The sequence below is a fragment of the Ranitomeya imitator genome, chromosome 1 (assembly GCF_032444005.1).
Source record: "Ranitomeya imitator isolate aRanImi1 chromosome 1, aRanImi1.pri, whole genome shotgun sequence".
Taxonomy (NCBI): Eukaryota; Metazoa; Chordata; class Amphibia; order Anura; family Dendrobatidae; genus Ranitomeya; species Ranitomeya imitator.
Genome location: NC_091282.1, coordinates 1,235,627,396 through 1,235,867,334, shown reverse-complemented (window position 1 = coordinate 1,235,867,334; position 239,939 = coordinate 1,235,627,396). Strand labels below are relative to the sequence as shown.

At 46.5% G+C, this 239,939-nt stretch overlaps 3 protein-coding genes and 1 long non-coding RNA gene across 6 annotated transcripts in view; 2 read left to right on the top strand and 2 right to left on the bottom strand.

Moving 5' to 3' along the window:
• The window catches only part of AVP (arginine vasopressin), a 25,149-nt gene extending 1,356 nt beyond the window's left edge, over nucleotides 1-23,793 (top strand). The window contains exons 2-3 of the mRNA XM_069745140.1: nucleotides 6,380-6,581; nucleotides 23,484-23,793. Of these exons, the coding sequence (XP_069601241.1) occupies nucleotides 6,380-6,581; nucleotides 23,484-23,650 (369 nt within the window). The 3' untranslated portion in view covers nucleotides 23,651-23,793. The remainder of the gene's footprint in view (nucleotides 1-6,379; nucleotides 6,582-23,483) is intronic.
• The window catches only part of LOC138657385 (uncharacterized), a 78,765-nt gene extending 23,067 nt beyond the window's left edge, over nucleotides 1-55,698 (bottom strand). Inside the window, exons 1-2 of the long non-coding RNA XR_011317044.1 lie at nucleotides 55,616-55,698; nucleotides 1,067-1,147 (exon numbers count right to left, since the gene is read on the bottom strand). This is a non-coding gene — a long non-coding RNA (uncharacterized lncRNA). The remainder of the gene's footprint in view (nucleotides 1-1,066; nucleotides 1,148-55,615) is intronic.
• A 15,596-nt stretch (nucleotides 55,699-71,294) lies between these two features.
• Nucleotides 71,295-81,107, top strand: LOC138658398 (mesotocin-neurophysin MT). Its single transcript, XM_069745836.1, has 3 exons — nucleotides 71,295-71,463; nucleotides 78,894-79,098; nucleotides 80,929-81,107. Exons 1-3 carry the CDS (start codon nucleotides 71,332-71,334, stop codon nucleotides 80,976-80,978), a joined length of 387 nt encoding a protein of 128 aa, XP_069601937.1. The 5' UTR covers nucleotides 71,295-71,331; the 3' UTR covers nucleotides 80,979-81,107.
• Nucleotides 81,108-111,769: 30,662 nt separating this feature from the next.
• On the bottom strand, nucleotides 111,770-237,932 carry LZTS3 (leucine zipper tumor suppressor family member 3). 3 transcript variants are annotated; one of them, XM_069745138.1, is made up of 4 exons: nucleotides 237,717-237,932; nucleotides 119,479-119,820; nucleotides 116,979-117,809; nucleotides 111,770-113,757 (listed from the first exon to the last, which is right to left on the bottom strand). In XM_069745138.1, the coding sequence occupies exons 2-4, from the start codon at nucleotides 119,779-119,781 to the stop codon at nucleotides 113,053-113,055; spliced, it is 1,839 nt and encodes a 612-aa protein (XP_069601239.1). In that variant the 5' UTR covers nucleotides 119,782-119,820; nucleotides 237,717-237,932; the 3' UTR covers nucleotides 111,770-113,052. The 3 variants fall into 3 exon arrangements, with proteins under 3 accessions (XP_069601239.1, XP_069601238.1, XP_069601240.1); XM_069745137.1 differs by lacking the exon at nucleotides 237,717-237,932 and adding an exon at nucleotides 205,891-206,096 and having other exon boundaries at nucleotides 111,777-113,757; XM_069745139.1 differs by lacking the exon at nucleotides 237,717-237,932 and adding an exon at nucleotides 143,559-143,657 and having other exon boundaries at nucleotides 112,480-113,757.
• Between the last annotated feature and the right edge of the window lie 2,007 nt (nucleotides 237,933-239,939).

Below are 239,939 nucleotides of genomic sequence, written 5' to 3'. Positions count from 1 at the left end.
GCATTGCGATGACTATAAAAGTTAGAAAATATAATCGGTTTTTTCTGCAGTCCTATGTAAATCCAAAATAACAATTTGTCGTAAAAATAGACGTTGGGCCAATGGTTAAGCTGAGCAGTTCTTTATCTTACTCTCTCGGCTCTGCTCCATTTTTTTTACATCCTGGGACCTTTATGTTCTGAGTCGCGGATGGACTTCTAGTGTAGATATCGCAGAGCTGAATTTGGGGATAAATGATCTGTGCGTGTACTTTACTCGCAGTCCTATGTAAATCCACCGGTAAGAATAATCTCATAAGCTACATTTTTTTTGTGCAGTGTGATTGTTCATGCGCCTAAAATAACTTAATAGGTATAGGCGTAGTCCCATGTAAAAGCAGATGTACAGGTTGAGCAGAGCTGAGCTATGCAATTGTCACAATCTGCGGTAATATCGTTAGTTCTCTTTCTCCCGGGATCTGCATCTACCGCATTATATTTACTGAGTGCACAATCCTGGTACTAAACAGAGATGACAAATTCAGCTCCGCTACATCTGTGCAGCCGCCATCGGGATCTTGTCTGATATCTAATATTAAATGAATCACTGGTCGCATTTCAGCACCATGGAGAGGGGTCAGTCCATCTGATGGCTTCATATAGACACTGGGCACATGAGTTTGTCACTTCGCACAACTTTTGGCCACTCTCGCACTGCTTTAATATCTGGGACGCGTTCAGCTCTGCTATATGAGTACACCCGCAGTAGTGGGAGTTACGTCTGTGTCATAGAAGAGTTTCTGCTAGGCAGAAGAGTTAGAGTTGCTCTTATCGCAGCGCAGAGGGAAACTTTGCATTCACAGATGCAGCAGAGCTGAGTTTACTTTTTTTTTATACTAGTATGAAAATCCAGCAAATACGTCCCTGCTTATCAGGGAAGAAACACAAAGCAGTGGGCTGGAGTACAAGAAAGAACAGTACTCAAAAGGAATTGTGAGCCCTGGAATCAGATCCCTGGAAATCTAGTAGATCCTAGCGAGCGTTTTTGTTACTTTTTCTAAGGTAGTGACGGGCCCATTTATACTCACCATCTGCTCACAATGGATGTACGTCCTCTAGGATGGATGGTTCCATGTACTGAGCGCACACTTGATCGATGGTCAGGACCCCTAGAAAATTAAACAATAGTGTTAGTATATAGTGTGGGGGCATTATAATAATAATGCCATCATATAGTACACAGAAATAACACCTCCATAGTGTGCATAGAACGCATAAATACACCTGCTATACCGTACACATATTAATACCACTATATGGTATACATACTGTACATAACACTTCAATAGTGTGCATAGAACGCATAAATACAGCTGCTATACCGTACACATATTAATACCATTATACGGTACACATACATAACACCTCCATAGTGTGCATAGAACACATATACAGCTGCTATACTGCACACATTAATACCATTATACGGTACACATACTATACATAACACTTCAACAGTGTGCATACAACGCATAAATACAGCTGCTATACTGCACACATATTAATACCATTATATGGTACACATACTGTACATAACACCTCCATAGTGTGCATACAACGCATAAATACAGCTGCTATACTGCACACATATTAATACCATTATATGGTACACATACTGTACATAACACCTCCATAGTGTGCATAGAACACATAAATACAGCTGCTATACTGTATACATATTAATACCATTATACGGTACACATACTGTACATAACACTTCAACAGTGTGCATACAACGCATAAATACAGCTGCTATATCGTACACATATTAATACCATTATACGGTACACATACTGTACATAACACTTCAATAATGTGCATAGAACGCATAAATACAGCTGCTATACTGCACACATATTAATACCATTATATGGTACACATACTGTACATAACACCTCCATAGTGTGCATAGAACACATAAATACAGCTGCTATACTGTATACATATTAATACCATTATACGGTACACATACTGTACATAACACTTCAACAGTGTGCATACAACGCATAAATACAGCTGCTATATCGTACACATATTAATACCATTATACGGTACACATACTGTACATAACACCTCCATAGTGTGCATACAACGCATAAATACAGCTGCTATACTGCACACATATTAATACCATTATATGGTACACATACTGTACATAACACCTCCATAGTGTGCATAGAACACATAAATACAGCTGCTATACTGTATACATATTAATACCATTATACGGTACACATACTGTACATAACACTTCAACAGTGTGCATACAACGCATAAATACAGCTGCTATATCGTACACATATTAATACCATTATACGGTACACATACTGTACATAACACTTCAATAATGTGCATAGAACGCATAAATACAGCTGCTATACTGCACACATATTAATACCATTATATGGTACACATACTGTACATAACACCTCCATAGTGTGCATAGAACACATAAATACAGCTGCTATACTGTATACATATTAATACCATTATACGGTACACATACTGTACATAACACTTCAACAGTGTGCATACAACGCATAAATACAGCTGCTATATCGTACACATATTAATACCATTATACGGTACACATACTGTACATAACACTTCAATAATGTGCATAGAACGCATAAATACAGCTGCTATACTGCACACATATTAATACCATTATATGGTACACATACTGTACATAACACCTCCATAGTGTGCATAGGACACATAAATACACCTGCTATACCGTACATATATTCAATGCCATTATACGGTACACATACATAACACTGAATTACTATACAAATACCTATCTACTATATAATTGTCTAAGGATCACTTCCGTCTTTCTGTCTGTCTGTCTTTCTGTCTGTAACGGAAATCCCAAGTCGCTGATTGGTCGTGGCCGTTTTGCCGCGACCAATCACGGCCGCGAAATGGCTGCTCCCTACTCATCTGCTGTCAGTGCCCGCTCCATACTCCCCCCCCCGGTCAGCACCCGCCACCCACATAGCTTTGTAGCATTCCTCTAAACCGACTGCGTTACACCGCGGCATAACGTGGGGTAAAGCAGTCTGTTAACGCTGCTATTAACCCTATGTTACAAACTTTTTACTATTGATGCTGCCTATGCAGCATCAATAGTAAAAAGATCTAATATTAAAAATAATGAAAAAAAAATAAAAATTTGAGATATACGACTCACCTTCCGGCGCCTTTCCAGCTCCTCGCGACGCTCCGGGCCATGCATTGCGGTCTCGCGAGATGATGATGTAGCGCTCTCACGAGACTACTACGTCATCATCTCGCGAGATCGCAATGCATTCTTGGGACCGGAACATCGCGTAGAGCATCGCTGAACGCCTCGCCTGGATCTGGGGGCCGACGGAAGGTGAGTATATAACTATTTTTTATTTTAATTTTTTTTTAACGGGGATATGGTGCCCACACTGCTAGATAGTACTTGGGCTGTGTTATATACTGCGTGGGCTGTGTTATATACCACGTGGGCAGTGTTATATACTACGTGGGCAGTGTTATATAATACGTGGGCAGTGTTATGTACTACGTGGGCAGTGTTATATACTACGTGGGCTGTGCTATATACTACGTGGGCAGTGTTATATACTGCATGGGCTGTGCTATATATTACGTGGGCTGTGCTATATATTACGAATGCTGCAGCCAGGATCATATTCCTCACCAACCGTTACACCGATGCCTCTACCCTGTGCCAGTCATTACACTGGCTACCTATCCACTCCAGAATCCAGTACAAAACTACTACCCTCATCCACAAAGCACTCCATGGCTCAGCACCACCCTACATCTCCTCCCTGGTATCAGTCTACCACCCTACCCGTGCCCTCCGCTCCGCTAATGACCTCAGGTTAGCATCCTCAATAATCAGAACCTCCCACTCCCGTCTCCAAGACTTTACACGTGCTGCGCCGATTCTTTGGAATGCACTACCTAGGTTAATACGATTAATCCCCAATCCCCACAGTTTTAAGCGTGCCCTAAAAACTCATTTGTTCAGACTGGCCTACCGCCTCAATGCATTAACCTAACGATCCCTGTGTGGCCTATTTATAATAAAAAAAAAAAAAAAAAAGGTTCCTCGCATCCTGTTCTCATACACTTTATGCAGTATTAGCCCTCTGTGTCTGTACTGCTACATACTTAGGCAGGTAACTGGTTCATGCAGCTTTACATGAACACCTGAGCCTTACACTATAGCTGGTCCGAATAACTAAAGCAATTGTTACCATCCACCTCTCGTGTCTCCCCTTTTCCCCATAGTTTGTAAGCTTGCGAGCAGGGCCCTCATTCCTCCTGGTATCTGTTTTGAACTGTATTTCTGTTATGCTGTAATGTCTATTGTCTGTACAAGTCCCCTCTATAATTTGTAAAGCGCTGCGGAATATGTTGGCGCTATATAAATAAAATTATTATTATTATTACATGGGCAGTGTTATATACTGCATGGGCTGTGTTATATACTGCATGGGCTGTGTTATATACTACGTGGGCAGTGTTATATACTACGTGGGCAGTGTTATATACTACGTGGGCAGTGTTATATACTACGTGGGCAGTGTTATATACTACGTGGGCAGTGTTATATACTGCGTGGGCTGTGTTATATACTGCATGGGCTGTGCTATATACTATGCGGGCTGTGCTATATACTGCGTGGGCAGTGTTATATACTATGTGGGCAGTGTTATATACTGCATGGGCAGTGTTATATACTACGTGGGCAGTGTTATATACTGCATGGGCTGTGCTATATACTACGTGGGCTGTGCTATATACTACGTAGGCAGTGTTATATACTGTGTGGGCTGTGTTATATACTGCGTGGGCTGTGTTATATACTACGTGGGCTGTGCTATATACTACGTGGCTGTGCTATATACTACGTGGGCTGTGCTATATACTGCGTGGGCTGTGCTATATACTGCGTGGGCAGTGTTATATACTACATGGGCAGTGTTATATACTGCATGGGCTGTGCTATAGACTACGTGGGCTGTGCTATGTATTACATGGGCAGTGTTATATACTGCGTTTGCTGTGTTATATACTGCATGGGCTGTGTTATATACTATGTGGGCAGTGTTATATGCTACGTGGGCTGTGCTATATACTACGTGGGCTGTGCTATATATTATGTGGGCTGTGCTATATACTACGTGGGCTGTGCTATATATTACGTGGGCAGTGTTATATACTACATGGCTGTGCTATATACTACGTGGCTGCTATGTATTACATGGGCTGTGTTATATACTACGTGGCTGTGCTACATACTACGTGGCTGTGCTATATACTACGTGGCTGTCTGTGTTACGTGGGCTGTGCTATATACTATGTGGCTGCTATATACATACATACATACTTATTCTAGAATACCCAATGCGTTAGAATCGGGCCACCATCTAGTTGCCAATATACAGTTAAAAGAAAAAAAACACTGCCATATTGTACATGTAACTAATTCAATTATACAGGGCATTTAAATATGAATGTCATACTGTATACATAACTAATGCTATTATATAGTGCACATAAAAAAATGCTATATTAAACACACCATTTATATAATTACAGTACACATAAATAACACAGCTATGCCATCCGTACATCTAATGCTATTATACGGTACACATAAATAACACTGGTACACTGTACAGAAGACTAATGCCATTATTAAGCTCACATAAATAACACAACTACAGCTACAGTATACCAGTAATTCCATTATACATTACACCTATATAACACTGCCATATTGTGCACATAATGCCATTATTTTGTGCAGAAACATAAAACTGCCGTACTGTGCACATAACTAATGCAATTATAAAGATCACATAAATAACAAAGATATAGCTTCAAGCATATCTAATTCCATTATCAAGTATATATAACACTTCCACACTACACAAATAATTAATGCTATTATCCAGTACATATAAATAATACTGCCGTTCAGTACCTATAGGTAATGGCATTATGCTGTGTATATAAATTACACTCCCATAATGTACACATAACTAACGCCATTATACAGTATGAATAACACTCTCTATTGAAAACATAACTGCTGCCATTATACTGTGCACATAAATTACACTGTCATATTGTACATCTGACTAATGCCATTATATAGTGTGCATAAATAACTGCAATACCATACGCAAAGCTAACTACTGCCATTATAAAGTGCACATAAATATCACTGTCATGCTGAACACATAAGTAATACTAATATACAGTAGACATAAGTATCTCTGCCATACTGTACACATAAGTAATGCCATCATGATGTTGTTTCATTGCAGTGTATACCATGTGGCCCGGGGAATAGAGGGAACTGCTTCGGACCAAACATTTGCTGCGGAGAAGATCTAGGATGTTACGTCGGTACTCCCGAAACGCTCCGTTGTGTGGAAGAAAACTACTTGCCTTCTCCTTGTGAGGCCGGTGGGAAACCCTGCAGCAGCGGGGGGCGATGTGCTGCACCAGGAATATGCTGCAGTGATGGTAAGTCGCCAATATGAGGGGTCTCTGTGGGGGATCCAGAGAAAAGAATTTACGGACACTTATTCTAAGACATAACAGTATATTGCCTAATGGCTACTTAAAACTCCCCTGATGAATCCCCAAGACTGGGGAAGAAACGCGTAGAGGCGCATTTATCTTTATTTCCATTTGGTGGGAGTCCATAGCAGGGCTCACTTGGGGCCTGTCCTTGTTAGGACAGGAGCAGTACAGGGGCACGACAGGAGTTTAGGGAACGGACCCCATTTTTCCCCCCACTTTATCCTGCTGTATGGACCCCTGTAGATTCCTTCGAACGACTGTGGGTATCCGTCCGTGTGTATTTGGTGAGATCAAGCCAATTTTTATTTTTGAGCACTGTTGAGCACTGTCCGAGCACTTTATTTATGTATTGTAGATGTGATATGTTTGTCCATTTTTTAATATCTTTATTAAAAGTTATATTTTATATTTCAGGCTATTGGGAAACTCTCTAAGCTGTTTAACATACCACTACCATCACTACTACTACTATACTACTACTACCACTACTACTGTCACTACTACTACCACCAGCACTACTACTACTATACTACTACTACCACTACTACTACATCTATTGATACTACCACTATCGCTACTACCACTACAACTACCTCTACTACTAACACCACTACTACTACTACCATTATTACTACCACTACTGCTACCACTACTATTACCACTACCATTTCCATTACTACTATACTACTACCACTACTATACTACTACTACTACTATACTACTACTACCACTACTACTACATCTATTGATACTACCACTATCGCTACTACCACTACAACTACCTCTACTACTAACACCACTACTACTACTACCATTATTACTACCACTACTGCTACCACTACTATTACCACCACTATCACTACCACCACTACTACTGTCACTACTACTACCACCAGCACTAATACTACTATTACTGCTACTACCACTACTTCAACTACTACTTAACCACTACTACCAACACTACCGCTACCACTACAACTACCTCTACTACTAACACCACCACTACTATTACCATTATTACTACCACTACTATTACCACTACCACTTCCATTACTACTATACTACTACCACTACTATACTACTACTACCACTACTACTACCAACACTACCGCTACCACTACAACTACCTCTACTACTAACACCACCACTACTACTACCATTATTACTACCACTACTGCTACCACTACTATTACCACTACCACTTCCATTACTACTATACTACTACCACTACTATACTACTACTACTACCACTACCTCTACTACTACTACTACTACTACATCTACTACTACCACTACTACCCCCATTGCTACCCCTATTACTATACTACTACCACTACTACCAATACTACTATAATATCTTTATTCTCTTTATTTTTTTTATATAGCGCTAACATATTCCGCAGCACTTTACAGTTTGCAGACATTATCATCACCACTGTCCCCGATGGGGCTCACAATCTAAATTCCCTATCAGTATGTCTTTGGAGTGTGGGAGGAAACCGGAGGAAACCCACGCAAACACAGGGAGAACATACAAACTCCTTGAAGATGTTGTACTACTACTACTACCACCACTACTACAACAACTACTACTACTACCACTACTACTACCACTGCTACTTCTACTACCACTACTATTATGACTACTACAGTACTAATCATACTAATACAACTACTACTATTATCACTACAATTACTAATAGCAGAATTAGTACTACCAGACTAGAACTACTATTACTACTACTATTATTATTATCATTATTAATAATACTACAGCTATAACTTATATCACTACTATTAAAAGTAGCAGAAATAGTACTGACCACTCGAATAGAACTGTTATTACTACTGCTACTACTAATGTTACTTATATCACTACTATTAATAATAATGACAGAAATAATACTGACTACTAGACAGGAAATAGTTGTACTAATAATAATACACTACAATTACTAATAAAATAAATAGTACTGTAACTAGTAGGCTATAACTGCTACTAGTGCCACTATGGCAAATAATAATAATACAATTTCTACTGTAATCACTACTATTATTGGTAACAGAAATAGTACTGACTATGAGATTAAAACTATTAATATTACTTCTACTTCTAATAATATTATTGATACCATTACTAATTAAAACACTAACAATAATAATAATAATTATAATAATAGTGTAATACAAATACTATGTTTATTATTACTATTACTAATAACATAAACTGCAATGTGATTACTAGAATAGACCTACTACCAATAATAACAGCAGTAATAATACACAACCAATACTGTTATCACTATTATTACGAACAACATATTACTATCAACTACAACTCTTACTAATCACATGTATTATCACATAATAAATATTATAAATATTATAAACTTTGTACACATGCAAACTCTATACATACTGTATAGTACATACAACAATACTTCTATTACTTTAATAGTAATAATACCACCCCAGCAACTAACATTATTACTAGGGAAATAAATAATACCGTAACCAATTACATTAATAATCAATTACTATTACAATACTAAACATTACAGTAGTGGTTCTACTATTACTACTGCTACCATTACCACAACTGCTACTATTACTACTAATAATACTTCTACTATTACTACCACCACTACTATTACTACTATTATTACTGTTTCTACTATTACTACTGCATTATTACAGCTACTATTACTACTACTACTAATACTTCTACTATTACTACCACCACTACTATTACCACTACTATTACTACCACTACTATTACTACTACGACCACCACTACTATTACTACTGCATTATTACTGCTTCTATTACTACTACTACTAATACTTCTACTATTACTACCACCACTACTATTACTACTATTATTACTGTTTCTACTATTACTGCTACTATTACTACTGCTACCACTACCACAAGTACTACTATTACTACTAATAATACTTCTACTATTACTACCACTACTATTACTACTATTATTACTGTTTCTACTATTACTACTGCATTATTACAGCTACTATTACTACTACTACTAATACTTCTACTATTACTACCACCACTACTATTATTACCACTACTATTACCACTACTATTATTACCACTACTATTACTACTATGACCACCACTACTATTACTACTGCATTATTACTGCTTCTATTACTACTACTAAAACTTCTACTATTACTACCACCTCTACTATTACTACTATTATCACTGCTTCTATTACTACTACTAATAATACTTCTACTATTACTACCACTACTACTATTACCACTACTATTACTGCTACTATTACTACCACCACTACTATAACCACTACTATTATTACTGTTTCTACTATTACTACTGCATTACTACAGCTACTATTACTACTACTAATAATACTTCTACTATTACTACCACCACTACTATTACCACTACTATTACTGCTACTATTACTACTAACACTACTATTACTACAACCAGTATTACTACTTCTACTATTAGTTCTGCAACTACCATTACTACTACTATTATTACTGCAACTATTACTACTACTATTCTACTGTTTTATTACTAATACTACCACTACCACCACTACTATTACTACCACCACTACCATTACTATAACTACTACTATCCTACTACTATTGCTTCTACCTTTATTACTATTGCTGCTACTACTATTGTTACTAATGTTATTACTGTTACTACCACTAATATTGCTACTATTATTATTGCTACCATTACTACTGCTGCTTCAATTACCATTAGTATCTCTACTACTTCTATTACAACTATTAATACTTCTACAAGTCCTAATATTCTTATTACTATTATTATTGCTGTTGCTGCTACTACCACCACCACTACTACTGTTACCACCATTTCAATCACTATTAATACTGCCTTTACCACTACTTTTGTCACTATTACTTCTATTAATGCTACTACAATCACCTCTATTTCTATTAATACTACTATCACCATCACTGCTACTATGGCCACAGATGCCATCACCACTAGTACTACAATTACCATCAACACTGCTGCTACTATTAATCCTCCAACTACTACTACTACAACCTCTTCTACTACCTCTTCTACGACAAGTGGTAGCACATAATATTAATGCTCTTTCTGTCACCTGTCACTATTATGCTGCTATCTCCACCATTTTCCCTCTTCCAATAATGCACCTTATTCTATAAACTTAGCAAACGACCCATAAATATCGGACCGGTCATAAAGCTGCAGGTGAGGTGCACCAGGGCCATTACCGGGAGTCATGTGGGGTTCTAAATGGCCTTAAAACCAGTGTTACCTGTGAAATGAACACTGCCATTACCCATACTGGGATGTCATAGATGCGAGTAACTTGCTGGAGAAAGCATTGTTCAGCTCTCGGAGGATATTTAGATTTTATTCTTAATCCTGACAGTGATCTTAGGCAAAATTGTCAGCGAGCCCCCTACATGGTTGAAAAGCCCCCCATAAGTGATCTCAGGAGTTTTTACTGCTGGCATGACACAGGACTCATTGTAGCATTCACTTTCTCTTCTGTAATCATTCTTCCAGATGTCTCAGTCTGAAGGGGACATTACACTTACACCATCATATGCTCTGGCTCATTTTTTTGGTTTTGTTTCAGTTTTTTTGTACATTTTTGGCTGTCAGTTTCGTTTATAAAGTTTTCCATGGATGGGTGGCATCACAGTCGGGACCCAGGTCCTGCTCAGTCCTTATCTAATTTGATGTCTGCTGACACATAGGTGAACTACGAGAGTTAGGTACCATCCCGATTGGGTCACCTCGTCGCAGTGGGATGACTTTTACGCTTTTTTGTTCCAAATAATGTTAACTAAGTCCTCAATTTTATTTACATATACAGTATTATTACTATTCATTTACTTGTTATAGGGTATTGACTCATTATATTTTTATCTTAGGTTCATACTGCGTTGTGGGGGCATCATACTGTGTGGGGTAGACCATGTGGTCATCATAATATTGGGTGTAACATGGAGGACATCATAGTGTCGGGGAATATGGGGGGCGTCATTGTCACGGATCCCACCAGATATGTCAGGGATCCCACAATATGTCACGGTTCATGGGGAAGATACCATTATCATCCTCACCACTCACACCTATTTTTCATGAACCAGGGTTGTTTGGTTGCCCCTTGTTCTTTCTGAAGGGGATTTACCTATATCCCACTTCCCAGTCCCAGTTTGAAACTTGCAGCTCTCTGGCACCCCCCCTTACAATCAGGTCAGTCAGGGTACTGCATCTAGGGTAGTCGTCAGAAAGGCTGCCTGCTATGTACTTCTATTGTGTACACTGCAGCGAGGGTGATATAACGAGTCCCACTCAGGCGGGAACAATAATTATCAACACCGCCGTCGCTACAAAGCCTCCCAACGCACAGGACAAATCCGCTGCCACCAGCTCCGATTTCATCACTATTAACGGGTCCGGAGCCAACCCAAATCAGTAGCGTAATTCACTTCAGAGGATGCGACAGTTCGTTATAGAGCATGGAGAGACAAGCTATTAGTTTTATATTTTACTCCAAAAAAACGTAGGCAGTGTTTACAAAGTATAAAAAGATATTATAAAGAAGACAAATCATATGTACAATACAATTACAACTTAAAAAAGGATTAAAATTGAAAAGAACACTTACAGGTCATTATGTCATTGCATCATCATGGCTGGCCGTGTGCTAAGGAGGAGGGGCGAGCATATATCTAGATGCACAGCACATCTGTACAGCAGCTAGACCCTGGACAAAAGACGCATGAAGCCTCCTGCTTCACACATTTATTTCCTAGCCTAAAACCAAAGCCCTCAAAGACCTCACTTAGAGGCTGAAACTTCCCCTTTACATGGAGGTATGAAATGCCATTTTTATGCATATCTCGCTGTATGAACCTAGTAAAAGAAAGCCACAATGTTCAGGGTGTGCCCCACATCATGGGGATTCTTTTAAGTGTAAACACGGAGTAATTACATAACATCATGCTTACGGAGAAATCCACGCTTTGCACTCATTCCGTTTAGCTGCTAGCGGTTTCAGTGAGTTATAGATCTATTGAGGGACATCCGGAATATATAATTTTTATATCTCTAGCCTGGATCGGTGCCCATATATATCACTTTAATAGAACAAAGAATCTCAGGCTTTCTATACTAGTTTTGGGCAGTATTATGCGGGAGGAGGGAATGAGTAGTTTAGGGAGACTGGTCTGCTCGTAGCATAGAACCATATAAATTCTTGTGGGAGGGGTGAAATGAGGGGTTTAGGATTCACACACACACAGGCAGCAGGCAGAGTGAGAAGAGGGGAGGTCAGAATGGCCCACAGCGTGTGTCTGCCATGGATCCTTATGGAACTAAATTCACAATATGACTTTTTTTACATTATCGTGACAATCATACTGTGTGGAGGGGTGAATAAGGGGGCATCATACTGTGAGGAGGGGTGAATAAGGGGGCATCATACTGTGTGGAGGGGTGAATAAGGGGGCATCATACTGTGTGGAGGGGTGAATAAGGGAGCATCATATTGTGTGGAGGGGTGAATAAGGGGGCATCATACTGTGTGGAGGGGTGAATAAGGGGGCATCATACTGTGTGGAGGGGTGAATAAGGGAGCATCATATTGTGTGGAGGGGTGAATAAGGGGGCATCATACTGTGTGGAGGGGTGAATAAGGGGGCATCATACTGTGTGGAGGGGTGAATAAGGGAGCATCATATTGTGTGGAGGTGTGAATAAGGGGGCATCATACTGTGTGTGAATACTTTGGGGCAAAGGTTATCATACTGTAGGAGCATTATACTGAATGGTGGGCACTGTGGGGCTATGAGTAGACATCTTACTGTGTGGGAACACTAATGGGCTTCACCAGGAAAATATTTTTGTATGGGCTCAAATAAAGGACTGGACCAGGTTATGGAAATGTGTCTCTCTTTCCTGACATGCAAAAATGGGAGGTATGTGTCAGCTGATCAGGCGGCAGCAATGATTTGCATGAAATAAATCGAAAGTAATCCTCTGCACGAAATCTGAAAGAGGTCCAGGCCTGTGCCACTGTTCACATGGATAAGGAAACTGCGGCAGGGGCTGATACAAGATGACAAGGGGCTATAACATTTTTTATCACAGATGGCTGCATAGGGGCTTGTGTTTACCACTTCATTTCTATCTTTTTGATCACTTTATATTCTATTTTTTAGAAGAGATATGAAAATAGCAATTACGGTATATCATTACTAGTGATGAGCGAGTATACTCGTTGCTCGGGAAAACCGATAGGAGAGACAGCTAACAAATACAGCACACACCGCTCACATATCAGACATATACAGCACACACCGCTCACATATCAGACACATACAGCACACACAACGCTCACATATCAGACACACACAGCACACACAACGCTCACATATCAGACACACACAGCACACACAACGCTCACATATCAGACACATACAGCACACACAACGCTCACATATCAGACACATACAGCACACACAACGCTCACATATCAGACACACACAGCACACACAACGCTCACATATCAGACACACACAGCACACACAACGCTCACATATCAGACACACACAGCACACACAACGCTCACATATCAGACACACACAGCACACACCGCTCACATATCAGACACACACAGCACACACCGCTCACATATCAGACACATACAGCACACACAACGCTCACATATCAGACACACACAGCACACACAACGCTCACATATCAGACACACACAGCACACACAACGCTCACATATCAGACACACACAGCACACACAACGCTCACATATCAGACACACACAGCACACACAACGCTCACATATCAGACACACACAGCACACACCGCTCACATATCAGACACATACAGCACACACAACGCTCACATATCAGACACACACAGCACACACAACGCTCACATATCAGACACACACAGCACACACCGCTCATATATCAGACACATACAGCACACACCGCTCACATATCAGACACATACAGCACACACCGCTCACATATCAGACACATACAGCACACACCGCTCACATATCAGACACACACAGCACACACAACGCTCACATATCAGACACATACAGCACACACAACGCTCACATATCAGACACACACAGCACACACAACGCTCACATATCAGACACACACAGCACACACAACGCTCACATATCAGACACATACAGCACACACAACGCTCACATATCAGACACATACAGCACACACACCGCTCACATATCAGACACACACAGCACACACCGCTCACATATCAGACACATACAGCACACACAACGCTCACATATCAGACACATACAGCACACACAACGCTCACATATCAGACACACACAGCACACACAACGCTCACATATCAGACACATACAGCACACACACCGCTCACATATCAGACACACACAGCACACACCGCTCACATATCAGACACATACAGCACACACAACGCTCACATATCAGACACACACAGCACACACAACGCTCAAATATCAGACACATACAGCACACACAACGCTCACATATCAGACACATACAGCACACACCGCTCACATATCAGACACATACAGCACACACACCGCTCACATATCAGACACATACAGCACACACCGCTCACATATCAGACACATACAGCACACACCGCTGACATATCAGACACATACAGCACACACCGCTCACATATCAGACACATACAGCACACACTGCTCACATATCAGACACATACAGCACACACACCGCTCACATATCAGACACATACAGCACACACCGCTCACATATCAGACACACACAGCACACACACCGCTCACATATCAGACACATACAGCACACACCGCTCACATATCAGACACACACAGCACACACACCGCTCACATATCAGACAAAAAACAGCACACACATCAGACACACACAGCACACACCGCTCACATATCAGACACATACAGCATACACATCAGACACACACAGCACACACCGCTCACATATAGCACACACCGCTCACATATCAGACACACACAGCACATACCGCTCACATATTAGACACATACAGCTCACACACCGCTTACGTATCAGACACACACTGCACACACCGCTCACATATCAGACACATACAGCACACACCGCTCACATATCACACACACAGCACACACCGCTCACATATCAGACACATACAGCACACACCGCTCACATATCAGACACACACAGCACACACCGCTCACATATCAGACACATACAGCACACACATCAGACAGATACAGCACACACCGCTCATATATCAGACACATACAGCACACACATCAGACACACACAGCACACACCGCTCACATATCAGACACATACAGCATACACATCAGACACACACAGCACACACCGCTCACATATAGCACACACCGCTCACACATCAGACACATACAGCACACATCGCTCACATATCAGACACACACAGCACACACCGCTCACATATCAGACACATACAGCACACACAGCTCACATATCAGACACACAGCACACACCGCTCACATATAGCACACACCGCTCACACATCAGACACATATAGCACACACCGCTCACACATCAGACACATACAGCACACACCGCTTACGTATCAGACACACACTGCACACACCGCTCACATATCAGACACATACAGCACACACCGCTCACATATCAGACACACAGCACACACCGCTCACATATAGCACACACCGCTCACACATCAGACACATACAGCACACATCGCTCACATATCAGACACACACAGCACACACCGCTCACATATCAGACACATACAGCTCACACACCGCTCACATATCAGACACACACTGCACACACTGCTCACATATCAGACACATACAGCACACACCGCTCACATATCAGACACACAGCACACACCGCTCACATATCAGACACACACAGCACACACCGCTCACATATCAGACACACACAGCACACACCGCTCACATATCAGACACACACAGCACACACCGCTCACATATCAGACACACAGCACACACCGCTCACATATCAGACACACACAGCACACACCGCTCACATATCAGACACACACAGCACACACCGCTCACATATCAGACACACACAGCACACACCGCTCACATATCAGACACACACAGCACACACCGCTCACATATCAGACACATACAGCACACACCGCTCACATATCAGACACACACAGCACACACCGCTCACATATCAGACACACAGCACACACCGCTCACATATCAGACACACACAGCACACACCGCTCACATATCAGACACACACAGCACACACCGCTCACATATCAGACACACACAGCACACACCGCTCACATATCAGACACACAGCACACACCGCTCACATATCAGACACACACAGCACACACCGCTCACATATCAGACACACACAGCACACACCGCTCACATATCAGACACACACAGCACACACCGCTCACATATCAGACACACACAGCACACATCGCTCACATATCAGACACATACAGCACACACCACTCACATATCAGACACACACAGCACACACAGCTCACATATCAGACACACACAGCACACACGGCTCACATATCAGACACACACAGCACACACCGCTCACATATCAGACACACACAGCACACACCACTCACATATCAGACACATACAGCACACACCACTCACATATCAGACACACACAGCACACACAGCTCACATATCAGACACACACAGCACACACCACTCACATATCAGACACACACAGCACACACAGCTCACATATCAGACACACACAGCACACACGGCTCACATATCAGACACACAGCACACACAGCTCACATATCAGACACACACAGCACACACCACTCACATATCAGACACACACAGCACACACCGCTCACATATCAGACACACACAGCACACACCGCTCACATATCAGACACACACAGCACACACCGCTCACATATCAGACACACAGCACACACCGCTCACATATCAGACACACACAGCACACACCGCTCACATATCAGACACACACAGCACACACCGCTCACATATCAGACACACACAGCACACACCGCTCACATATCAGACACACACAGCACACACCGCTCACATATCAGACACATACAGCACACACCACTCACATATCAGACACACACAGCACACACAGCTCACATATCAGACACACACAGCACACACGGCTCACATATCAGACACACACAGCACACACCGCTCACATATCAGACACACACAGCACACACCACTCACATATCAGACACATACAGCACACACCGCTCACATATCAGACACACACAGCACACACAGCTCACATATCAGACACACACAGCACACACCACTCACATATCAGACACACAGCACACACAGCTCACATATCAGACACACACAGCACACACGGCTCACATATCAGACACACACAGCACACACAGCTCACATATCAGACACACACAGCACACACCACTCACATATCAGACACACACAGCACACACCGCTCACATATCAGACACACACAGCACACACCGCTCACATATCAGACACACACAGCACACACCGCTCACATATCAGACACACACAGCACACACATCAGACACATACAGCACACACCGCTCACTTATCAGACACATACAGCACACACACCGCTCACATATAAGACACATACAGCACACACATCAGACACACACAGCACACACCGCTCACATATCAGAAACATACAGCACACACCGCTCACATATCAGAAACATACAGCACACACCGCTCACATATCAGAAACATACAGCACACACCGCTCACATATCAGACACACACAGCACACACCGCTCACATATCAGACACACACAGCACACACCGCTTACATATCAGACACATACAGCACACACCGCTCACATATCAGACACATACAGCACACACCGCTCACATATCAGACACATAAAGCACACACATCAGACACACACAGCACACACCGCTCACATATCAGACACATACAGCACACACCGCTCACATATCAGACACATACAGCACACACATCAGACACACACCGCTCACATATCAGACACATACAGCACACACCGCTCAGATATCAGACACATACAGCTCACATATCAGACACACACAGCACACAACACTCACATATCAGACACATACAGCACACAACACTCACATATCAGACACACACAGCACACACCGCTCACATATCAGACACACACAGCACACACCGCTCACATATCAGACACATATGAAACGCCTGCCAGGGCCGTGGGGAACTTAAAGGGGATGTCACGATGGCTGCGATCCGGTCCATGGCCCTGGGCTCCCAAGTACAGGGAAAGGTCTTTTAAGGGGATTTGTAATAAAGTTCGTGTTTGTGACGCCACCTGTGGTATTCGGTCAGTAGCTGTTCAAAGGGGTCCTCTGGGGTGATGTTATGGCAGCTGGGTATACCTTGCCACAGGTGAAGTTGGGTCCCCAGGGCTCCCGATGTGTAGATGAAGATGGTGAGTGGTGCGGTAACAAATGGAGAACACAGGTTTGCAATCTCTTTATTTGGTTTACTGAAGGCTTCAGGCAACCGCAGTCCAGGGCACCAGATCACAGGTACAGGCAGGATGCGGCCAACTTGGAAGTGAATCCAGAGTCCCCTTTACCAGGTGGGAGTTAAAAGCCTTCCTCAAAGCGTGGTGGTGTTGTAGTCCCTTACTGGGTGTAAAGGCGGACAGGTAACTTAAAGTTCAGCTGTCCTGCCGGTTTCAGCTATGCCTCTTTTAGAGTCTGACACGGCCTCGGTCTTCCGGCTACTGGAATCTGCGTTCAGCCAGGGAGGTAGCCAAATCACTGCTCTACTCCCCTGGTATCACTCTCCTGTGCCTTTTCTCTCCTGCACATTTTCCGCAAGCTGTCCTTTCCTTCTCTGTTCTCTTTCTCCGGGAGCTGTAGCAAATCTGGCTACACGGCCCCTTCAGTCTTTCTGACACTCACTGTCCCACTGCTCTCTTCCCTGTCCTCTGACAGACTGCTCACTAGCTTCCCCTCCAGCCAGAATATATTAGGGATGTTCTCCCTAATCCGGGTTCAGAGCTCCCCCTTCTGGCCTGGAGTATCAACATGTTGTGCGCATGTGATTACCTGATAAAAGAAGTCTTTCATCGCTTCCAAGCGTGACATCACTCTCCCCGGGAGGAAAGCAATGCCACTGTGACAACCAAGACCCTGGAGCGTCACACATACAGCACACACTGCGCACACATACACTTACACATCAGACACACACCGCACATACATACCACTTACACATCAGACACACACCGCACACACATACCACCTACTCATCAGACACACACCGCACACACATACCACTTACTCATCAGACACACACCGCACACACATACCACTTACACATCAGACACACACCGCACACACATACCACTTACACATCAGACACACACCGCACACACATACCACTTACTCATCAGACACACACCGCACACACATACCACTTACACATCAGACACACACCGCACACACATACCAAGTATACTCCAGACACACCGCACATACATACCACTTACTCATTAGACACACACCGCACACACATACCACTTACACATCAGACACACACCGCACACATACCACTTACACATCAGACACACACCGCACACACATACCACTTACACATCAGACACACACCGCACACACATACCACTTACACATCAGACACACACTGCACACACATACCACTTACACATAGACACACATCGTACACACATACCACTTACACATCAGACACACACCGCACACACATACCACTTACACATCAGACACACACCGCACACACATACCACTTACACATCAGACACACACCGCACACACATACCACTTACACATCAGACACACACCGCACACACATACCACTTACACATCAGACACACACTGCATACATACCACTTACTCATCAGACACACACCGCACACACATACCACTTACACATAGACACACTCCGCACACACATACCACTTACTCATCAGACACACACCGCACACACATACCACTTACACATAGACACACACCGCACACACATACCACTTACACATCAGACACACACCGCACACACATACCACTTACACATCAGACACACACCGCACACACATACCACTTACACATCAGACACACACCGCACACACATACCACTTACACATAGACACACACCGCACACACATACCACTTACTCATCAGACACACACCGCACACACATACCACTTACACATCAGACACACACCGCACACACATACCACTTACACATAGACACACACCGCACACACATACCAAGTATACTCCAGACACACACCGCACACACATACCACTTACACATCAGACACACACCGCACACACATACCACTTACACATCAGACACACACCGCACACACATACCACTTACTCATCAGACACACACCGCACACACATACCACTTACACATCAGACACACACCGCACACACATACCACTTACACAGACACACACCGCACACACATACCACTTACTCATCAGACACACACCGCACACACATACCACTTACTCATCAGACACACACCGCACACACATACCACTTACTCATCAGACACACACCGCACACACATACCACTTACACATAGACACACACCGCACACACATACCACTTACACATCAGACACACACCGCACATACATACCACTTACTCATCAGACACACACCGCACACACATACCACTTACTCATCAGACACACACCGCACACACATACCACTTACACATCAGACACACACCGCACACACATACCACTTACACATCAGACACACACCGCACACACATACCACTTACACATCAGACACACACCGCACACACATACCACTTACACATAGACACACACCGCACACACATACCACTTACACATCAGACACACACCGCACACACATACCACTTACACATCAGACACACACCGCACACACATACCACTTACACATCAGACACACACCGCACACACATACCACTTACACATCAGACACACACCGCACACACATACCACTTACACATAGACACACACCGCGCACACATACCACTTATACTCCAGACACACACCGCACACACATACCACTTACACATAGACACACACCGCACACACATACCACTTACACATCAGACACACACCGCACACACATACCAATTATACTCCAGACACACACCGCACACACATACCACTTACACATCAGACACACACCGCACACATATACCACTTACACATCAGACACACACCGCACACACATACCACTTACACTTCAGACACACACCGCACACACATACCACTTACACTTCAGACACACACCGCACACACATACCACTTACAAATCAGACACACACCGCACACACATACCACTTACACATAGACACACACCGCACACACATACCACTTACAAATCAGACACACACCGCACACACATACCAATTATACTCCAGACACACAACGCACACACATACCACTTACACTTCAGACACACACCGCACACACATACCACTTACACATCAGACACACACCGCACACACATCAGACACACACCGCACACACATACCACTTACACATCAGACACACACCGCACACACATACCACTTACACATCAGACACACACCGCACACATATACCACTTACACATCAGACACACACCGCACACACATACCAATTATACTCCAGACACACACCGCACACACATTCCACTTACACATCAGACACACACCGCACACATATACCACTTACACATCAGACACACACCGCACACACATACCACTTACACATCAGACACACACCGCACACACATACCACTTACACATAGACACACACCGCACACACATACCACTTACACATCAGACACACACCGCACACACATACCACTTACACATCAGACACACACCGCACACACATACCACTTACACATCAGACACACACCGCACACACATACACTTACACATCAGACACACACCGCACACACATACCACTTACACATCAGACACACACCGCACACACATACCACTTACACATCAGACACACACCGCACACACATACCACTTACACATCAGACACACACCGCACACACATACCACTTACACATAGACACACACCGCACACACATACCACTTACACATCAGACACACACCGCACACACATACCACTTACACATCAGACACACACCGCACACACATACCACTTACACATCAGACACACACCGCACACACATACACTTACACATCAGACACACACCGCACACACATACCACTTACACATCAGACACACACCGCACACACATACCACTTACACATCAGACACACACCGCACACACATACCACTTACACATCAGACACACACCGCACACACATACCACTTACACATCAGACACACACCACACACACATACAACTTACACATAAACACACACCGCACACACATACCACTTACACATCAGACACACACCGCACACACATACCACTTACACATCAGACACACACCGCACACACATACCACTTACACATAGACACACACCGCACACACATACCACTTACACATCAGACCCCGTGTAGCAGCGCTGAGTTTGTCAGATGGAGCAGAGTGAATTTGGCAGGTGTATTGGACTTATAAGGTCACCCGTAGCAGGGCTGGTTTCCTAAATTATCTTGTAAATCTGGGTATTAGGTGCGGCAGACTTGGGCAGGTCAAGGAAAAAAGTAAAACGTCTTTTAGTACTAATGCCGTGCCTGCTCTTCCCACAGACAGCTGCATGGTGGACTCCAGCTGCCTGGATGACGACAGTGAGAGGAGACGAGTGTCCCCGGAGCAGAACAATACCCAAATGGATGGCTCCGCCAGCGATCTCCTCCTGAGACTCATGCACATGGCCAACAGACAACAGCAACAAAGCAAGCAGCAGTTCTACTGAGCCCGCCCCCGCGGAGCTCTGTGCTTCATGCACCACGCCCCCTGGGGGCTCTTCTGTCTCCGGATATTTATTTAAGAATGTATTCATACAAATGGCTGACAGTTCATTGTACATAGAGCAAATAAAGTCTTATATTGCACTGTCACGTGACTCTGATGTGCTCATTATAACATATACTGTAAGGTAGCTATTATTTATCACTTGATCAGAAGGGTGCAAGCCTCGGGGGACCGACCCTGACACCTCCATAGATTTTTCTCACGTCAATACTGCTGTAAGCTCTTTCATCTATCTTGGTCACTAACGTTACCTTCTGGATAGGACTTACCTGTCACTGTATAGGATATGTTCTATGTTACCATGCAGGATGGGTCATCGATCAGATTGGTGCAGGGTCAGGTAGGTAGCAGCCGAGCTTCAGTACCTGAGAGCGGCTACTACACGGTGTACGGAGCCGTGATATTCTGTACGATGTATATACATGGCTGCAGATGGAGCTGTAAACTGCTGGCCCTCACTGATCTGATATCGATGACCTATTTATGTGTATGTCATTGCGGTACTATTTATGTGTACAGCGTGGCTGTTCTCTCTATGTGCATGGTGTATAACTTATGTGTATGGTATAGCAGTAGTACATTTATGTGTGTGGTATAGCATTACATTTATGTGTATGGTACAGTTGTGTATGTGTATGGTGCACTAATAAGGTATATAGTATAGTGGTACATTTATGTGTATGCTATGCCTGTTCTCTCTATGTGTATGGTGTACAACTTATGTTTATGGTATAGCAGTGCATTTATTTGTATGGTTCAGAGATACATTTATGTGTATGATATAGCAGTACATTTATGTGTACGGCATGGCTGTTCTCTCTATGTATATGGTGTACAACTTATGTGTATGGTATAGCAGTACATTTATGTGTATGGTATAGTTCTGTATGTGTATGGTGCACTAATAAGGTATATAGTTTAGTGCTACATTTATGTGTACGCTATGCCTGTTCTCTCTATGTGCATTGTGTATAACTTATGTGTATAGTATAGCATTACATTTATCTGCATAGTATAGTTGTGCATGTGTATGGTGCACTAATAAGGTATATAGTATAGTGGTACATTTATGTGTACGCTATGCCTGTTCTCTCTATGTGCATTGTGTATAACTTATGTGTATAGTATAGCATTACATTTATCTGCATAGTATAGTTGTGCATGTGTATGGTGCACTAATAAGGTATATAGTATAGTGGTACATTTATGCATACGTTATGCCTGTTCTCTCTATGTGTATGGTGTATAACTTATGTTTATGGTATAGCAGTGCATTTATGTGTATGGTATAGTTCTGTATGTGTATGGTGTACTAATAAGGTATAAAGTATAGTGGTACATTTATGCATACGCTATGCCTGTTCTCTCTATGTGTATGGTATAGTTGTACAATGTATGTGTATGGTGTACTAATAATGTATAATAGTATAGTGGTACATTTATGTGTATGGCATGGATGTTCTCTCTATGTGTATGTTGTACTATTTATGTGTATGATATAGAAGTACATTCATATGTACTGAGTAGTGGTACATTTACATGTATGGTATTGTTGTATAATTTATGTGTATACTTGTAGTATTAATGTGCATAATATAGGGGTATATTTATGTGTATGGCATGGCTGTACTGTCTCTGCGTATGGTGTACTATTTATGTGTATGGTATGCCTATACAATTTACAGTATGTGCATGACATGGCTGTACTATCTATAGGTTTGGTGTGCTGTGCTATTTATGTGTATGACATAGCTACTTTTTATGTCTGGGGTATACCAGTACTATTTATACGTATGATGTAGAGGTACACGAATGTATATGGTGCAGCATTACATTTAGCTGTATGATTAATATGTATGGTATAGTGATCCTTTTTTGTTTATGGCATGGTTATACTATGTATGTAATATTTATGTGTATGGTATAGCAATACTATTTATGTGTATGATGTAAAGGTGCATTAATGTGTATGTGTAGCGGTACATTTACATGTATGTTCTAGGGGTAATATTGAGGTATATGGTATAGGTGTACTATTTATGTGCAGTATCATTTATATATAACATAAAGTTTTATATAGGGTATAATAGCACTATTTATATGTTACCATCCAAATTGCATCAGCAGATATCAATGGGTATAAAATGTACCTGTGTAATTTTGTAATACCGCCACTAAAAAGTGTACGGTATATTCAGGACAGTGAAGTCACTCTGACCAGGTGGCCCAATTTGAGTTGTACAGGGCTGCATAGCGAACCACAAACCACGGATCCGGGATACGGCCTTGTGTACGAGACCTCAGGGCTTCATAGACCCCGGGCACAGATGCCCTTTAAATAAAGACTAATCTATGGTGAACCCATAGACGGAATGCAGCACATTGTATGGCAGTCTTCGCTGGGCGCCGGCGGTCGATTGCCCGTTACCTTCTCCATAAATAATAATAACACAATGTTTTTTTTTCATCCGAATCATTTCAACAACCAGAACCCAAGATGTTTTATTCAACGCCAATAAATCTGATAATAGGAGCTGATGGCGCATCAATTAATCCCATTGAGTTTGGGCGGGGAAATAAATCCTCCTGTTATTGCAGGTCTCATTAATTAAATATGGGAAGGAGAGAATAATCTGAAGAGAAGTCACAAGTGGAGTGAAGTTTGGATGGGGATAAGCCACAGCCACAGCTGTCCATTAACAGTCTGGTAATTCTCCCCCTCCCCTCAATTCTTAAAGGGATGGTCCACGTTTGGGGTATATTTTTCAATTTTTTTTATAAGTTTAGACCCCCAGACCACAAAGTTAATTCCAAGCCCCAGACCCCATTAAAAAAAAATAATTCAAACCCTAGACTAGTCCCAAAAATGTATTTGGACCCCAGACCAGGCCTAAAATTAATTCAGACCCCAGACCAGACCCAAATATTAATTCAACTCCTACACCAGACCCAAAAATTATTTCAGACCCCAGACCAGGCCCATAAATTTACTCCAGACCCCAGACCAGGCCCAAAAATTAATTTAGACCTTAACCCCTTAGTGACCGAGCCAATTTTTGCAATTCTGACCACTGTCACTTTATGAGGTTATAACTCTGGAACGCTTCAACGGATCCCGCTGATTCTGAGATTGTTTTTTCGTGACATATTGTACTTCATGTTATTGGTAACATTTCTTCGATATTACTTGCGATTATTTATGAAAAAAACGGAAATATGGCGAAAATTTTTAAAATTTTGCAATTTTCAAACTTTGTATTTTTATGCCCTTAAATCAGAGAGATATGTCACGAAAAATAGTTAATAAATAACATTTCCCACATGTCTACTTTACATCAGCACAATTTTGGAAACAAAATTTTTTTTGTTAGGGAGTTATAAGGGTTAAAAGTTGACCAGCAATTTCTCATTTTTACAACACCATTTTTTTTTAGGGACCACATCACATTTGAAGTCATTTTGAGGGGTCTATATGATAGAAAATAATAAAGTGTGACACCATTCTAAAAACTACACCCCTCAAGGTTCTCAAAACCACATTCAAGAAGTTTATTAACCCTTTATGTGCTTCACAGGAACTGAAACAATGTGGAAGGAAAAAATGAACATTTAACTTTTTTTTGCAAACATCTTAATTCAGAACCATTTTTTTTATTTTCACAAGTGTAAAAACAGAAATGTAAGCATAAATTTTGTTATGCAATTTCTCCTGAATACGCAAATACCCCATATGTGAGGGTAAACCACTTTTAGGGCGCACCGCAGAACTTGGAAGTGAAGGAGCGCCGTTTGACTTTTTCAATGCAGAATTGGCTGGAATTGAGATCGGACGCCATGTCACGTTTAGAGAGCCCCTCTTGTGCCTAAACAGTGGAAACCCCCCACAAGTGACACCATTTTGGAAACTAGACCCCTTAAGGAACTTATCTAGATGTGTGGTGAGCACTTTGCACCACCATGTGCTTCACAGAAGTTTATAATGTAGAGCCAAGAAAAAGAAAAAAAAATCGCATTTTTTCTACAAAAATGATCTTTTTGCCCACAAATTTTTATTTTTACAAGGGTAACAGGAGAAATTAGACCACAAAAGTTGTTGTGCAATTTCTCCTGAGTACGTCGATACCCAATATGTGGGGGTAAACCACTGTTTGGGCGCACCGCAGAGCTTGGAAGAGAAAGCGTGCCGTTTTACTTTTTCAATGTAGAATTGGCTGGAATTGAGATCGGACGCCATGTCGCGTTTGGAGAGCCCCTGATGTGCCTAAACAGTAGAAATCCCCCACAAGTGACCCCATTTTGGAAACTAGACCCCCCAAGGAACTTTTATTTTCACAAGGGTAACAAGAGAAATTGGACCCCAAAAGTTGTTGTCCAATTTGTCCCGAGTATTCTGGTACCCCATATGTGGGGGTAAACCACTGTTTAGGCGCACGGCAGAGCTCGGAAGGAAGGAGCGCCGTTTTGGAATGCAGACTTTGATAGAATGGTCTGCGGGCATTATGTTGCGTTTGCAGAGCCCCTGATGTACCTAACCAGTAGAAATCCTCCACAAGTGACCCCATTTTGGAAACTAGACCCCCCAAGGAACTTATCTAGATGTGTGGTGAGAACTTTGAATGCCCAAGTGCTTCACAGAAGTTTAGAATGCAGAGTCGTGAAAATAAAAAATATTTTTTTTTCCACAAAAAAGATATTGTAGCCCCCAAGTTTTTATTTTCACAAAGGTAACAGGAGAAATTGGACTGCAATAGTTGTTGTCCAATTTATCCCGAGTACGCTGATGCGCCATATGTGGGGGTAAACCACTGTTTGGGCGCACGGCAGAGCTTGGAAGGGAAGGAGCGCCTTTTTGGAATGCAGACTTTGATAGAATGGTCTGTGGGCATTATGTTGCGATTGCAGAGCCCCTGATGTACCTAAACTGTAGTAACCCCCCACAAGTGACCCCATTTTGGAAACTAGACCCCCCAAGGAACTTATCTAGATGTGTGGTGAGAACTTTGAATGCCCAAGTGCTTCACAGAAGTTTAGAATGCAGAGTCGTGAAAATAAAAAATATTTTTTTTTTCACAAAAAAGATATTGTAGCCCCCAAGTTTTTATTTTCACAAGGGTAACAGGAGAAATTGGACCACTACAGTTGTTGTCCAATTTATCCTGAGTATGCTGATGCCCAAAATGTGGGGGTAAACCACTGTTTGGGCGCACGGCAGAGCTCGGAAGGGAAGGAGCGCCGTTTTGGAATGCAGAGTTAGATAGAATGGTCTGTGGGCGTTATGTTGCGTTTGCAGAGCCCCTGATGTACCTAAACAGTAGTAACCCCCCACAAGTGACCCCGTTTTGGAAACTAGACCCCCCAAGGAACTTATATAGATGTGTGGTGAGAACTTTGAATGCCCAAGTGCTTCACAGAAGTTTATAATGCAGAGTCATAAAAAATTTAAAAAAAATAAAAATTTCCACAAAATAGATTTTGTAGCCCCAAAGTTTTTATTTTCACAAGGGTAACAAGAGAAATTGGACCCCAGAAGTTGTTGTCCAATTTATCCCGAGTACGCTGATGCCCCATATGTGGGGGTAACCCACTGTTTGGGCGCACAGCAGAGCTCAGAAGGGAGGGAGCACCATTTGACTTTTTGAGCGCAAAATTGGCTGTCGTGTTTGGAGACCCCCTGATGTACCTAAACAGTGGACATGCGTGGCCGTAACTCCACCCCCTCCTCCCCAGGACATAGATTGGGCAGCGGATGCGTTGAAAAACTACAGCTGCTGCCCACGTTGTGCACAATTTTCACAACGTGCGTCGGTATGTCGGGCCGACGCATTGCGACGGCCCCGTACCGACGTAAGTGTGAAAGAAGCCTAACCCTAAATTTAGCCCCAACCCTAACCCTAGATTTAGCCCCAACCCTAGCCCTAACCCTAACCCTAGCCCTAACCCTAGCCCTAACCCTAGCACTAACCCTAACCCTAACCCTAGCCCTAACCCTAACCCTAGCCCTAACCCTAGCCCTAACCCTAGCCCTAACCCTAGCCCTAACCCTAACCCTAGCCCTAACCCTAGCCCTAACCCTAACGCTAATTTTAGCCCCAACTGCTGTTCTCCTGCCGGCCAGCAGATGGAGACAGATGGTGGGCACACTGCGCATGCGCCCGCCATTTTCTTTTGCCGGCGGCCAGGAGGAGCAGCAGGAGGATCCAGGGACACAGGTGAGTATGATAGGGTCCCCGAATCCCCCTATTTCTCTGTCCTCTGATGTGCGATCACATCAGAGGACAGAGAATTACACTTTACTTTTTTTTTTTTGCGGTCGCCGAGACCCCAAAGATTCTCGCGGGGCCAGCCGGCGGGCGCACTGCGCATGCGCCCGCCATTTTGAAGATGGCAGCGCCCACCGGGAGCCACGAGGAGCACCGGGGGAGATAGGTGAGTATCGGGGGGCTACCTGGGACCCCTTTTCTCTGTCCTCCGATGTGCGATCACATCGGAGGACAGAGAAATTAAAAAGAGATCGCGTTTTTTTTTTTTTTGCAATCGCCGGTAAACGGTTAATTACCAGCTATCGCAAATGCGGGGTGGGTAAAAAAAAACCCGAATCATGCTCTCTGGGGTCTCGGAGAAAATCCGACTCTGGGGGGCGCAATTTACTTTTTCCACAGCGCCGTTAATTAACGGCGCTGTGGTTTAAGTACCCTTAGCGGCCGCTGTTAAAAGGCGTATCGGCGGTCGCTAAGGGGTTAAACCACATCCCAAAATTAATTAAGACCCCAGACCAGACTCAAAAAATATTTCAGTTAAAAGACCGGGCCCATAAATTTCTTTCAGACCCCAGACCAGACCCCAAAATTAATTTAGACCTCAGACCAGACCCCAAAATTTATTCAGACCCCAGACCAGACCCAAAATTAATTCAGACTCCACGCCAGACCAAAAACTAATTTGAACCCGATTCATTTTGACCCCAAAACTTAAGACCCTTAAATAGATTCAGTTTGCAGACAAAGCCCTGAATTCGGTAATTCTCACGGCTTCTTGGTCCAGGGCCCTTTATACTTTTAGTCGACAAAGTGTCCTGACACCGGCCCAGAGGTGATAAGATCCCGGGGCAATAAGAGATGTCTGATATTATCTATAGGATCAAACTCAATGGATAACTGATGGGGCTTTTGGGTCCATGGAATCTTTAATCCCTGTCATATTCTCTGCGCTTTTTGTCTGGAGAGTTTCTTTACCTTTAATAATTTTGCCAAAGTTAATAAAATAAAACCGTGCTCTGGTGCAGGCACTCCAGAGCGGAGCGTGCAACTCCATGCATTGCTGTGCGGCTGCACGCTCCGCTCTGGAGTGCCGGCGCCAGAGCAGGGTTTTAACCTGCGAGACTCGGCCACATTTCTCGCAAGTGAGGAGGAGCCCGAAGAGCAAGACTCTGCTGTAACTACAAGTGTATAGAGAGGCACTGCTGTAACTACAAGTGCAGGGAGAGGCACTGCTGTAACTACAAGTGCAGGGAGAGGCACTGCTGTAACTACAAGTGCAGAGAGAGGCACTGCTGTAACTACAAGTGCAGGGAGAGGCACTGCTGTAACTAAAAGTGCAGGGAGAGGCACTGCTGTAACTACAAGTGCAGGGAGAGGCACTGCTGTAACTACAAGTGCATAGAGACGCGCTGCTGTAACTACAAGTGCATAAAGAGGCACTGCTGTAACTACAAGTGCATAGAGAGGCACTGCTGTAACTACAAGTGCAGGGAGAGGCACTGCCGTAACTACAAGTGCAGGGAGAGGCACTGCTGTAACTACAAGTGCATAGAGACGCGCTGCTGTAACTACAAATGCATAAAGAGGCACTACTGTAACTACAAGTGCATAGAGAGGCACTGCTGTAACTACAAGTGCAGGGAGAGGCACTGCTGTAACTACAAGTGCAGGGAGAGGCACTGCTGTAACTACAAGTGCAGAGAGAGGCACTGCTGTAACTACAAGTGCAGGGAGAGGCACTGCTGTAACTAAAAGTGCAGGGAGAGGCACTGCTGTAACTACAAGTGCAGGGAGAGGCACTGCTGTAACTACAAGTGCATAGAGACGCGCTGCTGTAACTACAAGTGCATAAAGAGGCACTGCTGTAACTACAAGTGCATAGAGAGGCACTGCTGTAACTACAAGTGCAGGGAGAGGCACTGCTGTAACTACAAGTGCAGGGAGAGGCACTGCTGTAACTACAAGTGCATAGAGACGCGCTGCTGTAACTACAAATGCATAAAGAGGCACTACTGTAACTACAAGTGCATAGAGAGGCACTGCTGTAACTACAAGTGCAGGGAGAGGCACTGCTGTAACTACAAGTGCAGGGAGAGGCACTGCTGTAACTACAAGTGCATAGAGATGCACTGCTGTAACTACAAGTGCAGGGAGAGGCACTGCTGTAACTACAAGTGCATAGAAAGGCACTTCTGTAACTACAAGTGCAGGGAGAGGCACTGCTGTAACTACAAGTGCAGGGAGAGGCACTGCTGTAACTACAAGTGCATAGAGACGCGCTGCTGTAACTACAAGTGCATAAAGAGGCACTGCTGTAACTACAAGTGCATGGAGAGGCACTGCTGTAACTACAAGTGCAGGGAGAGGCACTGCTGTAACTACAAGTGCAGGGAGAGGCACTGCTGTAACTACAAGTGCATAGAGACGCGCTGCTGTAACTACAAATGCATAAAGAGGCACTACTGTAACTACAAGTGCATAGAGAGGCACTGCTGTAACTACAAGTGCAGGGAGAGGCACTGCTGTAACTACAAGTGCAGGGAGAGGCACTGCTGTAACTACAAGTGCATAGAGATGCACTGCTGTAACTACAAGTGCAGGGAGAGACACTGCTGTAACTACAAGTGCATAGAAAGGCACTTCTGTAACTACAAGTGCAGGGAGAGGCACTGCTGTAACTACAAGTGCAGGGAGAGGCACTGCTGTAACTACAAGTGCATAGAGACGCGCTGCTGTAACTACAAGTGCATAAAGAGGCACTGCTGTAACTACAAGTGCATAGAGAGGCACTACTGTAACTACAAGGGCAGGCAGAGACACTGGTGTAACTACAAGTGCGTAGAAAGGCACTGCTGTAACTACAAGTGCAGGGAGAGGCACTGCTGTAACTACAAATGCAGGGAGAGGCACTGCTATAACTACAAGTGCAGGGAGAGGCACTGCTGTAACTAAAGTGCAGGGAGAGGCACTGCTGTAACTACAAGTGCAGGGAGAGGCACTGATGTAACTACAAGTGCAGGGAGAGGCACTGCTGTAACTACAAGTGCAGGGAGAGGCACTGCTGTAACTACAAGTGCAGGGAGAGGCACTGCTGTAACTACAAGTGCAGGGAGAGGCACTGCTGTAACTACAAGTGCATAGAGGGGCACTGCTGTAACTACAAGTGCATACAGAGGCACTGCGGTAACTATTAGTTCATAGAGAGGCACTGCTGTACCTACAAGTGCAGGGAGAGGCACTGCTGTAACTACTAGTGCAGGGTGAGGCACTGCTGTAACTACAAGTGCAGGGAGAGGCATTGCTGTAACTACAAGTGCAGCGCCCCAGAGACCTGGTCGTTGCAGTAGTATCGCTCTGCCACTAAGGGGAGTGATGGCACGTCTGATGGCACTAAAAGAGTTCATCTGACCAGGTATCACCAGCACACATTACACTTCACACTCCGGCCACTAGGGGGAGCAAAAGGTTTTATTTATTAGGCCACTCCTCACACTGGTAAAACTAGGGATTGGATAGGAAGTTATTCAGAAGCTGACTGGGTTGGATTCAGGCAACATCCCGTGGCAGGGGGTGTTGCAGAGGGAAGATTCAGGGGGGTCCCTGTCAGACGTGGGAACCTGGCAGGTACCTAGCGACAAGACCAGAACGTCACGGAACCGCGCCTGCACTACCTGCGGCGGTATCTTAAGAAAGAGACACGAAGCGAAGGATATTGTGGACAGTGAGAAACGAGATCAAGCACAAAGGAGAACCAGTAGGAGTCATGCCCGGAGAACGGCAACATCCTACTGAGGCGCGTAGCCGGTGCCCGGAACACCGAGGAAGTAACTGACTCTATGCCTTACTTCAAATACCGCAGGACAGTTAATTATAGGTTGGCTGTCTACCTTACATCACCTAAGCAGACATAGGGGGCAACGCGTGGAGAGGGGCGTCTCTAGGGTCCCGGAAGAGCTCCGAGCCTACCCGTCAAACGGGTGCGTCCTAGCCATAACATACTGGGGGACGGAGAACTTGAAAGAACTGGAACGAATTAGAACGAACAAGAATAGAAGTTGTGAGGACTATCCCGAATGCTCAGCAGGGAAGCACTACAACACACAGGCACTAGTGGTAGGCAACGATTTCCACCTGCAAAGGGAACTCTGGATGTGCCTTCATACCGGCCGGTCTCAGACAGCCCTGTTAACTGTGCTCTGGATTGCGGATCCTGAAGTCTTCAGTAAAGAGGTAAAGAGACTGCAACCCTGTATCCTCGTTATTGTCTGCACCTCACACCATCACCATCCACCTTACTGGGAAGCCCTGGGGACATACTTCACCTGTGGGAAGGTATACCATCTAGCTGCCATCACATCACCCCAGTGGACCCCGAGCAGCGTCGGTTACCCTGACCGAATACCACAGGTGGCGTCACGAAACCTTGACAGACTTGTATCACCTTTCATTGGGCGCCCCTTAGCAGGGTCACTGACCGGGTCCAGCCACCGTGACATCCCCAGAACTGAGCCAGCAGAGGACCAGTACCGAGTAACCCACGGCCCTGCGTCTGGGGGCGCTCCAACTTGGCGTCACGAACAGGATCTACTTAAGCCTGAGAAGCAGGTCATGTGTGCCTTGGAACTGTGTTGGAATTGTGCTTGAACTGTGATTTATTGCAAAGACTGTGTATTGCTATTTGCCGCCAAGATTCCCGCCAAAACTGCCGCCATTACAGCGCCACGAGGAGCGCAGGAGAAGAAGAAGGGCATGGAGTTGTGGGCGTGAACGAACTGAGAAGCGCGAAGAGCAATGGCCGCCCAGTCTAAATATTTCTGTACCTTGAGGACGTGTCCGTCAGCAGCCGAGATCCGCCTCCTGATCCTGAATGGTGGGCGGAGTCAAAGAAAACAAAACCGCCCACGGAGGAGAGAGCGGGAAAAGGACGAGGGAGAAGAAGTGAGCCACGTGGGAGACACCATGGCCAGCCGACCGGGATCAGAGTGTGGGGTCGGAGCAGAGGACTCCCCCCGCTACCCAGAGAGATACTGCGGCCAAGCGTCACCTGTGAGCCCCGACTTCCTGCAGGCCGGAGTGGACGAGCTCAGCGATCAACTCCGGCGGACGCAGCTGAGCACTGAGGCTGGGTGGAAGGAGACCGTCATCGGGGGCCTCACCAGACGTCTGCCGGCAGCCTCGTTTGGTCCGGAGCAAGAAAGAAGTTCCAGCTCTCTGAAGCCAGAAAGCAAGGCCCTGCCGGAAAGCGAGATGCTGCAAACAGAGATGACAGTGCCACAGCGCAGTGCCCTGTTGTGAATTCTGTGGCAGAGCTCCCTCCTGTGGTCACAAGTGGTACTTCGGCTGATTCTCTCTGTGAGCTTCTGTTGGTGGAGGGAAGTGGTACTGCGGCTTCTGAGTTTCCTCCCTCAGGTGATCTGGTGAGGTCGTTAGGTGCTTCTCTACTTAACTCCACCTAATGCTTTGATCCTGGCTTCCTGTCAATGTTCCAGTGTTGGACTTGCTTTTCCCTGGATCATTCCTGTGGCCTGCTGCTCTGCATAGCTAAGTTCTTCTTTGCTATTTGTTTGCTATTTTTTCTGTCCAGCTTGTCTAATTTGTTGCTGGAAGCTCTGGGACGCAAAGGGTGTACTTCCGTGCCGTTAGTTCGGTACGGAGGGTCTTTTTGCCCCCTTTGCGTGGTTTTCTTTAGGGTTTTGTGTAGACCGCAAAGTTACCTTTTCTATCCTCGCTCTGTTAAGAAAGTCGGGCCTCACTTTGCTGAATCTATTTCATCTCTACGTTTGTCTTTTCATCTTAACTCACAGTCATTATATGTGGGGGGCTGCCTTTTCCTTTGGGGTATTTCTCTGAGGCAAGGTAGGCTTATTTTCTATCTTCAGGCTAGTTAGTTTCTCAGGCTGTGCCGAGTTGCATAGGCAGAGTTAGGCACAATCCACGGCTGCCTCTAGTGTTGTTTGGAGAGGATTAGGGATTGCGGTCTGCAGAGTTCCCACGTCTCAGAGCTCGTTCTATGATTTTGGGTTATTGTCAGATCACTGTATGTGCTCTGACCGCTATGTCCATTGTGGTACTGAATTGCCTTTCATAACAGTACAGGAAGCCCAAAGTACTAATGATTCTCAATAGAGGGAAAAAAGAAGTTCTGAGACCATTTTTTTTTTCTTTGCACTGTGTTTTGCCCTTTTTTTTCCCCTAGACATTTGGGTGGTTCAGTACACAGGTGTAGCGATGGACATTAGAAGTCTGTCTTCATTTGTGGATCAGCTCTCGGCAAGAGTACAAAAGATTCAAGACACTATTGATCAGAAAGCTATGTTGGAACCAAGAATTCCTATTCCTGATTTGTTTTTTGGAGATAGAACTAAGTTTCTGAGTTTCAAAAATAATTGTAAATTATTTCTGGCCTTGAAACCTCGCTCCTCTGGTGATCCAGTTCAACAGGTTTTGATTGTTATTTCTTTTTTGCGCGGCGACCCTCAGGACTGGGCATTTTCTCTTGCGCCAGGAGATCCTGCATTGAGTAATATCGATGCGTTTTTCCTGGCGCTCGGATTGCTGTACGATGAACCTAATTCAGTGGATCAGGCAGAGAAAAATTTGCTGGCTCTTTGTCAGGGTCAGGATGAGATAGAGGTATATTGTCAGAAATTTAGAAAGTGGTCCGTGCTCACTCAATGGAATGAATCTGCGCTGGCAGCTATGTTCAGAAAGGGTCTCTCTGAAGCCCTTAAGGATGTCATGGTGGGATTTCCTATGCCTGCTGGTTTGAATGAGTCTATGTCTTTGGCCATTCAGATCGGTCGACGCTTGCGTGAGCGTAAATCTGTGCACCATTTGGCGGTATTACCTGAGCTTAAACCTGAGCCTATGCAGTGCGATAGGACTTTGACCAGAGTTAAACAGCAAGAACACAGACGTCTGAATGGGCTGTGTTTCTACTGTGGTGATTCCACTCATGCTATCTTCTTGTCCTAAGCGCACTAAGCGGTTCGCTAGGTCTGCCACCATTGGTACGGTACAGTCAAAATTTCTTCTGTCCGTTACCTTGATCTGCTCTTTGTCATCGTATTCTGTCATGGCATTTGTGGATTCAGGCGCTGCCCTGAATTTGATGGACTTGGAGTATGCTAAGCGTTGTGGGTTGCTCTTAGAGCCCTTGCAGTGTCCTATTCCATTGAGAGGAATTGATGCCACGCCTTTGGCCAAGAATAAACCTCAATACTGGACCCAGCTGACCATGTGCATGGCTCCTGCACATCAGGAGGTTATTCGCTTTCTGGTGTTGCATAATCTGCATGATGTGGTCGTGTTGGGGTTGCCATGGCTACAAGCACATAATCCAGTATTAGATTGGAAATCCATGTCGGTGTCCAGCTGGGGTTGTCAGGGGGTACATGGTGATGTCCCATTTCTGTCAATTTCGTCATCCACCCCTTCTGAGGTTCCAGAGTTCTTGTCTGATTACCGGGATGTATTTGATGAGCCCAAGTCCGATGCCCTACCTCCGCATAGGGATTGTGATTGTGCTATCAATTTGATTCCTGGTAGTAAATTCCCAAAAGGTCGACTGTTTAATTTATCCGTGCCTGAGCACGCCGCTATGCGCAGTTATGTGAAGGAATCCCTGGAGAAGGGGCATATTCGCCCGTCATCGTCACCATTAGGAGCAGGGTTCTTTTTTGTAGCCAAGAAGGATGGTTCGCTGAGACCTTGTATAGATTACCGCCTTCTAAATAAGATCACGGTTAAATTTCAGTACCCCTTGCCATTGTTATCTGATTTGTTTGCTCGGATTAAGGGGGCTAGTTGGTTCACCAAGATAGATCTTCGTGGTGCGTATAATCTGGTGCGAATCAGGTGAGGAGATGAATGGAAAACTGCATTTAATACGCCCGAGGGTCATTTTGAGTATCTAGTGATGCCATTCGGACTTGCCAATGCTCCATCAGTGTTTCAGTCCTTTATGCATGACATCTTCCGAGAGTACCTGGATAAATTCCTGATTGTGTACTTGGATGACATTTTGATCTTCTCGGATGATTGGGAGTCTCATGTGAAGCAGGTCAGAACAGTTTTTCAGGTCCTGCGTGCTAATTCTTTGTTTGTGAAGGGATCAAAGTGTCTCTTTGGTGTGCAGAAGGTTTCATTTTTGGGGTTCATCTTTTCCCCTTCTACTATCGAGATGGATCCTGTTAAGGTCCAAGCCATCCATGATTGGACTCAGCCGACATCTCTGAAAAGTCTGCAAAAGTTCCTGGGCTTTGCTAATTTTTATCGTCGCTTCATGTGCAATTTTTCTAGTATTGCCAAACCATTGACCGATTTGACCAAGAAGGGTGCTGATTTGGTCAATTGGTCTTCTGCTGCTGTGGAAGCTTTTCAAGAGTTGAAGCGTCGTTTTTCTTCTGCCCCTGTGTTGTGTCAACCAGATGTTTCTCTTCCGTTCCAGGTCGAGGTTGATGCTTCTGAGATTGGAGCAGGGGCTGTTTTGTCGCAGAGAGGTTCTGATTGCTCAGTGATGAAACCATGCACTTTTTTTTCCAGGAAGTTTTCGCCTGCTGAGCGAAATTATGATGTGGGCAACCGAGAGTTGCTGGCCATGAAGTGGGCATTCGAGGAGTGGCGTCATTGGCTTGAAGGAGCTAAGCATCGCGTGGTGGTATTGACTGATCATAAGAACTTGACTTATCTTGAGTCTGCTAAGCGGTTGAATCCTAGACAGGCTCGTTGGTCGCTGTTTTTTGCCCGTTTTGACTTTGTGATTTCGTACCTTCCAGGCTCTAAAAATGTGAAGGCGGATGCTCTGTCTAGGAGTTTTGTGCCCGACTCTCCGGGTTTGTCTGAGCCGGCGGGTATCCTCAAGGAAGGAGTAATTGTGTCTGCCATCTCCCCTGATTTGCGGCGGGTGCTGCAAAAATTTCAGGCTAATAAACCTGATCGTTGTCCAGCGGAGAGACTGTTTGTCCCTGATAGGTGGACCAATAAAGTTATCTCTGAGGTTCATTGTTCGGTGTTGGCTGGTCATCCTGGAATCTTTGGTACCAGAGAGTTAGTGGCTAGATCCTTTTGGTGGCCGTCTCTGTCGCGGGATGTGCGTGCTTTTGTGCAGTCCTGTGGGATTTGTGCTCGGGCTAAGCCCTGCTGTTCTCGTGCCAGTGGGTTGCTTTTGCCCTTGCCGGTCCCGAAGAGGCCTTGAAAACATATCTCTATGGATTTTATTTCTGATCTTCCCATGTCTCAAAAGATGTCAGTCATTTGGGTGGTCTGTGATCGCTTTTCTAAGATGGTCCATCTGGTACCCTTGTCTAAATTGCCTTCCTCCTCTGATTTGGTGCCATTGTTCTTCCAGCATGTGGTTCGTTTACATGGCATTCCAGAGAATATCGTTTCTGACAGAGGTTCCCAGTTTGTTTCAAGGTTTTGGCGAGCCTTTTGTGGTAGGATGGGCATTGACTTGTCTTTTTCCTCGGCTTTCCATCCTCAGACTAATGGCCAGACCGAACGAACCAATCAGACCTTGGAAACATAGTAACATAGTAACATAGTAACATAGTTAGTAAGGCCGAAAAAAGACATTTGTCCATCCAGTTCAGCCTATATTCCATCATAATAAATCCCCAGATCTACGTCCTTCTCCAGAACCTAATAATTGTATGATACAATATTGTTCTGCTCCAGGAAGACATCCAGGCCTCTCTTGAACCCCTCGACTGAGTTCGCCATCATATCTGAGATGCTTTGTTTCTGCCGATCAGGATGACTGGGTGTCCTTTTTGCCTTTGGCTGAGTTCGCCCTTAATAATCGGGCCACTCGGCTACCTTGGTTTCGCCATTTTTCTGCAATTCTGGGTTCCATCCTCGTTTCTCTTCAGGACAGGTTGAGTCTTCGGACTGTCCTGGTGTGGATACTGTGGTGGACAGGTTGCAGCAGATTTGGACTCATGTAGTGGACAATTTGACCTTGTCCCAGGAGAAGGCTCAACGTTTCGCTAATCGCAGACGCCGTGTGGGTCCCCGACTTTGTGTTGGGGATCTGGTTTGGTTATCTTCTCGTCATATTCCTATGAAGGTTTCCTCTCCTAAGTTTAAACCTCGTTTCATTGGTCCGTATAGGATTTCTGAGGTTCTTAATCCTGTGTCTTTTTGTCTGACCCTTCCAGATTCTTTTTCCATACATAACGTATTCCATAGGTCATTGTTGCGGAGATACGTGGCACCTATGGTTCCATCTGTTGATCCTCCTGCCCCGGTTTTGGTGGAGGGGGAATTGGAGTATATTGTGGAGAAGATTTTGGATTCTCGTGTTTCTAGACGGAAACTCCAGTATCTGGTTAAATGGAAGGGTTATGCTCAAGAAGAAAATTCCTGGGTTTTTGCCTCTGATGTCCATGCTCCCGATCTTGTTCGTGCCTTTCATGTGGCTCATCCTGGTCGGCCTGGGGGCTCTGGTGAGGGTTCGGTGACCCCTCCTCAAGGGGGGGGTACTGTTGTGAATTCTGTGGCAGAGCTCCCTCCTGTGGTCACAAGTAGTACTTCGGCTGATTCTCTCTGTGAGCTTCTGTTGGTGGAGGGAAGTGGTACTGCGGCTTCTGAGTTTCCTCCCTCAGGTGATCTGGTGAGGTCGTTAGGTGCTTCTCTACTTAACTCCACCTAATGCTTTGATCCTGGCTTCCTGTCAATGTTCCAGTGTTGGACTTGCTTTTCCCTGGATCATTCCTGTGGCCTGCTGCTCTGCATAGCTAAGTTCTTCTTTGCTATTTGTTTGCTATTTTTTCTGTCCAGCTTGTCTAATTTGTTGCTGGAAGCTCTGGGACGCAAAGGGTGTACCTCCGTGCCGTTAGTTCGGTACGGAGGGTCTTTTTGCCCCCTTTGCGTGGATTTCTTTAGGGTTTTGTGTAGACCGCAAAGTTACCTTTTCTATCCTTGCTCTGTTAAGAAAGTCGGGCCTCACTTTGCTGAATCTATTTCATCTCTACGTTTGTCTTTTCATCTTAACTCACAGTCATTATATGTGGGGGGCTGCCTTTTCCTTTGGGGTATTTCTCTGAGGCAAGGTAGGCTTATTTTCTATCTTCAGGCTAGTTAGTTTCTCAGGCTGTGCCGAGTTGCATAGGCAGAGTTAGGCGCAATCCACGGCTGCCTCTAGTGTTGTTTGGAGAGGATTAGGGATTGCGGTCTGCAGAGTTCCCACGTCTCAGAGCTCGTTCTATGATTTTGGGTTATTGTCAGATCACTGTATGTGCTCTGACCGCTATGTCCATTGTGGTACTGAATTGCCTTTCATAACAGGGCCCCGCAGTCGGCGTTCCGGAGCCCGCCGTCGGCAGAGTCGGTCGACCCCGAGGACACCGTGGTGGCAGGTAAGGACGCCGACCCTGCCCCAGTGACAGAAGACCTTCTGGTAGGCCCCGTAGCAGCGCCACCTGCTGCCATGACTAAGACTAACTCTGAACTGACAAATCCTAGTACTACTACCACCGTGGCCATTATTGCCGCTACTGAACCTACTACCGAAATTGACATTCGAACCCAGATTATACCTGAAAAACCGATTAGTGACATTGATACCGCATCGGATGAGAAGTCGAACACAGATCTTCCCAGCCCAGGGAGTGTTCGCTACCAGCTGATGCCTTGCAACCTACCGTCGCGAGAATAAACCTCGAAACCCCGACAAATAAAAATAGTTAACTGTTTGTTTCCTGCTCTTTTGCCTAAACCCGTAGGGGTTAAAGAGTCCTCCTGAGAACCATAGAAAGATAGTTAGTTGCGCTGACAGAAGAACAGATGACAGTAGGCCCAGACAAGGAGCTGGGCGGCCCTGCATTTGTAGAGTGAGAAAAAGTAAAGAAAAAGTTAAGTTGCCTTATAGTATTTTATAGTAAGCCTTTAGTGGGTTCAGCCTATACGCCCTTAAAGGAGAAGTTGAATTATTGTTCAAGCATTTGCACTTAGTAGAATACCCGGCTGGGTAATAGGAATTATTTATAGTCTGTAAGAATAGAATGTTATTTAAAATATTTAAACTTGTTTTGTTTGTAACGTTCAAGTGTCCTCACCTCCCATAAACGGAAGCATTGTTATATTTATTTGTTCCTTGCATTTCCAAAAATTTGCATGACTTTTACTAACATGTATTGTTGTTCTTCTTCCCAGTCTAGAAGTACTGGATTTAACCGGGGGGGAGTGCAGCGCCCCAGAGACCTGGTCGTTGCAGTAGTATCGCTCTGCCACTAAGGGGAGTGATGGTACATCTGATGGCACTAAAGGAATTCTACCGACCAGGTATCACCAGCACACATTACACTTCACACTCCGGCCACTAGAGGGAGCAAAAGGTTTTATTTATTAGGCCACACTGGTAAAACTAGGGTTTGCATAGGAAGTTAGTCAGAAGCTGACTGGGTTGGATTCAGGCAACATCCCGTGGCAGGGGGTGTTGCAGGGGGAAGATTCAGGGGGGTCCCTGTCAGGCGTGGGAACCTGGCAGGTAACTAGCGACAAGAACAGAACGTTACGGAACCGCGCCTGTACTATCCGCGGCGGTATCCTAAGAAAGAGACACAAAGCGAAGGATATTGTGGACAGTGAGAAACGAGATCAAGCACAAAGGAGAACCAGTAGGAGTCGTGCCCGGAGAACGGCAACATCCTACTGAGGCGCGTAGCCGGTGCCCGGAACACCGAAGAAGTAACTGACTTTATGCCTTACGTCAAATACCGCAGGACAGTTAATTATAGGTTGGCTGTCTACCTTACATCACCTAAGCAGACATAGGGGGCAACGCGTGGAGAGGGGCGTCTCTAGGGTCCCGGAAGAGACCCGAGCCTACCCGTCAAACGGGTGCGTCCTAGCCATAACATACTGGGGGACGGAGAACTAGAAAGAACTGGAACGAATTAGAACAAACGAGAATAGAAGTTGTGAGGACTATCCCGAATGCTCAGCAGGGAAGCACTACAACACACAGGTGCTAGTGGTGGGCAACGATTTCCACCTGCAAAGGGAACTCTGGATGTGCCTTCGGACCGGCCGGTCTCAGACAGCCCTGTTAACTGTGCTCTGGATTGCGGATCCTGAAGTCTTCAGTAAAGAGGTAAAGAGACTGCAATCCTGTGTCCTCGTTATTGTCTGCACGTCACACCATCACCATCCACCTTACTGGGAAGCCCTGGCTACATACTTCACCTGTGGGAAGGTATACCATCTAGCTGCCATCACATCACCCCAGTGGACCCCGAGCAGCGTCGGTTACCCTGACCGAATACCACAGGTGGTGTCACGAAACCTTGACAGACTTGTATCACCTTTCATTGGGCGCCCCTTAGCAGGGTCACGGACCGGGTCCAGCCACCGTGACATCCCCAGAACTGAGCCAGCAGAGGACTGGTACCGAATAACCCGCGGCCCTGCGTCTGGGGGCGCTCCACAAGTGCAGGGAGAGGCACTGCTATTGCAGCGCCCCAGAGTCCTGGTTCGTTGCAGTAATGTCATTCTTCCACCAGGGGGAGTAATGTTACGTCTGAAGGCAATGAAGGAGATTTGCTGTCCAGGTATCACAGCCACACACACACTTCACACGCCAGTCCACCAGGGAGAGTTAAGGGTTCTATCTATTAGGCCACTCCTCACTTAGGGTAAAACTGGAGGGTTGGTTAGGAAGTTAGTCAGAAAGTGAGAGCCAGAAGGAGGAGAGGAGAGTTCCTGGCTGGGTACTGACGAGGATAGGTCTCCCGGTCGAGCTGGCTGGGGTGATCCCTGGTCAGATCCAGACTGAAGTCTGAGGAAGAGAGAAAGAAGGACACTGAGCTGCGCCTGCAACCCATGCGGCAGCATCATAAGAAAGGACACGAAAGGAATTGTGCTGTAGTGAGTGAGAAAAGAAGTCATAGCAACAGGAGTGAAACATCAGTGGGAGACCAGCTAGAAGCAGGCTGCCTCCATCTGAAGCGCAGATCCGGTGGCCAGAATACTGAGGGAGTAAAGAGCTCTATGCCGTTACTTCAGAGACTGGCAGGGCAGTTAATTCCAAGTTGGCTGTCCGACCTTTATACCTAAGAAGACACAGTGGCAACTTGTGGGGGTCGGGGCATCTCTAGGGTCCCTATAAACAAGCCTCAGGCCATCAGTCATACGGGTTTTGTCCTATCTGTACCATCTGGGGGAGAGAGATGAGAAACAACAGTGAGGACCTTATGGTAGCTTATGCAAGTAGGGACCTACTACGTTACTGTGCGCAAGGGGAAGGCTATTGAATTCCTCCTGGACAAGGAGACTCTGGATTTGCCTTCAGACCGGCCGGACTGTGCCTATCCTGTGGTCCCTACCCTGGACTGTGGATGCTGAACCTTCAGTAAAAGGTAAAGAGACTGCAACCCTGTGTCCTCGTTATTCACTGTGTCTTGTACCATTCACCATCTATACTCTGGGAAGCCCTGGGGATACACTTCGCCTGTGGGAAGGTATACCATCTAGCTGCCATAACATCACCCCAGTGGACCCCTAAGCAGCGTCGGTCACCCTGACCAAATACCACAGGTGGCGACACGATCATTATCCCTTTAAAGACCTTTCCCCCACCATTTCGTCAACGGACCTCATCCCCCCGAGGGCCACGGACCGGGTCAGCCACCATGACATCCCCATTGACTACTGAAGATGGGCCCGGTACCGAGTAACCCCTAGCCCTTGGGGGCGCTCTAACTAATTTTGGCGTCACGAACAGGATCTACTTAAGCTTGAAAAATCGGGTCATTTGTGCCTAGAAGCTGTGCCAGAATCATATCTGAACTGTTTGTGCTTAAAGACTGTGTATTGCTATTTGCCGCCAAAATTCCCGCCCAAACTTCCGCCATTATTGAGCCACGAGGAGCGCTGGAAAAGAAGAAGGGCGTGGAGTTGTGGGTGTGAACGAACTGAGAAGCGCGAAAAACAATGGCCGCCCAGTCTAAATATTTCTGTACCTTGAGGACGTGTTCGTCAGCAGCCAAGATCTGCCTCCTGATCCTCAATGGCGGGCGGAGACAAAGAAAACGGAGCCGCCCATGGAGGAGAGAGCGGGAAAGAGATGAAGAAGTGAGCCACGTGGAGGACACCATGGCCGACACTCCGGAGCCAGAGCGTGGGGTCGGAGCAGAGGACTCCCCCAGCTACCTGGAAGGGCACCGCAGCCAAACCTTCACAGCTGACTCCCTGCAGCTTGGAATGGAGGAGCTGATAGATCAACTCCTGCAGCTGCAAGTGAAGACTAAGGCCTCGTACCAGGTGGTGCCTGCAGAAGATTCACTGACGCTGACGTCACACCCTGCACCGCTACCGGAGCCGGTACCGACACCAGCGCGGACGCCGCCACCGGCAGAGCCAGTCGACATCCAGGACACCATGGTCACAGGTAGGAACGTTGACCCTGCCCCGGTGACTGAGGACCTGCTAGTGGGCCCTATTGCAGCGCCACCTCCCCGCAGTGCTCACTGCCCCCAGCGCTACAGAACCATTGTGACCTTTCGTTTGCAGGGAGGTTGGGGCTTCATAAAGGAGCCCAAATCGGTGGGATGTAGAGGCACACCTCATTGAAGGACACCAGGTCGGGATTTGTATCCCGGTGACCGTGTCAGATACACGCAGCATTGGGGAGGCAAGGGGTGGTATGCCCTTCACGTCCGTAAATACAAGCCCAACATCCCTGTCTCACCGTCCTGCCGCTCTCCACCTAAACAGGTGATCCCTGCACCAGTCACCATGTGTTCAAAGTGCACCCAGACCTCAGTAGCACGGAGAACTCTGGGTACACAAACCCCTGTCTGGAGTGAGGGAGCCCCCTATGTAGCACCTGGTAGCCGCCAGTATCCAACTGGGCTACCTCGACCATTGCTACCTCCAGAACTTGAGTAAATTTCGGAAAACCGCAACTTGTAAATAGTTATTTTAAAACTTTAACTGATCTTTTGCTGCTCTAAAACCCGTCCAGGGTTAACACTTAAAAGGATCCCTTTGTTTACCCGGGATCCCTATTGTTTCAAGTTTTCATCACTGCTATGAAGCAATGGCCGAGGGACCACCACGGTGCAGGAAGACTACTGTACACAAGATGAAGTGCAAACAACAAAGGGTAGATTTATTGGGATACAGGGAATGGAAGGAACAAGGAAGATGCAAACAGGGGTTTACAATAACAAAAGATAATGCACATGAGTTATCTTGTCTGTAAAATAGCACAGTGCTTCAACAATTACAAACTCAGAATCTGTCTCACAAGCAACTTTAAACAATAAGACAAATATCGATGCTACTCTGCATATAACCTCCCTGGCCTTTACTACGCAGGCCACACGGCTACCGTGCTCTAACTACTGAAGCCTGCACTAGGCCCTCACTGGTGCACCATAGAGGAACAAACTCACGGTGATGTTGGGGACACAGGTCCAGTGCCAGGGGGCCCCCAGAAGTCCAACACGGAGGTGCGCACGGATTCCTGTCAGCTCTGCGAAGCGTGGTCTTCTCCTTGCTTCTGGATCCTAGGGATGCTCCTGGAAACTGTAAGTCCCTTTCTCAGTGTCTTCGTGGCTTCACAAACTAGCACAGGACATGCAATGCGGAACAGCACCTATAGAGGAGGCAACAAAGGTGTAAAAACAGACAGAGCACACTGTTCTGCATATCGGACCAGTGGAAACCCTGCATTAGACCTCTGAGATCTCCGAAGCTCTTGGCTGTCAGGCAAGGCTTGACTATCTTCCAGAGGAACACTTGTGGCAGGAGACATTGTGAGCTCTTGTCTGGTCTCGTCCTCGCATGGCGGTGCTGGTACATCCATGGGATCACCGTCTCTGGGCAGCTGAGGACCCCCTACTGTGTCGGGGACGGTCCACCACTCATCGATTTGGCCATCAGGCATGACATATTCAGGAAGTGGACTGTCACCTTCAGGTGACAATGGCGTAGAACAGACCTCAGACCGGCAAGGCCGCAGCATATTTCTGTGAAGTACTCTAGGGGCGGATGCCCCATTCTCAATCTGTACCTTGTAGACAGGGCCGTTAGCATACACTCGCTCGATAACCTTGTACGGCTGTACTTCCCATCTCTCACTTAGTTTTCCCTTAGGGCGTTTCTCTCTGACCAATACTCGGTCTCCAGGTTGGAGCGGTAACTCTTGAGTCGGTTTGCGGGCCGTATGCTCTTTTTCTTGCAGTTGCTGACCCGCCAACCGCCGTATCATTTGCAATCGTTGCCGATGCTCTTTCACCCATGAGGTGACAGTTCGCTCCATCAGCTCATATGGCTGTTCCAAATTCAGCTCAATGATTTCTCGTCCAGCTCTTCCAAACAACAGTAGATAGGGGGTATAACCCGTGGTGGAGTGGACCCGATTGTTGTAGGTCCAGACCAATTCTGGCAGATAGTCTGGCCAACACGCCTTTTTATCCTCCTCTATCGTTTTCAGCATCTGAAGCAAGGTTCTTTTGCATGTCTTTTGCTTATGTATTGTTGTTTTCTTTTTCCCAGTCTGGGAGTACGGGATTTAACGGGGAAGGAGAAGGGGTTGCAGCGCCCCAGAGTCCTGGTTCGTTGCAGTAATGTCGTTCTTCCACCAGGGGGAGTAATGTTACGTCTGAAGGCAATGAAGGAGATCTGCTGTCCAGGTATCACAGCCACACACACACTTCACACGCCAGTCCACCAGGGGGAGCTAAGGGTTCTATCTATTGGGCCACTCCTCACATAGGGTAAAACTGGAGGGTTGGTTAGGAAGTTAGTCAGAAAGTGAGAGCCAGAGGGAGGAGAAGAGAGTTCCTGGCTGGGGACGGACGAGGAAAGGTCTCCCGGTCGAGCTGGCTGGGGTGATCCCTGGTCAGATCCAGACTGAAGTCTGAGGAAGAGAGAAAGAAGGACACGGAGCTGCGCCTGCAACCTATGCGGCAGCATCCTAGGAAAGGACACAAAGGAATTGTGCTGTAGTGAGTGAGAAAAGAAGTCATAGCCACAGGAGTGAAACATCAGTGGGAGACCAGCTAGAAGCAGGCTGCCTCCATCTGAAGCGCCGTTACTTCAAAGACTGGCAGGGCAGTTAATTCCAAGTTGGCTGTCCGACCTTTATACCTAAGAAGACACAGTGGCAACTTGTGGGGGTCGGGGCGTCTCTAGGGTCCCTATAAACAAGCCTCAGGCCATCAGTCATACGGGTTTTGTCCTATCCGTACCATCTGGGGGACAGAGATGAGAAACAACAGTGAGGACCTTATGGTAGGTTATGCAAGTAGGGACCTACTACGTTACTGTGCGCAAGGGGAAGGCTATTGAATTCCTCCTGGACAAGGAGACTGTGGATTTGCCTTCAGACCGGCCGGACTCTGCCTACCCTGTGGTCCCTAATCTGGACTGTGGATGCTGAACCTTCAGTAAAAGGTAAAGAGACTGCAACCCGGTGTCCTCGTTAATCACTGCGCCTTGCACCATTCACCATCTATACTCTGGGAAGCCCTGGGCATACACTTCACCTGTGGGAAGGTATACCATCTAGCTGCCATAACATCATCCCAGCGACCCTTAAGCAGCGTCGGTCACCCTGACCAAATACCACAGGTGGCGTCACGAACATTATCCCTTTAAAGACCTTTCCCCCACCATTTCGTCAACGAACCCCCCCCCCCCCCCACCCGAGGGCCACGGACCAGGTCAGCCACCGTGACACCCCAATGACTACCGAAAAAGGGCCAGGTACCGAGTAACCCCTAGCATTTGAGGGCGCTCCACTGTAACTACAAGTGCAGGGAGAGGCACTGCTGTAACTACAAGTGCAGGGAGAGGCACTGCTGTAACTACAAGTGCATTGAGAGGCACTGCTGTAACTACAAGTGCAAAGAGAGGCACTGCTGTAACTTCAAGTGCGTAGAGAGTCACTGCTGTAACTACACGTGCATAGAGCGGCACTGCTGTAACTACAAGTGCAGAGAGAGGCACTGCTGTAACTACAAGTGCAGAGAGAGGCACTGCTGTAACTACTAGTGCATAGAGAGGCATTGTTGTAACTACAAGTGCATAGAGAGGCACTGCTGTACCTACAACTGCAGGGAGAGGCATTGCTGTAACTACAAGTGCAGGGAGAGGCACTGCTGTAACTACAAGTGCAGGGAGAGGCACTGCTGTAACTACAAGTGCAGGGAGAGGCATTGCTGTAACTACAAGTGCATAGAGAGGCACTGCTGTACCTACAACTTCAGGGAGAGGCACTGCTGTAACTACAAGTGCAGGGAGAGGCACTGCTGTAACTACAAGTACAGGGAGAGGCACTGCTGTAACTACAAGTGCAGAAAGAGGCACTGCTGTACCTACAAGTGCAGGGAGAGGCATTGCTGTAACTACAAGTGCAGGGAGAAGTACTGCTGTAAGTACAAGTGCAGAGAGAGGCACTGCTGTAACTACAAGTGCAGGGAGAGGCACTGCTGTAACTACAAGTGCAGGGAGAGGCACTGCTGTAACTACAAGTGCAGAGAGAGGCACTGCTGTAGCTACAAGTGTATACAGAGGCACTGCTGTAACTACAAGTGCATGGAGAGGCACTGCTGTAACTACAAGTGCATAGAGAGGCACTGCTGTAACTACAGGTGCATAGAGGGGCACTGCTGTAAGTACAAGTATATACAGAGGCACTGCTCTAACTACAAGTGCAGAGAGAGGCACTGCTGTAACTATTAGTGCATAGAGAGGCACTGCCATACCTACAAGTGCATAGAGAGGCACTGATGTACCTACAAGTGCAGGGAGAGGCACTGCTGTAACTACAAGTGCAGGGAGAGGCACTGCTGTAACTGCAAGTGCTGGGAGAGGCACTGCTGTAAATACAAGTGTATAGAGGCACTGCTGTAACTACAAGTGCAGGGAGAGGCACTGCTGTAACTACTAGCACATGGAGAGGCGTTGCTGTAACTACAAGTGCATTGAGAGGCACTGCTGTACCTACAACTGCAGGGAGAGGCACTGCTGTAACTACAAGTGCAGGGAGAGGCACTGCTGTAACTACAAGTGCAGGGAGAGGCACTGCTGTACCTACAAGTGCAGGGAGAGGCACTGCTGTAACTACAATGCAGGGAGAGGTGCTGCTGTAACTACAAGTGCATTGAGAGGCACTGCTGTAACTACAAGTGCAGGGAGAGGCACTGCTGTTACTACAAGTGCAGGGAGAGGCACTGCTGTAACTACAAGTACAGGGAGAGGCACTGCTGTAACTACAAGTTTATAGAGAGGCACTGCTGTTACTTCAAGTGTATACAGAGGCACTGCTGTAGCTACAAGTGCAGGGAGAGGCACTGCTGTAACTACAAGTGCAGGGAGAGGCACTGCTGTAACTACAAGTGCAGGGAGAGGCACTGCTGTAACTGCAAGTGCAGGGAGAGGCACTGCTGTAACTACAAGTGCTGGGAGAGGCACTGCTGTAACTACAAGTGTATAGAGGCACTGCTGTAACTACAAGTGCAGGGAGAGGCACTGCTGTAACTACTAGCACATGGAGAGGCGTTGCTGTAACTACAAGTGCATTGAGAGGCACTGCTGTACCTACAACTGCAGGGAGAGGCACTGCTGTAACTACAAGTGCAGGGAGAGGCACTGCTGTAACTACAAGTGCAGGGAGAGGCACTGCTGTACCTACAAGTGCAGGGAGAGGCACTGCTGTAACTACAATGCAGGGAGAGGTGCTGCTGTAACTACAAGTGCATTGAGAGGCACTGCTGTAACTACAAGTGCAGGGAGAGGCACTGCTGTTACTACAAGTGCAGGGAGAGGCACTGCTGTAACTACAAGTACAGGGAGAGGCACTGCTGTAACTACAAGTTTATAGAGAGGCACTGCTGTTACTTCAAGTGTATACAGAGGCACTGCTGTAGCTACAAGTGCAGGGAGAGGCACTGCTGTAACTACAAGTGCAGGGAGAGGCACTGCTGTAACTACAAGTGTATTGAGAGGCACTGATGTAACTACAAGTGCAGGGAGAGGCACTGCTGTAACTACAAGTGCAGGGAGAGGCACTGCTGTAACTACAAATGTATAGAGAGGCACTGCTGTAACTACAAGTGTATAGAGAGGCACTGCTGTAACTACAAGTGCAGGGAGAGGCACTGCTGTACCTACAAGTGCAGGGAGAGGCACTGCTGTAACTACAATGCAGGGAGAGGTGCTGCTGTAACTACAAGTGCATTGAGAGGCACTGCTGTAGCTACAAGTGCAGGGAGAGGCACTGCTGTTACTACAAGTGCAGGGAGAGGCACTGCTGTAACTACAAGTTTATAGAGAGGCACTGCTGTAACTTCAAGTGTATACAGAGGCACTGCTGTAGCTACAAGTGCAGGGAGAGGCACTGCTGTAACTACAAGTGCAGGGAGAGGCACTGCTGTAACTACAAGTGCATTGAGAGGCACTGATGTAACTACAAGTGCAGGGAGAGGCACTGCTGTAACTACAAGTGCAGGGAGAGGCACTGCTGTAACTACAAATGTATAGAGAGGCACTGCTGTAACTACAAGTGTATAGAGAGGCACTGCTGTAACTACAAGTACAGGGAGAGGCACTGCTGTAACTACAAGTTTATAGAGAGGCACTGCTGTAACTTCAAGTGTATACAGAGGCACTGCTGTAGCTACAAGTGCAGGGAGAGGCACTGCTGTAACTACAAGTGCATTGAGAGGCACTGCTGTAACTACAAGTGCAGGGAGAGGCACTGCTGTAACTACAAGTGCAGGGAGAGGCACTGCTGTAACTATAAGTGCAGGTAGAGGCACTGCTGTAACTACAAATGTATAGAGAGGCACTGCTGTAACTACAAGTGTATAGAGAGGCACTGCTGTAACTACAAGTACAGGGAGAGGCACTGCTGGAACTACAAGTGTATGGAGAGGCACTGCTGTAATTTCAAGTGTATACAGAGGCACTGCTGTAACTACAAGTACAGGGAGAGGCACTGCTGGAACTACAAGTGTATAGAGAGGTACTGCTGTAATTTTAAGTATACAGAGGCACTGCTGTAACTACAAGTGCAGGGAGAGGCACTGCTGTAACTACAAATGTATAGAGAGGCACTGCTGTAACTACAAGTGCAGGGAGAGGCATTGCTGGAACTACAAGTGTATAGAGAGGCACTGCTGTAATTTCAAGTGTATACAGAGGCACTGCTGTAACTACAAGTGCAGGGAGAGGCACTGCTGTAACTACAAATGTATAGAGAGGCACTGCTGTAACTACAAGTGCAGGGAGAGGCATTGCTGGAACTACAAGTGTATAGAGAGGCACTGCTGTAATTTCAAGTGTATACAGAGGCACTGCTGTAGCTACAAGTGCAGGGAGAGGCACTGCTGTAGCTACAAGTGCAGGGAGAGGCACTGCTATAACTACAAGTGCAGGGAGAGGCACTGCTGTAACTACAAGTGCATTGAGAGGCACTGCTGTAACTACAAGTGCAGGGAGAGGCACTGCTGTAACTTCAAATGTATAGAGAGGCACTGCTGTAACTACAAGTGCAGGGAAAGGCACTGCTGTAACTACAAGTGCAGGGAGAGGCACTGCTGTAACTACAAATGTATAGAGAGGCACTGCTGTAACTACAAGTGTATAGAGAGGCACTGCTGTAATTACAAGTACAGGGATAGGCACTGCTGTAAGTACAAGTTTATAGAGAGGCACTGCTGTAACTTCAAGTGTATACAGAGGCACTGCTGTAGCTACAAGTGCAGGGAGAGGCACTGCTGTAACTACAAGTGCATTGAGAGGCACTGCTGTAACTACAAGTGCAGGGAGAGGCACTGCTGTAACTACAAGTGCAGGGAGAGGCACTGCTGTAACTACAAGTGCAGGGAGAGGCACTGCTGTAACTACAAATGTATAGAGAGGCACTGCTGTAACTACAAGTGTATAGAGAGGCACTGCTGTAACTACAAGTACAGGGAGAGGCACTGCTGGAACTACAAGTGTATGGAGAGGCACTGCTGTAATTTCAAGTGTATACAGAGGCACTGCTGTAACTACAAGTACAGGGAGAGGCACTGCTGGAACTACAAGTGTATAGAGAGGCACTGCTGTAATTTTAAGTATACAGAGGCACTGCTGTAACTACAAGTGCAGGGAGAGGCACTGCTGTAACTACAAATGTATAGAGAGGCACTGCTGTAACTACAAGTGCAGGGAGAGGCATTGCTGGAACTACAAGTGTATAGAGAGGCACTGCTGTAATTTCAAGTGTATATAGAGGCACTGCTGTAACTACAAGTGCAGGGAGAGGCACTGCTGTAACTACAAATGTATAGAGAGGCACTGCTGTAACTACAAGTGCAGGGAGAGGCATTGCTGGAACTACAAGTGTATAGAGAGGCACTGCTGTAATTTCAAGTGTATACAGAGGCACTGCTGTAGCTACAAGTGCAGGGAGAGGCACTGCTGTAACTACAAATGTATAGAGAGGCACTGCTGTAACTACAAGTGCAGGGAGAGGCATTGCTGGAACTACAAGTGTATAGAGAGGCACTGCTGTAATTTCAAGTGTATACAGAGGCACTGCTGTAGCTACAAGTGCAGGGAGAGGCACTGCTGTAGCTACAAGTGCAGGGAGAGGCACTGCTATAACTACAAGTGCAGGGAGAGGCACTGCTGTAACTACAAGTGCATTGAGAGGCACTGATGTAACTACAAGTGCAGGGAGAGGCACTGCTGTAACTACAAGTGCATTGAGAGGCACTGCTGTAACTACAAGTGCAGGGAGAGGCACTGCTGTAACTTCAAATGTATAGAGAGGCACTGCTTTAACTACAAGTGTATAGAGAGGCACTACTGTAACTACAAGTGCAGGGAGAGGCACTGCTGTAACTACAAATGTATAGAGAGGCACTGCTGTAACTACAAATGTATAGAGAGGCACTGCTGTAACTACAAATGTATAGAGAGGCACTGCTGTAACTACAAGTACAGGGAGAGGCACTGCTGGAACTACAAGTGTATAGAGAGGCACTGCTGTAATTTCAAGTGTATACAGAGGCACTGCTGTAACTACAAGTGAAGGCAGAGGCATTGCAGGCCGACACTTAGCCAGCCAATTGCCCAAAAAGGTGCAGATTTGTAAATTCTTCTCTGGGCGTCAACGAAATGTCAGGTGTCTTGTACTTTGCAGCGCGTTTTCAAATTCCACAGCATAAAATCGAAGTATGACTCAGTCACCCACAGCTCCACCTTCATCATGAATTTCTATAAAATACTGCTACTTATATATCATTTAAATAATACAGCTATAACACGACCACCATAACGGGACAGCTAAATACAGACTTGACCCCCCACAGTCACAGGGACTTACGTGTCAAATCTGCTCTGATGGAGTCCTTCACTTGCCCCATCTTCTCCATCTGGCCCTGACCGTCATGATGTTTTCCTCAGTGGTGATGCATCTCTGCAGATCTGGCATCAGAGGCATGTTTGGCTTCTCACTTTAATGCCGATACCCCTGATGAATGCCCCTTATATGACACCCAGGTCATTCATGGCAAACACAATGCTCCATGCCAAGTAGGCTGGTTTGGAGAGACCTAGACATCTTCATCCCTACCAGCTTTCACTTGTACCCATGTCCTAAGGACTTATTGAAGTTGGCAATCACCGTCAGTGGTCACCCAAGGGCTCTACACAAAAGACCTTCATCATTTGCATTATACTAAGTGAGTTTCTTTTTGTCTTGTGGCATTCATTATGTTTTTGTGGCAAATTCTTCAAAATGGCACTCGCGAAATCATGAATTTTGCACAAAATCAAAGATGCTCTTCCTTTTTATCTTTTTCATTTTTGCACTTTTTCAGAACAAAAAAGTCACACGACGAGAATTCAAAACATCTCACGTGAGTCATCAGCTGTGCCAAAAATAAAATTAGAGAGATTAGGGCACTGGAGCAAAATTATGGAAACATTTGGCTGAAATGTCGAAAAGTCACAAATGATGAATTACAGTAGTCTAAAACATCAGAATACGGAAAATCACGGGCAGAATTCCGAGAAGAAAAAAAACAAGTTAAACTTAAAAAGGCGCAAATTAAGTAATGAAAGAACCATTTTTACTCTTGAAAAAAAAAGTAAAAACAATGATGAATCGAACAATGGTGTGAATGACAAGCTGACATGGCTATAAAAAGAATAAATAATATATACAAAAAATTGAAAAACATTTTTACAAAACTTTTGGACACAACTTTATAAACTGAGGTCTATGCTCTAAACCAGGGCAAATGGTATGAAAAAAGGGGATTTGAAGTCAGCCCACCTATAGCGGCACTCGCAAGGCGTCCGCGTAATAAATAATAAATTCCAACTTCATAAAAATCCAAGGTTTATTAAAGTTGATTACAAATGCAAGGTCTGCATGACGACCTATGAAGCAACGCGTTCCGAACGCTCACAGGTGCCCTTTTTCAAAGCAGTTTTGGACGCCTGTGAGGGTTTGAAACGCGTTGATCCGTAGGTCGTCATGCAGACCTTGCATTTATAATCAACTTTTAATAAACAGTAGTAAATGGGGAGCACCCTACTGATGAGTTCATCAATCCCCAGGGCACAAGAAAATGCCATAAATCCTTAAGATTGAGTTTGGAAAGTTTAATAGTAATTGCACCCCAACTGCTTCTTACCTCTACACCCGCAGGGGTCACATAGAAGATTCTGTCTGCAAGTCTGGATCACAGATAGTCACCTTCACGTATATGACATCTTCAGATAAGTGCTCACCGAAGGTGCAGCCTTTATAAAGACACAGGAGGAGAGGAGGAACCGCCGGCTGCTGACTCACTCCACCATCCTAATCACAACACGTATGGAGAAACTGTTCTTTTCCAGGAAAAATGCAAATATTCTCACTTCCTGAAGATTCACGGTTCAGGCCGGTGGCAAAGTCACGCTGCTGGTCCAAACTTTGCGTCTTTTATCTCTGTAATTGATATCACAACCGATAGTTGGCCACATACAGATACATAGAACATAAATATCTCCCAACGGTATCACAAAATCATTGCTTTTTTCACAAAACTTTCACAGATGTTCTCTGCTTCACCTCTTTCCTCGTTTCAGAACAGTCTCTCTTGAGTTTTGCAATGTTCCTTATGGTCTGGTTCAATAGCTAAAGAAAGTTTTGTCCTACCTATTAGTCCGTAACTTCAGGGTGCAAAGCAGGGACTTTCCTGAAACTCACCCTCTTTGCCCCCAACCCATATATCAAATATTTAACCGCCTCAAACTTTTTGTAGACATCTAATACACAAAAGGACCCCAGCTGTCTGGTTTGGGGTTTTGATGACTACATCCCATTCATCAGACTAAAGTTGATCACACGGTATCAGCGGTGTCCAATAAGCTTGGACAGGTTGCAAGAAGCAAACACTTATCTTTTTGTTGTCCATGGGGAGCAAGTCCTAGAATAGAGTAAAGGGTAGAGGGGCTTCTTTTGCCTCCTTGATGGAAGAGGTCCCATTTCTGCCATGAGATGCTTTGCCATGTGGTGTATCCACCCGAGATACCACCATCTTCTACTGCTGATTAGACACTTAGAGGTTAATAAAAATCTTAACATTAAAAAGCTTTGTCTAATTTTGATCCTTAATTAAGATTTACATATCCGCCACTCAAGATGTCATCCAGCCTAATAAGTTAATTTGCTGGGTGTTAGCTCCTTCATATGAGGTCAGTACATTAGCTAAGCTGGTTCGCTCTGCAGCCTAATTGCCCTAACGAGCTCCGCTTTTTGACAACCTGACACCTCTCGACTATTAAGACCCTTCATTGCATTGCATTAAGCAGCTAAGCGGCTGGCATTTAAGCTCTGTGATCCTCGAGAACATTAAGGTGATGACCGGGTCCCTCATTGTCACGGCAGCAATGGATAAGAGAAAACGTTAACTGAACCACGCCGGCTCTCGTTAGGAAATAATTAGGTATCAGGGTTGCGAGGCATTGTTCTATGGAATAGGAGCGGCTCTGTAGGACAACAGGAGAAGTCGAAGGTGAAGTGACCTTCTGCTCAATATCTCGAGACATCTTAATAATGAACTTCATATGGGTCAATGTGAAGGTTAAACTTCTCATTTAAATCTTCATCTTGGTTTTTGTGTTCCCTCTGGCTCCCATAATATCTTGATCAAAGGAGATTATTGGGTAGATGTCTGTAAGAGGAGATGACATGCCTGGTTGTTGGATGATCAATGTTGTATCTTGGGATTAGGAATGAAGACTACACAGCGTCTACCTCTGGCTTCCAAGCGACATGAGTTCTAACTATGGTATGGCTTTATCCATCCCAAGAACATACCCTTTACCCACCTTGGCAAACTAGGTGCACTAACTCCAAGTCCTGACCATCAATGGTGTAATTAGAAGCTTCAATGCAAAATTACAAGATTCTTGATCTTGGCATTTGGAAAACAGAGGAAATCATACAACTGTCTAACTTGTGTTTCTAAGACATTGGACCTGTGACCGTGCCTTATAGAGTTTTACTAGTTTAAATAACCCATTTCAGCATGTCTGGTCCAATACTGAGATCTAACTAATCCCCTTCTGTGTACATATGGTTCATCTGCTTTGGAAAATGGTACTTTGGTTCCATGCTGTGACCATCAATGATGTCACTAGAAGCTTCTAGATTCCAACTCAAAATTACAAGATTCTTAATCTTGAGATCTTGTTAGAGGAGATCAAATGCAGCGCCCCAGGGTCCTGGTCATTGCAGTAATATCATTCTCCTCTAGGGGGGAGTGATGTTACGTTTGAAGGCAATAAAGGAGATCTCTTTACCAGGTATCACAAACCATGCAACACACTTCACACTCCAGTCCACCAGGGGGAGCTATGCTCCCATATATTAGGGCACTCTTCACAATTAGGTAAAACTGGTGGCCAGGATAGGAAGTTAGTCAGTTCCTGTCAGGCAGACAGAGCGGAAGGAGGAACATCAAGCAGTTGCTGACAGAGATGGTCCCTGACAGGGGTGGGATCCTGTCAGAGGCCTAGACAGAAGGCCATGGAGCTGCACCTGCCCCACGTGCGGCAGCATCCTAAGAAAAAGACACGAACAGCAAATTGTATTGTAGAGGGTGAGAAACGAAGTCATAGCAAAAGGAGAGGAAACCAGAAGTTCTGCCCTATACAGGCTGCCTCCTTCTGAGGCACAGGATCCGGTAGCCGGAACACCGAGGGAGCAACAGTCTCAATGCCTTGCTCCAGAGACCGGCAGGACAGCTAATTCCAAGTTACTGATCCGTCCTATACCCAGGAGGCACGGTGGCAACTTGTGGGGGTCAGGGTGTGCTAGAGTCCCTGTAAAATGCCTCAGGCTATCAGTCATACGGGTTTGTTCCTATCCATCTGGGGGACAGAGAGAGACATCTAGAACATCTACAACAGTTGTGAGGACCTTATGAGAAGCTCAGCAGGGAGGTACTACAACACCCTGGCGCTAGAGGAAGGCTACTGATTTCCACCTGGATAAGGGGACTCTGGATTTGCCTTCAGACCGGCCGGACTCTGCCTGCCCTGTGGTCTGTGCTCTGGACTGTGGATGCTGAAGCCTTCAGTAAAAAGGTAAAGAGACTGCAACCTTGTGTCCTCGTTCTTCACCGCGCCTCACACCATCCACCCTCTACATTCTGGGAAGCCCTGGGGACACACTTCACCTGTGGGAAGGTATACCATCCAGCTGCCATAACATCACCCCAGCGGACCCCTAAGCAACGTCAGTCAACCTGACCGAATACCACAGGTGGCGTCATGAACATTATCCCTTTAAAGACCTTTCCCTGTTACAACGGACCTCCCGAGGGCCAGACATTTGTTTTGTCTGCGTTGGAAAATGGTATCCTGACTCCAAACTGTGATGATCAGTGGTGTAATTAGAAGCTCCTAGGTGTCAATATTACAACATTCTTGATTTTGGGATTTGGTAAATGGATGAGATAGTTTTGCCTTCAGCTGCCAAGACTGTCATATTGCCTCTTTTTTAAGACCCATTCCAGAAGGCTGGTTGGCATCCTGACATCGAAAAGATCAATCTTCTGAATACGTACCATCCATAAATCCAACTTAGAAAATTACATCCTGGCTCCAAGTCCTGACCATTAATGGTGTCATTGGAAGCTCATAAGTTTCCAACACAAAATTGTAAGATATTTGATCTTGGCATTTGGGAAACTGAGAAAATCATGCATTTCTCTGCCTCATTTAGCTTTACTCCTTTACAGGACCTATTCCAAAAGGTTGGGACCCATAGTTAAAATAAACCTTCTCCTGGATACCTACGATTGATCTACGTTACAAAAAGTGTGCCCAAACTCCAAGCCCTGAACATCAGAGGTGTAATCAGAAGCTACTAGGTTCCAGTGCAAAATCTCTCTTGTGCCTCTTCAATCTTTGCACACCTTTAATCCTTGGGAGGTAAAATAATCATCCGTGATCATAACCCACACAGACCCCATCACACCTAATGCCAACACTGACTCGCTATCCTCAAGTACACCCTCTCAGTGGATCCGCAGGCTCACTACTAGCCCAATATTCTGTAGTTGTGGCATAGTTCTCCAAGACAATGGCCCCAAATTCAGATCTGATAGACCATGAGTGAGACAGAAGATAATGGTCACAAAATTTCATCCACGTAAGAGGATAGCAGCGATATAACAGTGATTCCTGGGTGGGCGGTTGGTATGGATTTAGCCCCGGGGGGCACAGGAGCTGCACTCTGCACCTCTGGATGTATCTAGTATCAGGGGAACACTCTCTATGTAAACTGTCGACACATCTGGATTATGAGCGTTGTGTATTGAAGGCTCCTGATGGATATGGATAAATCAATAATGGCAATATAAGGCATTGATTTTAGTCCAAACCCTGCAGCACTCCCATCATCTTCACCCGGCGCTCTACGGGACATCATGTGCTCATGAACAGACATGTAACAGAAAGTTTCTGAATATGGAGTTATCTGATGATAATACCGCCACATAGTCAATAAATATTACCTCTATACTGTGTAATAAAAATTATATTGTGGTAAATCGATGTAAATAATTTTATGTCCAAAAAAGACAAAAGTGTCCTAGGAGTGATACCTATATTGGCTAATCAGAAAAATGATATTTGCAAGATTTCAGAGCAGCAAGGCTCCATCAGCTGACAGGTTTGGAAATGAATGACTGAGTTGAGCCTCTGTGCTCCAAAAATCTTGGAAATATTATTCTTCTGATTAGCCAATAAAGGTATCACTCCTGGGGACACTTTTGTCTTTTTGGGGGCATAAAAGTATTTATACTATTATCAATAAAGCTTATTGTACAAAAAACAATATTATGTGTTGGAATAATGATTATTATTGCCTATATTGCAACAACTACTGTTTACTACTGTATCATAGTGCACGTGTCACAATCTATTTTTGGATTCGTGGAAGCTCTGGTTCCACTGTAGCTTTTTTCCTTTCGGGACCAGCGAGGGTTAATGTCAGTGTTTTCCCCGCTGGCAATCTGCTGTAACTGCAGAGTTGCTGGGTCAGCTGATGTGGGTGGTGACCACTCCCACCATCTTTAAATAGTCACTGTCACATCATTGCTGCCGCCGCCGCTCCCCGCGCCCTGTCATACTCACGTGTCCTCGGCATCCTGGCGCGCCTCCACTGCTGCAGATCCCACCTGGCGTCTTCTCCTCTGCGCTCGCTCCCGGCTTCTGCCACTTGTCGGCTGCACACGCACGCTGGATCCAGCGCTGCGACCACACATTTCTGAGTTCGTCTCAGCTTCTCCTCCCTGTCCTCTCTATCCCCTTGGAGGACTCCAACCCGGAAGTACTACTCTGCGCTGGCCTTATTACCCTGCCCTTTCCTCCTTGCCATTCCTTGTGTTCATTTGTGTTCTACAAGTGATTCGGGCCGCACTATTGTTCTGCGTTTCTTGTAACCTGACTTTGTGCTTCTACCTATTCTCTTCCTAGGTCCTGTTCTTGATCTCCATCCTGTCAGTTCCTTCAGTGTTCTGCCTGCTAGTCCGTGTTTCCCTCCAGTCCAATCTCTCTATCCTGTCAGTTCCCTCGGAGTCCTGCTTGCCAATATGTGTCTTGCTTCCAGTCCACGTTCCTGTCTCCAGCCTGTCTGCTCTCATTCCTGGTCCAGTCCGTGTTTCTGAGAGTTCTTCCTTTTTGTCCATCCTTGTCTTCCAGCTGCCGTGGCGATAGTCTCCTGCGGGTCTGCCCTTAACGCTCCCTGTATAGGGGGTGGTCCATCTGGTCAGCTCGCCCGTGGGAGGATCGTTGTCACGGTCCAGTGGGTCCACCCCTTTGTATCCTCAGTTGAGTCCTCACAGTCACCTGATGCATCAGCTGACTGTTGGTGATAAAGTTTCTCTATGGAGACCAGCAGTGCAGTTGCAGCTCTCTGGTGTCAGCTACTTCTGGTGTTTGGAGTCCTGTTTCTGTGTCATTTGCGGTGTGGAGCTTGGCAGCATTGTCTGGAAACCTAATGTTGTGTTTATTCCTTGTCCCTTTCGTGTTTGTCACTGTCCCCTGTGTGGTACTATCTTCAGTGGTGAGGCTAGCGCTCCTTCCGGCCAGTGCACTAGCCAGGGCACTGCTAGGTGACAGTGAGGGACGAGGTTCCTGATGGTGGAGGGGGGAATGAACCACTTAGGGCATTAGAGGAGTGCAGGGACAGGCTCAGGTTTGCGCTCTGGTGGTGACCATCCCCTATTACCCTATCAGTAGGGCCTTCCTCTCCGCATTTCCATCTCATTGTGTGTGTAAGGAGGTTGCTTTCCCTGCTCCTTACCTGGAACCACTTAGTCGGACCGCTGGGTTGTTGGGGGGAGGACTTTCTGCCCTGGACAGAGGGGATCATGTGACTGCTGGGGGCAGAGAGGAAGAGAGAGGGGTGTGGTCAGAAAAGAGCGGGAGAGCAGAGTGCGTGAGACAGAGGGGACAGTGCGCCAAAGAGAAAGCAGGCTGCAGCGCCGCACTCCCCGAGAGAGAGTGCTCCCTGTGAGGGCACTGAGGCTGAGATACTAGCCGTAGTGAAGAGAAGACGTATCCCCTGACAGTGACTTGAGTGTGACCGCAGTGACAAGCCAGGACCCCCGAGTGTGACAAGTAAACTGCTCAGTGTGTGTGTAGCATTGCTACTGCAGAGCGAGACTGCCAGCCTAATATACAGAGACTGTGCAGCAGAGTGGCTGTGTTACTTCCTGCTTCCAGCTTCACTGGGAGAAAAGACTGCAAAGACTTAACCCCGGAGTCTCCAGTTCCCAGGAGACAGAGGAGAGACTTCAGGATCTCAAGCGCTGCTGGTGACTGTACCCACGTTGGAATAAGGACCCTCCAGTCAGGACCTCCCTGGACTGATAAGTTACAAGAACACTCGTTAACCGTTTCGATTCCGCTTAACTGTTTACTGTTTGCTTCATCTCTATTAACCCCCTGTTTACTCCCTGCGAGGAGAATCTTACTCTTGTTAATAAATTCCCCTCAACAGTTGGTCTGTCTGTTCCATGGTGACATACTCAACCCTGCACTCTATTACATGTGTGTTTGCACCATCCGCTGACCGACCCCCTCTTGGGTTGTGTCACATCGTGACAGCACGAGTTTCTGTCTCCAGCAATAGTATTATGTTGCCAATAAGGCACTGTAAAAAAAAAAAAAAACAGGAAGTTCCTGCTCACTGTACAAGATAAACACATTTGACTTTTAATTTGCAAGGTGACAGACAACATGCTACAATCCTAAGCTATAAGAAATACCAGTGGTAAAATGTGTTATCTTTGTTCCTGAATAAACATATATTCAGCATTGAACGGCTGGACGGTATAGAGATTAATCTGCTGCCAACAGGTTATGGGCCCAGAGACCCAGGAACCCAGAGACACAGAGAAAACAACAGTGTACTAATAAAAAGAAGCAAAGATGGCCTTCAGCAGAAACTCGGTGAAGTTCACAGTGCCGAATCTAACTACGCAAAACTACCAATACTGGAAATTCAAGATAAAGATGCTGCTGATAGGAGAATCTACGTGGAAATAGACACAGGAGTCTTGACCTGACCTATTACCAGAAGACTGGGTAGAGAAGGATCAAAAGCACAAATCTCCCTCAATAAAGATGATCAGATTGTGCATGTATGTGTGAAACTGCAAAAGAAATGTGGGGACAGCTGCACAAAGTGCATTAAAGAATAAAATAGGCTCTATTTAATGAGAAAGCTGTATCAGTCTAAGCTACCTAAAGACCAAGATATGCAGGATTACATAAGGAATACTCTAGAAATTGTGGCACGCATGCGTGACAGTGGGGAAAGTCTAAAGGATTTCCATGTTGCTGCACTACTACTAAGTGGTCTACCAGAAAGCTATGACACATGTAACGCTCGCGCCGAGACTGGTTGGCGCGGGCACCTGGGGGTGTGGCCCCACTGGACCACAGACCGAACTTCCCTGGAAGGGGCGTAACTAAGTAGCTTCCTAGGTGTTCGCTGGAGCCTCTGATGGTGAGGTCAGACTTGTGCAATAGGAAGCTACCAGGTACCACTCCAGGGTGGAGTCGGACTGTGGATGCTGATCCCACCGGGGACAAGACACGGGCAGGCAGGCACGGCTGTGACACTGGCTGACAGACGGGTATGGCAGAGGCCCTGACGGCGGACTGCCTTGACGGAGATACAGGCAGGCAGACGGGCGCGGCTGGCACTCAGGCAGACAGGCGGGCACGGCTGGCACTGGCAGACAGGACTGATACTCTGGTAGGAACTGGTATTCAGATGGATGTGTGGAAACAGGTAAGAACCTGTTCAGACTGGAGAATATAAAGGAACAGGTAGAGACCTGTATGAAAAGTTGCAGAATTAAGAGCAAGAGTGGAAGAAAAGCTGAATCGCAGGAGGCGGAGTACGAGTAGAAGGTGGAGGCGGAGCCAAGAGCGGAGACGCTGGAGGCGGAGCCAAGAGCGGAGACGCTGGAGGCGGAGCCAAGAGCGGAGACGCTGGAGGCGGAGCCAAGAGCGGGGACGCTGGAGGCGGAGCCAAGAGCGGAGACGCTGGAGGCGGAGCCAAGAGCGGAGACGCTGGAGGCGGAGCCAAGAGCAGGGACGCTGGAGGCGGAGCCAAGAGCGGGGACGCTGGAGGCGGAGCCAAGAGCGGGGACGCTGGAGGCGGAGCCAAGAGCGGGGACGCTGGAGGCGGAGCCAAGAGCAGAGACGCTGGAGGCGGAGCCAAGAGCTAAAGACGTAGAACCGCAAGGAGCGGTGCCAGGTGGAACCGCAAGGAGCGGAGCCATAGAGCAAAGCCACAGAGAGCGGAGCAAGGTCAGAGAGCAGAGCTGAGAGACACAGAGCCACAGGTTGTGGTAGAATCGAGCAGAGAGAAGCAGAGCCACAGACAGTGGCGAACAGAGCAGAAAGATAAGGCAGAGGTACACACAGCTGAGTGGGAAATGACTAATGACAAAGAAGGAGCAGGGACGGACATAGACCAGAGTATAGACAGGAACGGACACGGATATACAAACAGAACACAGATGAAGGCCTGCAATAGTGCAGCCCTCAGAGACAGGAAACACACGACCTGGCAGCTCAGTAGCAAATGCTAACTGAGGGGAATAGTTTGCTCAGGCATCCTCCAATGGGTGAGGATGTCTTAAGTATCAGAGGCCTCCAGGCTATTGGCCAGAAGCACCTTAGGGAGGTGCACACAGTCTCAATAAGAATCCGGAGTGGCTGGCGCCGCCCCCCTATGCACACAGCCAGGAAGTGTACACAGAGCAGGCCGCCATGAAGCACATGGCATGGAACCAGCAGCAGACAGATCTCACAGCATGGCACTGGGTGAGTGAGTAGATGTAACAGGCAGGTGGGGAATGGAAGGCCATGCAGTGATGCCGGCAGGGTTGTTACAACACACTTGTAACTGCACTAGATGCACGCCCAGATTATTAGTTTACATTGGAGTATGTCAGAGGAAAGTTTGTAGATGAGTACAAGTGAAAGACAAACTTTCTGAAAGGGAAAATGTACAAAAAAAAAGCAAGTTCCTACTCACTGTGTGTGTAATTGCAGCAGAGCTTTACATTCACAGGATTATATCTTCCTAAGCTATAAGAAATACCAGTTGTAAGCTGTTATCTTTGTTCATGAATAAATCTCTATATATACACTGTTGAAGGCTGGACAGTACAGAGATTAATCCATTGCCAACATTATATATGGTAATGGAGCGCCCCCATAGGGCAGTGCAGTACTCGGTACCGGGTCCTTTGGTTCTCAAGGGGGATGTCACGGTGGCTGACCTGGTCCGTGGCCCTCGAGAGGTCTGTTGATATAAGGGAAAGGTCTTTAAAGGGGAAATGTTCGTGACGCCACCTGTGGTATTCAGTCAGGGTGACCGACGCAGCTTTAAGGGGTCCGCTGGGGTGATGTTATGGCAGCTAGATGGCATACCTTCCCACAGGTAAAGTGTGTCCCCAGGGCTTCCCAGTGTGTGGATGGTGGATGGTGAAAGGCGGAGTGAAGAACGAAGACACAAAGGGTGCAGTCTCTTTACCTTTACTAAAGGCTTCAGCGTCCACAGTCCAGAGCATCAGATCACAGGGCAGGCAGAGTCCGGCCGGTTTGGAGGCAAATCCAGAGTCACCTTATCCAGGTGGAAATCAGTAGCTTTCCTCTAGCGCCTGGGTGTTGTAGTACCTTACTCCTTACTGCTGAGCTTCTCATAAGGTTCTCACAACTGTGGTAGATGTTCTAGATATTATGTCTCTCTGTGTCCCCCGGATGGTTAGGACAAACCCGTATGACTGTTGGCCTGAGGCTTTTTACAGGGACTCTAGCACGCCCCAGCCTCTGAGGGGTGCCACCGTGCCTCCTGGGTATAGGGCGGATCACTAACTTGGAATTAGCTGTCCTGCTGGTCTCTGGAGCAAGGCATAAAGGACTGTTGCTCCCTCGGTGTTCCGGCTACCGGATTCTGCGCCTCAGAAGGAGGCAGCCTGTGCAGGGCAGAACTCCTTCTGGTTTCCTCTCCTTTTGCTATGACTTTCCTCACGCTTTACAATACAGTTCTTTTTCAGTGTCTCTTTCTTAGGATGCTACCGCACGTGGGGCAGGCACAGCTCCGTGGCCTTCTTTCTAGGTCTCTGACAGGATCCCACCCCTGTCAGGGACCCACTATCCTGTCAGAGATCCACTACCTGAGCAGAGCTCAGATAGCAGCTCACTGGGTGAAGCCCAGCCAGCTTCTGCCTAACTTCCTATCCAGACCACCAGTTTTACCTAATTGTGAAGAGTGCCCTAATAAATAGGAGAATAGCTCCCCCTGGTGGACTGGAGTATGAAGTGTGTTGTGTGTTGGTGTTACCTGGTAATGAGATCTCCTTTATTGCCGTCAAACGTAACATCACTCCCCCTGGTGGAAGAATGATATTACTGCAACGACCAGGACCCTGGGGCGCTGTACTAACACTACATAAAAAATACCGCCACACCACTAGCACTACACAGTGAGAGAATAATATTGCAACCAATATGGCCCCTGCCATCCCAGGATTGGGTGAGTAAATAATACCGCCACACCATGACTACTACATAATGACAGAATAAAAGCACCACACATTATAAAAATAACCACCACACCACAACTCCAACCATTGTCAATAAACAGTGATTAAATAATATTGCCACCTCATGACTACTACTATTACTAATATGTAGTAATGGTAATAGTAATATGTAGGCGGCTCACTATAAATGCTGGAGGTATGCGGGGGCACGGACTCCATCCATCCTGCCCAGACATTTGTATTCCGTAATGGCTGCTGATAGGTGAAGAAGGAACAAACCGGGAGTGTGGCGCAGGTCAGTACGTAGTCCTGCGAAATCTTCCGGTAGTGGTATGATAAGCAATGAGTTTGGTACTCCGAGCCCCATAGCAGCTCTCTATCCTGCCTACCAAATGTGCCGTCTGCGGGAGTATATGGCGGCATCGGCAGGTATGATGGATGACCGCCCTGTTCTCCCCGATGTAATGGTGGGAGATTCATTATCCTATTGATGAAAGATAATCCATACCCTGCTCATTGATTTCTAAGGGACGGTGTAGACGATGCTACCTGGGGGTTGCTCATCTCAGCACCCAAAAATAATGAGCCCTCTCCAGTACACAGGAGAAGCATCTGCAATATATTACTGACCTGGGGCGCTCATATAAAGTGCCGCAGATTGTATCATCAATGGTCTGGTGCTCAGGCGCAGGGCTGACTTCACATATGTCTGCTGTTCTAATGTACAGCTGTGATACTATGCTGTGTATCTAAGCCTATCATATCTATCAATGTCTGCCTAGCGTGTATCTAAACCTAACTATCTACATGCGGGATACACCAGAAAGTTACATAAATTGTGAGTTATTACAGATTACTAATTAAATGCAGAATGGAGACTATAATGAGGGCAATCTGGGCTACTGTCTGGGGCCCAATAATTTGGGGGGCCCATTAGGTCTCCTTGACCCATATGAGAATACCAGAACTAATAAAGTCCCATGAAAGTTGGGAGCCCTGCTGAAGACTTTGCATTGGGGACCACAAGCTCCAAATTAAGCTGTAGCATGCGGGCGCTGCAATAAAGTCATTGCGCTATCTGTGTCATTCATTAGGATCCTTGCCAGTAGAGGCACCGCACAGGATCATCTATAGGTGAGCTATATAGCACTGTGCCTTACTACGTAGTGTCCTTTCTTATTATGCATGCCACTGTCCATTTTTGCATAGTGTCCTTCCTTATACATAGCGCTGTCCCTTATTATATAGTGTCCTTTCTTATACATAGCGCTGTCCCTTATTATATAGTGTCCTCTCTTATTATGTAAAATGCCATTCATCATTACATTGTAACAAATAACAAAAGAATGACCATCACTTCCAAGTCAGGAAACTGGTGTGCACAGGTGCAAACTAAGAGCAGCCATCTACATATATAACAAACATCAACAAACAAAGTTGCACTCTGTATTGCTAAAGCATGTACCGGTAAATATGAAATATATGAAATATGAATAGTATTACTGCAATAGTTAATAACAAAAATGCTAAGAATCTCCATTCTTTTCTTATTATCTAGAGCAGTAATGCTATTCATATTTCATATTTACATTAATAAATCAGTTTCCTATCAGAGAGATGCGGCTCCCACGCTGTCAGATGACAGCGTGGGAACCAGCAGTTGTGACCGGCGGTAAAAAGCAGGCGTCGCTGATTGGAGTATTCACCAGTCGGCGGCTGGGCTATAAATAAATCCTTTTTTAAAAAAAATTATGTGGGGTCATTTCTATTTTTCATAACCAGCGCAGGAATAAACGACAGCTGCAGGCTGCAGCCCTCAGCTGTCAGTATTATCATGGCCGGTAATCAAGAATAGAGGAGTCCCCACACCATTTTTTTTAGTGATTTAAATAAATACGAAAAACGGTGTGGTGTCTCGCCCCATTTTTGATAACCAGCCGAGCTAAAGCAAACAGATGGGGGCTAGTATTCTAAGACTGTTAAGGAGAAATCGATATTGCCCCCCAACCTAAAAATAGCAGCCCACAGCCACCCCAGAATAGGCGCATTTAATAGATTCGCCAATTCTTACGCTTTGCCCAGCTCTTCTCACGTGCCCTGGTGAAGCGACAAGTGGATTAAGAGGTTTGGAGTTGATATGAGCTGTTTTATGGCCGCTGACATCAAGCCCAGGGCTTAGTAATGGAGAGGCATTTGTAAGACGCCCCATTCCTAATCCCGTAGTTAGAGTGTAAAAAATACACAGCCAGTCTAAAGTGCTGTATTTGAAATAAAGACACTGACACCTTTATTTTAAATAAAAAAGAAAAGTTATACTCACCTTTACACCTACCGTAATCCACTGAAGCCCATGTCACCTGTAAAGGACAAAAAATAATAAACCACCATATTCCTCACCTGTCCGACGAGAAGCTAATCCTCCGATGCCCATGTCACCTGTAAAAGACAAAAAAATAATAAACCATATTCCTCACCTGTCCAACGAGAAGATAATCCATATTTGTCCCACGACGATCCTGGATGATTTGGAGAGCAGTCTAATAGATGCATTTTTTTCTGGGACAGCTGTAGGCTGCTATTTTTAGGCTGGGGGGGCCATATCCATGGCCCCTTACCAGCCTGAAAACACCAGCCCCCAGCTGTCTGCTTTATCTTGACTGGTTGTCAAAAATGAGGGAGACCCCACACGTTTTTTTTAAATTCTTTAAAGAATTTTAAAAATGGTGTGGGACCCCTCTATTCTTGATAAATAGCATGTAAAAGCTGACAGCTGGGGGGCTGCAGCTGTCGGTTTTGCCTGTGCTAGTTATCAAAAATAGAAGTGACCCCACATCATTTTTTTACATTTATTTATAACACAGGCGCCAGCTAATGAATACTCTCATCAGCCTCGCCGCTCTCGCCGCTATCAGCGACAGTAGGCATACGCTGATAAGGGTAATACTGTTTCATCAGCCGACGCCTGTGACTGGCAGTAACCTTTTTACCGAGAGTCACAGTTGCTGGCTCACGTGCTGTCATCTGTATGACAACATGGGAACCGCAACGCTCTGACCGGCGGTAACAATCATACCGTCAATCAAAGCTCGTGTTTGCCACGTTGTCACGCAGATGACACCGTGGCAAATAATCATTAGGGCCTCCCAATCATGTGAATGGGATACAGGTTTGGGTTCGAGTTTGGGTACTGTTTTGGTACCTGAATCAAACTTTTTTTAAATGATCAACTTAACCTGAATATCCACAAGTTCACCCATCACTACTCATGAACATTAGGTAATGTAAGAGAGGCCTTTGGTTGCTTAGAGGTTACCTTGAGTTCCTTTGTGACCTCACTGATTATTAGAAGCCTTGCTTTTGGAGTTAACTTCGATCACTTCTGGGGAGAGTAACATGGCCTTGAATTCTCTACACAATCTGACTGTGCAGTGATGGAGTCTGTACTCTCTCTCTCTCTATATATATTTTTTACTTTTTCCCAACTGCTGAGCCTAAAACAATTCTTCTTCTGAGGTCATTGGAAATATCCTTTTTTCCTGCTATCACACACTTCCACTAATGTGCTGTGAAGATCAGACTTTGATAAGTTCCTGTTCCTTAAGTAAAAACAGGACACCCACTCACACCGGATTGTCACCCATTGATAGGAAACACCAGATTCTAATCTCACATTTACATTATCTGCTAGTCATAAAGGATGACAGACTGTTTGCCACTCACATACATCCACAATTTAAAACATGTCTGTCTTTTTTCATTTTGACTCTACTATCTATTTTTCTATCTATCTATCTATTATCTATCATCTATTATCTATCTATATATTATTTATCTATTATCTATCTATATATTATCTATCTATTATCTATCTATATATTTATTATCTATCTATTATCTATCTATATATTTATTATCTATCTATTATCTATCTATATATTTATTATCTATCTATCTATCTATCTATCTATTATCTATATATTTATTATCTATCATCTATCTATCTATTATCTATATATTTATCATCTATGTATTTATCTATTATCTATCTATATATTTATTATCTATCATCTTCATCTATCTATTATCTATCTATATATTTATTATCTATCTATCTGTCATCTATCTATTATCGATCTATATATTTATTATCTATGTATCTATCTATCTATCTACGGTATATATTTATTATCTATCATCTATCTATTATCTAACTATATATTTATTATCTATCATCTATCAATGTATCTATTATGTATCTATATATTTAATATCTATCTATCGACTTTTTCCTCAGTCATCCCCTCCCCCCCCATTTTGCCGCGTTCCTATTAATATCATATTTAGATGGAATCTATTTTACTTGTAGATGAAGAATATTTTTTCGCTCTTCCTATTTCGGGACGAGTGCGTCTGATCGTCGGTACGAAGCTTAAGAAGGTTGTGACCACTCATAAGAAGAGAAGCCGCCCCGCGCTGACCCTGAGGACGGGCGTAATTGAAAGGAAGCGTCTCACTCCTGGCTGCATTATTTCTTTACACGTTCTAGAAATTTTCTTAAGAAATGATCTGTTCTTCGGTGACCTCACATCTCCGACCTTGGGTTATTAATTGAGGAATTTGGTATCATGATCGATGTGTTGGTGTGACAATAGTATTCATGACGTTGCCGGAGGATGGGGGTGGGGGGCGGAGATGTGTCCGGCAGGGAATATATATATATACACTAAGGTCCCTGTCCAGATACAGAACAGCTCCAAGGAACATCCCAGATCGCTGGAGTCATGGCAGCCATGTCTTACAGTGGACTCGCCGTCGCCTATTTCTGCTTTTTAGCCTTGTCGTCGGCGTGTTATATACAGAACTGTCCCATAGGAGGAAAGAGGTCGGTGATAGACTTCATGGACGTCAGAAAGGTAAGAGGCTTTACGGCAGCAGACTGACTCTGAGCTGACACTTTCCACTATAGGAGACTGGAGAGGACTCTTGGTGGTTTCTCCTCCTTCTCTTGAACCTTGCCTATCAGGGAAGATGGACCCTTCTCAGAATTGTTCCTTTGAGTCTCTCGCCACCCATTTTGAGAGGTTATGACTATATGAATTAGAAGTCCCGTCTTCATTACCCACTATGAGGACTGTTTCTAGCTTATTACATTGACATGATACATTGATTATTAATATTAATGGTGCAATACCCGATATGTCCTGTAGAGGCGCTGTAGGGAAATAGCTCAGGTGCTGTTAGATTCCAAGCTAATCGCCAGAGATTTCAGCAACCAAACTCCCTGTGAAAAGCTTATAATTCGGAGACCTTTCCAGGGGTTTTCCAAAGCGGAGAGCCCCTTTAACGTCAGCTTTAAGGCAACTCTCAACTTTTTATCATGATGGCAGCATTTTGTGATGATTCATTTCATATTTTAGTGATTCACAGCTCCGTTCTCTTGACAGGGCCATGAGCGGATACATTTCTGTCTTTAGACATAGCAAATCTTTTGCTCCTCCTGATTATTTTTGCACACTTTATGGTTCACTTTATAAAACAAAAAAGTTCCAAATTGTTGCACTAATATTATGAATTCCATAGTTTTCCATTTCTTTATAATAAAAAGTAACAGAAATCAAGATAAATTTCCCCTTGAGGTGTAAAGAAGAACATGTAAATATCAGGCCATGGCCACTAGGGGGAGCTTGTTGTTCAGCGTTTATCCATAGAGCTCAATGATAACACAGAGCATTTCAGCTCCCTCTAGTGGTGGCTGCCGGTAATCAGCATGTTGTTTTTTTACATCTTTGTCTAGGGAGAGGGATTGGAGCTTTGTATCAGAAAAACGGAGCTCCGACTACTATCGGGACATATTAAAAAATAATAAGCGCAGAATTTGGACATATTTATAAAAAATAAGAGTTGTACACATGGACAGTACATACGATACAGTCTAGCTCTGCTACATCTGGATGCATGTATGTAATATCAGAGACTACCATGTATTGGAGTAAGCAGGATTCTTCTTGTCCGTGCTTTACACTGCAGCTCTGCCTCCTGTGCTCCTCCGTGCTTTACACTGCAGCTCTGCCCTCTGTGCTCCTCCATGCTTTACACTGCAGCTCTGCCTCCTGTTCTTCTCCCCGCTTGAGACTGTAGCTCTACTACCTGTGCTCCTCCATGCTTTACACTGCAGCTCTGCCTCCTGTGCTCCTCCATGCTTTACACTGCAGCTCTGCCTCCTGTGCTCCTCCGTGCTTTACACTGCAGTTCTGCCTCCTGTGCTCCTCTGTGCTTTACACTGCAGCTCTGCCTCCTGTGCTCCTCCGTGCTTTACACTGCAGCTCTGCCTCCTGTGCTCCTCCGTGCTTTACACTGCAGCTCTGCCTCCTGTGCTCCTCCGTGCTTTACACTGCAGCTCTGCCTCCTGTGCTCCTCTGTGCTTTACACTGCAGTTCTGCCTCCTGTGCTCCTCTGTGCTTTACACTGCAGCTCTGCCTCCTGTGCTCCTCTGTGCTTTACACTGCAGCTCTGCCTCCTGTTCTTCTCCCCGCTTGACACTGTAGCTCTGCTACCTGTGCTCCTACATGCTTTACACTGCAGCTCTACTACCTGTGCTCCTCTGCTTTACACTGCAGCTCTGCCACCTGTGCTCCTCTGTGCTTTACACTGCAGCTCTGCTACCTGTGCTCCTCCGTGCTTTACACTGCAGCTCTGCTACCTGTGCTCCTCCGTGCTTTACACTGCAGCTCTGCTACCTGTGCTCCTCCGTGCTTTACACTGCAGCTCGGCTACCTGTGCTCCTCCGTGCTTTACACTGCAGCTCTGCTACCTGTGCTCCTTCCTACTTTACCCTGCAGCTCTGCTACCTGTGCTCCTCCGTGCTTTACACTGCAGCTCTGCCACCTGTGCTCCTCTGTGCTTTACACTGCAGCTCTGCTACCTGTGCTCCTCCGTGCTTTACACTGCAGCTCTGCCTCCTGTGCTCCTCCGTGCTTTACACTGCAGTTCTGCCTCCTGTGCTCCTCCATGTTTTACACTGCAGCTCTGCTACCTGTGCTCCTCCATGCTTTACACTGCAGCTCTGCCTCCTGTGCTCCTCTGTGCTTTACACTGCAGCTCTGCCTCCTGTGCTCCTCCATGCTTTACACTGCAGCTCTGCCTCTTGTACTCCTCCATGCTTTACACTGCAGCTCTGCCTCCTGTGCTCCTCCGTGCTTTACACTGCAGCTCTGCCTCCTGTGCTCCTCCGTGCTTTACACTGCAGCTCTGCTCCCTGTGCTCCTCCGTGCTTTACACTGCAGCTCTGCCTCCTGTGCTCCTCCGTGCTTTAGACTGCAGCTCTGCCTCCTGTGCTCCTCCTGCTTTACACTGCAGCTCTGCTTCCTGTGCTCCTCCATGCTTTACACTGCAGCTCTGCCTCCTGTGCTCCTCCATGCTTTACACTGCAGCTCTGCCTCCTGTGCTCCTCCATGCTTTACACTACAGCTCTGCCTCCTGTGCTCCTCCATGCTTTACACTGCAGTTCTGCTCCCTGTGCTCCTCCGTGCTTTACACTGCAGTTCTGCCTCCTGTGCTCCTCCGTGCTTTACACTGCAGTTCTGCCTCCTGTGCTCCTCCGTGCTTTACACTGCAGCTCTGCCTCCTGTGCTCCTCCGTGCTTTACACTGCAGCTCTGCCTCCTGTGCTCCTCCGTGCTTTACACTGCAGCTCTGCCTCTTGTACTCCTCCATGCTTTACACTGCAGCTCTGCCTCCTGTGCTCCTCCGTGCTTTACACTGCAGCTCTGCCTCCTGTGCTCCTCCGTGCTTTACACTGCAGCTCTGCTACTTGTGCTCCTCCATGCTTTACACTGCAGCTCTGCTTCCTGTGCTCCTCCGTGCTTTACACTGCAGCTCTGCCTCCTGTGACTGCAGCTCTGCCTCCTGTGCTCCTCCGTGCTTTACACTGCAGCTCTGCCTCCTGTGCTCCTCCGTGCTTTACACTGCAGCTCTGCCTCCTGTGCTCCTCCGTGCTTTACACTGCAGTTCTGCCTCCTGTGCTCCTCTGTGCTTTACACTGCAGCTCTGCCTCCTGTGCTCCTCCATGCTTTACACTGCAGCTCTGCCTCCTGTGCTCCTCCGTGCTTTACACTGCAGCTCTGCCTCTTGTGCTCCTCCGTGCTTTACACTGCAGTTCTGCTCCCTGTGCTCCTCTGTGCTTTACACTGCAGCTCTGCCTCCTGTGCTCCTCTGTGCTTTACACTGCAGCTCTGCCTCCTGTGCTCCTCCGTGCTTTACACTGCAGCTCTGCCTCCTGTGCTCCTCCGTGCTTTACACTGCAGCTCTGCCTCCTGTGCTCCTCCGTGCTTTACACTGCAGTTCTGCCTCCTGTGCTCCTCTGTGCTTTACACTGCAGCTCTGCCTCCTGTGCTCCTCTGTGCTTTACACTGCAGCTCTGCCTCCTGTGCTCCTCTGTGCTTTACACTGCAGCTCTGCCTCCTGTGCTCCTCTGTGCTTTACACTGCAGCTCTGCCTCCTGTGCTCCTCCATGCTTTACACTGCAGTTCTGCCTCCTGTGCTCCTCTGTGCTTTACACTGCAGCTCTGCCTCCTGTGCTCCTCCGTGCTTTACACTGCAGCTCGGCTACCTGTGCTCCTCCGTGCTTTACACTGCAGCTCTGCTACCTGTGCTCCTTCCTACTTTACCCTGCAGCTCTGCTACCTGTGCTTTTCCATGCTTTACACTGCAGCTCTGCCTCCTGTGCTCCTCTGTGCTTTACACTGCAGCTCTGCCTCCTGTGCTCCTCCTTGCTTTACACTGCAGCTCTGCCTCCTGTGCTCCTCCATGCTTTACACTGCAGCTCTGCCTCCTGTGCTCCTCCGTGCTTTACATTGCAGCTCTGCTACCTGTGCTCCTCCGTGCTTTACACTGCAGTTCTGCCTCCTGTGCTCCTCCGTGCTTTACACTGCAGTTCTGCCTCCTGTGCTCCTCTGTGCTTTACACTGCAGCTCTGCCTCCTGTGCTCCTCCTTGCTTTACACTGCAGCTCTGCCTCCTGTGCTCCTCCATGCTTTACACTGCAGCTCTGCCTCCTGTGCTCCTCTGTGCTTTATACTGCAGCTCTGCCTCCTGTGCTCCTCCATGCTTTACACTGCAGCTCTGCTCCCTGTGCTCCTCCATGCTTTACACTGCAGCTCTGCCTCCTGTGCTCCTCTGTGCTTTATACTGCAGCTCTGCCTCCTGTGCTCCTCCGTGCTTTACACTGCAGTTCTGCCTCCTGTGCTCCTCCGTGCTTTACACTGCAGCTCTGCCTCCTGTGCTCCTCTGTGCTTTACACTGCAGCTCTGCCTCCTGTGCTCCTCTGTGCTTTACACTGCAGCTCTGCCTCCTGTGCTCCTCCATGCTTTACACTGCAGTTCTGCCTCCTGTGCTCCTCTGTGCTTTACACTGCAGCGCTGCCTCCTGTGCTCCTCCGTGCTTTACACTGCAGTTCTGCCTCCTGTGCTCCTCTGTGCTTTACACTGCAGCTCTGCCTCCTGTGCTCCTCCTTGCTTTACACTCCAGCTCTGCCTCCTGTCCTCTTCCATGCTTTACACTGCAGCTCTGCCTCCTGTGCTCCTCTGTGCTTTACACTGCAGCTCTGCCTCCTGTGCTCCTCCTTGCTTTACACTGCAGCTCTGCCTCCTGTGCTCCTCCATGCTTTACACTGCAGCTCTGCCTCCTGTGCTCCTCCGTGCTTTACATTGCAGCTCTGCTACCTGTGCTCCTCCGTGCTTTACACTGCAGTTCTGCCTCCTGTGCTCCTCCGTGCTTTACACTGCAGCTCTGCCTCCTGTGCTCCTCCATGCTTTACACTGCAGCTCTGCCTCCTGTGCTACATTGCAGCTCTGCTACATGTGCTCCTCCGTGCTTTACACTGCAGCTCTGCCTCCTGTGCTCCTCCTTGCTTTACACTGCAGCTCTGCCTCCTGTGCTCCTCCATGCTTTACACTGCAGCTCTGCCTCCTGTGCTCCTCTGTGCTTTATACTGCAGCTCTGCCTCCTGTGCTCCTCCATGCTTTACACTGCAGCTCTGCTCCCTGTGCTCCTCCATGCTTTACACTGCAGCTCTGCCTCCTGTTCTCCTCTGTGCTTTATACTGCAGCTCTGCCTCCTGTGCTCCTCCATGCTTTACACTGCAGTTCTGCCTCCTGTGCTCCTCCATGCTTTACACTGCAGCTCTGCCTCCTGTGCTCCTCCGTGCTTTACACTGCAGCTCTGCCTCCTGTGCTCCTCTGTGCTTTATACTGCAGTTCTGCCTCCTGTGCTCCTCCATGCTTTACACTGCAGCTCTGCCTCCTGTGCTCCTCCGTGCTTTACACTGCAGTTCTGCCTCCTGTGCTCCTCCATGCTTTACACTGCAGCTCTGCCTCCTGTGCTCCTCCGTGCTTTACACTGCAGCTCTGCCTCCTGTGCTCCTCCGTGCTTTACACTGCAGCTCTGCCTCCTGTGCTCCTCTGTGCTTTATACTGCAGCTCTGCCTCCTGTGCTCCTCCATGCTTTACACTGCAGTTCTGCCTCCTGTGCTCCTCCATGCTTTACACTGCAGCTCTGCCTCCTGTGCTCCTCCGTGCTTTACACTGCAGCTCTGCCTCCTGTGCTCCTCCATGCTTTACATTGCAGCTCTGCTACATGTGCTCCTCCGTGCTTTACACTGCAGTTCTGCCTCCTGTGCTCCTCCGTGCTTTACACTGCAGTTCTGCCTCCTGTGCTCCTCTGTGCTTTACACTGCAGCTCTGCCTCCTGTGCTCCTCCTTGCTTTACACTGCAGCTCTGCCTCCTGTACTCCTCTGTGCTTTATACTGCAGCTCTGCCTCCTGTGCTCCTCCATGCTTTACACTGCAGCTCTGCTCCCTGTGCTCCTCCATGCTTTACACTGCAGCTCTGCCTCCTGTGCTCCTCCATGCTTTACACTGCAGCTCTGCTCCCTGTGCTCCTCCATGCTTTACACTGCAGCTCTGCCTCCTGTGCTTCTCTGTGCTTTATACTGCAGCTCTGCCTCCTGTGCTCCTCCATGCTTTACACTGCAGCTCTGCCTCCTGTGCTCCTCTGTACTTTACACTGCAGCTCTGCCTCCTGTGCTTCTCCATGCTTTACACTGCAGCTCTGCTCCCTGTGCTCCTCCATGCTTTACACTGCAGCTCTGCTCCCTGTGCTCCTCCATGCTTTACACTGCAGCTCTGCTCCCTGTGCTCCTCCATGCTTTACACTGCAGCTCTGCCTCCTGTGCTTCTCTGTGCTTTATACTGCAGCTCTGCCTCCTGTGCTCCTCCATGCTTTACACTGCAGCTCTGCCTCCTGTGCTCCTCTGTACTTTACACTGCAGCTCTGCCTCCTGTGCTTCTCCATGCTTTACACTGCAGCTCTGCCTCCTGTGCTCCTCCATGCTTTACACTGCAGCTCTGCCTCCTGTGCTCCTCTGTGCTTTACACTGCAGCTCTGCCTCCTGTGCTCCTCCATGCTTTACACTGCAGCTCTGCTTTTTCAGAACAGTTGTTGCATATAATACAGATCTGCACTATGCCTTGTGATGGTGGGGGTAGTAGTTGGTGAGAAGGGGCAGTAAGAACCATGAAATATACAAACTCTGGGTAGATGTTGCAGCAGGACCCCAGCAATGGTGCTGATCACAGAGCGGGGGGATGTGAGGTTCATTGTGGAGGCAGAAATTACAAATACAACTCGTCCCTTCCATTTTATAGAAGATGTAGCAGAGCTGAATATTTTTTTTGTTGATAGGATTTCCTGAAGTGGCCATGAAACTTAATAAATAACAAACTCAGCTCTGTTACATCAGTAAAAAACCAATTGATTAATGAATGTAAACTCTGCTACATCTGTGTTCAGTGTTTCATAAACCCGACAAATGAATCACTCTGTGTATGAAATCTACAAGTGACACACTCCTCTCTGCTACATCTGGCCTCATGCTAAAGCTTTGTTGTACTTTTATCAGCGCCCAAAAAATTAGTGCAGTGTGGACCGATAACTTCTCATGATAGCACATGATCAATGACTGACACAGCTCTGCTACATCCGCACCGCTGTGCTGGAGGAAATGTTATGGAATGATCAGGAGACTGTCAAGGAGCAAGAGAAAAAGAACAAATCCAGCCCTGCTACATCTGAGTTACAATATTATTAGTGAACCATCACACAGCAGAGGGTTCGTCATAATGTATCAGTGCAGGATAGTGGTCTCCGACCTATCGCTTGTGGGACTATAACAACCAGCATGCCTAAATAGAAAGTGAAAAACAGTGACTACTGGTAATATGTGTCGCACAGCGCCCCTCTCTGGTGGAGGCTGGTACTGCAGGTGATGGTGTCTTCTCTCCTTTTTAGTGTATTCCCTGCGGACCGAGGAACAAGGGTCACTGCTTCGGGCCCAACATCTGCTGCGGAGAGGAGCTGGGCTGTTACTTCGGCACAACCGAGACCCTGAGATGCCAGGAAGAAAACTTCCTCCCTTCACCCTGCGAGTCTGGCAGGAAACCATGTGGGAACAATGGAGGAAACTGCGCCGCCTCCGGCATCTGCTGCAATCACGGTGAGAGGCGAAGCAGATCCGTCATGGAAGATGCTACCGACCGGGCGCTGCTAAGGGCCCACATTGCCAAAGCTCCAGCGGGGCCCCCAAATATTATAAATCTTTAATAGCAATAGTCTTTTTCTATAGGCCAAAGGGACTTTTAGGGCCCCCCAGGCTCCAGGGCCCGGGTGCGATTGCAACCCCTGCACCTGTTGTAGTTACGCCCCTGACTGAGGGGTCTAAGGCAGGGGAAAGGGTTTATTGTGGTAGGAACCCGAGGAACGGGTATTGTCCGACCATTGGGGGCGCACTCCTGACATACAGGTGTACATCAGTCCAATCCATAGGTTTAATCTTGAGGATCAGCCATGAATATTTCCAACCACCTCCTGGGAGGCCCCAAATATCTGCAGAATAGAATAGGACTGGGCTGCAGTACCCGGCCCGGCCACAGGGAATGCTGTTCCTTCCTCCTGCTGATCAGTCGATAGGACTGGGCTGCAGTACCCGGCCCGGCCACAGGGAATGCTGTTCCTTCCTCCTGCTGATCAGCCGATAGGACTGGGCTGCAGTACCCGGCCCGGCCACAGGGAATGCTGTTCCTTCCTCCTGCTGATCAGCCGATAGGACTGGGCTGCAGTACCCGGCCCGGCCACAGGGAATGCTGTTCCTTCCTCCTGCTGATCAGCCGATAGGACTGGGCTGCAGTACCCGGCCTGTCCACAGGGAATGCTGTTCCTTCCTCCTGCTGATTAGCCGATAGGACTGGGCTGCAGTACCCGGCCTGTCCACAGGGAATGCTGTTCCTTCCTCATGCCGATAGGACTGGGCTGCAGTACCCAGCCCAGCCACAGGGAATGCTGTTCCTTCCTCCTGCTAATCAGCCGATAAGACTGGGCTGCAGTACCTGGCTTGTCCACAGGGAATGCTGTTCCTCCTGCTGATCAGTCACTTGGACTGGGCTGCAGTACCGGCCTGTCTACAGGGAATGCTGTTCCTTTCTCCTGCTGATCAGTCACTTGGAATGGGCTGCAGTACCCGGCCTGTCCACAGGGAATGCTGTTCCTTCCTCCTGCTGATCAGTCACTTGGAATGGGCTGCAGTACCTGGCTTGTCCACAGGGAATGCTGTTCCTTCCTCCTGCTGATCAGCCGATAGGACTGGGCTGCAGTACCCGGCCTGTCCACAGGGAATGCTGTTCCTTCCTCCTGCTGATCAGCCGATAGGACTGGGCTGCAGTACCCGGCCTGTCCACAGGGAATGCTGTTCCTTCCTCCTGCTGATCAGTCACTTGGAATGGGCTGCAGTACCCGGCCTGTCCACAGGGAATGCTGTTCCTTCCTCCTGCTGATCAGCCGATAGGACTGGGCTGCAGTACCCGGCCTGTCCACAGGGAATGCTGTTCCTTCCTCCTGTTGATCAGCTGGGAACTCGATCTCCACCAATCAGATACTTCCTGTCCGCAATATTAAGATTCCGAAAACCCTTTTATGTCATCGACCTATGCTTTGAACATTACAAGGACTTCTTTTTAATTTCCGGATTTTATCCCATTAATATTTTTAGCCATGATAAGTGTCCTGTAAACACAGCTGAAGGTTTGTTACAATGTATCAGTGCAGTTCTATGGATTTTAAAGCTCATATAAGAATTTTTTCACTGATACATTGTAACAAACCTCGTAATTAGTTCTAGAAGGTTTTCCAGTCTCTGTCCATCACCCATAACCAGTAATGGACGGATGAGAATCCCGCCAGGAGTCATAATACGATGGCGATGCGCTTACGGGCTAGCCGTTATAATGTACGGGCCGCTATTATAATCCTCCCTCGTGTTTTTTTCCCACAGAGAGCTGCACGATGGATCCGGCCTGTGACCAGGATTCTGTATTTTCTTAGTCGGTGTCTTCAGAAATGGTAAAACATCTCCAGCGCAGACCCTGAGAGCAGTGATCCCACCACACAAGAAGGAGGACCCCCGCCGCCGTGTATAGATGTACTGTACAGTGAATAAAGACCTGAAACATGGCCACGTGTGCGTCTCTGCTTCACCAGTGCTGCCAGCGACAGCCCCCAAACTGATCCCCTGTATGGGGGGGGATGAGCAGAAATACAGAAATACCAGTGGTGCTCTGCTGCCCTCTAGTGGTAGAATGTTGAACGTCATCATGACATTCCTGTGTATATATGTATACAGCAGAGTGCAGGGGGGCTGCAGATAACTGGGGGCCTGGTGCACAATCAGTAGAGGGGCCTCATGCTGCCAGTTCAGAAACTAACAATGGCCATATAGAAATATGGCCGGCTAGTCTGACTTTTACCTGCACTGATGGGTAGTGATGTCCCTGTTAGTCTGGAGCATGAGGAGGAGTAACCAGGAGAGGCCGGGCCCCTACGAGACGTCCTGCCCGGATGGCGACTTCTGCAGCGCTGACATCTAATGGGTGCAGAGAACCTGTAACCTCAAAGACAGGAGAAGCAGCGGCCTGCAAGCATTTCACTTAGTTTAAAATGGAAAATTCCTTTAAATAGTTATTCATCCCACACAAAAAAAAGAGGTCCCCTATCCGTATGATGGAGTGTAGCGTGCTGATTGCTGTGATCCGACCCTGTGACTACTACAGCGATTCACAGACACAGATAGCTGGTAATTTGGGGGCTCTTGAGTGATTTCCCCTGATAAAGAAGACGGTCATACAAAAATTCAGACAGTTCTCTATTACTAGACACAGAAACAGGGAGTACAGATGTAAGGGGCACAGATGTAAGGGGCACCAGGACCATAGTCGTGGCTGAGAGTATTTGTTTACACGCGCCCTGGTCTCCCTCCACATAAAAACAATGTCCCTTTGTCAGTGAACCTGTCTCTCCATTCTCTGAACCATCAGGGTTTCTTCTGGTCTGTTGCAGGCTCACTCCCGACGATTGTACACCAATAGAGAGAGAGTCCAGTTCCAACTTTAAACGAGTAACTTTACTGCTGTCCTTCCTCAGCACGTCCAAAATCAATTACAGCATCGACATAGGGTTCCACACAATTCTCATCCTTCACTTTCCCTGTGCTCTCCCTCATATCCTTCAGCATGTTTCCAGGTCATGTTAACTTGTCCAGGACTGCAGCGTCCTCCCTGCCCAGCTTCATTACTTTTAGAAGTTCCCCTGTCTGTTTCACCCCAGACATAAGGGCTTCAGCCCACGTAGTAAGCTGCCACATGTTAGAGCCACCTGCGTTCCTGTGCTGCTGTAATTTCCAGCCTACTGGGCTTCTAGCTTGAATGTTACGGAGCTGGCTGTGCTGCCCTGGGCTCTAGGGCCTAACAGGACTGCCTGGGCTCTCTGGCACTACTGAACTCCAATAAGGAAATACTCCTATCTTACCCACAGCTGGCCCCTCTTATGTTAACTAGCTGTTACACTAAGCTCCTATTCCTTTCTACTATGCTCCCCTCTGGTGACTATTCCTATTACTGCACTGTCCTTTTCTTACACAACACACACAAATATATATATATATATATATATATATATATATATATATACAGTACAGAGCGAAAGTTTGGACACACCTTTTCATTTAAAGATTTTTCAGTATTTTCATGACTATGAAAATTGTACATTCACACTGAAGGCATCAAAACTATGAATTAGCACATGTGGAATTATATTCTTAACAAAAAAAGTGTGAAACAACTGAAATTATGTCTTATATTCTAGGTTCTTCAAAGTAGCCACCTTTTGCTTTGATGACTGCTTTGCACACTCTTGGCATTCTCTTGATGAGCTTCAAGAGGTAGTTATCGGGAATGGTTTTCACTTCACAGGTGTGCCCTGTCAGATTTAATAAGTGGGATTTCTTGCCTTATAAATGGGGTTGGGCCCATCAGTTGTGTTGTACAGAAGTCTGGTGGATACACAGCTGATAGTCCTACTGAATAGACTGTTAGAATTTGTATTATGGCAAGAAAAAAGCAGCTAAGTAAAGAAAAACGAGTGGCCATCATTACTTTGAGAAATGAAGGTCAGGCAGTCCTAAAAATTGGGAAAACTTTCAAAGTGTCCCCAAGTGCAGTGGCAAAAACCATCAAGCCCTACAAAGAAATTAGCTCACATGAGGACCGCCCCAGGAAAGGAAGACCAAGAGTCACCTCTGCTTCTGAGGATAAATTTATCTGAGTCACCAGCCTCAGAAATCGCAGGTTAACAGCAGCTCAGATTAGAGACCAGGTCAATGCCACACAGAGTTCCAGACGTAGACACATCTCTACAACAACTGTTAAGAGGAGACTTTGTGCAGCAGGCCTTCATGGTAAAATAGCTGCCAGGAAACCACTACTAAGGACAAGCAACAAGCAGAAGAGACTTGTTTGGGCTAAAGAACACAAGGAATGGACAATAGACCAGTGGAAATCTGTGCTTTGGCCTGATGAGTCCAAATTTGAGATCTTTGGATCCAACCACCGTGTCTTTGTGCGATGCAGACAAGGTGAACGGATGGACTCTACATGCCTGGTTCCCACTGTGAAGCATGGAGGAGGAGGTGTGATGGTGTGGGGATGCTTTGCTGGTGACACTGTTGGGGATTTATTCAAAATTGAAGGCATACTGAACCAGCATGGCTACCACAGCATCTTGCAGCGGCATGCTATTCCATCCGGTTTGTGTTTAGTTGGACCATCATTTATTTTTCAACAGGACAATGACCCCAAACACACCTCCAGGCTGTGTAAGGGCTATTTGACCAAGAAGGAGAGTGATGGGGGGCTACGCCAGATGACCTGGCCTCCACAGTCACCAGACCTGAACCCAATCGAGATGGTTTGGGGTGAGCTGGAGCGCAAAGTGAAGGCAAAAGGGCCAACAAGTGCTAAGCATCTCTGGGAACTCCTTCAAGATTGTTGGAAGACCATTTCCGGTGACTACCTCTTGAAGGTCATCAAGGGAATGCCAAGAGTGTGCAAAGCAGTCATCAAAGCAAAAGGTGGCTATTTTGAAGAACCTAGAATATAAGACATAATTTCAGTTGTTTCACACTTTTTTGTTAAGTATATAATTCCACATGTGTTAATTCATAGCTTTGATGCCTTCAGTGTGAATGTACAATTTTCATAGTCATGAAAATACAGAAAAATCATTAAATGAGAAGGTGTGTCCAAACGTTTGGTTTGTACTGTGTGGAGCATCATGCGGTTCCAGTGCACCCCTTACATTCCCCCCTCCTTTAATATTTGTCATTCCCGACCAAGTAAGGAATAAAATTTTAATATGTACAAGGAAATACTCCACACAGGGAGGCAAACATACGAAAGAGGTAGACAATCCACCAACCCAATGTGAGGAAAGTCTTTTTATGCCGCATAACAGTTCATTTTCTCCTAACAGGCGCCTGATATTTAGTCCTCCAAACAGCATCTTCAGTCTTTGAGGGCTTCCCCCTCCTTTGTGTGAGGTATGGCCCCTTTAAGAACCATGTGTGCTGCATTTGCTTAACATGCCGTCATTTTTAGTAGCTATGCACACTGTTCTTACTCAGTCTACGGGCATGTACCCCCTTTGGGGTTATAATCCCACCAATCAGCAGGAGAAGCGCAACAGGCGCAACAAAACTTGGGGAGGCGGAAAAAGAAAACACCACTTCTCAATGCACCTCCATGGCCCAGTCCGGCCACACTGCACTAAAATTTAGTGCTCCAGGGCTCCTTTGCCCACAGGGATGCAGAACAGTCCAGTACATTTCAAATTGTTCAACTTGCACTTATAAAAATAATTTTCTTTCACAATTCAGTGGCATACGCTCCATTCTGCTTTATTCTCCTCTAGGCTCCATGTCCATGTTTGGACCGACGATGACCCTACAGCCGCGGGCGTCGGGTTCTGCAGTGACATGGCAGTTGTGGGGCTTGGTCGGGCAATGGCCAGTGAACAGGGGGCCAACTGAGCATGTTCCGGGCCCGCAAAAAGTTCCAGGTCATCTTCCAGCCACCGCAAAGTATCCCCGGTGACTATTCTCTTTAAAGAAGGAGACCCAGTCGCCTTCCTTCAGGGGCCTACCATATTTAACTGAGGCGGCATTCACATACACCTTAGCATCGGTGCCCGCCTCATGAATGAATACATAGCCATGGTCAATGTCCGTATATGACTCACACATTAAATGTCCAATGAGGGACATTTTTAATAAAGTATATATATTTTTTACGGGTTTTTTTTCTTTTGTAACAATGTCCGTATATACCAAATGCCCGCGTCTGCGGCATCCGGCCATAGCGCCCCCTCCGGGTTGGTGCAATTCTGCCCACACCAGACATAGGGGCTTCTGCCCACGTAGTAAGCTGCCACATGTTAGAGCCATCAGTGTTCCTGTGCTGCTGTAATTTCCAGCCTACTGGTCTTGCATGACTGGGCTTCTAGCTTGAATGTTACGGAGCTGGCTGTGCTGCCCTGGGCTCTAGGGCCTAACAGGACTGCCTGAGCTCTCTGGCTCTCTTGGGCTGTCTGGGCTCCCTGGTCCTACCGGGCTGTCTGGGCTCCCTGGCCCTACTGAACTCCAATAAGGAAATGCTCCTATCTTACCCACAGCTGGCCACTCCCATGTTAACTAATTGTTATAATAAACTCCTATTCCTCTTCTACTATGCTCCCCTCTGGTGGCTATTCCTATTACTGCACTCACCCTTTCCTACACAACACACATATATATATATATATATATATATATATATATATATATATATATATATATATATATATATATACACACACACATAGCAGCATCATGCAATTATATACAATCATATGAACAAGGTAATATCAACATGAGGAAAGGGAGTGGAGTATTACGTGGTCCAGTACACCCCTTACACAGACACAGGAAGCACAGACATGGGGCACAGGGGGCAAAGACACAGGGGGCACATACACAGGAAGCACAGACACAGGAAGCACAGACACAAGGAGCACAGACACAGGGAGCACAGACATGGGGCACTGACACAGAGGGCACAGGGAGCAAAGACACGGGGCACAAACACAGGAAGCATAGACACAAGAAGCACAGACACGGAGCACAGACAAAGGAAGCACAGACACAGGGAGCACAGACACAGGGAGCACAGACACAGGGGGCACAGACACAGGGGGCACAGACACAGGGGGCACAGACACAGGGGGCACAGACACAGGGGGCACAGACACAGGGGGCACAGTCACAGGGGGCACAGACACAGGGGGCACAGACACAGGGGGCACAGACACAGGGGGCACAGACACAGGAGGCACAGACACAGGGGGCACAGACACAGGGGGCACAGACACAGGGGGCACAGACACAGGGAGCACAGACACAGGAAGCACAGACACAGAGGGCACAGACACAGGGAGCACAGACACAGAGGGCACAGACACAGGGAGCACAGACACGGGGCACAGACACAGGGAGCACAGACACAGGGGGCACAGACACAGGAAGCACAGACACAGAGGGCACAGACACAGGGAGCACAGACACGGGGCACAGACACAGGGAGCACAGACACAGGAAGCACAGATACAGGAGACACAGACACAGGGAGCACAGACACAGAGGGCACAGACACAGGGGGCACAGACACAGAAAGCACAGACACAGGGGGCACAGACACAGGGGGCACAGACACAGGGAGCATAGACACAGGGAGCACAGACACAGGGCAGGAAAACAACAGACACAAGAAGCACAGACACGGGGCACAGACACAGACACAGGGGGCACTAATAGGTGGCACAAACACAGGGGACACAAACACAGGGAGTATAGACACAGGAAACGCAGACACAGGGGGACAGACACAGAGGGCACAGACATAGGAACCACAAACACAGGGGGCACAGACACAGGGAGCACAGACACAGGGAGGACAGACACAGGAAGCACAGACACAGAGGGCACAGGGAGCAGAGACACAGGGGGCACAGACACAGGAGGGACAGACACGGGGGCACAGACACAGGGAGCACAGACATAGGAAGCACAGACACAGGAAGCAGACATGGGGCACAGACACGGAGCACAGGCACATGGAGCACAGATACAGGAAACAGACACGGAGCACAGACACAGGGAGCACAGACACAGGGGGCACAAACACAGGGATCACAGACACAGGGGGCACAGACACAGGGGGCACAAACACAGGGGGCACATACACAGGGAGCACAGACAGGGATGACAGACACAGGAAATGCAGACACAGGGGGCACAGACACAGGGGGCAGACACAGGAACCACAAACACAGGGGGCACAGACACAGGGAGCACAGACACAGGAGGCACAGACACAGGGGGCACAGACACAGGGGGCACAGACACAGAGGGCACATACACAGGGAGCACAGTCAGGGAGGACAGACACAGGAAATGCAGACACAGGGGGCACAAACACAGGGGGCACAGACACAGGGGGCACAGACACAGGGAGGACAGACACAGGAGGCACAGACACAGGAGGCACAGACACAGGTGGCACAGACACAGAGGGCACAGACACAGGGGGCACAGACACAGGGGACACAGACACAGGCGGCACAGACACAAGGAGCACAGACATGGAGCACAGACAGGGGGTAGAGACACAGGGAGCACAGACACAGGGAGTACAGACATAGGGAGCACAAACACAGGGCACAAAAAAAGTAGCATAGACACAGTGGCATGGACAGAGTGTACAAACTCAGGGGGCAGAGGAACAGAGAGTACAGACATAGGGAGCAGAGACACAGAGAGCACAGGCACAGGGAGCATAGACACAGGGCACAGACAGAGAGCAGAAACACAGTGGCACAGAGTGTACAAAAACAGGTGTCACAGACACAGGGAATGGGCACAGAGCACATGGAGGAGCAGACATAGGGGGCACAGAAAGTGGGGCACAGGTAAAGGAAGCACAGACACAGGTAGCACAGACACAGGGGGCACAGACAAGAGACACAGACACATGGAGAACAGACACGGCGCAGACAAAAAAAGCACAAAAAGGAAGCACAGACACAGGTATCACAGACACTGAGAGCACAGACACAGGGGGCACAGAGTCAGAAAGGAAGCACAGCCAAAAGGAGCACAGACACAGGAGGAATATACACAGGGGGCATAGACACAAGGAGCACAGACACAGAAAGAGAGAACATACGCAGAGAGCACATACACAAGGAGCACAGACACAGGGGGCACAGACACAGGGAGCACAGACACAGGGGGCAGAGACACAGGGAGCACAGACACAGGGGGCACAGACACAGGGGGCACAGACACAGGGAGCACAGACACAGGGAGGACAGACACAGGAAGCACAGACACAGGGGGCACAGACACAGGGGGCACAGACACAGGGGGCAGAGACACAGGGGGCAGAGACACAGGGAGCACAGACACAGGCAGCACAGACATAGGGAGCACAGACAGGGAGGACAGACACAAGCACAGACACAGGGAGCACAAGCACAGGGCACATACACAAGCACAGACACGGGGCACAGACACAGAGGGCACAGGGAGCAGAGACACAGGGGGCACAGACACAGGGAGCATTGACACGGAGCACAGACACAGGAAGCAGACATGGGGCACAGACATGGAGCAGAGACACAGGGAGCACAGACACGGAGCACAGATGCAGGAAGCACAGACACAGGGGGCACTAACACAGGGGGCACTAACACAGGGGGCACAAACACGGGGCACAAACACGGGGCACAGACACGGGGAGGACAGGCACAGGAAGACACAGACACAGGGGGCACAGACACAGGAAGCACAGACACAGGGGGCACAGACACAGGGAGCACAGACACAGGGAGGACAGACACAGGAAGCACAGACACAGGGGCACAGACACAGGGAGCACAGACACAGGGGCACAGACACAGGGAGCACAGACACAGGGGCACAGACACAGGGGCACAGACACAGGGGCACAGACACAGGAAGCACAGACACAGGGGGCACAGACACAGGAAGCACAGACACAGGGGCACAGACACAGGAAGCACAGACACAGGGGCACAGACACAGGGAGCACAGACACAGGGGGCACAGACACAGGAAGCACAGACACAGGGGGCACAGACACAGGGGGCACAGACACAGGGGGCACAGACACAGGGGGCACAGACACAGGGAGCACAGACACAGGGAGGACAGACACAGGAAGCACAGACACAGGGGGCACAGACACAGGAAGCACAGACACAGGGGCACAGACACAGGAAGCACAGACACCGGGGCACAGACACAGGGAGCACAGACACAGGGGGCACAGACACAGGAAGCACAGACACCGGGGCACAGACACAGGGGGCACAGACACCGGGGCACAGACACAGGGGGCACAGACACAGGGGGCACAGACACAGGAAGCACAGACACAGGGGCACAGACACAAGGAGCACAGACACAGAAAGGAAGAACATACACAGGGAGCACAGACACAGGGGGCACAGACACAGGGGGCACAGACACAGGGAGCACAAACACAGGGGGCACAGACAGTAAGCATAGACACAGAGAGCACAGACACAGGGAGCACAGAAACAGCACAGACAGAGTGTATAAACACAGTGGGCACAGACACAGGGGGTGCAGACATAGAGAGCAAAGACACAGGGAGCATAGACACAGTGGCACAGGCACAGAGGCAGGGGGCACATACACAGGGTGTGCAGACACAGGGAGCACAGAAACAGGGCACAGACATAAGGAGCACAGACACAGGGGACACAGAGGGTATAGACACTGGGAGCACATACACAGGGTGCACAGACTCAACAACACAGACAGAGAAAGTGAGCACAGGCACAGAAAGCACAGACACCGGAAGCACAGACACAGGGAGCACAAACACAGTGGCAGAGTGCATAAACAGAGGGGGCACAGACACAGTGGGCACATACACAGGTGGTGCAGACACAGGGAGAACAGACACAGAGAGCACATACACAGTGGCACTGAGAGAGTGTATAAACACAGGGGACACAGACACACGGCACAGTCACAGACACAAGGGGCACAGACACAGGAGGCACAGATACAGAGAGCACAGACACAGGGGACACAGAGAGTACAGATACAGAGAGCACAGACACAGAGGGCACAGACTCAAAGAGCACAATCAGTGAGCACAGACACAGGGAGCACAGATACATGGTGCACAGACAGGGCGCACAGACTCAGGGGCACAGACATGGGAGGATAGACACAGGGCGGCACAGACATGGACAGAGAACATACACAGCGGTACAGACATGGGGGGCACATACACACGGAGGCACAGAGGCAATGGCCATAGACACAAAGGCACAGATACAGTGGGTAGGTTCATTTTAACATTGAGAGATAGAATATAAAAAATAAAATCCAGGAAATAAAATTACATAAATTATATAAATTTATTTGCATTTTGCAGTATGAAATAAGTATTTGATCCCTCTGGCAAACAAGACTAAGGCTGGTTTCACATTTGCGTTTTTTTTTTTGCGGTTTTTGCATGCGTTTTGACGCGTTTTTGCAACGCATGCGTTTTTTCTCTGCATGCGTTGTGTTGCAGAAATGCAACATGTAGTAATTTTCACACAGGTTATATACAGATGATCAGGTTTTTAAATACATCAGATAGGGATTGCATACATTAGTTAGGACTGCTCTGATAAGGGTATACCGTGAAGATTGGTAGAGCAGCTTAGTATACATTTTTTGCAAAAAACGTATCAACCAAATACCCTGTTTTTTACATCTTTTACTAGCACTTGCGGATTACTGCAACATTTTTTCAAACTGAGTGTTTTTGGTTTTACTATTCTCTTTTGTGTCTTCAGGTTTCTTGGTGGTGTGTGAACATGATCATACAGACTTGTTCACTGTGCAAGTAGCCCATGTGTTCCTGTTTCCATGTAGTAATTTTTGCGGCGTTTTTTTTTGCCGCAAAAAACGCATGAGTTTTTTCGCGGAAAAAAAAACGTATTGATGTCTATGTAAACACATGCGTTTTTAAGCACATGCGTTTGCATGCGTTTTTTTTATAGAAAAACACAAGAATACACCCTAACCCTAACTCTAACCCTAACACAAACCCTAACCCAAACTCTAACCCAAACCCTAACATAAACCCTAACCCAAACTCTAACCCAAACTCTAACACAAACTCTAACACAAACCCTAACACAAACCCTAACACAAACTCTAACAGAAACTAACACAAACTCTAACACAAACCCTAACACAAACCATAACCCAAACTCTAACACAAACTCTAACACAAACCCTAACCCAAACCCTAACACAAACTCTAACACAAACTCTAACACAAACTCTAACACAAACCCTAACACAAACCCTAACACAAACTCTAACACAAACTCTAACAAACCCTAACACAAACCATAACACAAACTCTAACACAAACCCTAACCCTAACACAAACCCTAACCCAAACTCTAACACAAACTCTAACACAAACCCTAACCCTAAGGGATCCTACCCCTAACCCTAGGGTTAGGATCCCTAGGGCTAGGGTTAGAGTTTGGGTTAGGGTTTGTGTTAGGGTTTGTGTTAGAGTTTCTGTTAGAGTTTTGGTTAGAGTTTGGGTTAGGGTTAGAGTTTGTGTTTTAGGGTTAGAGTTTGTATTTTAGGGTTAGGGTTTGTGTTAGGGTTTGTGTTTTAGGGTTAGGGTTAGAGTTTGTGTTAGAGTTTGGGTTAGAGTTTGGGTTAGAGTTTGTGTTTTAGGGTTAGGGTTAGAGTTTGTGTTTTAGGGTTAGAGTTTGTGTTAGAGTTTGTTAGAGTTTGTGTTAGGGTTAGAGTTTGGGTTAGAGTTTGTGTTTTAGGGTTAGGGTTAGAGTTTGTGTTTTAGGGTTAGAGTTTGTGTTAGAGTTTGGGTTAGGGTTAGAGTTTGGGCTAGGGTTAGAGTTTGTGTTTTAGGGTTAGAGTTTGTGTTTTAGGGTTAGGGTTAGTGTTAGGGTTAGAGTTTGTGTTTTAGGGTTAGAGTTTGTGTTCTAGGGTTAGGGTTAGAGTTTGTGTTAGGGTTTGTGTTTTAGGGTTAGAGTTTGTGTTTTAGGGTATGGGTTAGAGTTTGTGTTTTAGGGTTAGAGTTTGTGTTTTAAGGTTAGAGTTTGTGTTAGAGTTTGTTAGAGTTTGTGTTAGGGTTAGAGTTTGGGTTAGAGTTTGTGTTTTAGGGTTAGGGTTAGAGTTTGTGTTTTAGGGTTAGAGTTTGTGTTAGAGTTTGGGTTAGGGTTAGAGTTTGGGCTAGGGTTAGAGTTTGTGTTTTAGGGTTAGGGTTAGAGTTTGTGTTTTAGGGTTAGAGTTAGTGTTAGGGTTAGAGTTTGTGTTTTAGGGTTAGAGTTTGTGTTCTAGGGTTAGAGTTTGTGTTAGAGTTTGTGTTAGGGTTAGAGTTTGGGTTAGAGTTTGTGTTTTAGGGTTAGAGTTTGTGTTTTAGGGTATGGGTTAGAGTTTGTGTTTTAGGGTTAGGGTTAGAGTTTGTGTTAGAGTTTGTGTTAGGGTTAGAGTTTGGGTTAGAGTTTGTGTTTTAGGGTTAGGGTTAGTGTTTTAGGGTTAGAGTTTGTGTTAGAGTTTGGGTTAGGGTTAGAGTTTGGGCTAGGGTTAGAGTTTGTGTTTTAGGGTTAGAGTTTGTGTTTTAGGGTTAGAGTTTGTGTTTTAGGGTTAGGGTTAGAGTTTGTGTTAGAGTTTGTGTTAGGGTTAGAGTTTGTGTTTTATTGTTAGAGTTTGTGTTCTAGGGTTAGGGTTAGAGTTTGTGTTAGAGTTTGTGTTAGGGTTAGAGTTTGGGTTAGAGTTTGTGTTTTAGGGTTAGAGTTTGTGTTTTAGGGTATGGGTTAGGATCCCTAGGGTTACTAGGGATCCTAACCCTAGGTATTTCTGTTTATAGTGGGTTTTCTAGTTGATTTTGATGATTGGCAGCTGTCACACACTTCTCATCATGCGTTTCAAAAACGCAAAACGCAGGAAAAAACGCTTGTAAACGCGTCAAAACGCCGCGTTTGCGGTAAAACACGTTTTTGCACCAAATGCGTTTAAATGCGTTTGCGTTTAAAACGCTGCAGATCAAAACGCAAGTGTGAAACCAGCCTTAAGACTTGGGGGCAAAAACCCTTGGTGGCAAGCACAGCAGTCAGATGTTTTTTGCAGTTGATGATGAGGTTTGCGCACATGTCAGGAGGAATTTTGGTCCACTCCTCTTTGCAGATCATCTCTAAATCATTAAGATTTTGAGGCTGTTGCTTGGCAACTCAGAGCTTCAACTCCCTCCATAAGTTTTCTATGGGCTTAAGGTCTGGAGACTAGCTAGGCCACTCCATGACCTTAATGTGTTTCTTGTCTTGTTGGAAGACCCAGCCATGACATGGTGGAGGGAAGGAGGTTGTCACTCAGGATTTTATGGTACATGTCTCCGTCCATTCTCCCAATGATGCGGTGAAGTAGTCCTGTGCCCTTAGCAGAGAAACACCCCAAACAATGTTTTCACCTCCATGCTTGACAGTAAGGACGATGTTCTTTGGGTCACAGGCATTTCTCTTCCTCCAAACACGGCGAGTTGAGTTAATTCCAAAGACCTCTTGAGCCGGGGGATCTTACGGGCACTGCAGGATTTTAAACCTTTATTGTGTTACCAATGGTTTTCTTGGTGACTGTGGTCCCAGCTGCCTTGAGATCATTAACAAGTTCCCCCCATGTAGTGTTAGGTGTTATGAACAGGTGATTCAGAACCACAATGGACCTAGTGGTTAAGAGCACACAAAGTGACCTGATAGTTACTAACATAGGACGAGCTCTGAGACGTGGGAACTCTGCTGACCGCAATCCCTAATCCTATCATACCACACTAGAGGTAGCCGTGGAGCGCTCCTGACCAGACCTAGGCGCCTCGGGCACAGCCTGAGAAACTAGCTAGCCCTGAAGATAGAAAAATAAGCCTACCTTGCCTCAGAGAAATTCCCCAAAGGAAAAGGCAGCCCCCCACATATAATGACTGTGAGTAAAGATGAAAATACAAACACAGAGATGAAATAGATATGAGCAAAGTGAGGCCCGACTTACTGAATAGACCGAGGATAGGAAAGATAGCTTTGCGGTCAGCACAAAAACCTACAAACAACCACGCAGAGGGGGCAAAAAGACCCTCCGCACCGACTAACGGTACGGAGGTGCTCCCTCTGCGTCTCAGAGCTTCCAGCAAGCAAGAAAAACCAATATAGCAAGCTGGACAGAAAATATAGCAAACAAAAGTAACACAAGCAAAACTTAGCTTATGCAGGGCAGACAGGCCACAAGAACGATCCAGGAGAGAGCAAGACCAATACTGGAACATTGACTGGAGGCCAGGAACAAAGAACTAGGTGGAGTTAAATAGAGCAGCACCTAACCTCGACTTAACCTCGTCACCTGAGGAAGGAAACTCAGAAGCCGCAGCCCCACTCACATCCACCAGAGGAAGCTCATAGACAGAACCAGCCGAAGTACCACTCATGACCACAGGAGGGAGCTTGACCACAGAATTCACAACAGTTAGGCTGATCTCTCACCTTCCTCATGATCAAGGATACCCCGCGAGGTGAGATTTTGCATGGTGCCCCAGATCGATGTCGATTGACAGTCATTTTGTATTTCTTCCATTTTCTTACTATTGCACCAACAGTTTTCTCCTTGTCACCCAGCGTCTTACTTATGGTTTTCTAGCCCATTCCAACTTTGTGCAGGTCTATGATCTTGTCCCTGACATCCTTAGAAAGCTCTTTGGTCTTGCCCATGTTGTAGATTTAGAGTCTGACTGAGTCTGTGGACAGGAGTCTTTTATAAAGGTGACTATGTAAGACAGCTGTCTTTAATGCAAGTAACGAGTTGATTAGGAGCGTCTAACTGGTCTGTAGGAGCCAGAACTCTAAGGCTATGTGCACACGCTGCGGATTTTGCTGCGGATCCACAGCGTTTCCACAGCTGCGGGTCCGCAGTAGTTTCCCATGAGTTTACATTACAATGTAAACCTATGGGAAACAGAAAACGTTGTGCACATGCTGCGGAAAAAAACGCGCGGAAATGCAGCAGTTTACATTCCGCAGCATGTCACTTCTTTCTGCGGATTCCGCAGCGGTTTTACAGCTGCTCCAATAGAAAATCGCAGTGAAATCCGCACAAAAACCACGGTAAATCCGCGATAAATCTGCAGCAAAAATGTAGCATTTTTGCCCTGCAGATTTATCAAATCCGCTGTGGAAAAATCCGCAGAGGACCATTCTACGTGTGCACATACCCTTAAAGGGACTCTATCACCTGAATTTGGAGGGAACAATCTTCAGCCATGGAAGCGGGGTTTTTGATTCACCCTTTCCTTACCCGCTGGCTGCATGCTGGCTGCAATACTGGATTGAAGTTCATTCTCTGTCCTCCGTAGTACACGCCTGCACAAGGCAATCTGGACACAGCTGGACTCCAATGAAGGAGTAGAACCATCTCAAGGATCATCACAAGGAATAATCTGGGCATCTCCTGTATATAATTATCGTATATATGTACAGATGATATAACCTGGGCATCTTCTGTCCATAATTATATATGTACAGCTGGTAGAACCTGGGCATTTTCTGTATATACAGTAATCATATATGTACAGCTGGTATAACTTGGGTATCTTCTGTCTATAATTATATATTTACAGCTGGTATAAGCTGGGCATCTTCTGTATATAATTATATATGTACAGCTGGTATAACCTGGGCATCTCCTGTATATAATTATATATATATATATACCACTGGTATAACCTGGATATCTTCTGTCTATAATTATATATGTACAGCTGGTATAACCTGGGTATCTTCTGTCTATAATTATATATGTACAGCTGGTATAACCTGGGCATCTTCTGTATATAATTATATATGTACACTTGGTATAACCTGGGCATTTTCTGTATATAATCAAATATGTACAGCTCGTATAACTTGGGTATCTTCTGTCTATAATTATATATGTACAGCTGGTATAACCTGGGCATCTTCTGTATATATATATGTACAGCTGGTATAACCTTGGCATCTCCTGTATATAATTATATATGTACCACTGGTATAACCTGGGTATCTTCTGTCTATAATTATATATGTACAGCTGGTATAACCTGGGCATCTCATGTATATAATTATATATGTACAGCTGGTATAACCTGGGCATCTTCTGTATATAATTATATATGTACATTTGGTATAACCTGGGCATTTTCTGTATATAATCATATATGTTCAGCTGGTTTAACCTGGGCATCTTCTGTATATAATTATACTGTATATGTACAGTTGGTATAACCTGGGCATTTTCTGTATATAATCATATATGTACAGCTGGTATAACCTGGGCATTTTCTGTATATAATTATACTGTATATGCACAGTTGGTATAACCTGGGCGTTTTCTGTATATAATCATATATGTACAGCTGGTATAACTTGGGTATCTTCTGTCTATAATTATATGTACAGTATATATATAGATTTTCTATACAAGTAATGAGAAATTATAAATTCTATGATAAAACATCTATAATACTTGTTGCACTACCCTTTATTACCAGCAGATGGAGATGTGGAGGTATTTCTCAGTTTCATATTTGCAGTCCCATGTAACACACACACACATAAGTTCCTGATCACACCACTTTTTCTATTTCACCCTTTGTTATTGCATTTGATACCTCTGTGATAAAATACCGCTCTATTGTCCTTAGCACAAGTGTAAATTGTTAGCTCTTCAGGTGAGGACCTTCGGCACTGAGCTCCGTACCTGCTCTATGTGTATTGACAACCCCTCTACCGATGTCTAACTCCTATCAGACAATATATTGCAGCCCCCATCAATCAAGACAATGACTTCAGGGAGGTAAAACCGGGTGCCATGATGGGCAATTTAATGAGGGTCCTGCCAAAGGGGCACACCACCAACAGCCATTATCCTATCTTACATCTTGGCTTTGGGTGCCAAGGCTGCTTTATATCCCAATCTGGCACTGACCTTCCAATGAAGAACTGCCTAAAATGAACTTTGCATAAGTCTCTATGAGCTTTCCACATCCGGCCAGTGGGATTTTTGCACATTCCTCAAGACAAAACTGTTCCAGCTTTTTCAAGTTAGATGTTTCCTCTGGTGAACAGTGATCTTTGTGTCTGACCACAGATTCCCCATTTGATTAAGGTCTGGGCTTTGACTAGGCCACACCAAAACATTTACATGTTTCCCATTAAATCAGTTGAGTGTTGCTTTATCAGTATGCTTTGGGTCATTGTCTTGTTGGAAGGTGAACCTCCATCCCAGTCTGAAATCACTGACAAAAACAGATTTTGTATAAGAGTATTCCTGTATATCTCACCATCCATCTTCCCCTCAACTTGAGCCATTTTTCATGTCCCTGCTGCCAAAAAATATCCCCACAGCATGATCCTGCCACCACGTTTCACTGTGGGGATGGTGTTCTTGGGAGTGATGAGCTGTGTTGTTTCGATGCCAAAGATTGCATTTACCTTGGTGGCCAAAAAGTTCAATTTTGGTCTCATCTGACCACAGCACTGTGAAGAATATTGGAGATATAATTTCATGCCAATTATTTGCATCCTATTTGGCCTGGGATTATAAAACCCTCTTTACTTTGCCCAGCATGGACTCAGCAGGAAGTCCAATATTTCCTAAAAAGACTCAAGGAGTAAGCTGGCTTTTAGCTCAGCAGGGAGGTCAAGCCTCCAAAGGCTGTGAGTGACAGATTTCACACCTGGAGCCAGCTCAGAGCAGGATAAAGGTTTGCTTGCAATAGAGAGTCATGCTGAAGCTGCCAAAGAACATTCTAGAAACATAATTTCATAAGGAGGAATGGAGATACTATACGTCCTAGCCTTACATCGTGGACATTTTCGATATCTCTGCAATGGACTGAACGCCTCCCAGGGTCTCTATCCATTGTAACATCCCTGGGAGGGGAGATACGTAGAATTCCCAGTGGGAACCAGATCGCAAAGGGAGGGGTTTTGGGTTCAGCCCAGAGGTAAGGCAGGGAGTGACCCAAAGGGGATAAAGGCTAGTGGAGGTCATATGGTCTCTCTATCTGCTATGCATGTGGTCCACTTCGAAAGGGGAGTCATGTCGAGCAATGTGCTGTAGACGAGCCAGGCAATGCCCCCTACGGCCCAGCGCACACAGTCTAGCATCAACCAAGGTAATTAACATGATCCTTCTGCTTACATCTTATGTCCTACCTCTATCTGTACTTGCATATCTGACCATTGTATATGTATAACCATTGTGTACATAGTGTTTTGTTTAGCGCACCCTTAAGGCAGTTAAATGTATAATTTAAGTTTGAGCTGCTCTTTTATCTCAATCCACAAGTCCGTTTCTCGGTTTAACTTTCCATGTTATCAGGGCTGGTTTCTGGGCCAATATAATCCCATTAACATATCGGGCTTATACAGTATCTATTGAGGAACTGATAGCAGTCCTACTGGGCTGGCAGCATTCTGTTCCACTGGTGCTAGTGAAAGAGACCTCTCAGCCTGTCAGGATTGTGAGCGAGTGTGGTACCATGTCAGTGACTGCATGGGCTACATCTTCTCACTCCCTGTCTCCCAGGGTCCTTGTAGACAGGGGGTGTCTAAAATTGTACTAAGCTGATGTTACATGTCCCCAGGGGGTGCAGAACGTCACATTGGTGAAAGTGTGGAGAACACATTACGTGATCTGTCTAATAGTGAGTCAGGCAGGGTGATGAGGTGTGGGCTCATCACAAGCACCTTCCTCCATACACATGGGGAGTTTCCGACATTTCTTTAGGCAAACTCAACACGAGCCTTACAATTTATGTAAGTAAAGGCTTTTTTTCTGCCCCCTCTTCCATAAAAGCCACCTCTGTGGAGTGTACAGCATATTGTGGTCGTATGGACAGATACTCCAGTCTCTGCTTGGGAACTCTGCAGCTCCTTCAGATTACGTTTGGTCTCTGTGCTGCGGCTCTGATTAATGTCCTCCTTGCCCCGACTGAGAGTTTTGGAGGGTGGCCCTCTCTTGGTAGGTTTGTTGTGATGCCATATTTTTTCTATTTGATGATAATGGATTTGATGGCTTTTCAGGGGGAACATCAGAGAATGGGATATTGTTTTATAACCCAACCATGACTTGTACTTCTCAACAACTTTGTCCCTGACTTGTTTGGAGATCTCCTTGGTCTTCATGGTGTTGTTTGGCAATCTCCTTGGTCTTCAAGGTGTTGTTTGGAGATCTCCTTGGTCTTCATGGTGTTGTTTGGAGATCTGATTGGTCTTCATGATGTAGTTTGGTGATCTCCTTGGTCTTCATAGTGTTGTTTGGAGATCTCCTTGGTCTTCATGGTGATGTTTGGAGATCTCCTTGGTCTTCATGGTGATGTTTGGAGATTTCCTTGGTCTTCGTGGTGTTGTTTGTAGATCTCCTAGGTCTTCATGGTGTTGTTTGATGATCTCCTTGGTCTTCATGGTGATGTTTGGAGATCTCCTTGGTCTTCATGGTGTTGTTTGGAGATCTCCTTGGTCTTCATGGTGTTTGGAGATCTCCTTGGTCTTGTTTGGAGATCTCCTTGGTCTTCATGGTGTTGTTTAGAGATCTCCTTGGTCTTCATGGTGATGTTTGGAGATCTCCTTGGTCTTCATTGTGTTGTTTGGAGATCTTTTAGGTCTTCATTGTGTTGCTTGGTTAGTGGAGCCTCTTGTTAATGGTGTTGCAGCCTCTGTAACCTTTCAGAGAAGGTAAAGTGTATACAGTTAGGTCCATATATATTTGGACAGAGACAACAATTTTCTAATTTTGGTTATAGACATTACCACAATGAATTTTAAACAAAACAATTCAGATGCAGTTGAAGTTCAGACTTTCAGCTTTCATTTGAGGGTATCCACATTAAAATTGGATGAAGGGTTTAGGAGTTTCAGCTTTTTAACATGTGCCACCCTGTTTTTAAAAGGACCAAAAGTAATTGCACAATTGACTCCAAGGCTATTTCATGGACAGGTGTGGGCAATCCCTTCGTTATGTCATTCTCAATTAAGCAGATAAAAGGCCTGGGGTTGATTTGAGGTGTGGTGCTTGCATTTGGAAGGTTTTGCTGTGAAGTAAACATGCGGTCAAAGGAGCTCTCCATCCAGGTGAAACAAGCCATCCTTAAGCTGCAAAAACAGAAAAAAAAACCATCCGAGAAATTGCTACAATATTAGGAGTGGCAAAATCTACAGTTTGGTACATCCTGAGAATGAAAGAAAGCACTGGTGAACTCATCAATGCAAAAAGACCTGGGCGCCCACGGAAGACAACAGTGGTGGATGATCGCAGAATAATCTCCATGGTGAAGAGAAACCCCTTCACAACAGCCGACCAAGTGAACAACACTCTCCAGGAGGTCGGCGTATCAATATCCAAATCTACCATAAAGAGAAGACTGCATGAAAGTAACTACAGAGGGTTCACTGCACGGTGCAGCCACTCATAAGCATCAAGAAGAAAAAGGCTAGACTGGACTTTGCTAAAAAACATCTAAAAAAGCCGCACAGTTCTGGAAGAACATTCTTTGGACAGATGAAACCAAGATCAACCTCTACCAGAGTGATGGAAAGAGAAAAGTATGGCGAAGGCGTGGTACAGCTCATGATCCAAAGCATACCACATCATCTGTAAAACACGGTGGAGGCAGTGTGATGGCTTGGGCATGCATGGCTGCCAGTGGCACTGGGTCACTAGTGTTTATTGATGATGTGACACAGGACAGAAGCAGCCGGATGAATTCTGAGGTATTCAGAGCCGCCATACTGTGTGCTCAGATCCAGCCAAATGCAGCCAAACTGATTGGTCGTCGTTTCATACTACAGATGGACAATGACCCAAAACATAAAGCCAAAGCAACCCAGGAGTTTATTAATGCAAAGAAGTGGAGTATTCTAGAATGGCCAAGTCAGTCACCTGATCTCAACCCAAATGAGCAGCATTTCACTTGTTAAAGACTAAACTTCAGACAGAAAGGCCCAAAAACAAACAGCAACTGAAAACCACCGCAGTGAAGGCCTGGCCGAGCATCAAAAAGGAGGAAACACAGCGTCTGGTGATGTCCATGAGTTCAAGACTTCAGGCAGTCATTGCCAACAAAGGGTTTTCAACCAAGTACTAAAAATGAACATTTTATTTAAAATTATTGAATCTGTCCAATTAATTTTGGTCCCTTTAAAAACAGGGTGGCACATGTTAAGGAGCTGAAACTCCTAAACCCTTCATCCAATTTTAATGTGGATACCCTCAAATGAAAGCTAAAAGTCTGAACTTCAACTGCATCTGAATTGTTTTGTTTAAAATTCATTGTGGTAATGTCTATAACCAAAATTAGAAAAATGTTGTCTCTGTCCAAATATATATGGACCTAACTGTATACTGACAGACATGTGATGCTTAGATTGCACAAAGGGGGACATCCTGTAACTAAGCGTGAGACGTATGACGGTAATTGCTTGCAAAATATATTTTTAGGGGCTTCAAAGCAAAAGGGGAGAATACATATGCACATGCCAATTTTTAGTTATTTGATCCCATAAATTTAACTTATGCCTTTATTTTTCTCCGTCACTTCACTTCACCAACTTAGACTATTTAGTGGTAATGTGCCACACACAAATCGGATTACAAAAATGTTTATACACAGGTTGTAATGTAATAAAATAGGCACACAGCCGAGGGGGTGAATACTTTTGCATGTCACTGTAGATGAAGCATTCAGAGACTTTCAGTGTTGCATCACTAGCACTGGAGGGGGTAGAAGAAGGGAGAAGGACAGATGGGATTTTTGGACCGTAATTTGGGCAAATGCAGGTGCAAGGAAGACAAGGATACCGTGGTGAATGTTGCTTGTATTTCCATTTAATATAACAATAAAGCAAAACAACAGTTTCCCAAAAAGACTGAACTTTATTCTCAAATCCCGTCTTCATCTCCAGTCGCACACCTCGCTGTGACTCCTTATAGAAACGTCCGCCCCGTCTTAGTATCTCTAACCTGATGTATATACAGAAATAGTTCTATTTATATCAAAGTACACTTGTTTTATATAGAACGTAGCAGCATATCAAATAGGGATCAAATCCCGTTCAACTCAACATCCAGGTCACTTAATTAAAATTGCCAGGAATTCTTCCTTCAAAGTTCTGCATTGCTTAAAGTGCACCTGCTGTCTGCAAAAAAAAAAAAATAAATAAATGGAGGGGGACACTTGGGGAACTGATCCAAAACGATAAAGGATATATTTCCTATTACCAGAAGTCACCAGTAGAGGGAGCTTACAACTAATGTATGCAGTAAGCTCTGAAGCTCCCTCTAGTGGTCACTCCAGGAAGTTAGAATTTTATCATATAGAGGATTTGAAGCTCTTACCACTATAGAGATGATAAAAAATTAATCAAGGCAGATTTTTGGATATATTTGTAACGAAATTTGCTTTTTTTGAAGGGAATTTGGACCACTCCCCAATTTATCCCCCACCAACACATGGAGACAACAGGTGTCCCATGGTGAAAAAGAACCAGCAATACATAAAATATACACGTGAAGGGTGTCCCGATACGCACAGCATTGTGTTCAAAGTGGAACATTCAACAGTAAATTGGGTGATATCATAACACATCTCTTCACCAGTAAATCACTGACAACAGTTCGTACGGCATAAAACTACTAAATAAAATAACAGAAAATAGTTTTTTTTTTTGTCCACATATATTTTCTCTCATAGACACCCTGCGTTCTTACCGCAGTTTATTTTTTCTTTATATAAAATTATATATATACAATTATTTGCCTATTTATATATCTCTCTTAGATCTGTGCATGCACACACAGGCGGCTAGTCACATGCACACTCGTGCACAGGTACACGCACTCACGCACCGACGCACGCACACGCTTTATTGCAGACTCCCTCGTTTCTCTGTACCATGTGCAGGACACAGTCATGGGGGGCAGAGGTGGAAAATAAAGTGGCATTGAGTAGGGTTTGGGCAGGACTGATGGGGTCATCGGACATCTCTAAGATGTTGGCGTCTATTCTTTCATCACTGCCTACCATGGACTCTTTACGTATTTAGGTATGCTTAGTTAGTTATATTTTTGATACCTATTTTGGTACAAGGGTGGCAATCTGATGTTGGCCAGTAATTAGGAATCCACTTCAGGATAATATGCAGATTTGCCAAGAGATCTACTTGGTGGTGAAGAAAAGAAAGGCTAAGGGACCCACAGTTTTTAATTGAGTGACCAAGAGATCTAGTCAGGGGTGGGGAATGGTAACGCTAGGATGTGGCTAGGGGGCAGGCGCATGGGATATTGGGTGAGGAGATAAAGAAAGGCAAGCGTGTGGCTAAGGGCCTGGCAGGGGCTTAGCTTTGAGTCTTGGGGTGACTGACCAAGAGATAACTTGTGGGATGGGAAGAGAAAGGCAAAGGTGTGGCTAGGAGGCCGCTATGGCTTTAGCATGGGTTATTGGGTAGAGTGACAAAGAAATCTACTTGGTGAGGAGGAAAAGAAAGGCTGAGGGACTGACAGGGCTTTAGAACAGAGTCTTGAGTTGGCTTACCAAAACTAGGAAACGGAAAGGCAAGGGTGTGGCTAGGGGGCTCTCAGGGAAGGGGTGAAAGGCAAGGGTGTGGCTAGGGGGCTCTCAGGGAAGGGGTGAAGGCAAGGGTATGGTTAGGGGGCCTTCATGAGTTTTAGCACAGCATAAAGGGTGGACTGGCCAGAAGATCTACTCGGGGGTGGGGAAAAGAAAAGGAAGAGTGTGAATAGGGGGCTGGCAGCGCTTTAGAAGAGGATAATTCATGGACTCGCCAAGAGATCATTTGGTGGTGAGGAAAAGAAGGGTAAGCGTGCGGCTAAAGGGCTGGCAGGGCTTTAGCACTGAGTATTGGGTCGATTGACCAAGAGATCTACTCAGAGGTGGAGAATAAAAGGTTAGGTTGTTCTAAGGGGGCTGGCTGAGCTTTAACACCGGGTACTGCGCAGATTGACTAAGAGAACTGTCCAGGGTAAAGGAGGTATGAAAGGTAAGAGTGTGGCCAGGGTAGTCAAGAGTTTTATCACAGCACATTGGGTGGATTGGCCAGGAGATCTACTCAGGGGTGGGGAAAGGAAAGGCGAGTGTGTGATTAGAGAGCAATTAGGGCTTTGGCAATGGATATTAGGTGGATTGGCTAAGAGATCTACTTAGAGTGGAGACAATCAAGGGAAAGGGACTAGGCAGGGCTTATTGGGTGGATTGGACAATTCTGACTTGGCGGTCCGCAGGAAGCCTCCTAAAGCATCCGTGTAAACAAGTGAAGGCAAAGTCAACGAACAGGCGCAAATTAGTCGATGAGTAGAAAGATTATATGTAAGATTATTAACATCAGCTTAGTAAAACGGGAAACCAACTGAGCAAGCATGAATGCGTTTATCGCAGTGCCGCTGCTGATCATCACCAAATAAAGCACTGCTCATGGGAGGTCTCATAAATGTTTGTGGGTTCCGTCAAAACAGCGCCCCCTCATGGCTGTCCATATAACTAATATTTCTCCAACTCTTCCATCTCTTTCCTGTTCCTGTATTTACCTCCGCCCCCCATTTAGAGGTCAGGGGGTCTCTAAGCAATAAGTACCGGCGCCCACAAAATAAGGTGCAAGAAAAGAAGTAAAGGTGGATTTTGATTTTGTATCACCATGAGAATGCAGCTGCAGTAGAGGAGTTTGGCTCGGATGTAATTACCCCTGGTGGATACTTGCTGCCTTCAAAGAATCTCTCTATATGTTTGGCCTCTATAGATCAAATTTGAAAGCAATTACAATTTATATTTATTTGTAACAAAATATATTGATAACTTCAGTATTGGCAATTTTTATAGCCCTAAAATATAGAAAAAATGACAATAATGAGACGTGTAATTGGCAGACACTAGTGCGAAAAACAGGGAACAAGTGGTGGCTGCTGAGAAATGACCCTCGAAGAAACCTGGGGTCAGACATAGAGGTTTGCTTCTATCTCTGCAAACAGCGCCACTGTCGTGCACAGGTTGGATCTGGTATTGCAGCTCAACCGAAGCTTAAGTCAAGACTCAAGTCAATGCCGCCATGCCTGATACGGCCTACGGACAAGAGTGGCGCTGCTTTTTCCAATCTTATATTACCCCTTTAAGCTTTGCATTTTCTTTAGCTGAGACATAAAGCTGGTCACACATGGAGATTGGATTATTTTATACTGAAAATGTTAATATATTAGCCTAGGGCAAACCTACGATGAAATTCCGGATTTTTTACCAGGAAGACGCCATTTTATTTCTTGACCCCCAACAAAATGTTATAAAGAAAGTTTAGAGGAGCTGACGCTACTTTGAGTTCGTCACCTTGTAAGTGACCAAATTCTGTTTCTCCAAAGCCAATATCGAGACCTGACTAATGTCTGTTCTGCAGCAAGACCAAAACGCGCTGCGCACTTTCCCCTTCATTACTGCAGTTTGGATTATTTTGCTTCCACTAAATCAATATGGGAGGAATTGACCTTGACGGACTTAAAGGAGAACTCCAATCAAAAATGAAAAAAAAAATCAGCCAACGAAGTTTTCGAAAGTTTCCTAAAGAATATGGCGAGTCTTACTCCAGCGCATTCTTCATCAACTCTGTTGTATAGAACCCCCGTTTTGATGAATAGTGTGTCTATGAGTTTATCATCAGAATGTACTGTACAATGTAGCACCCCTTTCCCTACCAAAATTAGTTGGCAAGTCATGTGACATCTAAGCTCCACCCACAATAGACTCAGAACATGACAATTGGTTCCTACTTCATACATCATGTGTATCAGGCCCCACCCCCGCTGTATTGCCACACCCTCCTCCTGCTCTTTGGTTACACCCTTGCTTATGACATTCTCCTTTTGCATACTTAGCCTTTAGTTGGGGAGTGCATATAATCATCTAAGCTCCTCCCACAATAGTAATGATTTAGATCATGGCTCAGGCTCCACCCCCGCTGTATTGCCACACCCTCCTCCTGCTGTTGGGTAACACCCCTGCTTAAGTCATTCTCCTTTTCATATTTAGCTTTTATTTGGAAAGTGCAAAGAATCAAATGACATCTTAGCTCCACCCAGAAGAGTAAATATTTAGATCATGTGTCAGACTCCACCCCTGCTGTATTGCCACACCCTCACACTGCTGTTGGGTAACACCCCTGCTTATGTCAATCTCCTTTTGCATACTTAGCCTTTAGTTGGTAAGTGCATATAATCATCTAAGCTCCTCCCACAATAGTAATCATTTAGATCATGTATCAGGCTCCACCCCCGCTGTATTGACACACCCCCTCCTGCTGTTGGGTAACACCCCTGCTTAAGTCATTCTCCTTTTCATATTTAGCTTTTATTTGGAAAGTGCAAAGAATCAAATGACATCTTAGCTCCACCCAGAAGACTAAATATTTAGATCATGTGTCAGACTCCACCCCTGCTCTACTGACAGTCCCTGGCCCTGCTTATTGGGTTACACCCCTGCTTAAGTTATTTTAATTTTCCATCCATAGACATTAATTCAGGGTGGCATAGAGAGATCTATAAGCCCATGGAGAGCAGACTGTGCCAATCCTGAGACCTGGAGGCCTTAAAGACAATGCATGCCATAGGACTGAGAGGAAAATATATAACAGACCTTTAAAACCCCCACCCTGGATCCTGAAGCTCCTATCCCTCATTCCCAAAGTCCCTCTTTCTCAATTCCGTTTTTTCCTCTTTGCTTTGGCAAAGCTAATGTATATTTGGTCTTGCCAATAAAGCTACTTTAAATTTGAAAGCGCACATAATCATGTGACATCTAAGCTCCACCCCCCGGAATAATGATTAAGTAGATTACGTTTAGAAATCATGAGAAATTACTAAATGAATAAAAGTATTTGAAGCAATTGTCTTCTACTACCTTGAAGATCAAACCTTCCTGAATACATTAAGTGGGTCACTAGCGAGGAGTGGAGTTCCCCTTTAAGTCGAGGCCATGCGGGTGACCAGCTTTTGGATGCCTCACTGCTAAGTTATAAGACACAATATGGTTACGTAGCACATCTCCCTGACCGTCCACCTGAAGAACGTGCTCCAAGCTTTGCCGGTTGTCCACTCTCCACCACTCAGACCTCAAGGACACTCTCGATGCTGGATTAGTAAACAAGCACACTCACGATTCATTGCAGCATTTTTATGGAGTAAAATCTAGCGTGCTAAAATCTACCCACTGTGAACTGTGCATTATTACCAAGGTAACACTTGCTGGCCATGCGTCTGTAATGCCGCAGCTCGGCGGGAGGCTTTGAGAAGCTCTCGGCTCATCTGGTATCCTGTAGTTTACTGTACGAGTGGTGCTGCCGGCAAATCCCCGAAGAAGAGGGAAGAGGCAATTTATTCCTGAAGTTGTACAGCAGTTTTCTTTGGTTTGATCCCTGGGATTTTGTCTCAGCGTGTAGCAGGACTCTACGGTGGTGAGAAAGTCTCTCCGGTCAGAATGTTGTCTCGAAAGTTATACTGAGGGAAACACGGGGCGGACACCTGTCACTAAACCCAAATATACCGTGTGACTATGAGTATTCATTTTGGGCTAGGACTTTGTTGGGAAAAGTGACAACCTATGTGGCCTAAAACAGAACCCATGGTTGTTGTCACTCACTTTGCCCCTTGAATGGTGACCAGGGAGGGTGGGGGGGGTAACATTCTAAGCAAATCAGAGTATTTTACCCTCCAAAAAGGGTGGATTCCAAGAGTAACCATTATTTTATTTATTAATTTTTCTTAATTAATTGTACAACGTGAAAATAAAAAAATGTTGCAATATCTTATCGGAGAAATCTGCTTCTTTCTCCTAAAGACTGATTATTCTTTCTCAAAATCCTCAATTCTTAGCGATTTCAGTCATTAGACTTTCCCAATCCTGAGATAGGAGATGACAGTTGGTGATCATAAAGTTCTATGGAGGAGGGAGGAGCTAGAAGCTGACAGACATTCTATGGAGGGAGGAGCTATAGACAGATACAGACATTCTATGGATGGAGGAGCTAGAGGCCGACACAGACATTCTATGGAGGAAGGAGCTAGAGACACAGACATTCTATGGAGGAAGGAGCTAGAGACACAGACATTCTATGGAGGGAGGAGCTAGAGGCCGACACAGACATTCTATGGAGGGAGGAGCTAGAGACACAGACATTCTATGGAGGAAGGAGCTAGAGACACAGACATTCTATGGAGGGAGGAGCTAGAGACACAGACATTCTATGGAGGGAGGAGCTAGAGACACAGACATTCTATGGAGGGAGGAGCTAGAGACACAGACATTCTATGGAGGGAGGAGCTAGAGACACACAGACATTCTATGGAGGAAGGAGCTAGAGACACAGACATTCTATGGAGGGAGGAGCTAGAGACACACAGACATTCTATGGATGGAGGAGCTAGAGGCCGACACAGACATTCTATGGAGGGAGGAGCTAGAGACACAGACATTCTATGGAGGGAGGAGCTATAGACAGATACAGACATTCTATGGATGGAGGAGCTAGAGGCCGACACAGACATTCTATGGAGGAAGGAGCTAGAGACACAGACATTCTATGGAGGAAGGAGCTAGAGACACAGACATTCTATGGAGGGAGGAGCTAGAGACACAGACATTCTATGGAGGAAGGAGCTAGAGACACAGACATTCTATGGATGGAGGAGCTAGAGGCCGACACAGACATTCTATGGAGGGAGGAGCTAGAGACACAGACATTCTATGGAGGGAGGAGCTAGAGGCCAACACAGACATTCTATGGATGGAGGAGCTAGAGGCCGACACAGACATTCTATGGAGGAAGGAGCTAGAGACACAGACATTCTATGGAGGGAGGAGCTAGAGACACACAGACATTCTATGGATGGAGGAGCTAGAGGCCGACACAGACATTCTATGGAGGAAGGAGCTAGAGACACAGACATTCTATGGAGGGAGGAGCTAGAGACACAGACATTCTATGGAGGAAGGAGCTAGAGACACACAGACATTCTATGGATGGAGGAGCTAGAGGCCGACACAGACATTCTATGGAGGAAGGAGCTAGAGACACAGACATTCTATGGAGGGAGGAGCTAGAGACACAGACATTCTATGGAGGGAGGAGCTAGAGACACAGACAGTCTATGGAGGGAGGAGCTAGAGACACAGACATTCTATGGAGGAAGGAGCTAGAGACACACAGACATTCTATGGAGGAAGGAGCTAGAGACACACAGACATTCTATGGAGGGAGGAGCTAGAGACACAGACATTCTATGGAGGGAGGAGCTAGAGACACAGACAGTCTATGGAGGGAGGAGCTAGAGACACAGACATTCTATGGAGGAAGGAGCTAGAGACACACAGACATTCTATGGAGGGAGGAGCTAGAGACACAGACATTCTATGGAGGGAGGAGCTAGAGACACAGACATTCTATGGAGGGAGGAGCTAGAGACACAGACATTCTATGGAGGGAGGAGCTAGAGACACAGACATTCTATGGAGGAAGGAGCTAAAGACACACAGACATTCTATGGATGGAGGAGCTAGAGACACAGACATTCTATGGAGGAAGGAGCTAGAGACACAGACATTCTATGGAGGGAGGAGCTAGAGACACAGACATTCTATGGAGGGAGGAGCTAGAGACACACAGACATTCTATGGAGGAAGGAGCTAGAGACACAGACATTCTATGGAGGAAGGAGCTAGAGACACAGACATTCTATGGAGGGAGGAGCTAGAGACACAGACATTCTATGGAGGGAGGAGCTAGAGACACACAGACATTCTATGGATGGAGGAGCTAGAGGCCGACACAGACATTCTATGGAGGGAGGAGCTAGAGACACAGACATTCTATGGAGGGAGGAGCTAGAGACACAGACATTCTATGGAGGGAGGAGCTAGAGACACAGACATTCTATGGAGGAAGGAGCTAGAGACACAGACATTCTATGGAGGGAGGAGCTAGAGACACAGACATTCTATGGAGGAAGGAGCTAGAGACACACAGACATTCTATGGAGGGAGGAGCTAGAGACACAGACATTCTATGGAGGGAGGAGCTAGAGACACAGACATTCTATGGAGGGAGGAGCTAGAGACACAGACATTCTATGGAGGGAGGAGCTAGAGACACACAGACATTCTATGGATGAGGAGCTAGAGACACAGACATTCTATGGAGGGAGGAGCTAGAGACACAGACATTTTATTGAGGGAGGAGCTAGAGACACACAGACATTCTATGGATGGAGGAGCTAGAGACACAGACATTCTATGGAGGGAGGAGCTAGAGACACACAGACATTCTATGGATGGAGGAGCTAGAGGCCGACACAGACATTCTATGGAGGGAGGAGCTAGAGACACAGACATTCTATGGAGGGAGGAGCTAGAGACACAGACATTCTATGGAGGGAGGAGCTAGAGACACAGACATTCTATGGAGGAAGGAGCTAGAGACACAGACATTCTATGGAGGGAGGAGCTAGAGACACAGACATTCTATGGAGGAAGGAGCTAGAGACACACAGACATTCTATGGATGGAGGAGCTAGAGGCCGACACAGACATTCTATGGAGGGAGGAGCTAGAGACACAGACATTCTATGGAGGGAGGAGCTAGAGACGCAGACATTCTATGGAGGGAGGAGCTAGAGACACAGACATTCTATGGAGGAAGGAGCTAGAGACACACAGACATTCTATGGAGGGAGGAGCTAGAGACACAGACATTCTATGGAGGAAGGAGCTAGAGACACACAGACATTCTATGGATGGAGGAGCTAGAGACACAGACATTCTATGGAGGAAGGAGCTAGAGACACAGACATTCTATGGAGGGAGGAGCTAGAGACACACACATTCTATGGAGGAAGGAGCTAGAGACACAGACATTCTATGGAGGAAGGAGCTAGAGACACAGACATTCTATGGAGGGAGGAGCTAGAGACACAGAAATTCTATGGAGGAGCTAGAGACAGACACAGACATTCTATGGAGGGAGGAGCTAGAGACAGATACAGAGATTCTATGGAGGGAGGAGCTAGAGGCCGACAGAGACACTCTATGGAGGGAGGAGCTAGAGACACATAGACATTCTATGGAGGGAGGAGCTAGAGACAGATACAGAGATTCTATGGAGGGAGGAGCTAGAGGCCGACTCAGACATTCTATGGAGGGAGGAGCTAGAGAAACAGACATTCTATGGAGGGAGGAGCTAGAGGCACACACAGACATTCTACTGTAGGTTCTCCATAGATTTTTATGAGCACAAACTGTCTCTATCATTTCAGTAGAACTGGGAGCAGAATGTTTGTCTTCCTCTAGCTCCTCCCACCTCTATAGCATTTTAAAAGCACCAACCGCCATCTCCTATCTCAGTAATGGGAAAATCTGACTTCACTGCATACAGATTTTACTCCTGATTTGAGAGTGAACGATCAGTCCTGACTTAGAAAGAAGCAGATTTCTCTGATAAGATATATTACAAAAGTTGCTTATTTTCATGTGCACTATTCATTTCTGAAAAAAATAAAACTACTATTACTCTTAAAATTAATTTAAAGCGGTGGCCTGAATTACACAATACACTTTTTAATAGTATTTAAGATAGTTAACAATGGAAGGGGACCGCTCTTTGGACTTTCTCTACCCGGTAAAAGGGTCCAGTGCTGATAAACTATCCATAGATTGTTGCGATCCCCATCAATCACCTGAAATCTATGGAGAAACCTGGCAGCAAGAGTTCAGTTTTCCTGCAGCGCCACCACAGGAGAAATGCAGGAGTACACCATGCCCATCCAAATCAGAAGATTCAGGTCTGGTAACCAAGAAGTAAGGATTTGGAACAGAGGATTTTTTTCCAAACTGGACAATAATATACATTTATTTTTTCCATTCCAAACCGCCAGGGAAAAAAAATCAGAAGAGTGTCTCCTTTTCCCTGGAGGACCAGGCTTCTCAATGCACAAAGACAGATCATTAACTTCAGTGATCACTGTGCGATACCTTATTTCGCCTGTGGTGGTCCTGCAAAAAATTTGCACACAAATCATTCGCTGAATTGACGCTGATCACAGCGGGACTCTGTGTATCACTTCCAGTTGCATGGGACTGCACAAAGCAGAATGTAATCGTTGGGTTACACATGGCTTTTCTGAACTTGGGTCTCGGGAGAAGTTGAGGACCGTGGAAAAGGCTTTGGGCCAAAAAAAAAACTTCTTTCGAAAACCTCTCACCCTCGTAGTGACAACACACGGACGGGTACACGATCTCACAGTTATCAGTAGTGCAGACTCGCTAATATATTGTAATGGAATAATATAGGAAAAAAAAAAACGTATCAAAGAACATTTACTAAAGTCCCTCGAAAGGTTTTGGGGATAATTCACAGTAAACAGTGCCTAGAAGTGTAGGAAAGATTGCTAGATTTCACTGCACAGCAGAACTTCCATTGCTAGCCAATATGGCTAAAGGAACTCATTATCCAAGTCACTTTGACCTTTTCTTTCCGTGAGTCCTAAAGGATTAAGGACTGGTAACAGTCACAACACTGCACTTCCCCTTCGACTGCCCGGCGGCGCATTATAACAATATAATACACCTTTCGGAACCGGCAAGTCTGAGGGAGGTGAAGGCGTAAGGGAAAATAAAACAGACATATAGTATCATTGGCGGCATCATAAACCGTACATCATAAATGTTTCATTACAGCAAGCACTTGAGACACCTTTTTCGAGTCCTTCAGGGCGGTTGACGATGGAGTCCATGGTCCCCTTAGACTCTGCTCGCTCTTTTCCTGATATCATGGGCTGAAGTAGGTAGCACATGCAGAGTGTAAACTCAATCAACCGTCCTCATATTTCGGTGGACTCTATCCTCTCCAGTCTTGACGGTGTCCAAGGCTTCTTGTCTTCTGCTGGCGGTGTGGTGGCCTTGGCGGTGATCTCGTTGATCTTTTGCTCCAGTTGTTGGTTTTTCTGATACATCTCCACGTAGTTGAGCTGCAGTTGCTTCTGATATTTTATGACTTTTTCCTTCTCTTCTTGCCACGTGCGCCTCTCTTCCTCGAAGTCCACCACCTGCTGGTCCCGCTGTTGTCTCTCCATAGCTAACTCAAACTGGAGATTCTCGATGTCCTTCTTGAGCGTGCCCAGGCTGTCCTCGTTCTGGCGTTTCATCTTGGCTTCGTCACTCTCGCACGCAAGAGTGTCCCTCAGTTTCTCGGTCATGTCCATGGTGTACGGGTTCTGACCCAGATCGGACAAGGTCTCCTTCAAACCAGCTATCTCCTGTTCGCACTGGCTGAGCTTCTCCTTCATTTGCTGGGCCTCGCTTTGCTTTCTCTGCATTTCGCTCTCGCAGATCTCCAGACTGACCGTTTTGGAGCTATAGGAATCTTTAATGGAGGCGAGATGTTCCTCTTTCTCACGTAGTAAGGCCTTAACTTCTTTTAACTGTGATCTAAGGCCGACTATCTCATTGAGTTTCTGGGCAATGTCCGCCTGGGCATCTTTCAGTTGCTGCTTCAAAAGTGATATCTCCCCAGCTTTTTGACAAACCTGCCAAGGAAAGCTCACATGGTTAATTGGTCACTTCAGAAAACTTTGCATAAGTCAGTAAGTACAAGCAAATCTAGGAAACCTTGTAATATATCTTATCAGAGAAATAGGATTCTTGCCACTTCTCCTCCCTCCCTCCACGCTGAACTCACCACCTACGCTGCAAAACAGCTCAAATCCATCTAGGTCAAAACAAGATGGACTACCAGCTCACTGCCAGATCAGATTACAGCTGCCTACTGTAGCCTATCAATAGGGGAAGAGGAGACTGAAAAAAAATCAGATCATGCTGCAGCTTTCTAGTAAGTGTCCTCTCACCCTAGAGCTGGATTCACAGCTACACACTGCTGAATAATGTCCTCCATGCTGCTGCTTCTGAACATCCAAATGTGCCTCCCAGGGAATGAAGGTCACAGGCCATCACCTGTGCGAATATTTATCAGCGATGTCATATACAGCTCACGTACCTACTACCTGTCAATCACAACCACAGCGGCGTGCCTTTTTGTCACGTGAATGGTTGCAGACTATAACTGCAAATCCCGTCGAAGGCGTGAGTAAAGAAGATAATCTACATCAGTGTCAGCTTTTGCAAGACCGGCCAATCATCTATTGTTTATGGGGTGAAGTCCTGACTTTTCTGCTAATTGCAGTTGTTAAAGTAAAGGATTAGGTTGTGGGATTTCGACATGCCTGATCCTTTTGTTCTCAGGCTAAATAAATTGCCAAAAAACACTCTACAAATCTGTTGGATATCAGGTTGGCAGGAGTCACCTGGCATCTACCACCCTCACCGGTCAGCTGTTTGCTACTTTGGCCCTGGATGCAGACAGTGTACACAGCACTATATACCATGTAGTGGTTGCGCTTGGGTACAGCAGCTCAGCTACTATTCTCTTCAAGGAGCTGAGGTGCAGTACCAGAGAACGGACACTACATACAGCCTTTCCAAGTATATACACTGTTCAGGGCTGGCGTTAGGGGCAGGCAAACTAGGCATTTGCCTAGCGCCCTCACTCCCTCGGGGGCCCCCAGACAGTGGCCATTATGGAGCCCAAGAGGCAGGGGAGCCCGGTTCCAGCGCCGGCTACCTCCCAGCATCACACAGTCAACTGTATCAGCATCATAGATGCTTCTGTGGAGAGGGTGTGATGATGTCACTTCAATGCATGCCACGCTGTGCCGAGCAGTGAAGCTGACGAGTAGACGTGCTGCAGAGACCAGAGCAGCGGCAGGTACGGACTGGGACTGAAATTCAGTCCTGGCATTTGCAATCACATAGGCCCATGTTGTCCCTGTTTCCAAGCACCAGCTGGTGATATATTATTAATATTACCCTAGATGGAGGAATGCAAGATGTACTACAAGACTAATGTTTCTAATGATACCAGTGGCCTACTGCGGTAAATGTAGGACTCGGCAACTTTCTGCTCCGTCACAACTCTTTACAGCATGGATGTCTTGAGAACACCGATTCTGTTAGCAATGTAGCAGTCAAGGCAGCCCACGACCAGACAGGCCCTTCTGGCATTTGCCAGAATTGCCAGATGGTCAATCCAGCCCTGAGCGGAAGAACGAGGAGAGGTGAGTATTGTATTTCTTTATTTTTATATCAATGAGTATGTGGTGGCCACAATACTGGAGTAATATAGGGTGTACTATATGAGGGCTGCATTATACTCTATCGAGGACTATTGGGAGTGCATTATACTATATAGAGGACTATGGGGTTCATTATACTATGGAGAGTGCATTGTACTATATGAAGGACTACAGGGGGTGCATTATACTCTATGGTGGCTGCGTTATACTCTATGGGGGCTGCGTTATACTCTATCAAAGACTATGGGGAGTACATAATACTCTGTACTATATGGGGATGCATTATATTCTGGATTATACTCTATCGAGGACTGTTGGGAGTGCATTATACTATATGGAGGACTATGTGATGCATTATACTATGGGGAGTGCATTGTATTATATGGAGGACTATGGAGGATGCATTATATAATATGGGCTATGGGATGCATTATACTGTATTGAGGACTATGGGAATTGTTTTATACTATATTGAGGACTATGGGGAGTGCATTATACTATATAAACGACTATGGGGAGTGTATTAGCCTCCTATATGGAAGACTATGGGGTGTCCAATAGACTTCATGGAGGTCTATGGGGAGTGAATTATATTATATGGAGGACTATGGGGCACATTATACTATATGGAGGACTATAGGGTGTGCAATATACTGCATGGAGGACTATGGGGCACATTATACTATATAGAGGACTATTGTATGAATTATACTGTATGGAGGACTATGGGATGTACATTATACTATATTGAGGACTATAGGAAGTGTATTATACTATATGGAGGTCTATGTGAAATGTATTATACTATATGGAGGACTATGTGGTGTATTATACTATGTGGAGGACTATAGGGTGCATTATACTATTTGAAGGACTATGGGGTGCATTACACTAAACGAGCAAAATGCTGCCTATTCATCGAGTGATTGGACTGTTTATGCCGGAACAGAAATCAATGTTCTCAGCAGCACATCACCCGGTGAAAACTGCAGATAGGCTGCTGATAACATGATACTGTATGGGGACAGACTGATCTATTTGTGATTGTCCTGTGCCCATCACTGTTCCTTAGCCGGTGTAAAGAGGCCGGGAAACAAGCGTCGAACGACTTTGATATAGTCGATCGCGCTTGTTTAGTGTCCTGAACTCAGCGCATGTAACTAGAACCGAAATGTTTCATTTGGGGCCTCACTTTAAACTTTTGCCCAGGGCCCCACTCTGTCTAAGACCAGCCCTGACACTGTTGTATAGCTGCAAACACTTGATAGGTGGGGGTGCTGGTCGTTGGACCCCCAAGGAACTGACATATGAGTCTTGGACAACCCTTTTAACTCGGCTTTGGAGATAAACATAGTTACTAAGAAGCTGATCAGTTAAAAGTAATCAATCTGCTGACAAGATCATAAGATGGCGCTGTGACTTCTTGCTGGGAGAGGGGAAGAGAGAACTGCTTTATTCGGACTGGACAAAGAAGATCATATGGTCACTGTAAAGCGGATTTATTTTCTTGTGCCGAGAAAGGGGGGTGGATTTTTATGTTTATTATATCCAGATAGGATAAAGCTGTGAAAAGACATCAATACAAGAAGGAATGAGGCCTTCTGCTGATATCATCTTACCTCCCACTTGGTTTCCTCAATCTTCGGGAGGAACTCGGACTGCTCTTTCTTGAAGACCATGCACTTCTTCTCCAGTTCCTCCCTTTCCTGAAGCAACTGTCCAACGTCATCCTGAAACTTCTTCTTTTCTTGCTGCAGCTTGAATATCTGAAGCTGTAACGCCTGCTGGGCGCGCTGTGCTTTCTTGGACACTTGCTGAAGCTTGTTGGCGTAATTCTGTCTCAGGTCTTCCATTTCCCGTTCCCAGATTTTCTGCTTCTCTTCAAAGACTTGAAAAATGGCAGCTTCGCTCTTGTCCAGGCTCCTCTTCATCTGGATCACCTCTTGCTCCTTTTCCCAGAGACGATCCTCTAGGTCTTGGATGATGTCGTCGCTCGAGGGTGAATGGAAAGGCAAGGCCTCGTTGAGATGGTTGAGTCTGCTAAAAGAAGAGGTGCTTTTGCTGGAAGATCGGCCACTGTCTGAGGTAGAAATTCCATTGTATCCCACTATATTCTTTTCTACGTAGGTAGTCCCGATGCGATTTATATGGCTTGTTGACGCACTCATCGGGCCAACATGCTGGCTGTAACCAGTCCCATACGTTGGTAGGCTGGTCAGTGAATTGCGGCCAGAGTCCGATAGACCTCCCACCTGGTTGGAAGACCTATTGTGGCTGGTCTTCTCCAAACTGCTTTTCAGGGTAGCTGCGCTGTTGCTGTTCCCATGACTGGAGCCCTTTCGGTTCTCGGTGGCACCATTGTTCAAAGGTGGACATAAGTTTTGCATGGAATGGAAATTCTTGGGAACCACCGGCTTAAAGGCAGAGGGTCTCACCAAAGGCTCATTGCTCTGCGCAAGAATGGAAAGAAACAAACATTTACCTTAAAATTTATCAATAGGTATCAAACAGTTCTCTAAACTTTCCTGAAATTATTTTTAGAACCCACTAAAAAGTCTCTTCATTATTCACCCAAGTACAGAGACTTGTAGGGCTGAGCTGCATGAGAAACACATCAGTGCGGAGACTTCAAGACCTGGATACTCCAACGATCATATGCTGATGGCCTATAGTATATTACTAATCCTGTACTGACCCTGAGTTACCTCCTGTATTATATTCCAGAGCTGCACTCACTATTCTGCTGGTGCAGTCACTGTGTACATACATTACATTACTGATCCTGAGTTACATCCTGTATTATACTCCAGAGCTGCACTCACTATTCTGCTGGTGCAGTCACTGTGTACATACATAACATTACTGATCCTGAGTTACATCCTGTATTATACTCCAGAGCTGCACTCACTATTCTGCTGGTGCAGTCACTGTGTACATACAGTACATTACTGATCCTGAGTTACATCCTGTATTATACCCCAGAGCTGCACTCACTATTCTGCTGGTGCAGTCACTGTGTACATACATTACATTACTGATCCTGAGTTACATCCTGTATTATACTCCAGAGCTGCACTCACTATTCTGCTAGTGCAGTCACTGTGTATGTACATTACATTACTGATCCTGAGTTACATCCTGTATTATACTCCAGAGCTGCACTCACTATTCTGCTGGTGCAGTCACTGTGTACATACATTACATTAGTGATCCTGAATTACATCCTGTATTATACCCCAGAGCTGCACTCACTATTCTGCTGGTGCAGTCACTGTGTACATACATTACATTACTGATCCTGGGTTACATCCTGTATTATACCCCAGAGCTGCACTCACTATTTTGCTGGTGCAGTCACTGTGTACATACATTACATTACTGATCCTGAGTTACATCCTGTATTATACTCCAGAGCTGCACTCACTATTCTGCTGGTGCAGTCACTGTGTACATACATAACATTACTGATCCTGAGTTACATCCTGTATTATACTCCAGAGCTGCACTCACTATTCTGCTGGTGCAGTCACTGTGTACATACATAACATTACTGATCCTGAGTTACATCCTGTATTATACTCCAGAGCTGCACTCACTATTCTGCTGGTGCAGTCACTGTGTACATAAATTACATTACTGATCCTGGGTTACATCCTGTATTATACCCCAGAGCTGCACTCACTATTCTGCTGGTGCAGTCACTGTGTACATACATTACATTACTGATCCTGAGTTACATCCTGTATTATACCCCAGAGCTGCACTCACTATTTTGCTGGTGCAGTCACTGTGTACATACATTACATTACTGATCCTGAGTTACATCCTGTATTATACCCCAGAGCTGCACTCACTATTTTGCTGGTGCAGTCACTGTGTACATACATTACATTACTGATCCTGAGTTACATCCTGTATTATACTCCAGAGCTGCACTCACTATTTTAGTCAGATGCAGCGCCGCTGTCCTCTGCTGGCTGTGTCTGGCATTGCAGCATTCTAGTGAAGCAGTATGTGCTGTAATACCAGGCACAGCCTATTGTCCGGAGTGTCGCTGTGTCTGAAGAGAAGCAGTCAGGAGCAGATCCCCATTTCTCCGACATTATCGGATATTTTCACCTTTTCGCTCTTGCGTTGCTCATTGATGTACATGGAGTTCTTCTCCGTCTTGTAGCTCTTCTCTTCCCCCGAGTAGCGGTTCGAGTATCCGTTTCTGAAGCTGTCGTTCTGCTTGAGGCTGTTCTGAGTCCTGGTGCCCACGCTCTTCATTGCAAACTCTTGATCATTGGCGACTCCGCTGCCCACACTGCCCATAGTGCCCTGGGAGGGGGAGTCAGAAGACCGGCTGGCGAACGAGTGGTAGGACTCCTGGCTCTGGTAGGTTGCGTCGCTCAGGACGGTTCTTGACTCTAGTTTTGCCATGGCGGCAGCGAGGAGGATGTGCGATGACACTTAACGGCACTGCAAGAAAAACAGGTAAAGTGAAAAATACTGTTAAAGGGTAACATTTCAGAATAAGCTGTCCTGTGTGTGTACATGTGGATATGCCAAGCCAGCGTAAGGAGACTTATTGGCCAAGCAGTGCTCCTCTGGCAAATATTATTTTTAGAGAGGAGAACTAGAAATGTAGTGCCACTTATTGCCTTATCATGGTCCACAAGGAGAAATTTTTCCCCTTAGACTTCCTGTCAGAGGCCTATCACCCCAAAACAGGGCTCTGCAAACTCAGTGTCTGGTATAAATTTTCATCTAGCGTCATTTGGCAAGGTTCGTTAAAGGGTCAATATTGAGTTTTAGAATTGCCACTTCCAATAGGTGGCGCTAGTGTTCAAGTCCTCTTACTTTCTGAAGAGGCTATTTGCACATTTAAATTAAGGAGCATTGCATGGCCTATAAGTCTCATTAAACTTGGCATGGAACTCTCCACAAGGAGAAGGTTTTCCCTTAGACACTATGTGCATTATTAGTTTAAACACTTTACTTTTTTGGAGTACTACCATCATTTATTTCCCTTTCTTCTTTATTCCCATCCTTCCCCTTCTCTCGCTTAGTTCCTTCACTCTCTCCCTTCCTTCCTTTCCTCCCTCCAGTTCCTCCTTGTTCTCTTTCTTCCATGTCTCCTTCCCTGACCTTTCTTCCTTACTTTATTCCTTCCCTCAGTTCTCTCTCTCCCTCCCTTCCATCTTTCTTACTTGTTTGCTTCCTTCCCTCTCTCCTTTCCTTGCTTCCTTCCTTTTCCCTCTTGCTTCCTTCCTCCCTCTCTCACTTTCTTCCCTCTCTCCATACTTTCCTTCCCTTGCTTTCTTTTCTTCATTCCTCCACTTCCTCCTCTCCATTCCTTGTTTCTTCTCTCCTTTGCTTCCTTTCGTCCCTCTATCTCTCTCTTCCCTCACTTGCTGCCTTTCTTTCTTCATTCCCTCACTTCTTCCTCTTTCCCTTCCATTCTTTCCTTCCCTTTCTTCCTTGATTCCTACCTCCTTTGCTTCCTTTCTTTGTTCCCTCTCTCCTGCCTACCTCCCTCTCCCTTTCTTCCCTCTCTCCATACTTTCCCTCCCTTGCTTCCTTTCTTTCTTCATTCCCTCACTTCCTCCTCTCTCCATTCCTTCCTTGTTCCTTCCCTCCTTTGCTTCCTTTCTTCCCTCCATCTCTCTCTTCCCTCGCTTGCATCCTTTCTTTCTGCATTCCCTCACTTCCTCCTCTCTCCTTCTCTCTCCATTCCTTCATTCCTTTTCTTCCTTATTTCCTACCTCCTTTGCTTCCTTTTTCTACCTTCTCTCCTTGCTTCCTTCTTTTTCCCTCTCTTCCTCTCTCCCTTTCTCCATATTTTCCCTCCCTTGCATCCTTTCTTTCTTCACTCCCTCACTTCCTCCTCTCTCCATTTCTTCCTTCCTTATCTTCCTTGTTTCCTACCTCCTTTGCTTCCTTTCTTCCCTCCCTAGCTTCCTTTCTTTCCGTCTTTCTCCCTCTCTTTCTTCCTTCTCTCCATTTTTTCCCTCCCATGCTTCCTTTTTTCTTCATTCCCTCACTTCCTTCTGTCTCCTTCCCTCTCAATTCCTGCCTTTCATTTTTTCCTTGTTTCCTACCTCCTTTGCTTTCTTTCTTCCCTCCCTCCCCTCTCTTTCTTCTTTCCTCCTTTCCTCTCTCTTCCTTCCTTTATGTTATCTACCTATTTCTTATCCATCTTTCTACTGATTTATCTCCAAGGTTTTGAGACTGCACCAATCGATGAAAGCGAGGGTCTTCTCTGGCCCCGCACTCCCACCAATCATCTCTACTAAGCAGTCACTGTACTATATGATAAACACAAGTTTTGCTTCCCTGTAAGACCCTTCCACAAGAAAAGCCTAGGTCACAGGTAAATGTTGGCACTTGAGATAGACCATTATTTGGACGCCTGGTTTCTGACGGCCCCAGCACAGTGTCCGGTCAGGCCCATATGACTGTGATGCACCGTGTCCGGTCAGGCCCATATGACTGTGATGCACCGTGTCCGGTCAGGCCCATATGACTGTGATGCACAGTGTCCGGTCAGGCCCAGATGACTGTGATGCACAGTGTCCGGTCAGGCCCATATGACTGTGATGCACAGTGTCCGGTCCGGCCCATATGACTGATGCACAGTGTCCGGTCAGGCCCATATGACTGTGATGCACCGTGTCCGGTCAGGCCCATATGACTGTGATGCACAGTGTCCGGTCAGCCCCATATGACTGTGATGCAGTGTCCGGTCCGGCCCATATGACTGATGCACAGTGTCCGGTCAGGCCCAGATGACTGTGATGCACCGTGTCCGGTCAGGCCCATATGACTGTGATGCACCGTGTCCGGTCAGGCCCATATGACTGTGATGCACAGTGTCCGGTCAGGCCCAGATGACTGTGATGCACAGTGTCCGGTCAGGCCCAGATGACTGTGATGCACCGTGTCCGGTCAGGCCCAGATGACTGTGATGCACCGTGTCCAGTGTCCGGTCAGGCCCAGATGACTGTGATGCACAGTGTCCGGTCAGCCCCATATGACTGTGATGCACCGTGTCCGGTCAGGCCCAGATGACTGTGATGCACCGTGTCCGGTCAGGCCCATATGACTGTGATGCACCGTGTCTGGTCAGGCCCATATGACTGTGATACACCGTGTCCGGTCAGGCCCATATGACTGTGATGCACAGTGTCCGGTCAGGCCCAGATGACTGTGATGCACCGTGTCTGGTCAGCCCCATATGACTGTGATGCACAGTGTCCGGTCAGGCCCATATGACTGTGATGCACAGTGTCCGGTCAGGCCCATATGACTGTGATACACCGTGTCTGGTCAGCCCCATATGACTGTGATACACCGTGTCTGGCCAGGCCCATATGACTGTGATACACCGTGTCTGGTCAGGCCCATATGACTGTGATGCACAGTGTCCGGTCAGGCCCAGATGACTGTGATGCACCGTGTTCCGTCAGGCCCAGATGACTGTGATGCACAATGTCCGGTCAGGCCCATATGACTGTGATGTACCGTGTCCGGTCAGCCCCAGATGACTGTGATGCACAGTGTCCAGTCAGGCCCATATGACTGTGATGCACCGTGTCCGGTCAGGCCCAGATGACTGTGATGCACAGTGTCCGGTCAGGCCCATATGACTGTGATGCACAGTGTCCGGTCAGGCCCATATGACTGTGATGCACAGTGTCCAGTCAAGCCCAGATGACTGTGATGCACAGTGTCCGGTCAGGCCCATATGACTGTGATGCACCGTGTCCGGTCAGGCCCAGATGATTGTGATGCACAGTGTCCGGTCAGGCCCATATGACTGTGATGCACAGTGTCCGGTCAGGCCCATATGACTGTGATGCACCGTGTCCGGTCAGGCCCATATGACTGTGATGCACCGTGTCCGGTCAGGCCCATATGACTGTGATGCACAGTGTCCGGTCAGGCCCATATGACTGTGATGCACCGTGTCCGGTCAGGCCCATATGACTGTGATGCACCGTGTCCGGTCAGCCCCAGATGACTGTGATGCACCGTGTCCGGTCAGGCCCAGATGACTGTGATGCACCGTGTCCGGTCAGGCCCATATGACTGTGATGCACCGTGTCCGGTCAGGCCCAGATGACTGTGATGCACCGTGTCCGGTCAGCCCCAGATGACTGTGATGCACATTGTCCGGTCAGGCCCAGATGACTGTGATGCACCGTGTCCGGTCAGGCCCAGATGACTGTGATGCACAGTGTCCGGTCAGGCCCAGATGACTGTGATGCACCGTGTCCGGTCAGGCCCATATGACTGTGATGCACCGTGTCCGGTCAGGCCCATATGACTGTGATGCACAGTGTCCGGTCAGGCCCAGATGACTGTGATGCACCGTGTCCGGTCAGGCCCAGATGACTGTGATGCACAGTGTCCGGTCAGGCCCAGATGACTGTGATGCACAGTGTCCGGTCAGGCCCATATGACTGTGATGCACCATGTCCGGTCAGCCCCATATGACTGTGATGCACAGTGTCCGGTCAGGCCCAGATGACTGTGATGCACAGTGTCCGGTCAGGCCCATATGACTGTGATGCACAGTGTCCGGTCAGGCCCATATGACTGTGATGCACCGTGTCCGGTCAGGCCCATATGACTGTGATGCACCATGTCCGGTCAGGCCCAGATGACTGTGATGCACAGTGTCCGGTCAGGCCCAGATGACTGTGATGCACAGTGTCCGGTCAGGCCCATATGACTGTGATGCACAGTGTCCGGTCAGGCCCATATGACTGTGATGCACCGTGTCCGGTCAGGCCCATATGACTGTGATGCACCGTGTCCGGTCAGGCCCAGATGACTGTGATGCACAGTGTCCGGTCAGGCCCAGATGACTGTGATGCACCGTGTCCGGTCAGGCCCAGATGACTGTGATGCACAGTGTCCGGTCAGGCCCAGATGACTGTGATGCGCCGTGTCCAGTGTCCGGTCAGGCCCATATGACTGTGAAGGCCGGGCGCTCGCCTCCGTCAGATCTGACATTTACCATGTAGATCACGTTCTCCATCTCGTTAATGTCTCGTTGCCAGCCTATGAAGTTTGCGTCCCCCCGAGTTTCTCGCCTGTGAACTTTCGGCTCCCCTCCCTCTACACCTCCCTATGATGCTCCGGTCTCTGTGCTGTCGGAATCAATTTCTCAGTCCAGAGATTTCCCCAGTTAAGTGTTTTCAGCAATTGCTGCAGATGAAAGCGAGTTGAAGGAAAGGTTATGTGTAATGTTGGCTCCTGGAGAGAGATCTCCGAGCTCGCCTCTACGCGGCACGCTTCCAGGGAACCTCATTACCAAAAACTCAATCTCTGCCAAAATGATTGCTGTCCTGCGAGATCAGGCGGGTGCGAGACTCAGTCCAGAGCTGAACGTAATTATGGCTTCTTCTTTTTGCCGATTTTGTAAAGAATCTTTAATCCCTTTGGTTTTCTACAAAGAGGAACATCTCCCGGGACAGAACAGAAAATTCCAGTGTGGAACATACGACAGCACCAAAGTCCCATCAGTAGTGAAAAGTTTACTGCCACCACCTCCTCCAATATGGGAAGAGTGGGCCGGGGTCTCGAGACCCTCAGACAACACACGATTGTGTCACAGCAGAGCACGGGTGGTCCGAGTCCACCAAGCCAATGCCTCTTGTTAAAATTTACCCAGAAAATTAGAAGTTTAAAGGGAATGTGTCATCAGAAAACGGCTATTTAAATCAGGTTTTGTATAAGGTGTAATTTTTGGGGGACATTTTTTTTCCACATCACACAATCTGTATTGAACATTTTTTATTACAAATCCTGCAATTTTCACTCTGGCCACTGGGGTTTTTAAGACTCTAACTTCCTGTTGTTTCAGGAAATACACATGAACATTAGCAGCAATGAGCAGAATCTGACCCTATGTTTTGTAGTAAAGCATCTAATGAGTGTGTGCAAAAGGAGGAGGAGGTGAGCTGTGACGTTGCAAATGGTGGATCTTGTGTTATGTTCATATTTCATACTGATTTATTTTTCCACCTCCCTGAGCCTATTAATAAGGGGTTGTCCAGAAGTTATCACAAATATCACCTGTCCACTAGGTAAGTGATAAATGTTAAATTGCAGGACCCCCATTGATCACCAAAGTGTTGATCAATCCCAGAAGTCATTAATAATATGTTGCGGTTGCCTATTTTTGCCAGTGAAGCCTCAGAACACTACCAGCTGCTCCTCGTGGGAGTGGTCTTGATGACAGTAAAGAACTAGAACTTATGTCTGTCACTCACTTTTGATCGCAAGCAGAAGGAGATGAGTGGTGTAGGAGGTCACGCATGCACCGTGTCACTCCATTTAAAGTCTACGGCACTGACGAAGATAGCCGGTTCCATTCAATCTCCGCCTACTCTTGGTCCCGCAGTTCGGGGGCCGGGCTTCCACACTGATGAAGAGTGGCTGCCCCTGCGGAACTCTATTGTTTTGAAAGTCTCCAGATAACACAACTTTATTAATAGAGGCTCCAAACAAGTTCTCCTTATGATGATTAGAGGATAGCCCAAGACACTTTTACTTTTTTTTTTCCAGAATGTGAAAACAACAACCCATCACATTCTTGAATCTATCTACCATGATGAGAAATGAAAGATGAAATCACTTTTGGCGAGTGTCCTGACTTCACCTCACATTCTGAACTAAGTGTATTGATTTGCTCCTCTGAGCGATAGACAGTCATCGATTTACAGCCTTCAGGAGGCTCAGGAGGGGCAGGACAGAGATATATGCTATATCCGTAGCTTTCATATGTAGCCACAGGCACTGGCGTCAGCGCATTCTCCTCTCATCTCCGATACGCCACATCATCCGTGCCATCACCTGGAGAAACCAAGGACAGGGGAGAGAAGAAACTAAACCTGGAACTTTACAAACTTTATCCTGGTTGTACTTATCCTAAAGGTAGACCATCTTATACTCCAGTCACATCCAAAGCTGCAACAAACTGCTCAGCTGAACTTCTATAAAACACTCTGCGCCATTGCTGAGAATTGCCTGCGCTGGTGTCGAGAATTGCCTGCGCTATTGCTGAGATTTGCCTGCGCTGGTGCCGAGAATTGCCTGCGCTATTGCTGAGAATTGCCTGCGCTGGTGCGGAGTATCTGAACACACAGACACTGAACAATCCGGGGAGGCTGGGTGAGCGGAGAACATGAAACAATCACTTTGGAATGCAGCTTTGAATATGAATGGAGTATTAGATATATAGACATACGATATATCTTAACTCCTTAATGACTGGCCAATTTTTTTGGCCCTATTTTTTTTTTTTCACAGACGTGGATGTAAGATAACTTGTTTTATTCCAGAGAAATTTTAATATTTTCTGCTCTGTTTTGGTGTTTGTATTAAAAGGGTTTTCTACCATTTGGACAACCCCCCAGTAAAATAATAAAATTTATACTGACCTCCGGTGTCGGCGACATTCCATCGATGTCGGCACTCTCTCTCCTGGCATAACAATGTCACACGATCCTCGGGAGAGCTAGTGCCGACACTGCTGGAACGGCGCCGGCCCCGGAGGTGAGCAGAGCTGTTATTTTTTTACTGTTGGGAAACATGGGAATTGAGAAGGGGGCGTTGTCCAAATAGGAGACAACCCGTTTATCATTTACATTTTTTGCGCCGCAAATATATATAAAAAACAATTTTTTATACATATATATCTTTTTTTTTTTATTACTCATGTTTCATAACAAGTAACCTGTTTAATGAAATATACAGGTTATTACGATTATATGCATACCTAATATGTGTAGTGTTTTTTATTTTTATTATTATGTTTTAATTAAAATCAATATATATAAAAAAAAGTCTTTCAGTTTCTTTTTTTTTTCTTAAGAGAGGGGGCATTTAACTTTTACATTTTTATTTGTTCCTAATGTTATAGAGTGATTATATATATACAGTATATATATATATATATATATATATATATATACTATATGGTGGCCCGATTCTAACGCATCAGGTATTCTAGAATATGTATGTATGTATGTATATAGCAGCCACATGCTAAATAGCACAGGCCACATAGTATATAGCAAATACTACGTGGCCTGTGCTATATACTATGTGGCTGCTATATACATACATACATATTGTAGAATACCCGATGCATTAATATAGGCCTCGCAGTATATAACAGTGGCCACGCAGTATATAACACAGCCCACATACTATATAACACAACCCACGCAGTATATAGCAGCCACGCAGTATATAACACAGGTGACGTAGTATATAACACAGGGCACGTAGTATATAGCACAGCCCACGCAGTATATCACACAACCCATGTACTATATAACACAGTCCACACAGTATATAGCAGCCACGCAGTATATAACACAGGCGACGCAGTATATAACACAGCCCACGTAACATATAACACAGGGAACGTAGTATATAGCACAGCCCACGCAGTATATCACACAGCACACGGAGTATATAGCAGCCACGCGGTATATAACACAGCCCACGCAGTATTTAGCAGTGTGGGCACCATATCCCTGTTAAAAAAAATAATTAAAATAAAAAATAGTTAAATACTCACCCCTGGGATCCAGCGAAGCTCTGGCGATGCGCGCGTGGCTGCCGCCATCTTCCATTCCCAGGATGCATTGCGAAATTACCCAGATGACTTAGTGGTCTCGCGAGACCGCTAAGTCTTCTGGGTAATTTCGCAATGCATCTCTGGGAACGGAAGATGGCGGCCAGCGCGAGCACATCTTGGACGACGGAAGGTGAGTATAACAGGTTGTTTTTTTAATTATTTTTAACATTACATCTTTTTACTACTGATGCTGCACAGGAAGCATCAATAGTAAAAAGTTGGGGACACACAGGGTTAATAGCAGCGGTAACGGAGTGCGTTACACCGCGGCATAACGCGGTCCGTTACCGCTGGCATTAACCCTGTGTAAGTGGTGACTGGAGGGGATTATGGAGCGGGCGCCGGGCACTGACTGCAGGGGAGTAGGGGAGGGACTAATCGGACTGTGCCCGACGCTGATTGGTCGCGGCAGCCATGAAAGGCAGCTGGCGAGACCAATCAGCGACGCGGGATTTCCGTTACGGAAGTTGGCGACAGAAAGACTTAAGTACCCGTTAGACAGTTATATATATAGATATATATACATATAGTGGGGAAAAAAGTATGTAATCAGCCACCAATTGTGCAAGTTCTCCCACTTAAAAAGATGAGAGAGGCCTGTAATTGACATCATAGGTGACCACAACTATGAGAGTCTCAATGAGAAAACAAATCCAGAAAATCACTTTGTCTGATTTGGCAAGATTTATTTGGCAAAATATGGTGGAAAATAAGTATTTGGTCACCTAAAAAACATATAAGATTTTTGGCTCCCACAGACCTGTAACTTCTTCTTTAAGAGGCTCCTCTGTCCTCCACTCATTACTTGTGGTAATGGCGCCTGGTTGAACTTGTTATCAGTATAAAAGACACCTGTCCACAACCTCAAACAGTCACACTCCAAACTCCACTATGGTGAAGACCAAAGAGCTGTCGGAGGACACCAGAAACAAAATTGCAGCCCTGCACCAGGCTGGGAAGACTGAATCTGCAATAGGCAAGCTGCTTGGTGTGATGAAATCAACTGTGGGAGCAAAAATAAGAAAATGACATACAAGACATCTAATAATATCCCTCAATCAATTAATCCACGTAAGATCTCACCCCGTGGGGTCAAAATGATCACAAGAACGATGAGCAAAAATCCCAGAATTACACGGGGGACCTAGTGAATGAGCTGCATAGAGCTGGGACCACCGTAACAAAGGCTACCATCAGTAACATATTATGCCGCCAGGGACTCATATCCTGCAGTGCCAGACGTGTCCCACTGCTTAAGCCAGTACATGTCCGGGCCCATCTGAAGTTTGTTAGAGAGCATTTGGATTATCCAGAAGTGTATTAGGAGAACGTCATATGGTCTGATGAAACCAAAGAAGAACTGTTTGGTAGAAACAAAACTCGTCGTGCTTGGAGGAGACAGAATGCTGAGTTGCATCCAAAGAACACCATACCTACTGTGAAGCATGGGGATGGCATCAGTGGTTTTTAGCCTGGACGGTCGCATCTTATAGAAAAATACAGGCCATTAACACCCAGAAACTTATGAAGAACTTGTAGTCCTCATTGGCCCCTATCTCCTCCATCTCATGTCCTGATACTACACTGAAGCATTACAATGAAACATGTTTCCTGCAGCGGTGCTCCAGGTGCACTGAACGCCTGTGGAGAAAATCCAATCTACCAGAAGATTTCATTCATTATAAGTTCATGCTTAAAACATACAACTCTGCCCTTCACCTCTCCAAACAAACCTATTTCAACACCCTCATCACTTCACTGTCCAATAACCCTAAACGTCTCTTTGACACTTTTCATTCCCTACTAAACCTAAGAGTGCAGGCCCCAACCACGGGACCAACTACTTCAAAGAAAAAATTGACCACATCCGACAGGAAATTATCTCCCAATCCCTTCAAACCATGCACTGTCCTCCCTCCCCCACTGCATCTAGTTCACTCTCTGACTTTGAACCAGTCACAGAAGAAGTAATCAGGCTCCTTGCATCTTCTCGCCTGACCACTTGTACCAGTGACCCCATTCCGTCACATCTCCTCCAGTCCCTTTCCCAAGCTGTCACCTCTCAACTAACAAAAATATTCAACCTTTCTCTCTCTGCCGGTATCTTTCCTTTCTTCCTCATTTAAGCATGCCATCATACATCCATTACTTAAAAAACATCCCTCGACCAAAACTGTGCCGCTAACCATAGACCTGTCTCTAATCTTCCCTTCATCTCTAAACTCCTCAAACGCCTGGTCCACTCCCATCTTACCCGCTATCTCTCAGATAACTCTCTTCTCGACCCTCTTCAATTTGGTTTCCGCTCTTTACACTCTACTGAAACTGCCCTCACTAAAGTCTCTTATGACCTACTAACAGCTAAATCTAATGGTCACTACTCCATGCTAATTCTCTTGGATCTCTCCACAGCATTCGATACTGTGGATCATCAGCTCCTCCTCACTGATGTCCCAGGTCCCCTCCTCTTCTCTTTGTATTCTGCCCCTATTGGACAAACAATAAGTAGATTCGGTTTCCAGTACCATCTCTATGCTGATGACACCCAATTATACACTTCTGCAACTGATTAGCGATGAGCGAATATACTCGTTGCTCGGGTAACCTCCGAGTATTTGTTAGTGTTCGGAGATTAAGTTTTCATTGCCTCAGCTAAATGATTTACAGCTATAAGCCAGTCTGAGTACATGTGGGGGTTGCCTGGTTGCTAGGGAATACCCACATGTAATCAAGCTAGCTAATAGCTGTAAATAATTCAGCTGCCGCGATGAAAACTTAATCTCCAAACACTAACAAATACTCGGAGATCACACGAGCGTGCTTGGGAAAACCAGAGCAACGAGTACACTCGCTCATCACTACTCCTGATATCTCACCTGCCTTTCTGGAAAACACCAGTGATTGCCTTAGCGCTGTCTCTTACATCATGTCCTCCCTCTATCTGAAACTGAACCAGTCAAAAACTGAACTCTCTCTACTAACCTACCTTTGCCTGACATTGCCATTTCCATGTGTGGTTCCACCATTACTCCTAAGCAACATGCCCGCTGCCTTGGGGTCATACTTGATTCCGAGTTTCATTCACCCCCCCCCACATCCGATCACTGGCTCGCTCTTGTTATCTGCATCTCAAAAACATTTCTAGAATTCGCCATTTTCTTACTTTCGACTCTGCAAAAACTCTTACTGTTTCTCTTATTCATTCTCGTCTGGACTATTATAACTCTCTACTAACCGGCCTCCCTCTTACCAAACTCTCCATGCTCCAATCTGTCCTGAATGCTGCAGCCAGAATCATATTCCTCACCAACCGTTACACCGATGCCTCTACCTTGTGCCAGTCATTACACTGGTTACCCATCCACTCCAGAATCCAGTACAAAACTATTACCCTCACCCCCAAAGCACTCCATGGCTCAGCACCACCCTACATCTCCTCCCTGGTCTCAGTCTACCACCCTACCCGTGCCCTCCGCTCCGCTAATGACCTCAGGTTAGCATCCTCAATAAGCAGAACCTCCCACTCCCGTCTCCAAGACTTTTCACGTGCTGCACCAATTCTTTGGAGTGCACTACCCAGGTTAATACGATTAATACCCAACCCCACAGTTTTAACCCCTTAAGCCCCAAGGGTGGTTTGCACATTAATGACTGGGCCAATTTTTACAATTCTGACCACTGTCCCTTTATGAGGTTATAACTCTGGAACGCTTCAACGGATCCTGACGATTCTGACATTGTTTTCTCGTGACATATTGTACTTCATGATAGTGGCAAAATTTCTTTGATATTACCTGCGTTTATTTGTGAAAATTTTTTGAAAATTTCACAATTTTCCAACTTTGAATTTTTATGCCCTTAAATCACAGAGATATGTCACACAAAATACTTAATAAGTAACATTTCCCACATGTCTACTTTACATCAGCACAATTTTGGAACCAATTTTTTTTTTGTTAGGGCGTTATAAGGGTTAAAAGTTGACCAGCAATTTCTCATTTTTACAACACCATTTTTTTTAGGGACCACATCTCATTTGAAGTCATTTTAGGGGTCTATATGATAGAAAATAACCAAGTGTGACACCATTCTAAAAACTGCACCCCTCAAGGTGCACAAAACCACATTCAAGAAGTTTAGTAACCCTTCAGGTGTTTCACAGGAATCTTTGGAATGTTTAAAAACATTTAACTTTTTTTTCACACAAAATTTACTTCAGCTCCAATTTGTTTTACTTTACCAGGGGTAACAGGAGAAAATGGACCACAAAAGTTGTTGTTTTTTCACAAAAATGATCTTTTCGCCGCCAATTTTTTATTTTCCCAGGGGTAAGAGAAGAAATTGGACCCCAAAAGTTGTTATGCAATTTGTCCTGAGTACGTTGATACCCCATATGTTTGGGCGCATGGCACAGCTCAGAAGGGAAAGAGCGCCGTTTGACTTTTCAATGCAAAATTGACAGGAATTGAGATGGGACGCCATGTTGCGTTTGGAGACCACTGATGTGCCTAAACATTGAAACCCCCTAAAAGTGACACAATTTTGGAAAGTAGACCCCCAAGGAACTTATCTAGATGTGTTGTGAGAGCTTTGAACCCCCAAGTGTTTCACTACAGTTTATAACGCAGAGCCGTGAAAATAAAAATTATTTTTTAGCCCCCAGTTTTGTATTTTCCCAAGGGTAACAGGAGAAATTGGACCCCAAACGTTGTTGCCCAATTTGTCCTGAGTACGCTGATACCCCATATGTGGGGAGGAACCACCGTTTGGGCGCATGGCAGAGCTCGAAAGGGAAGGAGAGCCATTTGGAATGCAGACTTAGATGGATTGGTCTGCAGGCGTCACATTGCGTGAGCGCGGCCGATCGCATATGACGTACTATCCCGTCACTGGGAAATAAGTCCCAGATCACCTCAAAGGGATAGTACGTTGTATGGGATTAAGGGGTTAAGCGTGCCCTAAAAACGCATTTGTTCAGACTGGCCTACCGCCTCAATGCATTAACCTAACTATTCCTGTGTCGCCCATTCAAAAAACTTCAACCATAATCAGGTTCCTCGCATCATGTTTCTCATACACTTTATGCAGTTAATAGCCCTCTGTGTCTGTACTGTTACATATTTAGGCAGTTAACTGGTTCATGCAGCTTTATATGAACATCTGAGCCTTACACTATGGCCGGTCCGAACAACGAAAGCAATTGTTACCATCCACCTCTCATGTCTCCTCTTTTTCCTCATAGATTGTAAGCTTGCGAGCAGGGCCCTCACTCCTCTTGGTATCTGTTTTGAACTGTGATTATTGCTATGCTGTAATGTCTATTGTATGTACAAGTCCCCTCTATAATGTAAAGCGCTGCGGAATATGTTGGCGCTATATAAATAAAATAATTATTATCTTGGCACTGTCCAGGTTGAAAACTATTTAGCCCCCAGATATGGATTACGGCGTGGGACAGAACAACGGACAGGTATGGTATATTGTTGTTTTGTATTTTTATTACAGGAGATCGAGGGCTTCGGTGGAATTAGGCGAGGTCATAAGTATGGTTTAATTGAGAATATTAAAGGAGTCTGTGTCAGTTTTTCAATTAAAGGATTTTATTCTGGTGGTGTCTTTATTTACCATGTAACTATAGAGTTAGTAATGAATAGGTGTCTTATAGACGCCTCTCCATTACTAACCGGTGGGCTTGATGTCACCTGACAATGCAAAGGTGACATCAACCCCACAAATATTAACCCCACTTGCCACCGCTACAGGGCAAGTGGGAAAAGCTGGGCAAAGTGCCACAACTGGCACCTCTAATAGATGTGCCTTTTCTGTGCAGCTGTGGGCTGCTGTTTTTAGGCTGGGGGAGGTCAATATCCATGGCCACTTACCAGCCTGAGAATACCAAACCTCAGCTGTGAACTTTAAGGCTGGGTGTCAAAAATGGGGGGCAAGCCATGCCGGTTTTTTTTAAATTATTTAAATAATTAAAAAAACAGCATGGGGATCCCTCTATTCTTGATAACCAACCTTGCTGAAGCGGAGAGCTGAGGGTTGCAGCCCCCAGCTGTGAGTTTTGCCTGGTTGGTTCAAGAAAATAAGGGGGAACCCACTTTGGGTTTTCCATTCATTTATTTCGTTATATCGCAGGCGGTGGGGCTGAGGAATACCCCGATCATCCGCTCCTGCTGTCACTGTTAATGGCACCAGGTGTCGGATGATGGGAGTAATGGTCCCATAAGCCCCCACCTGCTATCATCGTTCGAACTTTAATATAACTCTCATCATTCGCCGATCGCCAGTAAAGCAGGGGAGAACGATGAGAGCCGTCTTCAGCACCTACCGCCGAGGAACGATGCTTACTGTAGTGCTTCTTCCCCGGCGGCCATCTGTGTGGTCCTGATGCGGCACACAGTTGCCACACTTGTGACGCAAATATTACCGTACATTCACAACACACGGACATGGATATCTCCAATACCGGAAATATCAGGACGTGTGAAACTGTCCTAACAGATATTCCCCAGCAGGTGGGTATGTGGGGGTAAAGTACCAGGCTCAATGGGTTAATAATTTCCACCATAATATGCCCAAAAAGGACTTTCTGGTGTCTTTAGTGACAGAGGAAATGGATTAGAGAGGCCGCACTGGGCCCTGGCCATCTGGGGAGGCCGACATGACGAGGTGATGTGGGAATATAGGAAGCTGACAGGTCTGGAGTGGGCTATGGGGTTAATGCTATGGTTATAGGAGGAGTGGAGTTTGAATCTGGGGAGTAGGTGGGGTCAGAGGTGGGGTTAAGGGGACCATATAAATGGGGGTGGCCATGTTAGTGGGGCAACCATTTCAGGTACTCACTGGCCAAGTCTAGAAGATCCCACCCACCCTTCCCTTTATTGAGGTTTAAGGTTTATGGACTCGATTATGTCGATGGTTTCGAGTATGGGAATGTTGTTTGTTATTTTAATTATAGTTTTATTTCATTATGGAAGAACATTTGTCATGGCAATTTGGCATGGGGGGAGGTCCTCGAAGTTGGTGGAATTGGAAAATGGCGGATTGGTGAGGGGGCATCTCAACAGGTCCTGGACTCCCCTGGGTGAATTCAAATGGTCGAGGTATATATATATAATCCCTGGGAGGGATTATTAAGGGACCCCTTAACAGGCTTGTGGTTTGGCCAGGTTGGTTGTTATCTGCCTCTGAGCTGGGGGTAAGACTAACCCAGGGCCAAAAAAGTGGGAAGTTTTGGGGTATTTTTTGGTTATATGGTTTGGGCTTCGAGGACCATCCACTTCCGGGTGTTTATGGTTTTAATATGTTGTATATTTAATTGTTAATAAATGGCTGCTGTGGCCAATTAATCCAATTCATGACAGTCGTGTGTTTATTAAGGTTGGATTTCTTTGGTTTAGAAAGGGGGGACGGGGTTGTAAATTCTGAGATAATACAAGGGTTGGGAAATAGGGTCTCATTAAGAGCTCACATGAGTCACGGATACCCTTTGTCATGAGTTGGGAAATTGGGGGTCCACCCACAATAAGTGTGCAAGAGGGGCACTTCCACTTTTTTCAGCCTGTCATATTAGGGGTTTTCCAAACTGTTGGTGTTTTTGTAGCCTGTAATTGCGGAATTCTTCATGTTGGCATGGAGTCACCTGAGCTTTGAACTTCTGGTTTCGTTGCTGCAGTTTCTGTTGTTCCAGCAGTGAAGAGGTAAATCCCATTACTCGGGAATTCTTTCATGTGTGTTTGTCTCTGATGAGGATTGGCATGCGGTTAATAATTAGCCGCCTTGTACCATAGGGAGCACATGGAGAACAGACAATTCTACAGGTAAAAGTAATGCTGCAAAGAACATGAAGATTCACATGAAAGGCAATACAGGCAAAAAACGTGGGGGCGGCCTGTGGGGGCTCTTCATGTGGTGCCCCGCTTAGCGATTCTTCTGTATGGTCTCTGATAGGTCACTGATCCCTCAATGACCCGCCCCCAAGTTTATATAATATTATATTTATCTTGGGGGGGAAAAAACCTTCTGCAGGCGCCAGCAGTACAACCTGATCGCATATGTTTTGTGTGTATAATTAATTTGTTTGCTGTTCTCCTGATAGTCATTAAAAAAAATCTGTTTGAAAATGGCGCCCGCCGCGCATGCGAAGTAGCAGCTATCGGTGTATATGGAGGTGATCCTATAGCTGCTACTGCGTAGGTGCCATCTCAGAGAAGGACATTTTTTTTCTCTAGCAAGATGGCGCCGCCAGCGCCTGCACAGTAGCAGCTATAGGATAACCTCTATATTCACCGATAGCTGCTACTGCGCATGCGCGGCCGGCACCATTTTCAAACAGATTTTTTTAATGACTATAAGGAAAACAGCAAACAAATTAATTATACATATGCGATCAGGCTGCAGTGCAGGTAGAAAACAAATGTTGCAATGTAAGAAGCATTCAAAAGAATAGAAGTGTTAAAGGGAATATGTCACCTCATTTTGGACCTAGAAACTGCGGCCACCGCCATCAGGGGCTTATCTACAGCATTACAGAATGCTGTAGATAAGGCCCCGATGTAACCTGAAAGATGAGAAAAACAAGTTAGATTATACTCACCCAAAGGCGGTCTCGGTTCGGTTCCGGTCCGATGGGCGTCGCGGTCCGGCACCTCCTATCTTCATACGATGTCGTCATCCTCCTTGCTTCTGTCGCGGCTCCTGCGCAGGCGTACTGATTTGCCCTGTTGAGGGCAGTGTAAAGTACTGCAGTGTGCAAGCACCGGGCCTCTCTGACCTTTCCCAGCGCCTGCGCACTGCAGTACTTTGCTCTGCCCTCAACAGGACAGATACGCCTGCGCAGGAGCCGCGACAGGAAGCAAAGAAGAGGACGTCATCGCATGAAAATGGGAGGCGCTGGACCCAGACCGCGACGCCCATCGGACCCGAACCAGGACCGCCCCTGGGTGAGTATAATCTAACATGTTTTTCTCATCTTTCAGGTTACATCGGTGGCTTATCTACAGCATTACAGAATGCTGTAGATAAGCCCCTGATGGTGGTGGTCGCAGTTTATAGGGCCAAAATGAGGTGACAGATTCCCTTTAATAGTTTATCTTTAGCAATTAATGAAATGTAAAGAGAATGAACAAAAGAGAAATGTAAATCACATCAATCTTTGGAGTGACTGCCATTTATCTTCAAAACAACATAACTTTTTCAAGGTTTATTTGCTCACAGTTTTTGAAGGAACATTGTGGGAAGTTGTTCCAAACATCTTGGAGAACTGACCACAGATCTTCTGTGAATGTCACTTTGCAAATCCTTATACCTCTTCATGTGATCCCAGACAGACTGGATGATGTGAGATCAGGACTCTGTGGGGCCGGATCATCACCTCCAGGACTCATCCTCACTCAGCAGGGCCGGATCGTCACCTCCAGGAATCCTCCTCACTCTGTGGGGCCAGATCATCACTTCCAGGACTCCTCACTCTGTGGGACCGAATCATCACTTCCAGGACTCCTCCTCACTCTGTGGGACTGAATCATCACTTCCAGGACTCCTCCTGACTCTGTGGGGCGGGATCATCACTTCCAGGACTTCTCACTCTGTGGGACCAAATCACCACTTGCAGGCCTTTTCCTCACTTTGTGGGGTGGGATCATCACTTCCAGTACTCCTCCTCAATCTGTGGGACTGGATCATCACTTCCAGGACTCCTTCTCACTCTGTGGGGCCGGCCGGATCATCATGTCCAGGACTCCTCCTCACTCTATGGGACCCGATCATCACTTCCAGGATTCCTCCTCATTTTGTGGGGCCGGACTGTCACTTCCAGGGCTCCTCCTTATTCTGTGGGGCCGGATCATCACACCCAGGACTCCTCCTCACTCTGAGGGACCGGATCAACACTTCCAGGAATCCTCCTCACTTTGTGGGGTGGCATCATCACTTCCAGGACTCCTCCTCACTCTATAGGGCCAGATCATCACTTCCAGGATTCCTCCTCACTCTGTGGGGCCGGCCGGATCATCATGTCCAGGACTCCTCCTCACTCTAAGGGACCTGATCATCACTTCCAGGATTCCTCCTCACTCTGTGGGACCGGATCATCACTTCCAGGACTCCTACTCACTCTGTGGGGCCGGCCAGATCATCATGTCCAGGACTCCTCCTCACTCTATGGGACCGGATCATCACTTCCAGGATTCCTCCTTATTCTGTGGGCTGGATTGTCACTTCCAGGGCTCCTCCTTATTCTGTGGGGCCAGATTATCACATCCAGGTCTCCTCCTCACTCTGTGGGACCGGATCATCACTTCCAGGAATCCTCCTCTCTTTGTGGGGTGGCATCATCACTTCCAGGACTCCTCCTCACTCTATAGGGCCAGATCATCACTTCCAGGACTCCTCCTGACTCTGTGGGGCGGGATCATCACTTCCAGGACTTCTCACTTTGTGGGACCAAATCACCACTTGCAGGCCTTTTCATCACTTTGTGGGGTGGGATCATCACTTCCAGGACTCCTCCTCACTCTAAGGGACCGGATCATCACTTCCAGGATTCCTCCTCACTCTGTGGGGCCGGCCGGATCATCATGTCCAGGACTCCTCCTCACTCTAAGGGACCTGATCATCACTTCCAGGATTCCTCCTCACTCTGTGGGACCGGATCATCACTTCCAGGACTCCTACTCACTCTGTGGGGCCGGCCAGATCATCATGTCCAGGACTCCTCCTCACTCTATGGGACCGGATCATCACTTCCAGGATTCCTCCTTATTCTGTGGGCCGGATTGTCACTTCCAGGGCTCCTCCTTATTCTGTGGGGCCAGATTATCACATCCAGGTCTCCTCCTCACTCTGTGGGACCGGATCATCACTTCCAGAAATCCTCCTCACTTTGTGGGGCCAGATCATCACTTCCAGGACTCCTCCTCACTCTATAGGGCCGGATCATCACTTCCAGGACTCCTCGTTCTTCTTTATCCTGAGAATAGTTCAGACACCTCCCAGATGGTAAAGCATGATAGATAAATATCTGTCTCAATTTCTCAGCATTGAGGATGACCAGAAATGGGCAATTTTGAGGATCGTAGATGCAGTGTTCAATGAAACTTAGTGCAGCAGATAAAAGACATATCATGCTTATTTCCCTTCAAAATCAGTAGATATCTAGCAGTGTCATCAGCTCAGAACTAGCAGCAAAAAGTGGGACCAGCTACAACCATGTACTCTTCGGAGAAGTCTGGAAAGAAGAGATCTTCATGAAAGAATTCCTGTCAAAAACATAAACTATTGACATGAAAAAAAGGCCAAGCAACTCAACTACGCATGAGAACCTAAAAACTGAGGGCAGAAAAATGACAGCAGGGCATCTGGACTTAGGAGTCGCAATGTAAAATATTTGGATGAAACAGAAGCAATTCGTTTACTCCAGGGCTGGAGAGCGGCACAATAATGAGGGTCTGCAGGAACAAAAGCACGGTGGAGGGTCCTGCAAGTTTCAACAAATGGAGTTGGGGATTTGGTCAGGATTAATGTGTCCTCTATGCTGAGAAATGCAGGCAGATGCTTATCCCTCATGTTACACCATCAGGAGGCGTCTGATCGACTCCAAATTTATTCTGCAGCAGAACAACGACCCCAAACATCCAGCCAAAGTCATTAAGATGAGAAGTCCTTGAGGTGATGATCTGGCCCCACAGAGCCCTGATCTTCCATCATCTCATCTGGCTGGGATCACGTGAAGAGACAGCAGGATCCGCACAAGCCTCATCCACATAAGATCTGGGGCCGGTTCTCTAAGATGTCTGGAACAAAGTCCGTGCCTAGTTTCTACAAAACTGTGTGCAAGTGACAAGCACCGAAAAGATGTTGTTTTGCAGGCAAACGGCGGTCGCCAAATACTGGTGTTAATTAGAGTTCTATTATATTTATTCACTTTGCATTTTGTTAATTGATAAAAATAAAATATTAACACTTGTATTTTAGAACATTCTTATTTTGCGGCATTTTTTCACACCCATAGATTATATACTTTTGTTGGTTCTTAACAATTTTTATTATTATTTTATGGTATATATTGCTAGATTTGTTTTTTGTAGGATTTATTAATTTTTCCACACTTGCCTTTAACCTTTGCACGGTAATGTGTGTATACTATATAGTATATACACTTATGAATAGAGATTACATATACAAACACATACAGTACAGACCAAAAGTTTGGACACACCTTCTCATTTAAAGATTTTTCTGTATTTTCATGACTATGAAAATTGTACATTCACACTGAAGGCATCAAAACTATGAATTAACACATGGGGAATTATATACTTAACAAAAAAGTGTGAAACAAATGAAATTATGTCTTATATTCTAGGTTCTTCAAAGTAGCCACCTTTTGCTTTGATGACTGCTTTGCACACTCTTGGCATTCTCTTGATGAGCTTCAAGAGGTAATCACCAAAAATGGTTTTCACTTCACAGGTGTGCCCTGTCACATTTAATAAGTGGAATTTCTTGCCTTATAAATGGGGTTGGAACCATCAATTGTGTTGTGCAGAAGTCTGGTGGATACACAGCTGATAGTCCTACTGAATAGACTGTTAGGATTTGTATTATGGCAAGAAAAAAGCAGCTAAGTAAAGAAAAACGAGTGGCCATCATTACTTTAAGAAATGAAGGTCAGTCAGTCCGAAAAATTGGGAAAACTTTGAAAGTGTCCCCAAGTGCAGTGGCAAAAACCATCAAGCGCTACAAAGAAACTGGCTCACATGAGGACCGCCCCAGGAAAGGAAAACCAAGAGTCACCTCTGCTTCTGAGGATAAGTTTATCCGAGTCACCAGCCTCAGAAATCGCAGGTTAACAGCAGCTCAGATTAGAGACCAGGTCAATGCCACACAGAGTTCTAGCAGCAGACACATCTGTACAACAACTGTTAAGAGGAGACTTTGTGCAGCAGGCCTTCATGGTAAAATAGCTGCTAGGAAACCACTGCTAATGACAGGCAACAAGCAGAAGAGACTTGTTTGGGTTAAAAAACACAAGGAATGGACATTAGACCAATGGAAATCTGTGCTGGTCTGATAAGTCCAAATTTGAGATCTTTGGTTCCAACCACCGTGTCTTTGTGCGATGCAGAAAAGGTGAATGGATGGACTCTACATGCCTGGTTCCCACCGTGAAGCATGGAGAAGGAGGTGTGATGGTGTGGGGGGGGCTTTGCTGGCTACCACAGCATCTTGCAGCGGCATGCTATTCCATCCGGTTTGCGTTTAGTTGGACCATCATTTATTTTTCAACAGGACAATGACCCCAAACACACCTCCAGGCTGTGTAAGAGCTATTTGGCCAAGAAGGAGAGTGATGGGATGCTACGCCAGATGACCTGGCCTCCACAGTCACCAGACCTGAACCCAATCGAGATGGTTTGGGGTGAGCAGGACCGCAGAGTGAAGGCAAAAGGGCCAACAAGTGCTAAGCATCTCTGGGAACTCCTTCAAGATTGTTGGAAGACCATTTCCGGTGACTACCTCTTGAAGCTCATCAAGAGAATGCCAAGAGTGTGCAAAGCAGTCATCAAAGCAAAAGGTGGCTACTTTGAAGAACCTAGAATATAAGACATAATTTCAGTTGTTTCACACTTTTTTGTTAAGTATATAATTCCACATGTGTTAATTCATAGTTTTGATGCCTTCAGTGTGAATGTACAATTTTCATAGTCATGAAAATACAGAAAAATCTTTCAATGAGAAGGTGTGTCCAAACTTTTGGTCTGTACTGTATACATTAAACACACACACACACACACACACACACATAGATAATAGATGGATAATTGACAGTCATCTTGTGTTTAATCCATGTTCCCCTATCCAACAGTTGTTGCCTTTTCACCACATTACTTGCCTATTGTCTTGTAGCCCATCTCAGCCTTGTGCAGGTCTACAATTTTGATTTTTCTGTTAATGTTGATGATTATGGCTTGTGAAATTAAAACATAAAAGTAATTATCTCAGTAAATTAGAATAATTAACAAAAAATACCTGCAAAGGCTTCCTAAGCGTTTAATAAAGGTCCCTTAGTCTGTTTCAGTAGCTCCACAATCATGGGGAAGACTGCTGACCTGACAGATGTCCAGAAGGCAGGCACTGACACACTCCACAATGAGGGGAAGCCACAAAAGGTCATTGCTAAAGAAACCGGCTGTTCAGAGTGCTGTATACAAGCATAATAATGGAAAGTGGAGTGGAAGGAAAAAGTGTGGTAGAAAAAGGTGCACAAGCAACCGGGATAACTGCAGCCTGGAAAGGATTGTTAAGAAAAGGCCATTCAAAAATGTGGGGGAGATTCACAAGGAGTGGCCTGCTGCTGGAGTCATTGCTTTAAGAACCACCACACACAGACGTATCCAGGACATGGACTACAAGTGTCACATTCCTTGTGTCAGACCACTCATGACCAATAGACATCTTCAGAAGCGTCTTACCTGGGCCAAGAAGGAAAAGAACTGGACTGTTGCTCAGTGGTCCAAGATGTTTTCAGATAAAAGTAAATTTAGCATTTCATTTGGAAATCAAGGTCCCAGAGTCTGGAGGAAGAGTGGAGAGGCCACAATCCAAGCTGCTGGAGGTCTGGTGTGAAGTCTCCACAATCAGTGATGGTTTGGGGAGCCATGTCATCTGCTGGTGTAGGTCCACTGTGTTTTATCAAGACCAAATTCAGCGCAGCCATCTACCAGGACATTCTAGAGCACTTCATGCTTCCCTCTGCCAACAAGCTTTTTGGAGATGGAAATGTCATTCTCCAGCAGGACTTGGCCCCTGTCCACACGGCCAAAAGTACCAATACCTGGTGTAAAAACAACAGTATCACTGGGCTTGATTGGCAGCAAACTCATCTGACCTTAACCCCATAGACAATCTATGGATTGTCAAGAGGAAGATGAGACACCAGACCAAACAATGCAGGCGAGCTGAAGGCTGCTATCAAAGCAACCTGGGCTTCCATAACCCCTCAGCAGCGCCACAGGCTGATTGCCTCCATGCCATGCCACATTGATGCAGTAATTGATGCAAAAGGAGCCCGACCAAGTATTGAGGGCATTTACTGAACATAGATTTCAGTAGGCCAACATTTCGGATGTTAAAATCATTTTTCAAGCTGGTGTTATAAAGTTTTCTAATTCACTGAGATAATAACTTTTGGGTTTTCATTGGCTGTAACCATAATCATCAACAGTAACAGAAATATACACGTGAAATAGATCACTCTGTAATTACTCTATATAATATTTGAGTGTCATTTTTTGTATTGAAGAACTGAAATAAATTCACTTTTTGGTGATATTCTAATTTAGTGAGACGCTCCTGTATATATTGTACATAAATGCGGTAATATATAACATATACACAGTACAGGTATATACATATAGATGACATACACACACGTATACATATATAACAAACACAGTCCCACCCTTACCCCCTCACCGGCAGCACAAGAAGCACTAGTAAAATAATGTTATTTCTCCAGATAGTGAGCCTGGAGCTGCTCAGCTCTCACCTGCCGTGCACATCTGTGGCCGCAGATCATTCCTCCTCCTCCTCCGCCATGTGAGCAGTCAGTCCAGTCTGCTATTATATCACTCCAGTGTCACATAACCCAACCTTCGCCCTATGACGGATACTCTTGTGTGTACTCTGTGGTAGGTAACGTGGTATCCGCAGCAGGTGACACCCTACAACCTCCAGCCGCATGTGACCACAATGGCCCTAATTCCCAGGGATCTCCCTATACCGCCAGAAAATAATATAAACATTCATACAATGCTTAATAATACCCCTATAAGGCGGTCATACAGTAATGTCGTCCACCGCTCAAATATTACTGTTTATTCAAAACAGCAATCGACACTTGGTAAATAATAGCGTCATACAGCAGCCAAATAATACAACCTAAAAGACAGTGTCCTAATAATGATATATCGCCCTGTGACACAGAAAACAAAAAATGCTAACATATACTGTCCAAATAATGTAACTATGCTACAAGCAGACAACATATTATAGTTATACACTGCCCAAATATTAATACAATATAGTGCCTTAATACGAGGCGGGCTACAAAAACAATTCTGCCATATTGTTATGTTACAGAATGACCATATAATAAAATATAACAAGATTACTGTGCCTAAATAATAGTACCACACACGATAGTTGCATAATTACATGGCCATACAAAGCAGAAATAATAATAATAACATATAGCAGACCAATAATACTGCCATACAAAACAGAAATAATAATACTATATACAGTTGTGGCCAAAAATATTGACACCCCTGCAATTCTGTCAGATAATACTAAGTTTCTTCCTGAAAATTATTGCAAACACAAATTATTTGGTTTTATTATCTTCATTTAATTTGTCTTAAATGAAAAAACACAAAAGAGAATGAAGCAAAAATCAAAAACATTGATCATTTCACACAAAACTCCAAAAATGGGCCAGACAAAAGTATTGGCACCCTCAGCCTAATACTTGGTTGCACAACCTTTAGCCAAAATAACTGCAACCAACCACTTCCGGTAACCATCAATGAGTTTCTTACAATGTTCTGCTGGTATTTTAGACCATTCTTCTTTGGCAAACTGCTCCAGGTCCCTGATATTTGAAGGCTGCCTTCTCCAAACTGCCATTTTTAGATCTCTCCACAGGTGTTCTATGGGATTCAGGTCTGGACTCATTGCTGTCCACCTTAGAAGTCTCCAGTGCTTTCTCTCAAACCATTTTCTAGTGCTTTTTGAAGTGTGTTTTGGGTCATTTTCCTGCTGGAAGACCCATGACCTCTGAGGGAGACCCAGCTTTCTCACACTGGGCCCTACATTATGCTGCAAATTTGTTGGTAGTCTTCAGACTTCATGATGCCATGCACACAGTCAAGCAGTCCAGTGCCAGAGGCAGCAAAGCAACCCCAAAACATCAGGGAACCTCCGCCATGTTTGACTGTAGGGACCGTGTTCTTTTCTTTGAATGCCTCTTTTTTTCTCCTGTAAACTCTATGTTGATGCCTTTGCCCAAAAAGCTCTACTTTTGTCTCATCTGACCAGAGAACATTCTTCCAAAATGTTTTAGGCTTTTTCAGGTAAGTTTTGGCAAACTCCAGCCTGGCTTTTTTATGTCTCTGGGTAAGAAGTGGGGTCTTCCTGGGTCTCCTACCATACAGTCCCTTTTCATTCAGATGCCGACGGATAGTATGGGTTGACACTGTTGTACCCTCGGACTGCAGGGCAGCTTGAACTTGTTTGGATGTTAGTCGAGGTTCTTTATCCAACATCCGCACAATCTTGTGTTGAAATCTCTTGTCAATTTTTCTTTTCCGTCCACATCTAGGGAGGTTAGCCACAGTGCCATGGGCTTTACACTTCTTGATGACACTGCGCACGGTAGACACAGGAACATTCAGGTCTTTGGAGATGGACTTGTAGCCTTGAGATTGCTCATGCTTCCTCACAATTTGGTTTCTCAAGTCCTCAGACAGTTCTTTGGTCTTCTTTCTTTTCTCCATGCTCAATGTGGTCACACAAGGACACAGGACAGAGGTTGAGTCAACTTTAATCCATGTCAACTGGCTGCAAGTGTGATTTAGTTATTGCCAACACCTGTTAGGTGCCACAGGTAAGTTACAGGTGCTGTTAATTACACTAATTAGAGAAGCATCACATGATTTTTCGAACATTGCCAATACTTTTGTCCACCCCCTTTTTTATGTTTGGTGTGGAATTATATCCAATTTGGCTTTAGGACAATTCTTTTTGTGTTTTTTCATTTAAGACAAATTAAATGAAGATTATAATAACAAAGAATTTGTGTTTGCAATCATTTTCAGGAAGAAAATGAGTATTATCTACAGAATTGAGGGGTGTCAATACTTTTGGCCATGACTGTAGCTGTCCAATAATACTGCCATACAAAACAGAAATACGGTAAAAATACCATATACCGTATATACTCGAGTATAAGCCGAGATTTTCAGCCCAAATTTTTGGGCTGAAAGTGCCCCTCTCGGCTTATACTCGAGTCAATGTGGGTGGCAGGGTCGGCGGGTGAGGGGGTGAGGGCGCTGAGGTATACTTACCTAGTCCCAGCGATCCTCGCGCTGTCCCTGCCGTCCCACGGGCTTCTGTGCTGCAGCTTCTTCCCCTCTTCAGCGGTCACGTGGGACCGCTCATTAGAGATATGAATAAGCGGCTCCACCTCCCATAGGGGCGGAGCCGCCTATTCATTCCTCTAATCAGCGGTGTCGGTGACCGCTGACAGGAAGAGCTGCGGCACCGAAGACCAGGCAGAGGGACAGCGCGAGGATCGTCAGGACTAGGTAAGTATAGCATATTCACCTGTCCTCGTTCCAGCCGCCGGGCGCCGCTCCATCTTCCCGGCCGGCGCCTCCATCTTCCCGGCGTCTGCGCTCTGACTGTTCAGGCAGAGGGCGCGATGACGCATACAGTGTGCGCGGCGCCCTCTGCCTGATCAGTCAGAGCAGAGACGCCGGGAAGATGGAGGCGCCGGAACGAGACGCCGGGAGCTGCAATCAAGGGAGGTGAGTATGTGGTTTTTTTTTTTATTGCAGCAGCGGCGTCAGAGATTTCTATGGGGCACAATGAACGGTGCAGAGCACCGTATATGGCACAGCAATGGGGCACAATGAACGGTGCAAAGCACCGTATATGGCACAGCAATGGGGCACAATGAACGGTGCAGAGCACCGTATATGGCACAGCAATGGGGCACAATGAACGGTGCAGAGCACCGTATATGGGCACAGATATGGGGCACAATGAACGGTGCAGAGCACCGTATATGGCACAGCAATGGGGCACAATGAACGGAGCAGAGCACCGTATATGGCACAGCAATGGGGCACAATGAACGGTGCAGAGCACCGTATATGGCACAGCAATGGGGCACAATGAACGGTGCAGAGCACCGTATATGGGCACAGCAATGGGGCACAATGAACGGTGCAGAGCACCGTATATGGCACAGCAATGGGGCACAATGAACGGAGCAGAGCACCGTATATGGGCACAGATATGGGGCACAATGAACGGTGCAGAGCACCGTATATGGCACAGCAATGGGGCACAATGAACGGTGCAGAGCACCGTATATGGGCACAGCAATGGGGCACAATGAACGGTGCAGAGCACCGTATATGGCACAGCAATGGGGCACAATGAACGGTGCAGAGCACTGTATATGGCACAGCAACGGGGCACAATGAACGGTGCAGAGCACCGTATATGGCACAGCAATGGGGCACAATGAACGGTGCAGAGCACTGTATATGGCACAGCAACGGGGCACAATGAACGGTGCAGAGCACCGTATATGGCACAGCTATGGGGCACAATGAACGGTGCAGAGCACTATATGGGGCACAGCTATGGGGAAATAATGAACGGTGTAGAGCACTATATGGCACAGCTATGGGGAAATAATGATCTATTTTTATTTTTGAAATTCACCGGTAAATGCTGCATTTCCACCCTAGGCTTATACTCGAGTCAATAAGTTTTCCCAGTTTTTTGAGGCAAAATTAGGGGGGTCGGCTTATACTCGGGTCGGCTTATACTCGAGTATATACGGTAGTTGTCTAATAATACTGCCATACAAAACAGAAATAATAATACAATATAGCTGTCTAATAATACTACCATACAAAACAGAAATAATACAATATAGCTGTCTAATAATACTACTACCATACAAAACAGAAATAATAATATAATATAGCTGTCTAATAATACTGCCATACAAAACAGAAATAATACAATATAGCTGTCTAATAATACTGCCATACAAAACAGAAATAATAATATCATATAGCTGTCTAATAATACTACCATACAAAACAGAAATAATACCATATAGATGTCTAATAATACTACCATACAACACAGAAATAATAATACCATATAGCTGTCCAATAATACTACCATACAAAACAGAAATAATAATACCATATAGTTGTCCAATAATACTACCATACAAAACAGAAATAATAATACCATATAGCTGTCTAATAATACTGCCATACAAAACAGAAATAATACCATATAGCTGTCCAATAATACTGCCATACAAAACAGAAATAATACCATATAGCTGTCTAATAATACTGCCATACAAAACAGAAATAATATCAATTTATAAAACAGAAATATAATTATAATATGGATAAAACATACATTATAGAATGAACAGATATTAAAGCTACAGTGCTCAAATATTATCACCATATAATGGCTTTATTAATGATGCCATCTCAAATAAAACTGATGCTACCATATGTTTTCTAAAAGTATTCTGCTATAATGACTACATATTATAGTCACACAGTGCTCAAATAATAGAACCATGTAATAGCCTAATAATAGCACCATATAAAACAGAAATACTACTGCAATATTGAAATATAAATAATGATGATACTTAATAACCACATATTATAGTCCGTGGTCAAACAGTAGTACAACATAATAGCATAATAATACTTCTGTACAAAACATAAATAGTGCTACCATATAGTGTCCAAATAAGTTAGCTAAATTATGATCACATTTTATAGCTATACAGTCCATATAATTGCCTAATAATACCGCCATACATAACATAAATAGTACTACCATATGGATCCTAATGATTGGGCTTTAGATCACAGCCATACAGTGCCCCAATAACAGCACCATATGGAGGTCTAATATCACGGCCATACAATACATAATAACCTGGAACAAGAAAGTTCTGATTTTTGGGGTCTGACTACAGGGAACGACGGTTGACCACAAGGCTGCCACTAAGAAGAACCCACCGCAGACAGATTTCTAGGTGGTCTAGCATTTGGAATATGTTGCTTAGTAATCAGAATATACAAGATGTAATAATAATAATCAGAGCTGAGATTTTGCTACAGTTGCATTCAGAGTCCATACTACATCTTGAGGAGTGTCCTGATCGGATACCTGTCTGGGTAGGAGAGATTTGTGCATGCCCCTTTACCTGTCAGTGATGGCTCCGCTCTGTCCCTACGGTGGATGGGCTCTACATTAGGACTGTCTCAGGTTCTGGACTGTGGCGCCTTGTACAGTGCAATCACTGGACCTGCACACGTCCACATACCAAAAATTCCTGATGTGTCTGGCACAGCTCAGAGGAGCAGAGCCAGATAAAAGGGGGCACACTGGGAATCATCAGTGTACTGGGTGTACTGGGATGGGTGGGGGGAAGCTTTTGGAAAACTTTATACAAGTTACTTCTTAAAGGAGCGTCTTACTAATATAATATCCTAGGTGAGAAACCAGCATGCCCCAGTATAGCTAAACCAGCACAGTCGCCCAGGTTCTCTTGACTTATGAATGATTTCTTCTTGCCAGGCATATCAGGTGGGCGAGAACAGAGGCACTGAGGGGTTAAGCTGATGTGTGGAGCAAAAATTTTTGATGACGCAACATGAGTGTGATACAAGACTCATCCTCTGCTGGATGTCAACTAGCGAAGCAAGTACAGACCATACGGGCTGGACTTCTACTCTCCTTGGGTTTATAGCCTACTTAAAATTGCCCTCCAAATAACAAAGCCTGTACTATACCCATATAGAAATCACACCCCTGTATATCAACCACATTCATTTTTAAGTAATACCTTTTAAATTAAAAAACATTCATAGACCACCTAATCATCTGCAGCTTTCTAGAAGAATTCTGGTCCCCAGACTCAGATTTCAGATCCCAGACTTAGACCCCAAAGTGTTCTGGAGCACATATCACAAATTGTTTCAGCCAGGTCTAAGACTCAAAATCCCAAAGTTTTAGATGCCAAAATCAGAATAAATGCCTCACCTTGGACTACATCTCCACAGTGTTTTCATGTTTTAGACCCAAGACTCAGACCCTAAAAAGTTTCAGACTCTGGACTGAGATCCGACAGACTCAGACTTCGAAATGTTTCAGACTCCCAGACTTAGACCTCACGGTTTTTGGACCCCAAATTCAGAACCAAAAGAATTTCAGACCCAGGTTCAGCCACTAAAGTGTTTCACACCCGAATCACCAAAGTGTTTCAGACAATGGACATACACCCTAAACTAAGTTTTAGTCCCAAGGGCTTGGAACTCAGATTTAGACCTCACACTCAGATCTCAAAGTGTTTTAGACCATAGATCACAAAGTGTTCCATACCCCAAATATAGACCCCAAGACTCAAACCAAAGCCTAGCCTTTCAGACCTAAAACTCAAATCTCAAAGTCTTAAATGCCAAAGTCAGAACAAAATGGGGTTCACACTGGACTACAGCTCAATAGCATTTCCTAAACTAGACTCAGACCCCAAAGAGTTTCTCATACCCCAGAATTAGGTCCCAAAGACCTCAGAATCAGAGAGGAAAAAAATGATTTAGACCAAAGACTCAGAGTCTAAAATGCTTCAGACCACAAAGTTCTCAAGCATAGATTCATACTCCAAGAATAGACTTTGAATCTAGATTTAGATCCACGAATAAGACAAAAGTATCACAGATCTACCAAAAAATGTTTGAGACCCCAGAATGTCAAAGTGTTTTAGATCCGAGACTCAGTCGCTAAAGGGCTTCAGACCTCAGACTTGGACCTTACAGTTATTAAGATATTAAAATCAGATCTTAAAAAGTTTCAGACCCCCAAACTCAGACTCAGACTATCTATGATTTACAACCATAGGGTTCAAGACACGTGGGAAAGTCTCTTAAGTGATTTTTCTTTTTCACCTTCTTATTTTTTGTCACGATGCCGAAGAACACTTTTCAAATCTAAGACTTAAGCCCAAAGTTTTAGATACTAAAATGAGATCTAAAAGTGTGTCACGCACAACATGACTCTACACAACCCAAAGATACCCAAAAAGTTTGCGACCCTAGAATCAAACCTCAAAAGTGTTTTAGACCCGAGACTCAGGCCCTAAAATTCTTCAGACCCCAAACTACAGACCTAATAGTTTTTTTAGACCCCAAAAGGTTTACACTCAAGTATTTCAGACCCCAAGCCCTAAAGTTTCTGTTACAGATTCAAATCCCATTTTGATCCAGACTCCAAAGTGCCGTACTTCGGAAGCAGGCCCTTCTGGAAGTCCATGTGATCACATTTTTGATGGACCTCTTGGAGATTCCCAGGAGAGTTGGTAAGCCTAACCATAGTATCTGCATGGATTACCATAGATCTAGTCTATCAGGGCCATTTTTTCAATAATTCCGTTCTACAGTGCACATTTTTGGGGAAAATGAATGACAACATTCCATATGGTCGCCATAGTTACACCTTGTTGTTATGCAAACGGAATGTTCTAAGATTTGAAATAAGACACAGAACCTTCCTGTAAATCTTGGGCTGTCAGATCCCGCACCTGCTCCCTGGATGGGAGCACAGTTCTGGGAGAGTAATATCTGATGGATTTAGGGAGGACACGTTCCATCAACAGAACCTGTGATGGGGGAGAGGGGATTCGAGAAAAATATGGAATGAGCTTTTATGACTTGCAGCAGATGTATGGCTTCTCTGTAGAAAGAATTAACCCCTCCGTGACGCTAAATAGAGAGCTGTACACATGGGATAGATAGGAGACAGCGACACACAAGTGCAGGATCAGACTACGGAAAAGTTTATTTGTAGTCTGTAACTATGGAGGCACATAGATCTGCGTAGAAAAAAAATAAATAGATTTTTCCCATTTAATCAAATAAAAAACTTGGATGCATCATAGCAAGAAAAATAAAGAAAAAAATTGCAAAATTGGTCATGCCCTTTAAGTTTTAAAGAGACAGATACAGGATATGGATGTCATCCTGAGTCTGTGTCATGCAGCTCATTTTAGCAATAGATTTATGATGTGTCTTATATAACATAGACCATCCCTTTAAGAGCTAATCGTGCTCCTGTATACGCAGCAGCAGGGCACAGGAGCCATTGATTTCAGAGATGTTTACTGCTTGGAGAAGTGACATTTTTTAGGCACGAGTTTCATCTCATCAGTTGCTGTGAGGGTGGCTTGATGAGGATAACATGGCATCAGCCCAGGAACTGAACGCCTTTATTTTCCCTCACGTTTTTTTTCAAAGCTGCTTGTTGTTTTTTTTTACGATTTTCTCATTCTTCCATAATTGTATATTACAGATTAAAAAGAAAGAAAAAAGTTATATAATTATTATGAAAACTATGATTGCGTGCCATGACTGATTTAACCACTAGAGGCAGCATTTCATGACTGAAAAATGACTAAAATTGGGGGGGAAAAAACGTGAAAAATAATTACCATAGTTCTCACTTATAGACACAGTGAATATGGCTTGTAGTCCTTTAAAAGACATAATCCTTGTGCCGATCGGCCATCATGGCAGCCGCAGGCCTTATACGAAGGTCTTATACGAAGCCCAGCCATAAGCTGGGCTTCACAGGACGTCGTCAATTTCACATTACACTGCCACACTATGGTACTGAAGTGTATTACATAGGTGATCAAGCGATCTCTTAATGAGACCATTTAAATATGTAAAAAAAAAAAAAAAATAACTGCACAAATAGAGAAAAGTTTAAATCACCCCCTTTTTCTGCAAAAGTAAATAGCAAAATGTAAAAAAATAATAATAATATAAAAAAAAAAACAAATTGGTATTTCTGCATGCGTTCATTGCCGGAATTAATGAGATCTAAAAATATTTATAAATGCTGAAATAGAAAAAGAAATGAAACGACAAAATTAGAGGGATTTTTTCACTGTAATGCAAGAAAAAGAAATTAAAACTTCATCCATACACCACGATGGTATCAATAAAATCGTCAGCCCAGCATGCAAAAAACCAAGCCCCCAGATATCTCCATCGACAGAAAAATAAGAACCTTACGGGTCTCAGAAAATGGTGACAGAAACCACATTTTTGGGTTACAAAGTTCTGAATTTTTCTTACCATTCAAATGTTTTGAAAAAAAAAAAAATATATATATATAAATTTGGAGTTGACAAAATTGTATTGATGAGTATAATTACATTATTTGGTCATTTTTTACCATGCACTGAAAGCCGTGAATACAAAACCTAAAAAATAATGGCGGAGTGGATTTTTTTTTTTTTTTTTACCATTTCAAATCCCTTGGATTATTTTTTGTATATTATATGGTAAAATAAAACTTCAGTGGAAAAATTCAAGCCCTCATAGGGTTATATGTCCATGGAAAAATAAAAAAGCGCAAAAAACAAAATAAAATTGTAAGAGGTTAAAACAAATTTGTGATAACATAAGACACAGTCCACACGATGTCAATTAAATCGAGGCCGATGCACATAAGAATAAACCCATCTAATAAAGATGTCAAAATGGCCGCCTCCATCTTTACTGATGAAGGTCTCCATGGCAACAGCTTTTACCAAGGAAACTCTAAACATGTGAAAAAATGTAGATGTGTGAGATAATGTGAGGTGATCTGTACAGGACTGTGGGAGGCGCACATTACATAAGGGGGAGACAAATCGTGAGGTGGCCATGACACCCTGTACAATAACACCCACCATATATATGTCCCTCACTACAACCCCCATTATGTAATGTAGTTGGATGGTGTCATGTTGATCAAGTCTATCTAATCCTATGTGTGATACCGTATCTAATCCAATGTGGGTGATAATTAGACATATAAGGGTTTGTTTTTTTTGTGGGATAAGTTGTACTTTTCAATGACACTATTCATTTTACCACATAGTGTACTGGATGATTTTGTAAAAAAAAACCCCGCAATTGTGACATGTTTTTTTGGAATTGTTTTTACGGCGTACATTGTGTGGTAAAAACGATCTTGCAGTATGATTCTGCTCATCAGTATGGTTACGGTGATACCAAACAAGTTACGTTTTCTTATTATTATTTTAGTGGTGAAAAACCCCCCGAAAATTTGAAAAAATAAAATTGGGGTTGTGTTGCCATTTTGCAAGACCCCATAATGTTTTCATTTTTCAGGCGATTGTGCTGTGTAACAGCTAATTGTTTGGTGAGAGAAACATTTTTATAGATACCATTGTGGGATATATAGGACATTTTCATTGTTTGTTACAGTATTTTTGTAGTAGCTACCAAAAAATGTAATTTTGGCATTGTTGAATTTTTTCTGTTTACAGTGTTTACCAAGCGGGTTAAGTCGCAGAGGAAGACACTCTGCACTGTCAGCCTGAAGTAAGGATGTTCTGGGACCTGTAGTCCTACAAGTGAATTGTGTTGTTTAACTAGGGAGGCTGGCAGGGCTAGTTCTGAGAGATGGGAGGGTCAAACTAGCCACACACACTCCCATCTAGGGGAGTGGTTACAAGCATATAATGTGACTGAGGTCTGGTCACATGTCTGAGTGTGGACCTGAATGGTCTGTGCTGGAAGGTCCTGGAGAGCCCATGAGTTGGGAGTGTCGTCTCCCTGAAGAGCACATGGCGGGGGGCTCTGGACCTCGCACAGACCAGACTGTGTAACGGATGGAGATCCGTGTTGTACTGACCAGGGTCAGAGTGAAAATGTTGGAAGGATGCCTCTGGTGAAGAGAGGTATCCGAGAACCTGTGTGGCACCAACAGGTAATGGATGGAGGTCCGTGGTGTACTGACCGGGGTCAGAGTGAAAGAAAGAGAGAGACATTGTGTCTGGGGCACCTCTAAGGCCAAGAGGTGTCCAGGAACCCGTGTAGGTTGCCAACGGGTAACGGTCTGAAAACCGTGTGTTATGCTGATCGGGATCAGTGAGGTCCTGTGATAAAGCTGAATATGTACAGACGGTGTTCATGCTGTTGTCAAGTTCCTGAACATGTTGTTTATGTGGATGTGAAATAAACCTAAGAGACGGTGTTTTGTAAGAAAAGCGAGCCTGTATGCATTATTCCCGTGACAAGCGAGTGTCCCCCAAGACCCGAAGTAAGGGAAACGCTACAGTATATATAATATCATAAATACATAATTAATTGCAAATCTGGAAAATAAAAACACTTCTATTGGTAACCACATAAAAATGTGGCTGTAATTCACCAGATACGGCGCCGACGAATAATAATGGGACTAAGGCATGTGAGGGTGCTATGGCAGATGTAATCGCCGCAGCGGATTTCAGCGTGTGCTCGCTGTGACATGTGGCCTATATTTGCTGCGGATGATTAGCATTTAGTCGGAGTTTCCATGTGCAGAATATGCTCGGCGGGATTGCAGCCGCGCGGCCTAATGATAAGAGACAGGATGGTGTGCGAGGGGCAGGATTTGTACCAACGCGGCTGCATCTCAGGCCTGGGGATCATTAATCTGCACAATGAGATTGGAGGCAGCAGAAGACGTTCATTGTACAAGGAAGAAACCTCCACCAAGAACGTCTGAAAAGGAGGAGGAGTATTTCTAGAAAACCAGTAGACGTTAATGCAACCCCTGACTGCAGCCACTGCCCTACATACTGGGGATAAGCTCCACGGCCTGGGCTTCCTGACATTTTCTGAGGTGTTCCTGTATATATGAGACAAGAGCTTGTGCCCCAGGCTTGGATTTGGGCCATAATAAGGACTCATTGTTGATGACCACTATGAAGCGAATGGAGCCGAGCTGCGATACTATGCCCAACCAATGGTCAAGGGTGGCACTGTTTCGGGAAAGGAGAACAGCCATGTTTTTGTAATCCTGAACAACCCCTTTCACCAAGCTCTTCTTGTGAAGGAAATCAATAACCGTGTATAAATAACTGGCATCATACCGCCATGCAGGACACCTCTTCACCCTGAGAAGAAGCATAGTTCCAAAGTCCAAGAAAACTATCTGTTAAAGGCAACGTGTCAGAAAATGACCCGATTGTTGAAGTAAGGTTTTTATGTTAACATTTTTTTTTTTTTAGATGAGCGAATCTTTTGAAATTTGACACAAAAATGTGATTTGTGGTGAACGGATTCTCCGTGAAATCACAAGTACGGCAAAGCCTCCAATTCTCTGGGAAGATGTGTGTAACACTCTGAGGTCTCCTAGGACTGGATTCAAAATAAAGCTTTTCAAGGTCTTTAACGGAAACAAAGCCTCCACAACACATATGGTTATGGGTGAAGGGCTGGTAACTGTTCTTCATTCTCCATTGTTACACACATTATCTGTAAAGTTTAGTCAGTGTTTCATGGCTCTCGCTCCCTATCTCCATTGCTAAGCTCTGACATCCTCTCACTCCAGGTTCTCCTCAAAGTGGCGGCTGTATTTCCTGCCTCAACTCTTCCCATGATCAACACCCTCTTCTCCTAAAACGCTTGGTGCTCCTGAGGCTTCGGCCTCTGCTTTACTGCAGATCTGTGACCTTCCCTGTCCATGATCACCTCCTCATAATCTGCTGTTCCCTCTGCCACATCCAGCCCTGTCCTCACTCAACATCATCATATAAGTGGACAGGTCACTGCCTCCAACAAGATCAACACCATCTTCCTCCGCAGCTGATCTATACCCCACACTCTGATTGGTTACCACTACGCTCCGGCTGTGATTTTGCAGTGTCTGCAGTATCTAGTAAGATGCAGGATAGGCGAAGCTCTTTGACCCTATAGATTATGTCAGGTTTTGTATAATTCTCATACAGTGAAAGTGTCAAGGAAACAGCAAAATACAGAGGGATGCAAGTGTCTTGTCTCTGTCATCGAGTTGGTTACTATGACAACAGCAGGGCGAGCGGCCTGGCATGGATAGCACAATATTCTGCAGCCTGTATCCAGTCAGTCATCTGAAAGCTGCAGATTCATAGATAAGGCCCAGGTAATGGCTGGCACTGGGGCGCCTCCGCCAGTCCTCAAAATACACAGGAGACGTAACCTCTCCCCTGTCTCCATTATGGTTCGGCTCCCATTACTCCCCATACGGCCCAGTCACCATTTGCGTTTTCTTTTACATCACTTTTCTTTGTTTCCCTTGTGGCATAAGGTTTTTGTTTCCTCTGCCAAATTCCTCGTGTGTGTGTGTGTGTGTGTGCGTGCTTGCGTGTGTCCGGGATTGGCATCTGCACCGTCGCAGCTACAGCCACAAAATTTTGCACAGTCACACGTCTGGACCCCGAGAGCGTCATAGGCTATGTTGTGAGGCGAAATTTTAACCCGCGCGTTCCAATTCACCAAACAATTTTGCCCCCATCTACATAATGGGGAAAAAGTGAAAGGAAAAGTGTTGGAGGCAAATTGACAGCTGCCAGATGTGAACAAGGGGGACTTAAAGAGTGAGAGCGATGGCGCCAAAGAGTATATACCGTACAGATGCTAAGGTGGGGCCCCGACATGGGATACTCACCACACACGGGGATATGAACACACACACAAAATGCGCCACACACTACCACGTGCTTGAACACATATACCACCCTCAGCACACATTTCACCACACATACACCAACCTCGCCACATAAAAGTCGAAACGCAAATGTCGCCGCTCAAAACTCGCCACACGCAAAACTTGCACACGCGGAAAAATTGCCACATGCACAAAAGTTGCAACACATGCAAAACTTGCACATACTCAAAACGCACCACACATAAAACTCGCCACGCGCAAAACTCGCCATGCGCAAAACTTGCTGCACACAACTTGCTACAGTAACCTGTCACATGCAACTCGACACAAAAATTTGCTACACGCATGTCGCCACACAAAACTCATCTCACAAAAGTCGCTACATGCATGTCGCCACATGCAACTCAACACACACATCTTGACACATGAAACTCGCCCTAAAACACACACAAGTCTGGTATTATCCTTCAAAAATTAAAATCTGATTAATAAGCAGACAAACTACAAGAGCAACAACTGTACCATATAGGAAATACGGCAGCTGTCAGTCACATGAGCTATCTATTATGTGTATGTGTGAGCTAATATATACTTGCAGGGGGGAGGGCTTCCTGTTGGCTGGGGATTTATCAGGCTGCCAATTTAGCTTACAAATACTGAGGTAAAAATACTGACCAAATAACATGTGAACGCGGTCTATTACAGGAGGAGATGACATACAGATATATACTATACAGGGGAGATGACACACAGGTATATACTATATACAGGAGGAGATGACATACAGATATATACTATATACAGGAGATGACATACAGATATATACTATATACAGGAGGAGATGACACACAGGTATATACTATATACAGGAGGAGATGAAACACACATATATACTATATACAGGGGAGATGACACACAGGTATATACTATATACAGGAGGAGATGACACACAGGTATATACTATATTCAGGGGAGATGACACGTATATACTATATACAGGAGGAGATGACACACAGATATATACTATAAACAGGAGCAGATGACACACAGGTATATACTATATACAGGAGGAGATGACACATGTATATACTATATACAGGAGGAGATGACATACAGGTACATACTATACACAGGAGATGACACACAGGTATAGACTATATACAGGAGCAGATGACACAGGTATATACTATATACAGGAGATGACTTACAGGTATATACTATATACAGAAGGAGATGACACACGTATATACTATATACAGGATGAGATGACATATTATTATTATTATTATTTATTATTATTATTATTTATTATTATAGCGCCATTTATTCCATGGCGCTTTACATGTGAGGAGGGGTATGCATAATAAAACAAGTACAATAATCTTTAACAATACAAGTCACAACTGGTACAGGAGGAGAGAGGACCCTGCCCGCGAGGGCTCACAATCTACAAGGGATGGGTGAGGATACAGTAGGTGAGGGTAGAGCTGGCTGTGCAGCGGTTTGGTCAATCGGTGGTTACTGCAGGTTGTAGGCTTGTCGGAAGAGGTGGGTCTTCAGGTTCTTTTTGAAGGTTTCGATGGTAGGCGAGAGTCTGATATGTTGTGGTAGAGCATTCCAGAGTAGGGGGATGCACGAGAGAAATCTTGTATGCGATTGTGGGAAGAGGAGATAATAGGGGAGTAGAGAAGGAGATCTTGTGAGGATCGGAGGTTGCGTGCAGGAAAGTACCGGGAGACGAGGTCGCAGATGTATGGAGGAGACAGGTTGTGGATGGCTTTGTATGTCATGGTTAGGTTTTTGTACTGGAGTCTCTGGGTGATGGGGAGCCAGTGCAGGGATTGACAGAGGGGAGAGGCCGGGGAATAGCGGGGGACAGGTGGATTAGTCGGGCAGCAGAGTTTAGAATAGATTGGAGAGGTGCAAGAGTGTTAGAGGGGAGGCCACAGAGCAGGAGGTTACAGTAGTCAAGGCGGGAGATGATGAGGGCATGGACTAGGGTCTTTGCAGATTCTTGGTTTAGGAATGTGCGGATCCGTGAAATATTTTTGAGTTGGAGGCGGCAGGAAGTGGAAAGGGTTTGGATATGTGGTTTAAAGGAGAGATCAGTGTCAAGGATTACCCCAAGACAGCGGGCTTGTGGGACTGGGGAGAGTGGGCAGCCGTTTACTGTAATGGATAGGTTCGTTGGGGAGGTCGCGTGAGATGGGGGAAAGATGATGAATTCTGTTTTGTCCATGTTAAGTTTTAGAAATCTAGTGGAGAAGAAGGATGAAATAGCAGACAGACATTGAGGGATTCTGGTTAGTAGGGAGGTGATATCTGGTCCAGAGATGTAGATCTGTGTGTCGTCAGCATAGAGATGATACTGAAAGCCGTGAGATTCTATGAGCTGTCCCAGGCCAAAGGTGTAGATGGAGAAGAGCAGGGGTCCTAGAACTGAACCTTGCGGGACTCCGACAGATAGGGGGCGAGGTGAGGAGGTGGTGTGTGAGTGGGAGACGCTGAATGTACGGTCAGTTAGGTATGATGAGATCCAGGATAGGGCCAATTCTGTGATTCCAAGGGATGAGAGGGTCTGCAGCAGCAGGGAATGATCCACTGTGTCAAAGGCAGAGGACATATAGGTATATACTATATACAGGAGGAGATGACATACAGGTATATACTATATACAGGGGAGATGACATACATGTATATACTATATACAGGAGAAGACATACAGGTATATACTATATATAGGAGATGACATACAGGTATATAGTATATACACATGAGATGACATACAGGTATATACTATATACAGGAGGAGATGACACATAGGTATATACAATATACAGGAGGAGATGACATACATCAGGTATATACTATTTACAGGGGAGATGACATACAGGTGTATACTATATATAAGGGAGATGACAAACATGTATATACTGAGGTGAAAATGAGGGGTGTGAGGTGAAAATGAAAAGGTGTGAGTGCAAAATGAGAGGAGTGAGGGAAAATAGTGGAGTGATCGGAAAATGACAGATGTGAGGTCGAAATGACAAGTGTTGGGGGGAATGAGAGGAGTGAGGGGGAAAATAAGAGAAGTGAGGGGGAAAATGAGAGGTGTAAGGGAGAAAATGAGAGATGTGAGGGGGAAAATGAGAGGCGTGATGGGAAAATAAGAGAAGTGAGGTGCTATAACTAACCACAGATATTTACTATGCCCAGGCAACGCCGGGCTCTTCAGCTAGTAATTAAATAAAAAGTAAAGGCGAGAACCTGGGAGTTTCCATCACATCCACAGGAATCCTGACAGGAAGAATTGTCAGCACAGTACAAGGTGGGTGCCATACAGGACAATGATAGCCCTATGTAGCTATACAGGGAGCCGTGGACCAATCACACCGGTGCCAGGTGACCTCAGAAGTCAAAGATGTAAAAAAAAATTCTGCCCTGTTGCCCTCAGTATATAACATCCGGCCCCTTGTGCTCCCTGGTGTATAACATCCAGCCTTCTCAATGTATAACATCTGGCCCCTCAGTGTATAACATCCGGCCCCTCAGTGTATAACATCCGGACCCTCAGTGTATAACCTCCTGCCCCTCAGTGTAAAACATCTGGCCCCTCAGTGTATAACATCCGGCCCCTCAGTGTATAACATCCGGACCCTCAGTTTATAACCTCCTGCCCATCAGTGTACAACATCCTGCCCCTCAGTGTATAACATCCGGCCCCTCAGTGAATAACATCCTGTCCCTCAGTGTATAACATCCGGCCTCTTGGTGTATAACATCCTGTCCCTCACGCCGGTGTATAAAGTCTGGCTTCGTAGCTACCAGGGGGATAGAGGGGCCTGCGCTCTGAGGGGGCCCACCCAGAGCTAAGCTACTGTAACTGTATCGGTGTGTGCAGAGGTGAGTATTGCATTTTTTTGGGGGGGAGATGCATTATACTATAGAGGCCTAAAGGGATGCATTATATCACAGTCTGCCTATGGGGGGCTGCATTATATTAGCCTGCCTATGGGGGGCTGCAATATAATAGAGTCTGCCTATGGGGGGCTGCATTATATTACAGTCTGCCTATGAATGGCTGCATTATATTAAAGTCTGCCTATTGAGGGCTGCAATATAATAGAGTCTGCCTATGGGGGGCTGCATTATATAAGTCTGCGTATGGTGGGCTGCATTATATTAGTCTGTCTATGGGGGGGCTGCATTATATTACAGTCTGCCTATGGGGGCTGGATTATATTACAGTCTGCCTATGGGGGGATGCATTATATTACAGCCTGTCTATGGGGGGCTGCATTATATTACAGTCTGTCTATGGGGGCTGCATTATATTAGTCTGCCTATGGGGGGCTGCATTATATTACAGTCTGCCTATGGGGGGCTGCATTATATTAGTCTGCCTATGGAGGGCTGCATTATATTACAGTCTGCCTATGGGGGCTGCATTATATTACAGTCTGCCTATGAATGGCTGCATTATATTAAAGTCTGCCTATTGAGGGCTGCAATATAATAGAGTCTGCCTATGGGGGGCTGCATTATATTATAGAGGCCTAAGGGGGTGCATTATAATACAGTCTGCCTATGGGGGGATGCATTATACTACAGTCTGCCTATGGTGGGCTGCAATATACTATAGAGGCCTAAGGGGGTGCATTATATTAGAGTCTGCCTATGGGGGTGCTGCATTATAATAGTCTGCCTATGGGGAGCTGTATTAGAGTCTACCTATGGGGGGCTGCATTATACTATAGAGTCTAACTATGGGGGCTGCATTATATTAGAGTCTGCCTATGGGACTGCATTATATTGAGTCTGCTTATGGGAAGTGCATTATACTATATAGTCTGCCTATGGGGGTGCATTATACTATATAGAGTGTCTATGGGGTGCATTATACTATATAGAGTATGCCTAGGGGGAGTACATTATACAATAGTCTGCCTTTTGGGGGTGCATTATACTATATAGAGTATGTCTATGAGGGGTGCATTATACTATATAGTCTGCCTAGGGGAGTGCATTATACTCTAGAGTCTGCCTATGGGGGTGCATCATACTATACAGTGTCTGCCTATGGAGACCTGCATTATACTATAGAGTCTGCCTATAGAGAGTGCATTATACTATAGAGTCTGCCTATGGGGGTGTATTATACTATATACAGCTTGTCTATGGGGAGTGCATTATACTATATAGAGTCTGCCTAGGGGGAGTGCATTATACTATAGAGTCTGCCTATGGTGGGTGCATCATCTATATATATAATTGTCTAAGGGTTTTTCCGTCTGTCTGTCTTTCTGTCTGTCTGTCTGTCTTGGAAATCCCGCGTCTCTATGGGGGGCTGCATTATATTACAGTCTGCCTGTGGGGGGCTGCATTATATTAGTCTGCCTATGGAGGGCTGCATTATATTACAGTCTGCCTATGGGGGCTGCATTATATTACAGTCTGCCTATGAATGGCTGCATTATATTAAAGTCTGCCTATTGAGGGCTGCAATATAATAGAGTCTGCCAATGGGGGGCTGCATTATATTATAGAGGCCTAAGGGGGTGCATTATAATACAGTCTGCCTATGGGGGGATGCATTATACTACAGTCTGCCTATGGTGGGCTGCAATATACTATAGAGGCCTAAGGGGGTGCATTATATTAGAGTCTGCCTATGGGGGGGCTGCATTATAATAGTCTGCCTATGGGGAGCTGTATTAGAGTCTACCTATGGAGATCTGCATTATACTATAGAGTCTGCCTATAGAGAGTGCATTATACTATAGAGTCTGCCTATGGGGGTGTATTATACTATATACAGCTTGTCTATGGGGAGTGCATTATACTATATAGAGTCTGCCTAGGGGGAGTGCATTATACTATAGAGTCTGCCTATGGGGGGTGCATCATCTATATATATAATTGTCTAAGGGTTTTTCCGTCTGTCTGTCTTTCTGTCTGTCTGTCTTTCTGTCTGTCTGTCTTGGAAATCCCGCGTCTCTGATTGGTCGAGGCCACTAGGCCTCGACCAATCAGCAACGGGCACAGTATCGACGTAGATGTCATAATGGTTGCCATGGCGACGATGATGTCATAAAGGACGTAGACATCCCGCAGCCTCGACCAATCAGCAACGGGCACAGTATCGACGTAGATGTCATAATGGTTGTCTAAGGGTTGTCTAAGGGTATTGTCTAAGGGTTTTTCCGTCTGTCTGTCTGTCTGTCTGTCTGTCTGTCTGTCCTGGAAATCCCGCGTCTCTGATTGGTCGAGGCCGCCAGGCCTCGACCAATCAGCAACGGGCACAGCGACGATGATGTCATAAAGGATGTAGAAATCCCACGTTTCTGATTCAGCGAAGGGCACAGTATCGACGTAGATGTCATAATGGTTGCCATGGCGACGACGATGTCATAAAGGTTGCCTCGACCAATCAGCGACGGGCACAGCATGGCGACGATGATGTCATAAAGGTTGCCTCGACCAATCAGCGACGGGCACAGTCTGCAGCGAATTTGCCTCGATCAATCAGCGACGGGCACAGTATCAACGTAGATATCATAATGGTTGCCATGGCGACGATGATGTCAGAAAGGTTGCCTCGACCAATCAGCGACGGGCACAGTCTGCCGCGAATTCTGGAATCATCATTGTCCATATACTACGGGGACATGCATATTCTAGAATACCCGATGCTTTAGAATCGGCCTGGTGGCCTCGACCAATCAGCGACGGGCACAGTATCGACGTAGAAATCCCGCGTCTCTGATTGGTTGAGGCCGCCAGGCCTCGACCAATCAGCGACGGGCACAGCGACGATGATGTCATAAAGGACGTAGAAATCCCACGTTTCTGATTCAGCGACGGGCACAGTATCGACGTAGATGTCATAATGGTTGCCATGGCGACGATGATGTCATAAAGGTTGCCTCAACCAATCAGCGACGGGCACAGTCTGCTGCGAATTCTGGAATCATCATTGTCCATATACTACGGGGACATGCATATTCTAGAATACCCGATGCGTTAGAATCGGGCCACAATCTAGTCTATATATATAATTGTCTAAGGGTTTTTCTGTCTGTCTGTCTTTCTGTCTGTCTGTCCTGGAAATCCCGCGTCTCTGATTGGTCGAGGCCGTGACGGGCACAGTGACGATGATGTCATAAAGGACGTAGAAATCCCACGTTTCTGATTCAGCGACGGGCACAATATCGACGTAGATGTCATAATGGTTGCCATGACGACGATGATGTCATAAAGGTTGCCTCGACCAATCAGCGACGGGCACAATCTGCCGCGAATTCTGGAATCATCATTGTCCATATACTACGGGGACATGCATATTCTAGGATACCCGATGCGTTAGAATCGGGCCACAATCTAGTACTATATAGTCTGCCTATGGGGGGTACACTATACCATAGAGTCTGCCTATGGGGAGTGCATTATACTATAAAGTATGGCTTTATAGACATATACAGCTTGTCTATGGGGGTGCATCATACTATATAGAGTCTGCCTTTGGGGAGTGCATTATACTATAGTCTGCCTATGGGGAGAGCATTATATTATATAGTGTGTGCCTATGGGGAGTGCATTATACTATAGAGTATGCCTATGGGGAGTGCATTATACTATAAAGTTTTCCTATGGGGATTGCATTATACTATAGAGTCTGCCTTTTGGGGGCTGCATTATACTATACAGACTCTGCCTATGGGGGTGCATCATATTATATAGAGTCTGCCTATGAGGAGTGCATTATACTATAGAGTCTGCCTGTATGGGGGTGGCTCATACTATATAGTCTACCTATGGGGAGTGTATTATATTATATTGAGTCTGCCTATAGGGGGTGCATCATACTATATAGAGTCTACCTATGGGGGTGCATCATACTATATAGAGTCTACCTATGGTGAGTGCATTATACTATATATAGAGCCTGCCTATAGGGGGTGCATCATACAATATGGAGGCCTATGGGGAGTACATTAGACTAGATGGAGGTCTATGGGGAGTGCATTATACTATATTGAGGACTATCTGGTGTATTATGCTATATGGAGGCTATCTAGGGGGCCATCATACAGTGTAGAGATTACAGTGAGGGGGCCATCATTTTGGAGCCATCAAACAGTTTGGAGGATACTAAGAGGTCAGTATATATACAGAGAGGGGGCATTATACTGTGTATAAGAGAGCATACTATGTATAGGGGAGCTGTACAGGGGGGAGACTCTGGACATTATTAAATGTAAAGTGGGCACTTGTTATAGGGGAACTCAGGTCACTGTGACTGTCAAAGGGGCACACATGGCACTATTACTTTCCAGAGGGCAAAATATGGGCACTGTTTTCTAGGGCACTTGCAATCGGCATTACTATATTATAGAGGGGGGCTTTAGAATTTAGAGGGCACAGAGAACCACACAGCAGGTGCAGTAATAGGGACACATACGGCAGCAGCGGCTCAGTATTGGGGTATCAAGTGCAGTAATAGGGACATATACGACAGCAGTGGCTCAGTATTGGGGTATCAGGTGCAGTAATAGGGACACATACTGCAGCAGAGGCTCAGTATTGTGGTATCAGGGGCAGTAATAGGGACACATACGGCAGCAGCGGCTCAGTATTGGGGTATCAGGAGCAGTAATAGGGTCACATACGGCAGCAGTGGCTCAGTATTGGGGTATCAGGTGCAGTAATAGGGACACATACGGCAGCAGCGGCTCAGTATTGGGATATCAGGTGCAGTAATAGGGACACATACGGCAGCAGCGGCTCAGTATTGGGATATCAGGTGCAGTAATAGGGACACATACGGCAGCAGCGGCTCAGTATTGGGGTATCAAGTGCAGTAATAAGGACACATACGGCAGCAGCGGCTCAGTATTGTGGTATCAGGGGCAGTAATAGGGACACATACGGCAGCAGCGGCTCAGTATTGGGGTATCAAGTGCAGTAATAGGGACATATACGACAGCAGTGGCTCAGTATTGGGGTATCAGGGGCAGTAATAGGGACACATACGGCAGCAGCGGCTCAGTATTGGGGTATCAGGGGCAGTAATAGGGACACATACGGCAGCAGCGGCTCAGTATTGGGGTATCAGGTGCAGTAATAAGGACACATACGGCAGCAGCGGCTCAGTATTGTGGTATCAGGGGCAGTAATAGGGACACATACGGCAGCAGCGGCTCAGTATTGTGGTATCAGGGGTAGTAATAGGGACACATACGGCAGCAGCGGCTCAGTATTGGGGTATTAGGTGCAGTAATATGGACACATACGACAGCAGCGGCTCAGTATTGGGGTATCAAGTGCAGTAATAGGGACACATACGGCAGCAGAGGCTCAGTATTGGGGTATTAGGTGCAGTAATAGGGACACATACGGCAGCAGCGGCTCAGTATTGGGGTATCAAGTGCAGTAATAGGGACATATACGACAGCAGTGGCTCAGTATTGTGGTATCAGGGGCAGTAATAGGGACACATACGGCAGCAGAGGCTCAGTATTGGAGTATCAGGAGCAGTAATACGGACACATACGGCAGCAGCGGCTCAGTATTGGGGTATTAGGTGCAGTAATAGGGTCACATACGGCAGCAGCGGCTCAGTATTGGGGTATCAGGAGCAGTAATAGTGACACATACGGCAGCAGCGGCTCAGTATTGGGGTATTAGGTGCAGTAATAGGGACACATACGGCAGCAGCGGCTCAGTATTGGGGTATCAGGAGCAGTAATAGTGACACATACGGCAGCAGCGGCTCAGTATTGGGGTATTAGGTGCAGTAATAGGGACACATACGGCAGCAGCGGCTCAGTATTGAGGTATCAGGTGCAGTAATAAGGACACATACGGCAGCAGAGGCTCAGTATTGGGGTATCAGGGGCAGTAATAGGGACACATACGGCAGCAGCAGCTCAGTATTGGGGTATCAGGTGTAGTAATAGGGACACATACGGCAGCAGCGGCTCAGTATTGGGGTATCAGGTGTAGTAATAGGGACACACACGGCAGCAGAGGCTCGGTATTGGGGTATCAGGGGCAGTAATAGGGACACATACGGCAGTAGCGGCTCAGTATTGGGGTATCAGGTGTAGTAATAGGGACACATACGGCAGCAGCGGCTCAGTATCGGGGTATCTGGGGCAGTAATAGGGACACATATGGCAGCAGCGGCTCAGTATTGGGGTATCAGGTGTAGTAATAGGGACACATACGGCAGCAGCGGCTCAGTATCGGGGTATCAGGGGCAGTAATAGGGACACATACGGCAGCAGCGGCTCAGTATTGGGGTATCAGGTGTAGTAATAGGGACACATACGGCAGCAGCGGCTCAGTATCGGGGTATCAGGGGCAGTAATAAGGACACATACGGCAGCAGCGGCTCAGTATTGTAGTATCAGGTGCACTAATAGGGACACATACGGCAGCAGCGGCTTAGTATTGGGGTATCAGGTGCAGTAATAGGGACACATACGGCAGCAGAGGCTCAGTATTGGGGTATCAGGTGTAGTAATAGGGACACATACGGCAGCAGCGGCTCAGTATCGGGGTATCAGGGGCATTAATAGGGACACATACGGCAGCAGCGGCTCAGTATTGTAGTATCAGGTGCAGTAATAGGGACACATACGGCAGCAGCGGCTCAGTATTGGGGTATCAGGTGTGGTAATAGGGACACATACGGCAGCAGCGGCTTAGTATTGGGGTATCAGGGACAGTAATAGGGACACATATACGGCAGCAGCGGCTCAGTATTGGGGTATCAGGTGTAGTAATAGTGACACATACGGCAGCAGCGGCTTAGTATTGGGGTATCAGGTGCAGTAATAGGGACACATACGGCAGCAGCGGCTCAGTATTGGGGTATCAGGGGCAGTAATAGGGACACATACGGCAGCAGCGGCTCAGTATTGGGGTATCAGGTGTAGTAATAGGGACACATACGGCAGCAGCGGCTTAGTATTGGGGTATCAGGTGCAGTAATAGGGACACATACGGCAGCAGAGGCTCAGTATTGGGGTATCAGGTGTAGTAATAGGGACACATACGGCAGTAGCGGCTCAGTATCGGGGTATCAGGGGCAGTAATAGGGACACATACGGCAGCAGCGGCTCAGTATTGTAGTATCAGGTGCAGTAATAGGGACACATACGGCAGCAGCGGCTCAGTATTGGGGTATCAGGTGTGGTAATAGGGACACATACGGCAGCAGCGGCTTAGTATTGGGGTATCAGGGGCAGTAATAGGGACACATATACGGCAGCAGCGGCTCAGTATTGGGGTATCAGGGGCAGTAATAGTGACACATACGGCAGCAGCGGCTTAGTATTGGGGTATCAGGTGCAGTAATAGGGACACATACGGCAGCAGAGGCTCAGTATTGGGGTATCAGGAGCAGTAATAGGGACACATATACGGCAGCAGCGGCTCAGTATTGGGGTATCAGGTGCAGTAATAGTGACACATACGGCAGCAGCGGCTCAGTATTGGGGTATCAGGTGCAGTAATAGGGACACATACGGCAGCAGAGGCTCAGTATTGGGATATCAGGGGCAGTAATAGGGACACATACGGCAGCAGAGGCTCAGTATTGGGGTATCAGGAGCAGTAATATGGACACATACGGCAGCAGCGGCTCAGTATTGGGGTATCAGGGGCAGTAATAGGGACACATGCGGCAGCAGCGGCTCAGTATTGGGGTATTAGGAGCAGTAATAGGGTCACATATGGCAGCAGAGGCTTAGTATTTGGGTATCAGGGGCAGTAATATGGACACATACGGCAGCAGCGGCTCAGTATTGGGGTATCAGGGGCAGTAATAGGGACACATACGGCAGCAGCGGCTCAGCATTGGGGTAGCAGGTGCAGTAATAGGGACACATACGGCAGCAGAGGCTCAGTATTGGGGTATCAGGGGCAGTAATAGGGACACATACGGCAGCAGCGGCTCAGTATTGGGGTATCAGGAGCAGTAATATGGACACATACGGCAGCAGCGGCTCAGTATTGGGGTAGCAGGTGCAGTAATAGGGACACATACGGCAGCAGCGGCTCAGCATTGGGGTAGCAGGTGCAGTAATAGGGACACATACGGCAGCAGAGGCTCAGTATTGGGGTATCAGGGGCAGTAATAGGGACACATACGGCAGCAGCGGCTCAGTATTGGGGTATCAGGAGCAGTAATATGGACACATACGGCAGCAGCGGCTCAGTATTGGGGTAGCAGGTGCAGTAATAGGGACACATACGGCAGCAGCGGCTCAGTATTGGGGTATCAGGGGCAGTAATAGGGACACATATACGGCAGCAGCGGCTCAGTATTGGGGTATCAGGTGTAGTAATAGTGACACATACGGCAGCAGCGGCTTAGTATTGGGGTATCAGGTGCAGTAATAGGGACACATACGGCAGCAGAGGCTCAGTATTGGGGTATCAGGGGCAGTAATAGGGACACATATACGGCAGCAGCGGCTCAGTATTGGGGTATCAGGTGTAGTAATAGTGACACATACGGCAGCAGCGGCTTAGTATTGGGGTATCAGGTGCAGTAATAGGGACACATACGGCAGCAGCGGCTCAGTATTGGGGTATCAGGTGCAGTAATAGGGACACAAACGGCAGCAGAGGCTCAGTATTGGGATATCAGGGGCAGTAATAGGGACACATACGGCAGCAGCAGCTCAGTATTGGGGTATCAGGTGTAGTAATAGGGACACAAACGGCAGCAGCGGCTCAGTATTGGGGTATCAGGTGTAGTAATAGGGACACATACGGCAGCAGAGGCTCAGTATTGGGGTATCAGGAGCAGTAATATGGACACATACGGCAGCAGCGGCTCAGTATTGGGGTATTAGGAGCAGTAATAGGGTCACATATGGCAGCAGAGGCTTAGTATTTGGGTATCAGGGGCAGTAATATGGACACATACGGCAGCAGCGGCTCAGTATTGGGGTATCAGGGGCGGTAATAGGGACACATAAGGCAGCAGCGGCTCAGTATTGGGGCATCAGGGGCAGTAATAGGGACACATACGGCAGCAGAGGCTCAGTATTGGGGTATCAGGGGCAGTAATAGGGACACATACGGCAGCAGCGGCTCAGTATCGGGGTATCAGGGGCAGTAATAGGGACACATACGGCAGCAGCGGCTCAGTATCGGGGTATCACCAGGATGAGGAGTTTGTGCAGGTTGGGAATAGATGGTGATGGGGCTGGAATGTGAGGAGTGAAACGTGTCTTTGTTGTATTCTCTGCAGGTGAGTTGTAGCTGGAAGAAGTTGTCATGTCGGTCTGGACCAGATGGAAAAGACGGGAAAAATGAACGATTCCATCAGAAAGAACGTCAGCGGTAAGACATCACTAACTGTGCTGTGATCTCTTATATGTTCTGTAGGGCTGGTATCTGCCACTGACCATACGGCGGTAATATCCATGTTGGTCTTTATATAGAGATTATCTTCAGTAACAGCGCGGTCATCTGCTGAGGTTCTCCTACACTATTAGGGTGCGTCACCAAGTTCTATAACATCCGGCCCCCTTGGAGTATAACATTCTGCCCCTCGCCCCTGGCATATAATGTCCGGCCCTCTCGGTGAATAACATTCTGTCCTTCACCCCCGGGCTGTATAAAGTCTGGCCCCCTCAGTATATAACATATTGCCCCTCGCCCCCCGATGTATAACATCCGGCGCCTCGTCCCCTCATGTATGACGTCCGGTCCCTTAAGAGTATAACATCTGGCCCCTCGTCCCCCCGTGTTTGACGTCCGGCCCCCGCAGTGTATAACATCTGGCCCCTCGTCCCCCCGTGTATGACGTCCGGTCCCCTCAGTGTATAACATCTGGCCCCTCGTCCTGTGTAGGACGTCCGGCCCCCTCAGTGTATAACATCTGGCCCCCCGTGTATGACGTCCGGCCCCCTCAGTGTATAACATCTGGCCCCCCGTGTATGACGTCCGGTCCCCTCAGTGTATAACATCTGGCCCCTCGTCCCGTGTATGACGTCTGGCCCCCTCAGTGTACAACATCTGGCCCCTTGACCCCCCGTGTATGACGTCCGGCCCCCTCAGTGTATAACATCTGGCCCCTCGTCCCCCGTCCGGCCCCCTCAGTGTATAACATCTGGCCTCTCTCGTCCCCCAGTGTATGACGTCCGGCCCCCTCAGTGTATAACATCTGGCCCCCCGTGTATGACGTCTGGTCCCCTCAGTGTATAACATCTGGCCCCTCACCCCCCATGTATGACGTCTGGTCCCCTCAGTGTATAACATCTGGGGCCTCACCCCCAATGTATGACGTCCGGTCCCCTCAGTGTATAACATCTGGCCCCCCGTGTATGACGTCTGGTCCCCTCAGTGTATAACATCTGGCCCCTCACCCCCCCATGTATGACGTCTGGTCCCCTCAGTGTATAACATCTGGGGCCTCACCCCCAATGTATGACGTCCGGTCCCCTCAGTGTATAACATCTGGCCTCTCTCGTCCCCCAGTGTATGACGTCTGGTCCCCTCAGTGTATAACATCTGGCTCATCGCCCCCCCGTGCATGACGTCTGGTCCCCTCAGTGTATAACATCTGGCCTCTCTCGTCCCCCAGTGTATGACGTCTGGTCCCCTCAGTGTATAACATCTGGCCCCCCGTGTATGACGTCTGGTCCCTTCAGTGTATAACATCTGGCCCTTCGTCCCCCTGTGTATGACGTCTGGTCCCCTCAGTGTATAACATCTGGCCTCTCTCGTCCCCCCGTGTATGACGTCTGGTCCCCTCAGTGTATAACATCTGGCCTCTCTCGTCCCCCCGTGTATGACGTCCGGTCCCCTCAGTGTATAACATCTGGCCCCTCTCGTCCCCCCCGTGTATGACGTCCGGCCCCCTCAGTGTATAACATCTGGCCTCTCTCGTCCCCCAGTGTATGACATCCGGCCCCCTCAGTGTATAACATCTGGCCCCCCGTGTATGACGTCCGGTCCCCTCAGTGTATAACATCTGGCCCCTCGTTCCCCCGTGTATGACGTCCGGCCCCCTCAGTGTATAACATCTGGCCTCTCTCGTCCCCCAGTGTATGACATCCGGCCCCCTCAGTGTATAACATCTGGCCCCCCGTGTATGACGTCCGGTCCCCTCAGTGTATAACATCTGGCCCCTCGTTCCCCCGTGTATGACGTCCGGTCCCCTCAGTGTATAACATCTGGCCCCCCGTGTATGACGTCTGGTCCCCTCAGTGTATAACATCTGGCCCCTTGGCCCCCCGTGTATGACGTCCGATCCCCTCAGTGTATAACATCTGGCCCCTCACCCCAATGTATGACGCCCGGTCCCCTCAGTGTATAACATCTGGCCCCTCGTTCCCCCGTGTATGACGTCCGGCCCCCTCAGTGTATAACATCTGGCCTCTCTCGTCCCCCTGTGTATGACATCCGGCCCCCTCAGTGTATAACATCTGGCCCCCCGTGTATGACGTCCGGTCCCCTCAGTGTATAACATCTGGCCCCTCGTTCCCCCGTGTATGACGTCCGGCCCTCTCAGTGTATAACATCTGGCCTCTCTCGTCCCCCAGTGTATGACATCCGGCCCCCTCAGTGTATAACATCTGGCCCCCCGTGTATGACGTCCGGTCCCCTCAGTGTATAACATCTGGCCCCTCGTTCCCCCGTGTATGACGTCCGGTCCCCTCAGTGTATAACATCTGGCCTCTCTCGTCCCCCCCGTGTATGACGTCCGGCCCCCTCAGTGTATAACATCTGGCCTTTCTCGTCCCCCAGTGTATGACATCCGGCCCCCTCAGTGTATAACATCTGGCCCCCCGTGTATGACGTCCGGTCCCCTCAGTGTATAACATCTGGCCCCTCGTTCCCCCGTGTATGACGTCCGGTCCCCTCAGTGTATAACATCTGGCCCCCCGTGTATGACGTCTGGTCCCCTCAGTGTATAACATCTGGCCCCTTGGCCCCCCGTGTATGACGTCCGATCCCCTCAGTGTATAACATCTGGCCTCTCTCGTCCCCCCGTGTATGACGTCCGATCCCCTCAGTGTATAACATCTGGCCCCCCGTGTATGACGTCCGGTCCCCTCAGTGTATAACATCTGGCCCCTCGTTCCCCCGTGTATGACGTCCGGTCCCCTCAGTGTATAACATCTGGCCCCCCGTGTATGACGTCTGGTCCCCTCAGTGTATAACATCTGGCCCCTTGGCCCCCCGTGTATGACGTCCGATCCCCTCAGTGTATAACATCTGGCCCCTCACCCCAATGTATGACGCCCGGTCCCCTCAGTGTATAACATCTGGCCCCTCGTTCCCCCGTGTATGACGTCTGGCCCCCTCAGTGTATAACATCTGGCCTCTCTCGTCCCCCTGTGTATGACATCCGGCCCCCTCAGTGTATAACATCTGGCCCCCCGTGTATGACGTCCGGTCCCCTCAGTGTATAACATCTGGCCCCTCGTTCCCCCGTGTATGACGTCCGGCCCTCTCAGTGTATAACATCTGGCCTCTCTCGTCCCCCAGTGTATGACATCCGGCCCCCTCAGTGTATAACATCTGGCCCCCCGTGTATGACGTCCGGTCCCCTCAGTGTATAACATCTGGCCCCTCGTTCCCCCGTGTATGACGTCCGGTCCCCTCAGTGTATAACATCTGGCCTCTCTCGTCCCCCCCGTGTATGACGTCCGGCCCCCTCAGTGTATAACATCTGGCCTCTCTCGTCCCCCAGTGTATGACATCCGGCCCCCTCAGTGTATAACATCTGGCCCCCCGTGTATGACGTCCGGTCCCCTCAGTGTATAACATCTGGCCCCTCGTTCCCCCGTGTATGACGTCCGGTCCCCTCAGTGTATAACATCTGGCCCCCCGTGTATGACGTCTGGTCCCCTCAGTGTATAACATCTGGCCCCCCGTGTATGACGTCCGATCCCCTCAGTGTATAACATCTGGCCTCTCTCGTCCCCCCGTGTATGACGTCCGATCCCCTCAGTGTATAACATCTGGCCCCCCGTGTATGACGTCCGGTCCCCTCAGTGTATAACATCTGGCCCCTCGTTCCCCCGTGTATGACGTCCGGTCCCCTCAGTGCATAACATCTGGCCCCCCGTGTATGACGTCTGGTCCCCTCAGTGTATAACATCTGGCCCCTTGGCCCCCCGTGTATGACGTCCGATCCCCTCAGTGTATAACATCTGGCCTCTCTCGTCCCCCCGTGTATGACGTCCGATCCCCTCAGTGTATAACATCTGGCCCCCCGTGTATGACGTCCGGTCCCCTCAGTGTATAACATCTGGCCCCTCGTTCCCCCGTGTATGACGTCCGGTCCCCTCAGTGTATAACATCTGGCCCCTTGGCCCAATGTATGACGCCCGGTCCCCTCAGTGTATAACATCTGGCCTCTCTCGTCCCCCCGTGTATGACGTCCGATCCCCTCAGTGTATAACATCTGGCCCCTCACCCCAATGTATGACGCCCGGTCCCCTCAGTGTATAACATCTGGCCTCTCTCGTCCCCCCGTGTATGACGTCCGGTCCCCTCAGTGTATAACATCTGGCCCCCCGTGTATGACGTCTGGTCCCCTCAGTGTATAACATCTGGCCCCTTGGCCCCCCGTGTATGACGTCCGATCCCCTCAGTGTATAACATCTGGCCCCTCACCCCAATGTATGACGCCCGGTCCCCTCAGTGTATAACATCTGGCCTCTCTCGTCCCCCCGTGTATGACGTCCGGTCCCCTCAGTGTATAACATCTGGCCTCTCTCGTCCCCCCGTGTATGACGTCCGATCCCCTCAGTGTATAACATCTGGCCCCTCACCCCAATGTATGACGCCCGGTCCCCTCAGTGTATAACATCTGGCCTCTCTCGTCCCCCCGTGTATGACGTCCGATCCCCTCAGTGTATAACATCTGGCCCCTTGGCCCCCCGTGGGGGCATACACACAGTCTAGCATTATATCGGCCCCGTCCTAATTAAGGATTGTCTTGGAGGAATAAGCTATAAAAAGCCGCGTTTTATCTCCGCTCTGATCCGAGGAGCGAGATTCTGCTGGAGGAGCTGCTGCCATGGTTACAGACTTCTCCGCCGCTGCTCGTCACCGTGCACACTACAATTAATTTCGGAGAATTGGGGAAGCTTTTCCCCTCATTGGCAATGTGTAATGATGGCAGCGCCCACCGATTCTTCTTACATGTGTCCGGCTGGAGGACCCCGAACGTGAGGCTGCCACATACAGACGTAGCATCATTATACGCTCAGCTCTGCTACATCACCATGCACCGCAGAAAAAAAGGCCTTCGACTTCATCCTCTCTACGTGTTTTCTTTAAAGTGAACAATTTTTAATTTTTTTTTTACATTACAAATGTGGCACTGTATATTGCTGGCTGCAGAATGAGGTAACTGAGAATCTGTCAGTGAGCTGATATCTCTTATCTCCCTTCTTCTGAACTCACCTCAGGGAGGCGATCAGAAGAATCAGATGGAATTCAAGGCCGTCCCAGTCTTTAAAGGGGAAGTTTTTTTATGTAAACCCCACCTAAAAGTGGGTATTCCCTGGTGGGACGTAAATGTTCCTATGCCGCTAACTCCGAAGTCTGAGAAGGGCTCGTTAGTAGGACCCGAGAATTCTAGGAGAAGTTCCATTTGGATGTGAGATACTTTCTCCTACTATTTCTTATGGATGATGGAAGGCTGTCAGGCTCAGGATGATGGCGGGCTGTTGTCACACATCTTCTGCATGATGCTTTTAGCTGGTACCTGGATTGCGCAATAAGTGTGGAGAACAGAATGTGATGAGATAATTAAAGTTTTTTTCTCAATCTCCATCTGCTTAAAGGGAACCTGTCAGCCCGTTTATACATACGGAAGTAGTAGTGCGGCTGCGTAGGCGCTCATCCCCTGATAAAAATGATACCTTTGTTGTATGGATCCGATGGGCCACTCAGGAGAAATGTAGGGTAGAAGTTATATGCAAATCAGGCTGGAAGAAAGAAGCACTTGGGAGAAGCAGGCGGAGCGCCGTGACACGCCCCCAGTGCATGTCCAGCCTAATTTGCATATAGCTTCTACTACAGATTTCTCATGACTGGCACATCGGATCTGTACAAGAAAGGTATCATTTTTATCGGACGACGAGCAGCTATTCAGCCATGCCACTACTTCCACATGCAGAAACATGCTTGTAGGTTTCCTTAAAGAGGCCATGATGGCATATTGTTAGGATTGAAGTCCGAGGGCTGGGTCTGTAGTATCTCTAGCGTTCCAGCAGAATCTAAGAACCTCCAGCCGCCGCCGGTAACAGGAGATCGGTGAGGGGTCCGGGGTTTGCACCTCCACCAATCAGATATTGGATATGGGATTCTGGAAGGTCCCAGGGTCTAACTGCAGATTCAGGGAGGTGGGATCCTGGACATGAAGGGGTGGAGAATTGGAGAGACAGCTAAAAGGGGTCCTGGCTTGGAGAATTGGAGAGACAGCTAAAAGGGGTCCTGGCTTGGAGAATAGGAAAGACTTCTAAAAGGGGTCCTGGCTTGGAGAATAAGAATTACTTCTAAAAGGGATCCTGGCCTGGAGAATAGGAAAGACTTCTAAAAGGGGTCCTGGCTTTGAGAATAGGAATGACTTCTAAAAGTGGTCCTGGCTTGGAGAATAGGAATGACTTCTAAAAGGGATCCTGGCCTGGAGAATAGGAATGACTTCTAAAAGGGATTCTGGCTTGGAGAATAGGAAAGACTTCTAAAAGGGGTCCTGGCTTGGAGGATAGGAAAGACTTCTAAAAGGGGTCCTGGCTTGGAGGATAGGAAAGACTTCTAAAAGGGGTCCTGGCTTGGAGGATAGGAAAGACTTCTAAAAGGGGTCCTGGCTTGGAGAATAGGAATGACTTCTAAAAGGGGTCCTGGCTTGGAGGATAGGAAAGACTTCTAAAAGGGGTCCTGGCTTGGAGGATAGGAATGACTTCTAAAAGGGGTCCTGGCTTGGAGGATAGGAAAGACTTCTAAAAGGGGTCCTGGCTTGGAGAATAGGAATGACTTCTATAAGGGATCCTGGCTTGGAGAATAGGAAAGACTTCTAAAAGGGGTCCTGGCTTGGAGGACAGGAAAGACTTCTAAAAGGGGTCCTGGCTTGGAGAATAGGAAAGACTTCTAAAAGGGGTCCTGGCTTGGAGAATAGGAAAGACTTCTAAAAGGGGTCCTAACTTGGAGAATTGGAAAGACTTGTAAAAGGGGTCCTTCCCAAATAACAAGCTGGAAAAGCTGGCAGCCGTTTAGCCTGTTAGAAGCAATGAGGGGCCCTATGGGAGAGTCGCCGGAGGGCCGCAGAGACCAGGAGCCATCCCCGTGCATGGCGCCAATGTAAATGAACAGGAGGCTGCAGCATCCATGTCAGGCCCACTCTCCTTTAAGGACAGCTGTGAAATAATATCTGCGCTCAACCCTATTTTCTATGGATAAGAACAATATTCAGCTCCTCACATTCTACCTCCCCCGGAGCGAAGAAATGAAGGTTTAATTTATTCTATAGAATCAGATGTTAATCTGTGAAGGCCGCTGGTGGCGGATATTACCGGGTGTGAGCTGCGCGGTGCTGCGGGCTAATTACAGGGGGACGATGCATTCTGCGCCCCCAACACAACTTATCACAACTGCAACTTGCAAGGAGGTTCGGAAATGTGTTTCCTCCCTGCAGGGGGAAGAGGGAAGAAGAGAAGAGGACTTCATAGGAAATGCCTGCAAGACAGAACTGTGCCTGTCGGGGGCGACGCTGACAGGGGGGCGCCGGAGGCGACATTGAACGCCACACTCACAGCTGGGATTTCTTCTACCGCTCAATTTTGCTAAATATTGAAATATTTATGGTCTCGCAAAATCAATAATAAAATATAAGTTATAAAAATAGTATACCAAGGCAGTCTAAGGCCCCTTTCACACATCAGTTTTTTGCCACCGGATCCGTTTTTTTCTCATAGACTTGTATTAGCGACGGATGGCCTCACGTTTGATCCGTCATTTGCCGGATCCGTCAAAAATTGTCTGTCCGGCGGCCGGGGACGACGGACAAAGTAACGTTTTTAGTGTACGTCGAAAAATCGGACAGCGCTGGATCCGTCGCCGTCCGTCGTTTGCTAGAATGAATGCCTATGGGCGACGGATTCCGTTTTTTTTTTTAACTAAGCATGCTCCGCTTTTTTCGGATCCAATTAGCCAGCCCCTCTAGTCGGATCCATTTTTACAATCTGCGATGGATCCGTGGGGCCAACGGATTGTGACTGACATCAAAAAACTGATGTGTGAAAGGGGCCTAAGGTAGAAGAAGGCGTAATGCATAAATGCCAACTGTGCCATATTGGCCAGGACTGTGCCGACAATCCCAGCAAACGCTCGTCGACCCAGGACTAACAGGCTCAGAAGAGTTTCCAACACAAATCTGTATAACGGCACTATCTGGTCCTGCAGCACTGCCCTCCTTCCTAGGTAATTTTGGTCATATGTTATTCCCTGGTTGTCTATGGTATAGTTTGGATTAATATGTTGCTTCCTGGTGGTCTAGTGTATAGTATGGATTAATATGTTGTTTCCTGGTAGTCTAGTGTATAGTATGGATTAATATGTTGCTTCCTGGTGGTCCAGGGTATAGTATGGATTAATACGTTGTTCCCTGGTAGTCTAGTGTATAGTATGGATTAATATGTTGTTCCCTGGTAGTCTAGTGTATAGTATGGATTAATATGTTGTTCCCTGGTAGTCTAGTGTATAGTATGGATTAATATGTTGCTTCCTGGTGGTCCAGGGTATAGTATGGATTAATACGTTGTTCCCTGGTAGTCTAGTGTATAGTATGGATTAATATGTTGTTCCCTGGTAGTCTAGTGTATAGTATGGATTAATATGTTGTTCCCTGGTAGTCTAGTGTATAGTATGGATTAATATGTTGCTTCCTGGTGGTCCAGGGTATAGTATGGATTAATACGTTGTTCCCTGGTAGTCTAGTGTATAGTATGGATTAATATGTTGTTTCCTGGTAGTCTAGTGTATAGAATGGATTAATATGTTATTCCCTGGTTGTCTATGGTATAGTTTGGATTAATTTGTTGTTCCCTGCTAGTCTAGTGTATAGTATGGATTAATATGTTGTTTCCTGGTGGTCCAGGGTATAGTATGGATTAATATGTTGTTCCCTGGTAGTCTAGTGTATAGTATGGATTAATCTGTTATGCCCTAGTCATCTAGGGTATAGTATGGATTAACATGCAGTTCCTTAGTGGTCTAGGGTATGCTATGGATTAATATGCTGTTCCCTGGTAGTCTAGTGTATAGTACGGATTAATATGTTGTTCCCTGGTAGTCTAGTGTATAGTATGGATTAATATGTTGCTTCCTGGTGGTCCAGGGTATAGTATGGATTAATACGTTGTTCCCTGGTAGTCTAGTGTGTAGTATGGATTAATATGTTGTTCCCTGGTAGTCTAGTGTATAGTATGGATTAATATGTTGCTTCCTGGTGGTCCAGGGTATAGTATGGATTAATACGTTGTTCCCTGGTAGTCTAGTGTATAGTATGGATTAATATGTTGTTTCCTGGTAGTCTAGTGTATAGAATGGATTAATATGTTATTCCCTGGTTGTCTATGGTATAGTTTGGATTAATATGTTGTTCCCTGCTAGTCTAGTGTATAGTATGGATTAATATGTTGTTTCCTGGTGGTCCAGGGTATAGTATGGATTAATATGTTGTTCCCTGGTAGTCTAGTGTATAGTATGGATTAATCTGTTATGCCCTAGTCATCTAGGGTATAGTATGGATTAACATGCAGTTCCTTAGTGGTCTAGGGTATGCTATGGATTAATATGCTGTTCCCTGGTAGTCTAGTGTATAGTACGGATTAATATGTTGTTTCCTGGTAGTCTAGTGTATAGTATGGATTAATATGTTGCTTCCTAGTGGTCCAGTGTATAGTATGGATTAATATGTTGTTTCTTGGTGGTCCAGTGTATAGTATGGATTAATATGTTGTTTCTTGGTGGTCCAGTGTATAGTATGGATTAATATGTTGTTCCCTGGTAGTCTAGTGTATAGTATGGATTAATATGTTGTTCCCTGGTAGTCTAGTGTATAGTACGGATTAATATGTTGTTTCCTGGTAGTCTAGTGTATAGTATGGATTAATATGTTGTTTCTTGGTGGTCCAGTGTATTGTATGGATTAATATGTTGCTTCCTGGTGGTCCAGTGTATTGTATGGATTAATATGTTGTTTTTGGTAGTCTAGTGTATAGTATGGATTAATATGTTGTTCCCTGGTAGTCTAGTGTATAGTATGGATTAATATGTTGTTCCCTGGTCGTCTAGTGTATAGTATGGATTAATATGTTGTTTCTTGGTGGTCCAGTGTATAGTATGGATTAATATGTTGTTCCCTGGTAGTCTAGTGTATAGTATGGATTAATATGTTGTTCCCTAGTAGTCTAGTGTATAGTATGGATTAATATGTTGTTCCCTGGTAGTCTAGTGTATAGTATGGATTAATATGTTGTTCCCTGGTAGTCTAGTGTATAGTATGGATTAATATGTTGTTCCCTGGTAGTCTAGTGTATAGTATGGATTAATATGTTGTTCCCTGGGAGTCTAGTGTATAGTATGGATTATTATGTTGTTCCCTGGTAGTCTAGTGTATAGTATGGATTAATATGTTGTTTCCTGGTGGTCCAGTGTATTGTATGGATTAATCTGTTACGCCCTAGTCATCTAGGGTATAGTATGGATTAATATGCAGTTCCTTAGTGGTCTAGGGTATGGTATGGATTAATATGTTGTTCCCTGGTGGCCTAGGGTATAGTATGGATTAATATTTTGTTCCCTGGTGGTCTAGGAAATAATTTGGATATATATTTTGTTCCCAGGTAGTCTAGCATATAGTTTTTATTAACATTCCCTGGTGGTCTAGGGTAGAAGGGTCTAGGGTTAAGGCAGCATCTGTCTGTGTGCTGTCCGCAAAGTGTCATTTACCTATATACCCGTGTGTGATCTGTGAGCCTCAGCGTCCTTTTCTCGTCCGTAGTATGGAGCAGGCTCGGCAGCAGGGGTCCAGTGGCTAATTACACCCATTTCTCACAATACAATACATGCCAAGAAACCCTCGACAGGCTGAAATTCACATCCCAGCCACTGGGTGGCCAGACACATAGAGCATTAGGCTATGTGCACACATTGCGGATTCTCTGCGGATCCGCAGCGTTATTTGCAGTGCAGAAACGCTGCAGATCCGCAATTGATTTACAGTACAATGTAAATCAATGAGAAAAAAAATGCTGTGCACATTTTGCGGAAAATCCGCTGCGGTTTAAAAGAAGTAGCATGTCACTTCTTTTTTGCGAATCTGCAGCGTTTTTGTACCCATTCCATTATAGAAAACCGCAGGGGTAAAAACTGCAGCAAAGCCGCAAGGAAACCGCAGCAAAAATGCACAAAAAACGCTGCGGAGCCGCACAAAAAACGTGACAAATCCACAGGTGCGTTTTCGTCCAGGAGAGGCAGAATCCGCACCAGAAATTCCTAAGCCTAATCCGCAACGTGTGCACAGAGCCTTAATGTCTCCCTGCAGAGCAGCACAAGACCTGGACACATGGAGCCAAGAGGAGAAGTAAGGACACATCAGCACAAAAGAATGATGGTGACGTGTCCTCTGTGCTTACACCATTACCGACTCTGACCTTCCGGGATGTGGAACGTCTCTTCTCATCATGGAGACATGCATCAATGCGTGTCCAACATGAAAGCTTCGTGTCAAGTGGGACTCACGGGAGAAGAAATCTCAGTAGATGGTTCTGGAACAGCTCAGTGATTTGCGTCTTCAGCCATAAAGAAAAATCCATAGATGTATAATGTACGGAGTTTAATGGGTACCTGTCCTTTCACACAAAAACTAAAGAACTGTAGGGTCTTCCTGCCCTCATCTCCCAAGGTGCACATCTCTGCCTACATGTCCAGGAAGTCTCCTATCTACTTTTTTTTTTTAGGTGGACTTTTTTTTTGCATTAGCATTCTACCAGTACTATGGGTGCTGGAACATCATTTCCCTAATTTTTGGGCATACTTTGCTTCTTTAATTGTTCAGTGGTTTGCCTGTCCAGAACTGTAAGCCTGTTTCTCTGTTAGGTGTGTTTGCATTGTAGCCGACAGTAGAGCAGGAGCTGAGAGAAAAAGACCTACCCATACTTCCTGCGAAAAGACCCTTCCCATTTCCTGTTGAGAGACAAGGGTCAAATCCCACTTCCTGTAGAGGCCAAGTCCCACCCTCACTTCATCTAAAGAGACAAAATCCCGCCCCACTTCCTGTAGAAAGACAAAGTCGTGCTCCATTCCCTCACTTTCTATAGGGACAAAATCCCACACTCACTTCCTGTACAAAGTCCTGCCCTACTTCCTGTAGAGACAAGGTTCCCGCCCCAACCACCGTAGAGACAAAGCCCCACCCTCACTTCTTCTAGAGACAAAGCCCTGCCCCACTTCATGTAGAGATAAAGTCCCGCTCCCACTTCCTGCAGATAAAGTCCCGCTCCCACTTCCTGCAGATAAAGTCCTGCCCCACTTCCTGTAGAGACAAGGTTCTCGCCCCAACCACTGTAGAGACAAAGCCCCACCCTCACTTCTTCTAGAGACAAAGCCCTGCCCCACTTCATGTAGAGATAAAGTCCCGCTCCAACTTCCTGTAGAGATAAAGTCCCGCTCCCACTTCCTGCAGATAAAGTCCTGATCCACTTCCTGTAGACACAAGGTTCCCACCCCCACTTCCAGTAGAAACAAAGTCTAGCCCTCACTTCCTGTAGAGATAAAGTCCCGCTCCCACTTCCTGTAGAGATAAAGTCCCGCTCCCACTTCCTGTAGAGATAAAGTCCTGCTCCACTTCCTGTAGAGACAAAGCCCTGCTCCACTTTCTGCAGAGATAAAGTCCTGTTCCACTTCCTGTAGACACAAGGTTCCCGCCCCCACTTCCTGTAGAAACAAAGTCCAGCCCTCACTTCCTGTAGAGATAAAGTCCCGCTCCAACTTCCTGTAGAGACAAAGCCCTGCCCTCACTTCTAGAGACAAAGTCCCACCCACACTTCCTGTAGAGACAAAGCCCTGCTCCACTTCCTGTAGAGACAAAGCCCTGCTCCACTTCCTGTAGAGATAAATTCCCACCCACACTTCCTGTAGAGACAAAGCCCTGCTCCACTTCCTGTAGAGACAAAGCCAGCCCTGCTCCACTTCCTGTAGAGACAAAGCCCTGCTCCACTTCCTGTAGAGACAAAGCCCTGCTCCACTTCCTGTAGAGATAAATTCCCACCCACACTTGCTGTAGAGACAAAGCCCTGCTCCACTTCCTGTAGAGACAAAGCCAGCCCTGCTCCACTTCCTGTAGAGATAAATTCCCACCCACACTTCCTGTAGAGACAAAGCCCTGCTCCACTTCTTGTAGAGACAAAGCCAGCCCTGCTCCACTTCCTGTAGAGATAAATTCCCACCCACACTTCCTGTAGAGACAAAGCCCTGCTCCACTTCCTGTAGAGACAAAGCCAGCCCTGCTCCACTTCCTGTAGAGATAAATTCCCACCCACACTTCCTGTAGAGACAAAGCCCTGCTCCACTTCTTGTAGAGACAACGCCAGCCCTGCTCCACTTCCTGTAGAGATAAAGTCCTGCCCTCACTTCCTGTAGTGATGAAGTCCCGCTTCCACTTCCTGTAGAGAGACAAAGTCCCGCCCCCACAGACTATGATGACTATATCCAGAACACATGATAACTGAACTACTGACCACCAGGGACCATATGATCACTGTATTAGCAAGTACCAGATAATGGCCCCCACATCTATATATAATCGTCTAAGGGTCACTTCTGTCTGTTTGTCTGTCACGGAAATACCGCCAGGCCGTGACCAATCAGCGACGGGCACAGTCCTCAGCGCTCACACAGGGTTAATGGCTGCATTATCCGCTACATCATCATCTCGCAAGACCACAATGCACTCTTCGGACCGGAGCGTCACGAGGAGCATCGGTAAACGTCTCGGCTGGATCCGGGGGCCGACGGAGGGTGAGTATATAACTATTTTCTATTTTAATTCTTTTTTTTTTAACAGGGATATGGTGCCCACAATGCTGTGTTCTACATAGGCTGTGTTAGATACTGCATGGGCTGTTATATACTACGTCTCTGTGCTATATATTACGTGGCTGGGCAATATACTACATCCTGTGCTCTATACTACGTGGCCTGTGTTATATACTGCATGGGCAGTGTTATGTACTACATCTCTGTGCTATATACTACGTGGCTGTGCAATATATTACGTGGCTGTGCAATATATTACGTGACTGGGCAATATACTACGTGACTGTGCTATATACTACGGGGACTGTGCTATATACTACGTGGCTGGGCAATATACTACATGGGCTTTGCTATATACTACATGGGCTTTGCTATATACTACGTGGGCTGTGTTATATACTACGTGGGCTGTGCTATATACTACGTGGCTGGGCAATATACTACGTGGGCTGTGTTATATACTACGTGTGCTATATACTAGGAGGCTGTGCTATATTTCTCTGCTGTATCTGTGCATCATGAATCGTGGTATGTGTTATGAATCGTGGTATGTGTTAAAGAGGGCCGCCCACTGAGACTCTTTCGCCCGGGGCCCTCAAAAACCTGGATTCGACCCTGGCTTCACTGATTGTTCGCGGCCGGGCGTGACCAATCAGCGACAGGCGCAGTCCGGCCACGAATTGGTGCAGAATTTGAACCACGCTTCGCTAATTGGTCGCGCCCGGCCGGCCGAATCCTGTGTATAAATTGCATTATTCTGAAAACTTCATAAATAAACTACATACATATTCTAGAATACCCGATGCGTTAGAATCGGACCACCATCTAGTACGGTATAATCACTGTACCATGTTTTACTAAGTATCAGATAGTGGCTACAACACTGGCCCACCAGGTATCATATCATCATTATACCATCAATCACCAAGTACCCCAAACAATGGCTATACCACTAACTAGCAGGTACTACACTATCCCTGGATTATGTATTAACAAGTATCAGACCATGCCCATACTAGGGACCACCAGGAACCATATAATCACTTGTCCATGTATTACCAAGTATCAGGTAATGGCTAAACCACTGATCACCAGGTACAATTAATGACTCTACCAGGTATTACAAAGCACAATATAATTAGTGGCCAGACCACTGATCACCAGGTACCATATCACTGCTGCATTAACTATGTATTAACCATTATCACATAGTAGCTACACCACTGCCCACCAGGGCCCACCATATTACCATTGTACTATTAACTAGTATAAATAATGGCTACACCACTGACCGTAAGGTACAATTTAATGACTCTACCAGGTATAACAAAGGACAATATAATTAATGGCCAGACCTCTGCCCACCAGGGACCATATGAGCACTGTACCATGTATTACCTAGTACAGATAATGGCTACACCACTGCCCACCAGGGACCATATCAGCACTGTACCATGTATTACCTAGTACACATAATGGCTACACCACTGCCCACCAGGGACCATATCAGCACTGTACCATGTATTACCTAGTACAGATAATGGCTACACCACTGCCCACCAGGGACCATATCAGCACTGTACCATGTATTACCTAGTACAGATAATGGCTACACCACTGAGCACCAGGGACCATATCAGCACTGTACCATGTATTACCTAGTACAGATAATGGCTACACCACTGCCCACCAGGGACCATATCAGCACTGTACCATGTATTACCTAGTACAGATAATGGATACACCACTGCCCACCAGGGACCATATCAGCACTGTACCATGTATTACCTAGTACAGATAATGGCTACACCACTGCCCACCAGGGACCATATCAGCACTGTACCATGTATTACCTAGTACAGATAATGGCTACACCACTGCCCACCAGGGACCATATCAGCACTGTACCATGTATTACCTAGTACAGATAATGGCCACACCACTGAGCACCAGGGACCATATCAGCACTGTACCATGTATTACCTAGTACAGATAATGGCTACACCACTGCCCACCAGGGACCATATCAGCACTGTACCATGTATTACCTAGTACAGATAATGGATACACCACTGCCCACCAGGGACCATATCAGCACTGTACCATGTATTACCTAGTACAGATAATGGCCACACCACTGCCCACCAGGGACCATATCAGCACTGTCCCATGTATTACCTAGTACAGATAATGGCCACACCACTGCCCACCAGGGACCATATCAGCACTGTACCATGTATTACCTAGTACAGATAATGGCTACACCACTCACCACCAGGGACCATATCAGCACTGTATCATGTATTACCTAGTACAGATAATGGCTACACCACTCACCACCAGGGACCATATCAGCACTGTACCATGTATTACCTAGTACAGATAATGGCTACACCACTGCCCACCAGGGACCATATCAGCACTGTACCATGTATTACCTAGTACAGATAATGGCTACACCACTCACCACCAGGGACCATATGAGCACTGTACCATGTATTACCTAGTACAGATAATGGCTACACCACTCACCACCAGGGACCATATCAGCACTGTACCATGTATTACCTAGTACAGATAATGGCTACACCACTCACCACCAGGGACCATATCAGCACTGTATCATGTATTACCTAGTACAGATAATGGCTACACCACTGCCCACCAGGGACCATATCAGCACTGTACCATGTATTACCTAGTACAGATAATGGCTACACCACACCACCAGGGACCATATCAGCACTGTATCATGTATTACCTAGTACAGATAATGGCTACACCACTGCCCACCAGGGACCATATCATCACTGTACCATGTATTATCTAATACAGATAATGGCTACACCACTCACCACCAGGGACCATATCAGCACTGTACCATGTATTACCTAGTACAGATAATGGCTACACCACTGCCCACCAGGGACCATATCAGCACTGTACCATGTATTACCTAGTACAGATAACGGCTACACCACTGCCCACCAGGGACCATATCAGCACTGTACCATGTATTACCTAGTACAGATAATGGATACACCACTGCCCACCAGGGACCATATCAACACTGTCCCATGTATTACCTAGTACAGATAATGGCTACACCACTGCCCACCAGGGACCATATCAGCACTGTACCATGTATTACCTAGTACAGATAATGGCTACACCACTCACCACCAGGGACCATATCAGCACTGTACCATGTATTACCTAGTACAGATAATGGCTACACCACTCACCACCAGGGACCATATCAGCACTGTACCATGTATTACCTAGTACAGATAATGGCTACACCACTGCCCACCAGGGACCATATCAGCACTGTACCATGTATTACCTAGTACAGATAATGGCCACACCACTGCCCACCAGGGACCATATCAGCACTGTACCATGTATTACCTAGTACAGATAATGGCTACACCACTGCCCACCAGGGACCATATCAGCACTGTACCATGTATTACCTAGTACAGATAATGGATACACCACTGCCCACCAGGGACCATATCAGCACTGTCCCATGTATTACCTAGTACAGATAATGGCTACACCACTGCCCACCAGGGACCATATGAGCACTGTACCATGTATTACCTAGTACAGATAATGGCTACACCACTCACCACCAGGGACCATATCAGCACTGTACCATGTATTACCTAGTACAGATAATGGCTACACCACTGCCCACCAGGGACCATATCAGCACTGTACCATGTATTACCTAGTACAGATAATGGCTACACCACTGCCCACCAGGGACCATATCAGCACTGTACCATGTATTACCTAGTACAGATATTGGCTACACCACTGCCCACCAGGGACCATATCAGCACTGTACCATGTATTACCTAGTACAGATAATGGCTACACCACTGAGCACCAGGGACCATATGAGCACTGTACCATGTATTACCTAGTACAGATAATGGCTACACCACTGAGCACCAGGGACCATATCAGCACTGTACCATGTATTACCTAGTACAGATAATGGCTACACCACTGAGCACCAGGGACCATATCAGCACTGTACCATGTATTAGCTAGTACAGATAATGGATACACCACTGCCCACCAGGGACCATATCAGCACTGCCCCATGTATTACCTAGTACAGATAATGGCTACACCACTGCCCACCAGGGACCATATCAGCACTGTACCATGTATTACCTAGTACAGATAATGGCTACACCACTGCCCACCAGGGATCATATCAGCACTGTACCATGTATTACCTAGTACAGATAATGGCTACACCACTGAGCACCAGGGACCATATCAGCACTGTCCCATTTATTACCTAGTACAGATAATGGCTACACCACTGCCCACCAGGGACCATATCAGCACTGTACCATGTATTACCTAGTACAGATAATGGCTACACCACTGCCCACCAGGGACCATATCAGCACTGTATCATGTATTACCTAGTACAGATAATGGCTACACCACTGCCCACCAGGGACCATATCAGCACTGTACCATGTATTACCTAGTACAGATAATGGCTACACCACTCACCACCAGGGACCATATCAGCACTGTACCATGTATTACCTAGTACAGATAATGGCTACACCACTGCCCACCAGGGACCATATCAGCACTGTACCATGTATTACCTAGTACAGATAATGGCTACACCACTGCCCACCAGGGACCATATCAGCACTGTACCATGTATTACCTAGTACAGATATTGGCTACACCACTGCCCACCAGGGACCATATCAGCACTGTACCATGTATTACCTAGTACAGATAATGGCTACACCACTGAGCACCAGGGACCATATGAGCACTGTACCATGTATTACCTAGTACAGATAATGGCTACACCACTGAGCACCAGGGACCATATCAGCACTGTACCATGTATTACCTAGTACAGATAATGGCTACACCACTGAGCACCAGGGACCATATCAGCACTGTACCATGTATTACCTAGTACAGATAATGGATACACCACTGCCCACCAGGGACCATATCAGCACTGCCCCATGTATTACCTAGTACAGATAATGGCTACACCACTGCCCACCAGGGACCATATCAGCACTGTACCATGTATTACCTAGTACAGATAATGGCTACACCACTGAGCACCAGGGACCATATCAGCACTGTCCCATGTATTACCTAGTACAGATAATGGCTACACCACTGCCCACCAGGGACCATATCAGCACTGTATCATGTATTACCTAGTACAGATAATGGCTACACTACTGCCCACCAGGGACCATATCAGCACTGTACCATGTATTACCTAGTACAGATAATGGCTACACCACTGCCCACCAGGGATCATATCAGCACTGTACCATGTATTACCTAGTACAGATAATGGCTACACCACTGAGCACCAGGGACCATATCAGCACTGTCCCATGTATTACCTAGTACAGATAATGGCTACACCACTGCCCACCAGGGACCATATCAGCACTGTACCATGTATTACCTAGTACAGATAATGGCTACACCACTGCCCACCAGGGACCATATCAGCACTGTATCATGTATTACCTAGTACAGATAATGGCTACACCACTGCCCACCAGGGACCATATCAGCACTGTACCATGTATTATCTAGTACAGATAATGGCTACACCACTGCCCACCAGGGACCATATCAGCACTGTACCATGTATTACCTAGTACAGATAATGGCTACACCACTGCCCACCAGGGACCATATCAGCACTGTACCATGTATTACCTAGTACAGATAATGGCTACACCACTGCCCACCAGGGACCATATCAGCACTGTACCATGTATTACCTAGTACAGATAATGGCTACACCACTGCCCACCAGGGACCATATCAGCACTGTACCATGTATTACCTAGTACAGAAAATGGCTACACCACTGCCCACCAGGGACCATATCAGCACTGTACCATGTATTACCTAGTACAGATAATGGCTACACCACTGCCCACCAGGGACCATATCAGCACTGTCCCATGTATTACCTAGTACAGATAATGGCTACACCACTGCCCACCAGGGACCATATCAGCACTGTACCATGTATTACCTAGTACAGATAATGGCTACACCACTGCCCACCAGGGACCATATCAGCACTGTACCATGTATTACCTAGTACAGATAATGGCTACACCACTCACCACCAGGGACCATATCAGCACTGTACCATGTATTACCTAGTACAGATAATGGCTACACCACTGCCCACCAGGGACCATATCAGCACTGTACCATGTATTACCTAGTACAGATAATGGCTACACCACTGCCCACCAGGGATCATATCAGCACTGTACCATGTATTACCTAGTACAGATAATGGCTACACCACTCACCACCAGGGACCATATCAGCACTGTACCATGTATTACCTAGTACAGATAATGGCTACACCACTCACCAGCAGGGACCATATCAGCACTGTACCATGTATTACCTAGTACAGATAATGGCTACACCACTCACCACCAGGGACCATATCAGCACTGTACCATGTATTACCTAGTACAGATAATGGCTACACCACTGAGCACCAGGGACCATATCAGCACTGTACCATGTATTACCTAGTACAGATAATGGCTACACCACTGAGCACCAGGGACCATATCAGCACTGTACCATGTATTACCTAGTACAGATAATGGCTACACCACTGCCCACCAGGGACCATATCAGCACTGTACCATGTATTACCTAGTACAGATAATGGCTACACCACTGAGCACCAGGGACCATATGAGCACTGTACCATGTATTACCTAGTACAGATAATGGCTACACCACTGAGCACCAGGGACCATATCAGCACTGTACCATGTATTACCTAGTACAGATAATGGCTACACCACTGAGCACCAGGGACCATATCAGCACTGTACCATGTATTACCTAGTACAGATAATGGCTACACCACTGCCCACCAGGGACCATATCAGCACTGTACCATGTATTACCTAGTACAGATAATGGCTACACCACTGCCCACCAGGGTCCATATCAGCACTGTACCATGTATTACCTAGTACAGATAATGGCTACACCACTCACCACCAGGGACCATATCAGCACTGTACCATGTATTACCTAGTACAGATAATGGCTACACCACTGCCCACCAGGGACCATATCAGCACTGTACCATGTATTACCTAGTACAGATAATGGCTACACCACTGCCCACCAGGGACCATATCAGCACTGTACCATGTATTACCTAGTACAGATAATGGCCACACCACTGAGCACCAGGGACCATATCAGCACTGTACCATGTATTACCTAGTACAGATAATGGCTACACCACTCACCAGCAGGGACCATATCAGCACTGTCCCATGTATTACCTAGTACAGATAATGGCTACACCACTCACCACCAGGGACCATATCAGCACTGTACCATGTATTACCTAGTACAGATAATGGCTACACCACTGCCCACCAGGGACCATATCAGCACTGTACCATGTATTACCTAGTACAGATAATGGCTACACCACTCACCACCAGGGACCATATCATCACTGTACCATGTATTACCTAGTACAGATAATGGCTACACCACTCACCACCAGGGACCATATCAGCACTGTACCATGTATTACCTAGTACAGATAATGGCTACACCACTGAGCACCAGGGACCATATCAGCACTGTACCATGTATTACCTAGTACAGATAATGGCTACACCACTGCCCACCAGGGACCATATCAGCACTGTACCATGTATTACCTAGTACAGATAATGGCTACACCACTGCCCACCAGGGACCATATCAGCACTGTACCATGTATAACCTAGTACAGATAATGGCTACACCACTGCCCACCAGGGACCATATCAGCACTGTACCATGTATTATCTAGTACAGATAATGGCTACACCACTGCCCACCAGGGACCATATCAGCACTGTACCATGTATTACCTAGTACAGATAATGGCTACACCACTGAGCACCAGGGACCATATCAGCACTGTACCATGTATTACCTAGTACAGATAATGGCTACACCACTGCCCACCAGGGACCATATCAGCACTGTACCATGTATTACCTAGTACAGATAATGGCTACACCACTGAGCACCAGGGACCATATCAGCACTGTACCATGTATTACCTAGTACAGATAATGGCTACACCACTGCCCACCAGGGACCATATCAGCACTGTACCATGTATTACCTAGTACAGATAATGGCTACACCACTGCCCACCAGGGACCATATCAGCACTGTACCATGTATTACCTAGTACAGATAATGGCTACACCACTGAGCACCAGGGACCATATCAGCACTGTACCATGTATTACCTAGTACAGATAATGGCTACACCACTGAGCACCAGGGACCATATCAGCACTGTACCATGTATTACCTAGTACAGATAATGGCTACACCACTGAGCACCAGGGACCATATCAGCACTGTACCATGTATTACCTAGTACAGATAATGGCTACACCACTCACCAGCAGGGACCATATCAGCACTGTACCATGTATTACCTAGTACAGATAATGGCTACACCACTGCCCACCAGGGACCATATCAGCACTGTACCATGTATTACCTAGTACAGATAATGGCTACACCACTGCCCACCAGGGACCATATCAGCACTGCCCCATGTATTACCTAGTACAGATAATGGCTACACCACTGCCCACCAGGGACCATATCAGCACTGTACCATGTATTACCTAGTACAGATAAAGGCTACACCACTGCCCACCAGGGTCCATATCAGCACTGTACCATGTATTACCTAGTACAGATAATGGCTACACCACTGCCCACCAGGGACCATATCAGCACTGTACCATGTATTACCTAGTACAGATAATGGCTACACCACTGCCCACCAGGGACCATATCAGCACTGTACCATGTATTACCTAGTACAGATAATGGCTACACCACTGAGCACCAGGGACCATATCAGCACTGTACCATGTATTACCTAGTACAGATAATGGCTACACCACTCACCACCAGGGACCATATCAGCACTGTACCATGTATTACCTAGTACAGATAATGGCTACACCACTGCCCACCAGGGACCATATCAGCACTGTACCATGTATTACCTAGTACAGATAATGGCTACACCACTGCCCACCAGGGACCATATCAGCACTGTACCATGTATTACCTAGTACAGATAATGGCCACACCACTGAGCACCAGGGACCATATCAGCACTGTACCATGTATTACCTAGTACAGATAATGGCTACACCACTCACCAGCAGGGACCATATCAGCACTGTACCATGTATTACCTAGTACAGATAATGGCTACACCACTGCCCACCAGGGACCATATCAGCACTGTACCATGTATTACCTAGTACAGATAATGGCTACACCACTGCCCACCAGGGACCATATCAGCACTGCCCCATGTATTACCTAGTACAGATAATGGCTACACCACTGCCCACCAGGGACCATATCAGCACTGTACCATGTATTACCTAGTACAGATAATGGCTACACCACTGCCCACCAGAGTCCATATCAGCACTGTACCATGTATTACCTAGTAGATAATGGCTACACCACTGCCCACCAGGGACCATATCAGCACTGTACCATGTATTACCTAGTACAGATAATGGCCACACCACTGAGCACCAGGGACCATATCAGCACTGTACCATGTATTACCTAGTACAGATAATGGCTACACCACTGTGCACCAGGGACCATATCAGCACTGTACCATGTATTACCTAGTACAGATAATGGCTACACCACTGCCCACCAGGGACCATATCAGCACTGTACCATGTATAACCTAGTACAGATAATGGCTACACCACTGCCCACCAGGGACCATATCAGCACTGTACCATGTATTACCTAGTACAGATAATGGCTACACCACTCACCACCAGGGACCATATCAGCACTGTACCATGTATAACCTAGTACAGATAATGGCTACACCACTGCCCACCAGGGACCATATCAGCACTGTACCATGTATTACCTAGTACAGATAATGGCTACACCACTCACCACCAGGGACCATATCAGCACTGTACCATGTATAACCTAGTACAGATAATGGCTACACCACTGCCCACCAGGGACCATATCAGCACTGTACCATGTATTACCTAGTACAGATAATGGCTACACCACTCACCACCAGGGACCATATCAGCACTGTACCATGTATTACCTAGTACAGATAATGGCTACACCACTGCCCACCAGGGACCATATCAGCACTGTACCATGTATAACCTAGTACAGATAATGGCTACACCACTGCCCACCAGGGACCATATCAGCACTGTACCATGTATTACCTAGTACAGATAATGGCTACACCACTCACCACCAGGGACCATATCAGCACTGTACCATGTATTACCTAGTACAGATAATGGCTACACCACTGCCCACCAGGGACCATATCAGCACTGTACCATGTATAACCTAGTACAGATAATGGCTACACCACTGCCCACCAGGGACCATATCAGCACTGTACCATGTATTACCTAGTACAGATAATGGCTACACCACTCACCACCAGGGACCATAGCAGCACTGTACCATGTATTACCTAGTACAGATAATGGCTACACCACTGCCCACCAGGGACCATATCAGCATTGTACCATGTATTACCTAGTACAGATAATGGCTACACCACTGCCCACCAGGGACCATATCAGCACTGTACCATGTATTACCTAGTACAGATAATGGCTACACCACTGCCCACCAGGGACCATATCAGCACTGTACCATGTATTACCTAGTACAGATAATGGCTACACCACTGCCCACCAGGGACCATATCAGCACTGTACCATGTATTACCTAGTACAGATAATGGCTACACCACTCACCACCAGGGACCATATCAGCACTGTACCATGTATTACCTAGTACAGATAATGGCTACACCACTGCCCACCAGGGACCATATCAGCACTGTACCATGTATTACCTAGTACAGATAATGGCTACACCACTCACCACCAGGGACCATATCAGCACTGTCCCATGTATTACCTAGTACAGATAATGGCTACACCACTGCCCACCAGGGACCATATCAGCACTGTACCATGTATTACCTAGTACAGATAATGGCTACACCACTGCCCACCAGGGACCATATCAGCACTGTACCATGTATTACCTAGTACAGATAATGGCTACACCACTGCCCACCAGGGACCATATCAGCACTGTACCATGTATTACCTAGTACAGATAATGGCTACACCACTGCCCACCAGGGACCATATCAGCACTGTACCATGTATTACCTAGTACAGATAATGGCCACACCACTGCCCACCAGGGACCATATCAGCACTGTACCATGTATTACCTAGTACAGATAATGGCTACACCACTCACCAGCAGGGACCATATCAGCACTGTACCATGTATTACCTAGATTCTAGATTGTGAGCCCCAATGGGGACAGTGATGATAATGTGTGCAAACTGTAAAGCGCTGCGGAATATGATAGCGCTATATAAAAATAAAGATTATTATTATTATTACAGATAATGGCTACACCACTGCCCACCAGGGACCATATCAGCACTGTACCATGTATTACCTAGTACAGATAATGGCTACACCACTCACCACCAGGGACCATATCAGCACTGTACCATGTATTACCTAGTACAGATAATGGCTACACCACTGCCCACCAGGGACCATATCAGCACTGTACCATGTATTACCTAGTACAGATAATGGCTACACCACTGCCCACCAGGGACCATATCAGCACTGTACCATGTATTACCTAGTACAGATAATGGCTACACCACTGCCCACCAGGGACCATATCAGCACTGTACCATGTATTACCTAGTACAGATAATGGCTACACCACTCACCACCAGGGACCATATCAGCACTGTACCATGTATTACCTAGTACAGATAATGGCTACACCACTGCTCACCAGGGACCATATCAGCACTGTACCATGTATTACCTAGTACAGATAATGGCTACACCACTCACCACCAGGGACCATATCAGCACTGTCCCATGTATTACCTAGTACAGATAATGGCTACACCACTGCCCACCAGGGACCATATCAGCACTGTACCATGTATTACCTAGTACAGATAATGGCTACACCACTGCCCACCAGGGACCATATCAGCACTGTACCATGTATTACCTAGTACAGATAATGGCTACACCACTGCCCACCAGGGACCATATCAGCACTGTACCATGTATTACCTAGTACAGATAATGGCTACACCACTGCCCACCAGGGACCATATCAGCACTGTACCATGTATTACCTAGTACAGATAATGGCCACACCACTGCCCACCAGGGACCATATCAGCACTGTACCATGTATTACCTAGTACAGATAATGGCTACACCACTCACCAGCAGGGACCATATCAGCACTGTACCATGTATTACCTAGTACAGATAATGGCTACACCACTGCCCACCAGGGACCATATCAGCACTGTACCATGTATTACCTAGTACAGATAATGGCTACACCACTCACCACCAGGGACCATATCAGCACTGTACCATGTATTACCTAGTACAGATAATGGCTACACCACTCACCACCAGGGACCATATCAGCACTGTACCATGTATTACCTAGTACAGATAATGGCTACACCACTGCCCACCAGGGACCATATCAGCACTGTACCATGTATTACCTAGTACAGATAATGGCTACACCACTGCCCACCAGGGACCATATGAGCACTGTACCATGTATTACCTAGTACAGATAATGGCTACACCACTCACCACCAGGGACCATATCAGCACTGTACCATGTATTACCTAGTACAGATAATGGCTACACCACTGCCCACCAGGGACCATATCAGCACTGTACCATGTATTACCTAGTACAGATAATGGCTACACCACTGCCCACCAGGGACCATATCAGCACTGTACCATGTATTACCTAGTACAGATAATGGCTACACCACTCACCACCAGGGACCATATCAGCACTGTACCATGTATAACCTAGTACAGATAATGGCTACACCACTGCCCACCAGGGACCATATCAGCACTGTACCATGTATTACCTAGTACAGATAATGGCTACACCACTGCCCACCAGGGACCTTATCAGCACTGTACCATGTATTACCTAGTACAGATAATGGCTACACCACTGAGCACCAGGGACCATATCAGCACTGTACCATGTATTACCTAGTACAGATAATGGCTACACCACTGCCCACCAGGGACCTTATCAGCACTGTACCATGTATTACCTAGTACAGATAATGGCTACACCACTGAGCACCAGGGACCATATCAGCACTGTACCATGTATTACCTAGTACAGATAATGGCTACACCACTGCCCACCAGGGACCATATCAGCACTGTACCATGTATTACCTAGTACAGATAATGGCTACACCACTCACCACCAGGGACCATATCAGCACTGTACCATGTATTACCTAGTACAGATAATGGCTACACCACTGCCCACCAGGGACCATATCAGCACTGTACCATGTATTACCTAGTACAGATAATGGCTACACCACTCACCACCAGGGACCAGATGTTGTCCATCCCATTGACCGCTGTCTCTTCTGGGTTCACTGCTGCTCCTGGCACAATCGCTGCCCGCTATGTGACGCGTCACACGTATGATGTCACACCGCAGTGGTGTCAGCAGTGTCCACATGGCGCTATGTCACCGCACCGTTTTAGGGATGACATCCCATAATTATCACCCCACTTCATCTAGACTGGTGCCTCAGCCCAGAGGCCAGGCTGCACATTCCCCCAGGTCTCCGGCTTCAGAAAGACGCGGCGATGTTCTGCTCTAGTTAAGGCAGAAAAATAAAGAGATTTCCATAAAATGAAGACAGAAAAGTGCAGCTCAGCTTTCCCCACGAGTTGTCAGCGGAGGAAGCGTCGCTCTGCAGAGGGGCTTAATTGCCTCCCCAGCGTCCGCTCCTTCTGAACACCGCGCTTCTGGGGTCCCAGGGAGGACCGCTCTTCCAGATCTGTCCGCTTTTCATCCAGGTGTCCCAGTGTCCTCTCATCTGCTATTATTTGCATGTGGTGCCGCATTACTCACAAATGAAGGGTAGGAATGGAATAAAGATGTGATGTATACGAATGGTGGTCTGCGGTCGGGCTCTGTGTGAGGACCCCCGTCTCGGTGAACCATTCAGAATCCACAACCATGGGCGCAGAGCAAGACGCCACCCCATTGTCAGATTAAAGGGCCTCATGGTAAAATGTTGGTCCGACCTCCGGGCCGTGGACCTGTGGCTTGTTCAAGTCTCCATGTAGGTATAAAGGTCACATCCATGATTGCCAACAGTCCTGGATTTTCCAGGACTGTCAGAATTTTTCGTTATCAGTCTATGTAAATTTGGGGAAGTCCCACATACAAATAAGATGTTAAAATGCCCCTAAATTGCCAACGTCGATATCTATGGACATCATCAGGTCAGGGGACCACTGTTGTCGACATGCGGGTATAGGTCCCAGTTCTTGCACAGGGACCCTGTGATACTAAGTCCTGCTCTGCAGCTATTGGTTGAGCCTACTCCTCATCCACTTCCTGCTCTGCAGTTATTGGTTGAGGCTGCTCCTCACTGACTTCCTGCTCTGCAGCTATTGGTTGAAGCTGCTCCTCACTGACTTCCTGCTCTGCAGCTATTGGTTGATGCTGCTCCTCATCTACTTCCTGCTCTGCAGCTATAGGTTGAAGCTGCTCCTCACTGACTTCCTGCTCTGCAGCTATTGGTTAAGACTGCTCCTCACTGAATTCCTACCCTGCAGCCATTGGTTGAAGCTGCTCCTCACTGACTTCCTGCTCTCCAGCTATAGGTTGAAGCTGCTCTCACTGACTTTCTGCTCTGCAGCTATTGGTTGAAGCTGCTCCTCACTGACTTCCTGCTCTCCAGCTATAGGTTGAAGCTGCTCTCACTGACTTTCTGCTCTGCAGCCATTGGTTGAAGCTCCTTCTCACTGACTTTCTGCTCTGCAGCTATAGATTGAAGCTGCTCCTCACTGACTTCCTGCTCTGCAGCTATTGGTTAAGACTGCTCCTCACTGAATTCCTACCCTGCAGCCATTGGTTGAAGCTGCTCCTCACTGACTTCCTGCTCTGCAGCCATTGGTTGAAGCTCCTTCTCACTGACTTTCTGCTCTGCAGCTATAGATTGAAGCTGCTTCTCACTGACTTTCTGCTCTGCAGCTATAGATTGAAGCTGCTCCTCACTGACTTCTTGGGATTATGAAGTAACAGCGCTCTCAAGTGGGCCACGACAGTTTCAGAGCAACACTTTCAAACTCAATAGAAAAAGCAATGCACAAGTTTGTCCACCACTGCTAGACAACAGCAGTGGTCGGACTCCTTGGTAACAAGCTGTAAAGTGTTCATATCTCAAGAACTGCTGCAAATATTAATGAGAAAAAATGGCATATTTGAAGATGGGAGAAGCCCTTTCATAGATAGGAAGGTGGGATGCTGATGCTTTACAGCTGCACTGATACATTGTGACAAACATGCCAGAGGAGAGGTCCGTGCTGCTGAGGCATTTGGTTGATACTATTTTGTGCCTTGTGCCCACAGTATAGTACACGGTATGTAGAAAATGCTTCATCTCTCCATCTTGGATGGAGATGACAATGAATTATCGGCCGGACCCTGAACAATTTAATGGATTCTCACAGATCAAAGTGAAATTTACAGGAATTTATCAACATGGAAACTTCCGGCCCATTGTCTGCATGGTCCTCCTCTCCGCTTATCGCGCCCCGGGAATGTGGGGATGGCGCGATATAGGGATTATGTCATATACAGAGGAGCGCGCTGGCGTCACTCATGTCATACATCATTTATAGCGGCCATTGATCAGTCACACAGTCTCCCCGGCTCCGCGATGAAGCACGGCCCCTGCTGCCTCCTCCCTTCTCTCTGTGGTTTTTCACTCCAGCTTCTGATCTAAGATAAGTCTTATCATTGTCATGTTCCTCCAGATTTGATGGACACCCTGTGTAGAGGTCAATACAACCTCCAGATATAATATACGCACAGCATGGATATTCATTAATAATCAAGTACAACATCAAACCTAAAAAATGGGAAAAACAGACATTGATTTAGTCGTTAGGCTGAAAAAAATCATCCAAGCGGCAAACCTTCTCCTACCTGTGGCATGCTGCACCTCTTCTGATTAGTAGTAGTGCGTCATGACGTTATGGGGTCTACTAATCGGAAGAGGCGCTGGGGATGCCGCAGGTAATAGGAGGTTTGCCGGGTTCTCGATGTGGCCACTGGACAAGGATCCTACACATCTTTTTACTCCACTCTATCTACATTTGACTGGACAAGGCCATAACCAAACTCTATTATCCTCCAATGGACCAAGGCCAAAGAGCTGCTAAGGGGTCGATGAGTTGGGGTCTTCCCCGCTGCTTCTGTAAGCCTGATTCACGGGCTCTCGCATCTCTCGTGGCCAGAAATGTCAACAGATCCAGCTCAGAAGAAGAAGCTCAACCAAGTCTTTTGACATGTCCATCTTTTTGCACCTCCCAAACATCCCAGATCCAGGGGGACATTCCCAGATTGGGGACGCTGTTCCGGGAATTTGAAGGTATGTCCCAATTCCAAAAGTATCTGTGTCTTCAGAACATTGACAGTGTTGGATACAGCCGTCTGTCCACCACTCCATCATCCTGCATGAGGGTCTCGTCGCAGAGGTCACTAGACGGCTCCTGCCATGCGGAGCCACACACGTAGCACACATTGTGGAATCGGAGGTAGGTGGGTGGGTTTCCTTTCCTTTGAGAACGTGAGGCACCAACCATAGCCTCAGACACTGCTCAAAGAGGAGACTGTTCTCCTTAACCGTAAATCTCCCGTTTAAGAAAAGCCTACAGGTTCTCAGTAGGGTTTAGGTTCGCTAAGAACGGGGCCGTGTCATTATTCTTACATCTATAAGGCCTTACCTGGCCCCGAGCAATGGAGACTTTGATGCTGTGATGGAGCACTGTCCTGCAGAAGTCTACAAAGACGCAGGCTTTTTCCTGACCACTCCTTGACGAAAATGTCTTCTAAACACTGGCACTGGTAGTAGGTTTGGGTGTTGATTTTGAGTACGTCTTCAACCCAAAAAGGTCCAACTAGCTCATCTGTAATAACACCAGCCCATAGAAGCACCCCACCTACAAATTGCTGGCGTCTCACCGAAGAGGTCTATGCCCGTTACTGATCCCGCCATGGCCCATCATCTGGTGCATCATCTATTCAGGCCATAACACCTTTGATAAATTTGTCTACAGAATACTACCACTCCCAACCTTAACATTATACTGTGTACATAGAACATTACAACCATTAATCTGACCACCAGACATGACCACAGTAATAACCTACTTATGTGCAGCCAAATGACAGCCCACACACCGCTGGGGGCATCAGACACCATCTTGCACAGGTAGAGCGAGTTCAGGTTTATTTGGAGCAGAAATTCCAACCAAGTGAGCGACCCGACACCTGCCCCACTAAAGCCCACCGAAAAGTCACTACAACCCCCATCACTTCTCAAACACATTCAAATTCTAGTCATCCGCACTCCTATCCTCTCATGTCTTCTGTCAGGCAAGAGTAACCATGCGAGGGTTAACCAAACCACAGCAGTGCCACCTAGAAATCACAGCACGCAGCCGCAGCGGCACTGCACATTTATATAACAGGACGGTGCGGAGATCTGCTGCACGGAGGACAATATAGACCGGCGGGCTGCCATTTATACATCAAATATCAGGTCCACATCATCATCTTCATTAATCACCGGTAATGACAAGGATTCTTCAAGATGGTATCTGATCATCATTATTATCAAGGGTTCTTATGCCCATATCATCATCATCCTCATCATCAGGAGTCTTCATGTCATCATTGTTATCATCACTAATAAGAGTCTTCAAGAGTCTTCAAGCCCATAACAACATCATCATCATCATCATCATCATCATCAGCATCATCATCATCAATAAACATCGAAAGGTCCATATAATTATCAATTGTCTTCAAGTTCATATGATCATCACCCTAAACTTTGACAAGGCCAGATAATTATCAATAATCTACAGGTCTATATCACCATCAATTTAATTTATGCCCATATCATCATCATCACCTTTATTGAGTATCTACGATTCCATATAATTATCAAAAGTCTACAAGTCCATATAATCATTATCTAGTGTATTCAAGCCCATTTCATCATCATTATCAGGTGACTTTATGCACGTGTCATCATCAACATCTTTATTAAGCATCTACGTTTCCATCTGATTATCAAAAGTCTTCAAGTCCACATTGTCATTATCATTACAAGAGTCTTCATCCCCATATCATCATCATTAAACTTCAACAAGTCCATATAATTATCAATCATCTTCAAGTCTGTGAAACCATCACCACCATTGTAATTATCATTAAGCAGCTACAAGAACACACCAACATCAAGGTTCTTCAGATCCACATCACCTCCAGAAAAAAATGATGCTAGCCATTAGCCTATTTCAAGTATTCTTATTTATGACACATAATATATAATTTATATCACCATTATTATCTTTAAGTCTCTACGAATCCATATCATCATCATCATGACGTTATTATCATCTTTAAATGTCAAGTCCGTATCATCATCTGCTCTACCATCATCATCACTATTAGGCCTCTTGAAGTCCATAGTCAAAAATCACCTACCACCGCCACCATCATCATCATCATGAAGAACTTATCAGCATTAAGTGTCAAGTCCATATCATCATCGGCTTCACCATTATCATCAATATTAGGCTTCTTGAAGTCCATATCATCATGAACCATCTATATGTCAATACCATCAACACCACCATCATCATCATGAAGAACTTATTATTAAGTGTCAAGTCCATATCAATCGGATTCACCATTATCATCACTATTAGGCTTCTTGAAGTCCATATCATCATGAATCATCCACGTGTCCATATCACCCACACCATCACCGTCATCATGAAGAACTTATCATCATTAAGTGTCAAGTCCATATCATCATTGGATTCACCATTATCATCACTATTAGGCTTCTTGAAGTCCATATAATCATGAATCATTTATATATTCATACCACCACCACCATCATAATCATGAAGAACTTAGCATCATTAAGTGTCAAGTCCATATCATCATGGGCTTTACCATTATCATCACTATTCAGCTTCTTGAAGTCCTTATCATCATTAGTCATCTACATGTCCATACCACCACCATGTAGTGAATGGAAAAATGGAAAAAAAACAGCTCACCCCTCAATGTAGCTTGATCTACACAGAAGCCCGCGATCAACGCCATCATACGGCGTTAATTAGACAAAGGGAAGGAACAAGTTGATCCAGCTTCTGATCCACAGTTCAAAGAGACGTGTTTTAAAATCATGAAGTCTTCATTCGGTTTAAACCAAGTCTAAGAACGCACTTGTGTCCGGAATGCTTCTTGTAGCTTCAATTTTCTTTGTCCCCTCTACTACTCTTCCATCACAGAGGATTTGGCTCCTTATATTTTGCATTTTTTAAATTTCTCTGTTGATTTTTAACTCTTCTGGAAATAAAGATTTCATGATTTTAAATTACATATCTTTGAACTGTGGATCAGAAGCTGGATCAACTGCTTCTTCCCCATACCGCCACCATCAGCACCACCATTATCATCATCATGAAGAACTTAAGTGTCAAGGCCATATCATCATTGGCTACATCATCATTATCACTATTAGGCATCTTGAAGTTCATATCATCATGAATGATCAACATGTCCATCACCACCAACATGAAGAACTTATCATCATTAAGTGCCAAGTCCATATCTTCATCGGATTCAACATTATCATCACTATTAGGCATCTTGAAGTCCATATAATCATGAATCATTTATATATTCATACCACCACCACCATCATAATCATGAAGAACTTATCATCATTAAGTATCAAGTCCATATCTTCGTCGGATTCAACATTATCATCACTATTAGGCTTCTTGAACTCCGAATCATCTACATGTCCATCACCATCATCATGAAGAACTTATCATCATTAAGTATCAAGTCAATATCTTCATCGGATTCAACATTATCATCACTATTAGGCATCTTGAACTCCGAATCATCTACATGTCCATCCCCACCATCGTCATGAAGAACTTTTCATCATTTAGTGTCAAGTCCATATCTTCATCGGATTCACCATTATCACCACTATTAGGCATCTTGAACTCCGAATCATCTACATGTCCATCACCACCATCGTCATGAAGAACTTTACATCATTTAGTGTCAAGTCCATATCATCATTGGATTCACCATTATCATCACTATTAGGCATCTTGAAGTCCATATAATCATGAATCATTTATATATTCATACCACCACCACCATCATAATCATGAAGAACTTATCATCATTAAGTGTCAAGTCCATATCTTCATCGGATTCAACATTATCATCACTATTAGGCATCTTGAACTCCGAATCATCTGCATGTCCATCACCATCACCACCGTCAAGAAGAACTTTACATAATTTAGTGTCAAGTCCATATCATCATTGGATTCACCATTATCATCACTATTAGGCATCTTGAACTCCGAATCATCTGCATGTCCATCACCATCACCATCGTCATGAAGAACTTTACATCATTTAGTGTCAAGTCCATATCATCATTGGATTCACCATTATCATCACTATTAGGCATCTTGAAGTCCATATAATCATGAATCATTTATATATTCATACCACCACCACCATCATAATCATGAAGAACTTATCATCATTAAGTGTCAAGTCCATATCTTCATCAGATTCAACATTATCATCACTATTAGGCATCTTGAACTCCGAATCATCTGCATGTCCATCACCATCACCACCGTCAAGAAGAACTTTACATCATTTAGTGTCAAGTCCATATCTTCATTGGCTTCACCATCATCACCACTATTAGGCATCTTGAAGTCCATATCATCATGCATCATCTACGTGTCCATACCACCACCACCATCATCAATAAAGTCAATGTAATAGTCATGATTACAATAATCATCACTCTCACTGTGATTTTTTAATAGGTTGTGTCAATTTAATCATACCCATAATCACCATCATTATATTACATCATCATCATCATTATTATTAATATTATTACTGAGGGCCTTCAAAGTCAGTGTCCTCATCATCCTTCCTACTCTCATCATCTGCATTAAGCCTACCAGCGGCCATGACAATGGCACATTTGGGCTGATGGAGCATGTGGAAGGCTGGAGCGCTGCTCCGGCAGTGATTAGCTGGAGCCTGGTGCGCCCCCTCCTCTTACCTTCGCAGATTGTCTTCTCATCTCATGGTGCAGGCCCTCTCAGTCCCCATGCTGTGTGATAGCTGCACAAGGCTCATCCGTCCCCGCCGGTACTGCAGCATAGCCGAGCCTTCCCCGGATCATATGGAGAGAGCATTGACTGCGGCTTCCCCACATCCACGCTTCATGTGTGTAGTGGTGTGTTCAGCTCACTGAGTCACGTCGTCGCAGTGTAGGACTGAATGTTCAGTTGGGCTGAATGCCCGAGTAGGCAGATAGGTGGGTGTAGAGGCTTCGGCACAGAACGGTGCCAGCTCACCCGCCAAGAAAGGGCTAATATTTTCATATAATGAAAAAAAAAAAAAAAAGATCATCTAATTATGGAGCTTGGAAATGAAAGAGCGAAGCTGCGGACTGATATTATATCTCATTTCTATCTATCTAATCCAAGAAAAAAAGAAGGCAGCACTCTATCCCCTTAAGCCAGGAAGAAAACAGACTTTCCTTAATTCATCTTTCAAAACTACAAAAATAATAATACCGCCATACAATGCACCAACAGAAAATTACCCCCCCAAAAACCCCAACCAAATACATAAAATCATGTAATCACAGCGCTATACAATGTCAAATTAATACTGTCATAGGACGAATATTAAGTTCTAGGTGATCTAGGAAGGAGTCTCTATCACATGACATTATAAGCAGTCTGATTTATAGGCCTGAAAGTTCCCGCCACAAAGACTAAATGCCCTGCCATCATCATGGTGTAACAACCTACTTATATCAAGACTATATCTAACGACATGGTTACATCAGAGACAGGATTCTTTACTGTAACAGTAAGAAGTTTGCACTGTTATCATAGACAAGATTCTTTACTGTAAAAGCAAAAATGATTTAACATCACTGTTAACAAGATTATTTACTGTAAGAGGAAGACATTTTCCCCCATCATCAAAATCGGGATTCTTTATCGTAAGATTAAGAAAGTTTCACCATCATTATAGACAGGATTCTTTACTGTAAGAGCAGGAAAGTTTCACCATCATCATAGACAGGATTCTTTACTATATAATCAAGAAAGTTTCACCATCTTCATAGACAGGATTCTTCACTGTAACAGAAGGAAGGTTTCACCTTCATCACAGACAGGATTCTTTACTGTAACAACAGAAAGGTTTCACCATCATCACAGACAGGATTCTTTACTGTAACAACAGGAAGGTTTCACCATCATCACAGACAGGATTCTTTACTGTAACAACAGGAAGGTTTCACCATCATCACAGACAGGATTCTTTACTGTAACAACAGAAAGGTTTCACCATCATCACAGACAGGATTCTTTACTGTAACAGCAGGAAGGTTTCACCATCATCACAGACAGGATTCGTTACAGTGACAGCAGGAAGGTTTCACCATCATCACAGATAGGATTCGTTACAGTAACAGCAGGAAGGTTTCACCATCATCACACACAGGATTCTTTACTGTAACAGCAGGAAGGTTTCACCATCATCACAGGCAGGATTCTTTACTGTAACAACAGGAAGGTTTCACCATCATCACAGACAGGATTCTTTGCTGTAACAGCAGGAAGGTTTCACCATCTTCACAGACAGGATTCTTTACTGTAACAGCAGGAAGGTTTCCGGGTTGCTCAGTCATTAGCACTGTAGCCTTTGCAGCACTGGGGCTCTGGGTTAAAATCTTCTCGTGTTTGCGTGGGTTTCCTGCAGGTTCTTTGGTTTCCTTCAACACTCCAAAGACATAGTGATAGGGAAGCTAGATTGTGAGCCCCAATGGGGACAGTGCCAAAAATGTCTGTGAAGTGCTGTGAAAATAATGGTGCTATATACTGTAATTGAGTAAAATAGAAGTAGAAAAATAGATCATAGAGAGGATTCTTCACTGTAAGAGCAAGAAGATTGTTGAGGGTCATATGGCAACACCCATTACAGGGTCAGACTTTGACTTAAGAGGTGGCTACCTCCAGTAGGTGGCACTAGTGAGGCAAATGTCTTTTTTTCTAGAGAAGAACTAATTTTTATATTTTTTTCCCCCAGGAAACCAACTGGTGGTCTCCACAAGGAGAAACATAACCCTCCTAGACCTCCATCAAAAAGCCCTTACTAGCTTGCGGCAGATGGATCATTAATCCGGGGATTAATTGTTGGAATCGAGAAGCATTTTGAACAAGTGTCTTGTGACTCATGAGGATTTTATCTTCTGCTGGAGAAAGCTGCCATGGCTTCCATTGGGCTACCCACGTACCCACCGTAATAGATGCCGCACAACCTGGAAGCGGCGCCTTAAAGTCATCATTACTAAATAGGAAGATGTCTGTCCGCTGAAGCGTCCCCGCTTTATGCTCCCCCACTGCCTGCAATAAACATCTGCTGGAGCTTATCTCAAGATAATGGGTTCTGCATCAGAAATTTCCGGAAATGAAACCATTAACACCTTGTCTGCCAGTGCCAGATGTGTCTCTAGTGTCCCTAAAGTAGGCCCTACAGATTAGATAGAAGCAGGGAGCTATCCTGCTTTGGACTGGGGGCGAGAACGCAGAAGCCGTCGTCGTCGGACAGAGAAAAAAGCATTTAAAAAACTAAATGACTCCCTAAGATATCGGAGAACAGTCAAATGAGCTCTCCCGGCTGCTTCTGTATCTCCTAGGGAAGAAACCTCTGGTTACTGTAGATGAGGAATCCTCTGTGATCATCTTCTATGTATGTGTACATTTCACAGCGATTCTTAATTTTCCCTACAGCACCCCCTCAGGAGGAACAGAGTATTACACAGCTGATTCCTCCAAGGCAAGAGGCGCCCTTCACAGCTATTCTATAATCAAGTTGTAAACAGGAGACCCCTCATCTACTAACCCGGGATGGAGTTATCTCCAATATTAACCATGGTGTCTCAGGGCTGTGGAGTCGGAGTCCATTTTGGTGGAGTCGGTGCATTGGAAATTGAGGAGTCGGAGTTGGCGGTTTGGCTTACTGACTCCACAGCCCTGGTGCTCATTAGTGATGAGTAAACGTGTTATCCGCCCATGTTCAGGTGCTAACGAGTGTCTTTGGCGTGCTCGAAAAATACGTTCGAGTCCCCGCAGCTGCATGTCTCGCGGACGATTACCACAACACATGTCGAACAGCCGCGAGTCCTGCAGCCACGGAGACTCGGACATATTTTTCGAGCACACCGAAGACATCATTTAGCACCCGAACATTAACACCTTATCTGAGCACATTCACTCATCACCAGCGTTCATCTATCACTGCTGTGTTTGGCTCCGGATCCATCTCTGTCAGGAGCTGAGCAGCTACTATCTGCATGGTTGCTATGGAGACCGTTATACGTACCTGACTCGGGCCCGTACCCAACGCACCTCCGGGATGAATCATCTCATGTTATATATATATATATCCGGGAGAGAAGGATGAAGCGAGGTCTTAATGCAGAGTACGCCCGCGGAAAGCTATAGTCTGCGAGGGGGGCAGAAAGAGATGGCGCCACACAGCTACCCCAACCTCTCCCATCTGAAGGGTACATGTGACCCCCTCAACACCTCCCAAAATGAATACAGACCACACAGTGCACCCTCAAAATGAATCTACAGACCCCAAGCCCTGAATAGACCCTAAATCAGTCCTTACCAAACCCCCCTTTATACAGACTCCAGACCAGAACCCCTTGTATACAGACCACATTATACACAGACCCCAGACCACACTGTACAGACCCCAGACCAGACCCCACAGTATACAGACCCCACTATATACAGATCCCAGACCACACTGTATACAGACCCCACTATATACAGATCCCAGACCACACTGTATACTGCAACCAGACCCCACAGTATACAGACCCCACTATATACAGATCCTAGACCACAGTGTATAGAGCGACCAGACCCCACAGTATACAGGCCCCACTGTATACAGATCCCAGACCCCACAGTATACAGCAACGAGACCCCACAGTACAGACCCCACTGTATACAGATCCCAGACCACACTGTATACAGCAACGAGACCCCACAGTACAGACCCCACTGTATACAGTTCCCAGACCACACTGTATACAACAAATTGACCCTACAGTATACAGACCGCACTATATACAGATCCAAGACCACTCTGTATAGAGCGAACAGACCCCACTGTTTATAGACCCCACTGTATACAGATCCTAGACCACACTGTATACAGATCCCAGACCCCACTGTATACAGACCCACTATACACAGATCACACTGTACACAGACCTCTGACAACACCTCACAGTATACAGACCACACTGTATACAGATCCCAGACCACACTGTATAGAGTCCAGACCTGACCCCACTGTATACAGACCATCACTTAGTTAAGAAGAGTAGTGTGAGGGGACTGCTTGGGCAGAGATTCCAGATCCACCCACAAAAGTGTTATTCTGTGTTTGTGCCACTAGTCAACAAGATCCTGATGCTAAAAGTAGTGAGAGCCTGGCCACCAAGGTACAATCTATAATGAAATAGTGGTGACACAAAAGGCTAAAGATCAGCGTCGCCTTAGGCTATATTCACACTTAGCGGTTTTTACCGCGGAACCGCCGCGATTTTGATGCTGCGGGTCCGCAGCAGTTTCCATAGCGTTTACAGTAACATGTAAACCCTATGGAAACCGCAAACCGCTGTGCACATGCTGCGGGAAAAACCGCGCGGGAACGCAGCGGTTTACAACCCGCAGCATGTCACTTCTTTGTGCAGAATCGCTGCGATTCTGCACCCATAGGAATACATTGAACCGCTTACTTCCCGCATGGGGCTGTGCCCACGTTGCGGGAAGTAAGCGGATAATGTGCGGGTGGTACCCGGGGTGGAGGAGAGGAGACTCTCCTCCAGGCCCTGGGAACCATATTTGGGGTTAAAAAATAAAAAATCTGGTTATACTCACCCTCTGATGTCCGGAGCTCCTGGGCGCTGCACGCGGCCGTCCGGTCAGAGTTGCTGTGCGACTAGGACCTGCGGTGACGTCGCGGTCACATGACCGTGACGTCACGAAGGGTCCTTCTCCCACAGCATCTTTGGAACCGGACCGCCGGGTGCAGCGCCCAGAAGATCCGGACATCAGAGGGTGAGTATAACCAATTTTTATTATTTTTAACATTACTATTGATGCTGCATATTGCTGCATATGCAGCATCAATAGTATAGGCGGAAACCCGCAGCGGAACAAACCGCGATAAATCTGCAGGGAAAACCGCAGTTGTTTTGCCCTGCAGATTTATCAAATCCGCTGCGGGAGAACCCGCAGGGACCCGACGCAAGGTGTGAACATAGCCTTACTCTACATGAGCTGAGGTTGCCTCTAGTTCTATGGAGGAGGCTGAGCTCCTTGTGCCTGATGATGCTAAGGCCTCTTTCACATTTCCGTCGGTACCAGGCCGTCGCAAACCGTCGGCCCGACGTCCCGCGGACGTTGTGCAAATAGTGCACAACGTGGGCAGCGGATGCAGTTTTCAAACGCATCTGCTTCCCATTATGAGTTCCGGGGAGGAGGGGGCAGAGTTCCGGCCGCGCATGCGCGGTCAGAAATGGCGGTTCTGATGGACGAAAAAACGTTACATTAAAAGTTTTTTCGTCACGACGGGCCGCAAAATCACGACGCATCCTTTGCACGACGTGTGGCAATACGTCGCAATGCGTCGCTAATGCAAGTCTATGGAGAAAAAAACGCATCCTGCGGGCAACTTTGCAGGATGTGTTTTTTCTCCAAAATGACGCATTGCGACAATGGTCAAACGACGGAAGTGTGAAAGAGGCCTTAGGGTAAAATGTACATTTTGCAGCGGAGTCTTCTGAACGCTCTAAAGAAGGGGGAGAGATCTCTAATGGGTAAGGGATGAGAGATATATCCTGGATAGATGGCCTCGGGGCTTTCCGAGAGCAAAATTTGGGGGATACAGTGTGGTCCTTCCCAACAGCCAGGCTGGGCAGTGTGCGTAGTCTGTGGTCCATCTTCGGCAGAGGTTCAGTGATGTGTTCCTGCTGAGGATGGGCTTCAAGGATATTGACATCTACACATTGATAAATCTCTATTCCACGCCTGAGTTTGATGTCCACTTTGTGAGGCCGGAATGGATGGATGTCTTCTGGGTGAGTTATGAATTGGCAAAAAATGAGCCCGGCTGGTGAGACTTTGCCATTTAGGCGGTGTCTTGCAAAAAAAAACCAAGAAAGTGATCATGATGACGTGTAGCCAGTCGCTTTCTTTCAATGACATCATGACCTGGCTTGGTCAGTATGGAGAGGTGGTGGAGATGCCAAAAAACACAATGAGTTCTGTCACGACTGCGGTGACCCAAACACACTTCAGTGCAAACTTTACTGTGCAAAAATGTGCATTGTGTGGAAATATCGGCCATCACGCTGCATCTTGTGTGGAGATTAGCTGCTGGGAAGAGATTAGTAGAAGTGAATGAGATGAGGGGCCAGGGATGAACAGCAAGAAAAAGAATGCCTACGGGCAAGAATTTCAGGGCCCCATACCTGCAAAATTTTCAGGTCCCTTGAGACTCCGTCCAGGCTCCACCCCAGCTCTGCCTCCACCCATCGAACCTTCCACAGACCCACCGCCCAATCTTGGAAAAATCCAACCATTGGAAACAGCAATGATCTGAAGAATGGGGAACTTTTATGCCCATTTTAAGATGCAGCATCAGGTGGGATATCTGTCCGCGGCTGCATTCATGCTCTTTGGGGCTTCCAGAAAAAGCCAAGTGCAGCCACTGGGGGAATGAATGGATCAATGGTCGAGTCGCACATGAGCTCCATTCTAAAGGGGATAAAACTTCCACATTTGGCTGATCAGTGCGGGTCCCAGAAGTCAGACCCCCACCAATCCATAAGTTATCACTTATCATCAGGCCATGGTCACACGTTCAGTATTTTACATAATTTATTTGTAAGCCAAAATCAGGAGCAGAAAAATCAGAGGAAAAGTATAATAGAAACAAGTCAACACTTCTGTACTTTTTACACACTCCTAGTTTTGACTTACAAATAATGGTGTAAAGTAGTGACCAATTACTGAATGTGTCGTTGGGATAGGTGATTACTTGTTTTCGCCAGAGAAGGGGAGGGGTTAAGCATCCAAGTAATTAATCTCTAATGTAAGTAAAGAATCTTCTCCTTATTGAAATCTGAGCGAACAAGTGACCTCCATACACAACACAATTCACTATACCAAGACTAATTAATATCACATACAAGCTAAAAATACCACCACACCATGACCAGACCACATATTACCACTGCATAGTGACCAAATAATACCACATACAAGGAACAAATACTGCCACACCATGACCTGACCACAAGTTACCACCACATAGCGACCGAATAATACAAGGGTACAAATGCCGCCACACCATCACCGAATCACATATTACCACCACATAGTGAGTGAATAATACCAGATACAAGAGAGGAATACAGTCACACCATGACCAAATCACATATTACAACATACTGACCAAGTGATACCATATACAGGGAACAAATAACGTCACACCATGACCAGATCACATATTACCACCACATAGTGACTGAATAATAACACATACAAGGCACAAATACTGCCACACCATGACCAAATCACATATAACCACCACAGAGTGACTGAATAATACCATATGCAAGGCACAAATACTGCCATACCATGACTAGACCACATATTACCACCACATAGTGACCGAATTATACCACATACAGGGGACAAATACCGTAGGCCACAAACAGCTGGAGACAGACTGGAGCAGCGGTGATAATACATGAAGATGCCAGAAGGTGAGAAGCAGATAGACTTTAATTTAAAGCACCACTCCAGCGGTGACATAAAAAAAAGCTTGAGTGGTTTTTTAAGTATTTCCTTTGTTTTTTGCAGCAAACACTGCAGCATTTCTTAGCATGAACTAAGTAAATGAGATTCCTGATGCTCATGCACACGTTGCTTAGTTTTGCCTTGCAGTATTGAAGCAGTTTCATATCTGCAGCATATCAATACTTTTTAGTGTTTTTCACCCCATGCAACACAATGGGGGAAAGTAAAGCAAATAAAAAATAGAAAAAATGCAAGTAGAAAATGAGATAAAACCGTATGTGTTTATATTGCGTTTTTCCTGCCACAAGACACGTTTTTGGTGCAAAAAATGTCAGCATCAAATAATTACGGTAATGTGTGCACATACCCATACAAACGCTATTTCATACACACAAATTCAGCTATATGCCTCATATATACACAAATGCACACATATAGGAATTTCAGTGCACACAGAGACAGCCACAAACATGCAGTACACGGCACATATAGTAGACATACACATTACGTGTACTGTGCATACATTATACACATGTACACTGAGTAGAGGACTGGGGAGCATGCATCCTCAGTCTCAAGCAATTGGGGGCACAGGACCCTCACTAAGTTCTCCATGTGCAGCTCTGTGCACAGCAGACTGTTCCCCTTTCCCCTCCAGTTTGCCGACTACTAGATGTGCTGGAAAGGCAGGAGGGGAGGTGTAATAATTGCTGTGTGGTTGGTTAGAAGCAATAGTGTTGAATAGTGCAGAAGGATTAGTATACCCAATCCTGTTGTAAGAACAAACCTGTGAGCAGCAGAGAGGAGGCTTCTTCATCCTGGAGGCAGAAGTCTGCTCTGCTCTGCAGGAGGCTCAGGGGGAGTGGGCAGAGTCAAACTGTCTGAAGATTGCAGCAGTGGAGCAGAGCGGCGAGTGCAGCACCAGATGGAGCAGAGCAGCGAGTGCAGCACCAGCCGGAGCAGAGCAGCGAGTGCAGCAGCAGCCGGAGCAGAGAATTGAGTGCAGCAGCAGCCGGAGCAGAGAATTGAGTGCAGCAGCAGCCGGAGCAGTGAAGTGAGTGCAGCAGCAGCCGGAGCAGAGCAGTGAGTGCAGCAGCAGCCGGAGCAGAGCAGTGAGTGCAGCAGCAGCAGCCGGAGCAGAGCAGTGAGTGCAGCAGCAGCCGGAGCAGAGCAGTGAGTGCAGCAGCAGCCGCAGCAGAGCAGTGAGTACAGCAGCCGGAGCAGAGCAGTGAGTGCAGCAGCAGCCGGAGCAGAGCAGTGAGTGCAGCAGCAGCTGCAGCAGAGCAGTGAGTACAGCAGCAGCCGGAGCAGAGCAGTGAGTGCAGCAGCAGCCGGAGCAGAGCAGTGAGTGCAGCAGCAGCCGGAGCAGAGCAGTGAGTACAGCAGCAGCCGGAGCAGAGCAGTGAGTACAGCAGCAGCCGGAGCAGAGCAGTGAGTGCAGCAGCAGCCGGAGCAGAGCAGTGAGTGCAGCAGCAGCCGGAGCAGAGCAGTGAGTGCAGCAGCCGGAGCAGAGCAGTGAGTGCAGCAGCCGGAGCAGTGAAGTGAGTGCAGCAGCCGGAGCAGAGCAGTGAGTGCAGCAGCAGCCGGAGCAGAGCAGTGAGTGCAGCAGCAGCCGGAGCAGAGCAGTGAGTGCAGCAGCAGCCGGAGCAGAGAAGTGAGTACAGCAGCAGCCGGAGCAGAGAAGTGAGTGCAGCAGCCGGAGCAGTGAAGTGAGTGCAGCAGCCGGAGCAGAGCAGTGAGTGCAGCAGCAGCCGGAGCAGAGCAGTGAGTGCAGCAGCAGCCGGAGCAGAGAAGTGAGTGCAGCAGCAGCCGGAGCAGAGCAGTGAGTGCAGCAGCCGGAGCAGTGAAGTGAGTGCAGCAGCAGCCGGAGCAGTGAAGTGAGTGCAGCAGCCGGAGCAGAGCAGTGAGTGCAGCAGCAGCCGGAGCAGAGCAGTGAGTGCAGCAGCAGCCGGAGCAGAGCAGTGAGTGCAGCAGCAGCCGGAGCAGAGCAGTGAGTGCAGCAGCAGCCGGAGCAGAGAAGTGAGTACAGCAGCAGCCGGAGCAGAGAAGTGAGTGCAGCAGCCGGAGCAGTGAAGTGAGTGCAGCAGCCGGAGCAGAGCAGTGAGTGCAGCAGCAGCCGGAGCAGAGCAGTGAGTGCAGCAGCAGCCGGAGCAGAGAAGTGAGTGCAGCAGCCGGAGCAGTGAAGTGAGTGCAGCAGCCGGAGCAGAGCAGCGAGTGCAGCAGTGCCGAGCTCCTGGTTCTTGTGTAGCTCCTCTCCTGTGAGGCACATAGACACTTACAGGAGTGGTCACATCTATGTGTTGTGCTCCAGGGCGAAGGAGAGGAGTCAGGAAAGGCAGCGCTGCAATGTCAGGCTGCTCTGGAAGAACGTGCCCTCAGGAGGTTTGGAGCATCAAGCTTTTGATTGTAACTGCCTTTTGACGCCCTTGCACTAGAGCCCAGTGAGCAGAAGCAAAGTGGGAAGCCTGGACTGGGTGAGACACACTGCCAGAATATCTCATCTAGTCGGGGCCCCTCCTCTTTGCTTCTGCTCACCGGACCCCATACACTAGTAAGGGTAGTAATGCCCTGATGGCGGCCCTGCCTACAGGTGATTAAGTTTGAAATGGGGAGGTGCCTGATCTTAGATGTTCTGATAAAGTGGCAAGAGTTCCAGCTCATTAACCCATTATGTACCAATGTCCTTTTTTTGGGACGCCTAATCTTTAGCTTCTAGCAACTAAGATTTTATAATTTTTATAATTAGGCCCAATTTTTTGTGTTGTGTTTGTAAAATGAATGTTTTCAAAATAGAAAATCATGTCATTGTCATTTTTAATTGAATATTGTGACGCCCTTTTATGAAAAATCTGTACTTGTAAAAATTTTAATTTGGCAAGTAATGAGTTAACATCTATGGTCCCCAATCTAAGTGGGACCTGAAGTGTCTCTTTATGAGGATCAAACCCTACCTTCTTATGAGGCAGGTTGTCTTTGGAGGGGACTTCAATACTGTCATGAGGCCCCGAGATAGAGGAGGTTGCAGAGACAAGCTGACTTATGATAGCGTCGCCCTTAATAGTATAGCTAGTGAGGCTCGCCGGGTGGATGTCCACATTCGGCACACCCCAGGCCATGAGGGGTTCACCTATCATAGAGTTAACTGTAGGTCCAGAATAGACAGGTTTTATTTAAAGGAGGAAGCGGTCTCTTCAGCAGTGTCTGTTGTTGAGGTGGAGTTCTCCGACCACTGTTTAATTTAGCTTTCACTGAATATTACAGAGACCCTCCGGATGGGAAGAGGCTTTTGGAAGCTCAATTCGGCTCTCTTGGCTCTCTTGGAAAAAACGGACATATGACAGTCCTTTGAGGATTTTCTTCAGAACCAGAGACCTTACTGGATCTTTGTAGTAGTAAGTAGAGATAAGCGAATATGTTCGGAAAACTATCGCCAAACATAAATTGGGCACAAATATGGCACACTCGGATTTGTGATTGGTAACACAAACATTTTTCTTAAAATAAAAAAAGGGTTGTTAAAATTCAGTAAAAGTGTGGGAAAATAATTGCGTTGCCACTAAAGTATTTTAAAGTAGATGATAGATAGGTTGAAAAGCCGTCAATTCATCTGACACGTACAGAAAAATCACAGTGTGACAGGTTAGAATAGATATACAGTATACACATAGAATAGATATATATTAAGATGTCACTGATATATACATATATATTAGATAGACGAAAAGCCAGCAATTCATCTGCCACGTACTGTAAAAATGTAAAATCACAGCATGACAGCTGTTGTGAATTCTGTGGCTGAATTCACTCCTGTGGTCACAAGTGGTACTGCAGCTTCTGAGCTTCCTCCCTCAGGTGTTCTGGTGAGCTCGTTAACTGCTTCATTACTTAACTCCGCCTGATGCTGCTATCCTTGCTCCTTGTCAATGTTTCAGTGTTGGATCTGAGCTTCTCCTGATTGTTCCTGTGACCTGCTGCTCTGTATAGCTAAGTGCTTTTTGCTTTTTTGTTGCTTTTTTTCTGTCCAGCTTGTCTTTTGTTTTGCTGGAAGCTCTGAGACGCAAAGGGTGTACCGCCGTGCCGTTAGTTCGGCACGGTGGGTTTTTTTTTGCCCCCTTTGCGTGGTTTTGCTTTAGGGTTTTTTGTAGACTGCAAAGTTCGCTTTACTGTCCTCGCTCTGTCCTAGAATATCGGGCCCCACTTTGCTGAATCTATTTCATCCCTACGTTTTGTCTTTTCATCTTACTCACAGTCATTATATGTGGGGGGCTGCCTTTTCCTTTGGGGAATTTCTCTGGGGCAAGTCAGGCCTATTTTTCTATCTTCAGGCTAGCTAGTTTCTTAGGCTGTGCCGAGTTGCCTAGGTAGTTGTTAGGCGCAATCCACAGCCGCTTTTAGTTGTGTTTAGGATAGGATCAGGTGTGCAGTCTACAGAGTTTCCACGTCTCAGAGCTCGTTCTTGTATTTTTGGGTATTTGTCAGATCACTGTGTGCGCTCTGATCGCTAAGCACACTGTGTTTCTGGATTGCCTTCATAACACCTGTCATTAGCAAACATAACAGTACAAGGAGCCAAACTAATGATTCTCAATAGAGGGAAAGAAAAAGTTCTGACATCATTTTTTTTTTTTTTTCCTGCTCTGTGTTCACTTTTTTTTTTTTCCCCTAGACATTTGGGTGATTCTGGACACAGGTGTGGACATGGATATTCAGGGTCTGTGCTCTTCAATGGATAATCTCGTTATAAATGTACAAAAGATTCAAGATACTATTGATCAGAAATCTATGTTAGAACCAAGAATTCCTATTCCTGATTTGTTTTTTGGAGATAGAACTAAGTTTCTAAGTTTCAAAAATAATTGTAAGCTATTTCTGGCCTTGAAACCTCGTTCTTCTGGTAATCCTGTTCAACAGGTTTTGATTATTATTTCTTTTTTGCGCGGCGACCCTCAGGACTGGGCATTTTCTCTTGCGCCAGGAGACCCTGCATTGAGTAGTGTCGATGCGTTTTTCCTGGCGCTCGGATTGCTGTACGATGAGCCTAATTCAGTGGATCAGGCTGAGAAAAATTTGCTGGCTTTGTGCCAGGGTCAGGATGATATAGAAGTATATTGTCAGAAATTTAGGAAATGGTCAGTACTCACTCAGTGGAATGAATCTGCGCTGGCAGCTTTGTTCAGAAAGGGTCTCTCTGAGGCTCTTAAGGATGTCATGGTGGGATTTCCTATGCCTGCTGGTTTGAATGAGTCTTTGTCTTTGGCCATTCAGATCGGTCGACGCTTGCGCGAGCGTAAATCTGTGCACCATTTGGCGGTACTGCCTGAGGTTAAACCTGAGCCTATGCAGTGCGATAGGACTATGACTAGAGTTGAACGGCAGGAATACAGACGTCTGAATGGTCTGTGTTTCTACTGTGGTGATTCCACTCATGCTATTTCTGATTGTCCTAAGCGCACTAAGCGGTCCGCTAGGTCTGCCGTCATTGGTACTGTACAGTCCAAATTCCTTCTGTCCATTACCTTGATATGCTCTTTGTCGTCGTTTTCTGTCATGGCGTTTGTGGATTCGGGCGCTGCCCTGAATCTGATGGATTTGGATTATGCTAAACGTTGTGGGTTTTTCTTGGAGCCTTTGCGGTGTCCTATTCCATTGAGAGGAATTGATGCTACACCTTTGGCCAAGAATAAACCTCAGTACTGGGCCCAGTTGACCATGTGCATGGCTCCTGCACATCAGGAAGTTATTCGCTTTCTGGTGTTGCATAATCTGCATGATGTGGTCGTGTTGGGGTTGCCATGGCTACAAACCCATAATCCAGTATTGGATTGGAATTCCATGTCGGTATCCAGCTGGGGTTGTCAGGGGGTACATGTTTATGTTCCATTTTTGTCGATTTCGTCATCCACCCCTTCTGAGGTCCCAGAGTTCTTGTCTGATTATCAGGATGTATTTGAAGAGCCCAAGTCCGATGCTCTACCTCCGCATAGGGATTGTGATTGTGCTATCAATTTGATTCCTGGTATTAAATTCCCTAAAGGTCGATTATTTAATTTATCCGTGCCCGAACACGCCGCTATGCGCAGTTATGTGAAGGAATCCCTGGAGAAGGGACATATTCGCCCATCGTCATCACCACTGGGAGCAGGGTTCTTCTTTGTAGCTAAGAAGGATGGTTCGCTGAGACCGTGTATTGATTACCGCCTTCTTAATAAGATCACTGTTAAATTTCAGTATCCCTTGCCATTGTTATCTGACTTGTTTGCTCGGATTAAGGGGGCTAGTTGGTTCACTAAGATAGATCTTCGTGGTGCGTATAATCTGGTGAGAATCAGGCAAGGAGATGAATGGAAAACTGCATTCAATACGCCCGAGGGCCATTTTGAGTATCTAGTGATGCCATTCGGACTTGCCAATGCTCCATCTGTGTTTCAGTCTTTTATGCATGACATCTTCCGTGAGTATCTGGATAAATTCCTGATTGTTTACTTGGATGACATTTTGATCTTCTCAGATGATTGGGAGTCTCATGTGAAGCAGGTCAGAATGGTTTTTCAGATCCTGCGTGCTAACTCTTTGTTTGTGAAGGGATCAAAGTGTCTCTTCGGTGTGCAGAAAGTTTCATTTTTGGGGTTCATCTTTACCCCTTCTACTATCGAGATGGATCCAGTTAAGGTCCAAGCCATCCAGGATTGGATTCAGCCGACATCTCTGAAAAGTCTGCAAAAGTTCCTGGGCTTTGCTAATTTTTATCGTCGCTTCATCTGTAATTTTTCTAGCATTGCCAAACCATTGACCGATTTGACCAAGAAGGGTGCTGATTTGGTCAATTGGTCTTCTGCTGCTGTGGAAGCTTTTCAGGAGTTGAAGCGTCGTTTTTGTTCTGCCCCTGTGTTGTGTCAGCCAGATGTTTCTCTTCCGTTCCAGGTCGAGGTTGATGCTTCTGAGATTGGAGCAGGGGCGGTTTTGTCACAGAGAGGTTCTGATTGCTCAGTGATGAAACCGTGTGCTTTCTTTTCCAGGAAGTTTTCGCCCGCTGAGCGTAATTATGATGTGGGCAATCGAGAGTTGCTGGCCATGAAGTGGGCATTCGAGGAGTGGCGTCATTGGCTTGAAGGAGCTAAGCATCGCGTGGTGGTATTGACTGATCATAAGAACTTGACTTATCTCGAGTCTGCCAAGCGCTTGAATCCTAGACAGGCCCGTTGGTCGTTATTTTTTGCCCGCTTCGACTTTGTGATTTCGTACCTTCCGGGCTCTAAAAATGTGAAGGCGGATGCTCTGTCTAGGAGTTTTGTGCCCGACTCTCCGGGTTTATCTGAGCCAGCGGGTATCCTCAAGGAAGGAGTCATTGTGTCTGCCATCTCCCCTGATTTGCGGCGGGTGCTGCAAAAATTTCAGGCGAATAAACCTGATCGTTGTCCAGCAGAGAAACTGTTCGTCCCTGATAGGTGGACTAATAAACTTATCTCTGAACTTCATTGTTCGGTGTTGGCTGGTCATCCTGGAATCTTTGGTACCAGAGAGTTAGTGGCTAGATCCTTCTGGTGGCCATCTCTGTCACGGGATGTACGTACTTTTGTGCAGTCCTGTGGGATTTGTGCTAGGGCTAAGCCCTGCTGTTCTCGTGCCAGTGGGTTGCTTTTGCCCTTGCCGGTCCCAAAGAGGCCTTGGACACATATTTCGATGGATTTAATTTCTGACCTTCCCGTTTCTCAAAAGATGTCAGTCATTTGGGTGGTCTGTGATCGCTTTTCTAAAATGGTCCATCTGGTGCCCTTGGCTAAATTGCCTTCCTCCTCTGATTTGGTACCTTTGTTCTTTCAGCATGTGGTTCGGTTGCATGGCATTCCTGAGAATATTGTTTCTGACAGAGGTTCCCAGTTTGTTTCAAGGTTTTGGCGAGCCTCTTGTGGTAGGATGGGCATTGACCTATCCTTTTCCTCGGCTTTCCATCCTCAGACTAATGGCCAGACCAAACGAACCAATCAGACCTTGGAAACATATCTGAGATGTTTTGTTTCTGCAGACCAGGATGATTGGGTGTCCTTTTTGCCGTTGGCTGAGTTCGCCCTTAATAATCGGGCCAGCTCGGCTACCTTGGTCTCTCCATTTTTCTGCAATTCTGGGTTCCATCCTCGTTTCTCTTCAGGACAGGTTGAGTCTTCGGACTGTCCTGGTGTGGATTCTGTGGTGGATAGGTTGCAGCAGATCTGGACTCAGGTAGTGGACAATTTGATCTTGTCCCAGGAGAAAGCTCAACTTTTCGCTAATCGCAGACGCCGTGTGGGTCCCCGACTTCGTGTTGGGGATCTGGTTTGGTTATCTTCTCGTCATATTCCTATGAAGGTTTCCTCTCCTAAATTTAAACCTCGTTTTATTGGTCCGTATAGGATTTCTGAGATTCTCAATCCTGTGTCTTTTCGTTTGACCCTCCCAGACTCCTTTTCCATACATAATGTATTCCATAGGTCGTTGTTGCGGAGATACGTGGCACCTATGGTTCCATCTGTTGAGCCTCCTGCCCCGGTTTTGGTGGAGGGGGAATTGGAGTATATTGTGGAGAAGATTTTGGATTCTCGTGTTTCTAGACGGAAACTCCAGTATCTGGTTAAATGGAAGGGTTATGCTCAGGAAGATAATTCCTGTGTTTTTGCCTCTGATGTTCATGCTTCCGATCTTGTTCGTGCCTTTCATGCGGCTCATCCTGGTCGGCCTGGGGGCTCTGGTGAGGGTTCGGTGACCCCTCCTCAAGGGAGGAGGTACTGTTGTGAATTCTGTGGCTGAATTCACTCCTGTGGTCACAAGTGGTACTGCAGCTTCTGAGCTTCCTCCCTCAGGTGTTCTGGTGAGCTCGTTAACTGCTTCATTACTTAACTCCGCCTGATGCTGCTATCCTTGCTCCTTGTCAATGTTTCAGTGTTGGATCTGAGCTTCTCCTGATTGTTCCTGTGACCTGCTGCTCTGTATAGCTAAGTGCTTTTTGCTTTTTTGTTGCTTTTTTTCTGTCCAGCTTGTCTTTTGTTTTGCTGGAAGCTCTGAGACGCAAAGGGTGTACCGCCGTGCCGTTAGTTCGGCACGGTGGGGTTTTTTTTGCCCCCTTTGCGTGGTTTTGCTTTAGGGTTTTTTGTAGACTGCAAAGTTCGCTTTACTGTCCTCGCTCTGTCCTAGAATATCGGGCCCCACTTTGCTGAATCTATTTCATCCCTACGTTTTGTCTTTTCATCTTACTCACAGTCATTATATGTGGGGGGCTGCCTTTTCCTTTGGGGGATTTCTCTGGGGCAAGTCAGGCCTATTTTTCTATCTTCAGGCTAGCTAGTTTCTTAGGCTGTGCCGAGTTGCCTAGGTAGTTGTTAGGCGCAATCCACAGCCGCTTTTAGTTGTGTTTAGGATAGGATCAGGTGTGCAGTCTACAGAGTTTCCACGTCTCAGAGCTCGTTCTTGTATTTTTGGGTATTTGTCAGATCACTGTGTGCGCTCTGATCGCTAAGCACACTGTGTTTCTGGATTGCCTTCATAACACCTGTCATTAGCAAACATAACAGACAGCTTAGAATAGAATAGATAGAGTGCCTTGCGAAAGTATTCGGCCCCCTGGAACTTTTCCACCTTTTCCCACATATCTTGCTTCAAACATAAAGATACCAAATGTAAATTTTTGGTGAAGAATCAACAACAAGTGGAACACAATTGTGAAGTTGAACGAAATTTATTGGTTATTTTAAATTTTTGTGGAAATTCAATAACTGAAAAGTGAATCGTGCAATATTATTCGGCCCCTTTACTTTCAGTGCAGCAAACTCACTCCAGAAGATCATTGTGGATCTCTGAATGACCCAATGTTGTCCTAAATGCCTAATGATGATAAATATAATCCACCTGTGTGTAATCAAGTCTCCGTATACATGCACCTGCTCTGTGATAGTCTCGGGGTTCTGTTTAAAGCACAGAGAGCATCATGAAGACCAAGGAACACAACAGGAAGGTCCATGATACTGTTGTGGAGAAGTTTAAAGCCGGATTTGGATACAAAATGATTTCCAAAACTTTAAACATCCCAAGGAGCACTGTGCAAGTGATCATATTGAAATGGAAGGAGCATCATACCACTGCAAATCTACCAAGACCCGGCCGTCCCTCTAAGCTTTCATCTCAAACAAGGAGAAGACTGATCAGAGATGCCGCCAAGAGGTCCATGATCACTCTGGATGAACTGCAGAGATCTCCTGCTGAGGTGGGACAGTCTGTCCATAGGACAACAATCAGTCGAACACTGCACAAATCTGGCCTTTATGGAAGAGTGGCAAGAAGAAAGCCATTTCTCAAAGATATCCATAAAAAGTGTTGTTTAAAGTTTGCAACAGGCCACCTGGGAGACACCAAACATGTGGAAGAAGGTGCTCTGGTCAGATGAAACCAAAATCGAACTTTTTGGCAACAATGCCAAACAATATGTTTGGCGTAAAGGCAACACAGCTCATCACCCTGAACACACTATCCCCACTGTCAAACATGGTGGCAGCATCATGGTTTGGGCCTGCTTTTCTTCACCAGGGACAGGGAAGATGGTTAAAATTGATGGGAAGATGGATGGAGCCAAATACAGGACCATTCTTGAAGAAAACCTGTTGGAGTTTGCAAAAGACCTGAGACTGGGACGGAGATTTGTCTTCCAACAAGACAATGATCCCAAACATAAAGCAAAATCTACAATGAAATGGTTCACAAATAAACGTATCCAGGTGTTAGAATGGCCAAGTCAGAGTCCAGACCTCAATCCAATCGAGAATCTGAGGAAAGAGCTGAAAACTGCTGTTCACAAATGATCTCCATCAAACCTCACTGAGCTCGAGCTGTTTGCCAAGGAAGAATGGGCAAGAATTTCAGTCTCTCGATGTACAAAACTGATAGAGACATTCCCCAAGCGACTTGCAGCTGTAATCGTAGAAAAAGGTGGCGCAACAAAGTATTAGGTTAAAGGGGCCTAATAATATTGCATGCCCCACTTTTCAGTTTTTGAATTTCCACAAAAATTTAAAATAACCAATACATTTCGTTCAACTTCACAATTGTGTTCCACTTGTTGATTCTTCACAAAAAAATTACATTTGGTATCTTTATGTTTGAAGCATGAGATGTGGGAAAAGTTCCAGGGACCCGAACACTTTCGCAAGGCACTGTACAGTATATACTCACAGAATAGATAGACTGACTGCGGTGACTGGAGGGGAGCATGCGGGCGCAGGGCACTGACTGCGGTAACTGGAGGGGAGCATGCGGGCGCAGGGCACTGACTGCGGTAACTGGAGGGGAGCATGCGGGCGCCGGGCACTGACTGCAGGGGAGTAGGGAGGGACTAGTCGGACTGTGCTCGTCGCTGATTGGTCGCGGCAGCCATGACAGGCAGCTGGTGAGACCAATCAGCGACGCCGGATTTCCGTTACGGAAGTTGCAGACAGAAAGACGGAAGTACCCCTTAGACAATTATATATATAGTAGATGGTGGCCCGATTCTCACGCATCGGGTATTCTAGAATATGCATGTGCATGTAGTATATTGCCCTGCCACGTAGTATATTGCCCAGTCACGTAGTATATTGCCCAGCCACATAGTATATAGCACAGCCCACGTAGTACGGTATATTGCCCAGCCACATAGTATATAGCAGAGCCACGTAGTATATTGCTCAGTCACGTAGTATATTGCCCAGCACAGAGCCACGTAGTATAGAGACTTAAAAAAAAAACAAAAAACAAAAAAACATATACTCACCTATAGCCCGTTGAAGTCCTGCTATACTTATCCTCCGCCGCCTTTCTCACTCCTCGCCACGCTCCCGGGACCGCTCCATTGCAAGCGGCAGCTTCCGGTCCCAGGGCTGGTGTGAGCAGGACCTATGATGACGTCGCGGTCACATGACCATGACGTCACGGCAGGTCCTTGTTGCACACCAGCCCTGGGACGGGACCGGAAGCTGCCGCTTGCAATGGAGCGGTCCCGGGAGCGTGGCGAGGAGCGGGAAAGGCGGCAGAGGGTGAGTATAGCAGGTTTTTTTGGTTTTTTTTAATTATTTTTAACATGACATATTTTTACTATTGATGCTGCATAGGCAGCATCAATAGTAAATAGTTGGGGACACACAGGGTTAATAGCAGCAGTAACGGAGTGTGTTACACCGCGGGCCGTTACCGCTGCCATTAACCCTGTGCGAGCGGTAAGTGGAGGGGATTACGGAGCGGGGGCGCCGAGCAGTGAGTGCAGGGGAGCAGGGGAGGGAGTAATCGGACTGTGCTCGTCGCTGATTGGTCGCGACAGCCATGACAGGCAGCTGCCGAGACCAATCAGCGAACGAATAACCGTGACAGAAGGACAGACAGACAGACGGAAGTGACCCTTAGACAATTATGTCTATAGATAGATTTGGAAAAATAAAGCACATGACAATAAAAAATATTATAAGGAAAGACACGAGAGTGAAACGGTTAAGACGCCAAAGTCATTTCATATTCCCCACTACTTAATATAGCAAAACATTACACAATGTCAAAGAAAGCGCTGAAACAGGTCAGCCAGGGCCCCTGGGAATACAACAGGCAAGGAAACCTCACGGTAACATGCAAATGGGTTTATTGTGGTGAATTCAGCACTGTGCCGGGGCCTATCCGCATCTGCCGGGCCTGCCATACACACCGCGCACCTAGCCTACGTGACAGAGCGTAATTCTGAGAGACAAATTCAGGTCAGGATTGTCATCTTCTCCAGACACATGCCCTGAGTATTGCTGAGCTAAGGCTACGTTCACACTAGCGTTGCGCCGCCCTGCGTCAGCGACGCAACGCGCGACGCACGAAAAAACGCGCGCGTTTTGCGACGCGTGCGTCGTTTTTTGACCAAAATCGGACGCACAGAAAATGCAACTTGTTGCATTTTCTTGCGTCCGACGCTAGCGTCGGAAACGACGCAAGTGTCGAAAAACGCCACCCTAAAAACGCACGCGTCCCCTATGTTAAACATAGGGGCGCGTCGCCGCTGCGTCGCCGGCGCAACAGCGACGCACATTGGCGGAACGCCAATGTGAACGTAGCCTAAGAGCCAGTCAGCAACAAACATATCTGTTGTAGCAGAGCCGAGTGTGTCATTAACTCCACGGTGCTGCTTGATTTCTACATATGTATGTCACTCAACATGGACAGGCAATAAAGAGGGACACAAACTGTGGCCGCACAGCGCGCCACTTACATCAAGCCACTTCCATAGTCTTCCCAGTTTATACAGTATATGCCCACTCAGAAATAGTGGTCTTAGTGAAGCCTAGTAGTATGTCTGTCACAGTGGCCCCACACAGTACAATGCTCTACATAGCCCCCCACACAGTATAATGCTCTACATAGCCCCCCACATAGTATAATGCCCTACAAAGCCCCCTACACAGAAAAACGCCCTACAAAGCCTCCCACATAGTATAATGTCCTACAAAGCCCCCCACATAGTATAATGCCCTACAAAGCCCCCTACACAGAAAAACGCCCTACAAAGCCTCCAACACAGAAATATGCCCATATAAACCCCACACACAGTATAATGCCTTACAAAGCCTCCCACACAGTATAAAGCCCTACAAAGCCCCCCACACAGTATAACGCCCTACAAAGCCCCCCAAGCACAGTATAACGCCCTACAAAGCCCCCCCCACACAGTATAACACCCTACAAAGCCTCCCACACACAGTAAAATGCCCATACAAAACCCCTCACACAGTATAATGCCCTACAAAGCCTCCCACACAGTATAAAGCCCTACAAAGCCTCCCACACAGTATAAAGCCCTACAAAGCCCCACACACAGTATAACGCCCTACAAAGCCCCCCCACACACAGTATAACACCCTACAAAGCCCCCTACACAGAAAAACGCCCTACAAAGCCTCCCACACACAGTATAATGCCCTACAAAGCCTCCCACACAGTACAAAGCCCTACAAAGCCTCCCACACACATCGTAAAATGCCCATACAAAACTCCACACACAGTATAATGCCCTACAAAGCCCCCAACACAGTATAATGCCCTACAAAGCCTCCCACACATCGTAAAATGCCCATACAAAACCCCTCACACAGTATAATGCCCTACAAAGCCTCCCACACAGTATAAAGCCCTACAAAGCCCCCAACACAGTATAACGCCCTACAAAGCCTCCCACACACAGTAAAATGCCCATACAAAACCCCTCACACAGTATAATGCCCTACAAAGCCTCCCACACAGTATAAAGCCCTACAAAGCCTCCCACACAGTATAAAGCCCTACAAAGCCCCCCACACAGTATAACGCCCTACAAAGCCCCCCAAGCACAGTATAACGCCCTACAAAGCCCCCCCACACACAGTATAACGCCCTACAAAGCCCCCCCACACACAGTATAACACCCTACAAAGCCCCCCCACACACAGTATAACACCCTACAAAGCCTCCCACACACAGTAAAATGCCCATACAAAACCCCTCACACAGTATAATGCCCTACAAAGCCTCCCACACAGTATAAAGCCCTACAAAGCCCCCCACACAGTATAAAGCCCTACAAAGCCCCCCACACAGTATAACGCCCTACACAGCCCCCCCAAGCACAGTATAACGCCCTACAAAGCCCCCCCACACACAGTATAACACCCTACAAAGCCCCCTACACAGAAAAACGCCCTACAAAGCCTCCCACACACAGTATAATGACCTACAAAGCCTCCCACACAGTACAAAGCCCTACAAAGCCTCCCACACATCGTAAAATGCCCATACAAAACTCCACACACAGTATAAAGCCCTACAAAGCCCCCAACACAGTATAACGCCCTACAAAACATCCCACACATTGTAAAATGCCCATACAAAACTCCACACACAGTATAAAGCCCTACAAAGCCCCCCACACAGCATAACGCCCTACAAAGCCCCCCCCACACAGTATAGCGCCCTACAAAGCCCCCTACACAGAAAAACACCCTACAAAGCCTCCCACACACATCGTAAAATGCCCATACAAAACTCCACACACAGTATAATGCCCTACAAAGCCTCCCACACAGTATAAAGCCCTACAAAGCCTCCCACACAGTATAAAGCCCTACAAAGCCCCCACATATTATAACACGCTAGAAAGCCCCCCACACACAGTATAACGCCCTACAAAGCCTCCCACACACAGTAAAATGCCCATACAAAACCCCTCACACAGTATAATGCCCTACAAAGCCTCCCACACAGTATAAAGCCCTACAAAGCCTCCCACACAGTATAAAGCCCTACAAAGCCCCCCACACAGTATAACGCCCTACAAAGCCCCCCAAGCACAGTATAACGCCCTACAAAGCCCCCCCACACACAGTATAACGCCCTACAAAGCCCCCCTACACACAGTATAACACCCTACAAAGCCCCCCCACACACAGTATAACACCCTACAAAGCCTCCCACACACAGTAAAATGCCCATACAAAACCCCTCACACAGTATAATGCCCTACAAAGCCTCCCACACAGTATAAAGCCCTACAAAGCCCCCCACACAGTATAAAGCCCTACAAAGCCCCCCACACAGTATAACGCCCTACACAGCCCCCCCAAGCACAGTATAACGCCCTACAAAGCCCCCCCACACACAGTATAACACCCTACAAAGCCCCCTACACAGAAAAACGCCCTACAAAGCCTCCCACACACAGTATAATGACCTACAAAGCCTCCCACACAGTACAAAGCCCTACAAAGCCTCCCACACATCGTAAAATGCCCATACAAAACTCCACACACAGTATAAAGCCCTACAAAGCCCCCAACACAGTATAACGCCCTACAAAACCTCCCACACATCGTAAAATGCCCATACAAAACTCCACACACAGTATAAAGCCCTACAAAGCCCCCCACACAGCATAACGCCCTACAAAGCCCCCCCCACACAGTATAGCGCCCTACAAAGCCCCCTACACAGAAAAACACCCTACAAAGCCTCCCACACACATCGTAAAATGCCCATACAAAACTCCACACACAGTATAATGCCCTACAAAGCCTCCCACACAGTATAAAGCCCTACAAAGCCTCCCACACAGTATAAAGCCCTACAAAGCCCCCACATATTATAACACGCTAGAAAGCCCCCCACACACAGTATAACGCCCTACAAAGCCCCCCCCACACACTATAACGCCCTACAAAGCCCCCCCCACACTATAACGCGCTACAAAGCCCCACACACAGTATAACGCCCTACAAAGCCTCCCACACACAGTACAACACCCTACAAAGCCTCCCACACAGTATAAAGCCCTACAAAGCCCCCCACATAGTATAATGCCCTACAAAGCCCCCAACACAGTATAACGCCCTACAAAGCCCCCTACACAGAAAAACGCCCTACAAAGCCTCCCACACACAGTAAAATGCCCATACAAAACCCCACACACAGTATAATGCCCTACAAAGCCTCCCACACACAGTACAACACCCTACAAATCCTCCCACACAGTATAAAGCCCTACAAAGCCCCACACACAGTATAACGCCCTACAAAGCCCCTACACAGAAAAACGCCCTACAAAGCCTCCCACACACAGTAAAATGCCCTACAAAACCTCCCATACAGTATAAAGCCCTACAAAGCCCCCCACACAGTATAACGCCCTACAAAGCCTCCCACACAGTATAAAGCCCTACAAAGACCCCCACACAAAGTATAAGGCCCTACAAAGCCTCCCACACACAGTATAATGCCCTACAAAGCCCCCAACACAGAAAAAAAGCCCTACAAAGCCCCACACACACAGTAAAATGCCCATACAAAACCCCACAAACACAGTGTAATACCCTATAAAGCCTCCCACACACAGTGCGATGCCCCCGCAGTGCATTCTTCACATACAGTATAATACCTTCAGCACATTCCCGGCTAGGTTCACATTGCGTTAGTGGGTGTCCGCGGCCGGAATCCGTTACATAGCGCAACTAACGCTATGTAACGGATCCGTTAGCGCACCCATTGACCGCAATGTATGTAACGCATCCCTAACGCATGCCATTTTTGGTATGCGTTAGCGATGTTCCGTTATTTTCTGACGGACCTCGAATGCTGTTTGCAGCGTTTTTGGGTCCGTTCTCACTAGCGCAGATCGGGCATCTGCGCTAGCGCGATCGCTAAACGCGATCCCTTTTTAGACTTTGCGTTAACGCAGTCCGTTAGCGTATGCGCTAAACGGACTGCACTAACGCAATGTGGACCTAGACTAACACACAATATGTCCCCACAGTACATTCCCCCCCACGCAGTATAATACTGTCAGTACATTCCTTAACACAGAGTATGATGTCTACACAGTACATTCCCCACACACAGTATGATGTCTCCACAGTACATTCCCCCGCACACAGTATGATATCCCCACAGTTCATCTCCTCACATACAGTATAATACTATCAGTACATTCCTTAACAGAGTATGAGCCCCCACAGTACATTCCCCCTCACCCACAGTATGATGTCTCCACAGTACATTTCCCCCTCACCCACAGTATGATGTCCCCATAGTACATTTCCCCACACAGTATGATGTCCCCACAGTACGATGTCCACACAGTACATTCCCCCACACAAAGTATGATGTCCCCACAGTACATTCCCCCACACAGTATGATGTCCCCACAGTACATTCCCTCACACAGTATGATGTCCCCACAGTACATTCCCCCACACACAGTATGATGTCCCCACAGTACATTCCCCCACACAGTATGGTGTCCCCACAGTACATTCCCCCACACATAGTATGATGTCCCCACAGTACATTCCCCCACACATTATGATGTCCCCACACACAGTATGATGTCCCCACAGTACATTCCCCCACACATTATAATGTTCCCACAGTACATTCCCCCACACACAGTATGATGCCCCCACACACAGTATGATGTCCCCACAGTACATTCCCCCACACACAGTATGATGCCCCCACATACAATATGATGTCCCCACAGTACATTCCCCCACACACAGTATGATGCCCCCACACACAGTGTGATACCCCCACACACAGTATGATGCCCCCACAGTACATTCCCCCACACACAGTATGATGCCCCCACACACAGTATGATGTCCCCACAGTACATTCGCCCACACACAGTATGATGCCCCCACACACAGTATGATGTCCCCACAGTACATTCGCCCACACACAGTATGATGCCCCCACAGTACTTTCCCCCACAGTATGATGTCCACACAGTACATTCCCCCACACACTGTAAAATGTCCCCAAAACACCACCCCACACGGTATCACATCCCCATGGGACATTCACCCACCCAGTGTGCTGTCAACTCAGTACACTCCCACCAAAACAGTATAAAGTCCCCTGCAGTGGTTTTCGCCATACACAGTAATGCCCCCGCAGTAAATTTACCCCCACAGTATAACACCCCCACAGTACACACCCACACACACAGTATTATGCTCTGACAGTACATTCCCCCACACAAGACTTGAATTACATTCAACCATACAGTTTCATGTCCCCCATAGAGTATAATGCCACCACAGTATATTCTCCATCCCAGAATAAAGTATGATTAATCAGTACAAGACAGGTATCATTTTTATTGTTGTGTTATGACCTATACAGCCATACCGCTGGGTTCAATAATAAAATTATCCTTAAAAAATTCCCTTTAACACATTGATGCATACTTTTGGTGGTGGGTATCTGGGGGTCCGATTAGGTTTCTTTGAAGGTAAGGGTGATATGACTCAATGGGAGGATTCCTTAGCTATTGCATATCATTAATGAAAGCTGTAGTCCTGAATGGCAGCCTGCGGTGGTTATGGTCGTCCAGTTGACAGCGCTGCTCTGTATTTTATTCCAGAGAGGTAGATGATTTGTGGAGGATGATGTGTAAATAAATCAGATAATGAGGCAAACATTAGGAATCAGTAGGATGTGAGGCCATACTGGAGTGTGCTGGGGTATACTGGAGTGTGCTGGGGTATACTGGAGTATGCTGGGGTATACAGGAGTGTGCTGGGGTATACTGGAGTGTGCTGGGGTATACTGGAGTGTACTGGGGTGTGCTGGGGTATACTGGAGTATGCTGGGGTATACAGGAGTGTGTTGGGGTATACTGGAGTGTGCTGGGGTATACTGGAGTGTGCTGGGGTATACAGGAGTGTGCTGGGGTATACTGGAGTGTGCTGTGGTATACTGGAGTGTGCTGGGGTATACTGGAGTGTGCTGGGATATACTGGAGTGTGCTGGGATATACTGGAGAGTGCTGGGGTATACAGGAGTGTGCTGGGATATACTGGAGTGTGCTGGGATATACTGGAGTGTGCTGGGGTATACTGGAGTGTGCTGGGGTATACTGGAGTGTGCTGGGGTATACTGGAGTGTGCTGGGATATACTGGAGTGTGCTGGGATATACTGGAGTGTGCTGGGGTATACTGGAGTGTCCTGGGGTATACTGGAGTGTGCTGGGGTATACTGGAGTGTGCTGGGGTATACTGGAGTGTGCTGGGGTATACTGGAGTGTGCTGGGGTATACTGGAGTGTGCTGGGGTATACTGGAGTGTGCTGGGATATACTGGAGTGTGCTGGGGTATACTGGAGTGTGCTGGGGTATACTGGAGTGTGCTGGGGTATACTGGAGTGTGCTGGGGTATACTGGAGTGTGCTGGGATATACTGGAGTGTGGGGTATACTGGAGTGTGCTGGGGTATACTGGAGTGTGCTGGGGTATACTGGAGTGTACTGGGGTATACTGGAGTGTGCTGGGGTATACTGGAGTGTGCTGGGGTATACTGGAGTGTACTGGGATATACTGGAGTGTGCTGGGGTATACTGGAGTGTGCTGGGGTATACTGGAGTGTGCTGGGGTATACTGGAGTGTACTGGGGTATACTGGAGTGTGCTGGGGTATACTGGAGTGTGCTGGGGTATACTGGAGTGTGCTGGGGTATACTGGAGTGTACTGGGGTATACTGGAGTGTGCTGGGGTATACTGGAGTGTGCTGGGGTATACTGGAGTGTACTGGGGTATACTGGAGTGTGCTGGGGTATACTGGAGTGTACTGGGGTATACTGGAGTGTGCTGGGGTATACTGGAGTGTGCTGGGGTATACTGGAGTGTGCTGGGGTATACTGGAGTGTACTGGAGTATACTGGAGAGTGCTGGGGTACGGTCAGCCCACCGGCCATGGGATTACAATAGGACACGTCGCTCCTCGTCTCACCTGTGCCTACGTCAGGTTTCTTGCCTTCTCTAGATCACAGATATCACCAGGCTCATCAATTACATGTGTGTCAGTGACACGTAGCCACTGTGTCAGCTCATTACTGAGCACCGTAAAGCCAATCAAGGACAAATCATTCAGTGACTAAGGTCCGTTACTACACGGCAGTGGCCATGACTACGCTTATTCCGACAAGTATACAGCACTGCATCGTCTACGGCCGCTACTATACAGCTCTGCCCTCTAGACCTGAACCTGGCAAGTACGGCCTCCAGTGACCGTGCCCCTCTGTGCCAGGGTAGTGCCAGTGATTAGGCCTGTTTTGTGCAGGGCACTACCAGTGGTTGTGACAATATGGTGAACATCAGTGACCGAGCCTATATGGCATGTAGGACTACCAGCCACGTCCTGGTACCGGTGCTCTCTATGCCAGGGCACTGTCACATAGAAAGCATTCATAGCAAGCAGCATGGAGAGTGACTGAGCCGTCTCCCCTTCAAAGCCAGGAAAGCCTATCCATGCCAGGCCCACTACCAGGGGGCAACCACTGACTGTGCCAAATCAACAGTCATAAGGTACTGCCAAAAATGCCTATCTACGCCGGGCACTGTCAGTCACTGATCTCTACACCACTAATCATTTCCATCTATGCCAGGGCTTCATCATTGGCAGCAGTACCACTAACAGTGCCAAACTAGTAACCAACACTGCCAGTGACCATGCCCATTCAGAATCCACTAATGCCCATCTATGCCCCGCACTGCCAGTGACTATTCTCATCTAAAGCAGAGCCCAGCCAGTGCCTCTGCCCACCTACCCCAGTCTCCCCAAACTAGCACACACTGGTGGTGCCTCTGCCCACCTACCCCTGCCTTTCCCATTTAGCACACCCTGGCAGTGCCCCTGCCCTCCTACCCCAGCTTTGCCCATCTAGCACACAGTGGCAGTGTCCCTGCCCTCCTACCACAGCCTTTCCCATTTAGCACACACTGGCAGTGCCTCTGCCCACCTACCCCAGCCTTTCCCATCTAGCACACACTGGCAGTGCCCCTGCCCTCCTACCCCAGCCTTTCCCATCTAGCACACACTGGCAGTGCCCCTGCCCTCCTACCCCCGCTTTGCCCATCTAGCACACACTGGCAGTGTCCCTGCCCTCCTACCACAGCCTTCCTCAGCTAGCACACACTGGCAGTGCATCTGCCCACCTACCCCAGTCTTTTCCAGCTAGCACACACTGGTGGTGCCCCTGCCCTCCTACCCCAGCCTTTCCCATTTAGCACACCCTGGCAGTGCTCCTGCCCTCCTACCCCAGCTTTGCCCATCTAGCACACACTGGTGGTGCCCCTGCCCTCCAACCCCAGCCTTTCCCATTTAGCACACCCTGGCAGTGCCCCTGCCCTCCTACCCCAGCTTTGCCCATCTAGCACACAGTGGCAGTGTCCCTGCCCTCCTACCACAGCCTTTCCCATTTAGCACACACTGGCAGTGCCTCTGCCCTCCTACCCCAGCCTTTCCCATCTAGCATACACTGGCAGTGCCTCTGCCCACCTACCCCAGCCTTTCCCATCTAGCACACACTGGCAGTGCCCCTGCCCTCCTACCCCAGCTTTGCCCATCTAGCACACACTGGCAGTGCCTCTGCCCACCAACCCCAGCCTTTCCCATCTAGCACACACAGGCAGTGCCTCTGCCCACCTACCCCAGCCTTTCCCATCTAGCACACACTGGCAGTGCCCCTGCCCTCCTACCCCAGCCTTTCCCATCTAGCACACACTGGCAGTGCCCCTGCCCTCCTACCCCTGCTTTGCCCATCTAGCACACACTGGCAGTGTCCCTGCCCTCCTACCACAGCCTTCCTCAGCTAGCACACACTGGCAGTGCCTCTGCCCACCTACTCCAGTCTTTTCCAGCTAGCACACACTGGTGGTGCCTCTGCCCACCTACCCCAGTCATCACCAGCTAGCACACACTGGCAGTGCCTCTGCCCACCTACCCCAGCCTTTCCCATTTAGCACACCCTGGCAGTGCCCCTGCCCTCCTACCCCAGCTTTGCCCATCTAGCACACAGTGGCAGTGTCCCTGCCCTCCTACCACAGCCTTTCCCATTTAGCACAAACTGGCAGTGCCTCTGCCCTCCTACCCCAGCCTTTCCCATCTAGCATACACTGGCAGTGCCTCTGCCCACCTACCCCAGCCTTTCCCATCTAGCACACACTGGCAGTGCCCCTGCCCTCCTACCCCAGCTTTGCCCATCTAGCACACACTGGCAGTGCCTCTGCCCACCAACCCCAGCCTTTCCCATCTAGCACACACAGGCAGTGCCTCTGCCCACCTACCCCAGCCTTTCCCATCTAGCACACACTGGCAGTGCCCCTGCCCTCCTACACCAGCCTTTCCCATCTAGCACACACTGGCAGTGCCCCTGCCCTCCTTCCCCCGCTTTGCCCATCTAGCACACACTGGCAGTGTCCCTGCCCTCCTACCACAGCCTTCCTCAGCTAGCACACACTGGCAGTGCCTCTGCCCACCTACCCCAGTCTTTTCCAGCTAGCACACACTGGCAGTGCCTCTGCCCACCTACCCCAGTCTTTTCCAGCTAGCACACAGTGGTGGTGCCTCTGCCCACCTACCCCAGTCTTCCCCATCTAGCACACACTGGCAGTGCCCCTGCCCTGTCATCCCAGACTTTACCAGCTAGCACACACTGGCAGTGCCCTTGCCCTCCTACCCCAGCCTTGCCCAGCTCGCACACACTGGCAGTGCCCCTGCCCTCCTCCCCCAGCCTTGCCCAGCTTGCACACACTGGCAGTGCCCCTGCCCAAATACCCCAGCTAGCACACACTGGCAGTGCCTCTGCCCTCCTACCCCAGCCTTGCCTAGCTAGCACACACTGGCAGTGCCTCTGCCCACCTACCCCAGTCTTCCCCAGCTAGCACACATCGGCAGTGCCTCTGCACTCCTACCCCATCCTTGCCCAGCTAGCACACACTGGCAGTGCCTCTGCCCACCTACTCCAGCCTTACCCATCTAGCACTCACTGGCATTGCTCCTGCCATGCTACCCCAGTCTTCACCAGCTAGCACACACTGGCAGTGCCCTTGCCTACATACCCCAGTCTCCCCCATCTAACACACACTGGCAGTGACCCTGCCCTCCTACCCTAGCCTTGCCCAGCTCGAACACTGGCAGTGCCCCTGCCCTCCTACCCCAGCCTTGTCCAGCTCGCACACACTGGCAGTGCCCTTGCCCTCCTAACCCAGCCTTGCCCATCTAGCACACACTGGTAGTGCCCCTGCCCTCCTACCCCAGCCTTGCCTATCTAGCACACACTGGCAGTGCTCCTGCCCTCCTAACCCAGCCTTGCCCATTTAGTACACACTGGCAGTGCCTCTGCACTCCTACCCCAGCACTGCCCAGCTCGCACACAATGGCAGTGCCCCTGCCCTCCTACCACAGTCTTGCCCATCTAGCACACACTGGCAGTGCCCCTGCCCTCCTACCCCAGCTCGCACACACTGGCAGTGCCCCTGCCCTCCTACCCCAGTCTCCCCCAGCTCGCACACACTGGCAGTGCCCCTGCCCTCCTACCCCAGCTCGCACACACTGGCAGTGACTCAGCTCCTGGTGCTGGGGATGACATCATCGGTTGAGGGCTGCAGTGCAGCACAGCCGCAGCTCCACGTCCCGCTCTCACCTCTCTGTCCTGGGGCTTCTAGCGGGCATCTTCTCGGCTGCAGTCCCTGGTGCACATCGGGCAGTGTCCGGCTCCACACGTCCTGCAGTGGCTGCAGCCGCTCACCCGGCCGCCGCCTCCATCCCTGGATGTGCGGAGAGAGGATCCAGCAGCCGAGGAGGAGGGAGGCAGCGCCGCTGCTGGCGGTCTCAGTGCACACAGCTCCCGCACTGCCCCACAGGGCACCAGCCACTGCTCCTGACACCGCTCTCCTCCCAGATCCCTGCCCGGGCACTGCACTGTATTATCCTGTGTGCTGACGTCACAGCTGCCATATATCAGTGCAGAGAGAACATGGCCACACTGGGGACTACAACTCCCAGCATGGTCCGATGGCTCCCTGCCTGCTGACTTCGCAGATTACTGATAAAGAATAGATACATCAGTACAGGAGCTTCTCACTAACTTAGAATATCATCAGAAAGTGAATTTATGTCAGTTCTTCAATACAAAAAGTGAAACTCCTATATTATATAGAGTAATTACAGAGTGATCTAGTTCACGTGTTTGTTTCTGTTAATGTTGATGATTATGGCTTACAGCCAATGAAAACCCAAAAGTCATTATCTCAGTAATTTCGTATACTTTATAACACCAGCTTGAAAAATGAATTTAAAACCCAAAATGTTGTCCTACTGAAATGTATGTTCAGTAAATGCCCTCAATACTTGGTCGGGGCTCCTTTTGCATCAATTACTGCATCAATGCGGCGTGGCATGGAGGTGATCAGCCTGTGGCACTGCTGAGGGGTTATGGAAGCCCAGGTTGCTTTGATAGCAGCCTTCAGCTCGTCTGCATTGTTGGATCGGGTGTCTCTCATCTTCCTCTTGACAATAATACATGGATTCTCTATGGGGTTAAGGTCACGTGAGTTTGCTGCAAATAAAGCCCAGTGATACTGTTGTTTTTACACCAGGTATTGGTACTTTTGGCCATGTGGACAGGTGCCAAGTCCTGCTGGAGAATGAAATTTTCATCTCCAAAAAGCTTGTCATCAGAGGGAAGCATGAAGAGCTCTAGAATGTCCTGGTAGATGGCTGTGCTGAATTTGGTCTTGATAAAACACAGTGGACCTACACCAGCAGATGACATGGCTCCCCAAACCATCACTGATTGCGGAGACTTCACACCAGACCTCCAGCAGCTTGGATTGTGGCCTCTCTACTCTTCCTCCAGACTCTGGGACCTTGATTTCCAAATGAAATGCAAAATTTACTTTCATCTGACAACACGACCTTGGACCACTGACAACAGTCCGGTTCTTTTTCTCCTTGGCCCAGGTAAGACGCTTTTGGCGATGTCTATTGGTCATGAGTGGCCGGACACAAGGAATGTGACACTTGTCGCCCATGTCCTGGATACATCTGTGTGTGGTGGCTCTTGAAGCAATGACTCCAGCAGCAGTCCACTCCTTGTGTATCTCCCCCCACATTTGTGAATGGCCTTTTCTTAACAATCCTTTCCAGGCTGCGGTTATCCCGGTTGCTTGTGCACCTTTTTCTACCACACTTTTTCCTTCCACTCTACTTTTCCATTAATATTCTTGGATACAGCACTGTGTGAGCAGCCGGCTTCTTTACCAATGACCTTTTGTGGCTTCCCCTCTTTGTGGAGTGTGTCAATGACTGCCTTCTGGACATCTGTCAGTCAGCAGTCTTCCCCATTATTGTAGGCAGGGGTGGATTAAGGGTAGCCAGGGCCCCGGGCTGTTCAGACACTGTGGGCTCCCCGGTCATGTGATGGGGTCATCATATACCTGAACCAGATTATTCCAGAAAAATAGTTGCTGTGTGAAACTATAACCTGTCAAACATCCATTGATCTAGTCAATTTACCCTTCAGTTCAGTATATAGTATACAGTGTATAGTGTCAGTGTATAGGTAAGACTGACTCACCAGTGACGTCTCTAGGTAAAGTCCTTCATCTTTCATCCAGCACAGACCGCCATCATTTCTTCCAGCCAGGACTCGTCTCTGCAGGAAATAACACAGTTATCTCGAGCTCCGCTTGCAGAACACATTACTTAATTTTTCCCAACCTCTACATTACACCACATGAAGAAAAAGAGGCGACATAGTGTCACTCTACACAGTAACAGGACTGCCCCCCCATTTAAAACAGTGTCACTCTACACAGTAACAGGACTGCCCCCCCATTTAAAACAGTGTCCTCAAAAAATAAAA

What these genes read in the sequence shown, in the direction of transcription:
- LOC138658398 (XM_069745836.1), top strand. Translation starts at nt 71,332, where the DNA reads ATGGCAGCCATGTCTTACAGTGGACTCGCCGTCGCCTATTTCTGCTTT. An exon ending in ACTTCATGGACGTCAGAAAG is followed by an intron (nt 71,464 to 78,893) that starts GTAAGAGGCTTT and finishes TCTCCTTTTTAG; the next exon opens with TGTATTCCCTGCGGACCGAG. An exon ending in CGGCATCTGCTGCAATCACG is followed by an intron (nt 79,099 to 80,928) that starts GTGAGAGGCGAA and finishes TTTTTCCCACAG; the next exon opens with AGAGCTGCACGATGGATCCG.
- LZTS3 (XM_069745138.1), bottom strand. Translation starts at nt 119,781, where the DNA reads ATGGCAAAACTAGAGTCAAGAACCGTCCTGAGCGACGCAACCTACCAG. An exon ending in AGCAACGCAAGAGCGAAAAG is followed by an intron (nt 117,810 to 119,478) that starts GTGAAAATATCC and finishes ATTCTTGCGCAG; the next exon opens with AGCAATGAGCCTTTGGTGAG. An exon ending in TTGAGGAAACCAAGTGGGAG is followed by an intron (nt 113,758 to 116,978) that starts GTAAGATGATAT and finishes TTTCCTTGGCAG; the next exon opens with GTTTGTCAAAAAGCTGGGGA.